At 41.2% G+C, this 243,793-nt stretch overlaps 5 protein-coding genes and 1 long non-coding RNA gene across 9 annotated transcripts; 2 read left to right on the top strand and 4 right to left on the bottom strand.

Moving 5' to 3' along the window:
* Window positions 1-4,159: 4,159 nt before the first annotated feature.
* ZZEF1 (zinc finger ZZ-type and EF-hand domain containing 1) lies at window positions 4,160-87,476 on the bottom strand. 2 transcript variants are annotated; one of them, XM_088152424.1, is made up of 55 exons: window positions 86,641-87,476; window positions 81,617-81,761; window positions 79,346-79,540; window positions 77,403-77,574; window positions 75,814-76,013; window positions 71,878-72,088; window positions 70,399-70,515; window positions 70,118-70,296; window positions 68,724-68,822; window positions 67,406-67,497; window positions 66,827-66,975; window positions 65,715-65,826; window positions 63,153-63,368; window positions 62,318-62,418; window positions 61,627-61,796; window positions 60,424-60,554; window positions 59,894-59,964; window positions 59,362-59,476; window positions 57,575-57,734; window positions 57,263-57,384; window positions 57,039-57,161; window positions 54,802-54,968; window positions 52,200-52,281; window positions 51,864-52,065; window positions 50,948-51,096; window positions 49,277-49,517; window positions 46,323-46,402; window positions 45,484-45,577; window positions 41,463-41,955; window positions 40,505-40,669; window positions 38,993-39,112; window positions 36,770-36,931; window positions 35,508-35,637; window positions 34,925-35,063; window positions 33,274-33,439; window positions 32,396-32,658; window positions 30,783-30,946; window positions 28,786-28,960; window positions 27,094-27,230; window positions 24,728-25,005; window positions 23,961-24,135; window positions 23,419-23,551; window positions 21,450-21,646; window positions 20,520-20,639; window positions 18,823-19,008; window positions 17,772-17,872; window positions 16,904-17,039; window positions 15,756-16,115; window positions 14,396-14,539; window positions 11,327-11,495; window positions 10,186-10,284; window positions 9,603-9,768; window positions 7,529-7,679; window positions 7,371-7,442; window positions 4,160-6,993 (listed from the first exon to the last, which is right to left on the bottom strand). In XM_088152424.1, the coding sequence occupies exons 1-55, from the start codon at window positions 87,169-87,171 to the stop codon at window positions 6,919-6,921; spliced, it is 9,102 nt and encodes a 3,033-aa protein (XP_088008550.1). In that variant the 5' UTR covers window positions 87,172-87,476; the 3' UTR covers window positions 4,160-6,918. The 2 variants fall into 2 exon arrangements, with proteins under 2 accessions (XP_088008550.1, XP_088008552.1); XM_088152426.1 differs by lacking the exons at window positions 75,814-76,013; window positions 77,403-77,574; window positions 79,346-79,540; window positions 81,617-81,761; window positions 86,641-87,476 and adding an exon at window positions 71,622-71,747 and having other exon boundaries at window positions 71,878-72,005.
* Window positions 86,930-104,851, top strand: LOC112540390 (uncharacterized). 2 transcript variants are annotated; one of them, XR_003084475.2, is made up of 4 exons: window positions 86,930-87,067; window positions 87,872-88,195; window positions 91,104-91,227; window positions 98,609-104,851. It is a non-coding gene; the product is annotated as an uncharacterized LOC112540390 (long non-coding RNA). The 2 variants fall into 2 exon arrangements; XR_015798199.1 differs by lacking the exon at window positions 91,104-91,227.
* Window positions 104,852-113,451: 8,600 nt separating this feature from the next.
* On the bottom strand, window positions 113,452-126,603 carry LOC112540392 (uroplakin-3b-like). Its single transcript, XM_025165240.2, has 6 exons — window positions 126,540-126,603; window positions 122,136-122,285; window positions 119,180-119,402; window positions 115,612-115,688; window positions 114,155-114,284; window positions 113,452-113,554 (listed from the first exon to the last, which is right to left on the bottom strand). Exons 1-6 carry the CDS (start codon window positions 126,595-126,597, stop codon window positions 113,452-113,454), a joined length of 741 nt encoding a protein of 246 aa, XP_025021008.2. The 5' UTR covers window positions 126,598-126,603.
* Window positions 126,604-136,853: 10,250 nt separating this feature from the next.
* Window positions 136,854-150,305, bottom strand: UPK3B (uroplakin 3B). The gene is made up of 6 exons (XM_025165239.2): window positions 149,335-150,305; window positions 147,170-147,319; window positions 145,415-145,634; window positions 142,818-142,894; window positions 140,901-141,030; window positions 136,854-139,619 (listed from the first exon to the last, which is right to left on the bottom strand). Exons 1-6 carry the CDS (start codon window positions 149,387-149,389, stop codon window positions 139,451-139,453), a joined length of 801 nt encoding a protein of 266 aa, XP_025021007.2. The 5' UTR covers window positions 149,390-150,305; the 3' UTR covers window positions 136,854-139,450.
* Window positions 150,306-158,150: 7,845 nt separating this feature from the next.
* On the bottom strand, window positions 158,151-192,750 carry DTX2 (deltex E3 ubiquitin ligase 2). 2 transcript variants are annotated; one of them, XM_007425919.4, is made up of 10 exons: window positions 192,621-192,750; window positions 188,045-188,435; window positions 185,558-186,176; window positions 175,202-175,260; window positions 170,524-170,655; window positions 164,991-165,061; window positions 163,175-163,333; window positions 161,426-161,587; window positions 160,468-160,557; window positions 158,151-159,998 (listed from the first exon to the last, which is right to left on the bottom strand). In XM_007425919.4, the coding sequence occupies exons 1-10, from the start codon at window positions 192,711-192,713 to the stop codon at window positions 159,774-159,776; spliced, it is 2,001 nt and encodes a 666-aa protein (XP_007425981.2). In that variant the 5' UTR covers window positions 192,714-192,750; the 3' UTR covers window positions 158,151-159,773. The 2 variants fall into 2 exon arrangements, with proteins under 2 accessions (XP_007425981.2, XP_007425983.2); XM_007425921.4 differs by lacking the exon at window positions 170,524-170,655.
* Window positions 192,751-207,221: 14,471 nt separating this feature from the next.
* SSC4D (scavenger receptor cysteine rich family member with 4 domains) lies at window positions 207,222-225,870 on the top strand. Its single transcript, XM_088152561.1, has 10 exons — window positions 207,222-207,327; window positions 210,353-210,388; window positions 212,414-212,719; window positions 216,254-216,325; window positions 216,898-217,212; window positions 218,328-218,411; window positions 219,900-219,974; window positions 223,061-223,375; window positions 224,237-224,314; window positions 225,546-225,870. Exons 1-10 carry the CDS (start codon window positions 207,222-207,224, stop codon window positions 225,860-225,862), a joined length of 1,704 nt encoding a protein of 567 aa, XP_088008687.1. The 3' UTR covers window positions 225,863-225,870.
* The last annotated feature ends 17,923 nt before the right edge of the window (window positions 225,871-243,793 follow it).

Genomic DNA, 243,793 nt, shown 5'->3' with positions numbered 1-243,793 from the left:
AACTATAATTAGGTGTTTCAATTTCATCTGGGGCCACTTTGTTCATTTTTCAAGGCAACTCCTAGCTCCATAAATGTTGTATGCTCCTGCTCAGTAGCACATTATCCTAACAGATTATTTCATGAGTGTCACTTATAACTGAACTAAACAGAACAGCCTAATGCTTATTCCCCCCCCCCCGCCCGCTTTCTGGCTTGCATCTAGTATCTGGGGGAGACACCATGTCATGAGTGACAAATGTATTAAATAATGAGCCAGTGAATGAGAAGCACCAATACTGATTGTCAGAACTAGGCTGGGAAGCAGGCAGATTGATCGATTACGGGCATTCAAGTTGGTGCTCTTAGCAACCACATAGACCTTCTCCAGGACGATTTGTCCCCAACCTGGTCCTTCAGGTATTCCAGTGGTGCAGCCACTGTAACTGAGGCCACTCACCTTGATACTGATCGTCCTCCTCTTTCCTTCCACCTTTCTCAGCATTACAGACTTTTCAAGATAGCTAGATCTTCACATAACATGTCCAAAATATGACAATTTGAGTCTGGTCATTTCTGCCTCGAGTGAGAACTCTGGGTTGATTTGTTTGATGATCCATTTGTTTGTTTTCTTGGCTTTCCATGGTATTCTCAGGAGTTTTCTCCAAGATCAAAGTATAGAAGCATCAATATTCTTTCTTTCCTGCTTCTTCAAAGTCTAATTTTCACCTCCATCGTGTGTCATGGGGAAAACTGTTGCCTGCACTGGTTCTGATTCTGATCATTGTGGGTATAAACACTTCATAATGTCTGAATATCTTTTCCAAAGCCTTCAAATGCTACCCTGCCAAGTGTTAGCCTATGGCATATTTCTTGATTGCTGTTGATGGTTAATCCTAAAAAGCAGAAGCTATCTACTGCTTAGATATCTTTATTGTCAATTCTAAGGCTATACCTATTAGTTTGGTTTTCTTCATATTTAATTTTAGCCCCATTTTTTCAGTGCTCCTTGACTTTCATTACTATGGCTTGCAGATCATTTCCATTTTCAGTTCCTAGAGTAGTGTCATCAGCATAGTGCAGGTTACTAATATTTCTTCCTCCAATTTTAAAACCATGCTTATCTTCTCATTCTATATAGCCTCCCTATACTGTAGTTAGCATATAGATTGAAAAAATAAGTATATAGCCTTGTGTCACTCCTTTGCCATCCTGGAGCCAGTCCATTTTGCTATGTTCCATTTAGAGTGTGGCTTTTGTCCTGTGTATAAATTTCATGTGAGGACAATGAGAAGTTCTGGGATTTCCACTTTCCTAGCAACATTCCACAGCTTGACTCGGTTGACACAATGAAAGGCTTTTCTATAGTTAATGAAACTTACACTGAATTGTGTTGGATGATCCTAAGCATTAATTTGCTAGCCGTGTAAAATTAAGGATATCATACAATAATTTGCACAGTCTGTTTAATTCTCTTCTTTGGTGTTGTCAGCCTTCCCAGGTAGACCATACAGGAAACATGACAAGGATGAGCTAATTCTACTTTATTGTAAAGCTACATTAACAGAATCTTGCAAGTACAAATTTCCTGCCGTCTCTTTTTACAGCCTGGCAAGTTAGGGAGGGTCCTTTCTGAGTTTCTTTCTGTGTCCCTTATGCAGCTGCAGGCTCCCCACCCCTTATTTAATTGTTCCCTAGGCAACATCTCTCCTCCTCCATCTCCCAAGGTCATTCCCACATACCATTACAGGTACTGACATGTAGACTGATCTCTTCCAATCTCTGGAAGAGGTTGGTCTATATATCTTCAGATTTGCTGATATACTTTGGTCAGAACCTTTACTGATTATTTTTCTGTTGCTTGCTATATTTCTGTAGACATTCCATCAATTTCTGCAAGTTTGCAACTTGACCAGAGTGCTAAGCTAGCTTCATCTTCTAGTACTAGAGGTACTTGTAAATAGCAAGTATCTTCTAATGTATCTTGGATGTTGACATCCTTACCATAATATATGATCTCTGAAACAGTTCTTATCTATCCATTGGCATCTTTTAGCCCACCAATTGGAGGTTGGAACCACCTTCTGAGTTTGAAGATGTTTTGGAAAACTTTCCTTTTTTTCTGTGTTTGTTTTCATCTTTGACATCTTTGCAAATGCTATTGTAATACTGCCTCTTGTCTTGTCTAATGGCTCTCTGAAATTCTTTGTTCTTTCCCAAGATCTTTATCTTTCTTGGCTTTGGCTTCTCTTCTCTGCACTTTCCACTGTTTGTTCTGACATCCAACTTGCTCTCTTTTTCTTGGTCTTTGGCAGGCTCTTTTCACATTCATCCTTTAACACCTTCTTTGATTTCATTCCACAGTTCCTCTGGTTCCCTTTCAATGAGGTTCAGGATTTCAAAGTGATTCCTGTTTTCTCTTTGAAAATGATGAATATATGCTCAAGATCATATTGTGGAAACTCACTGGCTTTGTTCTTCAGCTTTAGCTTGATTTGGAACTTGCATACAAGTAGTTCATGATCTGTTCCACAGTCAGCCCAGTTAACTGAACATTTCCACATCCTTGTATCAATAATATAGCCAGTCAGATTCTGTGTGCTCCATCTGGGGATGTCCATGTACTGTATATAGGTGTTTTGTTTGAAAAATGTTAATCAGTAACGAAGAAATAATTGGACTGGCAGAAACTGTTAAGTCATTATCTTGCTTCACCTCTTAGACCACATCACCCAAATTTTCCCACTTTGGCATTCCAGTTTCCGACCACCACTGCACATCCTACTTGTATAGTTTATCAATTTCAGACTGACCTTGACAATGAAATTTGTCAACCTCCTCTTCTGCATCAGTTGGAGCATAAACTTGGGTAATAATTCTATTAAAGGGTTGACTGTGAAATCTAACTGATGTTATCTGGTTAGTGATTGCATTGTACCCAATACTGTCCTTGCTGTATGAAAGCAACACAATTTGTTTCCATATTGTGACTAGTAAACAGTACGATCTTCTGACTCTACGTTTTCAATTCCAGACCATTTCGATTTGCTGACACCCAAGATGTTAATATGCAGTTGATTCATTTCATTTTTCACTGTTGAGCTTTCCCACGTTGATGCTTACCTTCCACGTTCACGTCTCTTTGCAACTTCAAATTTTCTTCTCCTGTATATCAGCAATTAGATATTCTGTAGGCTTTAATTTAGCTGTGTCATACACCATTAGCACTCTGAAAGATCCTCAGTTCTTTCTCAGTAGCAATGCTGCCATGTGACCTGAGAAGCCTATCATCTGGCACTATATTGTCAATCGCTTTATATTGTCTATCCATCTGCTTTTCTTGGTAAAGTACAGGAATAGTTTATCATTGCTCTCTCCCACACAGTATGAAAAACAATGTCTTTGGTGTTGTTACTAAAGTGATCACCTGCCTTCAGCATCTTCCTATAACACTGCTGCTGCCAGGTGCCTGCTTGCTTTAACTGGACAGCTGGGATCGCCTTCATGCTTTGCGTGATCCTGCTGGAAATATATTTGGTACTCTTGGAATACCTTCAGTGTTTTGTGTTCATCTCTCCCAGGAACCCCCCCCCTCCCCCCCAGCATGATGCAGCAGCATAGCAGGACATGAGGTGAGGAAGCAGTTAAACACCATTCACAAGCCTGGTCTGCCTACCAAGCCTGCAGAAGTGACCATCAGCCTGTCCCATACTACACAAAGAATATACATGGAAAGTGAAAAAGTGTATTGGTTGATCATCTATAGGAACAAGTTATGAAGCTAACAACAATCTAGAGCAGTTGGGCATGCTGGATGGGAATTCTGGGAATTATAGTCCTAACACACTGGAGGGCACTGAAATAGGGGAGGACAATCTACAGGACAAGAACAGAATCTGCCAATGCTGGAGGAAGATGAGACAATAAAGCAGATCCAATGTGTTATCTATGGACCAACCTTTCCAATCCTGATGTCCTCCAAATATGGTGAGGTACAGCTCCCATCACACTGGACAGGGATGATAGGAGCTTTAATCCAACACACCTGGAAGACCTCAGTTTGGAGAAGGACGCTTTACTCAAACCTCTGATAGTCCAAAAAAGATTTATTTAAAATTCCTATAATTCAAACACTTTTGTTGATTGTCAACAAATACATTTACATAATGATCAGTCACATATCTGGGTACTTCCATTTTTAATATAATTTTTTACAATATATCTCTTCATTTGTATATATTCATTGCATCTATAACTTCTTTTTAAATACATATTAAGCCAAACAGGAATAAATCTAAGAAGTTGATTTTAATAATGTTAAACCAAAACAGACTGTCCTTCCCCCACCCCCAAAATAATTAATTCTTCTGAAATCCAACAGAAAATAAGCATGTAAGAAAATTAATAACTACTAACATTTAAGTTTTATGCTGGGAAAATAAAGTTGCATTAGGATGGTAATAGTCTCTTGATATGTTGGATGCAATTTAGCATACACAATAATCACTTGTAGGCACATTTCTTGCTTTCTCCTCCCCACTCACCCTTCAAATCTCAGGTTTTGCATTCATCTGAAACTACTACAGATATTAACAGCAATGTTTGTTAACTGTGCACCTTTCACACTAGCTAAAACAAAGGCCATAATTCTTCCCTGTGAGAAAAATAAAATGAAGAGAACAATCAATGTAAGGCAATGATTTATGTTCATGCTCAGCAGTGACCCAGTAAATTCCTTGTACAGAGGTTGGAACAAAAGATGGTTTCAATCTTTTTCTAGCTTCAAAACTCTTATTGGGCATAGGAAAAGCAATATGCAAGGTAACAGTTCCTTTCCTTTCAATATTCATATGGTTATGTAGAAAGAGACACTTCATAAGCTAAACAGAAATAGGAGGGACTACAACCATGACACTGTTGATTACAGGTCTTGGATCATGCTATGTCCCATGAATAACATTTGCAAGTTTGTTTTAGAGGGAGAAAGAAAAATAAGCCGAGACTTCAGCTGCGGCGGATCCCTTTCAGCAAATTGTACATCAAAAGACCTTGCCTTATTAAAATGGTGATGGACCTTTTTCCAGGAGCTCCACTGGTCTAAAAATGGATTTCTGGCCTCTTTGGAAACAACTATCATTGAAATGGCCGTCAGAAAATGCTTCCCATCTGGCTGCACCTGATCCACAGCTTGTCTCAACATGCAGCTCGGAAGAAACATATATCTTTGCTATCACAGGGATCGTCTCCCGCGATTGAAGCTTTGGAGAAAGCCTGATTGTGTGAGAGAATGCATCCTGGCCAAAAGCTGATTGTGCTGGTTATGGCTTCTGTTCTTGAAGAGAGACAAGAGGGAAGATAGTTGGAGGCTTTTCTACACTGACATTTGCCATTGTAAACAGTCAAGCACCCCCCACTTTTCTTATAGTGTATTGCTTAAGCCAGGAAGGCTCCAGCCCCCTTACACAGTCATCAAGACCACAATGCATGCACCCAGTTTTCCCAGAATCACCTCCAGCAGTTACATCTAGCCACTGCTAATCTCTTTCTTTCACCTTCAAAAGATCAACCGCTTTTTTAAAAGGTATTTTTTTAAAGAAAACACTGGTTTTTTTATGCTTCAGCAGGAGCAATATATTTGATGTATTTCCCTACACTGATTTGCCATCATGATGCTCAGTTCATCCAGGTGCACTTTCCCCTGGATTCTGAAAATCCTGAAAGACATACTGAAGCACAACTGATGACTTGCAAGCTTGATAGTAGTATAAATATATAGCTGGCAATATATATTTTCCACACAGAAGCACCTAGCTTTCCATGCAGTTTGTCCTTGGAGAGGACAAAAAACAACAACAGCAAAAAATCTCCCCCACCCTGCACTGCTACTTTCCCTCCTGAGGCAAGAAATTAAAGCCAATATATTTCATGTCTGAGCTCCTCTTATGTCTTCCCCATTCAGAAGGAGCCCTATGGTTATTGTTGTGAAAAGCAAGATGCCAGCCACTGGAGATTTCGCTTTTTCTACAGCACAGTATCCCTAGGATCTTGAGGGAGGGAAAGAACCCTTGTTGCGCTCCACTTCTCTTCTCAGTGTGATCTTATTGAGAAAATTCTCCCTTTCTCTTGCCTCCTCATGAGCAAATACTCATATGTTTCCAGGCCACGTGTTGTATGATATATGCAGGAGTTCAGACCTACCTGTGAAAGACTGGCTTTTAATGAATAAGTAGAACTGCCAGCTTCTCAGTTCTCTACCCCAACACTATTATTCATTCCATAACTTCCCACAAAATCTACCCTGCTCCCCCCAGAAAATACACTCTTCTTTTGCCCATTTATAGGAACTGATCTGGATCCTGGCAGCTGCCCCGTTGCTGGGGAAGGAGCCCACATCTCAAAAGGAAAAGGATATAAGGACAGCAACTCAGTTTTCTGCCATGCCGTAGCCTAAAACCCTCTTAAACATCTTGCTTCTTCCATCCTCATTCAGGCATTCCCAAGGCTACTACTTGCTAATTCCAGTTCATTCACTAGTCAGTCTTCTGGGGACAGGATGTGCACAAGATGACTGAAGGATGCGGTGAGTGCCAGAAGATGACCTGAGTTCTCCTTCTTTGGGGGAACTTCATCCCCTCTTACTTGCCTTTTTTTTTCCTTCCAAGATTCAGAGGGTAAATACTGTTCCAGAGATATGAAGTGCATACATAACTCTTGATGGCACTAGAAGTGCTCCAGGGTATTCTCCCCATTTCCTCGGATGTGCGCTTTTGCTCTTACAGAATCTAGTTGGGGAGGAAGAAAGGTTGGCTGGCTGCAGAGTGCACATACACTGAAGCAGGAGGGGCCTCTGCCTTTCTCCAATTCATGAACCGAGCTAAAACGCTTGCACCAAGGTTCCTCTGGACAAGAACTATATTATTCTGAGCAGTAAGAGACATTCTTAAAGATTCCAGGGACTTGTTGATTTGTTGGGATAGTTAATGGCAAGACTAATAGCAGCAATGTTTTTCAGGGCCTGTTAAAACAAACAAACAAACAATTAAAAAAAACAGTGAAAGATGGCTAAAAGCATATTGCATTTACTGTTAAGAAATGCCACTGGCTCTTAAGTTGCTGTCAGGTTCAATTGAGCATATTAATTTGAATTTCAGTGCCTTTAAACCAGCTTTCCCCAGCTGGAGAAAGCTGATTTAGAACATGATAGAATAAACACTTGACTCTTCTTACTACAATATTTGACCTAATTTTTGCAGCAGTGTCTCTGGTCTCATTGGCCTGATGTCAATTCAGTCACTCCCCAGGACTCATGCGGTTCCCATTTCAAACTCATTTCACCTCTTCAAGGAACTCCACCCACATGGAGAGCAGCTTTAGGACAGGAGGCTCTCCTACCTGGGCTGTACAGCGGTAGAGATGGTCTTCCGTATTTAAGGCAAGCAAGTAATCCTGCAGAGACCCAAGTTCCTGCCAACAGAAAAAATGAGCCTCATAAGCAAAATACAGGAACAAGGTTCTGTGGTCTGCAAACTGGAGAACAGCAAGTGACTTACACTAACTCTGCTCTCAGTAACAAAGAAAAGCTCAGTGAGTGCCCGGTGAAGTGGAAGAAGGACCCCTGGCTTGGTCACATCATACTTCATGTTGTTTTCCAAGCAGCTGAAAAGATTCCACAGTGGCTTCAGCAAAGTGAGATCACAGTCCCTGAAAGAATGATATGCTGGAATTAACATGAAAGATAGCACACTGAAGAACAACATCACTGCTAACCACTCTCTTACCTATGCATACTAATTTTCAAGTGACTATTTTGAATGGCATTTTATCCTACAGTTCTTAGGAATCCAAGTATTGTGGAGTCCCTGAGGTTCTTGGAGCTTGGTTCTTTTCGGCACTAGTGCTGAAGATGTTACCTAGCCGGGTAATGAAACATCTGCAAGAAAACAACCAAGCTCCGAGAATCCCAAGGACTCTGCAGTTCAACCCTGAGCTACATATATTCTCTTCTGTTGAATCCAAGTATTAGCTTTACACACAACCACACAAAAAAGGTACAGTGTGAACGTTCACTTTCCACAATGGAGTTGGGGCAATCTATAGTAGGCATCTTCCTCCCACTTGCTCTGGAGACAGGGCTCAAGATTTCTTTTTGAAGGAAATAGAGTACTTTCCCCAGCATCAGAATGCCAAGCTAGAAAAAGAGTTGCAGAAGGAACAAGGCAGTGAGATGTGAAAACCACACACAACTGGCTGCAAATAGGGATGGAGTCCTGAGGTGTCCCCCTATTTTTCTGATACTGATTGACTAGAGCTTTTAGGGCAACTGAAGGGCCAAATGATTTTGAGTCTTTCAAGCCTAGTGACTTCTAGATGTTCCCAAGTAGTTATGGAAAACCTGCTTTCTGACTAAGCCTAGTGGACTTGGGGACTAATGTTGGTCATCTTCCTTGCTAACTGGTTCTGCGTATGAATTGAATGACAGTTGAGATGGTGAATGTAGGTCTCTCCTTAGGATGGAAGCATGAGTCTCCCTACAGGAGTGGCAGAATGATGTTTGCCCACTGTGGTGGGGATCTCAGTCTGAGGTGGGGATTGGTGGTGTTTCCCTCTGCCCCCAGAGCCCTTGTGACTTGTGCCAGCTGGCAACCCCAAGGTAGTGTTTCCTGCATTTTTCTTTCCTCTTGAGGAAGGCATGGCTGACAGAGCAGGGTGGTTCTGATTCTGATGATGCTGTGGCCTGGCTGGGAATTCCAAACCCATCCATGGGGCCACTGCAATGTGGGATGGCCTAAGTTCTTTGTGGGGATAGTACCTGGAGGAGCCACAGAAGTAATTCTAGCTCTGCTGTTCCCTAGGTGCCACTGGTTTCAGTTTCCACATTTGGACCTACTGAATCCCCAGAGGAGCCATTATAAGCCTGCCACCAGCTATGTCACCGGTCATATTTCCCTGAAAGGAATACCGTGGTGAGATGAGGGGGAGTACTGCTGCACCACTGGGGCCCAGTCTTCGTGCCTGACCCGTTACTGGAGGGATCCTCTGAGAGAGTAACTTGCATGAGCTTGCAGACATGGCACCTGTGCTAAGTTAAAGGAAAAAAGAACAAAAGGAAGGGGAACATTCTGTCTGTTCTGTTTTGACCTTGTCACACGAATGGCCCACAGAGCTCATAGCTGGGCATTCTCTCTGGAGCAAGGCAAGGCCACAAATGGGAGAAGAGACTATCCCTTCCTGTAAGAGCTACAGTCAGAAGAAATATGAGCGCTGCCTCCAAAGTGGTTGGGAGGGACTTACCATTGGATGCCTTGGAAGAACAAAAAGGGCTATGTTTATGGAGTAAGATGTATGAAAGGAAGCTAAGTAACCACTTGTGGGCCAAAACTATGTCTTCCTTTCACGATTTGGAACTGAGAGAATTCAACTTTTTTACACTCTCAATTCCAACTGAGAACTTAAATGAAGGATTTAAAATGGAAATACACCGCAGTAGCTGTCAAAATCAAAAGATGGCATTTCAAAACAAGTCTTGAGGTGCTATACGGTAGTATTGTGGATGGTGCATTTCTGCAAAAACACCAGAGCTAGGAACTCCCTCAAGAAAAACAAAGGTGGGATCAGAAAGCGTACCTCTCTCCGCAGCACTGTATGATCTTCAGGAGCAAGTGGATGGCTTTCAACCGCTGGTGTCCAGTTTGTCTGCAGGCCACACCCACCTGCCACTCCCAAACTTTAGCAAGGGGAATATGAGGAACGACCTTTTCTTCTGACAGCATCTGTTTCAAGATCTCAAAGCCTGAAATTCAACATAAGCACACTGCATTTTCTATGCACTATTCTAAATCTCTGTGTTCTCCTCTTTAATCAATCCCAAATTCTTATCCATAGACAAGTTTATAACTAAGTTGGCATACAGAACTAAATAAAAACACACAGTATAGCTGAGGAAATTAGAATAGCAGTTTCATAATAATGTTAAAAAAGTCAAGGTAGATAATACAATTATTTTTATTTATTTAGGGCAGCACTCTTCCTTCCCCTCTCCTATAGATGTGTTGGACTGTCACTCTCAGTGTTGTTGGGAGGAGATTGAATTATATCTTTCTTTTTAAGTTCTCAACATACATATTGCCTATTTTACTTAGTGTCCCTACACAAAGATACCCACCAAAGCAAAAGCAATAGTACAATGTGCCACTTGAGCAGTACTGACCTGTCTGGAATCTCCCCAGGTGACCAGCTGTTACTGTAAACTTATAACCCCACTCAGTATTGCTCATGTCAGTGGTGAATCGGTAGTATAATGTATCTCCTGTCAAATAAGAAGGAAAGATTCTCTCACACAGGCTGAAGTGACCCTTTTGACAAGGCGTCCTTTTTCTTTCATACATCTGCAAGAGGGAGCCTTGCCACTTTAACTATTTTTTTTTACTAATTGTAGTTTTCATAAGAATTTACATTAAAATTACTTTATATAGTTTTTTTTTAAAAAAGTTCCTTCATTTATTGGAATTAATCAAGATGATGTGTTTAAAATTAATAATCAAGATTAATTCAGTCTGGTAGCAGCTAAAGCAGGGGTAAGAATCTTTTTTTAAAAAAATTAAACACCACATTCTCTTTGTAATCTGGAAGGCTTATTTTCCTCACCCTTGGTTTATAGAGATGCAGTAAAGTAGCATTTTAAATAAAACTAAGAAAGCTAACAGCAATCCTTCTGCCCTTACAAACGCAGACTCTATCAGGATTCCCATCTTGACAGAATTCAGACTAACACTAGTATGGATTGAATGTTATACAGAATGAGGGGAGGGGAGGGGAGGGGAGGGGAGGGGATTTATTTTAACAGTCTATTTCCAATCTGCAAACAAGCAATTAAGTTTGCAATGGAATAGTGAGGTGTTCCAAACTGTAGAATAGGAAATACATCAAACTAAGCATATATTTTGCAAGATTGCAGTTTCCCACAACAGAATTGATTGGGGATAGATCCAGGGTAGATAGAAAAGGGAAAACCTCACACAGCACTAACTCATGGAAGTCACTGCCACTGCATCTGGTGATTGCTTCTAATCTTATGCAGGGTAAGAAAATACTCTCAGGGATAATTTATTGCTAGCTACTTCAGGGAGTTCTTGAGAGGGTGGCAGAAAATAATCTTATCAATTAATCTTTTGGTACATGAGTGTTTTTGAGTGGCCATGTTCACTGTAGTAGCCACTTTGTGAAAATGCTCATAGCATCCTCTCAAAATTCAAAAATGTATCCATGGGCCCCAAACACTAGGCACCTCTGACATGGGTTTTCAAAACAGAGGGATAGTTGGCTTCCTGAAGAAATCTTCTGTGGTTTACCTGGAAGTTCAAAGTCAGTCCATTTGTGTGGAGGCCCACTGAAAGTATGACGATCATGGATGAAGTCACAGCTGCTGGCTATGACCAGCTCATCACATCCCTCTTCGGTATTACACTGAGAGTCAAATTTGACTGAGAGGTAGATAGCACCAGGGATATGAACTTTATCCTGTGGATAAAAGAATATACATCAGTGGTATTCCACAGTCCAGTATCAATAGGAACCAAATGGGTAGAAGTCATTAAATCAACCAAAATGACTAAAGAAAGGCTGTTGGGGAATGCTGAGCTACAGCTCAAAAATGGAGAATTCACTGTGGAGGCTTGATAATTTCCTGCCTCTGATGCAAAGGGAATAAAAACTGTTTCCTGTGAATGGTAGGTTGCAAAAGACATCCTTGCCTAGTCCATGAAGAAGACTAACTCAACCATTTGGCCCTAGGTAAAGCTGCATGGGGCTATCTAACCATCTCACCAAAAGTCAAAGGTTAAGCGTTTCAATTTCCGCAGAGTCACTTCTGAATGCCAAATCAAACATTTTAAAGTAAATAAAAATGCTGTATTTTACTGTTCCTCCAAGGAGCTTCTGTGTGTCCACTGTTTTTAACCTCCCTCCAAAGCTCAGATGCTATCCTGCTCCATTTTCTGTCACAGAGCCCTCCTGGTTCTCCCCTTGCATGATTTGCTTCTGTGGGACTTCTCAGTCACGGGGACAACACAATGATCTCTTCTCTGCACTCTTTCCAGTTCCTCAAGCAACCTTCTTGTATTGTGGTGACCCAAACTGGACACAGTATTTCAAGTGTGGTTTGACCATTCCAGCACAGAGGAGAACTATCACTTTCTGTGATTCTGACATTCTAGCTCTGCTGACGCAGCCCAAGTTAGCATTAGCTTTTTCGGCAGTTGCTGCTATGTAAGTCTACCAGGACACCCAGGCACGTCTCACAAATACTACTGCTGAGGCAGGTTCTGCCTACCTTGTACCTGGGCATCGGGTTTTTCTTACCAAACTGAAAAACCTTACATTTATCTCCAGTGAACAGTATTTTGTTGGACAGGGCCCAATGTTTAAGTCTATCAAGATCTTTTTGAACCTTGAGCCTGTTTTCTGAGGGATTAGCAATTTCTCCCAGCTTTGTGTCATCTGCAAATTTGATGACCATCTCTCCTATCCTCTTGTTTAAGTTATAAAATGTTGCACTGGGCCCAGGACAGACCCCTGAGGTACTTCCCTTCCAATAGACACAGATGCATTAAGGACCATGTGCTGGGTACGGTTATTCAACCAACTGTGAATTCACCTGGTAGTGGGGCTATCCACCCATATTGTTTCATTTTATCAAGGAGGTGGCTATGGTCATCTTTATAAAATTCCTTACTGAAGTCTAGGTGTACTGTACCTAGTCTTTTTTGTAATAGTGATTTTATTGAAAATTACAATTACAACAATAAAAACTAATACAAATTAAAAAAAATAAAAGAATAAAAAGAAAAAATAGAAGGTGCAGAAAAGAAAAAAATAGAAAGAAAAATAGAAAAGAAAAAAATAATATAGTAAAGAAAAGAAATACATAAAGAAATGACTTCCCCTTCATCCCAAGTATAAATAATTTTAGTAACTTATCACCTTCTCTTTCAATACAACAAATGATTTCTTCTTACCGTATCCCATCTCTTATCTATAAACAAATCCATAAAGCCTCATCATTTCAGTCTTGATGTCAGCAAGTCCATTAAAGGTTACCAGAAATAACATGTCTATTTCAACCTTGATCAGATAAACCAACTCTATATTCCCTCATTTTACTGCTAACAATCTTGATCTTTAGTTCCTTCAGATAATGTCCTAGAAATTAATTTCTTTTCATTTTTCTTTGTCCCTTCTCACAAAATTCTTCAAAGCTTTAACAAGCCTCTTTTGTAAATCCAATATTTACAAGAAAATTATGCAGGTCATTCTTGTTTGTTTGTTATTTGTATATCCCTTTTAATTATTAAGACATCAGCTGGTTTCTTTTGTATGTTCAGCGTAGCAACTTTTTCCATGTCATTCTTGTAGCCTGTCATTTTTAAATCCACTTTCAAATCAGTCTCAGTCTTGTCAGGTAAAACTTGTTCCTCTTCCATAACATCTTTTAAACACAGCCTATCTATAGAGGCAGACACTCTTAAAATTAACTTCTGGGTCCATTGTTCAAAAATATCCTTCAATATGTCCAATGTTAAAATATTTTGCTTCATTCTGTATTTGTAAGTTGAATTTGAGTTTCTTCTCCTCTAATTGTAATCTTTAGTACCCTCTAGTGTCCAATTTTTAAAGACTTATTATGTTTTTTTAAAAAAAAGAATTCAAAACAAAGCATTTTCCCACAGGAAAGATTCTTTATAATTAATTCTAAAATCTTATTTCAAATTTATCTGGACCCTTAGTCTGTTTTTAACTTTCTAAAATCAAAGTTTTAATCACCCTTTTGCTGTTTATTCCCCCCCCCATTTTTTTTTAAGTCCTTAAACTTGTATTTAGAACTTCTTTTGCTGTGGATTGAAGGAAATGGATCTGGTGTTTTCAGACTTGTTGATCCAAAGGCTTCTAATAGCTGAAAAGCAGTTAACAAGCAATTTCCAAAAGTGATTAGAAAAGGAAGTATGCGAACCCAGTGTCCTTTCAAAGGCGCCGATCACAGTTTGAGCAAGATGGCTATTCCCTCATCTCCCAAACCCACCAGAGACCTGCTCTTGCAAGGAGCAGCTGTCTGGAGTGCTTGTGGGCAATCTCAAGTCCTCTCCTTGTCCGGAGAGGAATTATTGAAGAGCCAGTCTACTTGCCGGCTCTGCATTCTGCCATAGTTGTCAGCTCTGCTGTTTGCCAAGCTGTTTTCAGTCTGCCATTTCTTCCCTGGAAGTCCTGTGCTGAGTCTTCAGTAAGGCATTTAACTGGGCTGACCATAGCCTCCTTTTTGATAAAATGGAACAATATGGGATGAATGGCCTTTTTCATTTGGAATTGCCAATGCAACCATCACTAACATTTTGCTCACCTGGTATCAAAACTATTAAGCATAGTACCTCAAAATTTGTGTTGTTGTTGTAAGGATGCTTGGACTCGCGTACTTGGACCGCCATCCCAGGTTCCTCCATGAACTGACAGGCTGTAAGTGCCATCCTCGCTAGCATGGTTCCACTACACCCACGGAGCACTTTCAGTAGAATCTGTAGGGAGAACAAGGGTAGGGGATTGACACACAAAAATAATATGATTCACAAAATAAATGTTGGTTAAAGTATATACTACTGCTGAGTTTGGTATCAATAAAAATAAATACACAGTTGGGTGTGATAAGTAATGGAACAAGAAAGGTAAAGTAAGTAAAATAAGAGGAGAAACAGCGAGACACTGGATGGCACTTGTCTGCTTTTGCCCAGGACCCTGAGATCTAAGAGGGAGAAAGGGGCCTACCACTACAGGACTGGTAGAGATATGCTTGATTACACACTATTTCTCCTTTGGAATGGATTGCTATTCATAGATTGAAGTATGATCAAGGTTAACAAGAGATCTTCCTTAATGAGATTAGGAAGCAATTTCAACCCCTTTTTTTTCAATTTAAGGTAGACAGCTAGGAGGAAGGGGATGGTCTTTAGAGAGGAAGCCAAGATTTAGAACACCCTAATTGGGTAAGAACACCTTGTTACTACATTTCTACAGGCCAAAACAAAACAGGGGATTTTCTTTGTTAGTATTAATGGATTGCTCCAATAACATCAATTATGCTCAAAACAGGAAGCATACCTTCTCCCTGAGAAGATAAAGCTGCTATGGTCCGCCTAGCCCAATTCTGTTAACTGTGACTAGCAGCTATCCAAATACTCAGGCATTCTAGGATCGCTTCGCTTGAGACTGAGCTATAGTCTTCTACATGCCAATAAGTGCTTTACAACTGATTACAGGCATTCTACACCAGATCTCTTCTGTCATAAACTTCAAACAAACTTCCTGGATGATCTGATTATGCAGCTGAGACAGCCAGGTAACAAGGAAAGGAAAATCATGGAAGGAAGAAAATGGGAATATTCTGTTCCTCTGTAGCTAGTTATTTTGCAAAACTTGAAACATTTTCCAGGATAGACTGCTTATAATTTACATTAAGCAACAGCTCTCATCTAGTTCTATCTTGGGATGAATAAGTTTGAGAAGAAGGTATGGGCACATAAAAGGATTATTTGACATGATTTTTCTTTTTCCTTCTTGAAATCCAACTTGAATAGAAGACTAAAATATTGTCTTCTAGCATAACAAAATTGGCCAAAACAAAACAAGTTGCATCTCTTGCATGGGACAGACTAATGCTTTGATTTGCCTGCTGGTTTCAAGCTACTCTTCCTGTTCACTCCCAAATCAGAGGGATATACCAAAACAAGTTGTTACCTTTTCGCACAGCTGTTTTTCCTCGAGCTGCAACAGCATATCCAAGATATAAGTCATGTGAGCAGGGCCACTGAGATCTAACATCTCCTCACTTATTGCTACGTCATCAGGCCATTCAGCCAACAACAAAGCAAGGACATGCCTGGCATAGAGGACAGCAGTAGCTTCATTGACCCGGTAGAGATAACCCCGCACAGTTTTCTTGCTCCTGGAGTCCAACTCCTTATGCAGGAGGACAGAACTTTTGGTGCGGCGTTGCTTGGCATAACTGAGTTGGAGGTCGCTTTCTGTGTTGGTGATCAGTTTCTGGGTCACTGGGTTGGATTCCTCAGTGGCTTTGCTGCAGGGAGCAGGCTTGGACTGTAAGACAAGAGGAGTCTCAGTAGATGTGAAATTGTCTCTTTACAAAATTTATCCTGCTTTTGGATGCTGCCCATGTGTTCGGTGTGACTGTTTTCCATAACAGTCAATAATAGAAAGTGAGATGGAGCTTTATGACTAAGTGGAGATTGGAATTCAAGTCTTGCTTGTCCATATCCGACATCCTGATTGGTACACCATGCTAAATCAGCTGATCACCTATAGCACCAATGGGCAAGATGTGATCCTCAAAATGTTTCTGAACAACTTTCATCTGCTCAGCATGACCAGTGTGAGGGACAATGGCGGATACAGTCCAATAGCATTTGGAGGGCCAAACTTTGCCCATCATCAATAAAGCTCTCCAAAATGGATGCTAGATTCTAAAAACAAATTAACATTCTACTGCATGTTCTGGCTTTAAGGGTTCTATACTATGAACGTGTCATATGTCTTGTTGTGTGTTAATCTAGACTTTTCCAGTTTAATATCCGCTAGGTGTATTAAATTTCTACTTCCCAAAATATCTCACAGCTATGCCAGTGAGTGATTGGAGCCTAACAACAGAGTAGGGAAGACCGGTTGATTTGTATAATTTGAAATATTAGTTTTATGTACATTGCAGTCAACTAGCATTTCCCAATGTCTAAGTCCCCCCAGATGTTTTGTCTACAACTCTAATCAGTTCCAGCTAATATGGTTAATGATCACATTTGATAGAAGCATTAGATATTCCTACATAAATGGAACAAAGTAAAAAACTGCTTCAGCAAAGATGGTATACTCACCAAACATGGCACAATGATCATATCTGTATCTAGGGCTTTGGAACTCTGCTCTTCTGAGTGTAAACGCTTACTTGGCTGCCATTTTTGAGCCAATGTCCGAATCCTTTCGTCCATGGTAAGTACTTCTCCATCAAATCTTTAAGAATATGCACACAAATATTTTACTGTCAGAATTTAAAGACAATACTTTTATGCTGAGCAATTCCTACATTTTCAAAGCTATTTCCCTGTGTTTCATCCCATCAGGTGCTATTTTATATTGGCAGTTATATTTAGTCGTGTGGCTTTTTTTATTTGTAGGTATCTTATCCATGTTCCCTGCAATTTAGATGATCTTTTATATCTTGCACTTTTAATTTGCAAGATGAACATGTTTTCAAAGCCATGATAACTGATTGCAAATAATCTATCCTCTCCTTGTTTCTTAGGCCAGGAAAACTTGGTGATATGTTGGGCTATAACTGCCATTATTTATAGCAAGAATGAAAGAAGAATAGCTTGGAGATTTTTTTTTGCAAAAGAATGTAGCACAAAGACATCTTACAGCAGTGGTCTGCCTCTCTCTGAGATTGTACTACTTCAGCCTGCAATGGGCAAGACCATGATGGAGTGTTCCTTACACACTAAATAGTTCTCTTTACTAAAAACTGGCCTAGAAGAAAGCTGTCCTTTGAAATGGTACTCTTGGCTTCCTCAAAATGATCAATAACTCATTGTTCCCCTGCCCCATTGCCCAATGTTTGCAATGGCTGAAAATAAGCTCTTGGCCATCTGCTAGTTTTCTTTTGGAATTCTTAATTAATAGATTAATTAAGTCACTATGTATACACAACTTTTCATTCCAAGTCGAGTTTGGAAATTCTCTTACCTCTTCTGAACCTCTAGGAAGAAAGAATCTGTCCTTTTCATGTGCAATTCATACATGGCCCGAAGAATATGTAGAGGTGCATCAAGAGCATCATGTGTCATCTGAAAATAGGTTCAACTGTGATTAGGTGAGAAGAAGGAAAAACAATTTTCTAATAGTGGACAATGTAGCTCAGCGCTGAATTGCTAGGTTCTTGGTGTTTGTTGAACATTACAAATGTTTCATTACCAGATGCTTCATTGCCATGAACACCAAGAACCCAACCCACTTTTTTTCTTTGCCCCTAAGGACCATTTTGGAAGTACATGCATATGACAGAGTCAGCCTTTGGAACCAAATCTACTGCCTTAGGCTTCAACAATACAAAAATAACACACACACACACACACCGGTACATTCATTAAACTGACTGCATAGATAAGATCTGAGGGGCTGGGGGTGGGGTTGATGCTATTTCTTCCATTCATTTCATTTACTTTCACAGGAAACAGCAAATGAGGCAAAAATACCAAAAACACCAGTCTCATGTCACCTGAAAGATTAGATAGATCTATTCAAGAAAAAGTTTTATATGGACTAGAGTCCACTTCAGAGGCTAACCATGTATCTTTTCAAAGTTGGCTAGAGTTCATGAAACCTGATAGCATACCCAATCTATTGATCCTTCAGGCATAATTGGATCTTGTATTTTTGCCACTGTAACATGCTAACAGGACTTTTTATCTGCAATTTGGGACACACTGGAGTTGAACATTGTTAGAGGTGATGATTGGAATATAATTTCAGTGACACACACCGTGTGACTGCCCTTCTTGACTTCCATTCCAGTAGCATTCTCCCCTGAGTGAAACACTAATCTGTAATATTTGCTTGTATTCTTAGTTCTGCCTTTTGTCTTGATGAGGGCCAAACCCTTGTTCTCTCAAGAGAACCTGAAACAGCATGGGCAGTGCAACCTAAGCTTACATGCTGTGCTGCTGAGTACAAATGAAGCATTCCCAGTTTTTAAACAAGTCCCTGCCCCATCCACTGCACATTAAAAAACCAGTACCAGGAAGCATATTTTGGTGGTTTCATCCAGGCCCTCCAGTGGGTCAAGCCTATTCTGCTCAGCATCAGAAGTGACAATAGACTCATTTACTGCTTGTTCATGATCCCGCTCATTGAATTCTGAGTCCTTCTGTTCAGCCATGGAGCTTATCTCCTTTTTTGAGGAATAAAGCATGATTGACAAGATCTGCAAGGATAAAGACAAGGTACAACTTAAATTCCATTGGAAAGCCACTCAAGTGACAATTTATAGATTGCTATGCTTCTCTGATCATTAACATCAAACACACTTGCAAGTGGCTCATGTAGACTCATGAGTTCATTTTATCTTTTACTATTTGTTGCCAGCCCCTCCTATGGTACAGCATTCCCCCCGGGATTAAGCTAACCCCAACTGTTTGAGAATTCAAGAAGTCCATCAAAAACTGGCTATTCCAGGAAGCCTTTAGGGCCTGAAGTGGAAATGGCTCCCATGCAGGTGGCGATTTTCTATACAGGAGGTTGTTTTTGAGTTACATTAGAATGGTGATAATAAATATTGTATTATATTAACTTCTATTATGAAGGAGGGGTGTTTGCTGCTTTAAGTGGCCTACAAGCCTAAACAATAAATATATAATTGCCATTCCAGTTTCACAGGTCTGGCTCATCAAAGTCTGAAGAAAGTCTCTTATGCAAAGGTATGAATTGTTACTAGGAAGATGGCAAGATCCTCACTAGATATAAAGCTTTGTGAAGGCAGGAAAAAAACACTCTTCTTTCTACCTTGAAAATGTTTTTGTGTTTTTAATGATGAAGGAAGAGCCAGTGTGGTGTGATGGCTAAGGTACCCAGGTTCCAGTCCTCCTTTAGGCATGGAACCTGACTGGGTGACTCTGGGCCAGTCCCTGTCTTACCCCTAGACTTGGAAATCAAAGAATTAACTCATCTTGGACCAGCATGGTAGATTACAGTCTATAACCTTCAAAGAAGAGGCCATCATTTTACAGATTGATTTGCACTGATAATAATGAAATACCATGTATACATTTAATAGGCTAAAGTTAAACTTTACCTATAGCTTCTCTGCCCTCTCCCTCTAACTCCCTGAAATCTAAATAATGCCAAATCCTTAATATACTAGACTTTTGTTACAAGTTGCTTCCACACATTTGTTCCACCACAGCATTCAAGGCAGTATATGCTAATTTATATGTTACAGAGCAAATTTGCTTTTCTTCTGCAAGGCTGCTGCCTCATCAGCCTTTAGACCATACCCTGGGATTTTAGTACTTGAAGAGTAAAGCATGAACATAACCAATAAATAATCTACCTGTAACTGATGAAGTAAACATTAGGTTATTGAATTTTGTACCATGGAACTCTTATTCTCAAAAAGACTGTCTCAAAGTTTTGATGTATATAATCCCATAATAGATTCACAAAGACTCCAGCCCCCAATCCTCCATCAGTTTGCACTGTATTTAGGTTTGCTGGGTATATCATATCCAGTCTGGCGCAAAAAGGCTATGAAAATTTTAAGTAACACATTCTTTTAACATTCCTTCTTCTTAGCTGAAACACAATTAGAGTGACTGAAACTATGAAGAACACAAAACTGCAAGAATGAGAAGGAACTGCAGATGTATAGAATGCATCAATTAACTGAGTATGCAGGGAAGAACTTGCCCAGTTGCTTTGAACGCACTGTTATGTTACCTCCAAGTCTCGTAGAAGCCAAGTCTTACTGAAGCCTGTTCCTTTGCTACACTTCTTCACCAACAGTTTAAGTAAACCGGCCTGTAGAAAGGCTGTGCGGATTTCTTCAAAAGCATGTGTCTGTTGATCGCAGGAAAAAATAGTAGCTATTAACACTTTGACTAAGAATGATAGTTTATCAGGTTTTCTCAACCTCAGCAACGTTAAGATGTGTGGACTTCAACTCCTGCAATTCCCCAGGCAGCATGCTGGGGAATTCTAGGAGTTCACACATCTTAACATTGCTGAGGTTGAGAAACACTGGTCTCTATGAACTGATTTTTTTTTTCCAGGGTTCTTGTTGAAGGACCTCTTATATTAGAAATGCACTGAACATATGAAAATCACATTTTCATCTTTAGTTTACAGAATTAAATGTGTTTAACCATTGCTCCTTCCCAAGGAAAAGTTAGCGTGGTATACAATATTCCTGATCAAGAAAACATAATCTTGGATTGTAATGTTTGTGTTAAGTACAAAGATTTGAAAATAATTTTTTCAGAAGTGTGAAGGGGGTTTGGCTGCTGGCTTTTGTCTTAACTGTATTTAACTTTTTGATAATGAAAAACGTATTCTTAATGGACCTTCTTGTTCCTTTGGGTTCTGTTATTTTAAAGAACTCGAGATGGTGGGTTCAAAGCCAGACAGCCATTTGCCATGAATGCTTTAATCTGGATTCCTACACAGAGCAGAGAATCTAATGTGATGGTCTAAATGGTCTCTTCCAATTTTGTGATGCTATTATACAGATTTTCATAAGCATCTTTCTGAAGTTTATCTTGTTTCTTTATCAGAAATCAGCAGTGCTCTTTCTTCTATGGACCACACACACTATGTTTTGTATAATTCTGGGTCATAAGATGCATTGGGAGTCTTTATCCATTTTTGTACCTTAAGTGTTCTGTAAAGTCCCTTCAGAGCAAGAGATAAAACCCATGTTGCTTCCACTGCCTCTGCAAAACTACTGTCAATGCTGGTCTGGAGAAGATGGCTAGTTATAAAGACAAAATGTTGGAGGTACTGGCGCAGCTGGCCCTGAGACTCAGCATCATCTTGCTCACATGGCTTAATCAGCTGGAGATCTTTCACTAGAAAGCAGAAATAGATGAATACACAGGTTTCACTTGATATCTGTGCTGAGTTCACCTTTGCTTACTTGAGTCTGCCTTGACCTAGCACGACGCAACATGAGAACAATTAATACAAACTCTTTTTAAAAATGGTTTTCAGATCTACCTCAAAATAAACTCTTTATATAATTATGTTTTTTACATCCACAGAAAGATGATGTAGACAAAATATAGGTTAAGGTTAGGCTGGCAGTTAATAATTTTGTCATATGATACTCATTCAGCCACTTCTAATATTCTATTCTGATACAGGTAGACCTCGCTTACTGACTGCCTTGTTCAATGACCATGCAAAGTTACAGCAGTGCTGAAAAAGTAACTTTACAACCAATGTCTGCATTTATGACCTTCGCAGCATCCCTCAGTCACATGATCATCATTACAGTCAGTATGCATTGTCCTGTGCCTGACCTGTTGTTATTCTCCCCTCCACCCCTGCTTGCAGAGTGGAGAGATTGGAGAGGAAGGAATTACAAGAGAGTAAGCAGGCACACAACAGGATGTGGTGGTGCCGGCAGCCCCAGTGTATTTCCCATTGTGTGCCCAGTTACTCTCTTGTAATCCCTTCCTCTCTAACAAATGTAAATACAAACATTAATCCCCTTCTCGCTAATTATCCCAGAGCTGGTGAGTAGGGGAGTGGTGAGGAGGCAAACAAAAGTGGAAGTATGAAACTGATTAGTCTTGTCAATTACAGGCAGCAGCTGTAAGCCTATCCCAGCACTGGGGTGAGCATTCCAAAGGGTGGGGGAGTAGGGAACAGGAAAGCACAGTTGCAGTCATGTGATTTCCCACTTAGCGACCACTTTGCTTAATGACAAAGCTGCTGGTCTCAATTGTGGTCACTAAACAAGGACTATCTGTAACAAAAAACTGTTCTGCAGTAGCCTGGTCCAACTACTTTTGAAAATTGCAGAAACAGAAGCTAGAAGCTAAGCAACCCAATGAAGCCCTTGGTCTACAACTGGCAAATTGTGTTAATCTCCTTTGCCTACCCCGCATCATTGCAAAGTTATCTTCACAGCTATAAAGGGTAGAACTTTTTTAAAAAGGACAATTTTGCTGATGTGAAGAAAACATATTTGCTTAAGCAATGATGGAAATATTAAAAAAAGGGGGAAATGACATATTGTGGCTAAAATGGTGAATGGCATCCTCTGGGCCTATTCCTTTTGAATTAGTTTTTTACCATTAAGAAAATCAAAGATACCTCAAAGAGGTGCAACTAATCCTCATCTCTGAACAAGGGCTCTTTTGAATTTCAGTCATCTTTGGGGTGAGCCTGTTATTTGGCATGATTTGGTGTTTGACCAACGATCGTTTTGGGCCATTTTCTCTATTTCCAGAAGTATTTGCACCAAATAAATAATCAGATGAAAAATAAAGCTTGGTATACCTACTGTGTGTTTGGGATGCAACTAATCTTTAGCTTGGTTTATGTATGAAACAGAAGGCAGTGATAGAACAAACTGTATCCCTCAGATGGCAGGTGAATATCAAATGTTTAAAGCTTTCTACAAACAGCTGGGATCAATGCTCTTTTCTCTGCTGGTTTAGCTTTTATGTTTACTTGAGGCTTCTCCACTACCCTAAGAGCATTCAAGACTATGACCTACTACCTGCAATCCATTTGGGTTGCTTCATTCTCTTCCATAAATAAGTCAGGCTCACACAAACTAAGTTTCTATTTACGACAGGTAGATAAATATCCAAACATGAGTGAAATGAACCTGCTTTCCTCTTTCGGGTTTTAACATCCACAACCACAGCCCTGTTCTTCTCTGTGAAGTGCTTGAGGATGATCACATTGTGGGCCTCATGTGCATTATCCATATACACTGATCTGGTTCCCATGCATAGAACCTGTAGAGTTGGAAAGAGACATTCAGGTGCCATTTGTTCTGTTAATATAGAGTACTGCTAGGTTTCTACCCAAGCAAGCTACGAAACCTTGATTTATTGGACCATTTGGGGGAAGGATTATCCATTATAATTTAAATTTACATCATTTGTATCCATTTATGTCACTGACATAATTACATACACAATGTAAATTGACACAAATTACAGTACATCAATTTATGTGATTCATCTGGACTACTGATATTTGGGCTGTTATTTTGAACCAATGCCGGGATATAACTTTTGTCTATTGCACCTGAAGTCCGCTAAATTGAAGTCCACTAAATCAAGATTTCACTGTATGCCTTGGCTGCATTTGCACTTGATTTCAGAAAGTGGCCTTGAAAAGCGCTTGCCTAAATATGCTCACCTCTGGAAAGCCAACAAGTACTAGTAATGTGAAAATGTTGGTATGTTTCAACTGAAAGGGAAGTTGCTTGATGCAGTGGTCTGTGAAGGCAGCAATCACGTCATGCCACTGAGAGGAGTTGTTCAGCGCTCGCAGAATGTCCGCCATGGTGCAAGCCCAGTCCAATCCGACCCGGCTGAAAACCAACAGTTAGAATTAATGATTTGTCCTCCCATGCGCTCCTGCATGTGCCTCTCTTCTGTCAGCACTGCTTCAAAAACTGAAAAGAGCCAACGACGGTTTTGCTTCACCTGTAATTCCCATTGAAATTGGCTTCTTGGAGGGGTAGACCCCGCCAGCCAGGAGGGGCATCCCTTGCAGAGCTTACTGCTTCCTCTATAGTGGGCTGCAGAAAATGACTTGGAGGGTAGCAGGTGGCCTTCAGGCAGTGAGTTTGAGATCTCTGCTCTAGGGGGGACAGGCTTCCAATGTTTAAGATCTAGCTCCACTTTCAAATAAACTGCAATACAGGACTCACGTCAATTATTTTCAGTGTTTCCCATTTCTCTCTTTCTACCCTTAGAAAAATAATTGCATTGGTACTGCTGATTCCTTGTGAGCCTCTATTTCATTTTTATTGTAGTATTAGCTGCCTTCTAGGGTTTTTTTGAGCAGCAGCAGTGTTTGCAAACATTTTCAACACTCTGGCATTCCATGACAGGTTAACACCAGAAAGGGTCATCTGAATGTGTTAAAGCCTTTGTGGTTAAGCCATCGTGAAAACTGACCTGTCCAGGCAGACTGCTCCCAGACTGAAGAGGAGATGGGTTGTTTTCCAGCCTTCTGGCACTATGGAGCCATCACCAGCAGCCACAAGGCTATGCTTGGTGGAGAGGACCTTGCTCACAGCAGCATCCACTTCTGCAGGAGTCAGTCTCCGAATCAACTGTCCCAGGAGCCCCAGGGTTAAGTGGTATGTTTCATTTAAATGGCCAGCATTGGAGATAACAACATCAAACATGAGAGGAAGGATCTGGTCCAAGTTAATTAGAGACATTGTTAAGCCCTACAAAGAGGAAACAGGGAAGAATGTGGAAATCAGCAGAGAGGGTGATACAGCACACTTACCTTTAACTAACATACTTCAAAAGTTCAGTTTTGCAAAGATGGAAAATTTGCAGTTTTACTGTGTTTTCGAACCAGCAACCAGTCTACTGGATACCAAATAGTAGATTCTAAATTCCACACTGACAGAGAGCAAACTATGCCCACTCCTGCTTTGGAAACCCTTGCCATCATCAAACCCAAATAGGTACATAGATGAATTATTCAACTGAGCATCTAGTAACTATTAGAAACCCAACTCATTTTACCAAATGGTAAGTAGTGTAGGAAAGTAGCTGTCTACATCTACTCAGTATCTGTTCCTAATAAAAAGGTGTCAATTTAGATGTCTCTAAGTGGAGAAAAGTTTGAAACATGGCCTCAAGGTATGATCACTACTTTTTCTACCACTTTTGTAGGGGAAAAAGGTAATGACTGGGAAGTTTCTGCCAGAAGTAAGCAAGGCAAGAGAACTGGGAACATTCCTCTTCTGGAAGACTCAGTAGAGAATCACTAGACATGGGTGTCTGCAGAAGCTTCTGTCAGAATGATGAAACAAACATCTGAATTCCAAGATGGCAGCTCATTAGAGAGGAAGCAGAATTTTCTACAGGAGGAACACTGTTGTAGTTTCCCATTTTCATAATCACGGTGATTGAGTATTCACAGACTAGTGTCAAGAATCTGAGCCCAAAGAACAATTTATCCTTAGGGGCAGCTTGGGGCTGAGAGAACAAATTCAAGAGATGTTCTGAGTGGAGACTACATACTTCAGTTTGCAGTGTTTTATGTGTGAAATCCAAATGAAAAACTGGAATCAGTAAAACAGACTGGATTAACCAGCCATTTCTTCTCACTTTTTCTTGACTTCAAATAAATATACAAATGACAGTGCCAGGTTGGTGGTGACTCAGCACGGTATTAATCTACTTGTTTCATCTGAGCTTATTTTATTGTATTTTGAATTTACTTGGACTATGTATTACTTCATATTTTCTAATTAGTTCTGTTTTTCCAGCATCTTTCCAGCATTTACTATATATGGCTATCATACATTTTAGCTGGATCTAATTCTCTGAATGAATTACAGTTGTTACCATAAGGAGCTCCTGTATAAGAATAATTACTTGAGATTTTTACTGCAGTGACTTAGAGTACTGTACTGCTTTTTAGAGAAATTACAGGCTTTTTACTATGTTTGGACTATGCTGTAACATATTCAATTCCATCTGACATTTTAGACTTTTTATAATGAATAAGAAGACAATATAATGGTAAATGAATTATTATCACAAAAATGTACTATAACAAAAGGAACAATATTGTCCCCCCCCACCTTCTTTATTTTTATTAGTACTAGAACCATTGGCAAGGAAGATACAGCAAGAGAATGAAATGTCATGAAATGAGGGAGGAAAGGTAGCACATTCAGACTTGCAAGATTCTGTTACTGTAGCTTTTCTAATAAACACAGCTTTAGGTCTGCACGGTATCAGTATGGTCTACCCTATAGAGCTCACAATTGTAGGTGTCTATTGAAGGAGCAGGACTTTCAGAAGGCTTGGATTAATTTTGGTTGGATACAAACAGAAGTATCCAGTCTATAAGGGATTACTTGATTATCAAGTGTAAAGGAAGTCACAAAAACCAACATCAAGACCTGTTGTCTCCCATTCCAAAGCACGGGCCATGAAATAATAGATTAAAGTTACAGGAAGATGGACTCCAACTGAATGCTAGAATAACCTTCCAACAGTAAGAGCAAATTGACAGTGGAATCAATTACCTAGAGAGCTGGTGGATTCTCCTTCATTGGATATGCTGAAGCAAATGCAGGACAGCCAATTCTCAGGAATGTTTTAATATAGATTCCTGAATTGAGGAAGGGATTGAGCGTGATGTCCTAGATGGCCCCTTCCTACTCTAGAATTCTTTGTTGGAATCACTAATGACTCACATGATCTTTTGGGGGGATTGTCCTTTCCTTACTTCCTTAACTATCCTGCAATAAATTCCTTTACTGTCTTCCCTAGTTTGCAGAGTTTCTTACAGATTTCAGTCGGGGCAACATTGCAGCTAGTAGCCCAAGAATCCTTTTCTGGGAACATTCAGCAAATACCTCCTCCTGACACGGCATTGCTTTTTCTTCAGCTTGGTGTGGAGGCGAAATGTCAGAAACTTCAATGTCTGTAAACAAATAAACAACAAAGTTTCCCAAAATTATGATTGCTGTTGAAAATATTAGTAATGCTACAATGACTGCTGATTTACAATGCACCAATTCAATCTTCACAATAGTTCACATTGTGAACAGGTCATTATTACTCCCAAATGGATACTGTTTCCAAGTTCATACAGTAGTCCTGGGTTAACAACGGTAATTGGGACCAGCAACTCTGTCTCTAAGCAACTCTGTTGTAAAGTGCAACATCATGTGACCATGCCGACTTAAAATGGCAATTCTGGCACTTCTGATTGCCATCATTAAGCGAACCCTGCAGTGGTCATTAAGTGCGATGTCATGTGATTGACATTTGTGATCTGCTGACTTCCCCATTGACTTGCTTGTTGGAAGCTGGCAATGAAGGTCACAAATGGTGATCACGTGACCATGGAACATTGTGGCTTTCACAATTGCAAAGTGCCCAAATCGCAATCATGTTACCGCAGGGACACTGTGACAGCCACAACTTTGAGGACTGGTCATAAGTCTCATTTAGCACCATCGTAACATTGAATGGTTACCAAATGAGTGGTTGTTAACCGAGGACTACCTGTACATGGACTGGGAGAGAGAGATGGAACATGATAGGAATTCAAGCATCTACCTCTGCAAGCCTGATTATCATTTTTGGCATTAACCATGATACAGCAGCACATGTGTAATATATTAACCACGCTGTTTATAAGTATGGAGTATTTTGGGAAATCATAGCAATTTTCTTTATATAAGAAGATGGGCAGCTACACTACTGCTAACTTTCAAAATGTCCTTGTATATGCAGTTAGGCTCAATGTCACCGATTTTCTAAGCCATGAATGAAAAATGAGTGAGAACCAGTGTGGGGAAGTGAATAAGGTGCTGGAATAGGAGCAGGGAGAACATGGAGTCTCATCCAGCCTTGGAATCTCACTGAGTAACTTTTGACCAATCATTCTCTCAGTCCAACTTACCTCACAGGGTTGTTGTTCTGGGAAAAAATAAGACTTGTACTGTGCTTAGATTTAAGAGCACATTAAATATACAAAATACTAAAATACTAAACCAATGACCCTTTAGATACTGCTAACTACAACTCCCAGCATCCTTCACCGTAGACTATGCATTGGCTTGCTAGGAGTTATATATTCAGCAATCTATGGAGGACCACAGGTTCTCCACCTCAGCATCAAGTCGTACTTCAGAGGACCAGAAATGAGTTAGAGATCTGTGCACTCCCTGCTCCCTCTCACATGTGCCTTCCCTTTCAACTTGCAGTATTAAATAAGGATTGCTGTAAAATTCCATTTAAAATTCCATTTATTGGGCTTGCAATTATTTACTCCTCTTTATAAATTTGCTACTTAGGGTCAGTATTTAGTAAGTTTTAGGCAGTTTAGAAATTAACTACAACATGTTGTTATTAGGAGCAGACTAATAATAATATCATTGGTTGGAAAGAATGTACATAAACAAGCAAGAAAAAAGACAAATTGAACAGCAATTGCTTTTTTTATACAGAAGCTAAAAAATAATATTTACCTGGGGATATGTTCTCTTTTGTAAATAAGTCTGAATTAAAAGCAAGTGTCTGTTTCTCTTGTGATATCATCTCTTTCTTTGGTGGAAGACCATTGGAAAGTTTGTTCTCAATTTTCACTTTGCTCTCCTTTTTAGTATTTACAGAAGTCTGAATTTCAGTAGCATTTCCACTTCCCTAAGTAAAAATAACAGATTAACTTTGAACTGTATTTTTAAGCAGTTAGTGACTTCAAGAAAGAAGCTGTTTTAACTTTAGCCATTTTATGTGCAATTGAATTTAACAGCACTACTCCAATAGAATAATGTACCACGAAGCAGGTGCAGGATTCCTATGTGCTTGTCGAAGAAATGCTTCTACCCTTAAGCAATAAAGAGGATCATTCCCAACATCTGAACTAGCCCCCCCAAGTTAGAGCTCTCCAGATATGCTGGGTCCGTAACTCCCAGTTAGCAAAGTCATCAGTTTTGGGAACTGCAGTCTCAGCACATCTTGGAGGTTTAATGTTACAGAAGGCTGTTCTGAACACCTACCCTCCTGGGTCTCCAAAGGGAGAGTGTCAACTGTAGCCTATTCAAAAGTTGATTATGAACATGAGAGACAGAGAGGCTTAAGGGTTACCCCTAAGAATATTTAGGATCTCTTCAATTTGATGTATTTGAGATCAAGGAGGGATCTCTCCTAAGAGCAGGTGGACCAATAATCCTGGAACTCATTCACCTTCCTCTGAAGGATACAGTTTGACTTGCTTACAGCAGCTGATATTTTCTTCTCTGCATACTCCATTCTGCTTTTCAACACACTATGGTTGTAGTGTGTGTGTGTGTGTGTGTGTGAGAGAGAGAGAGGGAGGGAGGGAGGGAGGGAGGGAGGGAGGGAGAGGGAGAGAGATGGCGGAGTGATACAGAGATGGCCCACTCAAGTTGCAGGTGACTGGGACTGATCAGCTGCAAGGAATCCAACAGCAAAAGCAACGTAAGTTGCCTACAGAGTCCTCAATCCATAGCCAAAGAGGTAAGTTCCTGAAGCCACTGCCAGACAATTCTCAAACAGCAATTTCCTCCATTCTGGCATCCTCCAGATGTGTTAGTTGAAACACATCTAGATGAAACCATGCCTGATATAACTGGGGGCTTTTTCAAGGTTGCAAATTCTTTTGGAGAATGAGGGCAAGACAATATTAGTGATGTGGGGAAAAAAGGGCATGTAGATGCTCAGTGAATGGAAACACTAGACATGTGTTTCTATTCACATGTAAAATACTACATATCAGTTTGAAATAAGCACTTAGCTTGAGCAGAACAAACCCAAGATCAACAGAGGTCATATTCAAACTAGAAAATTCATCATTCACATCCATTTGTTGACTAAGCATGTCCTCCTCCAGATATGGCTAAGAAGTGTCAGTGACTTTTCAGAATATTTATGATTAAATAATATTATTAATAACCAAATAACAGGAATCTGTCAAGTTAGTCTGTTCAGCCAGCACACTTATAGTAGGAGCATCTCTGCAGAGTGTACAATACAAAGAAGTTTGTAATCCTGTTCTTAAACTGAAGAGGCAAGAGACTAAACCCAGGACCTTCTGTGAGCAAAGTACACACTTTAGCACTCAGCTGTTATTTTTTTCCTGTACCAAACAGTCTGTAGCAAAAATCAAACTGGTACCAAGGTAAAAATAAGATTTTAAAATAACATTTCTGCATCTCTTGAGTTTCATGCTTAAAATGCATTGTCAGCCTTGATACAATCTGCAATGTAGACTTTTTCATTTCATTTGGCAGATGATGGAACAGTGCCTTGCTGAAAACAATCTAGTGGTTGGCAGCAGAGAAGAGACTGGAATGGAGACCAACACATTTAAAGTCCATCTTCCCTCTGTTGAGTGCACAGCAGACATTCCCATATTTGCACATATCTCTTTAAATATCAAGGATCTGCATTTATAAGCAGCCTAAACAGTTCAATTTAATGTCTATTTTTAAGAAGGATTTACATTGCTTTGGATGACAGATGCAGGCCTCTTATTATTTTCCATGATTTCCTTACTAGTGTAGTTTTCCACATTGCTCTCTGTGGAAATATCAACTGAGAGCGTCCCATTTTCGGATAAAGGTTCTTCTTCTGGCAACATGCTAAGCAGAGTTTGACTTTTCAGACCTGGATGCAGGAAAAGAAAATTTAGATGTTCAAGATAGGATAAAAGCAGTCAGAATCCAGGATTCACTCAAATCTATGAATTTCAGAAAGGCAGGATTCACCATGGAATGAGCTCCACCACATATGAACTGAATCCTTTCCCTTCAGCCTGTTCAAGCTGCCAGGAGAGGGACAACAGGCGGGATTCAGGAAATGATAATACTTTTTTGACAGAGTGAGTGATGCATCCCCCTAAAGGGGGAATTCCTTTACCCAGTCATCCTGGACAACTTCTACCTCATCTGGGGTGATAACTATGAGGACTGGGATGAAGCAGATTATCTGGTTCCCTTTCAAGCATGAGCTGAAGCCTGGGCCTCAGCCAGAAATAGCATTGCTTGCTGTTGTGGATGACCCGCATAGAACCTGGATGGTGGGTGGGAGCATGGCCCTCCTCATCCTGCTTGATTTCTCAACAGCATGAAATATTGTTGATCATGATATTCTTTTGGACCATCAGCGAGGATATCCTGAATTTTCTCAGAGAATTTTCGCTACAAGCTTGGAAAAAATGAACTCACTACAGAGAGAACTTGCACATCAGAAATGTAGTAATAGAGGTGGAAGGTCAACCATCACAAGCAGCAACTGAAGTTTTCTTGAGACTAGAAAAAACATTTGAGAGATACAGATCCCACAATAATGGAAAGAGTAGTCAAGACATTTTGGGTCATACAAGGGAAAAGATGAGCTTCCCTTTGTTCCACAGAGAAACGTAGGCACAGAATGTGTTCATTAATCTACCACTGTGGAGCATCATGAAACATTCATTTGACAATATCTGTCTGGAGAGCATAAATCTCTAATTCCAACTGGTTTTTATATGACTAAGGTTAAGAGAAATAGCTTAAGGAAGCCAACTGTATAGGCTGCACAGACTATACAAAAACTTGTGGTCTAGGAGGGAGTCAGTTCAGATAAGGCTGATCTGGTTCCAAAAGTTAGAAGAGGATATTTGAAAAACAGATCCCTTGGGAACAAAAATCCTTCATGTCTGGACTCTACTATGCCTGCAAAACCCATGCCAAGAAAGGACTGTTAAGTACCTTGGATTCAAATAGCCAGCATGTCTGTCAGCCCTTCGAGGTAGTCCAGACAGGAAACCAATACCATGAGTACTAACACTACCTTTATTGTAAGGTTACAGTAATGGAATCTTATTTATTTATTTATTATTAAATTTATATGCCACCCATCTCCCCCAATCTTGCAAGTCTGAAAGCACTTCCCCCATCCCTTCTTTTACTTTCCAGGGAACTAGGGAGAGTCCCTTCTGAGACGCTTTCCATGCCCTCCCCGCTCCTTCTGTGAACTGAGAGGTCTCTTATCTAACTTTTGCCCCGGCTGTGGCTCTTCCTCCTCCCATCTCTCAAGGATATTCCGACAGACCATTACAATGTCTCAGCTCACCTTTGCCATGTTGCACTTTCATCAGGCAATCTCCAATCAGTTGAATACATTCTTGCTGGAGGATTCTAGCATGAGCAGTGACTTGTGGGCTGAGTTCTTCCCCATCTGCTTGTTTGCCACAAGTTAAGTCAGCGCTGTAGAGAGCCAAGGCGGAGAAAAGCAGCCAGGAATAGTTGTGGAGATAAGGCTGGATGAGCCTGTGGCAGTCACTGATCCTAAAGGTCACCATTGGATACACAGTGATGCTATGGGTAGGCAGGTGGCTAAAAAGGCAAAGGGCTCTTTGTTATAAATGCTGGTTGATATGATCATTAATAAAAAACAAGACTAGTATTTTTTCCCCTGCATTCTGTTCACAGATATCTGAAGCCCATTGTCTGCCATAGTGAAGAATGAAATACAAATCTTGGCAAGGCATCAGCCGCCACCTGGTCTGTACCACCCAGCTGAAAATCAATGATTTGATAGGCCAGATACTAGCTTTCTGCTCAGACAGAACTGGCTGTTCTTAGTATATAACACATACAGTGAACAATGTCAAAGACTATAGTAAAAATGGATAGAAATTATACAAATAAGGTACGGGATATGCTGGGAGTAGAGATGAATCAATAGATTTTCAATTCTATAAGGATGGGGAAGAACAGCACTGCAGTACAGAAAACATTTGCTTAATGGGGGAGGGTAGTAAAGCAAACTAAGAATGGAGGAACCAAAGCAGTTCTCTAAGAAATTAACTCTTTTCAATTATCTCTTTTATTTCTTTCACCCTCCTGCAGTCATCTTTCCTCATATAGCAGACAGTATAAGTAGACAATTGATACCCAAATGTGACCATGTGATACACTGGCATTTAGTAGCTGCTGATGGGCCAGTACCTGTCAGAGTACTTCTTTGCAGAGTAGCATCCATAGCAAAGGTCAAAATCTTCACATACGTTGCAGTTAATACGCTGGCCAACAATAATACCTTGGCAGTGATTGCAGGCATATTCCATGTTAACCATGTCATGATTGGCCTCATGACCTTCTGGTCTCACTCCACCTGGGAGTAGGCAAAATACATGCAAAGCACATCATTCCATCATTCAAATGCTGTATCGCTGTCTTGCAAGTCATTCTGCAATGGTGGCTGGGGAATTCTGGGAGCTGAAGTCCATGCATCTTAAAGTTGCCAAGTTTGAAAAACACTGATCTAAAGCCTCAAAGCCACACATCCAAAATTGTCATGTAACTGGGGGCCATCGGACACATTGTCTCTGCTGCCTGTTTTTCTCCTACTGAAGAAGCTAAGAAATTCTGCACACAAAATAACTGTTCGTGAATGTTATTCCAAAATTAGCTGACAAAATACTTCTGAGAAACCTACAGGTTAAGAAATCAGCAGATTCCTTTTAAATCTGTTTCACAGAATCATAAAGAATGGCCATGAACCTAAGTCATAGTGGGCATTAGACTCCATTAAACTACTGTATATTAATTACAATCTTTCTGGGTCGTTTTACGGAGTGGATAAACAAACTGGTACTTATTACTATCACTGGTAGCATGTCCAGACAGTACTTTATTCAAAAGCTTTTGAAGAAATTGGGAAAATGACCCAATAATGTTTCACAATGAATCCTATGGTCAATTTTCCTAATCCATATACACTAATGCAGCAAAAGGAACTGATTCAGTTCTTGTTAGCTGCTAACTTTGTAGAGTTGAAAAACTCTACAATATAGGTCAAATTCAAACTTGGTCACCATTCATGGGCTAGCTGTTGGTTACTGAATAATTGTATTTAAAATTACTCCATTTTTATTCAAAGCTACAGTAGGATGTGTGTGTATAAATAGATAGATAAATATCAATAAACCCTTGATTTAACAGACTTCAGTTTAGGGGACTTTGGATGTAACAAACAAAGTTCAACCTTATATACATGATAAAAGAAGAAAGCTATTGGGTAACTGTGAGTTCTAGGCCTCCCAGCTGAGTGACTTTGGGCTCTCTCTCTCAGCCCAACCCACCTCACAGGGTTGTTGTGGGGAAAATAGGAGGCAGGAGTATTAAGTACGAGTTATATATAAAAAGGCAGGGTAAAAATTTAATAATAACAACAACCACCTCAGCATCAAACTACAGTAAGGAAACTTAGTTATTTGTTAGCTCCATAATCCCACATTCACTAGTTGGGAAGGCTTACAACACTCTCTTCCACACCTGCCACGATCATCTGTATGGTTTACATCTAGAAGAGCAGCTGCCTATGACATCACATCTGCCAGTACTTGCTACAGAGGTTCAAAAAAGCCCATTCAGATTTAATGGACATGGACATTTGGCTTCAATAGATATCCTTCCTCCTATTAATTTATTAAATTGGGGGGTTACTTTGTGAATATATGTGTTGTGTATCTGTGTGTGTGTACACCCCCCCCCCCAACTGACCCTGGGTAATGCAAAAATATCACAGTGAAAGTTAATCTACAGTTCCATTATGGGAAATCAAGCACACGATACAGTTTCAATCAATCTGCCTTACCCAGAAAGCATGTTTTACATAGATCCATATCACTGCATTGTAAGCAGCGGTAACGATGCCATGGAGCAATCTCATCACATCCATCACATGATATATCCACATGTAACAGGTCACAGTAGCGGGCAATGAACATGTGCATCTAGAAAGAGATAATGCTAAAACTTTAGTGAACAATAAATAATATGATGGCTAGGGATGGTGGGGGTGTTGTACCATCTTCCCACCTAGAGAAAACTAGAGAAAAGCAGAGGAGCAATCAGATGGAAATGGAAATCCAAGAGGGATGACATCTTCCAAAACTTGGAAGTAATTTCACTGACAGAATTTCTTTGAATGTCAAAGGGAAGAAATACATATTACATGTTGGCAAGGTTTTAAAAGTTGTGTAATAGCATATCTAATCTCTTTGAAGCTCAACAGAGGGAGCAGGCTTGGATACAGGAGGTTCCCAAAGCTACTAAACAGATTCCCAAACAGAGTCTTCCAGACCTACTGCTATCCAAAAAATTCAACATACATAAGCTACATCACTGTTTTAAAATCTCTAGCTCAAAAAACCATGTAACATTTTTATCCTTATGACCTTTCTCTGCTTCTCAGGGTCTGCTTGGCTTATCTTGTCACACCAGCTTTCAAAGACTCCTTCCTGACATTCGTCCAACCACTCAGAGTTTTGCTTGTAGTCTGCAATTTCTTCTTCTTTGTTGCACTGGCTGAGAACAAAGCATTGCATTAAAACTCTTTGAGAACAATGACAAGGCCAGAAAGATCATCATCCAACAAATTTGCATAAGCAAAACTGAAACAGAAGAAGCTGCAGTGAACTGTTCACTAATCAGTGTTCTCTGTATTGCTGCTTTCCAAATGTAATGCCCTTAGCCTTTTGCATTTTTAGGAAATATGGTAGTTGAAGTACAACATAACAGGAGGAAATCCAGTTGCAAAGAGAGATTAAAAACATCAGCAGATCCTTAACATATGAAAGATACAGATGCCATATTAGAAGATGCATTTCATCTTTTCTCTCACAAAAAATGTAATACCTCTAAGACAATATCAACAGAAAACCTAAATATCTAAAAAAAAAAAAGATTACCTGCTTCAGAATTATTGCTTCACCTTTAACAGAAATTTATTATAATTAAATAACACCCATATGATCAGTAGAACTATAACTGCAGCATCCCATTTCTAATTAGAGAACAGAGTAGAGTAATTTAACATTCTGTCCAACCTAGCTCCTCCAATCTGTTGGAGCTCAACATCCACAATCCTCACTCAATACTCTATGAGCTGGTTTCATGGTTCTGCCCCTTTTGTGTCTAGCTATTAAGTAAGCAGCCACTATTTGATTCTCCACACCACTGGAAATGAGTCACTAATTATAAACTTGTAAATATAAGTACAAGTAGTAAAATAAAAGTAAAGATGCCCCCAAGTCATGCTTGAATGCAGGTGACTGCATCATAATAGTTTTTTTCTTGACAGGGTTATGAAAGTAATTTGCCACTGCCTTCTTATGGGACTTTTTTTTTTGACTTCCCAGTCTAGCCAAGAGCCTTGGAACTTCGCCTAATGCCCAAAACCAACTAAGGCAGTGATTAGATTATCCTAGGTCAAAAAAACTAAGGCTATAATTCTATTTCCTCTTTGCAGAAACTGGCTAATAGTGAAGTTATATTTTTTATAATATTAGCACATTCTGTAGTCATTTGAAGACTTTTACTCCATTTTTTAATCAAGAGCCTTCAAAGTGGTTGTGGAAAATCTCCAACATGTGCAAAAGATATTTTTAAATTATTTTACTGACTTCTCTTTCTAATATTACATGTTTTCCTGACTTACCAAATTATCTTGTCATGAGTACTTATGTTTTCTTGTGACATGGTGATGAGGAGACGTGGTAGCTGAATATCAATGAAGAAGGAAAGATCATTTGCCTCCCAGCCCATATCCAAAAGGTGAAGGAGACATGTCTGCACACAGGACAAGGCAGGCAGTAATGATCTAAACAAATAATAATCCAATGAAATTGAGTGCCGTTATGTTCAAGACATCCTGCATACACAATGTGTAATTTAGCTACCAGAAGATTATATAATAGCTGTCAACTTAGATGGCTTTGCAAGGCAATTAGACACATTGATCATGGAGAAGAATTTAAATGGGCAGTTGCACTTGAAGCACAGGAACAGCCAGATGCTGGCAGGTGAACAGCAGAGAAAAGTATTCTATTTTTAGAGCTATCCAGATGTAGGAAAATGGCCTCTAGATGATTGACTCTTTCACTGATCCAGTGGGGCAGTGCTTATGATTTGGTTGACACAGCCTCTTCCCATTTAGTGTTAGCTAGCTGTATGCAGAATATAGCTTTCATTCGTCCTATGCCAAGGAAATGATAGCTCACAATCTCCACAGTGAGAACAGTTGTGCTCAGCTATGTCAGTAAGGGAAATACAGCTTCCCCTACAAAAAATGAATACGCCATTAACTTTAAAAATCCCTTTGCTGAATCTTACTCCACATAGTGATTACTTATAAACTTGTCACAATAAATTGAGATCACAATACACTGAGATCCAACAAAGAAAAAAGTAAGAGACCACTGCATGGAAGTCAGCAAATCTTTACATGTTTACAGTGACTATAGCCACTCATTCTGCCTAAGGCCTGGTTGGTCAAATTTAATGTGACATGAAAATGTAGCACTGCAGCCTTGTCTACCTGGAATGTACCAGAAATGAAGCCATGGTTTGGTTTTAGTTTAATAGCTTTATTTTCTCATTTCTTCAGAAAGACAAAATCAGACTCCTGCATTTCTATATCAGTCTATGTGTAGTTGTTAGCTATGCTTGTTTGCTAATATATCACTAAGCCAGCTTTATATAGTATATAAACTGATCTAAATATTACTAAATTGTGGGAAACCCAAACTCTACCTAATTAAGACCTGCTGATATGCTTGTATTGCAGGTTTCTAAAAAGGACATAGAATTTTCAGGATCTCTGTTTTTAGGAGAAAGTTTAATTTGATGGACCAAGACAGCCCAGCTGATTTTTTTTACAACTCACTTTTTGGAATAACAGTTTCTATGAATAATATAATCAAAACATACAGAAGACAATTCCTGTGAATCAACAATATGACGGTAACTCAAAAAAAATTTTTTTTCCCATGGAAAACATTATTCAACCTAGTACCATCTGAATGCAGTAGTGAAGTATTCTCAGAGAAACTGACCCCTTCCTTATCACCCACTACAAATGATACATGGTGATTATTCATTTACAGTATTTGTATAGATATTCCCCAGTTTAAGAACTGGGTTCTGTTCCCAAGGTCTGTCCTTAAGTCAAATTTGTATGTAAGCCAGAACGGTACTATTGTATAATATTGTATAAGTAGTATTGTATAATTAACTTGAACCATTGTGTATTTAACTCAAATTTTGCTACAATAGCCTCTGTTTTTAGCTATGGGTCATCCGTAACCCAGGCATTCTTAACCCGGGGGCTACCTGTATACTGTTCATTCCTGAGGTTCTGAGAAGCTAACAATCAGATAGACCACTGAAAAATAAATAAAAAGCTGAATAAAAATCCATACAAAAATCATAAAAATCTCAGTAGTTTCGTAAGGGATAAAAAAAGTATACATAGTCACATGTCCACTGATGCATCCCAAAGTATGCCTTCCTAAGCCAGGCCTTAACTGCTTTCCTGAACCTCAGGAAGGAAGAGGTAGAATGGTCCTCCATTTGTGTGACTTGACTGGCAGATGAATATGGGAGAAGGCAGACCCTCAGAACCCAATAATTACCCAGAACAAAACTAAACATATATAACTTATTAAACTAAGGACAAAAGAAACCAACACCCAGACCGTCACCAAGAATAAGGTGAACTTGATAATTCAAGGAGCCAAATATGTAAGGATCCAAAGTAAGAAAACAACAGTTTATAAGTTCTCCTTCACAGAAGGACCAACTGCTATCAAGAAGATCAATTACCAAGATAAGCAATAAGACTAAAGAGTAATTTTGCATGCTTTATGAGTGATGCTCATACTTGTCACTGTAGTTGTTAAATCCTTTCAAAGCATCGACCAAGAAGTGAAGCAGCTGGTAGAAGGATTCCCGTATTTCTCGGTGTAATTCAGCCCCACATCCTTCTAAGTGTCCAAAATAGCTGGGAACAAACAAAAAATAAAAATAAAAAGAGTGGCTGGTGAACTACATCATAAACCCACCACTGGGTGATACATACATTACATAAACATATATGGGATGCAGGGATAGGACATTGCAGGGAATAACTGGACATTCCAGAACGCTCCAGTCCAGTTATTTGTGGGGGATTCCACTTTCCAAAGTACAGGAAATGATTTGTGATGCTTTAGATGTGGCTCACCTCGAAACAGTATCAGATAGATATAGTGGTGCTTAAAAGTTTGTGAGCTCTTTTCTGTATAATGCTTTTGACTCATTTGTTTAACTAGGTTCTCTTTATCTAGTTTAAGAACTTGTGTGGAGAACAGATTACATTTTAGGTCATATTTATGCAGAAATATTGAAAATTCAAAAAGGTTCACAAACTTTCAAGCACCACTGTAGACAGACAGACAGACAGACATCCCTTCATCCTAGCCCAATAATATTTTATGCTATTTTCATATTGTATTTATTTTATCATTTCACTGATTTAGTACAATTTGTATGCTGCTTTAAATCAAAATGAGGTTCAGAGGAAGTTTCAAAATAATATGAGCATTAGAGTAAAAACAATAGTAAAACAAATGGCAAAACAGAATAGAATTGCCCCAAACAACAGCCGAGTATAGCCATAACTCAAAGAAGCAGGGTCCCTTCTTCAGAAATCTACCTTGAAGCTCTCTGGAATAGCCATATTTTAATGGCTTTCTGAAAAACCAACAGGGTGGGGGTCAGTCTAATCTCAAGAAGAAAAAGGCGGTTGTAACTGAGAAGATGACATCCCTTAAGAGAAAGGATGCAAGAAGAGCCATCTTTTCCTATCTTACTAGGCAGGCAGATGCCAGAGACAGCAGTCCAATACTCTGATCTGCCATTTTAATAACTTCATTTTCTTCTCTGGTATCACATTAGGATTCAGACAATGTGATCGAATGTCTTGATATTTCTCAGTTAAATTCAAAAACAAGGGGGCTCCTGATTAGTTCCACGAGACAGGGACATTAATCCTCTTCCCAGCACTGTTTTCTCTAAATTTTCACCTTATCTACTCTCAACTACACTGGAGAAGAAAGCACTATTTAAGAATTAATTTCCAGGACCCCTTAATAAAAATCAAACAACTTTTACCTGTTCTACAATCAAAACCGTAAAGTAAAGCAAAAATTCAGGTGAAGTGTGAGGTGAGATATTTGCAAATGATCCTTAGGCTAACTTGTGGCCCAGCTACTATTGCCAAGGACTGGGAATTCAGGCAACTGTAGTTCTAAACTATTTGTAAAATGACAGACTGAGGGAGATTGATCTACCTTTTGCAAAGAGATCTAAAATGATTTGAGTGTCAGGAGAGATGGTTTTTATCATGTCTTACTTTGTGAAGTCTTTCTGGCAAGCTAAAAGTTCCAGCAGGAAAATTATGCAAGGTGGAACAAAACAGTGAGGTTGGCTGAGGGATTTTAGGCACTGGAGGATCATCTTCAGCACTTCCAAAATGTTTTTGGCTTGAGCTTTCCTCAAAGCAAGGACTTTCAGGACACTGGGGATAAAACACACACAAATCCAAATGCGATGACAGAATATCACCATTATCATCATCAGAATTAATAGAATCTTGGTGGGGAAAAAGCTACATATTGTATACTTTTCTCTGCTAAGACAGTTAAAAATCTCACAAGAGTCTTGCTGAAGATGTGGATGAAGATTAAACAGATCACGTCTTTCCTCCTAGTTAGTACAGGACAGCATGGTATAAATTGCTCACCCTGGATATTGGAGCATCTGGATGTTTGCTTTTTACTATCCTGTCAAGTCTCATGTCCTGAGGACCCCGGTAGAATTACTATCAATTCCACAACAATGCTCACCATATTTCCTACACTAGCATTGTTGGCAAAATAACTTTCCATTTGTTTGCCATTCTTTAAAGATCATCACTGCCTGAAGGAATCAGGAAAATGCTATTTGTGTTGCCTTATACAATTTCAAAGATAAATTTAAGCTCCAGATTTGCTTTTGTCTTGACATTAATTGGGGTTGCTGTTGAACTTTCAAAGTTACTTCCCTGTATCTTTCTCCACTCAATATCTGTTCTAGAATTCTCTGGAACAATTATTCTTCTTACTAAAACATGGACTATTTTGCTCTGTTTAAATACTGAAAATATCTTTCCTTGCATTTGCTCACTCCCTGTTTAATATTTGGGGTTCTAAGTTTGTTATGATATCTCTTGTGTTCTTTCTTGACTATAATTTATAGGATTAAACAACATATCCACTCCTGAAAACTCAGCCCCATACATAGATTTGCATCCAGTGTACAATTTGGCTCACCTTTCATGGGAAAGAGATTGATTCTTGATGAAGTCCAAGATGTCTTTCAAGATGGGATATTTCTCCTTTATGCTGGGTGCAGATTTAGATTCTTCCATTGAGCGGAAGGAGAGCAGCCGGAGCCGTCCACGGCTGAATGGAGGCTTGCGGGTTGGGGTAGAAGGAGGGGACAAGGTTTCTTCTTGCTCTGAGTTTTTTTCCAGGGCACTACTCTGGGGTGCTGAAGCTAGTTCTGTTTGTGGGGAATCGGGCACTTGCTTTTTGTTTAGTTCAGAGTCTTGACCTCCCTCTGGGAAAGGAAAACCAGTTGCTTCACAAGCAGGTGACGGATGTGATGCCTGGAAATCTGCTTCTACTACAGAACTTGTCCTTTGGCGTTTCCCATTAAGGCCTTGCCCATGGTCCTCCAGATTATCAGAGTTGTAACCTTCTGTCTTGGTCCGTACAGGCAAAAAATTCAGCAACAAAAGACTTTTCTCGATACACTGCTGTGCTACAATGGAAGGCAATGTATGTTTTGTAAGAACAGCACAAGCAACACTCTGCACCCCAAAATCTCAGATCTTTCTTACAGTGTTTCTTTAGAAAACTGGAACACACACTTTGGGAATGTAGCAATTCCAAATAAACAAATGAATGAATGAGGTAGACTATAAAAAACAATACAAATTTCACACATATTAAAGTACTGTAGCTTATTAGAATAATGGTTTGGGTGAGATTCTTCTGCAAACTTCAGGGTTGCCTCAAGCCTCTCCTTTTGCACATCAGTGCACTGTTTTGTCAACCCAGGCAATGGCAAACTGAGCCTGGATGCTAGGAAGAGAATGAATGATGTGTAGTTCAAACATTGTACCAGTTGGTAACAAGACCTTGGGACTTACTGAGAGACATAAAAGCCAGTCATCTTCAAATGAGCCAGGAATTTCTAGAAATATAAGCAGAAGGCCAGAGCATGCTTCCCTACTAGCCTAAGAGGAACATAACTAAACTGAAGTTGTTTACTTGCTAATGAACCTATTTCAAGGTGCTAGTGCTTACTGTTAAATCCCTGAATGGCTTGGAGTCCAAATATCTGAAGGACTGTCTCATGCATAAAGATCAGAGAACTTTCTCACTGCCCCTTTTTTAGGTTGATCTATTATCTTCAAACAAGACAGCCTTCTTTGGTGTTGCCTTGATTTTGGAATGCCCTTTTAAAAGGGATATAGCTGATATTCATGTGATATGCTATGTATATATATGTGCCACGTTAAAACCTAATTTGTTCAGAACTTTTAAAAATACAAAACCAAACATTTTTATATTTGTGTACAGGTATTTTAAATGGTTGATTTAATTTTAAACTTCTGGATTACGTTTAGATTTTACTTTGTATTATTGTAAGGCATGTTTAATCTCTAACTACTGCTCTGAGATGCTTGAAGAAGTTAAGGAATAACATATGCATTCTGAACTAAATAACCAGAGCTGGCTGCAACCATTCCTGAACTACAAAAGCAACTGTGTAAAAAATATATTTCTGCTAGGAATGTGCTGTGCTTCAATTCAGAAGCTGAAAAGGTGCTTTGGAGAAAAAAGCTTCAGAGAGAGTCGTGGCTCACTGAAAACGTCTCTGCTATCTTCACTGATGGCCGCGGTGAAGAATGAGGGACCGGCAAGTAAATTGGACCTTTGGAACCTCTCTGGAGAAGAAGAGGATGGGAGATGGCCCACAAGTGTTCAGAATGACAGCTCTTCATGAGGGGATCTTAGAACAGCGCCAGGAGACGACATCTTTGTTTTCAGCTGCGGTGGAGCCTTTAAAAACGACACTAAGCCAGCTACACTCACTTTCTAATCACTTTTGGAAATGATCTATTTAACTCTCATGGATATTAGAGACCTTCAAAATGCCAAGTTTAATTTGGCACCTGGTGAGTTTTACCTTCTTTCTTTGATACAAGGAATTTTAAATAGAGACTTAAGAGTTTAAAAACAATATATAATTGGCAAAAAGCAAAAAAAAAGAAAAGATTTTGATTTAAGTTATAAATAGACTAGAAGACCCCTGGGAAATGACTGAAATGGAACTAAAACCACATTAGAAACTGTGTTTCTTTGAACATTGCAAATGAGCACTAGAGGGGACTAAATGGCCAGGCAGAAAGGAAAAAAAAATAAAAATAAAAGGGAAGGTGCACCTATCAACATTTAAACTAAGGTTTTAAAGTGGCCAACTTTTAGTATAACTTTTGAGTTCCTTAAAGAGTTCTTTAAAAAATGGACTGAGATATTAATAACTAGTATCTTAGAAAGCTTACAGGTTCCAATGGTTAAACCTTTAGAAGATGTTAAGGGAGATTTTAAAAAGGAACTTATACCTGACACAGATATAATAGGACTTGTAAGTACTGTATGGAATATAATAAAACTGAAAAGTTTACTAAAATGGAAAGACAAAAGACAAAATCAAGAAAATGACTTGGACAAGGAGCAGTTGCAACAAGAAATCCTGGACAGTGCTTCTTTATTGGATTTGCAAAGTAGTTGATAAAGGATCTGGAGAATCTTTTGAATGGCAAAAACTGATGGAAGATCAAATCCTGCAACGCCACTGGAATGAATTAAAGGCCATGATTGTGAAGCACAAAAGGAGAGAATATGAAGTTGGACTATTTGATCAGGGATAAATCATCTCTCTGATACAGTGGTACCTCGGGTTACGAACGCTTCTGTTCATGACCAATTTGGGTCATGAACAGCACCATTCGCAAAATTTTGCTTCCGTTCGCAAACTCCGCATCGGGTGACGAACAGGATCCACGGCCATTTTCCCTGCCGTGACACATGGTTGTGGCTTCCTGTAGGGAGGGGGACTCTCCCTCCAAGCAATAACCGCCTCCCTACCCGCCTTCCTGTCCTCCACGCCAGAAGTCGCCTCGAGCAAGGTTAGCGTTCTCTCTCTTCGTACTGCACTGTACTGTATTTTGTTTCATATTTTTGTGGTTAAAAAAAAAAATACATATGGTTCAGAACGGATTAACCGTAATTACATTGAACCTTATGGGAAAATTTGATTCGGGACGCGACCAAAATCGGTTGGCAACCAAATTCGGATGGGTCAGAATGGATTAACCGTATTTACATTGAACCTTATGGGAAAATTTGATTCGGGTCGCGACCAATTCGGGTCGCAACCAGAGTTGCGAAACGAATTAAGTTCGTGACCTGAGGTACAACTGTATTTCTGATAGCTTCTAATGGACTTTTTGCTGAACTAGGACTGAAAAGATGAAGATTTCTAGATTGTATATACTGTATATATGAGTTAGGTTATGAGAAGAAGAGCTTTTTGTTTGTAATTTTAAAAGAGGATGAAGAGTTATTATGTTAGCTTGTGCTTGGTGTGATAAAGGTTGGAAGCCACTTCTTTATTATTCTCTTTGCTTCTTTTTCCTTTTTCTTTTATTCTGTCTCTTTTCTTTTCTTTCTCTTGTACTTTTTAAACTTCTTTCTTACTTTTCTTTAAACCTTTAGTTTAGTTTGTATTTATTTTTACTATGTCTATTAAAAACTTCAATACAATTATTACAAAAAAAGGTGCTTTGGACTGGGCATGAGTGTGCATGTCATGCCTGTTTGCGCTTCCTTAAAGCCGCATCTTTTCCTGGGCAAACGCAAACCTATGCAAAGCTAAAGAGGCAGATTGTTATTACATTTAAGCCACTTAAATTAAAGATTAAACAGGACTAGTGAAGCTCAGCGAGACACTCTTGTGGAGACTTATCCTTTATTGCAATTTTTACAATTGGTAAAATTTTAGCACCTCTCTTATATCAATCCATACTAATTTAGTTGTGAGGCAGCTTGGAATAACAGGTCAAGCATGTGAAGAAACTGAAAATGATACATAACCCCATAATAAATACATTTGTCTTAAGGCTTCAGACAACTTGCTTCTGCTTTTCCCCTTTCATAACGTTGGCAGATGGGGAAAAGCAAGGATTGCAAAAAGAGGCAAGTGCAGAAAGAGACTTACCAAGACATTCTGGGTTTACCTCGCTCATCTCACCAGCCTGCTGCTCCTCCCCATCACTCCTCTGGCCCATGAGGAACTTCTGCTTCATTTCCAGCTGCAGAAAAGAAAGTTTGAAAAAGAATGAAAGGGTTTCACATTTGCCTTTCCCAGATGACATCTCCATAAACACATTTCCTCACAATGAGTGGAGATCAACAATTCAATGGAATTGTGTTACAAATCCAGATACTTTCTTTAAAAAAAAAACCTAGACAAATATAGGAATGGGCAGCTTATAGACCAAGTACTACTAATAGGCCTAATTTCGAAGATGATCAATTCAGATTCTGCAAAACACATGGCCTTCAGAAGGCAGATTGCACCAGGAAGCATATGGTCCCGAACAGGATTAATGGATTAACAATGTAACAGGTAAGCATAATTCTAACTCATCAAGAAAGCCAATGGATAAGTGAAAGGTATGCTTGTCTCAAGGTTGTACATTGAAGTGGATTTCTCCATATGGAAAATCAGCATGACTGGGGGGACAGCTCTAGCTAAACATTATTCCTGACATGTACAGTAGCAGGATTTTATGCTATTTTTTTTTAATGAAGAGGTATTTGGGAGCCCTCACCTCCTGTTTAGTGGTACAACCTGCACAGATGTTGACCAATTCCTTGAGAAAAGAGTTTTGCAGGATCAATTGCCCCATAAGAGTTGATTACTGCTACCAAAAGAAAGAGATCCTCAAACATCTAAGCAATATCTGACCAATTCTGAACAGCTTTGTAGCACATCAACTCTGGGACTCACTTAGTAAATGAGGGACATATGGAAACACTTAGCAGACCTCTTACCATCCATATTCTGATTCCATCTGCCAGTAAATATACTTGTGCAAATTCTTCATTTAAAGGAGTTTTGTCTCCACTCTTCACTGTAAGGACAAAAAGATGGAGTAAGAACAGAGGCCCTTTTAACCTCTTCTGATCATGCAGCTGACCCGGGATGACATTCAACAATTCCAAAGATTAGGACAGATCTTTGGCATCACTATTGTAGATCACCAAACTTTTGCTGCAGGGCCAGTTTACACAAGTAATCATGCTAATGGTGAAGCTCTCTAGGGCAGGACACCTTCAGCCTGCAAGTTTGATTTTTGCCTTCACAAGAGAAACTTAGTTTCCTGCCCACAGAGAATTCAGCCTTTCTCTCGCCATACTATTTTGGAGTATCAAAGTGCTTTTTGACCCTGTACTGTCTCTGAATGCTCAAGGCAGAATGGAGCCAGAGTGCCTATTTCCACCTGGGTATGATTTACAATTTACCAACTATGTCTCTTCCTGGAAAGAACTGTTACCCAGAACTAGTTACATCCCAGTTAAATTACTGCAAGGTGCTCTGTGTGAGGTTCCCCTTACAGAAGGTTCAGAAATCGCAACGGGTTCAAAATGTGTTAGCAACGTATGCTGGGTGTGATGTGATGGGTACATGTGACATCTACTCCGGCTACACTGCATTGACTCCCACTTACTTTCTGAGCCAAATTCAAGGGGCCTGGTACTGCATATAAATCCTTATACTGCTTAGGCCTCTCCTACCCAAAGAAATGGCTTACTCCAAATGGAGTAACTGGAGAATGAGTCCGGCACGTGGAGGCACTTTGTGTGTGATGCCCTACCAGAAGCCTCATCTGAAATCAACTGGGACCATTTTGGCAGTGGAATTCCCACCTGCAAATGGCTTGGTCAGCCTTTTCCTTGGTGCATTTTAAGAAAAGTCTAAAATGTATTTTTATACCTTTGCCCTTTATAGCTTTAATATGCTCTCAGGTTTCTAATGTTGGCACCAGGTATTCTGGGTCATACTTTATTCTTTCGATGCTGAGATGTTATGATTTTAAAATTATTTTCCATCGTCTTATGAGGCTGTTACTTTTATCTTGTTCCACATTTACTTTTGGTTCGGACTGCTATTTCTTGGGATTGTTAACAGCAACATGTCAGCTTTGCTGGAAGCGTGTGATATAGACAGATATAAATCAATCAATCAGTCTTGCTCCTGTGCTAAGGAAGGATCACATCCTTCTGTATTCATCTTTTATTAAACTGATTATATTGTTGACTATTGAAATATCTCAGAATTTATTACAAAATATGCAATCTGAAGTACCTTACCATCTGTTTTGCTGCATATATAAACTGACCTTAAGTTGATTTCACAAAGAGAAAAATGGCTCTATACCTGTATTATATATGAATTCTTAATTCAAGGCACAAAGTTTTAGTTGCATCTTACAAGAAACAGTTATGGCTACCCAATGGGAGTTCACCCTCGCCCAATTCAAAACTGTTGGCTGACAAATTCAGGATTCCACCAAGAGTTATTAAAACTCAGGGTTTTGTAAGTGTCTCGCGAACAGACTCAACAGAAAATCAATTTAGATATGATTAGAATAACATATAGGAGGCAAGTGTAGAAAAGGAACACTTTGATTGTGGGGCCATAATTTGAAGTTTATGGATATGTTTCTTGCTTCTTAATCTATCTGACTTAAAGATTATATTTTAGAACTTTTTCATTTAACATACATTTTTAAGTGGAAATATGGGCTCCATAGCCATTCTCTCTCTTTTTCTTTATAGTAATTTTATTAAAAATTAAAAATTATTTTAAAAATTAGATAAAAACTAATACAAACTAAAAAAAGAAAAAGAAAAAATGGAAAAGAAAAAATTAGAAAGAAAAATAGAAAAAGAAAAAATAAGAATATAGTAAAGAAAAAGAAAAGAAATATATAAAGAAATGACTTCCCCCTTCATCACAAGTATAAACAATTTTAGTAACTTATCACCTTCTCTTAAAATACAACAAATGATCTCTTTTTCCCATATCTCATCTCTTATTTTTAAACAAATCCTTAAAGCCTTGTCATTCAGTCCAGATCAACAAAAGTCCATTAAGGGTTACCAGACATAACAACATATCTATTCTAATCTTGATCAAATAAGCTACCTTTATATTCCTTCCTTTTACTTTTATCAATCTTGATCTTCATTCTAGATCTTTCTTAATTACGTGGCAAAGCTTTGCTGAGGAGAAAATAGCTAACTGATCTCTCTCTGCTACTTCCAGAATTCCCAACCGCCTTGGTCTATGACTTTAGAGTACTTTCAGGGATATATGTCTTTCTCTTTCATCTGAGCTGTTTAATTACATCAAGGACCAGAATGATATCCTACAACACAACACCCCTGTCTTCTCTCTAAGACGACTTGGCCAACTGGGATTACAGAAGATATGAAAGGGCCTGCCGTCTTTTGATGCAGAAGAATCACAAAGTAATCTTGCAAATGCATCCAAAGCAAATATGATACCCCATCATGGTGGCTTGGAAATTGGACATATCTCAAAATATTCAAAGGAGAACTTTCAGAAGAGTGGTTTCCTATACCAAGCTTCCTAGGAAAAATTAACTTAGGTGCTCTTTCCCTGCTAGTAACACTATTTATTCCTGAAGGCACAAGCTTCAGGTTTTTCCTTGTACATAAAGTGATACATGTCAAGATACAAATATTATGGAGGAAACATGCAAGCTGCACTTTACAGATGAATTTTAAATAACAACTTTCCACATCCTGGTGACCTCTTGATGTGCTAGGCTACAATTCCCATAATCCTCCAGCTGCCACAACATCTGAATGTTCACTGTCATCCAGCACATCTGGAGGAAACCAGGCCAGGGAAGGCTGCTATGTAATATAAGCAGCAGTCTTCGCTATGAGTATATATTCACTAATGTAGAAGTTACCATATTTCTGCAGCTTCCCATACAAATCTGGAGAGAGATACACCAAAGCAGCAAATGTAGACTGGACAGCTTGATCGATAGTAGAACCAGCAACTATATCAGTCTTTGGGGCCTGTTTATTACATGCCTGTAAAAGTCCTTTGAAAAGTTCAGAATTTGGCCCACAGAACTCCTGGGCAGGGTCTGACTTTGAGAACTCAAGGAGAAATTTATGGCAGCAGTTGGCATCTGAGTTGATTTCCTAAAAAAGAGCATCAGAACAGATACAGGCATTAACCTCTACTTCAACCCAACTCAGAGCCCCTAATGATTATTTCTATAAGCATTATAAGATCCAATCTCAATAAGGACATAAAAGAAATAATGTTAAAAGGCTGCAGACAGACAAATGTTATACTATTATACTACGAGAATGAGCCAAGCTATTCTCCTTCTTTACCTATGTGTTGTTTCCCACTGCTCCCTCAGTGTGGCCAAGAAATTAAACTTCCGTCTTATTTATTAAATAAATACATTTTGGATTAGTAAGTTTAAGAAGAGGGTTGGCAACACTGTATACACAAGCAGCAAGGCCTCCATGCTTCCCCAAATTAAGTTAACATTTCGAAAAAACACTGAAATCTTGCAAGATCACAAAACCATGTGAGATGTTGCACAAGGATGCCAACATCTTACGTAGGATCTCACCTTAAAGTGAGACCATAAAATCTTATGACAATTAGCAATCTCATGAAGTTTCAGAGAGTTTTCTTATGGGGGAAGGGCAAAATAGTATGGAGTGAGAAAGTGGCTATTTTCTCACTTAATGTATCATCTAATTCAAATTGCTGGTTGGTTTAATTAAGTTTTGTTGAAAAGTGACCTTCGTGGCCTTGGGGATGATATTGGCTTATTTCCATTAATCACAGTTAAGGTAGCTAAGTGGCTACAACAATATGACAACACTGAAAGTTCAGAACTAGGAGGCAGTATAAAAAGAAAGGAAAATGTATAAAACCAACAGAAGCTAAGATTATGTGATGGAAGACATGAGTGAGGAGGTCCAAGGTCATAGGGAGGGGGAGAAGAATCTCAAGCATCTCCTCAGCCTGCAGCCTGAGCGTGTGAAAACGAAGAGGATGAAACTGGCACCACCCTAAGGAATTCAGTGTTTAGTTGCTGTCATTGGGGGTTAGAGTTGATCTGGCAAGATTCTGTCTAGTAGGTATAAGCTAATAAAGTAACTGAACTGTTCCTGAATTGTTCCACTGAGTTTCTTGGGCTGAACCTGACAGATTAATTTCAAAAATCATGGTCATGATTATAACAGAATTGGTCCAAAGATTTCTTATTTGGATCATAAAAACTTTGAATCAGACTGAATAAAAACTTCTCATCTGAAATGTAGTTAAAAAAATAATTTTAAATCAGTTCCAATAAGAAGCTCTTCTACTTAATAAATTCAGGAATGAAACCTAGCCTAACAACACCTGCTTCATGATTAAAGCTGAAAGCTCTTTTAATCCAAATTCTGTCTGGTCCCATCCTTAGTCTTGATCGCTTGCTCTGATACAAACTGTGGTCAGTTTGAACCACTGAATTATTATATAACAGCTGTCAGAAAAGGAGGAAAAAATGGCCAAAAGGTTCTCTGAATTGATGTTAATAAGCGTGAGCAGCCAACCTTAATACCTTTTTATTTTCCTGCTGGGTTTGGTTTTGCTTCTGGCCTTCTGGTGTTTGCTCAGAACGCATCCGATGCCTGAAGACAGGTTTCCATAAAGGAGAGTTCAGAACTGCTGCCACTTCTGTGGGAGGCAATTCTATTTCACCTCCTACCCCTGGAGAGAATAAACACTAAGTTAGAGTAGCAGAGGCTTTACCGCTGTTAAATTTAATGTATTTTAAGATGACAGTCTGAAAATGTAAAGTCAGTAGAAAATGAAAAAGAAATTCACTATAAAAGCCAGCCAATATACATAAAATGTTAGAGATTGGCACTCCTGTGCCTTTGCTCCACTCCTGAGACTCTCAATATATGCATTCTGTGTAGGTTGTGGTGCTCTTGTTTTCCTTTTGTTCTATTAAACTTTTTGTTTTTCTAAAAGCCATCTTTGGGGGTAATGAGTTGGATGTTGGATCTCATGTCAGATCAACACATCCTTGGGGGACTGCAGTGGCTAAAGTAAAGTAAAGCAAGTAAAAGCACCAGAGGCTAAATATCCCTATTCTAATCCACTTTCTAGCAAAGTTGTTATTTATTTCCGCTCTGTCAGGAAGAAGTGTCCCCCACCAAGGCTTACAACTCACTCACACACAGACACACAAACGCACCACACTTCAGGCACGACAGCCCTTTGAGGGTAGATGGGTGGGTGGGCTATGGGAACACAGAAATTCTAAGTGACAAATTCAGCTCCAATGTTGAGTATTTGTTTTAAAACATATTGTTTAGCATTTCTTCCACTGTTCCCTAAATTTAGAGGCATTTTTAAATATAAACCTTGAGAATAAAATGGTTTCAGCTCTCTCATAGTGCATCCATCTCCCTACCTACAGAAGCATCAAGGGCTTGAAAATGAACAAAGCTAAACTAATAATTACTCACCCTGTGAAGATTTCAACACCATACTCTGTGAAGCTAGGCGCCCCATTAGCTTAGCCGTGAGCAGATGCAAATCCAGGCCCCAAGAAATGTCAACATCAGGCAGTCCATAGGCTGTGACAGAGAACTTGTAGCCCCATTCATTGTTACTGCTATCAGAGTGAAAGAGAAACTGCAACCGAGGACCAGCTTTGAAGGTCACTTTCTACAGAGCAATAAAACAGCCACATTTTTGTAGGTGTAACAGGTTAGTAAAAACAAGTTAAGATCAGACATCAGGGGTAGGAATGCCAACCCACCAACCATGTATCTCTTGCTTAGAATCTGGGGATTGCTCACCTTGGGCCACTTATCTGTGCCAACTTTGGTATCATAGCGAGTTTTTGCACCTTTGGCATCAGTAAATTCCAGGTAATCATACCTACAAATGTTTTTGAACAGATTAAGAACAAGTTTTAAGTGGGCTAATTCTGGCACCCTTTGTCTGATTAATCTGGAAAACAAGACATGCAACTGAGCCCATAAGACAGTTTTTTCATTACGGATATTGAAGGGCCACCAACACTCCTGATGGAAAGAAGGCCCATTAGGGTGCTGAAGGAAAATAGAAAGTCGGTATGGAGAAGGGAACTACATAGCAAGCAGAAGCCCCCACCACGAGGGCAGCAGAAAGCCCACTCTCCCCAAGAATGTTGCCGAAAAGTTGCAAAGTACAAAGAAAGCAGTTCTGTTTTGTTTGTTTTTTTCCAAATTAGGAAGTGATCTCAGAGGTACAGAGGAACAGGACAAATGCCCCTAACCCCATGCTTGATATAACACCCTTCCTTATATTTGTGCACACTGGAATAGAACATTGAGATGTATATGGCCCATTAAATCAAGGACAGAAAATCTTCTAGCGTAAGTCTAACAACCACACCACAACAAACTGTGTTGGCTGGGGCAATGCTTTCTGGAGGGCTGGAGGTTCCTCATACTACCCAAGGTCTTCTGCAAGACATCAGAAATAAGTTATTTGTTGTGGGGGTTACAAAGACACTTAACCCAACCACTTGCTTCTGCAACTGATCCCCAAACCAGGTATCACAACATCACCGGCAGCTTTCTAAATCAGAATCATGCTATTTGCTCATAAAGTCCAGTTTTTCTTCGGGGTTTCATTTCCTGAGACCCTTTTACAGAATCATATAGTTGAATCTAACACTCTGCTTTAGTGTAGGAATCCAAATTAGAGCAGCCTAGACAGCAAAAATTAGAGCAAAATGGATAAACAGGTGCCCACTACTTCTCTGAGCAATGGTTCCACAGTTGAACTACTTTCACTGTTTGAATGATAGAAAAAACTCCTAGCAAAATCTGTCTTCTTGTAACTTCAACCCATTATACCGGGCCCTACACTATGGAACAAGAATGGGTCTTGACCTTCTTCTATGTGATAATCTTTCAGGTATTTGGAAAGTGCTATTATATTCTCCCTAGCAATCTTTTCTCAAGGCAAAATACTCTCAGCTCCCTCAATTTGTAGAGCTTCGTCCCTGATCATCCTCATTGCTCTTCTCCAAATTAGTTTAATCCTCCATAAAATGAAGTGCCCAGAATTGAACATATTATTTGAGGTGGAATCTGACCAAAGGGGCACTACTACTTCCTGTCACTTGGAAACTATACTGCTGCTGATGCAGCCTAAAACTGCCTTTGTAACCACATCACAATATTGCGGACTTGTATTCAGTTTTCAGACAAACAGTATTCCAGTATCTTTTTCACAAGTATTATTACCAAGCCACGTACCCATATCAGATGCTTCTGCATTTGAGTTTGCTTGCTAAATGAACAATTTCACAATTATTTCTATGAAATGTCATTCTTTTACTTTTGGTCCATTTCTTTCATCTACCCAGATCATTTCAAATTTCATATCTGTCCTCTAGGGAAGGGTCAGGAAAAAGGGCCACATCCAGCCCCTCCTCCGGCACCGCAGGCATGGCTCACAGGCCAAGGGGTGTGGCAGTCATTGGACGGTGCCGGCCCACCAGCAGAGGCCTCTGATAGGCTGCTGCTCAGGCCTGGTGATCTGCTGCCTGCCCTCCATTCTTAGGTCATGGGCTGTTTGAAACCAGGCAGTGGGCCAGATTTGGCCCATGGGCTGTAGTTTGCCCACCCCTGCTCTAGGATATGAGATATCCAATCCAACTGTGTGTGGTCTGCAAATTTCATAAACATTTCCACCACCAAGTCATTAACAGAAATACTGAACAGTAGAGAACCAAGGATGTAATTGTATTTAGCTATGTCAGCTCTTCAAGGTAGACCAGACTAGCAAACCAATGCCACGTAGGTCAGTACTACTTTCATTGTAAAGCTTTAATAACAGAATCTTGCAAGTCTGAATCTGCTTCTTTTTTATCTTCATGTGAACTAAGGAGGGACTTGTCTGGCATGTTTACTCATGTTACATTCTTGGCCTGGGCTCAGGCCCCTTTTTTCTGACCTTTACCTTGGTAGCAGCTCTTCCTCCTGTCCTTCAAGGACATTCCCTCTGCCCTCTACAAGCACCCCACTCAATACCTCGCAGTTTTTAACTAGATTAAACTGAGGATGCCACTTACTAAGTGACCTCCTGAATGCAATAAACTGCAATCCCTACAAGAAACTGATTACCATAATACATTTTCTTGTCCTGCAAACTTTAGCAGCATAGGACCTGATGGGAAGAGGTATAAGATGTGAGACAAATGTTATTGTACAAAACCATCCACTCACCTTCTTCCATTTTGGTTTTAGGTTTAAAATCCCTGACCCTTCGGGAAGCAGGGTCCTAAAACTGTTCTTACATAACAATCTAAGAACCACCTCTTTTGCAGTAGCTTCAACAATGCAGCTAATAAGGCCAAAAGGAAATGTTAACAAAGAAGTGTTAATACAGGATTGACCAACTTGCCTCCGCTCTGTTTCACATCTTTCGTCAAACTCAACCTCAAAGTAAGTTGCTCCTGGGCAGAGGAAGACAGTAACATCATGGCAGTTGTTATCATAATTATGGGGAGATTCCGCTGTCCATGTTCGTAGTACCACTGGCTGCTCCTGCTGCCAGCTTTCTATGCCCATCTGACACAAATAAAACCATAAAGAAGGTGCAGATATTAGTCAACTCTCTGAAGCTTGGTCTAGAAAACAATTGCGACTACTTGTCCAGTGGGCACATGGAAAATTAATCCAGAGCTCCAATTTAGGTCTTGACTTGTCTAATAGCAGTGGGCCTACCCACCCAGGGATCTGTTTCTCTATTTTAAAAGTTGTACAAGTAGTCCTTGACTTACAACCATTCATTCAGCAACTGTTCGAAGTTATGACAGTGCTGAAAAAGGAGACTTATGACCAGTCCTTGAAACTGCAGCCCTCCCAGCACTCCACGGTCACGTGATTGTGATCTGGGTGCTTGGCACTTACAACTGGTTGCCAAGCACCCTGTGATCACATGATCGCCATTTGCAACCTTCCATGCTGGCTTCCCCAGAAAATCAAAGGGGAAGCTGGCAAGGAAGATCACAAGTCGCTGGGGTAAGTCTTCCCCACCTGTGCACCCTCCCCCAGCCCCTCTGTGTTCACACCACGCCAGCCACTTGTGCACCCCCACACCCTCTCCCCAACCTGTGCCACACCCCTGCACACCCTCCCTGACCCGCACCTCTCATGCACCCCATGCACCCTCACCAACCTACGCCACATCCCCTCCTTGACCCATACTGCAGTTCTGCGTATCCTCCCTGACCCATGTGGTGCCTCTTGCGCACCCCGACCCATGCCATAGCCCATGCACCCTCCCCGGCCACACTGCATCCCTGCGCACCCTCCCAGACCCTCCCTCACATGCCCACCTACCCCCTCACTCCCTCCCCCACCTGGCAACAGCCACTTACCTACCTGAGGGCCTGGGACTTGCAATTTTTTGCTGGCTTCCCCACTGACTGGTTGTGGGAAGCCAGCAGGAAGTTGCCTTGCCTATCAACCATGGGATTCAGTTAACGACGGTAATCGGGACTGCAGGGACTGCCATTGTTAAGTGATGTGGTTGTGCTTTATGGCTGCATCACTTAGCGATAGAAATTCTGGTCCCAATTGCCATTGTAAGTTGAGGACTACCTGTATGCTGACTTTCAAAATCAGATTTTCCTAAGCTGGTTTACAACAGATCTTCATATGCCAGAGCCTAGAAACCTGAGATTCAGCTGAAGCCTCTGTAATGCTTTACAGATTTTTCTGCATACTTTAAGCAGGAAAGAGAAATATCAGCTACAAGCACCAATAATAGTGCAGTAGTAGTAAAAACAGAGGAGCACAGAGCTAAGATTCATCTAATGACTGCCTGAATAAAAAGAGACTTCTCAGTGCTACTCCAGCTACAACAGGTACTTATTTTTTGGATTTATATCCTGCTTTTCATTCAGAACTCAGCACAGCAAAGAAAGTACTCCCACTTCCTATTTTTCCCCAGTACAATAACACCGTGAGGTAGGTTGAACTGAAAAAAACTGACTGGCCCAGTGAGATTCTATGGCTCAGAATGGACCAGAAACTGAATCTCCCACTCCTAATCTAACATCTAAGCCACTACCCCACACTGGGTCCCAGAATCTCAGGTATCTCTCTGAACTGCCAGGAATATGCTCCACATATTTTCCTGGTCCTAAAATCTTTAACAGCTTCCTATCAGCATTTTACAACAGATCCTGGAATGGAACAAATAACCAAAAAGCTGAGATACAAACAGAAGAGTGTTTTCCAATCAAGGATAAGAGCATACTAAGTCCCCCAGAAGCCTGTAATCTATTTAAGTGCTTAACTATGACTTATCACATCTTCCACAGTGTTAATATCAATATTACAATCTCAACACTTAATAAACAAAATGAAACATTCCATAAAAGAGAATATCTGTAGCTTAGAGTTGAACTGTGGAGTCCTTGGTGCTCTCTGAGCTTGGTTATTTGCTTGCAGACATTTCATCACCCACCTAGGTAATATCAGTGCCTTCATTAGAAGCATTTCATCAGAAGCACTGATGAGGTTACCTAGTTGGGTAATGAAACGTCTACAAGCAAACAACCAAGCTCAGAGAGCACCAAGGACTCTGCAAAATGAAACATTGTTAAGCATTTGTATTTTTTCTCAGGTTACCTTATTTGGACTGTTTTCGGACTCTGCAGACAGGTCATTCAGTAGTTTCGTCAACGTGCTGACATCCTGCAGAAGGCTCCGATGGGGAATGTCTAAAATGCAGAAATCCTGCAGAAAGATCATCTAGGGAACACACAACACATCTGGTGTTACACTTCCAAAAAGAGACACCAAACTAAAAAGAAAATAGGCAACTGCTGTAAGAACTCATTCAGCTCACTCACCAGCTGACGGGCTACCATGGCAAAGACGGAGTTGCTTAATTTTTCCACGATGGCTTTCCTACTGTATTGGGACAGGAGGGACTCTAAAATTGTCCTAATATTCGATAGGAACTGTTGCACATCTAGACAAAAGAGAGCACAAGGCAACAGTTAAAGGAAATATCACCAACAGGATTTTGTCACTGGGTGCCCACTAAATGCGGATGGATTACCTCTCCCCTCATCTTCAAAAATACTGATGCATGTACCACTTTAGGGAAGGGGAGCCTAAAACGTTGGGGACTGCTTATGATTTTTAGCTCAGATACTCACATTTTGTAAGGGTTTCTGTGGCAAGGCTCTTGGATGCCACATCACTGCCTTTAAGCTGCAAGTAACACCAAGACAGGAGGCTACCTTGTACCGACCAGAATAAGGAGGAGAGAACAGGGCCAGTGTCTTGCAAGACAACATCCTTCATCAACATTTCACACTGGGGAAAAAAACCCAGTAAGTTCAAAGTTGTGAGAAATCAAAACTAGAAATCTTGCAACTAGAATAAAGTGGACAACTTTTTTTTGGCCTGAGAGGGGCCACACTTTCTACTTATATCCTACCTAGGGGCCACAAGAGATATGTAGCTGATGCCCAGAATAGATGCTGCCAAGTTTTTCAAATGCTATTCCCTGTTTCCTGGGGTTTTAGGGAGTTTAAGAAACAAGACTGGTGCTTTAGTGATCCCCTTTAACCCTTGCCCCAAAACTAGCACATCTCAGCCAGATTTGGAGAAGGGTTCCAGCATTTTTAAGCGATGTAATTTCACCCCTTAAGCCCCCCCGCAAGAAATCAGTATTCAAAAATTTCAGCCCCATCTACTCAAAGGGTATGCCGGGTGCAGAACTGACTGTTCTTGGAAGAATGGTATTCACATCACACTTTTTTTCAATTTTCCACATTTATTATTTTTAAACACAAGTCAAAAAGGAACCTCAGAAATTGCATTTCTTAGGTCTAAGTATCACAATCATGAGCAATGATGAAGCGGGGTAGGCAACCTTTTTTGACTGTCAATGGCCAAACTTGACTGAGGTGAAGGAACTGAGGGTTATAAAGTGTGTGGGATCACATCACATAAGTAGATTGGGTGTGGGTATTTGGATTTTTTTAAAAAAACTGTGAAGCAATGTTGGACCATCAAGTTTAACTCTATTTCCTATGAGCAATCAAAACTAAAGCATTTCTGACAGTTTGCTGGCTATCCACCACCTCCACCTGGTCTTAGTTCTTTGAAATATGTACAATTATAATTAAATATAATTTTAAATGAAATCAAATCAGTTTTGTGCTGGTTCTTTCTCCTATTTTGGGAAGGGTAGTGTTTAGGGCAGAACTCAAATATCAAATGTGTCCCTTCACCCAGAAAATTTAGGCACCCATACTTCAGCATATAAGAAAAAAAAAATTAAACATTATATTGTACACAAGCTAGATCATTTTAATCTAAAATGGTATAAAAAAAAACACTATTACATAAAGCAGAACTTCTCACTAAACACTTGCGAAGTTTCTGTTCAGATTTAGTTGCAACAAATGCAACCCATCAGCATCGGTATTTGAATTTGCCAGTAATTTTCTGCAAACCCAATCAATATTGCCACCCCAAGAAATTAATGAAACATTAAAATTGAAGGGGGGGGGGTTGCCTTTGCAGCCGCGGTAGGAAAAACCCATTAGCTCAAAGCGAGAGGGACATGTACGCAGGATGCCTTGAGGGTATGCAGGAAAGGGTCTACCCTGATTTTATTCGGCCCGAATAAAAAGCTGTTTCTTTCTAAGAGCCTCCCCCTGAATTCTTGGCATTGGATTTCTCTGGGATTCAGGGTTGCAAACCTTACAAAATGAAAAAATGAATAAATTATTTAATGAATTTAAATAATCTTTCATCTAAAATTAAAATGAATATTTAATGAAAAAACCTGATATGCTTGTTCTGAAACTGGATATTGGAACATACTGTGAGAAACAGCTTCCACAGCTGACTTCCCAGAAATGAAGTGCATATAAATTATCATTTCTGTACGGAAAATTTTTTTAAAAAAAAATCCAGCAAAAATGACCACCTCTTTTGACATCACCATCAGGAGGGTCCTCATCACTGTTAGCACTTGAGCAACATCAACATCTGCAGAAGTTCCTTTGTCTGGTAATAGCAGAAGCCCACCTGGATCTTGATCACTGATAAAGAAAGGACATTTCCATAATAATGTACTGTTCATCACCAAATACTCCGGAACATCAATTTTCAAACAAACCAGGAATGGGCAGCTTGTTACTCTCTCTGATGCTGAATTCAACTGTCACTGAATACAAATGGATGCTAGACTCTCTCATTCAGAAACCTATGAATGGCCACAGGCTCCCCACCTCTGAAATAGAACCATATATTTCTCAGTTCTTATTGTTGTAGTTTATCTTTTTAAGTAACTCAGATAATGTTTCTATATTAACCATTTCTAATGTTTTGTTTCCTGAAGCAGCAATCCCATTCTGATGATCTGCAGGCTCATACCAGAAAATGTAAAAAAAAAAGAAAAAAGAAAAAAGTGCAGGTGAGATAATTCAGTCAAGGCATGCATTGATTAACTTGCTTACCTAAAATATGCACAAAGGGATTTGAAAGTAAGTTGCACAGATGGCTTGTGTTTCTGCTCTGTAATGTTATTCTGTAGAATAGAAAAGGCTTTTAAAAAAATAAATCTCACAAACACACATTTTTGGCCACAGAAAATAAGCAGAATTGAAAGTTTAAAGTACAATGACATACAAGCAGCAAGGGTCATATTGCACTTCAAATGCTGAACTTAAATTGGGAAGATCAGAATTTGACTGTATGAGGATATATCAATCAGATCTGGCCTTCTATAACTCACAGGATTGTTGAGTAGATACAAAATGATGGAGACAGAATCTACATATGTGAGATACTGTATATGGAACATGAACAAGTTTAAAAAAATAGTTGATAAACATTAAAACTAGTCAATAAATGTGTTGCTGGAAGGCAGATTGAGACAGGCTGGACAGAAGATGCATGCATCTAAACAGTCTAATCTAAAAAGTACAATTTTCTTTAAAATATCATATACAACAAAAATTACATTTCACCTATCTTCACAACATACCAGCATTGCAAAGAGCTGCTCCCGCCTGGTATGTCTATGGGGGAAAAAGATGGCTGCTCCATTGAGTAATGTGTTAGTCACTTCCTGCTTCAGAGTCTTCAGTGGCGTGGACTCACTGTCGCTGTTAACAACTGTTCATTGAAAAAGATAAAATTATGCTGACCTGATAAACCAGGAATATGTTGAATTCCAATTGCTTTTCCTGTTTCTAAGCTTCTACTTGCAATCTCATCTCATATTTCCTCTTAGATCTATCAAGAAGATACCACTTAAGGATATCATTGTTTTTGGAGGATAAATTACAGTCCACTAGGAATGCAACAATATCAGCAGTTGTCCCAATTTGTGATGTCTACAAAAGACTGGAAGATGCTATGACAACTACTGCACCAAGAGAAATCAGCTGATATGAAGTGGGTTAGGATTCAACCTGGATGAAGGCGGCTTAGGCTCCACTGAGTGTTTTAGACAGAGATTAACAGACATTCTTGTCCACAAAGTCCTTGCATTTTTTTTTTAATTCTGTGAGTTGAGAAGGAACTGACCACAGTGAGAAACTAGTGGGGAAACCAAAAATATTTGGGTGAACTTCAGGTACAGTGAGCAATAAGTTTTCCTCCCTCCCTAGCCGAAAGTATAGTCAACTCCAAGTGCCAGTTATCTTGGGATCTGAGATCACACAGAAGGCATATTGGATATCTGTCATGGAATCAAGGGTCAGTAGGAGATTTCACTCCCTGTTTCCAGGAAGATCACAGCAATGGCTATTCCTTTCTCCACAACCCCTCAAAGAATTGCCAGCTGCCCTGGGACTGAAAAAAACAAAGTGAACCTTTCTCTCTCTCTGTCTTCATCAGCCAGAGTACTAAGGACCGGGTATATGAACGTTTGAATTTCTGAGGGTAGAGTATCATCATCTCTTTTGTTTAAATTACCAATAGACGCTTTTGGTTAAAAGGTAGAATATAAAATTTCAAATGAAATGAACACGTTTAGCCCATTATTTCCTACCAACTGAAAGAACTGAAACCCAGAGCAGATATCATTCATCAAGATACTTCCAGTCAACTATAACAGTAACTGAACGTGGGAATTGCTACATGCAAAGTCTGTGCTCTGTCAATGCCTCATATATTTTATTAAAGAGAGAAGTCCATAACCACATGGAATTAGTGGGCTGTAATGGAAGACGAGAGGAATCACCTTCACACAGATGTTTATAAAGTTCCTCTGCTGCTTCTGTACTTTCAAGTGTTCTTTTCTGAGCAGTGTCCTCAGTCTTTGCAGCTTTGGGATCTGATGTGAGCACCGAGAAGCAACTCTGAAGAAGCTGTAACAGCATGGCCTGGGCATCAATGCATTCTTCTCTTGGGCTACAAGGAAAAGCCACAAAACTATTGTCATGAAACTATCGTTAAGATAGTAGTTCAGCATTTAAAAAGCTTTCCCTAAACATAACTAAGCAGAGAACCTTAAATTGTATAACTTCCTATATACCAATCAGCTGAAAGTCTTCATAACACTTTATTATGGGAGTTAAGAGTTAATAAATCCATTCAGAAGGCCCTGTTTATCACAGAGTTCTGGAAAATTCAATACTTGCTTTAGATTTTTATTTTTCTCAACTATATATATATATTGGTTTCTCTTCAACAACAGCATTGTGCCTGCTGATAATTATAGATGTAGTTTTTCATAGCTGTAACTTACCAGTTTCATGTCTTCCAATCTGCTGATTAGTTACACCCAACAGGACATTTTGGTTGTACTCACGTACCTGGCAGTAGCCCAAAGCTGAAGTTTTTGTTCACTACTAATAATAACCACCACAATGATAACCCAACATTCAACAAACTGTGGCTACTTTTGTTTAGTATAATGGAAGGGGACCTACTTTTGGTGAAGTTTACTATAAAAATTCCAGAAAAGCTTTAAATCCAGGCCTGAGAAGTCCAGATATGATTTATACCGTAGACCACTTTCTTTCTTCTGAACCTATAAAAGGAATTACTAAATAATGAGTTGGAAAAGAATCTGATATGAAGTAGATTTTGCTGGGACAGAAGGAGGAACTTTTAAACAGCACCGAGTGGGAACTGGTTTTTGAGAACAAAGAATCCTGCGACATTCTGAAGATAGAAAATTCATGATGGAATAAGAGTTTGTGGATTTGCATTATGTACCTGATGATCTGCTATCTGATGAAATGGAATCCAATCCATGAAAGCTAATGGCATAATGCATCAGTAAGTCTGAAAGGGGTCATGCAATTATGCACCCGTTATTACATAATCTATACCATTATAGTTATTGGGTACTTCTGAAGCATATTCAAAGTGTTATGGTAATATAGTCTGGATGTTTCTGGGACATGTATTACCACTCTAGATCATCTCTTTCTAACAATGGATACAGCTGGCACACCAACTCTTCCTGGTGGAAGAAACTCAGGGATATAAACGCAACTGGCTAGATAAAAATGCCTCAAACTGCAAATCTGCATTTTGAAGAAAGAGTGAAATCTCATTCAGATTAATAATCTACTAATAATTCCTGTACATATCTGAACTGCATACAGAATGAGTTTTCTTGAAATTTTACAGCATTTCACATTATCGTTCTTGACAAGATCCTATATTTTTATTAATGCCTTATTAAAACTTGTTGTCAATGAGTCTTTACAAAACACTCTAGAGAAGGGCAGCTGCAGGGAACAGAATGTCACATACCAAGTCTTGTGCAAGCTGTTGGATGAAAGACAGAGTTTTTAGAAGAAGAGTCATCCCACAAATGGTATCGCCATTTAGTCTGTCACATTCCTTACAGATCTTGCTTCTGCTAGGTTCTTCGGATGCCGACCGAATATACCCAAAGACACTTAAGCCTTGCACTCCGAGCCGTTCAGCTTTCTCTTGCCTGGTGCACAAGAACTTTACCATCAAATACTAGAAAAGAACAGAAAAGAAACATGAGTCCCAAGCAACTTTTTACAAATACATTCCTATGCACAGAGCTGTGAAATATGGTTAGCTGAGCTATTTGATCAATTTTCAATTCTTTTAACATCAACATGGGTATTCTCAATTCATAAGACTAAAAAGTTCGATTCAGGTCATTATAGAATAATTTCTTTCCTGTTGAGGGTAATGCCTTTAATACAATGCCTGTTGCAGCCCGCAGCACACATCATGTAAAATAGTGTATGGCTTTTTCATTAGACCAGGAGTGTGCAATTACCATCAGATCAAGGCACATTCTACAAAAGAGGGCAGGATCAGGACCCATTTTGGGGAGGGGAGTCATTGGGGATTTAAACATCTTAAGACCTTGCAATAATTAAGGTATTAATTTCGCTCCTTAAATCCCTATCCAAATCTCTGAAAACAACAACAAAAGGCTGAACCACCCACCTGAGGGGGGCAGCACACAGGGGATGCCAGCAGGACTTCTGTGGCCCCAGACTACACCTCTGCTTTAAAGCTATACTTTGTTACAATCAAATATATACAGATTTACCCTATTAACAGCAACAATATAACAGTCTTTAATACAAATAGTTTGAATTGCACAGAATAACACTCACCAAACTGGGATGACAGTCGAAAAATTAAAAAGCAACAATAGAATGATAGTTGCTGTCTGTAATGCTTCCTTTAGCTTGACGTGATTGAGATATCCAACAGCAAATTAACACACATGCCTCCATTAAGTCTGATATATAGTTTATGTATTTATTAGATTAATATCCCATCTTTATTTCTGAACAACTCCAGAAGGTGTAGAAAATGCTTCTGCCTCTTACTTTCCCCATAGTGAGAACTTTGTGAGGTGGGTTGGGTGGAGAGAGAGTAAGTGGTCCAAAGTTACCCAGCCAGCGTTCATGCCTAAGAGAGGACTAGAGCCCACAGCCTTCCAGTTTCTAGTTTCTAATTCAGCACCTTAACTACTATAGTAAAGTTCAATCTTGCTACAGTCGTTCCTAGCAATGCCCGATAAGTAAAGTTGAGATACAGACCACATTCATTTAGCACATCTAAGTTGGTCAGGCTTTGGCTTCACTAGGAACAAGGAATGAGGTGCAGCATATTGCTCTCATCAACCCAACTGGCTCCTTTTGACAATGCACAAAGTCATCATTCATCACAGACGTCATTCCCTGTGGTTTATTAATTCATCTGAACCAAGAAGCCAAGATCACACCTGCTGAAGTAGCCAAGGATTTCCCTGGAAGGTGCATGGCAATTCCTATGCTCTCCCCACCAGGTAGGACCAAACCAGCACATCAGTACTACCTACCTACAGCACAGCACAGCACAGCACAGCACAGCACAGCACAGCACAGCACAGCACAGCACAGCACCGTCTTTCCTGCTATAAGGCAGGATTGAGCTTCTTGCAGTAAGGACTGGAGACATTTAGTAATGTGGAGTCCTTGGGGTTCTCTGAGCTTGGTTCTTTTCTTGCAAAAGTTTCATTACCCGGCTAGGTAACGTCTTCAGTGCTAAAATGGGATGGGGTTTGCTCTCTGTTTATGTGCTGTGGCCTGCCTTGCCAGTGCTGGTAAGGGTGGGGGTTTTGTTTTGCTCTTCTGGTAGTTCTTTGATTGGCATGTGTTTGCTGCTTGATTGTGTGCCTTTGCTTATCTAGGTGATGATTGCTGGTGATTGCTTGCTGGTGAGGCGATCTTCTGGTCTTTTGTCCCTTTTGAATAGTATGTAGATGTTGTTAATCTCTATGTGTCTGTTAATTGCTGCCTTGTCTGCATACCAGGATTCCAAGAATTCTCTTGCATATTTAGATTTAGCTTGGTCTAAATGCTGACAGTTTCCCAGTTAAAACTATGGTTGAGTCTGTCCATGTGTTGTGAGATTAAGGAATTTTCATGTCTTCTGACTGCTAGTTGGTGCTCGTGGATGCGCTCTGCTAGTCTTCTGCCTGTCTGTCCTATGTAGTGTTTGTTACAGTCTTTACACTGTATTTTGTAGATGACTCCTGCTTTTTCTTCTTGAGCTACTGGGTCTTTTGGTTTACTTAGGGACCCTGTAGCCCAAGTAGACTCAGTAGCCCAAGTTTAGATAAATGGTATGATGAGAGCCAGTGTGATACAGTGTACTTTCCTTAGTTACAGAAAAGCACTGAGTGACTTTGGGCCAGTCACTCTCTCAGATTACCCCACAGAGTTCCTGTTGTGGGGATGAAATGAAGGAATATCCCTACATAAGTTGTCTTGAGCTTTCAGAGGAAAGATGGAATACACATCTATGAACAAACAGGGAGACAGTTTGTTTTACCTTGGAAATTCTACACTGCTGCATTTTGACTTCTGCTTCATCCCATTCCTCTTCCATTTCAAACCAGCCAACAGGATCTTCCTCTCCAAGTTCATCACATACAATGCCACTTCTGGAAAAAATCATAGTGAATGAATTTAATATTTGTACTTTATAACAAGCACAAACTACCACAGGGTGGCTAGAGTAAAGGGTTCCCAGTGCTGAACATCTTTTTCTGCTGAAGATTCAAAGGAATGGAAAGACTGGCTGAATAATCAAAAAACACTATTGCACAGAGGAAAATGACAGCAAGGAGAGATCACAATTCTGAAAAGGGTAGCTCAGCATGATGTTTAAATATCTTCTAAGACCACTGAATGGGATAGAAATCAGACTGTGGCCAAAACTGAGCTTACAAACTTCCTTTTCTCAGAATCATGGAGCTGGAAGGGGCCATTCAGCCCAACCTCCTGCTCAGTGCAGAAATCCAAACTAAAGAATCTACAACAAATTTTTGTCTTGCCTCTACTTGAACACATTCTGTGAAGGGGAGCCCACCAGCTCTCTAGGTAATAGGTTCCACTGTCACACTGCTTTTATTGTTAGCAAGTATTTTATAATATTCAGTTGGAGTGTGCCTTCCTATAACTACAGTCCATTCTTCCATATCCAGCACTTTGGAATGATTCAAAGAGGTCCTGACCCTTTCACATTCTTTTTTAAAGCAAAGATATTCATGCTTACCATTTGTTTTAGCATGATTTGTGCAGCGTGACAAGAAGCACTGGCTAGAATGTCCCTGTGGATCAGGTAGTCAAATGTGACACTTTAACCTGGAATTGACTATTGGAATTTTGTGTTCTGTCTCAACAGACTGCCATGCTAAGGAAAGCTAATATACTCAGTTTTCAGGGAAATGTCACAGGTCAATACTAGAGCATGCACAGAAAATCCCAAAGTCAGTTGTTGGCATCATCAATTAAAAAGATCAGGTAAGTGGTGACAAGCAAGGCTTCTGTCTTCTGAGATCCTGGAGAGTCACTGCCAATTAGAGAAGCCTACAGGCTAACTTAGTAAAAGGCAGCTTACATACTCAATGTATTAATGAGGCACATTTGTTTTGTACCTACTTTGTTTTTAAGAAGTGTCGGAAATCCTCTAGTTTCCATTTGTTATAGCTCTCAAATCTTTTGAAATGCTCCTCTGCATGAAATTTATCTGAAGAGGAATTGTAAGCAAACACCAGCCCACATCGGGCTCCAATTGCTCCTCTCCGCACCTAGGGGGAAAAAAAGATGTTCTAGCATTGCACAAACCAAGCAGAGAAAAACGAAGTGACTTTTCTGAGGCTAGCTCATATAAACCTCCATATAACCTTTTTCTACATAAATAATACTTTTCCCAAGTTTCAAATTGATGGGATGCATTATCTCAGTCATTCATAAAAGAAGAAAACATAGGTGTGCACTGCTTATTAATTAAACAAAATCTTATATGCTCCCCCCCCCAAAAAACCCTCTTCCTATTGTTAATGTTTTACTGTTTGAAATATATGCTCTCCAAACTGATTTTTTTTAATGTGAGGCTAAACCTTGCAGCCCACAAGAGGCTAAATGAGTGAAATTTTATCTTTACTTATATAGACCAAGTATACAGTTAAAAGTGAAAGAAAGAAATTCAGAAAGAATATTTAAGAAGAGCATTCAGACCTTTATTCTGATTTGTGTGACCTGAAAGGCTGATTCTGTTCCAGTTGAGAGAATGATGCTGGCCTGTCTTTTTCCGGTCTCTGTCAGGAAGCCTTTGGATGAAATACAACATGCATCAACTTATCTGGAATGTTCAGAACAAACATTTTCACCTTGATACATGTTTGGTTCAAGACTGTGCAACTGGTGTCCACATTAATTAAAACAACTGTGACTAAGAATTAAGTTCATAATATGAGTGTGCTCTTGGAGCTTGTTTTACTCCTAATGGCTGGCTAGTGTATAAAATGCACCTATAGGTGGTCCTCACTTAACAACCATTCATTCATCGACCATTCAAACTTATGGCAGCACTGAATGAATGGTACTTATGATCAGTCCTCGAAGTTCCGGCCATCGCAGCATCCCCGGGGTAACATGATTATGAACTGGGTGCTCGGTGACTGGCTCACAATTATGATGTCACAACATCCTGCAGTCATGTGATCACCATTTGCAATTTTCACTACCGACTTCCAATAAGTAAAGTCAATGAGGAAGCCTGCAGGAGGTTGCAAATGGCAACCATGCGACATTGCACTTAATGACATCATGAGATTTACTTAACAACAGCAACCAGAAGTGCTGGAACTGCTGTCGCTAACCAGCATGGTCATGTGCCATTGTGCTTTATGATGGCATTGCTGAATGATGGAAATTCCAGCCCCAATTGCTGTTGTTAACTAAGGACTACTTGTATTTCAAGCCACGGTTACACATGCCCAGTTCTATTGCAATATGCTGAATATGGAACTGGCTCTGAAGAGCATCTAAAAACTTTAGGTTGTTCAGAACATGTCTGAAAAAATGCTAACCAGAGCCTGTTATTTGGCACACAGAACACAACTTTTGTAACAATTGCACTTGTTTCCAGTTTCAATTCAAATTGCTGGATCTTATCACCAAAATACTAAATAGTTTAAAGTTACAATATGTGAAAAACACTTCCTACCATATGATCCTGGCTGTATGGTGAACTCTTATGTGTGCCATACTTCCATTTGAAATTTAGCTGGGGAAAAACTCTTTTAATGTGCCTAGGTTACAAATTGTCTAGCACTATGACAGCTGTCCTCCTTTAATGTGCTGAATATATTATTTGTATGTGTATTTGTTTTATATTGTTGTTTGAGATTATTGTTCTTTTCTGTTTGCTGTGTTTTTAATATTCTAAATAACTATTTTATTGTAAGCGTCTTTGGTATCTCTGTTTGAGGCAGAAAAGCAAGATGGAAATGTTTTTACTGAGACGAAAATGAGAATCTAAGTGAGTCCTTACCATCTCCTGTCCATGGCTCCACAAGGAGATTTTCAGGTCCTGATTTGTCTTCTTTTCCTTTGACATCACAAGCTTGCAGCGTTAACTGCAGGGCTGTTCCTGGAAAAGCAGAAAAGCTTTATGAACACACACAGGATGCCCAATACAGCCCAACTGAACAGAGGAGGATGGGGATGACTCAGAATAGTCTCTACTCTTTCAGCTTAAATTCACAAGGATGATTCCAGGTCTAACATTTACTAGCAGAAATATGTAGTTGAAAGGAGAACTTAAATTGATTCTTCCTAATATATGCCCAACAGTACAGGTGCTGCATTACACTGGCTGTTCAAGATACACTTACATTTTAACTTAGTAGAGACCCCATGAAGACTGTTAAACTGAGCATGACAAAGGTAGGCAAATAACTGATTTTTCTCCACAACTAATGCTGCATAAATTAGTTAACCTTGGGGGAAAGTGGGGAGGAGAATCAAATATGGATTTCTACTACTACAAAAAATTATTTGGCTGAGTCAGTGCTCAGAAGCATCCTGATCTTTTGATTCCTATGGAAGTCAGTGCAGTGAGATTAAAGGAATACTGGGAGTTGAAGTCCACATATTTTAAAATGGCTAAGGTTGAGAACCACTGCCTTAATCTCTCCACCACACTGGCTCTCAGTCCTGAACAGAGAAGCATGGGGTCTTCCCATTGTAAGAATCCTGGGTTCGGGAGGCTACTTGCCACATATCCTGTACCAACTATGGTCTGTAAGTATACTTATGCAGCATTCTGCAGTGGCCCTAGTTCAAAGTTCAAAGGTGGACAACATTTGAGGGGTGGAGCAACAAGGAACTTCCCAACCCTCCAGAGGTCCACAAGAGGCTACAATGATGCACTGGAAGGGACAGAGCTGAAAGTTTTTGAATCATTTGGGGGACTTGAGAAGACTGGAAACAGGAGTAGAGCCTCTGAGAGACAAACCTCTTTCATTCTGATCCTTAAACCCTCCAACATGGGGGGGGGGAACAAACCACCTGAAATCATGTCCCTGATTTTCAGCACAAAAATGTTCTTCATAGTTGTGGGAAGTGGGAGTGTTAAGGATGGGAATGGAAATGATTTGCCTTCCAGAGGCCTCCCACATTCATTCCCACCTTTAATTTTGCTCCCAAATATTGCACCACAGAAAGTGGGCCATCTTGCCACTGAATCTCATCAGGTTGATTTCAGAGATACACACACAAGAGATATTGGAAAACTTCATGTGGCCTATGGGCAGTCTCCCTGTGCTGTAGTTTGTGGAGAAAAACAAAATAAACCTCCTGATGACAACAATATGATGTCTGCCAAAGTCTGGTGCAGAGAAGACTGAACACCCCCCAAGCACAAATGTTCCCAGCAATGGTTACCATATTTGTAGAGCAGGTTTTGCCTGACTGTAGCCATGGAAGTAATTAGAGAAGCAGCTTTATAAGCAACTTCCAAGTGGCCAGCAATTGTGCAAAGTGAATTCAGCACTTTGGTGAGGCTCCCTCTGGCCAGAGAAAATGCTAGCAACGTAAGTTCTACCTCCGGAGAGGCACAATAACTGGAATGGAAAAAGAAAGTTTAAATTAAAAAAAACTTGCAATTTATCCTACCTTTCCAGTCTCCTCCTCCCTTTTATATTCTGGCTCAACCCTTACCATACCTGGTAATTCCCAGGAGAAAACTGTCTACTTCTTCCAAAACATTGGAAGATAAGAAACTTGAAAAGTCCGTGGAGCCTGGAGACAGAGAAAGAGGTGGCATATGTTGCAGCGCCTTCCTAGAGGACAAGACAAGAGAAAGAAAAGGCAGCCCAATCAGAAATTGCCTCAAGCCAGATTGAGGCAATTGCAAATTGTCGCAAGAAGACAGCCGTGATGGGTACTATTTGCCTAAGAATCTGGCAACAAAGGAGCGACGGACTTAATTACGCTTGCCTTTACTTTTTTGTTTTTAGCCATTCAGATTCCTGAATAAAGGAGATCGTTAATGAATAGTCTTATACGTGCCCTACAACAGACTCAATCATGAGAACTTAACCTACAGAGAATTCAGGGAAATTAATTTCTCTGAGAAACAAAGACATCCTGGCTTGCAATCAAATTGGTTTAACCCATCTCAGTCAGTCCTGCAGTATACTTATTTATTTATTTATTAAATTTATATGCTGCCCATCTCCCCCAGAGGGTGACTCTGGGCAGTTATACTCTTAGCTCTTCCCTGAAGGTACATTTAAGAGCTGGCTGATCATCAACATGGCTAACCAAAAAGTAACATTTACAGTATATATTGACCTTGAATCTTTTGGCCCCTAGCAGTTAACAACTTTGGGCAGCCTACAGTTTCTCCTTCACTCCATGGAGGCAGGGAGTGAGATGAGGAAAGTAGCTAGCGCTTAAGTTCATCCCATAATTTTATACAACTTTATTTCTGAAATTAATAGTTTACAGTTTTTAAACCGTTTTGGAGTTTTAACTTTTATTATGATGCATAGAATATCAAAATATTTTAAAACCGCTTACTTAAAAAAAATACATCAACTTAAATGGAGATTTTTACTTAATGAGTTCCAGTGCTTCTAAGACAGACAAACCTATTGCACAAAGGGCAATGCATCTGATTTTCTTATCTTCCTTTTTGTACAAGGGCAATTAGGTACTACCTGCTTCATTTTGAGGGTGGGGGATATATCACATTAATAAAAGTGCAGCATGTATTTATTAAATTTATAGGCTGTCCATCTGTGGACAGCAGGAATAAAGGAACTTGTTCCAAACCAAGAAGGTTTAGGTTTTTAAATCAATTTTTTGCATTCCTGGATTACTAATACATTCACAAGCTGTCATTCAAAGTTCCAAACACAAGCTGCAGAGCAACCTTTCTCACCTGAATGCCCTCCAGACGGGTGGACCAATTCCCATAATTCCTCAGCCAGCATGATTATTGCTGAGAACTCTGGGAGTTAAAGCCTGAAAGGTGCCAAAGTTGGGGAAGGCTGACCTAGTTGAATACCTAGGTTGAATGTGAATACGGATGAATGTTCTTTAATGCTATAAAGGAATATACAAGAAAGTATGTTCACACTACAAAACAGAGAAGTGATTTAAGGAGAGTTAACATGATGAAAGAGGAGGGAACTTACTGGGTATTTTGCAGGATAGCATGAACAATCGCAGGGTTAGTTTCCATGGATGCTGTGACCAGAGAGGTCAAAAGTGACCAGTACCAGATGGCTGAAGCATCACATACAGAGACACCGGCTTTTTTCACTCTTTGGTACCCAATAGCCCTGAGACCATGAATTCTTGTATCACATCCATCACTAAGGCAACGCTTGATGTTAATCTGTACATCTGTCAAGAATATCAAACAAGGGTAATTTCTTCCAGCTAAGGGACAAACTGGAAATTTTAGAACTCAGCCAGTTCTTGATAATACCACTTAAGAACAGGTCTTAGGGCACATAGCAACACAGTTGAATTAATCTTTAAGAGACCCAATTGCATCTAGGCATATATTTGGGGAAATATAGATACATCTCAATTATTTCAGGGAATATGAGTATGTCGACCTAGTCAGTAAATCCAACCAAAGGTAGGCTCACTTGCTTCTAAGATCCAGAAGCATTTGATCCATGGTGTCTTTTGAGGCAGGACCACTTTCTGAAGGTCCTGTGTAAGGTAGTCTATATGGGAGAATGGTGAAAGGGGAGCGAGCCATCTTGAAGCAGTGGGAAAATGTGACCATTTAGAGAAAGTAAGTGTCTAGCCACATCCATAGGTTATACTGGGATAACTGCACACCTCTGTTATAGTAGTAGTAGTAGTAGTAATTTTTTTCTCAGAAGTCCTTCTAAATGTTGATTTCTGATAATTTCTCACGCCAAGAGTAATGAATAGATGCTTTCATAGGAAGCATCAGACAAATAAGTAACCTACTGCCAGCCCAAAAAGATATCAACTGGAAACTATACTAGACTCTTTCAGAACCATGAATTTGAAATGACTTAAACTAGAAATCTTTTAACAGTGGGAAGACAAGCAAGTTAGACGCAAGCAAACACTGCAGCAGCATCTCCAGTGGGGAATGTCTTTATTTGTGCATGTGTTGAACACATACCCTCAACATCCCCCTATGAATTTACGTGGAAAAAGATATGGATGATATGAGAGCAAAAAAGCAAAGGAAACCTACATAGTTCCCATGTCTGTCAAACATAAGTTTTAAATGGCCAGCAATACTCCTGTGACAGTGTCAGTTCTAGACCAAAATGTTTTGGGGGCTTGGAATAGAATCACAAAGTGGCATTCCATAACCTAACTGTATTAATATAGATTCAATCATCTGGTATATCCTTCTGTATGAGTCTACTGAAATAAAGAGCACGACACCCAACAATTTCAACAAGACTCGTACAAATGAATGTCCCAGTTGCCTGTACCATGAGATCAACTCCTACTATGTCATTGTGGGTAGCTACTAAGTTCTGCCACTTGAGACTGATTTGTCTCATGTTTGCAAGTTCAATTCTTGGAGCTCAACTAAAAAAGAGAGAGAAAAAAACCCAGAACAAATACTTTACCACCTCTGACTTTTTAGAGCATTATTTCCTCTTAGAGAGTATATGGTTATTGTTCAGAACACAATAGCAAAAATTAAGAATAAATTTCTATGTCTAAGTTATCAGTCAAATTTACATGCAGTTAAGGCAGTATAGTATACCAACAGCAAAGTCAGGCCATCTGCTAAAGTGTTCACTTGGGGGGAAATAAAACCAGAAATCACAAAGGGAAGAGGGATTCCATTTGGATCAGAGCAGAAGTACTGGGATACAAGTCAACCTGCACCGTTTTTCTGATCCACATTACCTTCCCCCCCCTCTATTAACCACAGAGGAAAGTATACATCCAACAATAATGCATATACACGAATGTGTGTATGTTGGGGGGGAGGTAATAGTAGTTATAATTTTTAAAAAATGGCAAAAGGGAACAGAATGGATTAACCCCCATTACTCTCACAGTATCACTATTTTGTTATTCTGACTCAGAGCCCCACTACCACCACAGCTGTTTTAAAGTGAAAACATTTCTTGGGCAAACCCAAGAAATACTCTACATTATATAACCTTTTCAGCCCTATCATATCCACTCCAATGGGGCTCCTCCTGTCTGTGTTCCCATAGGTTGATTTTCAATGTTGCTGATCCACCCAGCCTAGGTAACAGTTTCTTGATTTAAAAAAAAAGATTTTATTTTGATTGTTACTGCCAGCATACATATTTAAGGGTTAGTTATAATTATGGTACATGACTATTGCCCAGAAAGAAATTCCAGTGATTCCTAGAAATGCTGTAAGCATATTCACACATTCAAGAATTGAGACAAAACTTGGATCTGCAGTCAAGTGCTACAATATATTTCTATATCTAAAAAGAGATCCTATTTAGAGCACTGGTTATCCTTGAAAACTTGAAGGTTCAGAGTTCAAGGGAGGGAGATTTCTGGAAGGAGCAGGAGAAAGTGCTCTCACCCTTCACCTTCCTATACTGTGAATCATAAGATTCAAGAACTCAAACCAATTTAAGTGGGGGAAATCTTCCTCCTTGCAACAATCAAACTGGCACATCAACATTCTGCACGTACTGGAAAGTTCCAAATAATTTTTGAGCTTTTTCTTATTTATTTATAGACATGTGCACATACGTATGCCTATGGAATTCTGAGTATAACCTGATCTGGGTAGCTCTCATGTAAGTGCTCCCAATAATCCATGCCTTATCTCCACTGACATCACTGGTACTATTAAAGTTCCTGCTTATATAAAAGTCACTGTCTTATTTTTAGGTGGCCCTATTCCATTTCTAAACAAATAGGTAGCCAAAGATTTAGGTCTGCTGTTTGCATAGATAATGATGCTGGCAAGGGACCAAACCACAATCTCAGGACAGAATTCTGAGAAATAATTTCACTTGTGTGGGTGTTTTTGTAAGTTTATAGATGCTATGAATGGATGAAAAAACAGATTTTAAAAAGAGGAAGCTCTACTTGGAGGGAACACATTTGTAGTTAAGCTGTCTGATGGAAGAGGTGGTCAATACACTAAGTCACCTCTCAATTAAGAGATGAGGCCCTTCTGCATCTGGTGAACAACCACCCAGAGAGAGAGAAATCCTACTTGTGAGAAGCTCTCTCCCCTTTCCTCTCAGGTTCTTCAGAAAATAAATTATTTTCTCTCTTTTTTAAAAAAAAACAGAAAGCAATAGTGGAACCTCACAGCTATTTCCTGAAAAAAACCAAAATGACCACAGGGAAAAAAAAGACTTTGAGGACAATCTTTTTCTTTCAGTTTTATTTTGCAAAAGTCAGAAGTTGATGGTGGCTGCAATTTCTCTAAAAGCCCAATTTGTAGAAACATCCATCACCACCAACTTCCTTCCCAGCAAACAGAGGGAAAGATGGTTTTGCTCTATCAACACCTTTACCCAAAGTATCTGTTAGACCTCACTGCTGTTGTCTGCAAGACTCTAATGGGAAGAGAGAAAAGCCACCCATTGCTCCCTACTTTCAATGAAGAAAATGAGTGGCCGTTTGGCACAGCTGATGCTTTTTAAAAGTCTAAACTTACAGGAATGGAACCATCTCTTTTCTCCATGGAGAAGCTTCCACACCTCAGATTCCACATTTGCAGAGAGCACCTTGCTGCTTCTACCTCCTTCTACCTATAAGATCTTTCTTATAGAGAAAGCCGGGGTGAAGAGAAGAGTGATCTCTTTCCCTTCTCATTCAGCTTTAGTAAATAGCAGCAATGGGCTGCTTGCACCTTCTTCAAAAGCCCAGCATAGTGCAAATACAACTTCCTTCTCTGAGTTCTCTACGTATTCCTCCAGATTCAGGGATGGGAAGAGTAAGCAGCAACACAAATAATGTGTTTGCAATTAGCCTGTATAATTCGGTGGTAAATGCAACATTTTAAAAACTTGTTTCCAAAGTTCTCCCTTTACCTTCCAAGTCATTCAGTATTTTTTTTAATTTAAAAAAAAATAGCAAAAAAGCCAACTGTATTGTTATTGACTCACACATCTGACTAATGTTAGCGTTTTCCAACAATGTCACGTATCCAGTAACATTGCTGGGAATGTGAACATCTCGGACCTCCTGGAGATTGCTGGCAGTCCTTCCAACTGCTACTGTAACTTGCTGGGGCATGTAACTCTGGTCATTTGCTGCGACAGCAATGGAGAGGTGCCTCAGAATGACATCTGGTTTCATCTTTAAACTGAAAAACAGGAAGAAAGAGTTTATTCATCAAGTTTGCATCCCAATGCAATCACAGGACTCTCAGTGGCTCACAAAGTAAGAATATATACAATGAAATATAAAAACACAAACATAGGACAATTAAGATGTGATGATACATCAGTGTTATGTGTTTCATAGAAACTTTTAATACAAACATTATTCATGAAAATATGCAGAGAGCTGGAACAAGCCAAGATAAGAATGCCTTCATACTCATATTTCTCAGTAACCAATAAATAAATACATTCAACTATAGTCTACCTGACAGGAAATAAGGGTATAATACAGCAAACATGACTATTATCTATTGATAGGCTTATATTTCATGAGAAAGATAAAATAATAAAATGTTTCTATTTCACAGAATCTTGAGAAAAGAAAAAGCTGCAACATTTAGGCTGCAATCCTGTTTATACTGATAAATACAGATATAGATATATAGATACAGACTGATTGTGCTGGGTGGTCTTATCTTGGCTGTTATATTTTTGTTTTTTGTTATGTTTTTACCTAAGTTTATTTTTTGTCAGCCGCCCAGTCATATATTTGAGATGGGTGGCCATATAAATTGCATGAATACATACTTAAACAAGAAATAAAATTTCATTTACCTAAAACAGGTTATCAGAGATGCATAGAACTGCATTGTAGATTAATAAAAGTTTACATATTTAAAGCATCTTTTAAAAACTCCTAATTTGCGTTAGCCTTATCCAGCCATTAACCCTGACCACATGTCTTTTAATGCCTTGCTTTTATCCTGGCATTTTTTCCTGCTTTTATTTTAAAATATTTTTAAGATTTGTAAACTGCTATCAGATTCTTTGTAATAAATAGCATGGAAATATTCATATGTGTGTATATTATATATACAGTACACATAAAATCTAGCTAAAAATGCTATTCTCTCTAAGGCATGACTCTGAGAATAAGCCCATTGTGAAAAAGAGAAAATGGATTTTTTTCATTAAAAAAAGGTCCTTGTATGCAAATTTATGCAGATTTAATATATCAACTAATCAATTAATGGCCCTAAAAAGATAATCATGATATGCTATCTCAGATCAACCAATCTGTATGAGAGAAATGCCTTTTGCATTTTTGGCCAGATAAAGTTAATGCCCTTACAGGTCAGATTTCTATGTGGTCAGAGTTGATACGTTTCAAGTATATTCCAGCATGAGGCTCAGGCCCAATCTATGAGTATCATGCACACTTGGCTGGTTAAATGAACACCATCCTGTTGTACCACCCCAAACACCTTGGCGTCTTATGTCAACAATTACAGATCAATTTCCATCAAAGTCAGGTTTTATTCTAGCCATCTTAGCCAGTTTATTAATAATATTTAGCAACACGCTCTCACCGTATCCAGTGTGATCGAGCACTTCCATCAGATTGCCAGAAGGAGGAGGTTTCTCCATTTGTCATTTTGTCTATATCGGCTGAATTAGAGGAGGTTTCTATATGGGTGTAGCACTTAGAAACTGATTTGAGTTTGTCTGATTCCTGGTTTCCATTTAAGTTACTAGGGCTCTCTGTAAAATGATCAGATATAGGGACAAACAGGATAATTAGAAGCACTCATATCAACAGTTGTCATTATAGTTTTGCTTATTGTTTTTGTTTTTAATTACCCAGAGAAATATATTTGAGATGGGTGATCATATAAATTTAATAAATAAACAGACTAATCTGTTCATTGTTCTTTGTGAACTTCTGCCCTCTGCTTTCATAGTGGCCACCCCAAGCTGTCTCAGAATGAGACATCAAGAAACTCAGAATACAGTTTGCAAGCTGACATTCTGAAGTGCTTTGCTAAGTTTAACCCACGCTTCCAAAAACCACATTCTCACAAATCATAAAAATGCATGTCATCCCAAGCTGAATAGGACTGAAATTAGGAGTGAAGCATTTCACCCACCCCTCTATGTGGTGATTACTGAGCCTGCTGCTTTTCCATTATAAGTTTTTAATATTTCTGTCGTTCATGTTTCTTAACCTTTCTAGTTGTCTTCATTTAGTTTGAGAAAATAAAGAGGGAAGCAGTTTGTTCTCCACTTTTGCTGACTAATGTGTGCTTGATTAAACAAAGAAACAAAACAAAAAAATCCAAGCCAAACTGTTGACTGATTTGCGCAAATCAGATTTACCACACTATTTGTGGGCAGAGAAATGTATAGAATAATTTCACTTCAGTTTTCCAGAGGCTGAGAAACGTTCCTCAATGGTTTCTCAGAAATGGGTCTCTTCACTGCAGTGGAACAGCAATTAGTTTTTTTCCTAACGTTTTTCAAGAAGGGAAGGGGGAGCAAGGGACAGCACCAGCTGTGTTCCCAGAATAGTTCTGTATCCTCCATGCTCCAGCCCTAGTAGAGGTCATTTTAAGTAGAGAAGGGAGATGGCCACCTCCAAAATGCTGCAGAACACTTAGAGAAAATTGTGCAAAATGGCCATTCGCTTAGGAGGGGAATGAGAAAGAAAAAAACACCTAGAACACTAAGTGATTTTGGCTCTATTCCACTTAAAAGCATACAAGTCTGCTTGCCTAAATTAACAATTACACAATGCTGCAGCTTGCTTCTTTAGCCACACAATCCTTCCAGGAGAAGTGGAGCACCAAGGAAAAGCAATTCTATATACATGCCTTTAAATCAGGGGTCCCCAAACTCTTCAACTCATCAACCTCCTCATGAAGTTTCAGATTGTTCACTGACCCCCAAACATCATACAAAAGCAATTTAATAAATACTACTTTAATTGTACTACAAATAATAACAACATCAGCCCTTGGGAGTCAATACTGACCACTGTGGGGGATCCTGCTTTAAATCATTATGTCTTCATAAGTACTACGGGAAGTGAAGAAAAGTACATCATCCAGCACACTACTGATTTTATCAAATCCAAACACAAAAGCCACATTATTATGAATCCCAACTGCCAGCCTGATAAATATTTGACTACCAGGAGAATTTCTAAACAAATCCCATATAAGCCTACCTTTTTTGTAATAACAGTATTAGAAGCCCTACTCAGGATGCCATCATGAGATGAAGGACATGGGAGTGAGAACAGGGCTTTTGTGTGTGTGTGTGTGTGTGTGTGTGTGTGTGTGTTGGCATTCCAATGTGGAAGAATCGATTGCAACTTCAATGGATGGTGTGTTTTTGATTGTTACCTCTATATAGACGTCATTGCTACCAAATTTTGAAAACTATCTTGAAGGCTTAGTGATAGAAAGGCACAATATAAATATTTTAAATAAGCAAGCAAAAAGTAAGTTTACTAAAAATTCATTTTTAATACCTTTTTCTTTTAGGAGGAGCCGATCTAAAGAATCCTTTAGTACAGAAGATCGCATAGTGCAAATATTGTTAAAGTATTCCAAGACGGGATATGGGATAACAGTGCTGGTGATACGATGCCGATGCAGGAATCTAAGAATCATAGTAGCATGAAGACTAAGGCGCTCATTTGATTCTGAAAATATATCTATAAAACCTGTAAGAAAAGAGAGATGTTTAAGGAAGTGCATATAAAGGTAGGTGGGGAAACTCATTTTATTCTGCCATATCCTTTCCCATATATACTAATTCTCTGGCAAAGGCTCTAATGCACGGAAAGGTGGAAGGAAAGAAGAGGAAGACCAGGACAAAATCTATCATGGTCTCTAAGAGTTGACAACTCTTGATGGCACATAATCAATCAATCAATCAATCAATCAGAGCTAGGAAAAGAGAGAGAAGCTATTTTTGGTAAAACTCATAAAAAGATTATTCGTTTTAAGCATAAATGCTATAAATGCATGGGTTAATTTTTGCTGCCTGAGATCTAGATTTATTTATTTAATTCAATTTCTTTCTTTTTTTTTTAATCTGTGCTCAGTCGTTAGCGACTCTGCAGTGACTGCTTGGACGAGTCCTTGCAGTTTTCAAGGCAATTGTTTCGGAAGTGGTTTGCCAGAGCCTCCTTCCTAGAGCAGAGCCCAGCTGGCGAGCGCAGGAGGCGGGGTTTCCGTTGCTTCGTGCCCTTTTCAGGTGCACGCGGTTTTTCGCACTTACTGGCAACTGCTCCCGACTCCTTTTTTGCAAGGCGCCGCCAGCATTTTTCCTCCCACTGGAGTGAGAGTACCCATTTATCTACTCACGTGAGTTTTCGAACTGTTGGGTTTACAGGAACTGGGGAGGACACAGGAGCTCACCCTGCTAACGCGAAGGCTGGACTTGATCCGCTGAAGCGTCGACCATTTCTGGCCGGCAACTTTCAGCGTCATCATGATATCATGATTTAAAAGCTACCAGTGAGTTGATTAAATATTCACATAAACAGTAATCAATGGTTCCACTGTATTAATACACTAAATTGACAATTAATGCCTGGTTTGTTTAATCTACCCTAGAATGACACATGAGCAGATTATCATATAAGCTTGATTATAGGCATTTTTATAGAAGTTTCAAGATCTAAGTTATAAGGTTTGGTTAGATATCTTTTTAAAAAAAAAAAAAAAGCTGAAGGAGATAAGGGCATTGAAAATATAATTTTGTTCCACTATTCCCTCTATTTAGAAATCTGGAAGTGCTTCAGGAACCTGAACAATATTTGATTTCAGGCAGTAGACAAAATACAGTGGTACCTCGGGATACGAACGCCTCTACTAACGAACTTTTCGGGTTACGACCAGTTCCGGCAGCAAAAATTTACCTCGATGTGTGAACTCCGCCTTAGGGTACAGTCATTTTTCCGCCCTGACACATGGTCCGCGGCCATTTTTCCGCCCCTGTCACGTGGTCCGCGGCCATTTTTCCGCCCCTGACACGTGGTCCGCGGCCGTTTTCCCGCCGCGCGGCGCGGCGCCCAGCCGTTTTCCCGCCGCGCGGCACCCAGCCGTTTTCCCACCGCGCCACGTGGCGCCTGGCCGTTTTCCCGCCCCTGATGCGTGGTCCGCGGACGCCAGAACGGATTAATGGTAATTACATTGAACCTTATGGGAAAATTTGCTTTGGGGTGCGACCAAATTCGGAGGGCGGAACAAATTAACTGGATTTACATTGAACCCTATGGGGAAATTTGCGTCAGGTTACGACCAACTCGGGATACGCCCAGAGTCACAGAACGGATTAAGTTCGTATCCCGAGGTACCACTGTATATATGCCCGTACAAAGCTTGAAACATCACATTTCTTAAAAGCTATATCCATCTAAACCAGGATTCTCCAAGGTCTCAGTGATTTCTCCAGTACATCTATCAAAGATCGTTTAAGAGAAGATGCCAGGGACATCTTCCTTCCTTCTTTCTTACTGTCAGGCCCAACCCAAGAACAACAGGGAAACAATCCAGCCAAGTTCAGTTCTTTATTGCTTACACCATATAGACAGAATCTTGCCAGACTAAATCTGTACTATGCTAACCTAATAGACATACTCTGGGAGAATCTAGGGAGTGGCTATCTTAAATCTCTTCTTCCCATGCTCCTGCTCTGGACTATGTTGCCTCTTTTCTCCTCCTTTTCCTTCCTGAAAAGCACTCCCTCCTTCCTGAGAACCTCGGTCTCTACTGCATTCCATCACACCTACCTGGAATAAGTGAACAACTCTGCATCTGCCGGATTACGTGACTAAGCTCTCCTTGCAAATTTGCACCACTGGAGTTCTTGAGAACCTCCAGCATGTTTTCCACATCCACTGTACCATCACCCTCAGGATCAAACTGAGCAAAGGCCTAGAGGGGGAAAAAAAGAGTTAGATAAACCTGTGTCTCTCAGTACTTATCATACCCATTGGCTGTTAAAGACAGAAAACTCACAAACTTGATTAGAATTTGGACTGCATTAATACCATCTTGTTCAAAGACCTTAATGAGGTTCTTAAAGAAGTAACTCTCAGCTATTATTGTCTGACAACACAGCTATGAAAATTTAAATACTGTAAAATGCCTCTCACAGGAGAAATAAAAAACTGCACTCATCACAAATAAATGACACCTGTTTTTTCTGGGGTAATTTGCAAACCAAAACACAACATATACAAACTTGAGTGACAGGCTTTCAGTGGGCCTGGACTGAAGAAACAAATGCTCATATTTCCCCTGGCAACTGTTCCCTATTTTTCACTTACCACAGCTCAACCACAGAAAGGACAGATATTAATGGAGGTAAAGGCCTTCAGCTTTTCTGATCTCTGCAGTTCAGGTAACTGCAAACCACAATTTTAGATTACAGTAACCCTACTGACTGCAAATATTTGATGACAAGAAACAAAGCATTCAAAGAACTTTCTCTAAAACTGGCCAAGTTGCCTCCCAAACGGTATAAATACAACTCTGGTTGCCAACATGGGGCCGGCACTGCAAATGGATGCATAAAGAATGCTGTTGCATATGAACTTTACAAAGATAATCGACATGAAATAATGTATTAACTGACATCACAATGTCTCCTAAGATAAGAAAATATTTTGCCACTTTTAATATGGCAGTTTCAGCTCAGTCAGCGAGCCCTGATCCTTTGAGAGGCTGACACATTTATTTAAAGTTCTATCATCAATGAATATAGAAATACTGCTGAGCAGATTTGCTTTATCTGATGAAAGCAAACAACCTTGCATAACATTTATAGCCTATCCACTCCTGCGTAAGATGATATCCACTTAACCTAGAATGGTGATCTCCAGATAAATTTGTTAAGACTCTCAGTCTAAGAATTCCTAGTGAGAGTGGTAACCATACTAGATGGCAATTATGGGAGTTGTAGTCCAAGTTCATCTGGAGGGCACCAGACTTGAAAAGCTTGGATTACTTCTGGTGAATCTGTCACAATCTGTAAAAATGACCAGGAAGGGATATTGTGAGGAAACAAAAGAGACATATATACTAACAATTACCTGGCTCTGGGCACATTTAGTGGTAGTGTATTATAAATATTTATAATTAATACATTTTTGTTTTACTTGTATTCAGCACCTTCCACACCCTTTCCAGCAATTTTCTGAGATCAATGGTATGTTAACAGAGGAGACATAAAACTTAATCTTCAGAGCTCTCTCTGTCCAGGTTCTGGTAAATTTTATCTGACTACACTTATTTTGATTTTGTCTGCCATCGTACTGCTTTGATTATGGACTATGGTTGGATTTGCAGAATCTAATTGGACTATGGTTGGATTTGCAAAAATGGACTCCAGAAATATAACTAAGCAAGATAACTTTGCCATTTGCTACAGCCTGAAGGCAATGTAAATCAACCAGATTTCCTACCTGAATAACAGAAGGCTTGTTTTTTAACAGGGTGTTGTCCACTGAACCTTGGCCCAGAAGCAATACTGTACTTCTCTTGACATTATCTTCATTAGATTATGTACCTTCCACACCCTTCCAGCAAAAGCAACAAAACAGTTCGCAGTTTCAATTTTACTTTTTTGTCAATCTAGCCTTCACTTGCTTTTGGCATTTTTCTTGATTACAATATTAATTTAAAACCAAAATGTGCTACACCAGAACATGTGCTCTTCCAAAGGAAAGGAGCCCCACAAGGAATGCCCTTCATCAGACCACTCCTATCATACCTTGCAATAGCAAGGGATCTTCAGCATCTGCCTCAGTCATCAGAATTGTCTCTAATTGGAAAATGAGATCTTTTAGATATCCAGGCTCCAAACGAAAAGGAACTTTAATGATCAACATCTTGAACTGCACTCAGGAAACACACCAGTAACCAATGCAGCTCTCAGAGCAGTAGTGTAACATTGCAGCATCTAGACTGCCCACTAAGTACATAGGCTGATGCATTTTAGAAAGCTGAAGTTTCTGGGTGGTCTTCAAGGTGAGAACAAATTACAGTAATCCAATCTACAACTTGTGCATCAAATGGAGCTGAACAAAAGACCATCCAGGCTACAGCTTCCACCTGCTTTTGCAGCAGGTACTATGAATCCAAAAGAATTCTGAAGTTGTAGACCTGCTCTATCTGGGTAAGCATAACTCCACTAAGAGTCAAATTTGATATTATCCTGGATTCAAAAGGCTTCTGAATTAACATCCACTCCATCTTGCTTGGGTTAAGTCTGAGCCTTTTTTCCTATCCAGGCCCTGACAGACTCCAAGCACCAAGCCAGGACCTTTTGGCTCAGGGTGGAGAACTATTGCTAGGAATCATTTGCATATTGATGATAGCTCCCTCAAATTCCCAGCAACTTCAAAGAGATAGGACTGTAGAAAGGACTTTGGGCACCCCATAATGCACTGATTGGGGGCCAACCTCTCCTCCTGCCACCAGTGAATAGATCCACCCACTCAAATAGGAGTGGAACCACTGCAAAACAGTGCCTCCAATTCCCAACCCTCACAGATGGCCCAGTGAAACCTGTGGCTGACAGTATTGAAGGTCACTGAGAGGTTCAGCGGGATAAGGGCAGCCATGGTAGTCAACCATAAGAACAATCAGTGCAGTTTCTCTCCTATAGCTAGGACATGAATCCAAGCTGCCAGATATCCCATATCTTCCAGAGCACTTTCTAATTGTTGCTCCAACATTTTCTCAACAACTTTCTCACTTCCTCAAGTTCCACAGGCTCAAAACCCACTCAGGTAAATAAAAGATGTCATTTCTGCAACATTTTAAGGTACTATCCACCCAGCTTCAAAGAGAACAAAAATGAGCAACGTTTGCCAGGTAATTGCAGTTTCCCAGCAGGAACTAGCTGTACTTCTCTATTAATTGCTCAGGACACTCTGAATACTGCAGTGGGCAAAGATTCTGCAGACACAACAAGGGTGGGAAGTAATTTATTTATTTTATCATATTCATATGCCACCCATCTGACAGAAATGTAATCTTGCTTCACTGCCCTTATCACCACCAAATTTATATTCATGCCTATGGCCAGCCATATTCACACCTCATTTTCTCCCACATTACTCTGTGTATCTCTTTACTTGCCTAATCTCCCAAAACTCATCAACTCTCAGGAGCAGCCCTATCTAGTATACTTGTCAACTCCATATTCAAGAATGTAACAATACATTCAACAGAGCTGCCCTAATTGTTGGGGAATTCCCCAAATGCCATCTGGAAACCCTATAGGTTCAAGCACCTGAGGCAGGTCATCTTAAATCAGTGCTTTCTCCCTGTGGAGGTTAGCAGCCCTAGTTAAACTCTTTGTCATGAAGAATGGTCTGTCTGTGACAAGCAACAGATGGAAAAGTCTCCTGGTATTAGACCACTTCCCTGTGGTAAAGACCAGATATCAAGTGTGGCCAACAGCTGTTTGGCATGGGTCACTGATTACATGAATGTGTTTGTACTTTTATATGCAGATGATAAAGTTGTTGGCTGAGAATCCAGAGAAGGTGCAGCAAATGTTACACTGTATGATGTAGCAAGGAATATGGATGTACAATTAATAATGTATCAAAGACCAAGGTGTTTGACAGGGAAAATGGACTAAACAAGTGCAAGCTCTAGATAAATTACAGGAAAAAAAAGAATAAGTAGATGAAATTTGCATACTTTGGTAGAAAGTTTATTAAACGTGAGAAAATGGATGGAGACATTTTAAGGAAAACTTAATAGAAAGGCATGGGAAGTATATGGTCTGTGACAAGGATGAATGCTTGTCAGAAGAAAAATGATTCCATATAAGAACATGCTTCTGACCATTTTGTTATACAAAAGTGAGAGCTGGTTATGTCAAAAAACAGAAAAGTTGAATACAGTAGGATTAAAGAACAAAAGGTAATGTAGAAGGCAGTGTATGGACACAGGAGGAGCTAAGAAAAAAAAGGTATAAAGAGGTGTAGTGAATGCTATTTGTGTAAAAAAAAACTTTCATTAGATTTTATTTACTTTTTTCACTTATCTCTTGCCATTATTATTATTTTAAATTTATTGGCCACCCAACTCCAGTGGATCCTAATTTATTTTGGTTACTGCTTATTTTTTCTGTACTTTGCATAATATTGTTGCCCCAAAAGGAAACATCATGACTAGCGCTCTGCATTTATGCAGAAATAAGTATACTGACAGGGCTCCATTAAAATCCTGCTGGCAATTCATCCTCCTCATTTCTCTAAGGCTAAACTACACATGATTTAAAATATGTTTCCAGGGATTCCTTATCTCTTCATTTCAAATGTATTCCCTAATGGCACCCTTGATGAAAATTGCATGTGCTTGCAGCCTGCTATTTGGTTCAGGAGAAAAAGCCTTTCACTGCAGTCAGAAGTGAAATGCCAGTAATACATTTAGAACTAAATGTAACCCAGAGCTTATGAGTCACCTCATGCATCTGTAGTGAAGTTACCACTGTCCCACAAGAGCTTTTAAAAGAGAGTGTTTCCTTTGAAGCGAGTTCATTTTGCTCTTCTGAACGAGGATCCTTAGGTCTGAGCATGGTGGAACCTGGCAGGAAGCGAGCTCTAGACAGGACTGCAGTTCAACGACCCTCCTGTCGCACGCGCTTATTAGAAAGATGCCCCGAGCAGAGCCAACGCGCCCCGAAAGCCTCTCCGAGCGCAACAAGACTCTTTCCTGCCCCGGGACAGAGGCGCACGGGCCTTTCGCCCTGCAGTCCCCCGGCCAGCCGCCCGGCGCCCCCCGCGCTCACCTCTTCGCTCCTGAGCCGCTCCTCGGCCGCGGCGGCGGCGGCGTCGCCCGCTGCCCCGGGGGCGGCGGCCGCCCCTTGGGCGGGCCCGGCGCGGCTCTCCAGGGCTTCGCAGAGCTGCTCGAGGCTGATGGCGTGCTCCCCGCGGCCCAGGCGCTCCTCCAGCCAGCGCACCAGGGCGGCGTGGTGGCGCGAGAGCAGCGGCTCGGCCGAGGGCACTTCGCGCAGCCGGGCGGCGGCTTCCTCGCGCAGGCGGGCCTGTCCGAGCAACACGGCCGGCGGCGGGAGGGCCGAGGCGGCGGAGGAAGACGACGACGAGGCCGGCGGCGGGGAAGCTAGGCCAGGGAAGGCGGCCTCCATGGCTCCCGGTAGAGGGGGCTCGCTGGTGGCGGCGGCGGCGGCGGCCCCGTTGCTGTTACTATTGCTCCAGGTGACGATACTCTCTATTCCTCCTCCTCCTCCTCCTCCCCCTCCTCCCGCTGCCGCCTCCTCCTCTTCTTCCTCGCCCTCGCTGTGGCTACCCACGTTCCCCATGAAGCCCTCGGCCCGGCTCTTGTCCTCCGGCTTCCTTCCTCCAGGCGAGCGCCTGTCACAGCTCAGGGAGGGCCCCGTTGCTCGCGTCTTCTTCCCTCAGGCCACACTTCCGCCCAAACGTCGCAAAGCCCCCTCGTCCTCTGGCGGTTTACGACTCTACCGTAAAGCAGAGCTGGAGGGGAACCGGGGTACCGAAGCCCAAGAAAAGATGTAGGTAGCTCCGGGTGAAGAACGACCGGGTTACAGACGACCCATGGTTAAGAACGGAGCCTACGGCAGCAGAATTCGAGTTAAAATCACAACGGTTCGAGCTCATTAAACAGTACTACTGGTACGGTCCATGGCCCCCTGTCGTCTGAGAGAGAAGAGGCTTGCTATCGTTTTTCGGTAACGCCGCAAAACTGACCGTGGCGGTGTGGTCTCCACAGCAACAGAGGGCTGTTCTCATTTTGTGGCAGAGTCGCAAAACCACAGACCCCTAGAGCCATGTTTCTCAACCTTGGCAACTTTAAGCGGTGTGGACTTCAACTCTTTGCGGCCCTCGGTTTGACATAGCGGAACTCGTCGTTTGACGGCAGAGGCGTTCTAAGAGAGAGGATGTTCGAAAGCGTTGATTTTGGCGGAGGGAAATTTGCGGCATAGAGATAAGAAAAGGAAAGAGTCACCTGGTTATTTCTTAAGGTTTTTTTTTTTTTTGCAGATCCAAATCGGCGGCGTAGAAATGAAAAGCAGAAGAGCCACATTCGGGCAGAAACAAGATAGGAGTGTTTTTTTATTTGATTAATCTGTCAAAAAGACGCGCTGGCGGTCCATCTCGCCGAGCAGGAGTTTATTTTCCATGGGGACTGAACAGATGGAGAAATCGCTACGCAGAGCGGAAAGTCGATAGCAACGGGTAGAATGCCTTTGAAAATGGAAGTTCTGATTATCTAACGCACTGATCCACCAGAGACCACCTGGCTAACCTCTTTTACGGTATACGTGGCCACCTGCGTGCTTCCAGCTGGATTTGAAAGCAGTAGCAGTAAGATATTTGTTTCTTTGTTTACCAACATTCATGCTGCCTACTTGTCTGATGCTCAGCAGATACACTGCTTCTGGCGCCCATTTGTTTCTTTGGGAGGAACAGCTGTGAGAAAAGATGGGGAATCCGGATGGAGCTACCATATCTGGACGGCAAAAATCCAGACGACCAACGGATGCAGCTCTTGACAGCATTTGTTGCTATCAAGAGGATTTTTGCAGCCCAGGTATGGTAGGTAGAATCAGATAGCTCTATATCTATATCTATTTATATATAGCTATCTGGTTCTACCTGTCATATATATACATACATACACACATATACACACATATATATAGTACATGCATATACATATATATGTGTGTGTGTGTATGTATGTGTGTGTGTATATGTATATGTATATGTCTGTCTGTCTGTCTATATCATACATACTGGGCAAGAGGAAGCAGGCCAGCATTTCTTAAATTGAAAAACTGCATTGGTTCCCCTAGGTAGGCATTCTCAAAATGTAGTCTGGGGACCCCTGTGGGCTCCGGATACCCTTTCAAGGGGTTGCAAAGTAAAATACATATTTTTCAGTTTTAATTTCTAATACAGTATGTATTGATAGATATAACCCACATAAACCAAAGTTCTTTGGGGTTCAGAGTTGCCCACAGTTGCTGGGAGTTGGGCAGCATATACATTTAATAAATAATAATAATAATTATTATTATTATTATTACCCTCAAATCATTTTTAAGAATGGAAAGGGGTCCTGAGACTACAGTGTTTGAGAACCACTGCCCTAGGTAAACAGCAAGTGGTTGAAGACCCTGCACTCCCCCTGCCATTTCAAGATTTCTCAGGCAAACCAGATATTAAAAATCCCCAAATACAGCACAAAAACGCAGTTCTATAAATTACCCCCTACATTTCAAAACTGCTTTTTTATAATGGCCTGTCAATAAAAACAGGGACATGCTTATAAAAACAAAATTCTGATATCAAAGATTGCTGCTTAAGTCTCCCTCCTTTTTCCTTACTCTTGCAAGGCAGTGGCACGCTAAGCCAAGCGTGTCCCTTGTATTTAAAAACATCACACCCCTCTCCTAAATTATGTATCAGCACTTTAATATATTGTACAAGTCTAGCCCATTTAGTTAGTTTATGATTCATGGGTAGAGCCCAGATAATAGGTTAATTAAGCAAACTCTTTAAATGTATTACTTGAATACAGCCATTCATTGGCCCAGTTTTGTCACTAGAGGCCTGTGACATGGCGAATCTTTCTGTATTATTATTATTATTTTTTTTCTCGCCTTTTTTATATATAACTCAAGGTGACGAACATATCTAATACTTCTGCCTCTGTTTTCCTGCAACAACAACCCTGTGAAGTGGGTTGGATTGAGAGGGAGTGGCTGGCCCAAAGTCACCCAGCTGGCTTTCATGCCTGAGGGAGGCCTAGAACTCTCAGCCTCTGTTACACACGCTGCTCCCAGGCTTATGGTCACTCACTCACACACACACAGCCTGTTGAGGCATGCGGATCTTGTCAGCCCCCCTTGCTTTCTACCTGGGTTTTCCAGATAGGTGCAGCTGGAGCAGACAGACACACAGCCCTGGTCAACAGCCGGGAAATAATTAGGGATACACACAAATCACTTCCAACCTAACACAGAGGCACAAGAAGTTCTTTGTAATACACAGAGACCCAGTGAATTTAAAGTAACAGCAAAACTTTACTGGTTGCAAGGTACATTTGCTCTTTCTCACACACACACACACACACACATCCACACTTACCCATGTCCTTCCCAACTAAGCTGCCAGGCACTAGCTAGAGGGACGGAAGCCGCCAAGTCTGGATCCAAAGGTGACTCAGATGACTCAAACGACTCAGATTGGGCGGGCTTTGGGACCCCTTTTATCCCCAAAAGTCCTTGCTGGGTTGATTTACAAGTTGATGGGATTGGGGTGAGGGTTTCCATGTGCTCAGGCCCAACTTCCTTTTTCTGGTTCAGGTCCTTTGTTTTTTTCCTTAACAACTTGCTTCCTTCTTATCTACCTCCCTGAAGGGATCTCATAGATAGGTTTCCTGGCTTTTGTCCTCTCTGCTTACGTGCCTGCTTCATCTTTAGGTTATGGCAGCTTCAGCCTAGTCTCACACCTCCTGGTTTCTAGCCCAGTTCCTTAACCGCTACACCAAACTGGATCTCTGTAAAATGGTCTGTATGCTGCCTATTGTACTTCCTCTTGCATACAGGCATAGCAAGAATTATTTGTGCTGTGTGGATGAACCATCAGTAAAGATTTTATGCTTTTAATGTAGCCCAACCATTGGGCAAAGGAAGAGCGTATATTTTGGGTGTTGATTTAACCACCAGATATGTTTTTGCGATATATTGAGTCTGTTCTTGAAGACCATTTATAAACTGAAGTTAATTCAAAATCCAGCTGCTAGACTGACCCATGTCTGGACTGAGAAGTTGCAGTTTCAGCTTTGGCCACCATAGAGATGGCACTGCTGCACAGCAAAAAGATACTGTCTTGATAACACCCAGTAGGACAGCTTTCCTGGGGTTGCGGGGCATATTTTGCAAGTGAGTTCTGTTGCCTTATATACCCTACTTACAGAGTTTATTTTCATGTTTCTAAATCACAGAATTAGTAGTGGGTGGACATATTTTGGTCCTTGCAGGAAATCTAGAATGAGAATGTCCCCAAACATTTCCAGTAAGTGAGAACACATCTGCTTCCACCGTATCAGGTCCATTGTTGGACTAATCAAGAAGTTTTTACCTAATGCCCAAATCATTTCGGTGCTCCTTTAATTTAAACTCATGAGATCTGGATCGCAGAGACCCTTTATCTTTTCTTATGTACAATCCAGAAGGTACAAAAGGTGCATTCTGTCACCATGCAGTTCACCCATTGAAATATTTACAAGACTTCTTATGGGAAATAAAGGATAGAAAGCATCGGGAGATACTGCAAAGACGGTGCCAGAAGAGAGCCAGAGGCTACAGAAGGACAAACAGCATTTCCAGGTGAACAACCTATGTCTCAGAGTTTTGAAACAGAAATATTTTTTATTTGATTTATGTTCTGCCTTTCCCCTCCAAGGGCACTGAATTATGTGCTTTCTCATTAGGACAAGAGACCCATAAATGAGGGACAAGCTAATTGTTGGAGAGTGCTTGCCTCCTTCTGTAATTATGCCCGAAATGTTGCGAGAAAAGTAGTTCAGTGAGAAACGTGTGTTGTTTACATGTGAGGATCATTTCAGTGTTATAACAAAGCACTTATTATTTATTTATAATGTTATTCCATTTGATGCTGCCCAACTCCAAAAGACCCTGGGCCACTCACAATACACCAACACAATATAAAAAATGTATAACAACGGTAAAGAACAACAAAATCAGACTCAGACCAAAAAAAAGCAAATGGTGAACTGGCAAACCCCAGCAGATCCCACCAGCAGTGGACCTCCAACAAGGGGGCAGCAAACACACTAGCCCAGGGCCTGGGAGAACAACCCGGTCTTCGTGGCTCTTCGGAATGCTGATGGGAGCTGTCCAGATCTCACGGGAACCTTGTTGCAGAAGGCAGGCCCTGCGACCGAGAAGGCACACTTCCTGGATCCGGATAGATGGCATTGTTTAATAGAAGGAACATGGAGCATGCCAACTCTGTCAGATCGAATCAGCCTGGTACAAACCATATTATTAAATATTTCTGTATCTTCGTTATTGTGATTATGTTGTTTTATGCACATTTTTTTGTTTTGTCCTTTTTAAAAAAAGAAAGGAAGGGGGAAGTAACATTGCCTAGCCTATGTCCTTGGACTTTTTTCTTTAACACCAGAAATAATTAAGAAAAGCTTCAGTCAAGGCATCACCACCACCACCATCACCATCATCATAATAACAATATCATCCTTTACCAGATTGAAACAAAGTATCCTTATCTTAAAGGCCTTTATTCTAACTTGGGCCTTCTGCACCTTATTTTCAAAAAGCCATTCCCGTACATTTTAATTATGTGACTGGTGTCTTCTCCCTCCTGCTGCATTTAATCCAAGCATGCCTTGGGGAAATGAAATAATGTACAAGATAGCTGTCTTTCTAGCATTCTGATTGGCTGGCTCTTTAGAAGCCAGCTATGCCTGGTTCTGATTGGTCACCATCACCCTCTTCTCCAAATCCTTACAAGTTTTACGCTTTTAAAATATTTGCTCTTGCCTTAAATGGATTAAGTAAATAAATGTACTGAAAAATATGCATGTTTCCAGCCAGCTGAACCTTGAAACAATAATTATGGAATCCGTGCCTCTATCTAGTTCTTAGCCAGGGCTGCTCCTGCTGCCGGGGTGTTGAGGAGGGATTAGAAGAAAGCAGTGGGATCAGTGAGGGACTCAGTAAATGCACGATCTGCCCTCTTCTGATCCGGCTTCAGATAATCATCTCACCAAACCAGCAGTCTGACGTAGGTTATAGCATTGGCAAGAGCAGGCAATCCTTCTCTTTGGGCATCGATCACTCTGGACTCTAGAAAATAGGATAGGAGGTGCATCAGGCGATAGCAGAGTCTCCAAGCAACGGCAGCAAGAGCAGTAGCTCTGAAAAGAGAATGGGGAATGGCAGATGAAAGAAGCAGCATTCAGCAGAAGCCAGTAAATCACCACCTCCTTTTTCTTTCACTGTCAGAATCTGTAAGCTATACAATTGCATCCCGTTGCTCAGATCCACCACCTTTTGTTTGGCTCCCTCCTTGAACAACCACCCAACACCATTGTTGTACAGCAGATTGATCATCTGCAGCCAGCTGAAGAAGGCATTCTGTTTAATTGCACAGGGGAGCTTGGAAACGCTGGGATGGGAGGGCACCTCTAGTTTTCCAAACACAGGATTTGAAGGATAAGATCTTTGGATGTAAGTGGCCAAAGTTCGGGAGCAAGCAAAGGTAAGTGAAGGGCTTGAATGTGAAGGGCTTGAATGTGATGGGTTTCTGAATTAAAAACTGGAGACATCTAGCTGGGCTTCCTCTTTGGAGGTTCTACATATTATTTTTGCCTGTCCAATTTGTGCAGGTCAGAGGGCCTTTTGAGATATTGAGACTTCCAAATTCATCTTTTCTATTTAACACAGTGATATGGGCGGAACCAAACTTAAAGAAAAATTAAGGGTGACATCTATGATCCAGATGGATCCTTCATGCCCAGAAGCTGTGTATTTTTAAATACTATTTGCTAGGAATCAACCGTGAGAAAGGGATACTACCTTAATTTCCTGGTTGTGGGCTTTCCAGGTGTACTGAATGGACCATTGTTAGAAGCAGCGTGGCTGTTCTCATGCCATTAATGCTGTAGCCTGGCCCCATGTAATTAAAAGGAGGGTACATTGGCAGTAGAGTATATGTAAACATTTGCTATTTCTTTGTGTTTATCCCTATTTAATTTTTTAAAGAGGCAGTTCAATGCCAAGCTAGAGAGAGAAAGGACCCACAGTCTGCAAATGGATGAATGTACAAGATTCGCAAAATAGCATGGTTGAGGCACCATCAGGAGAGCCACTGTCCTGAAAAATCAGATCAATTTCTGATCTGGAATGCCACAACATGCCTAATTTTTGCACCTGCTAATTATATGTTGTTGATATTACTTAGAATTTGCTAGATTTTATGTGCTATGGAATACCACTGTCTCTCAGATATTTACAATAGAATAAAGACAAAGATGCACATTGAAAATGCTGACTTTGATGGAAATAAAAATACAAGCTGTGTAATCTAGAAATGGGCCTTTCAGTGGTAGCCCCTTGGCTCTGGCATGACCCCCTGGAATCCTCTAGTTGGAAGGGACCATCTAGATCAGTGTTTCTCAACCTTGGCAACTTGAAGATGGGTGGACTTCAATTCCCAGAATTGCTGGCTGGCTGGGGAAATCTGGGACTTGAAATCTACCCATCTTCAAGTTGCCATGGTTGAGAAACACTGATCTAGAGCATCAAGTCCAACCACCTGCTCGGTGCAGGAATCAACATTAAAGCATCCCAGATAGATGGTCATCTGGCCTCCAGTAGAAATGTCTAATGAAAGGGACCCTACCACCTCTCTGGATTGTTGGTTCCACTGTCAAAGTGTGCTGATATTTTGGATTTTTTTTCTAGTATTGCATCAGAATCTCCCTTCTTGTAACTTAAATCCATTACTTTGTACTAGAATGATGGAGAACAGGTCTTGACCTTCTGTGTGACATCCTTCCAGATATTTGAAGATTGCTAGCATATTCGTACCTTGCTATCTTTTTTCCCAGCAGTTCTGCCAATTTCTCTTGATAGAACATCTTTTCCTGATTGTTCTCATTGCCCTACCCCAAACCTGTTCTGATTCCTCTGAATTTTTTTTAAAGCGTGCTGCCCAGAACCAGACTACTCAAGGCAGGGTCTGTGCAAAGCAGAATTAAGTGGAATGACTACTTCTAGTGATTTGGAAATTATACTTCTGATGATGCAGCCTCCAGTTGCATTAACCTTTTTTTTTTTTTTGCACCTGCATGATATTGCTGGCTCACATTCAGTTTGCAATCGATTCTGTTTTTGACAAGTATCATGATCAAGCCAAGCCTTGTGTACCAGTGCATCTGATTTTTGTTCCCTAAATGAAAAACAAATGCACTTGTCTCTGATAAATTTCATTCTGTTGCTTTCAGACCATTTTTCTAATGCATCAAATTCGTTTTGAATGTATTTCTGTCTTGGCATTAGCTGTCCCACCCAGTTTTGTGCCATCGGCAAATTTGATAAGCATTCCCTTGACCTCGGCTTGCAAATCAGTAATAAAAATACTGAAGAGAAGAAGACTGATCTTTGTGACACCTTAATTGATAGCTCTCTGCAATTTGATGAGGAATCATTAATCAACCTTCTGAGTACAATTTTCAAGCCAGCGATAAATCTACCTAATTCCCATACCATCCAGTCTACATTTAACTAACTTAGGCATCAGACAAAGATATTTTTATTCTCTTAAACTTTTTAATACAGTGAGATCATATCTTAAATTTATATCCTGTGGTGAAACATATGACTCAATGCCTGCTGTTTATGCTTTCTCAGTTTATGTTTCATTTTTGATGACCAATTCTATCTTTATTTTTTTTAATGGAAACTTACTGGGAAAGATCTGTTCTAAAGGACACCTTGCAGATTTTATTTGTGATTGATTGATTGATTGATTAGATTTTTATCCCACCTTTATTATTTTAAAATATTATTATTTTATAATATTTATTTAAAAGTAAATATATGAATCAGTGTATAAGGGAGTAATCCAGAGCTTCCTGTTTTTGTTCTCCAAGTGCTTTGTGTTTCTGACAATTTCTATCTTTACCTTAGATTTCTTTGAATTGGACATGGACTGGATGGTCCTTTTAGATGGAAAAGGACTTTCCAGGGGACATTTGTAGGTGCTGTTTAAAAAAGATGGGGCAGCATCAGTTTTGCTTGCTTGTATGTCCTGGGTCAGCAACATCTTTAATTGTCTACAGCGCTGTTTCTCAAGCTTGGCAACTTGAAGATGTGTGGACTTCAACTCCCAGAATTCCCCAGCCAGCGGAGTCCACACATCTTCAAGTTGCCAAGCTTGAGAAACCCTGGCCTACAGTCTTGCTTTTTACATGCTATCCATATAAAGAAGGAAGTGGGCTTGGGTACTAGATATGCAAGCTTAAATAAATGCATTTTAATAAATCATAAAAATAAAAGTCACAATAGCTTTAAGAAAAAGAAAACTCCAAAGCCCTATTAAGGCAATCATTTTATTAGGCCAACTCAAAGACCAACAGAATGCTTTATCAGGCAAAATGGTAAATAATATAAAAAGGGTGTTTTATTGTCGGCACTCAAGCCCTAAGGCATTTAAATATAGTTGTAAGAAGCTTCCAGAGAGATAAACTCTGTGCACTATCATTGTAAAATTATCGTGCAGCTAACCCGTCTTTCCCTCCTTAATGAATTTACTTTTATTATTTTTAAAGATTACACACACATACACACACACACACTGTGTGTGTGTGTGTATGAATGAATGAAATAAATGTTGGAAACCGGAGAATTACATGGAATACAGTGTTATCCAGCCATCTTGTGAAAGTCTGGCCTCAATAAAGAAAGTGGACATTGGCTGTATATATACAAATTAGGCTATACTTTGAAGGGCAAAAATGATTTCAAGGAGCACCTAAAATTCTCCCAAAGGTTTCAGAAATAACCAAACTGGTTTCATCCCCCTTTTAAATATAAAATCAACTTGTTACTCAAAACTGTCTTCATAATCAACCGTATTCCACTGGAGGTGGAAAAGTCGGAACTAGGAAGAAAATAGGAGAGAGACAAACCAAACTTGTATATTAACAAAGATGGAGATAATTGTATATCTGTGCAACTTTTTTTTGAACCTGGAACTAGATTTGGGGTTTGAGCCCCAGGGGCTGAGCTCCAAAAGTAGGTGGGGTCAGGCCCCAAATACTAATAATACACAGAGTTAGTTTAAATCAAATGCTGAATATTTGTGAATAAGCTTTTTACTGCTGCTAAAATATGAAACTTCTTTTCTTCAAAGGAATCATTCAGTAGAATTAACCGATCTAGTACGTTCTTCTTGGGCAGTTCCCAATTTTGAGAATGCTGGGATGTTTCTTTAATGGCCCCTATATTATGGAATAGTCTCCACCATCCCCCCACCACCCCGAGACCAGGTTGACACCCATCCTGACAACTCCCTGGAAACTGGTTAAAACTGAACTTTTCTGGGTAACCTTTGGAGGATCATGAAATTGGCATGGCTGGCTGGGGAATTCTGGAAGGTGAAGTCCACACATCTCCAAACCGCCAAGGTTGAGAAACACTGGTCTATGGTTACTAATGGTTCATTGTTTTGCAGTTTGTTTTATGAATTGTATATTTATGTTAATTTTTATGACTCTATAACATCAAATATATTGACTATGGTGATATATAAACCTAGCAATAAACGGATACGGTTGATCTCAGCAGCCCCTCACAAATGTGGAAGTGAGTTATAATATGCAAATAGAACAATGGGAAATTAGGCGGATGAAAAGGTTAAAATTTACACTGTGTTATAATTTGAAGGAGAATTTCTATAAAATGATGTATAGATGGTATTTGTCACCAGAAAGATTATCAAAAACATACAAAGGGGTTTCAAACATATAATGGAAATGTGAACAACAAGAAGGGACTTTTTATCATCTTTGGTGGACATGTAATAAGGCTAAAAAATTTTGGACCCAAAATCATATATTAATTCAGAAGATTTTGAAGGTTAATATACAGTTAAAAGCAGAGACTTTCCTTTTGGGACTGATAGAGAAGCAATTGGAAAAAGCTCATGGACCTTTGTTTTTATATATGATAACTACAGCTAGACTTTTATATGCTCAAAGGTGGAAAGACTCGACATTACCTGCAAAGGAAGAATGTATGGTGAAAATGATGGAGTTAGCTGAGATGGCAAAATTGACAGCTTTGCTTAGAGAAAAAACATTGACTAATGCCAATTGGAAGCCCCTTTTGGACTTTTTGCAGGAGACAGAAAATGAAATTATGATATATGGATTTGATGATTAGTTAGAGTAATAGGTTATACAAAATATGTATGTTAAGATGTAGTCTTAAAGTAAGAGGTCACTATATGATTTATCTATATCTGCTGTATAAGAAGTTGGAAGTCATTCTTTTTGTAATTTTTCCTTCTCTTTTCTTTACTTTCCATCACTTTTGTATTCTCTCTTTACTTCTAATTCTCTTGTTCTCTATTTCTCTTTGATTATTAGTTCTTGTTTGCTTTTATCTTTATGCTTTTTATAACAATACATTTCTTATTAAAAAAACAAGTGTGGAAGTGAGAGAGGGGATGGATCCCTGGAGGCCAAATTATGCGTTTCTAGACAGCAGAGCTATCTTTGCTATGGAAATGGACAGTGCTATATTGGATGGGGAATTTAGTTTGGAACCAGGGTTTAAATAAGAGATTCAGTTTTTCCCCGTCTTTACAATGCGGTTAATCTTAGATTCTGAGCTTAATGTTCTTATAGAAGAGAGGAGCTTTAGAACAGTGACATGGAGTATTTCACTTATTTCAGATTGTAGAGAGCCTATTAAATGGACTGATATACCAGCTTTCTTTTTTATCAGACAACCTTTTTTTAAAAAAAAAAATCTCAACTTCTTTATATCATGAAAAATATTGAGAAACTTGGGAAGTTTTTATTTTTTTAAAAAATGAAGTCAATCACATTCTCACCTATTCTTTCATATGGTCCGCTTACCTTTCTGGAGAACTCAGGATTTGGGTTTTGAAAGGGCCAAAATAAAACATCTACCTTTCCCTGTATCTCTGCAGGAAGGATCCTGTGTCAGAGAGGATGGAAACTGAGTTAAGGCCAAGCCTTCCCTCTGGCTTCCTGTGATCTCAGAATTCATTCCTCTGGACGCCTGAAGGCCACAAGCTCCACAGCTCTGTGAAGGCATCTGCAGCAAGAGACATGCCTGGAAAGAGGAAGGTCACAAGGCTGGTAGCTGAAATTCTTCAAGAACTCCAAAGAGCTTTGGCTTATTTCTTAATTGTCTACACATTACTGTTAGGAGGCTTCATTTGTGCCGGACTGATATTCCAGATGTTAGCTGCAGAGTAAGGACCACGCCCAAAATGTGTTGTGCTTGATGGGGACAACAATGAATTAATGGAGGCCATGCACAGCCTTCTTTTCCATTTATAATGAAAACAACAAGCACATCTGTAACTTGGGGCTCTTGCAGATGGAAGTCCAGATCCATGATGATCTCATGACACCACAACTGGACAGTTGCCCTTCTGATGTTTCCCAGCATATCCCAATGACTTGTCATCTCTCCTCCAGTGATGGAAGCCTGCTTAGGAGTGGTAGGGTTTTGCTGCTGTGAGTTCCAATGGACATCCTGTGCCGTTGAGGGGGTGGGGTGGGGAGAGAGTTTTATGTACCCTGCCTCTTGCGCTTAACCCCACGATGAAGTTCGGAGGCAGTGGTGCTTTGCCACCATGTCTGGCAGAAATGTTAGGGATTCACTGTGCTTTGTTTTAAGGGGAGAAAGCAACAGTGAGTGGTAGGAGACATCAGTTCCTAGATAGTAGGTTGAGCCATGCCATTCTGTGGCATAGCTGGGAGGGAGAGGGCTTCTTCGCTGCCTGTCAATTCTCTGTGAGTGCTGTAGGCTTACAAGCCATCCCAACTGTTCCATTCAGGTCCATCCTGTTTTCAAGTGAAATTGGAGGGGTTGGGAGACAGAAATGCTGATCGTCTGGACGTTCCCGCAGGGGCAAAGAATGAAATCTGACAAAGTGAAGGTAAAATATAAAACCAGTCCACAAACCCAAGTGTTGTTCTTTCAAAGTTTGAGAATATTAGGGAGATTTTTAGGCCAGGAAATGCCCTGGACTTCCAAACTGATGCCATGCAGAAGGGTCTCTCTCTGTCTAATAACCAACCATTTCTCTATTGGCAAGGAAATCTACCACAAAACTGGGCTATAGGTCTTGCCTCGGGGGAAAGGTTATATGAGAGAATCTCATTCACTTTGCTGTCTCCTTTTTACTAACAGCCACATGGTACTATTTAGAATCTTTACCTAATTGGCAAGGATCTTCTGATTGATTGACTGATTTGAATTTATTAGCTGCCCAACTCCAATGAACTCTGGGAGGATCTTTACTAGTGTAGATAATATTTGCAGTGCAGATGCAGTTTTAGTATCCTTGACAGGGGACCACCTGGTCTCTGTTGATATCCCCTAGAAGAAGAACCCATCACCTTCCAGGGCTACTTGTAACACGTTGACCCACTTTTTTTTTTATTAGTGGGCAACCTTTCTGACAAGATCAAGCTGGCCAGGGGTGTCTGTGGGGATGTCTGTCAAAAAAGTCACGATGGTGGCCATGACCACGTGATGGAAGCCTTGCGCCATTTTAACATACACTGAACATGTTAAGGGGTGAGGCTTCGATCATGTGGTCATGGCCACCATTGTGACTTTTTTGACCCCTTCCTGCAGATACCCCTGAAGCTGGCCTTGCTCCATATGAATAAACTCGGGAGGCAGGGGGGATGGTTCTAGCAAAAGTCATTCTGTTTTGTTTTATTTGCCATTATTAGAAAAATATCAAATGGCATAGAGGTAGGCTTATCTAAAAAAGAAAACCTTTTTAAATATCCAGAAATATCCAGAGTGTGGGTTCTTTTACTTTAGGCATGGAAAAGTCATTTGTTTCCCCGCCCCCCCGAAATCACTGTGATTACCAACCAGAACTATCAGTCAGGAGGGAAAAAAATCTTTCCTTCCTGTTGCCTGTCCCCACCCTGCAGTGGGAAGAGAAACAAGCCCATTTTTGTGTCCTTCCAAATTCAGCATAATGGTCAAAACTTTAGAGGGATTCAAATTCATATCTGGTCACTTCCCAACAAGTCCTACTTGGATTCAGATATTTCCTGAAACTCTCTGAATCCATTTGATTCAGTATAGCATTTGGCTGGATTTGATAGACCTCCCTAAACAGGGTATCCTGAAGGTACTTCATCCCGTAATATTTTGCTGCGTGTCCCACTTGCAACTCAGTATAATTTTGCTTGCTGCAAATCAGAATCAGGAGAATGCAATTGTGTTGGCTATTTAGGAGAAAGTGGTGACTTTGGGGGCATCTTTTCAAGTGCCACAGTTCTTCCCCCTTTGAGTGGGCCATCTAAATGAGGTTGTTCTGCTCACAAGGAAGCTTCTTTACTGGCACTCCACGTGCTGTTACTAGAGCTGTTAGCAGCAAGAGATCTTTCTTTCCTACTTAGTGTGATTGCCCTTTGGCAGGGGTAGTCGTCGATCTGGGCTGTAAAAATCCAGGCAACCGCTAGATGGCATCAAGGAGCTACAGGAAATTCCAAGTCTTTGCTGCCATCTAGCAGTTGTCCGGCCTTTTGTAGTCCAGATCTGGTAGCCCTATTTCTTGGGCCTCTCCCCACTTGCATGGCACAAACATGTCCGGGCCATCTCTTTTTCTCTTGATGTCCTCACAAGGTTGTCTTCATCTCGTCCTAAGAGGCAGATAGGCTGATGTTGTCTGCGAAATCTCTAGGCTTTGTTACTCTGTAGGTTGGAGGAGAGTCTGGTGTCTGGCAGTGACTAGGAACAGAGCATTATAGGCAAGATCAGGATGGACCATAAGGACAGCAGATGTCATGCTGGTATAGCTTTCTGCCAACTCAAGTTGGGTGCACTTCAACTGAGTACTGGGCAAAAACCTTTTAAGGGGAATGTACTTTTGATTTGGTCGGTGCCAGTGAATTCTGCATGACTTGTGTCACAAGTTCTTTGGGCCTGTTTGTAGCTCTCTCTAATTCAGTGTTTCTCAACCTTGGCAGCTTGCAGATGTGTGGACATGGCTGGCTGGGGAATTCTGGGAGTTGAAGTCCACACATCTGCAAGCTGCCAGGGTTGAAAAACGCTGCTCTAATTCATTTCTCTCCTGAGCTCAGAGAAATGCATCCTACGCATCTGAAAGCACCAAGTAGCTATTTCCCTTCGCTCAAGGGCTCACGACCAAGTTAGTGTTATCCACCAGTCCTTGAGCCAGCAGAAAAATGTGTTGGCATAAATTGTGTTGCCCCCATGGTTGATCTATATTCTGCCATAACAATCAGTCCAGCAAATTAAGATGCCTTTACTTCAGGGAGGAATTATGTCCACCCCATTAGGTAAACCAGACCAGGAAATCAATACCACATGAAGGCTAAAACTACTACATTGAGTTTGGCTATAATAACAGATCCTTGGAAGTCTGCATCTCCTCCCCCCTCTTATACTCCAGTGATTTAGGGAGGTGTCTGCCTGAGCCACTTCCAAATGTTATCTCGTTCTGGACTTAAAAAATGAAAAACTTCATTTTGCACCAAGCTTGACTTGCCTGCTGGAAAACAACTACTAATCACTCTTCTAATGTGAGAAAGGGTGACTTTAAGCAGATGTTCAGAATGGTGGATTTAGTCCTCTGTCAAATTCCCTGATCTGAGTGACAGAACTAAGAGAGGGACACAGAGTGAAGCAAAAGAAATGCTCCCTATGCCCCTGCTCTTTCATCTCCTCCTCTACACCTATTACTGATCTATCAGGCTACAGAATTTCCAAACACAGGTCTAGCGTTCTTCTGGACGACCACTAAACCCATGTTCAAAATTATTTTGACAACAGAGGGTCCAGGGCAAAGCAGGAGGGAGTGATGGATAGCAAGTGAGCTTCACCTTGTTTAGTGCAGCAAAAGGATGGTAGTGCCAGTGGTGAGTGACAAGGGAACCCAGTTTTGACTTTATAACTGGCAACATCTGGAAGTAGCCTGGAACAGTCAAGGTGAACACATGTCCTAGAGTAGACCTCCAGAATTGGGATTGGTTTGCCTTTAATAACAGTTATCACTGTGACACTCAGTGCTGCCCAATGCGAAATGGATGGGCAAAATGATGCTCCACCGTCAACACTAGGGGGCACTTCTGTAGCTGAAGTGCATTGCACAAATAGTCCTAGGAACTTCAGCTCCATTGAACTCATCCTGAGAGCATTGCACAGTGAGAGCCATAATAGTCACAATCTTGCTCAAGTCCTCGGAGCAAATAAAAGTAAAAGTATGGCTGGGCAACCCCTTATTAACAGAAGCCACATAAAACCTGTAACGCACTCAGTAGTAAAAGAGCTAATAACACACAGTTGGCAGAGCCTGGCTCTGTTTCCCAGTCTGCAGGTCAGGATTGGCTCCTTCCCCTGACTGGGTCAGCAACCAAATAGCCGGTGAAGCAAGTCAGGGCATTTCCACAGCAAACCTTGTGCTGAGATCAGAGAGTAAATATGACTTTGAAACTGGAACAGTGAAGGATGACCAAGGATGACTTCAAGCTGCCTCAGTTATGGGCTGTGCGTGAGACTGGTTTCTGCACTAGTGGTTAGGAGCATCACCCAGCCATCCCTGAAGTGATGTGATTACTGTTATTTTGGTACAAAGATGGTTGGATGACTCTAGTAGGTGCTATAAATTGCTAGTGCAGCAATGTCAGGTAGATACGGGAGAAAAAATGTTGCTGAGGGACGTTTGTGGCATGATTAGGGGCAATGAGCCCAAACCTGCCCTTATCAAGCTCAGCTCCCAGTAAATGCTCATCAAGTATGATGCCCTTTCGTTTTTTTGATATCTGAAAAAGTTTGCTGGAGGCTGGTACCCACTGTGACTTTAGGTCCATTTTAGGAATCAGTAAAAATCTACATTCACGGTCTGATTTTCCATGCTACATTTTTTTTCTCTGCAGCAGGCTAACTTGCACTCACTTCTGATGCAGGATGTCTTACTGAGCTGGCCATTATAGATTAAGCAAAAAAGCAAAGTCAAATTATTTCACAGACCTGATTGTACCTACCAAATATTTCCAGTTCAAAATACATTCAAGTCACTCAGTTGTAGGAAACGGAGAAATACAGTACTGTGGCATTTAGTATCCCTAATATGCAATTGACATGGTCCAGATACTTAACTTCTTAATATGAGACTTTATGTCTGATTGATATTCCTTTCAGTATTGAATCACAGAGGCAATGAAACCTGTTTATAATTTTCAGCAAACTCTCCAATTGTATCTGTTATCCACCGTATTTTCCAATCACTATCTTAACTGTGCACATTTATCAGCATTAACAAAAATAACCAGAAGTCATTTTATGCTGTAAGTCATTAATCATTTTTGGGCCTTACCTTCAGGTCATGGTTATAAAAAATACCACATGGATAGTGCCTTATCCATAATGACTATAAAGCTCATTTCAGGATTCTCCCTGTTTAATTTGGTATGGGAACTAGTCTCACTCTTTTGTATTCTATAAGCTGGACTCTGGTTAGAACTTGGATAGGAGACCACTTGGAAATCTGTGCTAGACCGAAGGCAGGCAGGCAGGCAGGGCAAATTACTTCTGTATTGTTGTCAAGACGTGGTCTTACTTGTCCAATGCTAAAGAGACTTTATCCATAATACATTTATTATTAATGCACTGCAAAAGCATTAATGCTGTACAAAAAATAAGTTATGAAAAGGCAAAGTAAGTGGATATTTAATACACAGATTCCACCTCCTGGTTCCCCTAACGTTATCCAAACCATGGATAATTGTGGTCACAAAAGGCGGCCACAAAAGATAAGGGGCTAAGCTTTCCTCTTAATACCTGTCTGCTGTCTTCTGCTCCCCCCCCCAATAATTTGAGCAAATTGGAGGGAAGGGTCCCTCTCTATGTATTTATCTATCAACACTGGTAGCTAGAAGAGGTTTTCCTGAATGAATTTTAAAGATCTATAATAACTGGTGGATACTAGATGGTGACATGCCAATTATTTGGATCAAAGTTGGAGAAAAAGACCTCATCCTGTACAAAATCACCAGCCAAAAGTTAGAAATGTAAGTATGGTGGGGCAGGGGGAACCCTTGAGCATCTCTAAGAATACACTGTGTCCCTTTGAGGGAACTGATGCTGTTTTAAAGACCAGAACTGTCTACCTGCGTGCCGTGTTATGTATATTTATAAATAAAGAGCTAAGGCAAACAGTTACTCGAGCCTGCAGTTCTTTCCTCTCACAAAACCTCCCCATATTCTGTAACAAAAATACGATCCTCCAGCAGAAGGACTAGTCGTCCGATGGCTCATTACCTGCCGCTGGGGGGTTTCTGAGCAGATGCTAGCACTATTTTAGTATTACTGCTGGGAGACATGACCTGTGTCTGCATGTACCTTCCCAAACAGTTCGGTGCATTCCTGAAGCAACCAAAAGCGAAGAAAAATAAGTTGGCTCTGGATACCAGTTCCTGTAAAACAGCAGGAGCAGAAGAACCCTAATGTCTTTATGTCCTGCCTGTGGATTCCCAGAGATACCTTTTGGCTAATCTTGGGGAGAAAGAAAGCTTATTTTCCTTATTCACGTACCCAAGTACATGTCCATTTCCCTGCACCAGAATTTGGTATTTTGGGGGGGAGCGGGGCTAATAATCTTCTAAGCAAGGACCATGTTCATGGCAAGGCCTGGGTTCTCCCTCTGAATAGTTCATGATTGGAGAAATGGTGGATCTTAGCTCCAGGATGTATTTCCAGGGACAAGAGAGACCTGGCATGAGAGGAAGAAGAAAGGGACAGAAATACCTTAGAAAGTTGAATTCTCAGGATCCCTGGTGAGAGAATATGCTCCTGAACGCAAGCAGAGTGCTGAAAGATACTGAATAATTAAGTAATAGAAGGTCCCATTTAAAAACATCTTCGTACCACAGTTGCTATGGATCCAGTCCCATAAGACCGTTACGTCCACGGGCTAAAACAAGCAGCTGCGTTGTCAGAGCTATCCTAGAGCAACTATTTTTGAGTTGTAGGGCAACATATCCAGGTAAGCAGAGGAGCTCCACAACTGGTTAAAAATCCCCAGCCTTGATGAGCAAAAAGGTGGATGAAGATTTATTTATTTACTTATGGCCACCTGACTTGTGGTACACAACCCTGGGCAGCTAACAACAATGATAAAATCACAAGAAGAAAACCAAACAAGATTGCGCCTGGCCCCACTGCAGCCTGCCTCTTTTCTGCACTCCCTTTCATTTCTTTCCCCTTTTTCCTCTTCCTGTACCAGTAACCTAGTTCACAACCTCTGTTTCTAGAATTCTAAACAGGGTTCCTGGAGACAGTGCAGAACTTTGAATTTTGAGCAGAGTGGCGGAAGATGGGAGGTCTCCCTTCCTCCCCTTCTTCCTCCCCTCCTCTCCTGTAGCCCATCTGCTGTTCCTACTTCCATAGGCTGGCCAGCTTAGAACCCTAATTTTAAGATGACCATCTCAATAAGTAAAACCCTGCTGCCACTTGCTGCCAAGTCAATTCCCAGATAGAAAGGGGCTGACAGCAAGGACTACATCAGGGTCATTTTTAAAACTACAGGAGTGGAAAAAGTATTTTGCCCCACTTTCAGCCAAAGGAGGCCCACAGGGCAGCTTACAAAAATCAGTATTTGGACAGTCCTTTCCATCAGCCTTACAATCTTAGAGGTGTAAGAACCAAGGAAAAGGATTGAGGGGGGGACGAAGAGAAAAACCCCCCCATGAAAATAAAGGTGGTTTGTTCAGTGAGAGATAGCATTAGAGCATTAGAGCTGTTCTGGGCTGGATAACAATCAAATTTTCTCTGCAGCTATTTTCTGCCTAGACTGTCCTCTCATTTGCTCAATTTTTCCTCTGCTGTTCTTCTTCTTCCCTGAAGAGCCATTAATAGGAGCTGGATGAGGGATGTTGATCAAGGTAAGTCCATTTTTCTACAACTGTAATAGAACATTACTTAGTTAAAGCATCCCCATAACAGCCTACAACTCCAGTTTTGGGCATTTCAGGAGCACCCCTTCTCAGAGCAAAAAGAGAGAGAACTACCTGCATTTCTTCTTAAGTTGAAAGAGAACAGTACCTTTTAACCCTAAATGCGGAACTATTTCTTGAACTACTGAGCTGGTGGCTGTAGTGGAAAAAATAAACCTAACGAAGAGCCAATTTGGTGTAGTGGTTAAGGTAGTGTTGTCCAAACTTGGCCACTTTAAGATGAGTGGACTTCAACTCCCAGAATTCTGGGAGTTGAAGTCCACACATCTTAAAGTCGCCAAGGTTGAGAAACACTGGTCTAGACCAACTTAACAGTAACAAGCTTCCAGGACTGCATCTTGACGGGTAGGTGCAGGAGTGGACCAAAACATGGGTGAAGGACTTCCAGGATAAGGTGGCATCCAGGAACGGGAATCATTCTTCAAAGCTTTCTAAACAGTATAATGGCACTAAACAGTACAATTGGGATGCTGTAGGCATAGCTTTAGGGACAATTCAATTATTTTCATAATAAAATGACCATTGCAGCCATTAAAAACACATTAAAAAAACATCGACCACAAAAAGATGTTATGAAGTCCGTAAGAGACATATTGGTGGATATAATATCTTCAGTCTTGTAAGCATATTATAATATAATGATGGCCCAGCTAGATAATTTTAGGCTTTGGATTTAATAATCATATTGTGGGGTCTTTGAAGGAGCCATATGCATAACTCAGAAGAGAAACGGACAATTCATATTTCTTTCTTTTCTCCCTCCACATTTGAAAGGCTGTTTCTCAATTTTTAATGCTATGGAAGGGAGACAATATGAATAATCTTAATTATTTATAACTATAAGTAACGCAAACATAGAGGAAATAAATGCACATATAGTTTTGGTCCTGTCCTGCCTCTTTCAGGAGAATGTGACTCCACGGCATGCTGAATGTAACATTTGACTCAGGAAAGGTACCCCTATTGTAACCATTCCTACATTCCTGTAGGAAAGAAACAAGCACAAGACATTCTGATTATCCCAGGATAATCCCTACTCTGTCCATGAACAAATTCTTTCTAATGCTGCACTTAAATTGTAGTGCCTGCAGGAATTCATTCTTACACAGCCAGAGGAAAGCAACCAGATATGAGATCTGGCCACGGCTAAAACAAGAGACAGATGGAAACCAGGTTTTCTCCCACAAACACAGGGACCTCCAGCCTGTTGCATAGTTTGGACAGGAGGGAGAGGTGAAAGAACTTGAACTTTGATTTCACTATACATAGGATTTGTGTTTAATACACACTAATCACTGGAATTCTTTCTTAATGGCTTCTTAGCTTTTCTACAATAACATTACTTACCAAAAGTTCCCAGATCCTTGTGTGTTTATTTAACTGGTTCAAGTCTTGCCTGCCTGGGAGAAGCCTAACGGCCCCATCATAGTTATGGGACTAAAATGGTTTGTTCCTGCTACTGTTTCATTTGGGGATAAGGATCCTTCTGTTGTTGAATGGATATTCTTAAGTAAAAATAATGTATTGAACATCTGTATGACACTGCAATTATTTCTGTGTAATTGACACTCCTAGCTGGCAGTCAGATAACTTTTAGCAGAATCTTTGCTAAGCAGATAATTTTAGCAATGGTTGTTCTTTATCTAAAAGGAAGAGCTGTTCAATAAATATTCTATCTGTTTCTATTAAGAGAGGGATAGGAAATGTGACTTTTTAAAATATTATTTAATTTAAATTGATAATGGACAATTAGCATACTGCAAAACAAAGTGCCAGCCTCTAATATATTTCTTTACGTTTTCCTCAAATGCATCTGGGCTCTACATTGGTCTATAGGCAATCACTGAAAATAAAAATAGTAGGTAGCTGCAACTCGGTCTGCAGTTTAGGAATGTGTCCCTGTACTAAAAAAACTAATGTCTTGTTACAGAGAGAAGCAAGACCTACACTCTGTCAGCCCTTCAAGGACCAGACTAGGAAACCAAAGTCATGCAGGCGAATACCACTTTTATTATGCCGTTATGGTAACAGAATCTTGCAAGTCTGAATGCGCTTCCCTCTCCCTCCCTTTATCTTCATGAACTAGGGAGGGTCTTATAGGAGGTGTTTTCTCAAGTTACAGTTCTGCTCCAGACTCAACTTTCTTTTATCTGACCATTGCCTTGGTAGCAGGTCTTCCTCCCGTTCCTCAAGGTTATGCCTTCTGCTGACTACACGCTCTCTCTGATTTCTCTAAAAAGATAAAGGAACATGAAGGAATGTGAGGGGAGAGGAGAGAAGAGGGAAACTATAAAGATTTTAATGAAGTGAGGACCTATAAGTTGTTATTTATATCCAATATGGACTGGGGTTCTCACTCAAGGCACAAATGACTAGTCTCAAATTATGATATTTCAGACACATTATGCAAAGGTCTAGCTCTCTGAAGAAGGCTGTAATGCTGGGAAAGATGGAAGAAAAGAGGAGAAGAGGACAACCAGCAGCGAGGTGGATGGACTTGATTACAAGGGCAATGGGTGCACCATTGGAAGACCTGAAGAACTGGGTCAGGGACAGACCCTCCTGGAGAAAATGTTTTCTATGTAGTTGCTAAGAATCAACACTGACTTGGCTCATAATCATAATCAATCATTAGCTGGGCTATGCTCTTCCTTAAATAGCAATTCATATCCCTTGATATCTTGGCATATGGATGGCATCACAGGCCCTCAATGAACCTTCATGTTCTTGAAATGTTAATACAGGTATTGCTGTCAATGTAGATTATTACTAGACCAAGCTGGCAAACTCTAAAATAGGTTGAAAATAGATTGAAGAACAATTAAAACTCCCAAAACTTACCTCAAACCCTGGAAAATACAGAAAATCCTGCCCCCATGCTCATACCTAGTGTGATGGAAAAATAATACTCTCTTCCCCGCTTCCTCCTGCCATTCTTTGCTCATGCAAAGCTGGATTAGCTCCAAGCTATTGCATGACCCAAGAGTGATCATGTTCATACTGAAACAATGGGAGGGCCATCACCTATCTGCTTAAGGGTTTTTGGTTCTTATGTCACAAAAGAAAAACCATTTATCCCCCATTTAACACCTATCCAAACCTATCCTCCAATCAGATCCCTCAGATTTCCCACCTCTCAACCTCAAAAGTATATAAATTCTATGCTTTTCTATTGTTCAGGGTCCCTCTTTCTTGAAAGCAGGCACCCAATGGTCATTGCAATAAACCTGGTTCTTCTCCTCAGCCTTCTGCTCCTGTCTTTGGCAAAAATTCCACGACACTAGTCTTAGTCACCAAAAAAGTACCCACTTTTGCTTTAAGTCCTCACACAGGATTTGTTGTATCCATAATGTCTACTAAGGATGGTTGATAGCTTGTTGTTCTTGTTGTTACAAGGAGCTGATCCTCTGCTGTAGAATCAGGAGTCTTTTTATGCTTCCCCAGAGCAAAGTCAGTAAACACCACACAACAATATTAGACAACTATCAATAGATTCTTAAAAACTTTATTTTAGCAATATAAGCATCTCACATTTACTGTCTCTATCACTCAAATCATGCATTCCAAAAGACTCTTCTTGTCTTTGGCCAAATGACAAAAGGTTGTGGAAAGTCTGTGGAGATTAATCTTGATGGAGCAGTCGATGGGACTTCAAATTTCTCTTCCCTCCAGTTCTCTTTTATAAGCAATGCTAGATTACCTCAGCTTGATTGCTGGGTCACTTCAGTATCACAGATCACATCACCAGGGTTGGTAGTTCTCAATAAATCTTGCTAAAGAGACTTTGTGGAAATTGTGTTAGGGAAAGAGATCCTTTCAGTTCAGGCAGATACAAAAGAGCTGGATATCATCACAGCAATGGGATTGGGGAGGTTGCCCCCATGTTGCTCTCAGGACAACTGCTGATCCTTCAAGAGTTGAGAGTATAAGCCACCTTGGCCTGGATGTCTCACTTTTATCTTTTCTGTTCATTTTTTAAATGTATATGCCAGCCATTCTCATTTGGTGGCTCAAGTTGATCTTTCATCACAGCACAAGGGCCGTCTAGGGCATTTCAATACAGCAATAAAGTGGTCCATCAGACCAAAGGGACTTTGGGGGAGTTGTGGTTTTGCCCATTGGAATGGTACATGTTGCCCTTCAGAACTGTGCCTTTTTTGTTGAAGTGCCATCTCCCCACTTTCAAGAGCCTGGCAAGGTGGAATAGATACATTCTCCTAACCAAATGATGGCTGTGATCAGACTAGGCCAACCTCTTGACACTATCCACAGCCATAATTAAAAATCTGTTATCAGGATAATGTTGTTCATCTAGATCAGTGTTTTTCAAATGTGGCAACTTTAAGATGTGTGGACTTCAACTCCTAGAATTCCCCAGCTAGCATGCTGGCTGGGGAATTTTGGGAGTTGGTGTTCACACATCTTAAAGTTGGCAAGTTTGAAGAACACTGATTTAGAGTACCTCACTCCTATCAAGCTGATGTTTCTCTGAATATTTTTCTGAACACAAGGCTGTAGGATTTGCACTCTGTACAGTTATTGGGATATTTTCATCCTTATTATTAGGATTTCAAGCTGAGTTTTTGCTCTAAAAACAAGTCTAAGTATGCAGAGGGATATCTTGAGACTCTACGAATCAAAGACTTCCCTGCTGGATTAATTCAATTCAGCCCAGCATTTTTCCCATACCAACCACCCAAATGCCTTGAGTAATCTCACAGATGTGGTTTGAAGGGAACACTGAAGGGCTGTATTCACACAACATGGTCTGTAGCTCCCCCCGCCACTATTAACCCAGGGTCTTTTCTGAGTGTGGAAGTTGGTTTCCTTAAGAATCCTACTGAATTCTTCCCAACTCTTATATCCCTGTTCTTTCAGGAAAGTTGAGTGCTGTGAGTCTCCAGCCAAGAAAATTGATTTCCAGATCCTCCTTGGGAAATCCAATAATAACAAAAAATCCAATTAAAAAAAATTTCCATGGGAAAACCAGCAAAAATAACACAATCACCTTTTGGCCATGAACAGAATATACATTTACTATTAATATTATTCACATTGCTTTACAAAAACAAATTATTAAGAAGAGAAAACCCTATTACAAATCCCTTCAAGTTATTTTACATTGGAGTAAATATAACATTAAGTCCTAGTGGGAATTAGAGGTGGATCCCTTCTTGTTTTGTCTCCATAGCCAGGATTTGCAAAGTGACATCATGACCCATGTTTCATCATTTCTTTGTCTTCATGGTTTGTACCAGACACTGGTGTTTCCTTCCTAAGGTTCTTCAGCTGTCTGTAGAATATGTTAGCGATCATGCTGTTATTGATGTCCTGGCTGGCTAACCAAATGGAATGTCCTCATTACTGACCAATGAGAATGTTTTGAGGATGCTGATCACAATTAAATTAATTGTCCACCCCTCTTCCTGGGATACACACACCCTCCCAGAGACCCTACCAATGACTGATCAAAGATGGACTGGTCATATGAACACTCAGCCCTAAAAGCATGGGGCGGGGAACACAATAGAATTTGCACATCATGGCTTCTTGGCAGCTTAAGCACGAAAAACTGTTTAGTGATACATAATAGATAGGCATAAAACTATTTAAATTAAGCATTGGGAACAAGCTAAGAAGGTTGTATGATTCAAGGTGGAGCCTGGGGTTGCTTAGTTTTGTACTGCCAATGGAACCTGCAAGTGATGAAGGGGCCTTGGGGTGGCTGTTTAGTCATTTTAGCAATTCAAAGTTTGATTTTAGATTACCATGGTTTTTTTGTTCAGCTGCGAATCATAGAACCAACTCACCTCTTTTTGCCCTCCCATTATGCCATGGTTTACAAGTTAGGCAAACAAATGTATACAATAAGCACCCTATTTTACATCTTTTGGAAATGGGCACACATGAACACCTTTCGTACAGGTTTTATATCTCTATGGAAAAATGCATCATTTCCAATATATTTATCACCATTACAAATCAACAACTCAGCCCAAGAAGGCAAACTGTTTAGAAGGGACGTTGATCACCTACTCAGCTTCCACTGGTTGGAGGGATGAATCAGTTCTAACTATGTGACAGTACCTGAATTACAGAACAAAGCTGGTTTAATTGACATTTTCGGTTACAAGAAACTATGAAAGATGTAATTTGTGATGGCAGAGACCTAGTAATTCCAGGACTCTTTTGCAGAGAGAAGAATGCAGTTAAAAGGAGACATGATAAAAGTCTCCAAATACCTGAAAGGCTGTCACAGAGAAAAAGGTGTGGATTTGCCTCCATAGCTCCTGGGGGTTGGGCAAGGGTGGAAGCTTCATAAAGGGAGATGCAAACTCAAAATAAGGAGGAATTTTCTGACTGTGAGACCTGTTAAGCAATGGAGCTACCTCTTGAAGTTCTAGGTGCTCTTTCACTGGAGGTTTTCAAGCAAAGGTTGGACAGACATTTGTCTGGGATGGTCTGAGGATTCCTGCCCTCAGCAGAGGGTTGGACTAGAAGAGCTTCATTGTGCTTTCCAACCATTTGATTCTATGAAGACCTGGCATAAACTGATATAAACCGTTGGTATGTGAGTGTGGCTATCTCAGAAGGTATAATCATAGTTTAATCTAAGATAGCCACACTCATCTCCCACCTTTCCTTAGTTCTGCTGAGCAGGCAAGGAATGAGAGCTGACAGCCCCTTTTCAAACATAAAACATGATTGGAAGTTTGCACAGTAATTGATAAATGAAACTGGAAGCCAGAAGGAAAACGGAAGGCAGACGCTGACTGGTACTCAGCAACATAGCAGCTTATGACTTGTAGGAAGACTGATCGCATATTTGATGAGTGGTGTAGCGTACTATTGTCGGATCGTGCCCTCTTGCAATATTGGCAGTTTCACAAACGTTGGAACTGTGGAAAAGAAAAGGCAAAGAGAGAAGGAAGATGGGATAGGATATAGGTTTGAGAATTATGCAGGATAGTTGGGTTAGTCTACCTAACTAACAACTGTCCCTGGTTGAAGAACATTGACATTTCCCCATCTGTTTTATGGCAGCCTTTCCACAGTGCCTGTAGGCTGGGGATCATGCTCCTAAGTGGCGAGAAACTATTTGAAGGACAGCCTATAACCCAATAGAAAAATTTTGTCTTTATGTACCAAAGTTTCCCTGTTTGTAGAATCTCAGGTAGCAAATCTGGGCAAGACCTGCCAAAGACGTTGAGCCAAATTTTGTTAAATGTGGTTTTGAGCAAGCCACAATTGGCTGGCCTCACACATTGTACTAAGCTCTAAATAAGGGTCTACAAATCACAATGGCTAGATTCTTATCCCTAAAACCAAACGAATGAGATTATGTTCTACTGTGAACTTTCTCACAATGTCAAGAAAAAACTCCAAGGGGGTGAGCCATACCACAGAGCATAGGAAAAGGCCCTTCCTCCATGGTTCAAAGTAGCCTGACTGGGTCAGGGTAAGACCCAATTTCTGCCTTGAATATAAATGAAACATACTATTTATAGATCAAGATGGCAATGAAGGCAGCCAGGACGATGGCAGAGAGGATGGAGAGGATGGTGGCAATGGCGATCGTCCCAATTCTCCGCCGTCTGGGCTCAACGACAATGCTGTTAGGATTCCTCCCTGGTGAAGAACAAAAAAATTATATTTGTATCATGTAATCCTTTCAAAGCACCATCTTAGAAATAGCGTCCTTTTCTCCAGGACAGAAAATAGTTTGTAATGCCTACACTGAAGTCCTTCTTTTAAATCAAGACATGCAGGAAAGTGGACCTGAATTATTCTGATTATGCAGAACTGAAGAGAAGCATTTCTGGCCAGTGTAGATTGATATAATTCCAATCTTTCTGGATTTGTACTTCCTGCTCTGAAAAGTGTATTTCCATTCTGACAGCTTTATGATCAGGCAAAATATGCTGACATACTTGAGTGGGGGCTGGGTGTTTGGAATTTTTGCAAATATTTCTGTACTTTCAAAACATATGGGGTCTTTCAGCTTTTTCTTCCATTTCTCAGCAACAAACATCTCATGCACTCACAATGGTGTGGACTCTTCCTCAAAGGCTGCTTATCCTTTGCAGCACTTCCTGGAATTACTGTGCAGAATGGCCAGCAATATTGAGAATGGAGGGTGTTTTTGTTGTGAAAAAAAAAGGAAAATCCAAGAGCCAGCATCTCCACATTTTCAAATGTATGGGAGACATTTTTCCCCACAGAGAACATGAAGGCTAGACAGAATTTGTTCCTGTTCCTGTTCCTGTGAACCCTACAAGATCCATGGCAAGATTTTCTTTCTCTTCCTCTTCCTCTATAAAGGGCAGTAGCAATAACCTTGAGGAACAGGAGGAAGAGCCACTGGTCAGATAAAAGAAATCTGAGTCCAGGGCAGAAATGTAATTTAACTAAGCATCTCAGATATGACCCTCCCTAGACAGGGAGAGGGGAGGCATATTTAGACCTGCAGGATTCTGTTACTTATAAAAAAATAGTTTTAGCATTCATAACTCTGGCCCCAAGTCTGGTCTACCTTGAATGGCTGACATCAATCTTGCAAGCCGGGTGGGGAATTTTGGGAGTTGAAGTCGATGCATCTTAAAGTTCCCAAGGTTGAGAAACACTACACTAAATCATGGTTAAACACATCATGCTTAGCCCTCAATTTCTAAGCTGCCTATTCACCAAACACTTCTGGGGAGCTTACAGAGGGCCGAAAATAACAAATAGTGACCAAAATCACAACAATAAAAACAACCCTCCCAAGGGGGAAGACAGACTCAATATACAACGGTTTCACTCCACTTGAAAAAGAAGCCCAGCTGATTTGAATGAGGCTTACTTTCAGGTAAGCATGCATAGAATATTGTAGAGTTAAGTCCATGGGTGACTGTCTAACCAAAATGAATGGGATTTCAACAGGCTGGATGTGTGACGGGTGCCCATTTCTAGTTACCTTGAATCAGCGTGATGGGATCAGACCATTTTGATTCCTTTATGAAGTCCGTTGAATTCATCACCAGGAACTTAACCCTGGAAAGAGAAGGCTGTATGCGTTAGTGACAATGAGGGCTTTTCCAAAATTTGTCAGCTATGTCACATATGGGTCCCTGCATCTCTCCCCACCTCAGCTGCCTTTTAAAGATCAAGGTTCAGAATTCTTGCGGGGGGGAGGGAATTGTCCAAGAGCCCCATTGCCTTGTCTGTTAATTTGATTAACAGATTCCTCCCCTGCGGCTACCATTAATTTAATAGTTAAAAAGAGAAAAGAAATACAGATGTGGCAAAATTATTATGGGGGGGGACCATCCAGTGCTATAAAGCAAAAATAAGAGATTTATAAAATGACCAATTGCAAATCAGAGCGTGTGTCATTGACAAGAACATCAGCTGTAAAAAGAAGGCAAGCACAGGTGGGGAATAGGCAGGTGACCAGAGATTAGAGCAGGGGTGTCTGCAAGGTGTCAAAAAAGGGTGTCATGATGGTGGTCAGATCAAAGCTCTGCCTGTTTTTTATGTGGATGGCATACAGAGCAAAGCTTCATGGCCACCACACTCCTGGACTAGAAAAGAACTAAAAAAGAAAGAATTAAATAATCAGTAGAAAGCCTCCATGGGGAGTGGAAGTTCTGCAGGCAAACCTTCTCCCTAAACAACAGGGCAGGTGGGAAAGAAAAAGGATATGTTTTTGTGGGTGAAACTGGTTCATAAGAATTCGGCGTGGCAGCCTTGGTGCAGGGGTGGAGAACCAATGGCTCCTAGACCAGATGGGACTTCCTTTTATATTGGCTTTTGGAGCCTCCTCTGAACATGGACACCAAAACTGACCAGTGTCCCTTCGTTCTGAGATAGGGAACACCTGATTGATTGATTGTCCCAGATCAATAAAGGAAGTATCTGACAATTGTAATGTAAGTTCTAAAATGGACAAATCAGAGTTTAAAAATAAATCTTCCTCTAGATTCCCTCCTCCCAGCCTCCCACCACCCATGTTGGCTTAGCCTGGGGCTACTAAACCCTTCCTCATTTTTCCCCTAATAGATGGCTTATAGCAAGAAATGGACAGGAAATGTAAGGAGTTGGTCCAGATTGCCACTTCAAGTGACGATGCCCAATGAGTCACTCTTTTGGTCCAAGGTTCTTGGAGAAATAACCTTTGATGATGAATCCTGCTGTTGATTTACTGCCCATATTTCCTATGGCAGATAAACCATTGCAACATAAATAATTGATTGAGCTCCTTTCTTAGAGGAACAAATCTTAGACCTGTTATTGCAAAACACTAGAAAATTAAAGAATAAAAGGGAGTGTAGGTAGCGATATCTAGATGTCTTGGGAACAAAGATGATTTGCAAGGGGAAAAAGCTCTGGAGAGGTTAATAAAAGGCATTGATGTAAGCCAGATTTACCTATATTTTCTTTTGCTCATCTCATGCCTTTCATTTCTTTGGCTTACTGTCTCTCAGTTCTTTTCAATGCTCTGCGTAACATGGCTTACCCTGAAAGTTAATTGTGTGATGGGTATGGATATTTTCAGGTGGAAAACTAGAGTACCTCTTCCTTGGGATCAGTGGCATTTAAAGGTGCTTAAAGGGAGAAAAAGTGCTTTGGCTGAAAAACAGAAAAGCAAAGAGCTTTGAAAGATGTCCCAGTTAAGGACATGTGTATTCAGCTTGAGTGACCATTTATTGGTTATTTTGATAACTTTATTCTAACAGATTGCTTTCAACTGCACAGGTGTTGTTCTGAGTAACAATATTGAGAATGAGTGTTTAAAATGTTTGCATTTATACTGGAGAGCATATATGTATGTGTGTATATGTGTGTGTACACACACACGCGTGCACACACACACCCATACAAAACCTCCCACACTTTTATTTTTCATTCGCTTTTTTGCCTTGTTTATTTCCCTTCTTCCTTCTGAATTTTAGTTTTTAACATGAGGCTTTGTTGGCTTAATTAAAAAAGACATGGAGGGAGGGACAGAGTCTCCGGGGTTTCTGCCTTCGTGACATTCAGTGCCATTATAGTAACCATTTATGCATTGCCAAAGCAGAAGAAAACATGTCATGGAAAAATAGTTTGCCTATATGATCTGTGATGTACAGATGCAGTTTTGGAAATAATTAACATCATTTATATAAATATGCTGAATATAATATAAATATTATATAAATACATCTACACAAATGGAAAGAAGAGAAAAAAATCAAAGAGGCTGATGGAAGCCACACTAGGCCTCTAGGGGGCTAGCCAACCCCATTTCTGACAACCTCCCTCCCTGCCCCAGGCCAGATGGCAGAGCCAGGTCTTCAAATCCCTCCGAAAGGCCGGGAATGAGGGGGCCTGTCTCACCTCCGGGGGCAAGATGTTCCAGAGGGCGGGGGCCACAGCAGAGAAGGCCTGCCTTCTGGACCCCGCTAATCGGAGTTCTTTTGCAGAGGGGGTTTATTTATATAAATTAATTTATAAATTATATATATTACAATTTAATATTATAATTATATATAATTATAATTATATTACAATTATATTTATTTATATATAATATATATATTTATAATAATATAAATTATATAAAATTATAAAATTATATAAATAGATGTATTTATATAATATTTATATAAACCAGCTGAACCCTGGTAAGACGGAGTGGCTGTGGGTTAATGGCTCCTCTGTTTCTGGGATTTTGTCATCTTTGGTGCTGGATGGGGTGGCACTGCCCCAGACAGACCCAGTGCGTAATTTGGGGGTCCTCCTGGACTCACGGCTCCTGCTCGAAGCTGCGGCCAGGAGGGCCTTTGCACAACTTCGGGTTGTGCACCAGTTACGCCCCTTCCTGGATTGGGATGCCCTTCAAACGGTCACTCGTGCCCTTGTTATCTCCCAGATAGACTACTGCAATGCGCTCTACATAGGGCTACCCTTGAAGAGTATCCAGAAGCTACAGCTGGTCCAGAATGTGGCCATGCAGGCTATTGTTGGAGCCCAAAGAAGGACCCATATGACATCTTTGCTCCGTGAGCTGCACTGGGTACCGGTTTGCTTCCAGGTCCAATTCAAGGTGTTGGTTATCACCTTTAAAGCCCTACATGGCATGGGGCCAGGCTACCTGAGGGACCGCCTCGCCCCCACGATTTCAACACGTCCCACCCGATCTCACAGAGAGGGCATGCTCCGGACCCCTTCGGCAAAAGAACTCCGACTAGCGGGGTCCAGAAGGTAGATCTGTTTGTCTTTTTATAAATTTTAATTATGCATTTATTTGTTTTAATTTGATGTAAACCGCCCAGAGTCCCCCATTGTGGGGAGATGGGCGGGGATAGGTCTATGTATAAATAAAATAAATAAATAAATATAGCTAGACAGGACTGTGTGACTCTGGAATTGTGTACTTTAAATGCATCCCTCTTTTTGTATGATGGATCTAAGTGGAACATGTATTATTTTGATATTAATTCAGACAATAAAGGAATCAGCTATAAAGAACTTCAGGGAAACGTCTAACATTCTTTTCTCACCTGTATGGCCCCGGGCCTGGGAGAGGACCATTACAATCTGGCCGTGAACGATCCAGAACACACCCTGTTTCGCTCCCCACACGCAGGACGGCAATATTTTTGCTTTCTTTGGGGCAGGGGTAGTTTGAAATTACAGTGTTCAGAGTCATGTAGTAAGAATTCTTCTCAAAAGCTTGGTAAGGCAGATCCGCAGGGGCTTTGGGGTTCATGAAACTATCCACAGCTGCAGGCACAAGGGGTAAACCAATTATTTCTCTAACCCACCAAAGCTAAAGTCCTTAGTGGTAGATCCATCATTCCCTCTCCACCAAACCGTTTCTTTAATGGAGCAGAATAAAAGGGGGAATCACCTGGTGGCCTACTTTCCATCTTATTCTGCTACTGTTAGGTACATTAAAGGATAACAATTGGAATAACCAAAGGCCGCTCCCTTTGGGACAGCCCGTGCTTAGCACATACAGTCATGTTTCCAGTGGACCTGAAAAGTTCTGTCTTTTTGATAGTTAGATGTGTTGACAGTGTAAATTGATGCCTGTGGTTCCTCTTCCTCACATTCTCTGCTTTTGCCTGATTTTTGTCCAGCTTTGCTAGTTCACTCAGCAACAGTTGTTGCTTGCTGATGTTTATTTATTAACACCAAGCTCCATGATTTTTTTGCTGGCTGAACTGAGCAGCCTGCGTGCTGGCTCTGATCTGGATACAGAGATGGACTGGGAATGTGCTTGAAGCAAACTAACCTGGAGATCCAACCCAAATTTTCCAAAAGTCAGGATGGAACCGTGGGTACCAATGAAACTGCCACATGGCTCTCCCTTGATGCCTTTTGGGTTCCATTCCCACGTGGTTGTCATGGCAGAATCCCTCCATGGACTCGACCTTCCAAATGTGACATCTGGCCAAAAAGGTTGGGGGCACCTGCATCAGGGTATCCTGCTAGACTGTTCTTTAATTGCCCTGCCTTCTTTGCAGAACTTTACAAAGGTCCAGATGATAACTTTTTGTATGTCTAGATCAACCTCCCACTTTTCTCATAGCTTTAGCCATCTTTTTCTCTTTCTGAACAAAAAAAATCAAAGAGGGAAAGGCAAGATTCAATGCTTTTGGATTGTGCAATGCTGTTTGACTGGGTTAACATGTGTTTCCAGATTTGGTTTTTATTGTGGTTTTATACTTGGTTTGCAGAAGTCTACAAGGGTCCGGATGACAACTTTTCCCATGTTTAACTTCCAAAAACAAAATAGTTGCACATTTCTTTTTGAAGGCTAGAAATCTCTCGGCTGGAGGACTCTGCATTCTTGCACGAGCCAACAACCCTCAGTCTTGAGAATAGTTAAGGAAGAAGTTGGATCCAAAAGAGGAAGCATTTTAACAACTGCCTAACCAAAATTGATCAAGAAAACTGCAAAAGGTTACATTAAGAATGAAATAGGAAAAGGGAACTTTTCAGATACGAGGACCAGAAAAGGAGAACTCTGAAAAAAACAGCAACAGTTGGGTGGAAGTATGTTGTACAAAGTGGTCCCTTCTTATGAACTGCCAGTTAATCATACCCCTAATTTACCATTGAGCCAGTCTGGTGTAGTGATTAAGGCACCAGGCTAGCCCACACGTCTTAAAGTTCCCAAGATTGAGATAGGCTGCCCTAAGGATCTGATAGAGTAGCGTTTGGGGGTGAGGGAGGGCAGGGGGAGGGAAAAAGGGACAAATCCCAAGTGCTAGTGAAAAGTGTTTATCTGGCCTGATGCATTTTGGAAAATAGTCCTTTTGCCAAGGGCAGTTCTAGAATGACTGTAAACTAATCAACTGTCTGCTAAGCAAAATGGACTGTTTCTCAGTGAGCCAAACAAATATTTTCCACTGGCAGTTGGGATTCTACCCTCATTCCCTTGCCTATTTCAGTGCCTACCCTCTTGGGGGGGGTAAGGGGGGGGGCAAAAGCTACAATAGGTGGGTTGATACTGCAAAGTGAATAGGTGGGATCCAGATTTGGGAAGAAGAGATTGCAGGGGTCCTTAAAAAAATTTTTTTTTTAATCTATTTTAGAGCCTATACTATCTGGAAAAAAGCCAGGGCATTATTATTATTACTATCATAATAATCAATTATCAGAATATTAGTCTTCTGCTTTGCAATCCATTGTGAATGCAAGGGCCTGGACCATTCCAAGCTGCAAAGGGCATTTCTGCACACATGGAGTGCAATCATTCCTTGTGATAAAGTAAATTCCCTTAACATCCAATCAGGGCCCAGCCCAGCTGTTTTCCTTTGTTGCTCTGCAGATGTTCAGTTCATTTGGAAATAAGTATATGCATATTGCCATAGTGAAAAAGACGGTGCTAGGGGGCTGGGTTATGTTACTGCAATATCCCTGGAATGTGCGAGTCTTGTTTGAAGGGTTGGTTTGGGATAAAAGATAAAATAAATCTGTTAGGCTTAGCGAAGGCTTAATACCTATTTTAATTCCTGCCCTCCCCCAACCCCACTGCCGAAAACCATTGATTCTGCTGCTGAATTTCAATTCACACTGTTGGGGGACTGCAAAAAAGTTCTGGGGACTGCAATTACCCCATCCAATCCTACGTGAAGCGATAATGGCACTCCCAAAGCTTTGTCTAATGGAATGTTCTACCTTGAAACTAAACTGGACCATAGAGACTGTAACCATAGTTTGTCTTTGAACCAAGGACAACCTTCAAAGAGAGAGGTGATCCACGCAAAGAACACTGCACGGGCATTTAATTTGCACAGTAAGGCTACTGACCGCATCTCCTGGCTTTTATGGAGTGTAATTGCGGTTAGCATTTTTTCAGGAACGCCCAAGGGTTGATATCTCAGTAAATATGAATCACCGCAATTGAGATGTAGATCTGTTTCTCTTGAAAGGGCCACCTGGTGGTTGGTTATTCCCTCTCTTTTAGACATTATTACTAGTGCATTGCTAAGAATCATAACACACCTTTGCTGAGAGCCACAACCAGCCAGATCCCATCCGTGGGATCGACAGACTTGTTGAAAACACATCGCGGTTGCTCTAGAACAAAAGTGGAGGCAGTGATCTTTCCTCCCATTTTCTCAGAAGTGAGATGAGGGGTATAGTTAACCAGCTCTGGAAAAAGAAAACAAAATGAGTTTTCCCCTGCATTTGGGCCCCAAAGTGCAAAAGCTTCTCCATATAATACTTTCTGCACTGGGTTAATCATCAGAGATAGTTGTAGAATTAAAGCATTCCCATAACAACTCTTGATCCAGTCAACCTTGAGGTGTGATTATGGCCAGTTTGTTGGTCAAACCAGAGACTTGGATCAACTGGGTTTAAGATGAAAGGCTGTTATTACTTTTACCCCAAGTATGTAGTAAAATTCCACATTTTAGCCTGGCTTCTTTATATCATTTGTACCCAAATAGGAACTGAGTCTGTGGTTAGCTCTCCCTTCTAGATGTGGGCATGAGAATGGGAAGCTAGAGCAGGGACAAAATGATGGTGGTGGTGGTGTTTCCTAATCTGCACAGGAGGTCAAAAAGGGCAAGATGGTGGTCATGGTCATGACACTGTGATCAAAATCCCACCCCTTTTGTATGGATGCCTGTACAAAGGGGAGGGGCTTTGATCATATCTTTGTGGCTGCTAATTTGCCTTTTTTAACCATCCCCTGTGGATATTGGTGGTGGATAATAATGGCATATCTCTCCCTCACTTTTTTATATCATCCCCATGAGCATGCTGGAGGAAGGAATTAAATGAAGACATAAAATGGGAGAGACTTCACCTTCTCCAATCCCATCTGCCATAAAGTTGACTAAACCCCAGCATTTCTTTGAGTGTTTCAAGAAGAGAGCTCTTGCTTCTGGTCTAGTTAAAATGGGATCTGCCAGTTCCTGAGTTAGCAGAAAGCTTTGTCGGGTGTAAAATCTGCTGCTTCACAGCTGATCCCTATCCAACCTCAGGCATTATGTTGGCAAATGGTGCTATGTTGATTTAAGGGGTAGAGGCATGGATCAGTGGAGTCCCCTGGCTTTGTTTCCCTCCCCTCCCACCAGACATCGCCAGTCTGCAGAGAAAGATCCACCAAACACTGTCTTTAAGGTGGGATGGGGCTGGGGCTGGGGAGGAGGTGAACGTGGATACATGGCCAGACCATCAGTTTCAACCCATGGGCATCCATAGGGAGGGAGGAAGGCAATTATGAAACATGCACTGCGACACTAGCTCCTCCCCTTTTACACTTGGGTCATGATGTCTCACACAAGCGCATAAGGGCAGAGCTGGCATCATGACATCATGATGCACATTTCATCGTTCTGATGAAATCTCGGCTTGCTCCAGAAACTCCTGGTTTAGACATTTGTCGAAGCTCACAGTGCACTTGCCCAAGAGTTTTTTGTATGCACATTTAAAGGGAGGTTGAATGTAAGCCAAGGCTGCAAGTATGGTTGTGCTATGTTAGATGCCCATGAGGGAAACTCAGCAATGTCAAGTACCATCATCCAACCATCCACCAGAAAGGTGGCAGGGATACCCATCAAGATTGTTACTACTCAGAGGTGGCCGTAGCATGTTGAGTCATAGTCTCAAGAAAACTGCAGGGACTTGTCCAGGCAGTCGCCAAGAGTCAACACTAACTCAAAGGCACAAAAAAGAAAAAAGAAAAAAACACCCAAAAACAAACAAAAAAGGGAAGTGAAAACCTCAGTGCCAAAGATCTGGGCCTGTAGTTAGAGGATAAAGATTAAAGGAGAGATAAAATGTCTGTTGTTTCACAGCTTGGCGTTGCAGGGAAATTAGAATCAGAGATCTCTGACAATGAGTAGAAGCAGAAAACAAAAATCAAGAGTTAATACAAATGTTAGGGAGCTGGGTGCAAGAGAAAGACGGTGGGGAGAAAGAAGTGCAGCAAAGGTTTAGCTCAGTGCAATAGTTAGGAGAAAGGAAGAAGGAAAATAGCTTAGAAAGAAGCAGCGTAAGAGACAAGCCTTAAAGAAACAAGGCTGGGTAGCCTGTCTCTCGTTCTCTGACAGGAAGAAGAAAGGCTACTCATGAGTAAGCAGTAAATAAAAGGGAGAAAACAGAGGCTTCCCCTCCTGCAGCTAAGAGAGAAAGGGGCAGCTTAGGAAACATCAAGGAGAGTCAGTTGACTCTGCTCCACTAATGGGGGAGAAAGAAGCTGGTGCTTTATTGTGGGGTGGTGGTGGGGGGGAGGAATTGCCCAGGGAATCATAAGCCCGTGCAGTTAGTCCCCACTTCTTATCCCAGTTCCTGTCTTGCTGCGATCCTGTTCATACAACAGGAGCAACGGGATGGGAGCTTCATTCCTTTTCCTGCGGGCCTATTGCTCCTCCTTTTTGTAGGAGTTTTGGGACATGGCCCCCTAATTATGGAATGCCTTCCCTACTCTGGTTCCTCACATCTTTGCATGCAGCTAAGAAAGATTTGAAAACTTATTTAATAAAGTACTGTAGAGGAGTATGGAAATGGCCTTGAAGAAGGAATTCAACAGCTGTTATGTAAAGGACAGCTTAGCCCTGGAAGGGAGGAATGAGTGACACAGAAACTCAAGATTGTCCCACCTTGATTCTCTTTGGTATAAGAAATTTGGGGGTGGGGGAAGAGAGAAGATCTCTGCCAGGCTTTCAAGATTCTGTTACTGTACCCTACAACAGTGAAGTAGGGTTCCGGTAATCCCCGTGGAGTCTGTTTTCTGACCTGAACTATTAGCCTGAAAAATGGATTGATTGGTGGAAGCAGTTGTGAATGGATGTGGAGAATGGTGGTTAGTGAGTTAGATGGCAAGCCTGTTTCACTGTAAATACTATTAGCAAAGTTAGCAGGGGCATCTATGAGGAGAGTCAAACAGTGTGAAAATGGTGGGTACAGCTGGTTGATCAAAGCCCCTTCCTATTTATGTGTATGCAGTGTGTGCAACTTGTGTCAAAAATTGACAAGGTTTCAATCACCTGTCTGCACCTGCCATTGACATTTTTGACATCTATTGCCCCTATTGGGGGCATTCACCATGGGCTCAAGATGGCTGATGCAACTGCACAAGGTCCTGCCTGTTTCTTATGTGCAAGGCACGCCCCAAAGGGTTGGATCTTCAATCACAAAGTTGTGTCTGCCATCTTGACTTTTTGAACCCTCCTGTGGATTTTCCTGCAGCTTAGAATCTACCTTGCTGTCTGGAGACCTGGTGCCAGGCTTATTTCAAAGTGAATTGTAGAGGAGCTGGAGAGATCCTTGCTTAGATATTTTGGGGGATCCAGCTCTTGAACCCAGGAGGGTCTCTGTGTTAAATGGAGGCTACATCACAAACCATAGCTTTAGTTTTCCCTCAAAAAAACAGAATAGAAATAAAAGTTTCCCTGAAAACAAATCTTACTTTTAAAATAGAAACTCTTCATCCTTTTAGTTGTCTGAACGTGCATATTACTAGAAAATTGAACAGGACATCAACCAGAAAACTGTCCATATAAATCTAGGGATACTAGGACGTCAGCTAGATTATGATTACTAAATGTATTACAAAAATTCTTGATAGCCTTAACTATTTCACAAGTTAGAACATTTTCCATGGATCGGCTTTCAAGTAGCTTTTCTGCTTGGCTTTCATCAGTTCCATGTCATGATCTGTTGCACTAGGTTGTTGCCTATGACAGTTTATGCTGTCTGATAATTTAAAATCTTCTCAAAACTGAAGTCTAAAAATGCCATTGAACATCATTCTTATTCTTTAAAAACAGAAACTGGAGAATTGAGGGTTGAACAGCCTTAATGGACCTTTTCATAATTATGGTCCTGATTTTCACCTTATTTTAGGCAAGGCCTCTATACAAATCATCATTCATTCTCTTTCCACCAAATCACTTGTACATTGATTAATATTTTCCCTGTGAACACTGAAAAATTAGGACTTCATTAATAACCTGTCCATTAAAGGAACAAGTCATAATTGGCAAGAAGTAGAAATTGCAATCCAAAGGCTGTGTTTGCACAACATGCTTAATCTGATTACTGAATTAATTAGTTTTCTGGATTTGCATAAAACATTGAACCATGTATCCACCAAACTGATTCATTTACCAAATCATTTTTAGCAGCAAAAAAATGGAGCTTAGCGTGTTGTGGGAACATTTCTCCCCTTCCTGGATCTTCCACCACATTTCATTCAGTATGCTCGCACAGAGTCAACATCCTTTCCCCTCCTACCCTAAAGAAAGTGCATTTTGCTGAGGAATGCTCATTTAGCCTGAAGGCGTTGGATGAGAGACATAGCAAGTTATCTTTTATACCTTCAATTCCAAATGAGGATTTCATTAATTTCCCCTGGAATTCACTGAGACAACAACAAAGCAGCAACTTTCCTACCTCCTGCATGTACAGCATTGATTGTCACCCCAATCAACAGTACCACGGAGAGAGCCATCACTTCTATCACAGAGGTCTCCTTCTCTGTCCTGCAAGAGTGCCTCTGGGAGAGTTGAGTAGAGAGGTTTCTTTCCCCCTCGCCACCCCACTTGTGGTCCTGCCTCATCAAGCCTCGCCCATACACCTTGTCCATTTTTGGAACACCTGTACATTTTTCTTCTTCTTCTTCTTCCTCAATAGAAAGGGGCAAGGGAGGGCTGGCAGCAAACAGGTAGGGCTAGTTTTCAAGAGGGAGAGGTAAATTGAATGTGAGCAAGCAAGCGGATCAACTAGAACAAAGAGGACTATAGGGAGGGGAGTTGAAAAGTGTCTCACCTGGACTGGCATTCTCTGGATGCCACATAGAGGTGATTAGTTTCAGAAAAAGACTGAAGATGTATGCTCTTTGTCTTGGAGATCTTGAATTGAAAGGGCAGGGATTTACTGTGGAAGTAGATGTGTTTCTCAAGATCTTGCATGTTCCACAGGTTGACCTGACATTAAGTAGGTAAAGGAAAACCAGTATGGTGTGATGGTTAAAATACTGGAGTAGCACTAGGGAGATCCAGCTTCAAGTCACCCTCGCTGGTAAATCTGTGCAAATCACTCATTCTCAGCCAAATCTATCTCAGTGTTTTTGTCTGGAGGATAAAAGGAAGGGAGAGCCTGCATATGGCTCCTTGAGACCCAGGAGGGAAAGAAACATAAGTAATAAAATGCATAAATTAATGAATACAATATGCTCCTGAGCTGAAATGCTTTCCATCTGACTTTGAGCTGGCTAAAAATTGTATCAGCATGAAAGTTTTTGTCTCTGCTGCTGAATCTTCTTCTGTCTCTGTTATCTCCATCTGAAGTCCCTCAGTCACCTGACTTCCCTCCAAGTTGATGGGTGTCAAAGCCTAAACAGATTTTATACATCTGGAGCTGCCCATGGATGGTGTCACAAGAAGTGGGGAAATATGACTTCAACGCTTGCATGGCAATGGACAACCTAAAGCTGCAACATGAATGGGCTGGCAATAAAATGAAGGCAACATCAAGAGGACCTGGCAGAGATAGGTCGTCTCTGTCTATGAAGTTTCCAACAAATTACAATTGTTTTTATTGCTTGTTTACTCTTTCATTTTAAATGACATCATGGGCTTTGATTAGTTTACCTCTCATCAGTATGACTGATCTCTTGTTAGTAGAAGGTTGGGAGATGGCTTCTCAAAGAGACTTCATATTTTGTAGATGATTGCTTCTGAATACGGAGAAGATGGACAAATCCCCACTGACATCAATGCCTGTCCATAGAAATGGGCTGGGTATTCCCTGCTTGGTTTGTTTGATTTTTGTATGGTCACATCTCTCCATCTCTATCTATATTGGGTAATGGAAGAGAAAAGCTGAAGAACCCCAGGAGGGAGAATAGAAGAAGGAAAGATCTATGGGAGGAGATGTGAGAGACTGGGCGGAACAGCCCCTGCCCCCAAAAAATCAGGATTGTCTGACCTAACCTTCTTTCCATCATAGCAACCTTTCCCAATTCAGAATTCCCCGTGGCAAGTAAACAAGCTGGCTAGGGAGGATGGAAATAATAGTCCTGAACACCTGAAAGACAAAAGATTGGGCAAAAGTGCTTTAAAGGATTAAAGGTTGAACCAGAGAACCATGTGTCAGGAAGGAAAGCAAGCAGGGAAAGAGAATTAGCAGCACAGTGCACTGGAGATGGTATTGTCATTATTTTGAAGGACCTTTAGAGAAAATATCCTCAGTGGGTTCCAATCCACAAATGGGTCTGCTTTCTTTCCACTCTCCCCAGGTCCCCTTTGCTTATTCGCCTCTCTTGGGTTTAATTCACACCACTGCCCAGAAAGAGGAGGGGCAGGTAAGGTTAAAAACACGAGGATTCCTGAGTCATACAGTAGCCAGTCAGATACGCTCAGGAGGGCGATAGCTTTCTTTCAGTGCTGTTTCATAATGCTAGTTTATAAAGCATGTTGTTTCTGATTTTTGAGGTAAGAGCTATCTAAGGGCTTTTTCATACTGTAGCTTCTCTCCCACATGTAAATCATCTGGAAATGAATCTGGTTTAAGGAGTCCCTTTCTGTATTTCAACGCCTTTCTTTGCTTTGGCCACAGTGGTGTTCTGACTGGACCACATTTGCCCTTGCTCCAAGTGATGGATCCCTCTGCTTCTAAAGAAACCCTCCAGGACTGGTTAAAAAAAGAACACACCATGGTTTTGTTATTTTTCTATCACGTGGGCCAGAAAGAGAAAGTATCTGGATTCTTATCCAATTCACCTCAATTCTTGTCAATTTCACTTGTCAAAAAAAGGCTCATCCTTCCTTTGTTCCACTGAATCTTGTTAAAATTGGTGGGGGGGGGGGGGTGACCAGAGACAAGAGGAGAAGTGGCATTCCCACCATGGGTCCAGCAATCATTTGGAACAGAGGCCCTTACTTACAGGCAGTTGAAACACAGCACACAAAGTGAGCACTAGGGTTTGAGTTGGCATAAGACAGAAAACACTATGTTTGACGTAGAGTCAGAAAAGGCTGGCAGGGATTGCATTATCTGCTGGCTGGGGAATTCTGGAAATTGAAGTCCATATATCTTAAAGTTGCCAAGTTTGAGAAATGCTGCTCTAACCTAAACTAGTAGGTTTACTAACCCAAACTTTGGTGCTATTATTATTAAGAATCACACTTCTCAGAAAAACAGCCAGGTGATTGCTAAAAATCTGAATAAAATATATGACAACTGCAACGTCATAGATAGCAATCAGCATTTAAAACACCAACAGAGTGTACCAAGAACCTAGTAACGTGGCTGGGAAAACTGTAGTGTTTGAAGGCAGCTGGCACGGCTTCAAAAGAAGGGAGTTTTGTAATGACAGTGCCACACCTTCAAAGGGTAATCGTCCCCGGCCATTGCCCATTTGTGATACTGCAAAAGCTTTTTCCAGGAATCTGAAAGGACAGACAAATACTTAGTGGGACACTCCTATCCTCTATGCATTTCTCTTGTCCCCATCTAAATGGATGGTTTCCACCATATCTAGTTGCAGTGACTTCCATAGTTTAAATATACATTTGCTTATATGTTAAGTAACTAAGTACTTCCTATTACCAATGTTTAATTTGTCTATATGGTCCTTCAGTGGTGAATAAGAACTGTCATAGTAAGAAGGAAAACAAAAGAGAGTATTATCTATCAAGCCACACCTAGCTGCATGTTATCTTCACCTGATCAAAACCATTCCTTTGAAAAGAATACATGTAAACACCAAGAAAATGTTCATGAGTGTCTGCTAATGTTCATGCATGGATAAGCACCAATGATAAGCAGAAGTTTCTGAAAAAATGGGATCAACTGATTAGAACACACCTAGCAAATTCTCTGATTGTTAGCATACTGTAGAATCATAGGACCATGAAATTCATTGATTCCTAAATGGAGAACAGCCTTTTGTGAATCCTGAAAAACAGGCCATCTTGACAACCCTCTGCTCAGACTGTCTCAACCTGGCAGCCTCCAGACATGTTGGACTAAGACTCCCACCTTCCCCAACCAACATCTCAAAGACAACTGACCGGAGGGGACTGATTTACATAAATCCACATTTTACCCTCCCTTTTTAATAACTAGAGTAATAAATGCAGTTGACCATATTACATTAACAAAGAATCATAAAAATCAAAACAAGGTTAAAACCATTTAAAAATAAGATTTAACTATGATTTAAATATGAAGATAATACAAATGGGATTCAATGGAAGGAAGGGAGCAATTCCAGGAAACACCAAAGAAAAATGAGAATAGGTATGGTGGCAGCTGTTTTGAGAAATTCCTCACTTCAAGGCCTTACTATTGAAATGAGTAACAGAAAACATATTTCAGATGCTTCTCTCCTCTTTGGGAAGGCTTATGCAGATTGAAAGTGGCACACAGAAGTTTCTCATGAGTGGTTGCCCATTCTAAATGCAATCCCCACCTCACACAAATACACATAAAAAACAGGCTTAACCATAGTTTCAACTGGGAAACTGTCAGCATTTTAGACCAAGCTAAATCCAAAAACGCGAGGGAATTCCTGGAAGCTTGGTATTCAGACAAGGCAGCCATCAACAGGCACACAGAGATAAACAACATCTACACACTATTCAAAAGAGAATAAAAAGGAAACAAAAGACCAGAATATCTCCTAGCCAGCAGTCATCATCCAGATAAACAGAGATTAACACCAAGATTAACACCAGACAAACACCAATAGAAGCAAATATGTGTAGCTCAGGGTTGAACTGTGGAGTCCTTGGAGGTTCTCTGAGCTTGGTTGTTTTCTTGCAAACATTTTGTTACCCAGCTAGGTAACATCTTCAGTGCTAGAATGGGATGGGGTTTGCTCTCTGTTTATATACTGTGGCGTTACCTGCCAGTGTTGGTGGGGGTGGGGGTTTGGTTTTGTTCCCCCCCACCCACGGTTAGTACCTTGATTAGGGTATTGTTTGATTGTATGCAAAACATTTGCAAGAAAACAACCAAACTCTGCGAACCCCAAGGACTCCACCAGACAAACAATCAAGCAGTAAACAATACCCTAATCAAGGAACTACCAGGAAAAAAAAAACCCCACACCCCACCAATACTGGCAGGGCAACACTGTATATAAACAGAGAGCAAACTCCACTCCATTCTAGCACTGAAGATGTTACCTAGCTGGGTAACAAAATGTTTGCAAGAAAACAACCAAGCCAGAGAACCCCAAGGACTCCACATAAAATTTCCCCAAGGACGCAAGAAGAGAGAGGCACTCTTTTAGGTGGGCCTTGGCAAATGTACAACTTTGCTGCCTACTAACACCAAGGACTACTAACATGACATTAAATATGAGATGGGGAGGAGTTTTTACTAAATAAAGACCCAGGGATATCTGATATAGTATCTCAGAGGAGGAAATTAGGATCTTGCGTTCAGTTCAGCAGGGTCTACAGCAAACTGATCTGGAAACGATGACAGCACTCAAATACTGTCCTTACATACTTGTGTCCTGATGTCTGATGCAAGTACATAAGTTGCAGCATTTGTGCATGTCTCATCATTGGTGTCCTCCCCATGGATTCCTCTGTCTTAGCCAAATCTGAATTGATCTATGTGGATGTAGGGTGTGTCTGGGGTGTGTGTGTGTGTGTGTGCGCACATCGAAAAAATCAAAAGGGCAGTTATAGCCACACCATAAACACCCTGCCCCTTTGCATGTGTGTGTAATGTTAATACATGTACCAAAGGGCCAGAACTTTGAAGGTGCAGTTGCGATTGCCCTCTTGACGTTTTTGACCTGATTCACCTTGCCTTCAACAGATTAACGCATGCCTTTGGGGGCTCCTTCTCTCAGCTGCTGATGGCCTCAGACTAACTCCATTGTTTGAGAGACATTCCAAGCTGGCACCATCTGTGTGAATTATGGAGCTAGAGTTCAAGGGAATGGCAGAGGTCAAAGTACTTGTATAGTATGTGTTCGCCTGCACATCCAAGGCAGACCTCATTTATCAGCACTAAATGATCTCATTTCAGTGAAGGGGAGACCTTCCTTCCTTCCTTCCTTCCTTCCTTCCTTCCTTCCTTCCTTCCTTCCTTCCTTCCTTCCTTCCTTCCTTCCTTCCTTCCTTCCTTCCTTCTTTCCTTCTTCTTCCCCCTTAAAGATTTATTAAACCATCATTTATAAACAAGGATAAAAATTCATACAGATTTGAAGCAAGCAAATGACAAATGTAGTTTTTGTGCATCCTTTTTGAGCATTCACCCCATGTGGCAAAAACGTCAAAACTATTCATTCCAACTTCAAGTTGTAGAGAATATTGTAGCTTGTTCTAAAATAAATACTGAGCAAAGTTATGACGGTCATATTGCTGAGCTCATGGATGTACAAAAGACATGAGTCTAAAACACCTGGCCAAAACCAGAAAAGATATGTGTAAAAAGCAATTTACTCATGGATGTACAATTCCATGCCATCTTATTGGAAGCAACCTGAAGCTTGGGAATCCCTCCCCTGGCTTGGATGGACATAGAGCCCTGGCCCAGCAGTCAGACGTCTGCGGGAGGATGTTACCACATGCCTGTGCTAGAGCAGCAGCTGGGGAGGCCAAAGGAGAACCGACACCCTTCCTTTCCAGTGTGTTCCCTGTAGGCTTGTGTGCCAACCCAATGAATGAGCAGCAAGCACTCGTCCAGTCTTAACAACCTGGCTGGAGAAACAGGAACAGTGTCTCTGTGACATTGGGAAGCTCCTTTTCTTGGTATTGCAACTGTTTAACTAAGGCAGCTTGAACACTTGGGACACTGGTTACAAAAAATGGGAGCACTTGCCTTCAGTGGGAAAGATGGGACAGAGAGAGAGATCAAGAAAGAGAGAGAGAGGACAATCTTACTTATAGTTTAGCTTCTAATGCAGTGTTTTTCGACCTTGGGAACTTTAAGATGTGTGGACTTCAACTCCCAGCTGGCTGGGGAATTCTGGGAGTTGAAGTCCACACATCTTAAAGTTCCCAAGGTTGAGAAACACTGCTCTAATGCTTTCACTATTCCTTCTTTGATCCTTGCCAGCAGTTGGGTGGGAGTGTGCAGAAAGAGACACCAGCTTTCCCTAAGCACCTGAAGCTTTTTGGTGGCCAAGAGGATTTGCAGAACTCTTTCCCACTTTGACTGGAGGATGTTCTTTTACTTGAAGATGTGATGCAGGTCTAGTCTTAGACTTGAGGTAGCTGCAAGGCTGGTCTGGAGCTAGTGTCAAGTAGGCACTTCATGGAGTGGTTCATAGTGGAGTCATCTGGAGAGTGCACACCGTCTGGAAAGCCATGGGTTGGGGTATGGGAATTTTGGTCTGCCCATCAGGACGATGTTGGTTCCTCCAAAATGTTACCAATACAGTTTTCCCCCCCTCAGGGTTTTTTTTTCTTTTTCTTTTTCTCCTAAACTCCTTTGTAATAATTTTTTGGAGTAGTTAATTGCTTTTTACACATATCTTTTCTGGTTTTGGCCAGGTGTTTTAGACTCATGTCTTTTATGCATGGATATTTTCCTGCTTCAGGCACTAATATATTTTATATAGGGTAATTTTATAATGGTTCTGGTTTGATCTTAATTTTACCCATTTTATCTGTATTCAGTTTGCTTACTATATATTCTTATAGCTTTGAATTTTTATTATTTTGGCTTTTAGTACCTACCATGGCAGTTTTGACTATATCCTGACTGGTTTTGTACATTTCCCCCTCTTCATCGTGTGGTTTTTAAAAAATGTTTTTGTACTCTTTTGTTCTATGCTGATCTTTGACCGTAATAAAGCTTAAATTTTAAGTTTTTGAAGCGTAGGGGCAGAATATTTTGAAGCATCCTCCTGTATGAATCTTTATATGGACTGCAGCTTATACTGAGGACATTTTTCTCCATTGAAACCCAAACTATTGAAATAATTCTTGGGGTTGTACTTGAACGGATGAGTCATGATCGCTCTCGGTGAAAACCATTGACTCATCTGATCATTTCAATTGTGAACCATGGTTGCCATGCATACTTTCAAAGCATTTGACACTCCCTGCCTATCTTCCGTCATATGACAGAAAGAAGTGGGCAGGCATGAAACCATTAGAACCGAGAGCGAAAAATGGGCAGGTCTGTTCCTTTCCATCCCTTTTCTACAACAGTTCTCTCTCTCTCTCTCTCTCTCTCTCTCTCTCTCTCTCTCTCTCTCTCTCTGTGTTTCATAAAGTTGGAAGGGACATTTCACCTGTTGAATCCAATCCCTGCTCACTGCACAAATCCAAATCAAAGTATTCCAGCAAGAACTGTCTAGCCCAGTGATGGCGAACCTATGACACACGTGTCAAAGGTGACACGCCATGACGTTTTGGGTGACACGCCAGCGTTCACCAACACCCGACGACTATTCTCCTTGTTTGAGTTACCAAAGAAACTGAGTTTCTTTACTCGTATTTCATTTTTGTAATTATTCGACGTTTCTTTATATAATATATAGCACCACACTGTATTTTTTAAAAAATAAATGAATATGTAAAGAATTGTTTCTCTTCCATCTGGGAGTGAGGGGTGTGTGTGACACACCAGCAGAGTCAAGTTAGGCATTTTCTGAATTTTTGACATGCCGAGCCCAAAAGGTTCGCTGTCGCTGGTCTAGCCCCTGCTTGAATACACATATCCAACAAAGAAGAGACCTCTATCTCTTTGGGTCACTGGTTTCACCACCAAAGTGCTTTTCCTGTTGGTTTTTTTTCCCCTGAACCTTCAATCAGAATCTTTGTTTCTATAACTTAACTTCTTTAACATCCTGAACTTTTGAGCAAGAGAGAATATGGTTTGACTTTCTAGGTGACATCAGGTATTTGAAAGAGGGCTATGAAAAACCCTCTCATTTCATCACCCAGCCTCACCTTCTTCCTCTTTCTATGCCTAGAAAAGGGAAAGCTTGCACCTGGCCATAATCTATTACTCTCAGGGGACTTTTGAAATTATCCAATATGTGAGTTGCCTCTGTTTATCCAAGGCAAAATCAAGTTGCCTCCTGTTTATCCAAGGCAGTGAAAAATGGGCAGGTCTGTTCCTTTCCATTCCTTTTCTATAGAACTTCTGTCTCTCTCTCAGTGACTCATAAAGTTGGAAGGGAGATTTCACCTGTTGAATCCAATCCCTGCTCATTGCAGGAATCCAAATTAAAGTATTCCAGCAAGAACTGTCTAGCCCCTGCTTGAATATACTGTACATATCCAACAAGGGAGAGACTACTATCTCTTTGGGTCATTGGTTTCACCTCAAAGTGCTTTATCTGCTGAAGTTTTTTTTTTTTTTAACCTTCAATCAGAATATTTATCCTATAGCTTAACTTCTTTAACATCCTGAACTTTGGAGCAAGACAGAATATGGTTTGACTATCTAGGTGACAGCCTGGCAGGTATTTGAAAGAGGGCTATGAAAACCCTTCTCATTTCATCATCCGGCCTCTCATTCTCTCTCTTTCTATGCCCAGAAAAGGGAGAGCTTGCACTTGGCAGTCACCTGTCACTTTCAGGGGACTTTTGAAATTTTGAAAGGTGATCTATATTAAATTGTCCTGCTATGTCCCAGTCCAACTTTAGTCCTAATTTATTGTCTTTGTTATTAAAATGAAGACAGCTCTGTGTAAAGTGCTGTCATTTCTAAGAGTCCGGCTCCCTCCTTAATTTGGTGTCCACTAGATATGATGGACTTCAATTTCCAGAATCCCAACCCACAAAATGGCATGTTGGATGGGAATTCTGAGAGTTGGTCAAGGATTGATTGATGATGTGCTATCAAGTCATTGTTGACTCCTAGCAACCACATAGATAGGCTTTCTCCATGACAATCTGTCCCTATCCTGGTCTTTCAGGTCTTCCAGTGGTGTATCCATTGCCACCGTAACTGAGTCCATCCACCTGGCTGCTGGTCATCCTCTTCTTGTCTTTCCTTCCACCTTTCCCAGCATTAGAGCCTTTTCCAGAGACCTGGGTCTTTGCATAATGTGTCCGAAGTAGGATAATTTGAGCCTAGTCATTTGTTCCTCAAGTGAGAACTCTGGGTTGATTTGTTCGATGATCCATTTGTTTGTTTTCTTGGCTGTCCATGGTATTGTCAGGAGTCTTCTCTAACACCAAGTTCAAAAGCATCAATATTCTACCCATTCAGGTTCAACCTTTGCTTCCATAGAGTGTCACAAGGAATGCCATGGCTTGCATGATCCTGATCTTTGTAGGAATGGTCTCATTGAGGCATTTGAATATCCTTTCAATACATTACTTGGTGGGGGAAAGTTATACTAATAGATGCCATGGTCCAGTCTGGTTCCTTTTTCTCATTTTATTTTATTTTGTTAAAACTAATCGATGTGCAAGGCCAACTGCACAGTAATTATCACATCTGTTTGGCCTGTAGGCAAATAGCCCAGACAGTTGTTTGCTGGGTTCATATACTGTAACACACTGAATTTGTTGAATCATAAATTAATCAATTCATTGGCTTCACACAACGTGTTAAGCCAGTCATACACACACATACACACACACCAAGATTAACATTAACCAAGCTAACTACTAAGTTCAGTATGTGGTGTGTATTGTTTTTCTAACCAAAAGAACATTAATCACTTTCTCTTTTAAATCAACAGAGGAGATCATTATTGCAAAATACATCAAAACTTTATTCATTCAGGCAGAATGTGCCTAATAAGACACACTGAAATGCATCATACTCCCTATCTTAAACCAGGGGAAAAAAATAAAAAATAAACCCAAACTAGAAATTGTATCAAAATAGACATTGATTCCTTGTCGGTGCAAAGCTTCACATAGCAAATTAAACCGGAAGAGTCCTGAAAGTAGCAAAAACGGTATTTTTGCTATTGAGCGAGTATGGTGCCATCTGTGAGTCTCTGTGTTTGTCATTCTCCTGAGAAGGGCCCTTTCCCCAGTCACCCAGATCCATGACTCGAGCACATCCTGCAAACATCTTTCATTCTCCCCAGTTCCCATGAATTTGCCTCTCTCTCATCCCAGCCCATGAAAGAGACAGTTTTAGCTCATCCTGAGCTGTCCATATAGTACTGCTCTTAAAGTCCTATTCTATATTCCCCTTTACTCTGACAGTCCCCAGGCAGCCTCAAGGGGTGTATCATCTGTCAGGCTCTAATGTCACTTAGATGTCTAGGGAATTCTGGGAGTTGAAGTCCACGCATCTTAAAGTTGCCAAGGTTGAGAAACATTGGCTTGGATAAAGCAAAGGACATAGCCGCCCAGAGTCGCTTTGTGTGAGATGGGCGGCTATGTAAATGTGATGTATAAATAAAATAAATAAAAAAATGTCCAAACAGAAGCCAGAGGACCAGCAGCGACTGGCGAGAGAGGCAGGATAGGGAACAGCAACAGGCACAGCCAATTTCAGCTGACTGAAAGATGGGCAAACACTTTAACTCGATTGCGGGGAAAAGCTCCAGAAAGCAAAATCTCTGATATGAGGTATTTACCACAGAAAATGGCTTCTGGGGATTTTTTTGCTTTGGCTTGTAAATGTATGCCCTTAAAACAAGATAATTCATGGATTTGAAAATGTGCTGGACAAGAGACACACAGCCGTGCACAGTCACACTGGAAACTATGTACAGAATTCACTGCCCCCATGATTCATATATATAGGAATACCAACCAAACGTAACATATTATGTTAGGAGAATATCTGATTTATTTATTTTTTTGATTTATATCTCACCTTTATTTCTGAATAGGCGGCATACATACTGCTCCCACCTCCTATTTTCCTTACAACAGCCCTGTGAGGTAGGTTGGACTGAGCGACAGTGACTGGCCCAAAATCACCCAGCTGACTTTCTTGCTTAAGGGAGGCCTAGAACTCAGTAGATTAGACCAGTGTTTCTCAACCTTGACAACTTTAAGAGGGGTGGACTTCAGCTTCCAGAATTCTCCAGCCAGCCATGCTGACTGGGGAATTCTGGGAGTTGAAGTCTGCACATCTTAAAGTGGCCAAGGTTGAGAAACACCGAACTAGATTAAAATTGGGACCAGAATGGCAAGGTAAGTATTTAGCCTAGAGTGTAAATTGCATTTAGAGATGCTAAATGCCACACAGCTGCATTCTTTTTGTCTTTCCAGCAACTGTTTTCATCATATTTTGAATACTGGTTATTTGGGGAATACAATCAACTCTTTTGTAAAAGCAGCCATATATATGTGTGTGTGTGTTTATGTTCAATTCAGTAACACTCTGCACCAGAGATTAGTAAGCACCATCAGTTGCAGAGAAAATGAAACTAACAGGAAGAGGTTATAGTGGGATTTGGAGTTTCAAATGTATAGATATCTAAGGATGTAAGGTTACTGTAGATACTGGAATCTAGCTGGCTTGGATCATGTGAAAAAAGTTAAGCCAGGACACAGCTGGTCACTTTTGGGATGAGAGATCATCAGGAATCCCAGGAATAGAGACCAAACAGGGGAATTCAGAAAACAACATGTCTTTGTCCATATCATCACCAGGAGTCTAACTCAAGTCGAGGAACATTTTACCTTTTAAGGAGTTAAAAGACAAGAAGGGTTGAGTGTTCTATTTCCTATTTTCTTCTTGATATCCTATTTCCTATTTTCTTTGCTTTATCTAAGCCAGTGTTTCTCAACCTTGGCAACTTTAAGATGTGTGGACTTCAACTCCCAGAATTCCCCAGTTAGGCTGGCTGGGGAATTCTGGGAGTTGAAACCCACACATCTTAAAGTTGCCAAGGTTGAGAAACACTGCCCTTGAAGAACCCATAACTTTCTGTTTATGTCTGGGAGTCGAAGTCCACACATCTTAAAGTTGCCAAGGTTGAGAAAAAGTAATCTAAGCAAAAGAGGGGAGGTCAGAGGCAGTGACAGTGCCAACTCTTGCAGAAAGTCTTGGCAGGCCTGTGAGAATCAGTAGGCAGATTCTTGGCAGGCACTCTGGGAAATGGAGAGGAACCCAGTGGAGGAGGGCAGGTAGTGAGGAAATATGGATGAGCCAACCATGCAAAACCAGAATCCTGTAGTTGCCCAAACAAAGGCCTTGGCCTGACCCAGGTGCTGTTAGAGTTAGCCTCATATTAAGGACAGTAAATGGATTTCCTGGCTGGGCAAAGCCACTTTGATTGGGTTGCACACTTGTGGCCCAGGATTCTCCTACAAAAAGCCAAGGAGATTGCAATGCACAGAGCATGAATGGAATCTAGCAGCAAGGTTGTGGGTGTGCATGAGTGTGGGTGGGGTCTCACTGCCATGGAAAGACACAGAGACCCAGTTAGGGGGCTGCTTGTGCAGTTGTGGTCTTTATGAAGATGAAATGATGCGCTGAGAGCCAGGCATATCTACAGCAGGTGGAGGAGGAGGTACCGGTGGGGCAGGGGGAATGTGGTGGGTATCATAGCGACTGGCTTGGAAAGGCTCTGGGCGCTGTTCCTCTTGGTTCTCAGATGGACTGTGGCGCCAAAGCTTGAAGCTGTCAAAAAAGAAACTGGCGTGAGTAGGCAAATGGCTGCGTGTTAATTTATCCTTTGATGGAACTACCATGTCTTTTCTGGGAGATGAAGGTCAAATGTTTATCCCTGTCCTTTCATTTTCCGCCCTATAACATTGACCCAGTGAGGTAAGATATGCTGAGACTTGCCTAAAGTCATCCAGTGATCTATCCTGAACTTGATTTTGGGTCTCTCCAGTCCTGTGACCACTACACCATACTATCTTGCCAATTGTTGACGGTGGCAGAGGGAATATGATTTAATTCTCACTTGGATTCAGTGATGTCTGCAGAGGTGGGGGGGGGTCACAAAAGTTAAGTCAGCAGTTCAAATGATTGATCATCAAATCCCTACCCTTTTATGTGTCCAATTGCACTGCCATGGACGCCATCTCTTGACCCCCACTGTGCAGGAGTGACCAAATAATCAAAGTCCCAGATTATGGAGTCCCAACCACCACTTGACTCTTTTGACTCCCCCTGCAGAGAGACACCTGGCCCCATCGATGCCTCTTCCTGCTGCCGGCAGTGCAGAAGCAGGCGTGAACCTTGCAAGGGTCTCCTCCAGCTTGACTGTTAGATTCAGGAGGGAATCCAACCCCACTCCTACCCCCCATTCAGAAAACTTCTTCACTTGGTGTAATGAGCTGTGAGAGCAACCTTGAGGAAGAGGAGGAAGAGCTGCAACTAAGGCACAGGTCAGATAAGAGAAATCTCAGCCCACAGAAGGAATGGAGGTGGAAAAAGCACCTCAGGCTTGACCCTCCCTAGTTCTCTTTAGGATAAAGGCAGGGAGGGGGGAGGCACTTTCAGACTTGCAAAATTCTGTTACTGAAATCCTATAGTAAAAGTAGCTTTACTATTCATGACTTTGGTGTTCAAGACTGGTCTACTTTGATGGGCTGATCCTTGGGCTTCCTGGAAAATTCAAAGTTTTCCATATGTACAGATAAGTCTTTGCCACCATCTGGTGGTCAGCTGGATCTCTGCAACCCAGATATGTTAACCTACCCCACATGAAAGATGTGGAGCAAGGAATGGGCAGGAGGTAGAGCCCACTGGGCTTCCCAGTGCTGGTGGACACCAAGATGGCCTCCTCCCCTGCCTTCACTATATTTATGCCACTGTCTTCAGCATTGATCTCAGCCTTCATCTTCTCTATCATTTTAGGACTCCAGCACCCCATTTTTCCCTGGGTGCAGATGGGCCCAACTAACATCACCTGTCCTTTGCAGCACTAAGGTTCTAGGTGTGAGCACTTACCATTCATAGCAGACAGTGCTCAGGAAGCCAATAGTGACAACCCCACAGAGAGCAGAGAGAATTACAGTGATGACAATCATGTCTCCACTACGTCTGCCTGGCCAAGTGTCTATTGTTTTCCAAATCAGGGCTGAAGAAACAAGACAAAAGAATAATCATGTATCACTATTCAACAGGTGTTGACCCAGGTGCTGTTTTCCCTGGGGGGGGAAGTAACATCACGTGTCCAGATTATGCAATCTGCATCATTTGTACCTGGCACAAATTAAAGGTAGTCCCTAGTTTAAGAGTTCCACTGTGGAGGACACTCTCCACTGTCCTTAAATCGAATCTGTATGTAAGCCAGAACAGTATTATTGTATAATACTGTACAAGTAGTATTGTGTAATGAACTCGAACCATTGTGTATTTAACTTGAAATTGTGTATTTAATTCAAATTTTGCTACAATAGGCCCCGTTCTTAATTATGGGTCATCCTTAAACCAGGGGTTCTTAATCAGGAGACTACCGGTACATGATTTGTATCATCTGTAGGATGATGCACTTGACGTCATCATGGCTTCTATCTAACCCAGGGTTCCTCAACCTTGGTGACTTGAAGATGTGTGGACTTCAACTCCCAGAATTCCCCAGCCAGCCTAACTGGGGAATTCTGGGAGTTGAAGTCCACACATCTTCAAGTCACCAAGGTTGAGGAACCCTGATCTAACCGGTATGCCTTTATTGCAAACTATTGCTTTAATCTTCTTTCCAGTTGGCTGTGTTAGTTTGTTAGATTTTGATCTTCCTTTTGTTCAAGGAATCAAGGGGATTACAGACATGGAACAGAATTGTCCATTGCTGGCCATAATGACAAAAAAAGGGACAGCACGCATATGGTGACATCACAGTGCAAACCCTGCCCTTTCATACTTGTGTCCTGAGATTGGATACAAATATGTAAGTCCTAGGGTTGCCTCATGATATTACGACACACATTTTATTACTTCTTCCCTTGCTCTCGCATAGATATGGATGCATGGGGATCTCCTTTCCTTTTATCCTCATAAAAATGACTCTACAAGGCATGTTGGGCCAAGAAAGTCTTTGACCCAAAGTCTTCCAGTGAGCTCCCAAGTCCAAGGGTAGACTTGAGCCTGGATCTCCCCAGTCCTTGTGCAGCACGTGAACTGCTATGTCACACTAGGTCTCTTATTATATACAGTATATTAATTGGAGTCTTGAAGGTGGGTGGGTTAAAGATTACTCAATGAAAACACACATGGCAAAAAGAACATGGCACTGTAGTTGGAAGAGATGCTGTGGAGAGCCCTTAGCCAATAAGTCAAAACCTTTTCCAGTTATTCTACTTTTCCCATCTACCTTCTAATTCCCTCCTTCCCAAATAATTCAGAATTGTATAACGTGTCCTTCAGATGTGTTAGACTACAACTCTCCTAACTATCTAGGATGGGAATGATCAGAGTAGTAATCCAACCCATATAGAAGGCACCCACTTGGGAAAAGCTGCTCTAACCATCATTTTTGGAAGTCCTCCTACCTGTGAAAAGCTATTTTTCCCCATTAAGGTTTTTTTTGTGCTTCTGAAAACTGCCAGACACCTGGCCCTGCAAATATCCTTCCTTCTCCCTGACATGTGCATAACAGCGCTGTTTAAGATGTATACAGCTTGTAAAACCAGAGGGCAATAAACAAAGAACTAGAAGGATACAGGCATGGTACTGTTCTTGGCATTATTTGGAAAGAAAGGGGCAATGGGAGATTCCACCTTTTCTGGATGGGGGGAATAGTCCTGACTTTTAGAATAACCTTTCCCAACCTGATGCAATTCCCATTATTTCCCAGGTCCACAAAACTTTGCGGCATCATACACTTCTTGGCTGTTTAATGGGCAGCAAGTTCTTCTCCTTGCATACCTTTATTCAGCGTGATTGGAGCAGACCATCTTGTTTCTGCTTTCGAACCCGTGGAGTCCATGGCGAGGAATTTCACTCTGAAAAGTATAGTGAAATTAAAGCAGAAGAAAGGAATGGAAGGAAATATCAATGACATTCCAAGTGCATTTCGGCTCATATGACCAAGGGTGCCCACAGAGTTTGGTCAAAAATGTCAAGATGGTGGCTGCAATGGTGAATGATAAAAAAAAAATGGGGGGGGGGGCAGAAAGAGAATAGAGGCCCTATTTGAGTTTAGTCCCATTCATAATTTCCTTCACCCCATTTATTGATGTCATGCAACCCTTGAGATTCCTGGAAAGGAATTCAGTCTTCAACCTGAACAAAAAAAAAACCAAAAAAAAAAACCAAACCCAAGGTTGCCTTCTGATGATCCGAAGGTACAAACCCATCATTATCTGATTAGAGTTGAAACTTCTTTTGCATTATTCAAGCCTGTGTGATTCCGGAGGACCAAAGATCTCATTCTCTTGCCCTGACTTCATTCCATTTCCTTACAGGGTGGAAAGTCTGGTTGAATGTGTCTGCATTCCCATGGCTGTTTTCTCAAGGGATGGGCCCCCAAGTGTCAAAAATTGGTTATACCTCCAGCTTCAGAATCACTATGATTCTTTTTCTTCTTCTGTTTTTTTTCCCCAGAATTGTTACATTGACTTCATTGTTCCTTAATTATTAAATGAGATGCAGGCCTGGTGTCTCGGGGAGTCAAAACATTCAAGATGGCAGTCATAACCATGCAATGAAAGATACATGTAAAAAGGGCAGGGTTTTGATTGCGTGATTATAGATGCCATCTTGAAGTTTTTGACACAGGTAAAAAGGGGCAGTGCTTCAATTGCATGATTATGGCCATCAGCTTGGCTTTTTTGACCCCCTTCCCTGCAGACACCCCTGGAGACTCTGAAGAAGTCTTTGGAGAAGTGACTGCTCACCCCAAATATTCATTTCTCCCTGACTGGAAATATACAGCAAAAGATCAGTGAATGCCTTCAGTTAAGAAAATTGGCTATGGGGAGGGGGGAGGTTTAGAAAAAAAAGTTATCAGAGTCGCTCAGTTAAAAAAATGGTGTAGAAAGTTCTGTTTGTAGCCACTGTAGGCATATATGACTTAAGAATAAATAACTTAATTGCATTAATTATCTATCCTCTAATAGGGAGCCATTTGGACAGCCTCTTCAGCCTCTCTCCTGCCACCCCTGATGGTGCTGCTCAAGTTCTGCTGCAAAATATATGTATTTTGTCTTAATTCCCCCAGCCTTGCAAAATTCCAAAAAGAAAGAGCCAAAGATTGCAAACGCCAATGCAATGATGTCATCACACTGCCGCTCTGACCCTTGTAGCACTCAGGCTGAAGGAAAGGTGGTGGTGGTGGGGGGGGGGACAAGAGAATTGCCCTTGCTAAAATTATGTATATCTTCCTTTGACTTAGATCTTGCCTTTCAGTCAGTACTCAAGGAAACTCCCCTGGTTTGTATTTAATACAGTATATAGCAAACAAAACCCCCCAAAACTGATCATCCCCACTCTCCTAACAACATTCTTGGCCTCCCTTTCCTTCCCCAAGTAAATTGTTCGGGAGTTGTTGCTGCAGTGGGGTTCCCAACATTCCCAAGATCCAGGTGTTTTTTGTTTTTCTTTCCCCCCCAAAATGTTTCATGGTCAGTCAGGTCCAATAGCTTCCAAGAGAATCTGAGAATGCGAGGCTGTATTTGCACAGCACATTTATCCTCGTTCCTAAATTAAGCCAGCTTTCTCAATGTGCTAAGCGATGTGCACCCATAAACATAAACCTAATCGGGGTTCAGCCTATGCTTAGCGTGCCATGCAAGTGGCAGCCATTCGATTTGTGACTGGATGCAATCTGAGACACCAACAGGTCTGTTGGCTTAGATAACCAAGTGGAAAGGAAGGGATGTTTATCCATTTTCTGTCTTGATTTCTTTTAGGATATTATTATTGTTGTTGTTGTTGTTGGTTGCACAGTCAGCCAGATGTTTAGACTGGATTTGGCATTTTTGTCCACCTATAGAGTCTTTCCCAAGGACCTGGGATAGACAGATGTGGTTGTTTAATAATATTAAAGATATTGTCGCAGGATGTAAGCTGCTGCTGCTGCTGCTTCTTCTTCTTCTTCTTCTTCTTCTTCTTCTTCTTCTTCTTCTTCTTCTTCTTCTTCTTCTTCTTCTTCTTCTTCTTCTTCTTCTTCTTCTTCTTCTTCTTCTTCTTCTTCTTCTTCTTCTTCTTCTTCTTCATAATATTATTATTATTATTATTATTATTGCAACTGCTTCAGCTAACACTATTTTCAGCTCCCAGCCCTGAGAGTAGAATATTCCTTCATTTTATATCCTGCCTTCAGAGGTGGCCGCAGGTAAAAAAAAATCAAGATGGCCACCACAAACATGAAATCCAAGCTCTGCCCCTTTTTACACGCATCGTGACTGCCATCTTGACTTTCCTGGCACCCCTTCCCTCGTGGATGCCCTGTCTGCCTGCCAGAGTTCCCTCCAAGGAGTTCTGAGGGCCAAATGGAGCGCCAAATGCCACCCTCCCCTTACCTGTAAGGTCCAGGCAAGGGCAGGGGGCCGTTGCAGTGGGTCCTCCTGTCATCGCTTTTGCAGGAAGATTCGTTGCCGACCCGAAGCACGTTCCCTGCTTTGCCTTTGCATGGATATTGGGAGAGGGTGGACTTCATGGTCATGTAGGCGTAACTGGTATATAAATCTTCATATGGTGGGATTTGCTGGGCGGAGGTTGGGTTCTTGAAGTTAGCCGTGGCTGTGGGTAGAGGAGCAAGGCAGGGCGAGTCACCCAGAGCTGAGCTCACGTTACCAGAAATTAATGGCTTAATCGCTCACCCATCTCACATGAACCCTGTTAGATCATGCCCATGGTTCGGGGAACCCGCCATTAACCCAGCATATGGTTTCCAACAGTGGACGGCCTGGTGCCTCTCGTATACTAATTCCAGTGCTTGAAAGCAATCAACCTTTTCCAGACATGTTCCCCTTTCCCAGCCACAAAGATGTTAAAATTGCTCCCCCAGTGATGAATCCACTGAAAGTTTTAATCAATTAATCTACTTATGGAAACAGTTAAAATGTGCACCTCTCCTTTTGACTCTGTCAGGTGATCTATTAACATGCCATAATTACTGATTAGCCTCCATCTGGATGAAGCAGTGTTTCCCAACCTTGGCAACTTTAAGAAGCAGGGGCTTCAGTTTCCAGAATTCCCCAGCACTGAAGCCCCCGCTTCTTAAAGTCGCCAAGGTTGAGAAACACTAGAGTAAAGTAAGGTAGCATCCATATCTGGGAAAGACCTCAACTACTAACATTCAGAAACAAGGTTTTGAACTGCAAGTAAAATTTGAATTAATTCAAATCTCTCATACACTCTGCCAGCTTTGCCCCAATTCCCTTTTGATCCTCAACTGGGCAGGAAAACAGTTTAATGCAGTGGGTAAGGTGTTGGGACTAGGACTGAGAAGACCCAGGTTCTGACTGCCATCAGCCACGGAAGTGCAGCGGGCAGCTTCGGGCTCGTCCCCTGTTCTGAGCTCAACCTATCTCACAGGCAGCAGCAACCGCAGGCAGGGTTGGGTGGGGCTGAACAACAAAAGGAGCATTGCACCATAGACCCCACCCCTCTTGGGTACACATTGGGACATTGCGTCCGGCCCCAAAGAGCTTGTAGAACAACGCTGCTTTCATCATTTTGTTCGAAGCAGGAAGCTGGTGTGGATGTTCACACTATAGGGGTGATGTTCTGAGGATAAAATGGAGGGAACCCCCTCCCCACACCTTGAGTTCCTGAGGAAGAGGTGGAAATACTGTAGAGAGCCATGGAGATGGCCTTGAAGGGAATATTCAGAAGCTGTTATTGAAACAACCAGGGCAGATGCATTGCTGAAGCCCTGGGAAAGGAGTATTAGGAAGAGGCTCAGGCTGGCTCCTCCTTGACTCAGTGGGGTATATGAGGGAGGGGAGGAAAAACATAATCAGACTTGCAAGATTCTGTTACTATAGCCCAATGTTTCTCAACCTTGGCCACTTGAAGATGGGTGGACTTCAGCTCCCAGAATTCCCCAGTCAGCATGCTGGCTGGGGAATTCTGGGAGTTGAAGTCCACCCATCTTCAAGTGGCCAAGGTTGAGAAACACTGGGCTATAGCTTATCTCAATATAGTTTAGTTCTAGTTTTCCTAGGGAGTTGGTTCTTGATCGGGTCTACCTCAGGGCTGAAAGATAGAAATTGAATGAATACAGTAAATTTATAACATAAAATGCACTAGGATTTTGGCTATTCACTCACCATTAATGAAAGTGATTACCAACCAGATGTTGTCAGAGACGTTGACAAATGGGTCAAAGACACACTTTGGTGGCTCCAAGGCAAAAGTGCTAACAGTGACTTTTCCTTCCATGTTCAGCTCTGAGATCCGAGGTGTATAGGGGATCAACTCTGAAAATACATTGAGCAGTTTAAGTAGCTGTCAGCATCAGGTGGTAACGCAGGAGTGCAAGAACGGGTGAAGCATCTAATCAAATGTAAGCAAAGGTCAGAACATTTCTCACGGTTTTATTTTTCTCAGCTCTCTAGACCAGGAGTGGACACTGCAGCCTGTACAATTTTCTCCAAATATTGCTCACTGCTTTCGGAGAGGGAAGGACATGCCCTTTCCTTCCCCACACTACACAATAACGGAAGAGGTCTGTCTTTTGTTTGGGGCCTGTTCTACCATTAAAGAGAGTGTAGTAATAACTTCCCCTAGAGCAGAGGTAGGAGGGCAAGTGGAGATGGTGAGGGATCTGATGATGTATCCCGTGGCCTGCTCTGTGCTTCTGGAGCTAGTTCAATGGAGGGTGTGTCCCTTGGCACTGGACTAAGACTTGACTGTCTGCCTGCTTGGCTTCTGCATATGAGCTTCAAAGGGTGAGAAAGACAGGTTCTCTCTGGTTTTCATAGTCTTCTGCAAGGCGGTTATGGGTGTGTAAATGGATCAAGGGGGTGTGGGTATGTAAATATGGTTCCTAATATAAACTATGGGTGTGTAAATGTGCTCCCTAATATAAATGGTGGTCAACATTCTTGGCCCAGAGAGCCACCCCGGGCCACCCCCATACACCCTCTTTGTGCCCATTCAGTAGAAAAGCAATTTTTCAGGACACTCCGTCCCTTTCCTTTCAGCAATAGTGTTCCTATAGCTTGTCAATCAGAAAGGCTGTGAGGGAGCATCCTATGAGAGGAGACTATTATGTATATATTGCAAACATGGATTTTTCTAGATTTAAGGAAGGCGTGCTTCCCTCTTTAATTCCCACCCCCACTCAAAACCTTATTTCCTTGGGAGCAAAGCTTTAAAAGCAAAGGAGCCAAGCTGCACAACCCAATTAAAAATTAAAGCTATTTTTTTTCTCCTAAAAGCTAAAAACCTAGAGGGAAATTCTTCTTTATTTGGAATCACATTCGGCCCACATGACCGTTATCCATCTATTAGCTCAATTCTGAACATGACTAAGGGCTGTTTAACCCTATAGCATCTCCCGGGCTGACTGCATGTCTTGAATCTCCACTTGAATACCCACCCCTCGCTCTTTCCCTCCCTCCCTTCTTGTTTAGAACAATTTCCAGAATCTTAGAGGAATAAGCCAACCATCCCTGTATGCTGACAGGGAAGTGAAATGCCACTGGAAGGGAAAGCAACGCATACCTTCCTCACAGTTCCCCAAATTCGTTTTATACTATTAACAGTTGTACCTGTTGGCTGTACACAACCCACTTAACCAGGGCAAGGTAAAACCTAACAGATGCATGGGTTCAACATGCTAAGATAGGTGAGTATAGTCCAAGCCTCGCCTGTTTGTTTCATTTATGGCTTGATGTATTTGCAAACCCAGAAAATAGGTTCATTCAGGAAGCAGATTCAGCACATTAGGCGAATACAGCCACACAGTTTTTGCTTTTACGGTACTCAGTTACTTAGCCCAGGAAGATTTTTCCATTTTTTAAATATCTCATCATAGAAAGAAGACTAATACCAAACATTTACATCTAAATGTCTGCTAATGCCCAGAGCAAAAAAGAGAGGATCTTTATCCTGGAAAGTTTAATTCAAAATGGTAGATGATACTCTTAATTAAAGAAAGGACACCAGTGATTGGGAGAGAAAGGAGAAGGAGTGAGGGATGGGGCAGAGACAAAGGGTATGATCTTGGGCAATCTTCCCCAAGTCATCCTACAGATATGTGAGAGGACAACTCTCATCATTTCCAATAACACAACTAATGGTGCGAGTTGTACTCAAACACACTTGGAAAATGCCAGGTTGGGAAAAGTATCATCAGTCCACTGAGATGGGACAGGATCTTTCCTCTCATCAAAGGGTACCAAACAGCACTGAGTTGAGGATTGAACTCAGTGGTCTAAATAACCCCTTCCAACTATATGATTTTATGAGTTTGTAAAATAATAATCACCTAAAGCCATGGTCTTGCTAGCAATCAGGAACAGAAGTAGAAGGGAAGCAGCCATCCTTATGGAAGTTGGTTGTTCTTCTCAAGAACTTTCTTCTTGCCACAATGGAAGATGTTCCAAGCTGACAAAAGAATGCTGCTCAGAGTCCAAGGTGCAAATGAAGATAGGGTCAGTAAGGAAAAACACCCTTTTCTACTATCCTGGCCAACGCCTTATCACTTTGTCTTCAGCAGCTACCCCTGTTCCACCCTATACCAACTTTCCACATTCCTCCCTTCTAGTGTAAGGATCTTGACCCCTGATAGCAAACAAGTTTGTCTTGTTCTTTCCCAACAGAACAGAAAACAGCAACTAACTGGACAATTTAAGTGGGCATCGTAGGGGTGGGAAGTGAGGAGACATGGGACTGAAAGGCAGAAAGAAAAATTGCTAAGGCAGAAAATATCAGTAATATCAAGTATGGTGTAGTAATTAGACTATGGGATTAGGACCAGGGAGATCCAGGTTCAAATCTCCACTCATTCATAAAATTTGTTGGATGTGTTTGGTTCAACGATGTGAAAATAAGTACAGGTAGTCCTCACTTAGTAACCATAACTGGGACCAGCAACTCTGTTGCTAAGCGCCACGGTCGCTAAGTGGAAAATCATGTGACCATGACAGGCTTACGATGTTGCTTCCTCTTCAGTCATTAAACAAATCACCCTGGTCGTTAAGTGAAACATCACATGACTGTGACTTACAATTTTACTTCTGTCTTCTCTATTAACTCTGCTTGTTGCAAGCCAGTTGTAAAGCACACAAATGGCGATCACATGATCGTGAGATGCGGGGATGGTCATAAATGTGAGGATTGGTTGCAAAGCTATTATTTTATACCATTGAAACTTCAAATGGCCGCTAAACAAATCAGTTGGTAAGCGAGGACTACCATACAGTAGAAACCTGCTGGATGAAGCCATAGGCCCATCTAGTTCACCACTCCCTTTCCTACAATGGCCAACAGAATGTATTTGAAGGGTTTAGATTGCTTTTAATTTGGCAATCATTTGAATCAAACCTCAGTGAATGAGCCAAATATGGATTTTAAATTTATATAACTCTTAATCTGAATTAATCACAGGACCGTGTTGTATATTACTGTGTTACCAGAATCAGGCTGCTATTCCACTGGAGAATAATTATCTCTACATTATGTGAACTGTAATTTTTGCACATTATTTTTCTTTACCCAAAATATTTTGATTAAAGAACATTATTATTTATCTTACAGGAAGCAGAGATATCTCATATGGGGTAGCTGCATCTTTAATTTTAGGGGCATGATTAGAGATAAACTAATATAATCCCTGGCCCATTTGTGCAGGAAATCTTTGGTTTCTGCTGCAGAATTTTGCAGTACTTTGGAAAGAGTTCAGAAAAGATAACTTGGAGAATGTGGAAGTGCAAACACAGTACCTTTCTGTAACTCTTCTAAGTTTCTGGGCAATCCCAGGAAGACATGGCTGCTTTAAAGAGTTGCTGATGGGTGTTGCATTTGCACTCTTTGGGTCTGAAAGTATTGTTTGCATGTTCCTGTTGTTTATTCACTGAATCCATTTATAACATTTATATAAAGACACGTGAACAGGGGACTAATTTCAGCATAGTTAAGCAATGACATCCCTGGAAAAGTGTTCCGCAAAGCAGCAAGGGAAAATGAATTGTAGTTGTTGAGATTTTTACTGAGGATGATAGGAAAGATAGATGTTGGCCTCGTCCAACCAGATATTCCTCATAATTCTTTAATGCAGTTTTGCAGTTTTAAAGCCCAACATGCTTTAGGCTTTGAGGACCATCTTCTTCCACCAATCTTGGCTCACCCAGTATCTTGGAAGAACTTTTTAGTGGTTCCCCAATCTCATGACGGAAAAGGGACTCCCTGCGTTTCTGTTGCTGCACGTGCTTTATGGAATACTGTTCCCTAGAGATATGATCAGACCCCACTTTTTAAACACATGAACTGTTCAAAGTTATTTAGAAAAGCATCATTGAATTGCTATCTATTGGTTTTAATTTTGGGGATTATTCCTGTAGTTTTTTTTTAATGTATTTTGTTATATGCATTTTTTCCAAGGTTTACTTTTATTTTATTGCTTTTATGATGTTTTCACGTTTTGGATAATAGTGTAACTGTTGAGAGTCATTTGATTGTGACAGGTAACAATAAATAAAGAAGGCAAGAAAAACAACAGAAGAAGAGGGAAATAGGAGCAAAAGTGGGGGGGAAAAACCTGTTCTTTTAGCTGTGTATTCAGACAGCGTGCTGCGGCAATAATGCTGTTGGACTAGGACCAGAGAGACTCAAGTTGAAGTCCCTCCTCAGCCATGGAAATTCCCTGGCTGACTTTGGGCCAGTCTCTACTGCATATCACAACCTGCCTCAGAGGCTTGTTGTGGGGAAAATATATGCTGCTTGAGCGCACAGAAGAATGATAGATATAATTGAACTAAGACGAATGATACCAACTAGACCTTAGTTTAGCTTTATTCGAGGTTTCCTATGCCATGGTCCATCAAACATGTTGTGGAACCTTCAACAAATTCTATGGAACCATCAGGTACCCCAGCTGGCCAGCAGAACCCAGAGGGCACCAGAAAAAGCAAAGGGAGGTGTGAGAACAAAAATTTGAAAAATGCCATTAAACAGGTATGGGGAAAAAGTTGTAGCCACACTAGCTACCACCCTGGTTACAGTCAAGTAAAGCAGGTAACGCTGCTGAACAGGTTCTACAACACTGGACAGTTATGCTGCGGCTGGACAGGCCTGGGGGCACACCAATGCATTCCCAAAGAGAGGTGAAACCACACCACACATGGAAGTTAAACAACCCCCACCCCACCCCAGAACCATAACCAAACCCCCAAAACCAGATGAGGGGGCTTGTTGCATCTCTGGAGGATTTACTCTCACAGCCTTTCCTCCTTTTAGCCAACTTTTTCTAGAATGGTCAGCCAGGTTTCCCACTTGGATTCACTATGTAACTCCCAGAATTCCCAGCATAGAATCCTAGAATAATAGACTTACAAGGGACCACGTAGCCCATCCAGTCCAACTGCTTATACAGTGCATGAATCCAAATTAAAGCATTCCAGTTCAGCTTGAGCACATCTGGAAAAGGGAAGCCTACTATCTTCTCCAAGTAATTTGTTTCACAGCTGAACTGCTCTTACTGTTAAGAAGCTCTTCCTCAATATTCACTTGCAATATGCCTTCCTGTAACTTAAAACCATTATTCCATATACCACATTTTGGAATGATTGAGAACAGGTCTTGCCTTTCTACGCAACGTTCTCTTGTACTTATACTTGTCAACTTCAATTTCTCTTCATAGCTTTTAATTTCTAATTTCCTGATCACTCTTGCTGCCCTTCCCTAACTTGTTCCAATTTTGCTGAATCCTTTTTAATGTGTGGTAACTAGAACTGGACATGGTACTTGAAGTGGGGTCTGATAATTGCAAAATAATGCAGAACTACTGCATCCTGTAATTTGAAAGCTATACTTTTGTTGCTGTAGCCTGTATTACATTTGCTTTTTTTGCAATTATATCACACTGCACTGGGTTTGTAATCTTTTCTGCAAGTACTGTTAACCAAGCTGGGTATCCTCCATGTCGTACTTGTGCATTTGTTTCTGTTACTGTCAGCCTGTTTTTCTACCTACCAGATCTTTTAGAATTTTCTTTTTTTAAGGTATTAGCCATCCCACCCAATTTCACATCCTCTGCATGTTTCATAAGCATTCTCTTCACCTCTTCACTGAAGTTATTAATAAGAATATTGAGGTGTAGAGAATTCAGGACCGAATTTCCTTTCAATGCTCTGATTTATGCATTTCCAGTTTAATAGGGAATCCTTGATTAATACAATCCTAAAGTCATTTATGTATTTACTTGATTATCATGCCATTCAGTCAATGCTTATTTGTCTTGCTAATCAGCTTCTATGGAATAGTTTGTCAAATGCCTTGCTGAAATCAAGGTTTGTTGCATCTGTAGCATTCCCACAATCTACTAAAGAAGGTTATCGGTTTCAAAAAATAAAAAAATTAATCTGTTAAGACCTGTATTATTTTCAAGGTGCTTACATTTTGACTTCATCTTAGGATAACTTCGTTAGAATGACTGGGGTGTAGTTCCCCAGATCTTCCTTTCTCTTCTTTTTGAAGACAGGGACAACAGTTGCTCATCTCTAGTCATCTGGCACTTTGCCGGTTGTCTAGGATTTCTCCAGTATAATAAAGGTACAGTCAGATTGTTAACTAGTTCCCATACTGCCCTAGGTTACAATCCATTTGGCCCTGCATGTTGAACATTCAAAGAAAATAAGCATTTTCTGACCAAGTTTCTCTCAGTCTTACGCTCTCGTCCTGCCTTTTCAGCCTGCTCTTCACCTTTCCTCATGAAACGTGTCATTTCTTGCTGGAGAAGACTACCAAAATAGGAGTGGAACAGCTCTGCCTGGTTTTGCTTTGTGCTACTTGCTTTTTCCTTTTCACCAGAGTATTGAATACATCAGTTCTTTCTCCCCTTCCATTCTGAACGTGTCTAAACAAAAGCCATTTTGGGTTTATTCTGGCATCCTTGACCGGCCTCTGCTCTGCTAACTTTGCCGACACCTGCTTTATAGTTCTGGATTAGCTTCTTTGGTGACTTGATTCTTTTTCCATCCCTGACAGGTGCCCCTTTTTGCTTTTCCTCCAGATCTTTTCTAAATTTCCTGTAGCTATATATGCTTTTTCTGTTGTCCTCCCATTTTTTTTCCTTGTTGGAACTGTTGGTGACTGTTTTGCAGAACGCTACCCATCTTGAGTTCCTTTGCCCATTTATTAAAATCTGATTGTTGAACTCCACATCAACCCCGTCCACCAAACTGTTTCCTTTGTGGTGCAGAATAAAGGCAGGATCGCCCAGTGTCCTGCTTCCCATCTCTATTCTGCTGCTGCTATGTGCATAAAAGGTTTAAAGCTGGAATAACCAAAGGCCTCCTTTGGGACTGTCCATGCTAATTACTCACAATCTTGTTTTAAGTGGCTCTGGAAAGTTCTCTGCCCTTTGATATACATTGACAAGGTAAAATGTTGCCTGTTGTTCATGTCTTCCTCCCTCCCTACTTTTGCCTGCCTCATTTTTAGCCAGCTAACAATTTCAGATGTTTCCTGATGTTTAATAATTAAACATCAAGCCATATTTTTTCCTAGATGAACTGAAGGGTGTTTGCTTATTCTGATCTCAATATAAGGATTGAATGGGAGCGTCCTGGGTGCAAACTAAACTGGAAATTATCCACAGCAATTTTCCAACACAAGCTAGGGTTTTTTTTACTATAGAATCAAGCATTACTTGATATATTATATTATATGATTGCTCCCCCCCCCCCAAGTTCATGTTATTTCCATTTTCTCTTCTATATCTATCAGTGTCTGTTTCTGGCTACAGGACATTTATAGGGTGCCAGGCTAGTCAAGGGAGGTTACATATAATACTAAGCTAGATAGTCTGACTTTATTTTCTCACATTCTCTTCTAACACACACTGTTAGTATTATTCGGCTGAAAAGGCTCTTAAAATGGCCAATGTTCTTTTGAATAACCTGTTGTTTAGTTGGCTGCATTCACACATCATTCTTAAACCAGGTCAGTTAAAGAATCATGACTGCATTCAGACATTGCTAAGCTTAGTTCATTTTATCCTTGTTTGTAGTCTACAGGTATGCAAACTTAGTATGCTGCACAGATCTAGTTTGGTTAGTTTACTAACTTTAATTTAGTAACCGAGATATGCAAATTGTGTGAACATAGTTATAATGTGTGTGTGATTTTCTGAATTTGCTAGATTTAGCTTAGATTCAAACATGGGACAATTTGGGCAGGTCCGATGGCACAAATCTAACTCTATCTCATAATGGTTGTTCCAAAAAGTCACATGAGGAAGATTGAAGCACTGAAACCAGCCTTATGAACTAGCTGGGCCAGAGAGGAAATAAAGAGCCAACTGCTAACGCATACCTGAGACCAAGAGCTGTGGAATTTGAAGCATGCAACGTGTCAGTGTCAAGCTCCGGGGTGATCAGCAAAGCAAGAATCAAATAGAGTTGAATAGGGAATGTCATGGCAAGAATTAGGGGTAAATTACAGAAACTACAATAGGAGTGAGTTCATTAAGGTGGAAACTCTTTGAATATTTTCAGTTGCTTCTTCCAGACCTTTTTGCAGCCATTTCTGAGATAAACTCTGCCATCAGTTGGTTCCTTTCTCATCCTCCAGACTGAGAACATAGCAACAGAGGATGCAGCTCAGTCCTCTGAGCAGCCTAGAGGAAGATCTGATTTCCTGCTCATTTACCATCTCCAGCGTTGTACAAATGTTAGAGATCATGTCACTGGCCCTTGTTTTTTTAATTCTTTTTTACAAGTTTTCATGTTTGGGGGGAAACATGAAAAATCCTTATGGCCAACATTTTCACAGACCAGCATCTACTTTGTCTGCCTATTATATGCTCAGCATCTCTTACACTATACAGGCAGTCTTCACTTAGCAACTACCTCATTTAGTGACCATTCACACTTACAACAGTGATGAAAAATCCTCATATTTATGATCTTTGCAGGTCTCTAAAGCAAAGGAAAGCTGAAGTAAGATCATAAGCAGTCAGTTTCACTTAGCAACCACTTCACTTAATGATCAAATTGCCAGTCCCAATTGTGGTTGCTAAATGAGGACTACCTGTACATGCAATTACAGATAGTCCTCATTTAGAAACCACAATTGGGACCAACAACTCGGTCATTAAGTGAAGTGGTTGCTAAGTGAAACATGATTTTATTTCAGCTTTCCTTTGCTTTACAGAACTGCAAATATTGTAAATGCAAGGACTGGTTGCAAAGTTGCTTTTTCAACTTGGCACTCAGATGTATGTTCCAAGAGGAAGATTTGGAAGATAACTTCCAGAAATTAGAATTGCCAAAACTAGAAAATCTACCCAGGGTTCTCTCCTACATGATAGGTGGGATCCTTTATTTTCCAGCAATATACCGTATTTTTCCGACTATAAGATGATAGCTGGTGTGGGTCTTCCGGGCTGTGTGGCCGTGTTCTTGAAGTTTTGTTTCCTAACGTTTCGCCAGCACCTGTGACCGGCATCTTCAGAGTGTCTGTGCTCCTGCACTCTTCAAGACCACGGCCACACAGCCCGGAAGACCCACACCAGCCATCGTATGCCAGCCGTGAAAGCCTTCGACAATACATATAGGATGATACTTTTTTCTAAAATCCTTACCCTAAAAACTGAAGGGCGTCTTATTCAAGGAAGTCAGCCGAGAATCGCGGTTGCAAAACTGCCAAACTTTGTTTCTGCAGAGAGGCTTCTTCCTATTGCTAGCCTCCAATCACGAGTGAAATAGCTTGTCTCCCAAACAGACTTCCTCCAATCACGAGCCTGATGTAACTGACGTCAGCTGATGCTGAACAAACCAATTAGAGGAAGGCTGTTTGCAGAGACAAGCTATCGGCAGTTTCACTCGTGCTTGAATGTAATCAGTTATGCCAAAGAGCCTGGAAACAGAGCTGCAGAGAGATGGTTTGGACCTCCTCCCACCGAGTGTATCAGGTCAATGTTAACTAATTACTAAATAAAAATGTGTTCTGCACTATCTTTAAAATACTGATTTTTTAATTTTGGGCTGGAAAAGTGGGGGGCGTCTTGTACATGGGGGCGTCTTATTGTCGGAAAAATACGGTAAATCCTATTCTGGCATGATCTGATTTCCAATCTCTGTGTGACTCTTTACTTCCCTCTAATGGCCATCTCTGGTAAAACAGCCTTATTGTTTCAATGCAGAGTTGCGTGTACCATGCTCACTTTACAAGTTCCACCATCCCCTTGTTGCAATACTAGTATTGGGTCAAGCCATCCCTTCCTTGTTTTTGACATCAGCTTTAAATGTATTTACTTGCGCTTTTAAAATATAGATTAAGAGAATCAGGAAGGTACTCAGTCTTACAGGATGGACAGAAAGCAAACTGCTGCATAAAACAGTGGGATGGACGAACACATTGTTTTCAAAAACAGAGTGATAAACTATCAATGTCAAGGCCCTAATCTGATTTTTGTCCTCAGACTGAAAATCACTGAGTGTATGTTAAGTGTAAATTCCAAGCAATTTCCCCTTAGTGACTCATCTTGGGACCAGAAATCTCTACTCATTTTTCTTCTTTTTTTTCCTTTGGCATAAGCTCTGTGATTTTTTTTAAAAAATTAAGCACTGGAAAAAAAAAAAAAGGCAGGACCCAGGCTTCCAGTCAGAGCTGTAGCTACTTCACATCTATTTCACAGAGCAAAATGCTCCAAGTGAGAGACTGGAGGGTTCTCATTTTTATGCAGCTTTTCAAAATCAAGTTGTTAAAGCACAGAATTGCTATGTAAAATTCAGGAAATGCTTTTGATTTGAGTCTGTGAATATTTTGAATTTAGCAGTTTAGGCTAAGGAGGTGGTTGGGGGGAGGTGCCTGAAGAACTGCTAGTGAGAAAGAGGAATTTGGAGTTTCATTCTGCTATAAAATGTTTGGAATTCAACATGTAGATGGGAATCTGAGATATTGGACTTTTCACATATCACCCTATAGCTATATACCCTAAATCTGCAACCAAAGTAGTATAGAATATGGCACTCATCACTACGTTCAGATTTCTGAGAACCTCAACTTTCCAGATATTTTTCTTTCAGGAACAAGTTTCTCCTGCTTATGGCTAGGACAAAATACTTCCAAACAAACAAGCAAAGACAACCAAAATCCCACATGAAACTGTATAAAATGTATTGCAGGACTCTGCCTAAGTCTTTACTTGTCCATGACTAACAAAATAAGCAGCAGAGGATTATGCAAAATATAGAAAGCTATCCAGTTTGAAGAATTATGCAATTTACAGAATCCAGCTTTTGCTGGTACAGTTTTTTCCCCCCCAAATTTTCCAATCACATAAAGCAGAATTATTTAACGGTTTTAGTCTTAAAGCTGTAGCAAGCAGCTGCTCAATTTAAGCATACATCCAACTGTGGTCTTGCTGGATGGTTCGGCACACTCCAAGATCTGTAAAATGGGAATACAGAAGGTCTATTTTGCAGGGCCTGAAATAACAAGAAGATAGCTGATACTGAAAAATTCTGGACAACACCTCAAAAGTTACCAGTGTTTTCAAGTGCAGGTCACTGCTGTGTTGGTTTGCATGATATCACAGGTGCCAAACAGCAAAAAGGAAAATCATCACAACCTTGAGAGTTCACCAGACCAGATGAAATTCACAAAATTTCAGGCGAGAACACCCAACAGGTTGCATGAGAAAGCTGGATGCTCGTGTGGCTCCATTTGCATTTTTGCAATTAATTTTTGAATGTTATTTGGGGAACTGTTGATGCCATCTAGGGGTACTGCAAACACCTGGTCCCTGTGGGGCAGTTCCTTGCATAAAACTGTCAATTCTCCCTATCGGTCTTCCAAAACTGATGTCTTCTGGGGGGTAGATTACAACTTTTACCCCTTCTGTTGCCAGTGTGGTCATTGACTAGAAAGAAACCTAGAAAGTCTAAGTCAAACTCAATTCTTGATGAGGCTACATCCAAGTAATTTCCTTGGTAGCAGAACAGAAAGTGCCTTCTCAGATTTTCTTCAACTTCCCAGACTAGCTCACAGACCTGGGGCTTCATCCTGGCCTCCTATCCAAGCAGAAATCAGGTCCAACCCTACTTAGCTTTCTTTTAAAATAAAAGATGCTACGTGCTACCAGCTGCTGTGATACCATCTGGAATAGTCATAGCCATACTCTAGGAGACCTTGACAGCAAATTGTGGAAAGCTGTTATATGTCTTCAGATTCTAATACTGCTTTCGTCCCTGACAACATGATTCTGTTCAAGCACTTAAGGAGGGAAATCTCATCCCTTCCAAGAGGTCTGCCTCAAAGCAGCATCTGATTCTTGATGGAAAGTGAGAAGGAACAAAGAGTAGAGAACATTCCCTCATCTCCTGCCACGTGGCGTATTTTCAACCCCCATGCAAGTGCAACCACATATGGAAGGAGACAATACGAGGATTAAGCCACTGTCCTTTTATGCATTTCAGCTAGAGAAGGGAGAAGGTTTCACTGTATACAATCAACCTGCATCAGGACTGTAAATGCCCTTAAAAGATCATCATTTTTATATATAAACCTTCTCCCCACAGTCATGCTGGGCAATCCCAGAGACCATGTTATTGCTCAGCAAAAGGGCAAGCAAACATAAGGCAACAGAGGTGGGGATCTGTAGCTGCCACTGCTGTCACCCTCATCAGAGAGGCACCCATAGTCAAGGAGAAGACAAACCGCACTGTTTACTGCAGCTCCAATCCAGGTTGGAGGCTAAAGTCATGGACTCAGGCAATCTTCTGTGACCCCCTGAGCTGCCAGCTCAGCCAGTACATTGTCAAGGTAATTAGGGTCTGGGTAGCCATGGCCTGAGACATTGGAGGTCATCTCTGTCTTGTGGTGGATCTCATTCCACACCACAGTGTTGTTCTCGCCCGTTGTGCTGGATGTTCCTACTGTGAAGATCAAGCGCCTTCTCCAAGCCACCTTTAAGAGCTCCAACACCTGGCGAGAAAGGAAAGAAGCCTACATGAAACTTCTCACGTTCCATAGGCAGAAGAGTCCAATCTTTTGTGTGCCCACTTCACTTTTTGAGATCTAAATTCTACTTCCATTCCATGTGTAGATTTGGAAGGTGCCCCTGAGGTCACCATATTGTGCACTCTGCTGAAATCTTAAATAAAGCATCCCCAACTTCTGCTTGAGCACATCTTGCAAAGGGAAACTCTCCACCTCCTCAATAACTAGCACCATTGTTGAACTATTCTTACTAAGCAGTTCAATCAGAAGAACTGTATTTAAGCTGGATTTTCAACAGTGAAAAATTCAAAATCTTTTAAAAAAAATTATAGTAAACAATCATTATTGCCTCCATTTAGTTAAGCCACTTTATTGGGCAGAAAAGGGAGGATTAATTCCATATTCTTTATTCTACTGCAATAGGTCAACTGCACAGATCTTAGCATCACTGTACCTTTCGTCCCTTCTCGTTATCAGGTAGGTAACAGTATCGTGGGAATCCTCTTGCAGTGTATGGCAGTCCTGGGCTGGGATGCTCTGGACCCTGGTAAGGTAAAGGCAAAGAACCTCTAATACATGCAGATCCACTTATTCACACACTCTGGCTTGGAGCACACAATACACTTAACTTGGTTGTTGAATTAATCAATTTTCTGGATTCATGTAATTTGCTGAACCACAAACATAAAAAAGCAGGATCTGCACATCAAAAGCCATCAAAAGCCAACTGAGGTTAAAACTAAACTAGCTCAGCACACTGTACAAAAAATGTTGATCAATTATTACTGGTTAAATTTGCAGTGCAAACCCAGTCATTGGATACCAGCTGGGCTGGTTAATGCCTCTTCACCCTTTTTAGGATCATTGCAAACATCCAAATATTGGAAAAATGTTTCATATTGACCTAAACAAACTGCTCAAAGGATAGTAAAATTCTTTAAAAATTACAGATGTGCATTTGTTTTTGTGAGAAATGAAAGAGCAACTTTAGATTTATTTGGAAAAGTTCTTTGGAGAAACAAAAAAATGTTTGAAAAGTCCACCAGAAATCCCAAGTTGCATTTAGCTTCATGGGGGAGCATGTGGAAGAACATTTTTCACTAGTGCTGATTTATAGTCTCCCTCTGTCCTTTAATGGGGATGCTGTGCATCATACCAGGGATCTCATACATAAGATGTGTACCCTATGTGACTTCTAGGATTATTCCTTTAGGAAGAAGTTATCACTGCACCTTGGAAGGAATCCATTGGTTCACTCTCTCCCACTCCCACCTAGCCAAGTATCTTCCACTTTGAATGGCAATGGCTCTCCAAGGCCTAGGTCACCACCTGGGGCTCTCTGACTTCAAAACTTTTGCTCTACCATCAGGCCCTCCCCTCAGGATAGGTTTTAGTACATATACCATCCTCACCTGAATGCCTTTGTTGATATAGTATGCAATCTGTATTGACCCACAGTTCTCGTGTCCTGGAAGAGACTCTGAGAGTTTGTAAACATCCATCTTGCCGCTGGGTTGTGTGCCTGTTTTCTCACCATAGATGGCCTTACAAGATGGACACTGTAAGCTGCCATCCTGATGGAATATAAAAAAAATAAATTTTATAATGAATATAAAATAAGGGCTGTGCAAGATGCCAATTTCTGGAAATGTTTCCCCCCCTTTTTTAAGATCAGGGTTGCACAAAGCCTTGAATCCTGGAACTCTTGGTTTTAGGTTTCTCTTGCACCTATGATGGTGACAAGGAAAACTTGCAGCAGTTTGTAGAGGATGGAGTTTCTGAATAGCTATACTGCCCATCTCTCACTTTCTTCAGGTGTGGAGGACTGGGTCTATTCCAAGCTTCTAAGCAGAGTACGCAGATGTGGGACTTGATAACAAGGACAATACTCAGCCTTGTAAGAAATAAACATCTCCTTAAACAAAACCAAGCCTTTAAGAACTGCTTTATGGATCAGACTAAGATACCTTTCCCAACTCCTCATTTTTGGAGGAACAAATGAGGAATGTTTCAGCCAAGCATTCGTTTGGTTTTGAGTAAGGTATGAAATGATGCCTTCAACAGACTCAGAAGGACAGGAAGGTAATAGCTCTCCTTGGCTACTTCCAATGCCTTGAACACAGAGGGATTCTGCATCTCAGAATGAAAATTTAGCTTATCTCAAGTGAACAATTTAACAATTATTTAATGGGAATTGACTGGTTGGTTATTCTGAGAGTTGTCATACCAACACATCCAGGAAGCACCAGGCTAGGGAAGCCTAATTTATAATTTTGCTAAAGAGTTCATCCCTTCCATTAATTCGATGTCCACAAAATGTTGGCTGTCCTTGGCAACCTATGGCCACTTCTAATAAGCCAGCTTTCCTTACTTCCTACTCTATAAAAGCAAAGCCAGTACATCTTGATGAGCAGGTTTCATAGACAAGTGACAGAAAAGACACGCGTGAGCATCCTTGTATCCATTCATATCTAAAATACTGTTTTCCCCCCAAACCTGAAGGAGCACCTATTCCCACACCAGCCTGCCCATCTATTCAGACTCCCTTCTGTAGCTCCTCTTACTTTAATAAGAGTGGCTACATGACACTGCCCCGCCAAAGCCCTAAAGAGCACTTTTCTGGCTGATGCATGCCGTTTTTAGAATACCTTCCAAAAAGTGGTGTGCCTGATACTGACCTTAAATCTTTTGTTTTTGCCCACTCTAAGCATCAGTTGGTACTCCACAGTATTCTTTTAATGCAGTGGCTTTACTACACATTCTGTTTTATGATAAAGCTATTTTTTAAATTTATATTTCACCGCCACAGAATCTACTGGCTGTAGGAACAACATATTAATGCTTGTGATTCTGGTGAAATGCTCCAGCCCCAAAGCCACAGCCTGAAGCATTATACAAAGGAGTTTTCTGCCTCCCTCTGATGCCTGCAGAAACTCTGGCAGAATACATTAGTCTTTGTTGCTTGCTTTAATGATCGCCAAAATTAAACTTCTGATCATCACAGGCATGTTTCTGGATTCTACTGCTCAGTAATCCGATGGGAAGAAAGCCACCCAAGGCAGGCTGCCAAGTTTGTTATTAGGTGAGGTTGGCTACTGTTGCATTCACACATGGTGCTGAGAATCAAACAGGCAAGAACCAACCCCCCCCCCTTGCTGTACCTTGTTGCCACTGGTGTACATGGCCAGCACACAAAGTAGGTGAAAGGTGTGGGTGCACCTGGCCAGCCTCCCCACACTTCCAGGTTGGATTGTCTTGCTCTCACTGATATCACCGTACCCTGAAGGGGCACCCAATTTTTCCATACAGATGATGCAGTCCTGGAAAACAAACAGCTCTTTCACATTTTCAGTTCAGATAATTGAAAACAACATAGCAACAACAACCATCATCCTCTTCCAGACGAGGATCTTGTTATCTATTTCACTAAATAGCAATGAGGACCAGACGTCATTTTGCTTTAGGAGAGAAGAAGCACTTAATCTCTTCCCCACGGATGATTTTCCTCCTTCAAATTTTCTCTGGCTGCTTTGTCCCTCTGTGGGCTTTTAGCTGTACGTCTACATGCATAAACAAAAACATCTCAGAATCTAAGGGCAGGATGCTTCTCTTCTCTGCATATATAGACAAATAACATAGCTGGAAGTTTTGCTGAAAAAACTGTATACTTTGCTTGCAAAAGCAAGAATTGATAGGCACAATTACCACTTGAGGAGTGACATAACGGAAAATCACATTCCCCATGGCCCGACTCCACTCCTGATTTCATAAGCATACCCAGGTAGTTTACTTGGCAACAACACAGACGGCATTTACCAGTGCCTTCTTCCTGAAATTTTTTTCAACTTCCAGTCACACCTAACATCCTGGGACTCTGGGTGGTCTTTCATCCAAATACCAATGAGGTCCAACTGTGATTACCTCTTTGAGATCAGTCCAGGATATTTTGATATGGCCATCTTCTGTGACAGGTGAAGCTTTCCATGGGTCCCATGCGAGATCAAATTTGTAGATGAACCCTTCCCAGCAACACCATCTTTTCAAATACAAGTATGTGTAACTGGGCAGGTGGTGGGAATTAACCCTTGTGTGTTGCGTTCAAAGGCAGCATCATACACTGATTAAAGACAGGTCACAATGTAGCATGGAGAAAGTCCAACAGGAATCACCATATACAATCTGGGTCATACAATGCACTAAATGTGATTTGTTGTAATCATTTGTTGAGTAAGGCACAGTCGCTAGACTCACCCCAAATGAAACAAAGAACATTATAGCTTAGCATAATGTATGAACCCCACCAGGACTGGGAAAGACCCTTTGCCCCAAACTGGAAAGAATCTCCATCAGTTGAAACACAAGATGCTGGGCTAAGCAGACTAATACAATAACTCAGTACGAAGTAGGCTCATGTGTTCATCAGCTGAGAGCCAGAAAGCACCCTGAATTTTAGGAGAGCGTATACAAGTAGTCAAAGCTGCCTTCTGCTTCAAAAGCCCTACCAGGTTAAGCCACCCTTAGCATTTCACCAGCTTTTCAGACTATGAATTTAAGCCTTTTAATGCCTTACTTACGTTCCCTGGAATGGCTCCAGTCAAAATTAAATTTGATTTACATTTAATTAAAAGTAAGCACTATTAACATGATGACCCTTTTTCTGTCGTATTACAATATGGCTAGAACATTTGAAGGGTGTTGGAGGGCCACAGATTGTCCACACTGGCATATGTGGTCCAGAAGACCCAATCTCATCAATGAACTGGCAAAGCCCAATGAAAAGATGAAATCACGTTGACTGTCCCATATGCAAGTGAGGGGGAACACATCGTTGCCAGCCAGTAGGGTCAACGTTGTATTGGTTGAGGATGATGAGAACTGTAATCAACATATGTGAAGGTGCCAAATTGGCAAAGGCTGGCTTTAAGGAAGGTTTCCATGGCCCACTCGGCAATGCTCAAGTGCATCTCTTCCACATACCTCATCAACTGGGGGTGTCTTCAGCTCCTCCAAATACTTCTTCACAACTTCTTCTGGATTGCTCCTGCCATCTGAAGAAAGAGAGAGAGAGAGAGCCCAGAGGGAGATATCATTCTGTACTAAGGCACTACGAGGGAAAGAAGGTGAAGGGGAGCAGCAGGAGGCACAAGCAAGTTCAGATGGCAGCCAAAGAAAAAGGGAGAGATGCTTCCAGAAAATTAATGCAGCACAGTCATTCCTGAGTGGCTAATTTGAAATCAGCCAGTATTTAAATGGTACACAAGTAAGGAATACAGCTATTCCTATTGCTGCAGAGGCAAAGGCATCTACGGGCAGGAAAAGAAGAGCAATAGGAAGACAGACAGACTATGGTTAAGGATGCTTTGGAGGCAAAACCAACTTCAAAGTTTAACTCTATTTTATTTCCAAACTATACAATAATCTAGAACAATGTTTCTCCACCTCAGCAACTTTAAGAGGTGTGGACCTCAACTCCCAGAATTCCCCAGCCAGGCTGGGGAATTCTGGGAGTTGAGGTCCACACCTCTTAAAATTGCTGAGGTGGAGAAACACTGATACAGAACATTTGAGCTGAAGAGGCTTTGAAAATGTTTTACCTGACATGATCTTCCTCTCCTTAAAGAAAATCTACAAGGTCAGAGTCATTTTTTTTTTTTAAAGTCCACCTACTGGAATTTGTGTACTCACAAAAGAGCACTTCTGTACATGTGAAAACTGTCCTATACATTTCAGAGAACGGCTGAAGTTACTTGTGAAGCTACCCTGGGTCTACTGAGTTAAAGGGCAAGGAAGGGATGTAAGGGGTAATGGCTTTCTGAACAACAGAGCGATCTGAGAGTCAAGGTCACTCCTTCCCAACACACAGATGTAATCTGGGCTTGAGGAACAGATCAGGGAGAGCACTTATATGTATATGCAATACATGTGATTTGAAATCTATTGAAGAACAGCATAAACATGCTACCATCAATAATTGGGGGGATGCAGAATTTTGAGGTGAAAAACATAACAATCCTAAAATAAGCTTAAGAAGCTAACAGACCCAAGAATGAAACAGAAAATCTTTGGTCCACCTATGTACATCTCATGGTCCTGCCATTCTGCATTATGTTCTGCACCCAGATGTTTCAACCCAACCCTGTGCCAGGTACTTGGTGGAAGTGATCAGCTGGTTATTATTTATTTATTTATATTTATTTGCTGCCCAACTCCAGTGATCTCTGGGTGGCACACACAACTAAAAAAACATAAAAATAGTGAGAAACATTCATGGTTAATGGCTCTGAGTTAAATCTTGCAAGATCCGAGTGCTTCTCCTGTGTGCTTATGCATTTTTAAAAGAATTTAAATGAATTAAAGGGTAATGTAACAGCATAATAATATCTGACACCAAGATATGAAAGTAGCCAAGGTAAAACCCTATAAGCTATTCTTAAAAGTATAAATAGGTTTGTACTCAGTTTCCACTAAACTCACAAAGAGGAAGAAGTTCCATAAAAGGTATCACTGTGTTCCCTAAGAAAAAAACAGTATTAGTGGATATGATCCTAAGCATCCAGTTTGATGCTAGCAAGTTGAAATATAAATGTTTCAGATGCCTTAAAAAACAAAGCAAAACTGGAAGCTTTCCTGTGGTTATTGGAACAACAGATCTCAACAAAGTAATATCACAATGCAGTTCTGAGTATTGTGAGAAAGAGTGCTCTTTTTCTTTCTATAGCTTGCCTGATATTAATTAGTAAAAACAAATGCTTATCTCTGGCCTTAGAGACAGGGGTGAGAAACTAGGCTTTCCAGATTAACTAAGCTGATCACGAAGAGTTTTCTGTGGGAGGAGTGGGAAGGGAGGAAGAATACAACGGCCCTGCTTCCTGGAGTACTCCAGAAATGCTAAAACCAAGGACACTAGTATGTGATAGCAGCAGACCCAGGGAGGTGCAACCTGGAGAGGGATTCTTTCAAGTGCAAAATGGACTCAAGGACCACTGGTAGTCTGTGTGGGTTTCGCAGATGGACCCCCAGTGCGGGCATCTGCCATGAAAAAAATATTAGAGGTCTGAAAAGCGATTGCAGAAGCCTTGCATTCCTACTTGAAATCTTATGAAAATTTGGACATTCTGTTTAATTTTGGGTGCCATCTGGAGTGACTGCATGCACACGTTCCAAGCTGCCCAGAGGCACTGTGCTGCTGTCCCCTGGCTTATGTGAAGGTTTTCAAAACCTTTTAATGACAACATAGTGATGCATACAGGAAAAGGTAAGGATCTGCTAGGAGTGTAAACACAGCCTAAGAGGTGGTAATGGGGATAGAAACAACACAATGTGCTCTTCCACCAACACACTCCCGCCCCCCCACCTTATTCTCAAAGACAACAAAACGTCAATACAACTGTGATGAAATAGTAGACTACGTGCCTTCTACCTATACGGAAAAACGTTTTAACTGGACACTTTTGTATAAGGAAAGAAGTGTAGAAAGCTAAGGGAACTTGGAAAGAAAGCAGAGGCAAGACTTGGCAGCTGACATTTGAGAAGGGAAGGGCTGGGAAGGGACGTTGGTGGTCCTTGTGACAAAGTAAATTATCATTATGTAAACAAGCACAGAGTTCTGTATCTCTAAATTTGATACCTCATATTATCTATGCCAGTTAAGTTATTAAATAAAGTTTTTAACTCTTTAGGAGTAACTGATCTGAGTCAATTAGACATAGAATATAATACCCCCCAACCCATCCCCCACTTGCCATGCCAAGCTACCAGGAAGAGAGCTGGTAAGAGAGGAGATGAACACCAGTAGAAGAACTCTAAATGGATTATTTTGGAGTGGTGGCAGCATGACTTTAAACTATATCTCCAAAATGAAATTATACTTCTGACCAATAAATCCAGTTTTGCCACGCTGCCAGCCATAATTTTAGAAGTTGGTGCTTTCCAAAAATCAGAGACTCAGAGGGTCTGTTCTTCCTTCCAATACAGAAACTATTTTCTTACAGCTGCTTGTTTTAACCATTAATATATGGCTATCTAGTTTTGATCTCTCCAAGCAACCTTCCCTTCCACCCCCTCCCCTCCCCTCCCCTCCCCTCCCCTCCCCTCCCTTTCTTTCTTATGGTAGCCAACCAAAAACATCTGACATGCTCACAAGCAGCCAACTTGTTACCTTCTTCTATCGTTGTTTCCTTGCAGCTGGCATTACTATCCCCAACTTGGAGGTAACGTCAAGTATTCAGAACTGATAGCCCTTGAGAGACCTATCTCCATAAATTTATTCAATCCCCTAAAGCCACCCAAGTTACTGGCTATCACTGTGTGTTGTATAAGGAATCCACTGCTTAATTAATGCACTATGTAAGGAAACATATAAATCACATAAAGATAATTCTGGAAAGAGTGCTGCAAAATTATTTTTAAGATTTAAATTAAGAAAAATTAAAATTGTAAATTAAAAAAATTATTTTGCATGATACAAAGCAAGTTTTGTTGATTTTGTTGTTTATTAGATCATTTTAGCCTGGCCTGTCTGTTTGATTTAATGTTTTTTCTAGTTTTGTATGCCGCCCAGACTTCACTGGAGTGGAGCAGTCAATAATTTAAATAAATAAATAAATTGCACAGTCTTTCCAGAATCGTCTTTATATCCAAGAATGTCCACAAACCCCACATTGGCCTCATAAGCTTTCTTAGAAAATGAAATATATAGGTGTATACAAATCAGTGCTTTGTTTTGATTTAAAGCAGACCTATTTGGGGAGAAAGGATAAAAATAAGTAGTGGTAGTACTGGGCATCATCTAGGTGAGGTAGCTAGATGAGGTGGTAGCCTTAGAACAAATTTGAGCACTTGTACAGATTTACTCAGAGATTAAATTTCAAAGGATTCAAAGGGCTTACTCCAGTGTTGTCCAAACTTGGCCACTTTAAGATGAGTGGACTTCAACTCCCAGAATTCTGGGAGTTGAAGTCCACTCATCTTGAAGTGACCAAGTTTGGACAACACTGGCTTACTCTCATGACAGCAGATACAGAATTGCTGACTAAACCTGTATAATATGTTCTTCTGATTGCAAGTCCATCTCCTAAACTGCTACGACATTACCAACCTTGATGGGGAGGAAGCAATTTTTGAGTTGGACACAAAATTAAAGAAAAATTGAGCACAGTTCTCAGGCAGAAGAATGAATTTGATTATGCTGCCTTCAGACTTGAAGTACAAAGGAAACCCCCCTTTCTTACCAATTTTAAAGTTATATTTATTATAAAAAAAAAACTTAAAAGGAGGTAAACCTGACAGTTTCGTTTTTCATCCCCAGAGTAGCAAGTCACTTTAAAGAACATTTGCCAAGACTGACAGCTTCAGTGATTTGTTCACTGAACGGTTCAGCCAAATTGACTCGATATATCACCTTACGATTCTAAAATTTAGTTCATGTGTATGGCGCGCCTGTTAATATTTTTTAACTATCAGTTGCAAAACCTAGAAACATTTGAATATTGGATATTATTATTTTAGTACTTATTATTGCATCTTTTAGCTGCTTACTGAAGACCTCTTTCTTCACCAATGCCTTCCATGTACAAATGTTGGGTGAATAATTTACTCTTCCTTTCCCCCACTTTTTAAATATTTTCCCATTGCTTTTACAATTCTACTTTAATCATTCTACTGCCAGCTGCTTTGAGGCACAACTGTACTGAAGAGATCTCCAGAAAAATAAGTGACAAAAATAATTTGATAAGATGCAATGTGAATGTCCATTGGTTTAAATATAGGTAATCCTCAGTTAATGGGGACAATTGGAACGAGAATTGCCATTGCTAAGTGATGTGATCGTGAAGTGCAATGTCACATGACAGCGCCACTTAGCAACAGCAATTCCGGCACTCCTGGCTGCCGTTGTTAAGTGAGGACATCACGTGGCTGCCATTTGCAACCTCCTGCCGGTTTCCCCATTGATTTGGCTTGTTGGAAGCCAGCAAAGAAGGTTGCAAATGGTGACCACATGACCGCGGGACGCTGCGATAGCTGGAACTCCAAGGACCAATTGAAAGTACCACTTGCCCGTTTGAATGGTCGCTGAATGAGTGGTTGTTAAGTGAGGACAGCCTGTACAGTCACTGCTCTGCCATGCCTTCCCCTTCCCATATTTCTTGATTTAGTGTGAAAACCCTTGCCACAGTTGGCTTCTCTATTTGGGTACGTGGCTGGCCTTCTGAACTGCTAAAATAATCATACCGATGCTGAAAAATAAGACCTACAAAGCAGCAGCATATAAGGCAGAGCTGTGTCAAGATCCTCAGGCAAAAGGAAAGCTAGTTTTTAGTAGGAAGAGTAACATTTCATCAAACTGTTTCTGGGAGAAGTCAGAAAATAAGAAAAAGGAAATGCAAGGCAGGAAAGAGAAAGAGGAGGCAAAGTGGTGATAGCAGCAGCAGCAGCAGCAGCAGCAGCAGCAGCAGCAGCAGCAGCAGCAACCGAAGACGACTCCCGGGGAGTCCAAGCAAGTGAGAGCTACCTTTGGTGACCACTCTCCTCCTTTCCTTAACTGAGCAGAGTTTTTTAGAGGCTCTATGGGTTCGGGCAGGCTGAGGCGCTTGGGTGAGGTGCACAGGAAATCCAGGGACTGACATCAGAAAGGCCATCATGCCTACAAGGGACATGAGACAGTCATGCACAGGGGCAGGTAAGGGAGAAGGGGCAGAAAGAAAATTTGCATCATACCATTTGTTAAATCAAAAAGAAACCCATCACTCTTGATTCAAGAACCTGATTCAATGCTCATTTCAAAAACAAGTGACAAAGCAAACCCCAAAGGAAAGTAAGCAACACGTTACAGGGACGGTGGTGGGTAGTTTTGAGGTAGGGAAATGCAGTCACAATGAAAAACTTGTTTCTTTCTTGAATCTGGAAGAGGCAGTGATGGGGGCCAAGCAACATAAGCAACTGCCTGCTTCAGAAGAGCATTTCAACTCTCTTCCTTCTGCTTGAGGAAGACAGAAAAAGTGTCTGTGTTCAATTTAGAATTAAAGCTCCTCATAAATACACAGTTCAGGAACTGTAACCAAAATCTGCTTGACTTCCATGGTGCTGCACTGACAGCACATGACTCCTTGCACTTAGGTGATAATACGAAGCAGGCCAGTATGCAGTGTGGAAAAACAAAAACTGTGGACTCTCAAACGTATACAGCAGGTTTCCATTTCCCCCGTCCCTATGCCATATGTTACTCTCAAACATTTTTGCGACTCTTAAAGCCTGCTAAAAATTGCTAGTGTATTTTCCTGTCATTTTGAGCCTAGAAATATATGAGAAACTGTTGTGTAAGTCCTCAAAGTGATATAACATAGTTTTAACAAAAATAGCTCAAAGTTCTCCAGAAAAGCAGCAACTGACCCTCAAATCCTGTTCCTGCTCCACCCATTGCAGCCTTTGCCCTGCCAAAAATGCTCAGTAGGCCTCCCCGTCACCAAAAGGTTGCCTATCCCTGTGATATTTTATAACTATCGTTTGTTGACTGAATTACAACAAACCACAAACAGACTTTTGTCATATTACATGCTATGTGCAACCAATTCATCAGAGCATGTCCTTTAACCACGAACAAGCCAGAGATGGAGTAGCACAGAAATACCTAGGGGAGGCTGCAAAACCAAACAAACACCAACCTTCTTTTATACTTCCGAGATGCACTAGCATCATATGATCCAATAGCACCATGTGCACTTCTGGTGCCTAGGCTCTGCCTCTTTGCAATTTATTTTATTCATTTATTCAATCTGCAACCTACACACGTTAGTGGATGCTCTATAGCAGTGTTGTCCAAACTTGGCCACTTTAAGATGAGTGGACTTCAACTCCCAGAATTCCCCAGACAACACTGCTCTATAGTATAGTGAGCAATACTATACAGATATTTAAGGCAGTTCTTCTAAATTGCTGACATAAGGCTATATGTGAGCTTCGTTTTACGTGGAAGTGCAGAAAGAGCACGGAATTCAGCTCCTGCACAGAACTCAGCTTCCCAGGGATCTCACTTCTCTTTCAAAATGTGTTATCTTCATGGATGTGAAGCTACTTATGAAAGCACCTGGGCAATGTCTACAACCACTGCACAGAAACCTTGAGTGGGAGCTGAGTAAGGTTCCTAAGGACCCAGGGCATGGCTACAATGACCTCAACTATTCTTTGGCCTTCTCTGTTTCTTCCCAATGCAAATCTGCCTGTATTGTACCTCAAAAATCATAATGAGAGAGCGCTGATAGTTAACTGAGGAAAGATGATTTTTTGATAGAATCCAAAAACTGTGTTTTGGTTGGGAAACATAAAGAGAGAGAAGAAAGAGAATGTTATTGATTGCTCGTGGAGCTGGAGACAAGTAATAAAATAAGAGGAGACAATGGTGACAAGTGGGTAGACAGGTAGAGCAGATATTGCACTACTCTTTGAGAACACAGAACACATCTGCTTTTACAGTTTCATGCTCAGAGGTCAACCTTTGTTTCTTTAATTATATTCCTTCACGCAAAAGTAATATAGCATGCAGAAAGAAATTGAGGGAACCGGGCTAAAATAATTTGTGGTCATATTATAAAAAAGATTCTATTGCTTCTGTGGACCTTGTTCTAAAAACCTATGGATGTGAGAAGCTAACTTTAACACCCAGGCTAATAATAAAGCACTCCCTGTTCTTCCAAGAGGCATTAGTCTCCCTTAAATAAAGTATTTTTTACCCAAATCACAGATTTTGGGGCAGGGGGAGGAGGAAGGGCACCAGAGGTATGGTAAAGCCTGAAATCAAAAAAGTTTGTCTATCCTTGCCATATGATATGGTCAGATGAAGGATGCTGCAGACAGAGTACTAGGCACATGGTGATCACATGATCCTGTTTCAATTCTCCTTGATGTGTGCTTGCTGAAGCCCCATGCTCGTGAGAAAGAGAGATGAATGGCCTTCTCTGTAGCGTCTCAGTTGCAAAACGCTCATTCATATGTATAAACCTACCCCGGTTGCTGAGAGAACCAGAGTGTACTTTGTATTTCTGCAGGACATAATCTGTTGTATATGCTACAGCAAAGAAAATCAGCCTGAAGACAGTACTGCTGGGTTAAGTGCAAGCTTCCTTAGATGCTATAGTCTGTACTCTGCATAAAAAAAAAAATCAGACTGGGCCAAGAACAGTTAAATTTTGTAACACCCATGTGCTATTAATTGTGATTTGTATACAGTAATTCATTATATCAGTACTTTCTATTTTGCCTAGTGAGAAGGAAAACCGCTGCATGCTTTCCCGTAGGCACTGGACATTTTATTCAGGCACCATTCCGGTTTCTCTCACTAAGGATTGCCCTCAACCCTAAAAACCATAAACATGCTCTTTAAAATATGAATGCCAAGATTCCTAGGATCCTGCTTTATTACCACATACTAAGTTTCCAAAGAAGCCCATTTTAAAACAATTGCTAGAGTGGCTTAATCAGCTTCCAAATCAGCCCGCGTAGGAGCACTTGAGTTGCATAAGACTGAGACCAAGAGGTGCAATCAAACAGATTAGCACTTGGCAGATTCATATGCTAAGTGGGGAGAGCTATAAGAACAGGCTGATTTTAGCTGTTTTTACAGGGGGTTTCCCAGATATAAAAGACTTAGGAGTGGCATTCTTAGGCTTCTATTCTCCCATTTCTGAAATCCAAAACATTAAACTTAAAAACAGAACTCATTTCCTCTAATATTATTTCATTAATAATCAAAAGGTTGGAGAGCCATTTGTCTGGGATGGTCTGAAGATTCTTGACCTGGTCAGGGGGTTGGATTAGAAGACCTCTAAGGTACCTTGCAATCTTATAATTCTATGAAATAGGGATCCACTCTCCAAACACTGATAGGTTATACCACTCACTGGAACAGCAAGGGTGGGGGTGGAATTAACTCAACTCAGTGACAGACCAGAAGGCTCAGCAACAAAAAAAATAAGGCTTCTCTGCATCAGGAAGCCATTTCATCAAAGTAAGAGAAAAAGGGGACCATCGGCAATAAAAGCAGAAACAGACAAAAAATATGTACCTGTACAACTCCCATTTTTAATGTTAATGGTTACTCCAAGTTATGGGTTTTCTCATCATAGCAAAAATTGTGGCCGTTTAAGGCAGACTCTAGCTATAACAAAAAGCACATTAAAAAAACATAATCACTATGAGAAGATTTACAGAAATTATGGCACATAGCTTCCCTCTTGATCATCTGATGAGGACATAAAAAATGAAATATATTCAGCAGCTCAAAACAGGAAAAACAAGGCAAATAGAAACGTGAGACCAAGGGCCAGGAACATCCTTTCATCACTATCAGCACCAGCACTTTGTCCATGTGATTTTTGCTATGTAAAGACAAAAGGATTCCACAGACTGGAAGAAGTCTCTCCATGAGGATTAGTTCATACCTGACTCTGGATTTTCTGATATTAGAAAATGCTTTGGCTGCAGAAGATCCCAGATCAGGCATCTCTAATTAAAAAGCCTGGGACAGGGAATGCAAATCAGAGTTGTGTGCTTTTGCTTCACACTTCTGTGCTGCGTCAAATGTCAGCTTGCAGTAGTGTGTTGTGTGCAAATGCTATGTTCAGTCCCCAGACTTCCCACTTAAAGGACTGGGAAAGATCCTTCCTAAAACAAAACTGTGGCGAGAAAGACTAACGTGGTGCTTCAGTATAGGCACCTGGATGTGTGATTTATATACACAGGGAGAAGTTGCTGACTAGGTACCACAGTTCAGCTGTAGGGCAGATGCCCTGCAGTATCGGTTCCTAGATATCTCCCAGAAGAGGTAAAGAAAAAGGCCTCTAACCAGATGAAGACCAGTAAGAGCAGACAAAAGTATGCAAGATTATGGTCTGGCAAATCCAAAGGTCAGAGGGTGGGGATGTCTAGTAAAGGCAGAACAACTGTTGGAAATGCAGAAACCCTCAGGAAATGGGATTCACCAGAGGTGAAGTCACTCTGAAGACTTCAGAAGACTTCACCTCAGGTGAATCACTGCTTAAAAATGGTAGTCAGCATCTTTATCCCAGGAGGGTTAGGTGGTGTGCCAGACCAACTGGTAAATTACGGATAGGTCACATTTTGAACCGGGGCAACTAGTTCCCTGAGTAAAATGCTGAAAGGGGTGCGTGGAGTGGAAAAAAGATGGAGGCTGTTACCTGCCAGAGCTTCATTCACTTTGCTGGGTCTGGGCATGGTCACTGGTAACTTTGGTACACTGAGGAGACAAAAGAAAATAAAGTTTTGGAAAAGATAATCAGGGCAAGCATACAGAATCAGGACAGAATTGGACACTGAGAATTATATGCACAGTGCTTAAAAAAAAAAGATTTTTATTGAGGCAACACAAATTTTGCCCAGAGGCTGCCTGAATTCTGAAATAGGCAGAAATTAGGAAGAGTTCGCATATTTATTGCACAAGTTTTACTATCACACCTAAGTTAGCCTGAATGAGAAACTGGAGGTTTTACAGGGGTGGTAGTGGAGTGGCCCATAAACAGGATATGGAGGATGAGGCCCCACTGATTACCACTCTCCTCCCACAATCCCACTGAGCCCTCCCTGCAACTCCCGGAGGAAACTGATCAAGTATCCTGCACCAGCTGTTTACTCCAGAGAAAACCTCTCGGCCACTGATTTCCCAGGAGGTGGGTAAAGCGGGCCCCTTTCTCCTCCTTCCATAGTCTGAGTATGCTGAACAGACTGCTGTAGATCCCTTCCCAAAATGAGAACCACTGGTTAGAACTTTAAAGCTTTATTATGAAAAGCAAAGTCAGAGAAAACGAAAGGAAAAGGGAGAACAAACCAACCGGTGCTTCCTGAGAAGGTTGATCTCAGCCAGCCAGCAGTATCTCACTCACTCACACCCCAGAACTGCACAGTTTCCAGCAGTCCATACAACATCAATCTATGGGACACCTTCACTGACCCTAGTTTGCTATCCAAATTCATTCATTGCTATTGCCACTTTTAATTCTTACCTGGCTTCAGCCATCTTCTCAGAACCTTGGGGGAAGAAGTGCGGAGAGAGAGAGAGAGAAGGCACAGGCAAAAAATGGCAACTGCCCTCCTTCCTATAAAAGCCCACTTGAGAGGGGAAATCCACCCTCCTGATTGGCTAATTAGCATTTGACTTCCCCAGTTTTGGTTGTCTCCACCCATTACCTGGATGGGCAAGTCAGCTGGCTTTCTTTTAACTATTTCAGGGTCTGCCTGAACCTCCTGAAAGAACATTTCCCTATATTGATTACAGGAGGGCATCAACCCATTGAGAAACCTATCCAGCTATTTTTCAGCTTTGAGATTTTCAGCCGATATCGGATAACCTACTTGGGGAATAGCAATCTGCTTTTAAAAAGCATAAAGCAGTGTTGTCCAAACTTGGCCACTCATCTTAAAGTGGCCAAGTTTGGACAACACTGGCATAAATCAACAAGAAGTTCAGCTCTGAACCCATTCCATTTCTACATATATTCCATTTCCTAACACATGCCAGTCACATCCTAACTTAAAGTAGTATCCCACCCAAGATGGCGACAGAGTGAGAGCTCTTTAATTTTTTGTATTTATTTTTAATTTTTAATTACAAAAGAAGAAAAAATACATAAAAATGCTTTAACAAAAAAGTGGAAAAATACAACAAAGAGAGAAAAAGTGCTAATATGTCATTACAACAATAAACAATTACAATTCTATACATACTCATCTAATACAAATATTATTCAAGTACATATATATTTGTAATAGTTATATGACTATCCTGTTTTTTTGTGACAGGTCTTTAATGAGCTCCTGGTTTTCTATTTACTTTAGTTCTTTTATCTAGTTTTAATCAAGTACTTTTCCAGTTTTACTCAATTCCTTATCTCCCTTTTATTTTTATTTTATTTATTTATATATTTTTTTAGCAATTAATACCCAATTTTTTTTTTTTTTTTAGTAATTAGAATTCAGACTTGCTGGTATCCTAGAGTTTTGTACACAATTTCAAACACTAATTGAGGATGCAAAATTATAAAGCAGGAACAAAAAAGAACCTGAAAAGAAAGAACAAAGGGAAGAACAAGCCTGAGATCCAGCAGAAAGGAAATCCCAAACAAGACAAGGCTAGGATAACTTCTAGGTAACCAAAGATAAATCACTTATTCCAGCTTAAGGACACTGCATGTAAGTCTCCCTCTCTCCTTGTAACCTCCGTTAATAATTCTTATGTCTCCTTAGACTGGGAAATGGATGACTGCCCTTCCTCTGAAGATGAGGCTCTTATAGAAGATAGAGGGGAGGATGCTGTTTATACTAGCAGTAATTTAAATGGACACCTGGATTTGGTTGCTAATAACTGCCTTTCAACAGCTCAAATAGCCATTGCTATATTTGATCAGCTCCTGGATGCCAATAAAAATAAAAAAAAAACCCAGACAAATTAAAGACTTTAATGGAAAACTCTATTTCCAATCAGTTATGGAACCCAATAGCAACTCATATGTTTCCAAACTTACCTCTAACCCACTGTCAGGCCTAGCCCAAGGAACTCCAAGAGACAATGCAGATTCAGTTCAGCTATGTTTATTAGCTACAACCTCTAGCAAGAGTCTTCCCAGACTGAAACCCCATCTCCCATGCCAGCCAGCCACAACAGTGTGAATTCCTCAGGGAGATGCCAGTCTCATCCTCTTGTTGCTCCCATGCTCCTCCAGCGAGCTAAGAATATGTTTATCTTCATAATTCCATTCCATCACACCCATGGACTGTATGGACTGTACAAAAATTCCCAGTTAAAGCAAGCCACTGAGGAAAAACTAATTTTGCAGAAACAGAGGATCCTGCTCCAAGGCGCTGATACTCCTTTCAATGAAGGCAGGTGGCACAATAGATAAGCAATACTACACTCCCTTTCACAACTTCCTTGTTGTTAAGTATACTCTAATGAGCTTACAAGAGCCAGTTTGGTATAGTGGTTATGGCACCAGACTAGAAACCAGAAGACCATAGATTCTAGTCCCGCTTTAGGCACAAAGCCAACAGGGTGACCGTGGGCCAGTTGCTCTCTCTCAGCCCTAAGAAGCAGGCAATGGCAAACCACTTCCAAAATCTTGCCAAGAAAACTGTAGGGACTTGTCCAGGCAGTCACCAGGAGTCAACACTGACTCGAAGACACTAAAAAAAAAAAAAAAAAGCTTACAGAAATCTCCTGGCTTCCTAGCAGGCATGGAATGGATATAAATGGAGAATGCTAACTTTCAGGCAGTTTATTTTTCCCTCAATGCTTTTCAAACTTCAGAACTTTTTAAGGAGGTTTTACATTCCAGCAATATCTGTTTTTTACAACAGCTGTATCCAGCCCTTGCTAAATTCTGGGAGAGAGCCAAGCCAGTGAGGGAGGATGGCACAAGCTCCAGAGCTCCTAATCATAACCATCCACTATCTGTAAAATGGAGAGCTCCTTCAACATCAAGGTCAGAACAGGGATAAACACAGGAAAGAAATACCTTAGATTTAATTAAAGGAAAGATACAGGTTTCAGATGACTCTTTGGAAGATGAGAAAGATTCAACTCAGTTGTTTGCCATTCTCTCCCCAGAGGAACAATTGATTTTAAGCAAGCTTGAAACAGTTAAATCTATGCTGCAGTCAGCTACTGCTGCAACTGAGTCTCTTAAGACTTACTTCCCTCTAGTTGCTCCTCGGTGAAAATGCTGCTCAGCCCAGCCCAGCCCAGCCCAGCCCAGCCCAGCCCAGCCCAGCCCAGCCCAGCCTATGAGAACACAACATCCCCAATAAATAAAAATAAAATGTTCCAGTCTAAAGCAAAACCGTACAAAAGAAAAGAACATCCAGCTGGTCAATGTAGTGCAAACCCCACATAACAAATTTGGGGGAAAAATCTGTAGCTGAGGATCAGTCTGAACAATCTACAGAAATGTGTCCATCAGCATGGACCCTAACCCTGACCCCACTTCCCAACTGGATGCTCCACCCACACCTTGCCATTCATTATTGCAAGTCAACTCCACCCACAAGAGCCATGAACTGGGGCAGCTTTCTGTTATCTGCCCTCAGACTAATCCTATTTGTCCTCAAGCCCAGCAATCAGAAAACGAGAGGGACAGTCAGAGTTTATTGCCAGTATCGGTAACTGCTGAGCCTACAGATATAGAGTCTCTAGTACCAGATCGGAGTTTATTGGACACTAATTTTTATGATAAAGAACAACAACACTCACAATTTAGGAAGAGAAAAGTTGAATTTTATAACAACTGTGGATAAACAGGAAATACTGACAATATTGTTCCAACCCATCCAAATAAAATGTCTGAATCTTCATCTTCTACTCAACTATCCCATCCAGAACATTTTGCCTCCGAGAGACCTATACAAATTGTAGCCTGGGATGTAGCTGGCTGGAAAGAGTCTGCTGACAGTGATTTGGTGAGATTCCTTTCTGAATCTGAGATAATAGCTTTACAAGAAACCTGGTCAGCAGAAGAAGATGACCCAGTACAACTCCCTGGTTTTCAATGCTGATACACCTGTGCCCAAAAATTAAATATAAAGGGGGCTTATGCATTCTTACTAAGGAAGAACTGCAATGGCAGGATGAGAAATTATATAATGGGGATAATCTGCCTCATATACTGGCCATGAGATTCAGATACAGGTAGTCCTTGACTTATAATCACAATTGGGACCAGAATTTCTGTCGTTAAGCAATGTGGTTGTAAAGAGTAACTGCATCGCTTAGCAACAGCAATCCTTGCAGTAACCAAAACCAAAGTCAGTGGGAAGCCAGCAAGAAGTTACAAGTCCCAGGCCTGCAGGCAGGTAAGTGGCTGATGCTGGGTGGGGGTGGGTGGAGGTGTGAGGAAGGGTGCATGAGAGATGCCACATGGGTTGGGGAGGGTGCGTGGGGGTGCGGTGCAGTGCAAGTGCAGAGGGGCTGGGATAGGATGCATGGGTGGGAGAGATTTACCCTAGCAACTTGCAATCTTCCCTGACAGCTTCCTCTTTGACTTTCTGGGGAAGCTGGCATGGAAGGCTGCAAATAGCAATCATGTGATCGTGGGGCACTTGGCAACCGGTCATAATTGTGAATGGGTTGCCAAGCACCCAGATCGTGATCACATGACTGCGGGGGTGCTGGGACGGCCGCAACTTCGAGGACTGGTCATAAGTCTCCTTTTTCAGCACCGTCATAAATTTGAATGGTCGCTGAACAAATGGTCATAAATTGAGGACTACTTATATAAAAATTTTGAGCTAGTACTGGTAAATGTTTATATTCCACTCTCTTATTACATTTTGGACTATTGGATATGTTTAGAAATAATATTGGAAGAAATAATTACTCTGCATATCCAAGCCCTTATTTTACTTGGTGATTTTAATGCTAAACTAGGCCAATCTCTTCATGATTTCGCTCAATATGATAGGCCCCCAAATGATTTTTTTGATAATTATCCACATTGGTTTTCAAGAGATAACAAAAGTAATACTGCTGGTCTATACTTGATATCACTGATTTTTAAATGTAACCTTTAAATTCTGGGGGGCAAGGATAATAACTATGCATATCCATATACAGGCCACTCAGGCTGCTTGATACTCCTCTCCTTTTGGCATTGAAAAGTAAAACCAACCTCTCCTCAGAGGTCATTGTCTATCCAAGGGGCGAAAGCGATCATCAGCCAGTGAATGTGAAATTCCTAGGCTTGCATAACATGGCTGATAGGTGGATTACAACTAAGAGGTGAGTCAGAATAAAAGGTTAATATAGTCTGAAGTAGATACCAAGGCAATATTGAATAACCTCAAATTAGGGAATGCTATCAATTAGACCTTAATATCCAGTCACCCACTGCTGACTGGCAGTCTCTAATGCATTCACAAATTTGTGTCACATGTTGAAGAAACACCTAATAACTAACTAAATCCTGCTCCAAAAGTTTCAGTATAGATAGATCTCCCTGGTTTGACAATGAATGTTGTTTGATGAAATTGAAGGCAGCTGTGAGATTTGCTCAGAGGCATTCCTCTGTACATATTCAAGCTAAGAGGCTGTCTCTAAGAAGAGACTATAAGAAGCTCATTAAATCAAAGAAAAAAAGTTATGCTGCTTCAATTTGGTCAGGACTTGAGCTGTCAGCAAGAAGTCATAATTTGGCTGTATTTTGGCACTCTGTAGCTGGAATCCTGAAAGATCAGAGATTTGCGTTCCATATACCAATCTCTGCTGAGAATTGGGAAAACTATTTGTTTGCCCTTTCAGAACCTGTTGAGAAACAGTTACTGTACTAAGTAGTGATTTACCACCTACTGAAGCTACATCCCTCTGGCCACCAGTATTAGGAAACAAGATCAAATCTATTATAAAAGGCCTGAAGAGCAATAAAGTTCTTGGTGAGGACTTTCTACCAACCAAGCTATTCAAAAAATAACCTCACTGCTGAGCCTGTCTCTTGGTGGGTGTATTTACACATATAAATAATACCTAGCTAGGTGGAAAATGGCAATTGTCGTTCCTATATACAAAAAAGGGAATAGAAAGGATCCTAGCAATTACAGGCCCATCAGTCTAATTGGGGCTAAAATACATGACAGGTTCCTCCTGAGTAGAGTTGAGAGCTGAGTAGCTGAAAAGAGCATTCTCACAGAAGAACAAGCTGGCTTTAGACAGAGTCGATCCACTATTGACAATTGCTTTGTCTTGAACCATCTAATTACAAAATATGTCAGTAAGGGGAGACAATTGTTTGCTGCCTTTATAGACCTTAGTGCAGCATTTGACACAGAAAACAGAGAAATATTATGAAGGAAATTGACTGTCCTCCATATGGAACCCGAACTGCTTGTACTGATCAAAGCCCTTTACACAATTACTTGCTTTAGAGTGCAGCTTGGGGTTAAAGGAGCCATGACAAGCAGGATCAATACTCACAAAGGTGTAAGAGAAGGGTACATATTTGCATCACTATTATTCAGTCTATATATTAATGATTTACCAGGATTGATGAAGGATCCTGAAGTATACATGCCTAAGGTATTCAACACACATTGCAACATCTTGCTATACACTGACGATATGATTTTACTATCATATTCGCATGTTGGGTTGCATACGTTGTTAAGAAGACTTGGCTCCTACTGTCATAATAATTCTCTGATTATTAATAAATCAAAGTCAAAAATCATAGTTTTTGGAAAACGACATCAAGGCCATAGATGGCTATTAGATGGTGAGCCAATGGAGCAAGTCAACACCTTTCCTTATCTAGGAGTAGTCTTCTCTGAGACTGGATCATGGCTTCTTCATCATCAAAGGAGCTCAGCGTGAAGGCACATGATAAATCACTGCTATTCAGGTTCCTTAGCCCCAACTATTAAGGTATACAAACATGAACGTATACAGACATAAAGAGGGTATATATAATACCTCCAATGCTACATACTATTCTTAGTAAAGGAACAAATGCAGGCTGACAACCTTGATCACTTTTTGAACCATACCTATACGTACCTACTGAATTCAGAGTCCAACCAACCAGCTAAATTTGAATTCTAGAAGAAGCAAGGCAGGAAATCTGCTATGCACAATACCTATTTATATATGATGGCTCTGAAGTATTATAGTTGCCACCCATTTTTATCATTTTGGAAAGGCTTGGCCTATTTGGTACCTTTTACTCATCCCTTGGTATTTTTCCACTTGAGTGCCAGCACTTCATCCAGTTCACACGGGAACTGTCCCTTCTTTTGAGAACTACTTGGAAAATCATTTTTGTTCTGTCTTCTTAAAAGTCTTCTTTTTGGTATCTTGCCATAAACGACATAAAATCTTCCAGAATAAGCAGTATGGCTCACTCTGAATAAATCTCATGTATTTCATCTTCCACATGTCCATTAATAACTTCATGTAATTACACAGCAGAAGGTATACAGACAGGAACCAAACAGTTACAAAATCAATATATGTATGTAATTACAAAGCAATACTGTTAAAAAATGGATATATTTTGAACACAAAAGGTAGCTGTTTTAGCCAGCTGAAAATACAAGAAAAATGTTCTAACTTGGAACACAGGATAAGGTAGGCAAAGAAAATAACACAGCCCAAGAATTGGAACCACTGCTTACCTTCTCGGATTTCTACTAATTGTGTATGTTAGATTTGCCCAGACAGAAGTAATTACATGCTTCCGATGGGATGCTGTTATGTGGAGATAAAAACAAAAGCTGTCTAACACTGTCTCCTGGTGATGAAATAGCCCTTTCCTCAGTTTAAGCTTATACCTTGTTCTGAAATGTCAGCATTGCTTTCAAAAACAGGTCTCTGTTTAGAACCTGCAAGTGAAGGTCACACATAAAAAAACCCTTGAAATTAGTTACTAAATTGTGAATTCCAATGCACAGCGGATGCCCAACTCTCAGATCCAATTCATAACTACAAGGTAAATCACTCGAGTACAAAGTATTCATATACAGATATGAATACTTTGTACTCGAGTGATTTACCTTGTAGTTATGAATTGGATGTGTAAACAGAGATAGAAAACTGCAGATGAAGGCAAAAAAAAAAAGAAAGAAACAAAGAAACAAAAAACCCATATTACAGTTGACATGGGTCATTCTAATCCTTCTTGCAATATAATGTAGAGAATAAAGAAGATGACCTTGATGGAGATATACAGGAACTGTTACCAAGGCAAAAGGGGCTGAAACATTTTTTGAAGTCCAGAACTACAACATTCAGAAGCAGCTCAGGCAATTCACTGAAGTATAAGAAGGGGGAGAAGGTACAACACCATTAGACCTGCACGATTCTATTATTATAGCTAAACTCAGTAAGAATAGTTTTAGCCTTCCTGTGGAGTTAATTTCTTGGTCTGGTCTACCTAGGGGGGCTGACATCAAACTTGCAAGTCTGATTCTGCTGTACCTCCTCCCTCTTCTTATACTTCAGTGAATTAGGGCCACTTATGAACGCTATCTGTTTTTTGAAGACTTAAAATGTTTTTTACCCCTCGTGAGGCTAGTAACAGATCTTGGACATCTCCTTCAAGGTCATCTTCCTTACTATCTCCAATAGTTTCTCTCCAGTTATGAATCATCAAAACACAGGATACAACCCAATATTAGCTCAGATTTTTTATCCACCCTGGTACTGCCTATTCTGGTAGTAGCTTTCTAAGGCTTCAAGGATTTTTTTTCCCCTGTCACCTACAATCTGGCTGATTTTCTATACTGGAAATGCTGCAGCCTGAAACTGATACAAACATCCTTGACATGCATGGTTATATTGGCCAATCAGCCATTTCTCCCTGTACATATAATCACATTCAGCTGATTATGCCAAATTAGGCTAGTACTCCATCTAACACACTAAAGTCTCAGAAAGAACCTGAGACCAACGCAGCTCAACCTAACCTGAGCAAGTAGAGAACTGATGCACTAGAGAAATACATGGTTCCTGGGATTCCAAGTCCCTAATGCCAGCAAAGCACTCTGAACTTAAACAGTCAAATCTCATTTCATCCATAAACTTTCTAGAATACTAGGATTAGACAGCTGACTTATTCTTTCAATCTCAGTTTCCAGAAAAAAATTGCAGAAGGGATATTCTTTTTGAATGCCACCAAAGGGTCACCTGTTCCAACACTACCTCTAAATCTGGATGGCTAGATGTCACTGAGAAGTTCAAAATGAAATAAGAAGCCCATTTGTCCTTAGAATATATAAATCCGAGCTATAGTACACCCTCACATGGTAATTAAAGTTTAGCTGACATGAATTTACCCTATCCCATTTCAAAAGTCACCTGAGTTGATCATTAGTACCACAGACTCTGGCAACAAATTCCATAAATTAATTACACCTTCTGCCAACTGAATGTTTTGTTGTCAAGTCCAATATTAATTTACACTCAACATCAACAATGACCGTGACTTTTGGCCTGTATTGAAGGGAGAACTTTCTCTCATCTCCACATAACTTTTCAAGCTTCCAACTCTCTATAATGCACTTATAAACATTTTGGAACTAATGATATAATGTATTTGAAACATTGGGGCACTCACTCACTTCAGTGGCAGTTTCCCTGGGTTTGGAAAGCAGAAGAAACTTAAACTTGCTTTTCTCATCAGGATGTAGGGCTACTGGGAAATTGCACTCCCAGGAATGATATCGAAAAAAGGAAAAACAACTATTCCAATCCATCAGTGAAAGAAATGGCAGCTTCAGGCCGTTGGCTCTTTCTACTAGCCAAAGAATCAAGAGTTACTAACTGCTATTTAAAGCAGGGACACTGACAAACAGTGATAAAACAGCCACAGCTGAGCATAAGGGATATGATTCCTGATGGCAGGATGACTCCTCTATTTTATTGTCGACCTGAGCCATTCTGGGAGTCAATAAGTGTCTGAGAAGCAAGATAAAAATACCACAAGTAAATCTATAAATAATGCTACTCATAGATGGGACAGCGACTTCAGCAAAGCTGGAAAGCATTTAAGAAAGCATACCTGACTCCTTTGGATGCTGCGTGCGTCAAGCTGGACCCACCAACGGCTGCAGATTGTGATGCTGGCCCTGCACTCTGCGTGTTCAGTCTTGGCATTGATCTTGCTCCAGAGAGGGTTGGTTTATTGTAAGGCACAAAGCCCACCAGAGAAGCACCGAGTCCTGAAGTTCTATTGGCCCCCTGTATTCCGGCAAGGAACCTGGGAGTCATTCCTGCTGAGAGTCCAGGAAGATTCACCATTGAGTGCCGATACCGTGAGGTTATGGGGCCAGTTCCACTATTCGACAAGCACTGTTGGCATGAACAAGTGGGCCCAACGTGAGGAGGTCCTGTGGCTGTAGCCACTGGGTATGGAGAGTCCACACACCGACGGATTCTTCGCTGGTAGCCGGTGGTTTTGTTAGTCTGGGTCAGTGATACAAAATCAATCCCATAATTGTAACCAAAGGGCCCAAGATCCACCTGAGGGCTACTGAGTGAGAAAGCTTGCTCCAAATAGACACAGATATTCATCTCGTATGGAAACCAGCTTCCTTCATCATTCTGCCACTCCCAAACTACTCCTTGCCCAGCCGCCGAATCAAGCTGGAAGACATGTCTGCGCACAGCCCGCATGGTCCCTAGAGGGAAAAACATGACAAATCAGAAAACAAAACTATACATGAAAACTAAAAGCAGTAAAGGAAGGATTTTGTATAGCCCAAGAACCTGAGTATTAATTGTTGAGGATTTTTTCATTCTCTTTAGACTAGGAGGAAAAAAAAAATGATAATGCCAAGATATATTATTTAATCACTTATTTTTGCAGCAGTTCTCCAGGACATCAGGCACAGAAAAATCTTTTGAATCACCTGCTATCTACTTTTTCAGAAGAAATGCCAGAAATTCTACCTAGGACTGTTTGCATTTTTAGCAGCATCTCTATCACTGAGGATCCCTTCTTTGAGGTTCAGATTCAAAGGTTAAAGACCAGCCTGACATTTACCAACTTCTACTGTATTTGAATTGGTAAGGCAATATGAAAAACAAGGTGTTTTTCATTGTTTTGTGGAAAAAGCTAACTGTTTAATCTATGTGTTATTTAAAAACACTCAAAATAATGTAACAATGCTCACTCTACTTTTCCCTCATTCCTTTTGCCCTTTGTATCATGTTATTTATAGTGAGAGGCTGAGGGCAGGAACTGTCTTAACAATGAACAATGTATATTCACTTTTTTTAAAGCATTAACTACTGTCATAAATTGAGACAGTTTGGTGTAGTGGTTGAGGCACCAGGCTAGAAACTGGGAGACCATGAGTTCTAGTCCTGCCTTTGGCACGAAGCCAGCTGGGTGACCTTGGGCCAGTCATTCCCTCTCAGGCCTAGGAAGGAGGAGGCAAGGGCAAATCACTTCTGAAATCTTGCCAAGTAAACTGCAGGGACTCATCCAGGCATCCCCAGGAGTTAAGACTGACTGAAAGGTACCAAAAAACCCCCAAACCTGTCATAAACATTTTTCAGCATGAAGGGTATACGCCACTTTCCTTGTATAAGTGGCTCCTGTTGGGGATGGGAACAACATCATCTGGAACAGTGAGCAGACAGGGGGACACAGAAAGAGCCTCCAAATGTCCCCCACTTCCCTCATTAGTCATTCTCTTCTTTGCTGTCAACTGACACTCCAAGTGCTCAGAGCCCATTCCTAGATAAGCTGCTCCCTTCTGTCTCCGGAAGGGAGGTTTCCTGTCATTTCTCTCACTTCCTATGAAGAGACCAGACTGTCTGGAAGCAGAATCCAGAGCTGCCTTTTTCACATGGTGTATTTCAGAAGATTTGCAGATGGTTGTTTTATTTTTATAAAATTCCTCTGACGTGGTGTAGAGGTTAATGGGCTGCATAAAAATAACCCAGAAATCATTCTGTTTTGTCGGGAGGAGAGGGAAGTAGTCTGAAAATAGAATGCCCACATTTTAAAAGAAATGCAACAACTTTTATGATTAGTTAACACTGATACCAGTATATGATATCTTGAGGATAGCTGTTGGTAGTCAACTGTTTTAGTTCATTTAAAATATTAGCGTTGATACAGCTCAGAAGACAGTTACCTGAGAAAACGAATGGGTTCACACAACTCATACTGCCAAGGTTTGTTTAACAAGTCATAATTTCCTCAGTGCATACAATACCCTAACCCAAAAGCAAACAAACCACATTATGGCCTAGTCTGCTGTATAAACAAACAAACAAACACAAAGTTTGCTTTACTTAATCCACTGCCCCTACTAAAAAGCCAGAAACCTTGTTTTCTGGGAGATACTATTCTCCCATATTGCATAATAAAAACTGAGGCCAAGAGAATGTTGGCAACCTAGTAAGTGAGATTTAATCCTGGTTTACAGCTTGCTCTCAGCATTTCAGACTATGCCTAGAAGAGCAGGCTCTACACTATGATGGATGTAGCCACTATTAAGCCATATGCACTCCAGATAATACAGCTGCTTCTTACCTGTATCTTGCCGGAACTGGGTGAGACTTGGTATGTCAATTATGTAGGGCGCCAGAGTTGAATCAGCTTGTCCCAAGGCTATGCTGCCATTGACAGGCCAAGTTCCCACTGATCGCCGGCCTTTCACCATGAGAACCTGGAAAGATTGCTCAATGTAGCTGCACACGCTACTTCGGTATGGCCTCCATCTGCCAAACTCATCCTGCCACTCCCACACAGCCACTCCTGGATCTGAGAGTGATGGCGGAGGTCCAGCAGATGTACTTGGCAAAGTTGCCATTTTTAAATGGGTTTCCCCCACCAAAAAAATAAAAAAAAATGGACAGGAACTTGAAAGAGGTGTTAAATCAGAATCCAATCTGTCATCTTCAGCAACAATACCTTGATAGGCCTGTGGTGGAAAAGGAATGGACGTTAATCATGATAGCAACCATTATTTCTCAGGCGTTAGCAGCTGAGCTACAGTGCAAAAGTTGGATATAATATCATCTCTTCCAAGACAAGACAGAATCCCATCTAGCCCGTTAGCTTCTGATCTACAGTATGATCATAATACAAATTATCTATCTAGGTCTTAGAGCTGTCTATACAACTTCTGTTTGAACATATGTTCTACTTCTCTAGAAATCTAGTTCTATTTCCACTGCTGAACTGCACTTTCAGTCAGGAAGTTTTCCTAACATTCAATCATAATCTGCATTCTTGTAATTTAAGCCTATTATTCTATTCCTGGAACACTAAGCAGACAAATCACTGCTGGGGAGAATGGTGACTGAGCAGCAGTAAGAGAGAACTGGAATGAGGTTTCTTAGCTGCCACAGCTATTGATATAACTAGCTACCCCCAGCACTAAGAAAGGGTACTTCCTACATCCAATGACTGGATTTGCACAATGTGCTAGACCAAGCAGAAATAGGGTTCAGCAGGCTTTGGTCTATCCTGCTATAGGGACCCAGCCATTGTCTTAGAATGTTGTGCGAACCAGGCTCTCTACCTAACTAGGAGTCCAATTAACACACCCAATTAAAAAAAAAAGCATTGGACTAATTGGCAGCCAATCAGCAGGGTTAAATATGCCACATGCTGGTTTTGCGGGGAGGGGAGGGATGTTATTGTATTGTTCTCAGCTGTACAATACTTTGAAAATCTCCAGCAGGCAGCAAAGTAATTTATAAACAGTTGTAATAAATACTACTGTAGCTTTATTTAGCAATATCTGTGACACTTTAGAACAAGACAAGCCCTGCCTCAAACACCTTATAATAGGGTATAAAGAAGGATGGAAAATCTTTGGCCTTCTAGATATTGTTGAAGTACAACTTCCAGCAACCTTTACCATTAGCCATTCTGGCTATGGAAGTTGTAAATTCAGCAACATATGGAGAGGCACAGATCCCCCCACTCCCCATTCATACTACACTGATGTACAAAAACAATTCTTATTAATTTTGGTCTTTAGTGGTGCCACAGCAATGAAATATAGGGTAGTGTCTAAAAGGTTCAAATGCAACCAGCACTAATTGCTTTTAAATTAATCCTAGAAAATCCAGGAACACTTTTTAGTATTCTAAGGAATTGGCAATAAAACTGCCACATCATATTTATGATGCATACTGTAACATACCATACCTAGTTATTTGCAGTTTTCCCCTATGGGCTGAAAGAGTTTACTTTGCATTTTCTTAATAATCCTTAAACTCCCAGATTTTACAGCATCCAGAAACTTGAAAGAACTATAGTTCAGTTATTTATACAAAAAGCCTCACTTAGCCCATTACACCCAGAATGGACACTGCACTCAATGACATCTAACTAACAAACTGAACAATCTATATTGCTTAAGATACGTTCTTTATATCTTATTTTCATATTCGCTCTTATGTATTAAAGTGCAGTTCAAATACTTCAACAGTTTATTTTGCTTTCTTCTATAGCAACACTGAAAAAGCATCTCTAAAAATACTGATCTGCTCACAATACATGAACATGCATGGCTGGACTCACATAATACACCAAGTCAATACAACATAAAACATATTATGATTTAGTGCGTTGTATAATCTTAGCCTATTGCAGACTATCTCACAATGAGCATGATTAAACAAATCATGACTAAGTACAAACTGGTTAATACAAAGCAGAAAAGAAGTACTGCTGAATTTTATAGTTTCCTCACCTGGTTGCCTAGAGGCAATCTCTGGTCATTGCAAACCGAGTGAAGAGATAGTAGCTATTGCCATACTTGCTCCAAGGTAACCCAGTATTACTATGCCTATGGATTAATGCTGTAGCAACCTTGTAGATTATGCAAGTCTGGATATAAATCAATGGCTGAGGGAAGATTATATGTCATTTTGAAATCTATGAAATGAAATCAAGATTTATTCAAGATTCACATATTGTCCTAAGCCATAATATGGTCTGAAGTAGTTTTGGTTAAGCACTACCACTGTAGTATATGAAGACTGCTTACTGTTTAAGAACCATTATTACACAGACTTGTCTTAACACATTGTGTGACTCAATGTAATGGCTTACTGAGTTCTTCAAGTGATTCAAACTAAGCACCCAAATCAGTTCATTAAAGGACTTTCCACAAGGATGTATAAAAAGTCAGGGAGTATTTGATTATCCATTATTCTTTATGAATAACCTGGGCAATAGGTTCTACCCAATTATGACCATTTTTATGATGCATCTTTCTCTAGAAATAAGTCCTGAAACTTTCAAAAGAAACATGCATGTATCCCAGCTTTCACATGGCTGGAAATTAGAACACTTATATTTTGGAGAACAAAGAACTAGGAAAATGTTGGCATAGTATCCATCTTTCCCACCTCTTACACAACATTACTGTATAAATGTCCACATTTTTATATGAGCATAAACAGGGGAATGGAGAGAATTCCCCATCTTAGTACTTTTAGCACAGGAAAACACTGCCAATTACCATCAAATTTTAACCACCATAATAGTTCAGAGGAAAGACTATCCAGTGGCCAGTACCTATCAGGAAAGGCCACCTTTGGGCAAAATTGTAGCCTTCTTCAGCATCAAATACTCAGAAGAATTGTACCTGTATGCATGGAGGGTCTCTCATATATATACACTTTACTTTAGGAAAGGAAATTTGACACACACACTTCTATTAAGTACCAGAAAGAGCACATGTCTTTGTATGTTCAAATAAAATCAAATAGTCTTGTAGTAATTTATAGAAAACTATCAAAGAATATAACATAGGTTTGTTAGCTGACAAGGTACCACATGCTTGTTATTACCACCAAAGCTTAATCTATTTCCTCTTTCATTAAATAGAAAAGATACCCCTTCTTACACCCACCCAGCTTCCTTCCTGGGAGGGGGAATCTTTACCCTACAACAGATCTGAAAAGGTCAAATAACCAAATATACAGTAGTTCCTTTTAGTTTAAGGGATAGCAAAACAGCCCACCCAACCCACCTCACAGGGTTGTTGTGGGGAAAATAGGAGGCAGGAATATTAGCTATGTTTACTACCTTGAGTTGACATATACATACAGGTACCGTATTTTCTCAGAAAAAATAAAGGACAAATGTGAAAAAGAGGCAAATCTGAAAGTTTTTCATAGATAAATAAAATTGTTTATGTTTATAACTTTGCTTTAGACAGGAGAATTCAAGAGCAAAACCAACATAAATCATTAAATTAAATAAATCTAAAGGACCGCTTTCTGAAATAAAGGACTGTTCTTTATAATAAAGGACTTGTGGTCACTGTAGAGAGAGAGAGAGAGATAGGATAAAAATATACTATAATAATAATCATCCCGCCCCTCCCTTGGCCAGAGACTGCAGTGTAAAATAGTAATTGCCATTCTAGACAGCAACCAGGAAGCCTGACCTAGCTATGCATTTCCACTGAGGGGTAATGCTTCCTGGCCACTCCTATCACACTCAGCCTGGATCTCCCCAGAGAACATCTGGTGACAGGGGAAAGCAGAAGGAAGAAAGCAGATGACTTACTATCATATGCTTCTTCAAGAAAGGCAATAGTGTAATGCAGTTAATCACATCATGGGGATGGTGTGGGCTTGACTTAAACGAATGTTACATGCAAACTCCCCCTCAAGCACGAAAAACACCTCAAGCTGGCATTCAGTCTCTCTTTCAGTCTAGCAGTGTTTCTCAACCTTGGCAATTTGCAGATGTGTGGACTCCAACTCCCAGAATTCTCCAGCCAGCGATGCTGGCTGGCGAATTCTGGGAATTGAAGTCCACACGTCTTCAAACTGCCAAGATTGAGAAACACTGAGTCTAAGCAACCACAGGGCGGTTGTCAAAATATGAGAGCGAGAAAAGGGGGGGGGGAGAATCAGGGACGACCCCCCCCTCCCGAGTTTCTTGGAAGTAAGGCAACATAGGAGGCCAAACTGCCACCCTCCTTGCACCTCCACTGAAAAGAAGATTGAAAAGCCTTCTCCAAGATCAATTCTGGCTCACCAGCCACCTTCCCGTGAGCAGAGAACGTCGGAAACTTATTCTACCCTCTCCTCCTTGGAGAGAAATCCGCCGTCAACCCCGACCAAGACCTCACCTGAAACGGCTCCCGGAAAACGCTCCAGAAGGTACAAGCGGCGGCTCTCCGTCGCGTCCCGCATCGCCTCCTCCGGGCGACGGAAGTGCGCATGCGTCAGCCTTGTCCTTTGCTTCCTGCTCGACGCCCATGCTTGGGACGTGGCGCGGAGCTTCACGGGAACTGTAGTCTTTCAAGCCGAAGGGGGGTATTGCTCCGTCTTGGGCTGATTGGTTTGTTCTATTCCCCCCATGAAGCTGGGCAGGCTTTTCTCCGCGGTGCATGCTGGGGAGTGGCATAGCGGAGTGGGAGGGCTTTGCCTTTTTTCTTCTAACAAGGAGTTTACTGTATAGCCTACCAAGCTGATAAGCCTCTTTCGAGCCAAGCTCACCTCCAAGTTGATTTCATGGACTCATCGTTATAGTTTTCTTGGCAGTGTTATGGAAATAGTTTGCCTTTGGGGTGATTTTTTTTTCTTCCCAGACTAGCCAGTAGTGTTGGGATCAACTAGTGGTCTCCCATCCAGGTGCTAACCATGATTGACTCTACTTAGTTTTTCAAGTTAACCAAGGCTGGCTGGGTCACTCGTATTGGAGGTCCTTTCCGAGCACAAAAACACTTAGTAAGTGCTCTGTCTAAAGAGATTGTAGTCTAAGCCAGGGTTCCTCAACCTTGGCAACTTTAAGATGGGTGGACTTCAACTCCCAGAATTCCCCTGGGGAATTCCCCTGGGGAATTCTGGGAGTTGAAGTCCACCCGTCTTAAAGTTGCCAAGATTGAGGAACCCTGGTGTAAGCCATAATGAGATGTGTAAACATAGCTGTTTCTTCCTTTTTTATCTTATATTCAAGCCTTGGATGGAAAGTTAAATAACCGTATACCTGTAACAGTGACATCCCAAATGGCAATTGGTACCGATAGAATTTTTACTTTCCTCTTCTTATTTTCAATACTTTAAGCTTTTAAAGTAACAATGTTGATAACTTTTAATCATATAAACATCACTGCATGGAAATCTGTACTGAAATAATACAATGTATCCTGATTTACAACATTACAAAAAAGGGGGAAAAAGCATGGCTTCTTCAGCAAATAATGGGTAAAAGAACTACAGAACATAACATTTAGGTCTTACCTAAAAGAATCCTTTTAAAGCCTAGAAGGGTCACATGCAAAATCCTCCTCCCCTAGAAGAAAGTATATCTTGCTTTTGTCATCTGAATTGTCTTTAGTCTGCAGAATGCTGGGGTAGACAATACAAGCAAACCAATTTCTCAATATATGCTTATCAAGAGATTACCTCCCTGCTAAACTCCTTTAAACTAATACTATTTTAAGCAGCTTAGTCTGAACCTATGCAGTACTTTTATTCTACTGTGCAGTTAAAGGCATAGCAGACTGAAGATCACCTATCAGTGCACAAGAAGCTAATAAATGTGCTTAGAAATGATTAAAGATAAACCTTTCACTGGCTCTTGAACTGCCAGCTGTCAGAAACATGTGATACATCTGCATCTGAAAGAGTTGCATTTTCGTTAGTAAGCACTGGGATTTAAAGAAAATTGTCCTTTGTTCTCATTATTTTGTCAAGAACTTCTGCTAAGTGCATCATAGGCACTGAAATGTAATTTATTTCATCTACTATGTATTTATTCATTTATTAGATTTACATCCCATCTTTCCAATTGTTGGTTCCAATCAAAAGGCATAGGAAAGCATCAGCCATGAAGCTGCAAAAGCTGATATTGGATTAAATGACAGGAACAGCAGCCTGTAGCAGCTCTGAAGACTGGGGAGAAGGGAGATACGTTCCAATTATCATGTCCTTTTTATATTAATTACGTTAATTTTATTGTGTTTTATATTCTCTATTGTTGTAAGGGTTGGAATAAACAGACTGGGTATAAAGTTCAGTAATAAAAATAGCAGGTCACGTGATGGAGAATATGCTTTGTGTGCAGGACCCTACAAGAGCCAGGTTCAGTTTTCAGATTGAGACAGGAAAAAAGAGAAATCACCTGAAATCTGGATAGCAGCAATCAGAAACATCTGCAGGATCCACCAGTTTTATCCAAAAGATAAAAGTAATATTGTGCCATTGCAACACAAGTTCCACTCCTTTTCTCCATGCATGCAGCGTCATGATGCACGTACCAGAGTAAAACAGTTTTCATCATTTGCCTCTGCTTTCCCTCCTCTGTGGACCCCACTGGCAGTAGTCAATCAGGGCAGAGAGTGCCCACTTGATGGAGCAATGATTTCCTTTGATACAAGGCAATTTCCCTTCTTTCTGAAGCCCCTTCACATATTCTTTTTCGTGTATTAATATGGCATACAGGAACAGCACAAACTGCACGTAGGCTATCCTTAGCGGGGGGAAATGCTGCAAGGAGCAGAGAAAAAGAAGAAAGGCTGAGCTGTACTAACAAACCAGTGGATGATTTTGGCTTTCTGTAATGTCACATAACTGGCGGCTATGCCAGGACCCGAGGAAATATTTAGGACTGCAGGAACAGGAAAAAAGAAAGTAAAATTTAAGCAGGGATTTATCATCTCCTCCTGGCATCAGTCCTAGGTCAAGAAAAGCCACTTGGCATACTCAGGAGTGCCTGTTTTTGGGTCACCTTTTCTCCAGCTTGATGGTGCTGCTTGTGCCCACTTTAAAACCAATTAACCCAGATGTACAAAGTTACTCTTGGAAGGGCAGTTGAAAAATCCTTCCTTTGAATAAGAATTGTCTTCTGAATATACAGAGGTCTGGCAATCCAAAGTACTTCCAAGATAAAACTACAGCAGAATCTGCAACAGAATAGAATGCTTCTGTTCAAGGTTCTGGTAAATTGATGATGATGATGATGATGACGACGATGATGATGATTTTGTGCGATCAAGTCATTGTTGACCCTTAGTGACCACATACATGGATTTTCTCCATGATGATCTGTTCCTAACCTGCTCTTTCACATCTTCCAAGGGTACATTTATTGCCACCGTAACTGAGTCCATCCACCTGGCTGCTGGTTCTCCTCTTCCTCTCTTTCCTTCCACTTCTCCCAGCATCAGAGCCTTCTCCAGAGAGCTGGTCTTTGCATAATGTGTCCAAAGTAGGAGAATTTGAGCCTGGTCCTTTGTGCTTCTAGTGAGATCTCCGGGTTGATCTAATAAATTAACCAGCTACCTTGCCCCCCCCCCTTTTTGCTTTATTAAATAAATAAAAAAATAATAGGGCCTTTCCCCACCTTTAAGTTAAAATGCTATCCATCAGTCCTTCAGGTGGTAGAAGACAATATTGACGTTACATTTCTGCTTCCTATTCCCTATCCTGCTAAAGCACAGCCAAATGGGGTTCTCCTGACTTTTGTGCATAACCACTCCTGATCAGCGAGGCAGTTGATTGGTTTGGTCGTACTGCTGTCCCTTTCCATTATGTCATCAGCCCACAGGACAGGCATCCACCAATCAGGGCACTCGAGCAGGAATGGGGTGGGTCCGAATTCAAATCTCTCTCCTTTCTAGGCTGCTTTGTGTGCCTCTAAGTCTAATGAAGTATGTTTTTAAGAAAAAAAATCACAAAGGGAGTTGAGTCACGGGCAGCATTTCTTGAGAAATAACACTTTTATTTAGGATTTCTCTCTCCCTGACATTTTGCTTTTTTATTTTTTTTCACCCTGGTGCAAAACTGGGAAGGACCATAAAGTTGAATGGCTAGAATGGTCTACGTCTACACTAATCCGGTTCACTGATAACATAGTGGCAGCTCCTGCTACAGTTTGTAGTTTTACAATAACAAGGAAAGCATGGAGAATGTGGCTTCTGGAAATCTTTCTGACCCCATCATAATACAGTAGCTCTGCTGCATGAGGAAAGTGTATTTAGAAGGGAGGTATTGGCCCAGTTAACTCTTTTTTAGCAGTGTTTCTCAACCTTGGCAGCTTGAAGAGATGTGGACTTCAACTCCCAGAATTCCCCAGCCAGCCATGCTGGCTGGGGAATCCTGGGAGTTGAAGTCTACACTTCTTCAAGCTGCCAAGGTTGGGAAACACTGTTTTACAGGAGGTACTGGGGGATTTTTCCTAGATTTTTTTTCTCCACTACCTTCACCTGGATCCAATCCATTTTTGAACCTGAACCTGAACTTTGCAACTTTTCAGCTGCAACCAGCTTCTCCCCCACAGCACATTTGGACCCATTCTGTTCAGTTTTCAGCAATTTATCCTGCTTACAAAGAGATATGCAGAGTGAGTCTCCAGCCCCTTCTGTCTGCTTGGAAAGAATAACAAGTAATGTAAAGTCTCCTTCAAGTTCAGCTTGAATCCCAGTGTCTGCATGGACACACCCATATCATTTTCTTGGCAAATACTGTATATGGATTTATTTATTGGGCATTTAGATTGTAGCAATTATAGCAGAGACTGAGTGGTGTACGCAAAATAATTTATGTTCAGTGATCCTTCTTGGTAGTTTTCTTGACATCTCACATGCCAAGCTGGAAACACTTAAGAAAGCAGCGGGTACTCTTTTGCTGTTGTACAACAAAGCGAACAGGCCAGTGACACAGGTGTGTCCCAATTCCAACAAAGAAATGTGAAGTTTGTTCAGCTTGAACACTGATAACCACATGGACATCTCCTCCTTTTCATGATAAGAACATATGTTGAATACTTTCCTTCACACTGCACATATTTTTATTTATTTGTTTATTTATTTATTTATATTTCAAATTTGCCACCGCCCATCTCACTGCAGAGTGACTCTGGATGGTTTACAGTAAAAAGAATAAATATTAATTAAAATAGAATATTAATTAAAATGTACTACAACAAGATTGTATAGTACTTCCAAGAGACTGATGTTAACTAGGAGTTATTAGACTTGGGAAGCGTCTTCAAGGCGCCAGCCACCCCCAGGGTTGGTTGAATCTCTTCTTGCCCCTTGCAAGTTGGCAGAGCCAAGTCTTCAATTTCTTCTGGAAAGCTGGGAGGGTGGGGGCCTGCCTCACCTCTGGGGGAGAATATTCCATAGGGCAGGGGCAATGGCAGAGAAGGCTCTCCTCCTGGGCTCCTCCAGCTGACATTCTCTTACCAATGGGATCTGTAACATGCCTTCTCTGCTTGACCAGGTAGGACGGGTTGATGTAATGGGGGTGAGATAATTTCTTAGATAACCTGGACCCATGCCATGTAGGGCTTTAAAGGTGATAACCAACACCTTGAATTGGACCCAGAAGCAAACTGGTATCCAATGCAGCTCCCGCAGCAGAGGTGTTACATGTGCCATCCTTGGGGCACCCAAGATTGCCCATGAGGCTGCATTTTGAACCAGCTGTAGCTTCCAGATACTCTTCAAGGGTAGCCCCATGCAGAGTTCATTGCAATAGTCTAAATGAGAGATGACCAGGGTGTGAGTGACTGACTAGAGGGCCTCCTGATCCAAGAAGGGGTGTAACTGGCACACAACACGAAGTTGAGCAAAGATCCTCCTGGCCACGACTGCCACCTGCTCCTCGAGCAGGAATTGTGAGTCCAGGAGAACCCCCAGATTATGCACTGGGTCTGTCAGGGGCAGTGCAACCACATCGAGAACCAAAGATGGTAAACCCCTGGATATAGAGGAGCCTCCACAGCCACTCCATCCAGGGTTCAGCTGAAGCCTGTTGTGCCCCATCCAGACCCCCACAGCCTCCAGGCACCGCAAAAGGGTGGTCACAGCATCACTCAAATCATCCGGGATGGAGATATATAATTGGGTATCATTTGCATATTGATGATACCTCATCCCATGGCGGCGGATGATCTCACCCACTGGTTTCATGTGGATGTTAAAAAGGAGCGGAGAGAGTACCGAACCCTGCAGCACCCCACAACAGAGAGAGAAAGAACCTGAGCATTCTTCAGGAGAGATGATGATGATGATATCAACAGAAGAGAATATCTGTAGTTCAGGGTTGAACTGTGGAGTCCTTGGGGTTCTCTGAGCTTGGTTGTTTTCTTGCAGACGTTTCGATATCTGTCGAAGTAACATCTTCAGTGCTAGAAGGAAGTGGGGTTTGCTCCCTGTTTATATACAGTAGCTTGCCCTGTCGGTGGGGGTGTTGTTTTCTCCTTGGTAGTTCCTTGATTAGAGTGTTGTTTACTGCTTGATTGTTTGTCTGGTGTTAATCCTGGTGTTAATCCCTGCTTATATGGGTGTTGATTGCTGGTGAGGTGTTCTGATCTTTTTGTTTCCTTTTTATTGTCTCTTTTGAATAGTGTGTAGATGCTATTTATCTCTACGTGCCTATTGATGGCTGCCTTGTCTGAATACCAAGCTTCCAGGAATTCCCTCACATTTTTGGATTTCGCCTGGTCTAAGATGCTGGCAGTTTCCCAGTTGAAACTATCGTTAAGTCTGTCCATGTGTCGTGAGATTAAGGAGTTTTCATCGTGTCTTCTGACTGCTAGTTGGTGTTCATGGATGCGCTCTGCCAGCCTTCTACCTGTCTGTCCTACATAGTGTTTCTTACAGTCCTTACACTGTATGTTGTAGATGACTCCTGTTTTTTCTTCTTGGGCTACTGGGTCTTTTGGTTTGCTTAAGATGTTTTGGAGGGCTTTAGTTGGTTTGTTTGCTACAGAGATGCCATGTGGTTGTAATAGTCTGTTGGTTGTTTCTGATATTCTTTCTCCCAAAGGTTTATACAGCAGCAGTGAAATATCCTTTAATGAAAAATTGATTTAAAAAAAAACTTCCATAAAAATGGCAATGAAAAGAAGCATTAAAACAAGCAGTTGTTACCATGCAAATGTCTGGATCAGTGTTTCTCAACCTTGGCAACTTTAAGGTAGGTAGACTTCAATTCCCAGAATTCCCGAGCCAGCCATGCTGGATGGGGAATTCTGGGAGTTGAAGTCCACCTACCTTAAAGTTGTCAAGGTTTTGAAGCACTGGTCTGGATAAACAAATAGTTTTCATTTAAATTAAAAGAGAGTGTGGCCAGCCATATTTCTCCTAAGAGGTCCTTCATAATTGAGGTGCCAACACTGAGAAGGCCATATGTCCCAAAGATGCACTGTAAGCAAGATCCTCTAAAGCAGGGATTGGCAACCTTCTTCCGCATAGGGGGAAGAGGCCATGCCACTGCTGCCATTTCATCCTCCTTCTCCGCCTCATGGCTCGCTCTCACTAGCGCCAGGCAAGGGACTTGTTCCGCCCACAGTGAGGTGGTTGGTGAACCCAGAGCCAAAATGGCCACTGAGGAGGCAGCGGGCCGGATGGATATATTTCTTTTTGGGATTATGAGCTAGATCACTGTTGTCCAAACTTGGCCACTTTAAGATGAGTGGACTTCAACTCCCAGAATTCCCCAGCCAGCCATGCTGGCTGAGGAATTCTGGGAGTTGAAGTCCACTCATCTTAAAGTGGCCAAGTTTGGACAACACTGGGCTAGATGATTTCAGGTGGCAAGCCAGACATGGCTCGCAGGCCATAGATTGCCGACCCCTGCTCTAAAGGATTTTAAGCATGGTCTCCCAGCTGATCTTAGTGCTGTTAGGTCTCCCCAATAGGTTACTGAGTCTTCCCTGCCTCTAATTAAGGAAAACTCAGGAGAAGGTTTGAAGTAAAAAGAAAAACAGCTCTTTATTTGGCCAAACAAAGCAACCGGGTGGACCACCCCTCGGAGACAACAGGTCTCGGGAATGCCACACCCAAAAAGGCGGCAACAGCAGTATTTATACTAGTAGCAGACCATAGCAACCACCGTTATGCAAATTGGATGTCAATCATTTTTGCCCGCCAATCCCAGACATCCTATTATAGTGTATGTGTCTGTCATGCCTTAAGCTAATGGCGTCCCCAGCACAAGCGTGGTTCACAAAAGCAAAATGGCGATGATTAGGCTAAAATGATCTGCGTCCCTTTTCGTGCAATTGGTACAAAATGCAGCAGTCTGTAAGTTAACTTCCATAGGATGTCACATTACACCTCTGTTGTGGGCCCTGCACGGGTGGCCACTTGGTTTCCAGGTGCAATTTGAAGTACTGGTTTTTACTTATAAAGTCCTATGTGACTTGGTGCTATGGTATCTCTAAACCACCTAGTTGAGGGCTAGAATCAAGCCATATGATACCAATGTCCTGGGAAAAATGGCCAGTAATTCCCCATTATCAAGATATCAGGAGGGCCTCCCCAAGGAAATTAGACTTGCCCTGATCTTGTTAGCATCCGGAACCACATTAAACTGGAGCTCTTCCAGAGGGCTTTCAACAGTTCGATAACCCCATTGGAATCTTTGGTGTTGCTCCGTTTTCATTTAATTATGGTTGCATTATTTTTAATTTTATATTTATTTGTTTGGGGATGCTTTACATGTATGCTGCTAAAGCAGTATAAAGCATATACAGATCTAATAAATCAATAAACCATCTGGCAACTGCATTTGTCACCAGCTGCAGCTTTGGGATGGCCTTCAAGGCTAACCTTACACGATATCAAGGTAATAGAACACAAAATATTTCAGGTAAAGAAGCCAAGAACAATATTTTAAAACAGGAAGCCTATTCTAGGGTTTATATTGTACCTGTCATTGGTTTCAGTAGAAGCAAATATGTGTAGCTCGGGGTTGAACCGTGGAGTCCTTGGGGTTCTCTGAGCTTGGCAGTCACGGGTTTCCTGCTGATTTCTGGCCGATGTGTTTGAAGGGGTTTCTGAGGGCCATACGCAGCCAGGGTGTTAGTAGGGTGGGGTGTCAAAAAAGTCAAGATGGTGTGATTGAAGCCCTGCCCCCTTTTTACATGTGCCACATGTCTGATGCATGTAAAAGAAAAGTGGCACTTCGATCAAGTGGTTACAGCTGGATGCAGCCCTGGGATCTCAAGTTGTCCCCCATCACCTCAATAAAACGGGAAAAAATAACTAAGAAGGGAGAGATAAAAATGTATGTTTATGTAGAAAACTTAAAAAAAAAAATTCTAGCTGGCTTCTTAGGAAATAGAATTAGATCCTGCATTACACAATTTGAACCCACGCTATACAGATAACACAAAGGGAAAAACTTTCTCTTCACGTCAGTGAAAGCTAGCACCTTGTTTCTTTATTTTAAAATAAGGGATCAGCTGAAAGATTAACAGTCAGGCTTCATAAAGCAAAGGTTAGATGATTTTGACTATATGGTTGGCATATGCCTTACACCATTTAATCAACAGTTACGTAGTAAAAAAAAAAGGAGGATACACAAAATTTCTAAATCCTTGCCAGCTCCAGATTTCATAGTCTCTCTTTCTCTGTTTCACCCACCATAGAGGCAAGGAAGCTAAACAAAACAAACTAAACCCCAAAATGAAAGGGGTGTAGGCATCCCCTGCTTTTTTTTTATTGGCTTGTTGAAACCTGAGATTGGTATGCAAAGACTTCCAGCCAAGATGGTTGTAGCCAAATGATAATTAACAACTTCCTCCCAATTTAGATTTTTTTCCTGTTTAAAAAGGAATAAAATGCCTCTGCCCAAAACAGCAGCAGCAACAACAGCATACTTTTCTCCAAAGAATTTCTAATCTAGTGTCCACTTTCTGTCAATAGCTTTGAGCGAACACCTCTTACATTTCTTCTGCATTCTCTGGAAATTTGACCCATTCATCAGAGAATTATGTACCTGAAATATTTTCCCATCACTGCCTCTCTGCTTACGGTTGCAATTTTTTAAAAAGCTAAATGAAGATGTCCTCCTGCATAAAGAGAACAGTTGCCATACAATTCAATTTTAAGTCTTAACTACCTGCTTTACCAGCTCCAATAATACATATACACATAACACAAGGTTACTGCAATACAGACTGGAACCGCGCGATTAATAGATGAGAGACTTTTTCCTCCATGCTTCTTCAGAATTTGCAAGGAAAGAAAAAGGACAAAGAAAAGGGGGTTGGTCTCCTTGGCATAAAGATTGCCACTCAGTTTTTAAAGAGTATATTTTTTATGAATCGCTTTTTCCCTTTCCCTTCATCTCCATGAATCTTGGAATGTAACCCTGATTTTCTTTCGACAGTGAAAAGCAGAATAGCAAACAGGTAGGTGATCTTTACAACTCCTTTTTCTTTTGATATTTACAACATTTGTGGAAATACCAGCTTATAGAAGATAACAAGAAAAAATAGCCACTCTGCATATCCTAAGTACAGGATGTATCTCTGTCTATCTCTATCTCTATCTCTAGAGTTGGAAATGAAAAAGAATAGAACTGACATGCAATATTTAACATCAGTGTTGCATTTCCATATTCTTGAACTATGTTTTACTTTTCTAAAACTATTTTGAAGATAATAATTGTGAATAAACAATTAAGTATTGAAAATATACCAGTGGCATTTCATCATAAGGAAAAAACATTGTTCATTTGTGAAATAATTTGTCACTGGGGGAGACACTTAGCAGGTCAGTCTTAACCAGGTGTGCCATGTTGGAAAATTTGTCCTGCACTTGCACTTTATCCCAATGAGGCAATTCCCACTTTCCAGTTGTTAGTTGAATATGGCTTCCCCAGTACATAGTTTGGCAGATGTTTATTGGAAATCCTTGGAACCAGATTCTCGATTCAATTTTCAAGAATTTTAAAGGGGTATGCGCTGGATTTTCATACATTTAAACCGTTTAAGGCTTAACAAGTTGAATAACTAGAGTAAAGTAACAAAAATGGTGAGGTCTTTGGAGTTACACCTTATGAGGCAAGACTGAAACGGCTGGATCTATGAAACCTGAAGGGAGATCATATATAGGTATGTATGTACATTTGTATTGATTAGTTGTAAATGAGTAAGGTAGACTAAATCTGTCTATTTGTTATAAACTGCTAGGATTGCTCTCTCTCTTGATAGGGATAATTCAACATTTAACCCTCTGCCTACATTTGAAATGGAACAGTCCAGATTGAATGCTTAATTAAGTGTGAATTATGCTTAAATGTTTAATTAGATTACTATTCTCATTATCTGCAACCAGTAGAAAGGATTGGGGTTGAGATTCTTCCAGATGGGTTTTGAATGAATGTATACACACACTCATACACACACACACACACACTCATTCCATATTACCTACTCAAGATTGGATTAGTAATTCATCTAAATCCCAAACAATCTAAAGTTATTTAGAAGAGTCCCATGATTTGGAGAGTTCTGAAAATTGCAGAGGGGTCAAAAATCAGCAAATAGCTCATTCCCCAGAGAATTACACTCTGGTTTGTTTAACCTAGATTGATTTAATAAGACACCATTGGCTGGGTTTTCACACAACAAACTAAATTATCCATTAGCAGATTACAAAGCACCCTAGCAAAGTTCACACAACACACTGAGGCAAAACCAAAACAATCATATGATGTGTAATCACAACTTTAATATCTGCTGTGAAGGAGACACAGTATGTTAAAATCTAGTCTGAATCCAGGGAAATAAAAATCAAAGCAGTCACGTTCATCTACAAATGTTAGAGCTGCGCTATTTACCTGTTAATCATGTAGCTCCCTGAAATGAAAACAGATACATACAGAGTTATAATGATTTAGGAGCACAGGTCTGAAGATCACCTCTTCTATAAGATGGCATAACTTGAACCAAAGAGGCCAGTTTTGCTAGGCTGCCTGTCAGTAACCTAAAATAGAATACAGTAATTGTGTGGTTCACCAAAACCTGGGTCTACAGATGAGATAACGAATTCATTGCAGCAGATTCAATCCAACGAAGAAAAATTAAGAACAGTCCCCTCATAGAAACATGTTCTTAGATATTCAAGTCCCCACTGATGCAGGTATCAATAGCATTTTTATCACCCTGCCTTTCAGCTGAAAAAGACTTCTGGAGTGGCCTATTAAAGATCAGATATTAGGCTTACAAGCCAAAGGATGTGGCACAAACCAGAAAAAAATTGGAGTGTGGATAAAGAAAATCTGAGTATTAAATCTCAGTCACAAGAGGACACAGGCCTTCTGAAGGATTCATCCTTATCTTCCCTGAGATAGCTATAATGCAGTTTGAAGCCTTGTCAAACTTTTTGTCCTTCCTGCTGTAGTGCAGAACAGAAAGGCTGGAAGGGGGAAAGAGAAAGAATCAGGTAATGTTCTTGACTGAAATATAATTCCGGTCTGTATATTTTTGGCAGTTGCCTCTTCTACTTAATTTGCCTGAGAACTTTGCTAATCTTTAGGCTATCTTTACATGGCACACTGAATCACAAATTAACCAACCACACTTGAGCCTAGTGTTGTATGTGAATCCAGCTTGTGAGATTAATCTATGGTTCAGGATCACGTGCAGACCTAGAACATTGAGTTAATTGAAAAAGCTATGGTTCAGTTGACCAGCAGGAAGCGTTTCATGCCAACAGAGCCTTAAGCTTGTTAATTTGGTGATGATGATGATGATGATGATGATGATGATGATGATGATGAAGATTTATAAGGTCACCCAACTCAAAAAGTGTGTCTCAGGGTTGGGGTGGGTGCAGCATAAACAATAAACCAACCCCCCAAACCATGTAGCATATCCAATATATAAATATAAAATACAAAATATAAAATGGTGAGCAAGTAGAGTTACAAAACGGTCAAAGGGGACTCACTCAACTGCCCCCTAATGCCCACACTGCTAATTAGACCAGTCCTCTTATACTTGCTTCCCTCAATCCAGTATGCCACTGGGAATATTACTTCCAGAATTCCCATCCAACAAAGGCCATGCTGACTGGGAATTCTGGGAGTTGTAGTTGCGACATACTTGAAGAACACCTGAGTGGGGCAGAAGGCTTTTTGTTATATGACCTGACAGGCTTAGCCAAAATATGTTAATTGGTTAGGTTTATAGATGTTGCTGGTTGATGACTACCCTTTTCAGGTGGAAGGATAGAAATCCACAGGGAAGACGGCAGGGACTCTTTTCCATGAACACAGAAACTAGGACCAGAAGTAATAAGATGCAGCCATCTAGATTTCATTTAAATATAAGGAAAAGCTCCCTTATGGTAAGACCTGTACAGCAGTACAACAGTCTACCTACCAAAATGGTGGCTTCTCAACCTCTGGCTGTTTTTTCTAGGAATGGCTGGACAGCTACCTCTCAAGAAGGGTTTAACTGATTTTCGGTGGTGTCCCCAGAGGAGCAAGAGGGATCCGATTGATGAAAGCAGTGTTGTGTCATTGTGATGCAAGCTCCGCCCCTTTTGTATGCGCATTGTGACATCACACACATACATACCCCAAAGAGGCAGAGCTTGTGGCATCATGCCACTGATGAAATCACCAAAATACTGTGGACATTGCTGTGGTTTTCCTGCACCTTGCAGAGGGCTGGATTCCATGATCCATGGGGTCCCTTCCAGCTCTAAATGCTGTGATTCTATGAAATCCAAATTATTGCAACTACTATGATTATGATAACTATTATTTAGTCAGGAACAAACGAATGTCTGCCCAAGCTTGCAAAAAGCCTAGAGGATTTTTTTTTGGGGGGGGGTTATATTCTTGAAATATGACAATCCTCCGTGCAATGTTGCAAAATGAAAGTGAAATGCAAAATGCATATACTTCATAAGATATGCCTATACAGTATGTGAAGATGCATACATCGAAAGAGTCCAAAAAGGTTTGTTTGAAAACTGGGAAAGTGTGCAGATCATGCAGTCCATCCACTTGCAATGAAAACTATCAACGGGGTGGAGATCTTCCTCTCCTATTGCAGTTCTGAAGAGGGGTGGTGGTGAAAAGTAGAAAACCTGAGGCCAAGCCACACACTTTCCTTTAGCCAGGAAAGGTTCATGCTGCTGGCTTGAAGCCGGCTCGTCTGCCATCGCTCAGTCTTTCTCAGTGACCAGCAGAAGAGGGAAAGGCAGCTCAGGGCCCCGCAGGACAAAAGTCAACATTATTCGCAAAGGAGCTTGGCAGTGTGATGGATGAATAGAGCATTCAAACACACGCACACTGATGAAGTAGATTATTTTTCATTCTCAGATGCCATCCGTCTGCCAGTGTGCAGAATTCAAGAATGGAGAAATGTCTGTGTGAATGTGTAGGTGGGGGGAGATTTAATTCTCTTGTACTTTCTCAAACAGTCCTTGTGAGGCTGGATAATGGAGGTTAAGAGGGTAAGATGAGGTGGGCAGGCTTTGGGTTAGAGCAGTGTTTCTCAACTTTAGCAATTTTAAGATGTGTGGACTTCAGCTCCCAGAATTCCTCAGCCAGCTGGCTGGGGAATTCTGGGAGCTGAAGTCCACACAACTTAAAATTGCTAAGATTGAGAAACACTGCTCTAACCCAAAGGCTGCCCACTTCTTTTACCCACACATCAAGTAGCCAAGGTTGAGAAACCCTGGCTTACAACAGTGTCACCACATCACTGCCATACCACCTGTGACTCCCAGAAACTGATAAAAACCAGGGGGTTCCAGGTTGGGGAAGGCTGCTGTATAAGGAAATTAAACTGGGCTAATTTGCATTAAAACACAACCTTCATAAATTTCTCTACCATGCCAAGTTGCATGTCTTTGACATGATGAGAGAAGGCTGCCCCTGCACTGTTTTTCCCTCTTCCTGGTGTGGCTTGGCAGACATTCCTTGGGAGGACACGGAAAATCTTCTACTTCATCCTGCAAGAAGCAGAAATGAACTTTGGACCTTGGCCAGGTTACAGGAAGAAAGATCAGAAGCCACCACCTGCCTTACTGATCCTGCCAACACTGCCTCCATTCTTCTTCCTTTTACTAACAGGTGAGTTGCCTCTCCCCCTCCTTTTCCTCCTCCTCTGCTTCTTCTTATGCAAATAACAAGCCATCTAGAGTTATGAGAATCGACAGCATACAAACTTTGTAAATAGATAAATATCCGAAAGAAAATTCACAAAGTGAAAAAACAAAGGTACTGTAAAGCAGTGTTTCTCAACCTCGGCAACTTGAAGACGTGTGGACTTCAACTCCCAGAATTCCCCAGCCAGCATGGCTGGCTGGGGAATTCTGGGAGCTGAAGTCCACACGTCTTCAGGTTGCCGAGGTTGAGAAACACTGCTGGAATGTATCCTGCATTTGTAAAACCAGTACTATATATCAGTGTCCAAGTAGGCTTGCCGAAATAGATGATTCTCCTTGGAGTTGGGCAGCCTGAACAAATAAATAAAATAATAAATAAACAAATAAGCTTTTAGTGTTGTTGTTGTTCAGTCGTTAAGTCGTGTCCGACTCTTCGTGACCCCATGAACCATATTGCGCCAGGTCTTCCTGTCCTTCACTGCCTCCCTGAGTTGCTCAGTTTCATGCTCAAGCTTTTAGTAACCAGTGGCAAACCTGCATTGTAGGGGTTGCCATATCACGAAGGGAGGGAATCCCATAGCAGGGGTATCCCCAGGAAAACCCTTCTTCAGGTCATTGCTGGATGGAGCTGTGACAAACTGGCGTAATTAATGGTGCCTTTCCCCATCTGGTAGCCGAGAAGGGCGATTTGGCTACCAGATGGGGTGTTTTGGGGAGACCAACCCAAGATTCATCTATTTTCAAGTCAATTCACTTTTCTCCTTGAGACTGGTGTGGTTAAAATGAAAATGCATAACTGTATTTGCTTACAATGAGCCTCTGCCACATTTCCTCCCCTTTCCATAACTCGGTTGTAGCCCCTATATTTAATGTGTTGATTTTCAGCTCCTTGGTGCAAAGTCTTTGCACAGTTGATATCAATGATACTATCAGGGGTGTCCGGTGAATGCTACATGATGAAAGTTTTCATGGATTAAGTGGAGCATCTGCATTATCTGCTATTACCATAGGATTTTAGAAAGGTATATCTATATATATGAAAAGATATACCTTTTTCCTGCGGTAGCTGTTTCATCTGGGAATTCTCCAAGGAGAGCAAGGGGCAAAAATCCTTCCCTGCCTCCATGTCCTTTAATCCATGTCCTTTTCCTCCACATGATGATGAAAATCTTCTTTTTGAAGTCTTTACACACACACACACACACACACACACACACACACACACACAGACTTTTAATTAATTAATTAAAATTAATTAATGTGGGTATTTATTTTTTAAATTGTTTTTGGGTTTTACTCTAACTGCGAGCTGCCCAGAGTCACCCTCTGGAGGAGATGGGTGGCATATAAATTTAGTAAATAAACAAACAAATAAACATCCTCCTTCATTTAAGCCCTCTTTCTATATTTGCAAACAACAACCGTGCCTTCGTTCTGTAATGCTGTATCATCCCAAAGAAATCAAATTCACATTGTTGACCGCCCTCACCCCCTTGCTTCCCTTACTGCTTTCAAGGGTAGAAAACAGATTTCAATTTTCACTTTTATATGAAATTCCCAACTGCAATGTCTAAATTTAGATTTGGACCAAAGTTCAGAGTTGGACCCTGCAAATGAATATGCAAATCTCAAACATCTAATCTGTGTTGTGTGATCTTGAATAGGCACAGAATCATAAACCTACTTCTCTCCTCCAGGGAGTGTGGCACTCAAATCTTGGCTGCTTAATGGTGGAACTGGGCCCTTGATGTACCTGTATGGCAGATCATGAGGACTTTGAACTAGGCGGGTGCCAGTTGATGTGAAACAGGCTTTCCCTCCTGCTGCTCTGTAGATATGATAGACTTTGGTTCCCCAAATTTCAGCCAAATGTGAATCAAATGCAATTGTATGCCAGTATCTTGTTCTTCTCCATGTAGATGTTATTGCTTCCCACCCAACAAACAGCTGTTTGGAAGAATGGGGGAGAGCAATCTTTCCAGGCTGGAATAGAGGGGAAATTGCCCTTCTCATCCTAACAGGGAGAAGCTTAAGAAACTGAGAAAGCGAGTGTGTATGTGCCCTTGAATTAGGCCAGGCCTGCTGTTGACTTCAGCCATATTCAATGCTACGCAACTTTTCTTGAGCGTAGTGCAACCAGTGCTTGTGAATAGAAGAAAATTGTTTGCTCAGTTTTGGCACTAGACCGGAGGTGGTCAACGTTTGCTCAAGGTCCCCTTTTTGCAGCCCACAGAGCCTACTCTGACCATCATTGCAGTAAACTGACAGCATAATTTCCTATCATGCGGAGATCAGACATAATATGAAAACAATAGTGTAAGCCCTAAAATAAGAATATCACAGTTAGAAAGCAAAGAAAAACCCTAACATATCCCTGCAAAACCTAGTCTTGCTCACTTTCTGGCTCTTAGATGTCCCCAGGGATAAACCTGGTCCTTGACCATTAAAAGACTGCTTATTTCAGCACTAAATAACATCTGAACTCCAGCACTGTGTAGACCTGTGTTTTTCAGACTAAGATGTATGGACTTCAGCTCCCAGAATTCTCCAACTCAGTCTTGCTACTTTCCACTGCGTTGGGATAAACAGCTCGCTGAATTCCTTTTTCATCATGGAGGATGGGAATTTTGGGATTTGAGTCATAGAATCAAAGAGTTGGAAGGGACCTCAGAGCTCTTATACTGCAATCCCCTGCTTGGTGGAGGATTTGCTAAAGCAGTGTTTCTCAACCTTGGCAACTTTAAGCTGTGTGGACTTCAACTCCCAGAATTCCCCTGGCTGGGGAATGAAGTCCACAAAGCTTAAAGTTGCCAAGGTTGAGAAACACTGTGCTAAAGTATTTTAGACAAATGGTTATCCAGACTGTTTCAAGTCTCAACACACCTGAAGGTCACCAGATGGAGAAGGCAGGCTGTCCAGGTTCATTCTCCTGAAATGGGGATATAATTCACTTGTCTCGAACTTTTATTTATTTATTTTTTCTGTTTCAGCTGGCAGCACTGGGGCTGCACCAATGGCCATTCCAGGTGAGACTGTGTTATATGGAGATATGTATAGAGTTTAATGGCACTTCCATATCTGGCATTTGTGCTGATCTAGCATCACTGCCATCCCCTTCCTGCTCTGTTCCCCACAACATCATTCTTCAGACATCTGATTTTCTTCCTGCTTGGCAACTAAAACAGCAAACTTTCCATTTTAACATTTGCAACCTGGAACTCGCTAGTCATGATGGAGGTGGGGGTGAATTTGCCATTTGCTGTTTCTGGGAACTCTTGTCTCCCTGCTTCCTCTCCACCTGCTTTAAAGCTCTTTATTAGACTTCACAGGCAACTTTGATCAATAAATTCCATGTTAAGACCTTCTGCCAATCCTGAAGAAAATCTACCTACGTAATGACTAAGAGTCAACACAATCTGATGTTACATAATCAATCAATCATCAATCATCAATCAATCACCTTTTGTCAATTTCTAATCTGAAGAATGTACTGTATGGATTGTCACTGAAAGCACAGGAATTTGGATCAAATGAATAAATGCTAGTTTAACTATGTAAGTGCCAATTAGGAAATAGTTACAGTAATTCAAACTGAAATACATCTCAGGGAGGACTGTAAACAGTTGTCTTGTGTAGTTAAAGCTCAACCTGGTAACCAGGTGTTTAAAATTGCCTTCTGATGGTTCTTTATCTTGAAACTGGGCTCAGAATGGAAAACTCTTCAAACGGAAAGCAATCTTCTGTAACATAGGGGCTATGATTACCTTAGTGAGAATTGACCCTTAGCAAGAAGGTGATGGTTCATTGCATCTGAGCCCAACTAATTCATAATGGACACAATGTACACCTAAAGTTAGCAGGCACCATGTCAGTGTCGGCAATAACAGCTGGACATAAAACAGGAGCCAATGATCCTCCTTAGTTGCATATCCCAAAAGTTCCCTTTGAGGATTTTTGTACTTTAAGCTGTGGTTGGGCACAAGAACAAGCTAAGTGTATTTTCCTCCTAGTTGACAATTGCCATCACTTGAGGTTGGGCAATTGTAGAGGCCCAGACCCAAGGCCAGCTGAGAAAATGCTTTGAGTGACATTGAATGTAGGAAATCATCAGGTTGAAACTGGAAACCAAGGACTAGAAACCATATGTGAAAGTAAGGAATCAGAGGTGCAAGATGAGAACCAGAGAACATTACTGAGAATTATAACACAGCAGGTTATAACTGAGAACAGATGGTGCCCAGTCTGGATGGATGAGCCAGGCCAGAGAAACCATTGCTTAGAGAAATACTCAGCCTGTAGCCCTGATAGTTCACCAGAAGAAATAGTGATCCACAGAGCTTGGGGTTGATGGTTTTAATCCTAGCAGCCATCATAATTCTTTCCTTTGGTGGGCTGTGTCTGAGTTTGCATATTTAATGGACCATAGCTATACTCCAGAGACCTTTTCATTTTAGCATATTTGCTTTCCCTTAGTCCAAGGGTGCACAGCATGATGCCTCACGATGGAATATAGCCCTTCATATTCTTGAATGACAGCCCTGAAAGATTTGAATGGATGTCTCAAAAGCCAAGACCCGCTCCCAGTGTAACTAGTTGAATGGAACAAAAAGGGGGAAATCTTCAGTATGCAGAGAATAATTAGATTAACTGTATTTAATGAGTAGGGCTGTGCAAAATATTCTGCCACAGAATATTCCAACCCTGCAATGAGCTTGTTCTGAGGTCCAGCTACTTTCAGAATACTCAGAATGGCCCATTTTGAGACTGGGAAGTTCCACAGTGGAATTTTTTTCCCCATGCTTTAATTATTCTTATTTAAGAATAAATTATTTAAATTAAATCAAATATAATTTTTGTCCTGGCCCCACTCACTTCTTTATGCTGAACCAGGGCACCTTTTGGACTTTGAACTCCAGTATGTAAAATTAGCCCCAGATGATTTGCCTAGCCCTATCTTAGTTGCTCTCCAGCCGTAATGCAGCTGTTCCTCCCCCACTGAAGCCATTCTTCTTGAGTTGTTCAGAACAGTGGAGCTGCCCTCTTTCTTCCAGAGGTACGGCTAGTCAACGGACGCACCCGGTGCCAGGGACGTGTGGAGATCTTCTACAACAATACCTGGGGCACAGTGTGTGACGACGACTGGGACATTGTGGATGCCAATGTGGTGTGCCGCCAACTCGGTTGTAGCCATGCCATCGCCATGCCACCGACCCTTTCCTTTGGCAGAGGGCACGGGCCCATTTTTCTAGACAATGTGGACTGCAAAGGCAGAGAGGCAGCCCTCAGTGAGTGCAGCAGCCATGGATGGGGCATCCACAACTGCTACCACTATGAAGATGTGGCCGTCACGTGTAATGGTACAAAGGTTTGGGCCTGATGGATTGCAGTGGTGGTGGGGAAGGGATGGGTGTTAAAGTGGACCCTTCAAGTCAACCTGATTTGTTTATTGATTGAACATTTGTGGCATGTCTAAACTAACTTTCCTTCAGGAGATCATGGTGCTACATGTAGTGTTCTCCCCTTTTTGAAACCTCACAGACAATCTGAAAGGACCAGAATCTTAGGATGAGAAATAAGCATCAGCCCAAAGTTCATAGTCGAGCAAGATTTGAGTCCTCTCTTCTGTCTTCATCTGATTCTGCAAAAAGAGTTGCAACACGTGTGGTCCAGAGGCCACCTACAGCCCACAAACTTCCCTTCTGGGGTTCCTAAAGCCACCCAGAGTGGGTGTAATTTAGTAGACATGCAATCATTACCTAATTTAAAAAAAAAAAAAAGCCCAGAAATTACTACGAGAAGATTATTCAAGTCATGTTTGAAAGCCAGAACTGGTGGAGGCAGTTATATATCCCTTGAACGGGAATACCACTGTCACCATCAGAAATGCCATGCGTTGCACCAAGCCATAATGTGGATTTGATTTTGGCTTAGTGTATTACATGAATCTGGTCTGCCTCTTTAAACTAGATCCTCAACAGATAATCCTCTGTTCGTTTCAAGGCTGGAAGTGGCGGGGAGAGCATGTGCTGTCAACTTTGTACTCTTTGGCCAGTCAAAAGCTTGACGATTTCACCATTTCTGCAGTTTCAGGGAATCAGTAAACAAGAAATCTGTTGGCCCATCACTGGCTGGAATGCTGTATTTTCCTTACCACCTCATGAAAGGGAATGCTCCGAACTAGGACTTGCACCCTCATTCAAGAATCAGCAGGAGTCTGGGAGCATATGTCCCAAGTATCAAATGTTATTAAAAGGCATATGGGAAGCATATGCCTTTTAATAAAATTTGTTAGTCAGAAAAGGTGCTACCAGCCTCTTGATTTTGGCTACTGTAGACTGACACGGCTCTCCTCCTACCATGTCCTCATTAAAGAAAATACAGCTGGCTCTGCCTGGTCTTTCATCAATTAATGGATAAGAAAAAAAGATGAAGCCTTGATTAAAAGGGTGGATGAGTAACAGTAGCTTTAGTAGCAAAGGAGAATCCTATGTTCAGAACATTTTGAAACAGCTGCTTGGAGCAGATCAGGAGCAGATGTGGTACAAAAGGAGATCAGAACACACTAAACTGATCAGGACAGCTGACATTGTACAGGGTGGGCAACTTTTGAGGGGCACAGTTGGTTGGAATGATTGCACGGAAAGAGAAACACTGACGTTAGGGGTATAACTTTTGTACGAAAATATTCTCCAGGGTGATGCTTGTGGGAAAGAAACAATGGTAAGCTTTTTTTAGGAAATACCATGGCAACAGGGAAAGCCAGTTTGATGTAGCGATTAAGGCACCAGGCTAGAAACCAGGAGACCATGAGTTCTAGTTCTGCCTTAGGTGCAAAGCTGGCTGGGTGACCTTGGGCCTGTCACTCTCTCCCAGCCCTGGGAAGGAGGCAATAGCAAACTACTTCTGAAAAACCTTGCCAAGAAAACTGCAGGGACCCATCCAGGCAGTTGCCAGAAGTCAAAAACTGACTTAAAGGCAGCATGTGTGTACACACACACACAAGGTGATAGGACAACCTGAATTACTGTTTACAGCTAAACGTCTGTAGGGTGCTCTCCTCCCTTTTATAAGTACAGTATCTGATCTGCACAGGTCAGAGATAGAAGAGAAAGGATTGAACTGGGAGAAGAGGGAAGTGATGAAAGTCCTAAGGATAGGAGGTAGGTTACATAGAGACATGCAAAGTAAGTCTTTCAGACAAGGAAAGGAATTCAAAATGCAGAGTCCTTCTATAGCTATTGCCCCTGACGGTCACTAGCAGCATGCAAAGTTTGGTTCCAACACAATTCTGCCTCCCATTCTTCTGAATGGCTGCAAGAGGCCAACAGTTGACTCAATTACATCTGGCTGAATCTTTTTTTGCCTTCCCTGTTTTGCTTTTTTATGGTGTTTACCATTGGGGATAGGAGCAGGATAGCTCACAGTCAATCTGCACCCATTCCCCACCACTCCTGAAAAAGAGATCAGTATTGCATTGTATTTTAGTGGTGCGATCTGGGGAGTGAGGGGTGGGGGGAGATAGAAATGAGAGGCTGGAGCATGTGGGCAAGGGTTGCTCACTCTAGTTTAGAAGGAGGACTGGGAGAAGCCTTAGTTGCATGGTTGCTAGGCAACATGAAAACAGAACTGCTATTTAGTTCTGTGACCTGAGTGACTGTGGCTATGGAGGCTTTAAAGGGCAAGTGCCTCTTTGGTTTATCCTTTGATGGGGCACTTTTTTATTGCTAATTTAATCCCCTTTTCTTGAAGTAAGTAAGGTGCAAAGGGACATTTTAACTTCTCTTAAGCACTGCTGGAAGCAGTGTCTCTTCCATTTAGCTGAAAACTCCTTTTGATTATTGTATGAAGGGGTGTTGCTTCATGCCATCCACTCTAGTCCTCCAGGATGCTCTCTATCATCTACACTTACCTTTGACATATTTTTAGATCAAGCAAGAGACATTAATGGAAACGAGGAAGATGCGTGGCATGTGGCTTTGCTTTACAATATGCAAGCCTCCCGCTGAATTATCCCTTCTAATGCTATGCTTTAATTAAAGGAGATGATGATTTCGATTGTAAAAAGGCCAAAGCGGCAATACAACTGTAGAGCAAGAGCTGCATTTGGCCCCAGAGTACCCTGCCTGGGGACTACTAATTGGATCCAAGGCGTAGAAGTAGCTAGGCCTCTGGCAAAAACTTTGATTTTATTTAAATATTAAATTAGGTTAATGTAATCTAAATTACGTGGCCTTAATTTGGTCCTTTGGTAATATTAATCATTATAATTTGGAAGCATTTTTTAGAGGGCACTGTGGGGTCCCCCAACATTTGACTGACAGAGCATATGCAGCCCTGTAGACTCAGTTTTGGGGGCCCTGGACTGCAGGGGATGTTTTGGAGAATTGACCACAGCAGGATTAATTTTTTTTCAGGGAGGAGGAAGAGGACAGATGGGGAGCCTGGTGCCACCATGAGATGTATCTCCAGGCAATGTGTGACATGAGCATCACATTGTCTACCCTTGAGATACCGGATATGTCAGTTGAGAGTCTGGATGTCACCAGAATAAACAGTAATAGTAACATTGCCTATGGATGAAATACTATTTCTAAGGGGAGCATGTAACTGAACTTCTTTTTTCCAGGTTTTTTAAAAAAATATCAATCTTCCTCAGCTGGTGTCTTTCAGATGTACCAAGGCTACAGGTTCTCGGAATCCTAACACATCTGGAGGCACAAGTTTGGGAAGGCTGGTTAAATCCATCAAGTTGGCCAACTATAATTTAAAATAGAAATTATAGGGCCTTGCATGTACAGAGGAGATGTGGGAGCGGCACATGGACATGATGTTGGTATAGTGATTCTATAGTTTTCCTGACCTTCATGCGTCAGTTTTATCTGTCTTTTCAGAACTGCTACCCACACAATCAGCAAAAGGCCCCGCCAGCAAAACGATCACAGTCTCATTACAAGATAGGAAAAGTAAGTGCTTTCTAGATTTACTTAAGAAATCATCTTTAGCTTGCTCACTTATTTATTTTTGCAAGTGTATACATGGAAAAGGAAGGAACAGGATATCTGTCTCAAGGGCCTTATAATCTAACAGGCAGCATATGGCAGACAGCATTGGAAAGGGAGGAAAATAGAAGCCAGGGAGAAATATTCATTTATTTCAGATATATCTACTTAGGCTCAGATAGAGCGGTGTCTGGTAGCTATAATAACTTTTTCCTGCAAGTACTAAATAGCCATTGCAATTCTCTGCCTTGTTTATGGAATTTTAAAGCACGGGGTGAAAGAGTTCAGATGATCATGTCTTCCATTCGCTGCTACTGCCGTTTTTTTTTCTTATCAGAAAAATACAACCGTGGCAGAGGAGAAAATTGAAAGGTTGCGTAATGGTGGCCTCATGCAGTGGGGGTTATTTCGGGCAAGGCTTCTTGTTTTTTTAAGTAGGCATCTCTACCTCTTTTCTAAGAAGAACTCATTGTCACTCTCAAGAGTAATAAACATAGCAAGGCAGGTTGTTACTGTGATCCTCTGGTCTCTTTCAGGCGATGGCAGAATCCGGCTGGTGAATGGGGCTAACTCCTGCCAAGGCCGCGTGGAGATATTCTACAAAGGAAACTGGGGCACTGTGTGTGATGATGAATGGGAGCTTCAGGACGCCAGTGTGGTATGCAAGCAGATGGACTGTGGCCATGCTGTAGCCTACAGGACCAATGCCTACTTTGGCTATGGCACAGGGCGCATCCTCCTAGACAATGTGAATTGCGATGGGAACGAGCCACATCTCTCAGCCTGCTTCAGCCTTGGCTGGGGCATCCATAACTGTGGTCACCATGAGGATGCTGGGGTCATCTGCTCTGGTGAGCAACTTGGAAAAGACATTTCAGCCATCTAGGCAAGGCAGGCTCTCTGTAGGTGTACAGATATTTTGAACTTTAGCACTATAAAGAAGGGGTGTGCAAACCGTCAACATGACCCAAGCTTGGAAGATCCTGTCCTCTTCTTCGAATGGCTGTTGTAAATGTACTACAAGTGGCCTGATCTTGAAGCAGGATATTCCAACCTTAGAACTGCTGTTTTGAATTAAAACAGGATGTTTCAAGGTCAGATAGGCCTTAGCCTTATTGAAATGTTTTGGCGGGACTGGGGGAAGAGAATAGGCCATAGCCAATGGAAGCTGAAATAGGAAAGTAAGTAGATTTCAATTCTGTTTTTTATACATCTCAAAATGTCCAATGACGTGCTGAGGGTTTAACTAGTTTTAACTAGTTAATGAGCCACAAGAATAGATTAAAATGACAGCAAGTGTGTCCTTCAGAACTTTTCTTTGTTCTTTAAGATATCATGTGAATGCAGCCTTAGTGTAAGGGGAAAGTAGAAGAGAATATAGGTAGCTCAGGGTTGAACTGTGGAGTCTTTGGGGTTCTCTGAGCTTGGTTGTTTGCTTGCAGACATTTCATTACCTGACTAGGTAACATCATCAGTGCTAGCGAGGGTCAGGTTTGCTCCCTGTTTATATACAGTAGCTTGCCCTGCTAGGCAATTCCTAGAAGCTTGGCATTCAGACAAATCAGCCATCAATAGACACAATTTTCTGGCTTCACTTGCACACTGAACCATGCATTGATCACACAGCTGGATTCACCCAACTTGCTAGGCTAAGATGTGGTTAGTTAATTTGTGTAATCTTGTTAGGCATACAGAGGATTGTACTATAAGATTTCCAGAGGCTAGGTTCAAGGACACAAAGCTTCAGGATCTTCATTGCCTTTTTACTTATTGTTAGAATTATTAGAAATAATTGCAGTACCCATCAATTGCTTTTCATTTAATATTTTAATGGGCAAAATACAGTACATACAGTTTACCAGAAAGGATTGATGGAATTAAGTTCCCAGCAGACAACTAGCTGAAAATGTGTTACTGGCACATTGACTTGACATGGCCAACCTTTCTTGCTGTTGTGTCTCTCCAGGGCTAGGGATAAAAACAACCATTTTGCCAATCACCACATCAGTGGTACAGGACTACAAAGAATCATACACCGATACAGTCACGGGTAAGAGGGTGCATGTTGTCTATAATTTCACTCTCCATAAGTCACAGAATTGGAGGGGAGGGAATGTGAGCTAAATCAGACTCTTCTAATGTGGCTGTCATGTCTTCCCATGCTGGGGGAAGACGTTTTAGAGCAACATATCTGGAGGGCAACATACTGAGGAAGACTACCAAGGTAGGCCAGATGCTACCAGTGATGTACTGAAAAAGGGAGTAGGTTGATTGCAGGAAGGCTAAATCTTGGGGCCAGGGCCACGTTTGGCCTCTGAGCAGACTGCCAAAGGCCACATTCCAAGAAGTAATAGGATCCGGGGGTGTCTGCAGGGTTCGGTTAAAAAAGTTGGTGGCTTTGACAATATAGTCATGGCTGCCATCTTGACTTTTTTACCCACCCACCCTCCAATATCCCCACAGATGCCCCTGATAGATCAAGAAATAGGTAAGACTTAGGGAAAACCTAAATTTTATCTTCATAGTTTAATTTAAATTATTCTTAATTTTACCCTTTGGAAACATTAACAGTTACAATTTAGGGGCAATTTGGAAGGCACTGTGGGCCTCCCCCCAAGTTTTGGATGACAGTGCATGTAGCTCTGTGGCTTCAGTGTTTGGGCCTCTAGGCTAGAGGGTCAGGGGTATTTATTTTGCTTTGGAGAAGTATCCACATCAGGGTTATCATTTTTTCAGGGAGGGCTTTTGAAGAGTTTGATCAAATAGTGGCAAAACTCAGATGCTCTTCTTGAACATTGAGAGCCAACTCCTGGAGCCTATTGAGAACCTGGTGATTTAATCTTTGCTAAGGCAATGCCTGGAAGATTGTGATCAGTTCTGGGCATCGTGATTTCAGAAGAATGCTGACAACTGGAAAGGGCCTAGGATGGGTGATTTGAACTGGTGGGAGATTGAAGGCAAGACTGAAGGAGTTGGGGAATCTTGAGCTTGGAGAAACAATATGTATTTCATTGGATTAATTAACCTGTTCAGATAATAATCAAGAAACTCAATCAATCCCATTGTCAGAAGGTAGGAGCCTGATGGATTTCAACTCAGAGAAAGGGGTTTAAACTCAAGAAAAGGGTTTTTTAAATAACTTCCTAGCAATCCAAACTATTTCATAGTGGATCAGGCTGCCTTGACCACAGGGTCTGGACTCCTTCAGTGTAAGTTTTTAAGCAGAGGCTGGAGGGCTACTGTAGTTGTGGATTTCCTTCATGAGGTTGGAGAGAGGTCAGATTAGATCAGTGTTTCTCAGCCTTGGCGACTTTAAGATATGTGGACCAACTCCCAGAATTCCCCAGCTGGGGAATTCTGGGAGTTGAAGTCCACATATCTTAAAGTCGCCAAGGCTGAGAAACACTGGATTAGATCATCTTTGAGTTCTCTTCCAACTGTGATTCTGTAAACTGGTTGAAACAATAGAGAACAGCACCTTCCTGATTTCATATAGACAACGGGGTGGGAATGTTCTCACAATCGCATGCCTTTGCAGTCACTGAGGATAAGAATCTGCCCACCACTGAAACTGAGATGGCGATGACTTCAGCCCTTCTTCTGTTGGAAAAAAGTAAGTTTGTATAGTCTTTGTAGCTAGAAACAAGGCAGGAATGCTAGGCAAATATTATAGCATGGATCAGAGCTAGACACAAGCGGCCTTTTGTAATTTTCCATCACATTTCTGAGCAAAAAAGTTAGGTGTGTGATTCATCCTGGAAAAGAAGTTCTCCAATCCTTTTTTCAACCCCATGGAAAGAATTCACTCATGATGTCTTCCCCTGGGACTGAATTAAAGGAAGGAAACCCAGCAGGGGAATCTATTGGGGTGGGGGGGTTAAAAAAGTCAAGATGGCGATTGAAGCCCTACCCTTTTTATATGGCCCCTGGCAGATGTAAAAAGGGGCGGGACTTCAATCACATGATCACAGCTGTCTTGACATTTTTGTTCCTCCCAGCAGAGTCCTGAGAGATGGTTATACAGTGAACAATAGGATTCCGCCACCTAGTAACTAAATAGGCTGACAGCATGAGATTTCAGTGAAATCCCCTTCTCTGAAAGAAATCTCAAAAGCGAATTCTCTTTCATCCGATGGAATGACAGCTGGTAGAAAACCACGCAGGAAAAGTCCTGGGATTAGCTTGGATGATATGAATAAGCCAGGGAAAGAACGCAGAGCGGGGCTTCTGGAATTCTTTCCAACCCCTTGATTAGCGGTGGCCCAAAGAGGCAGCCCTATTTTTTTTCTGTGTAACGAAGTAACATGCCGTGACTCTGTGTGTTGCATCTCTGTGTGTCTGTGTGTATGTATCCATTGGGAAGCACAGGGCGAACTGCCTGTGTTTTGCTCTGGATCATGAGACCAGAAAGGAGGCGGGAAGGAGGCTTTGAGAAGAACAGTGAGCCACATTCCCAGCTGTTGGCCAGGTGTTTCTCCCATAAGATCCTAAGCTGGGTCCACCTCGTTTTTGAACTCAGTTTTCCTTTTGCCAGCTTTTCCACCCATGCCAAATTTGATCCCATTCTGGTCTGTTTTGGGCGGGCTATCCTGTTGATGGACAGACAGATGTCCTGAATCCATTTATATCTTTTTTCCACCCGACATTCCACTGGCTTAGAAAGAGTAGATGTCAGGTCTTTGAGACAAGAAGCAGCAACCAGGAGTGCTAACACTACCTTTATTATAAGGTTACAGTAACAGATCTTGCAAGTGTGAAAGCACCTCTTCCCTCCTTTACTTCTGCTCTCCCAAAAACTAGGGAGGGTCCCTTCTGAGATGTTTCCTCCAGCCCTCTTCCTTCAGCCTCAGATTTCATTGATCAGACCATTGTCTAGGCTGTGGTTCTTCCTCCTGTCTCCCAAGGTCATTCCCACATGCCATTACAATAAAAAAGCATCAGAGGCAGGAATTGATAGAGACTTCTGCTTCCTGTGCCACTCATATCCCCCAAACTGCAACATGTTTAAAAATACAATGGGTTTGTATTAAAGCTTTGCAATGCTTTGGATTTAAATGGGACAAAGTGCTTTGGAACACATGGGAATTCAGTACAACACATTAAAGCAGCTATGTCTTTTCCTAGGCTTATACAGCTGATGTAGATTTTGCAGAGAAGCTTCTGCTACAGCTACATAGTCCTGGAAAGAGATGCAACTGCTTTACTGTGTCACAGACAGGTGCTGTGTTCATGCTCCATAGTGTTAACAAAGTATAACCTAAAACCTTAAGTAAAAACTAAAACCGCACACATAAAGCAGCAGCCGGAGTAAAAAGAAACCCAACAGTTACAAGTTAGCATAACCAAGACATGGGCTTAGTCCCACCTCCTGACCCCCAGGCCCGGAGACAAAACCAAGTTTTTAAGATCTTACAAAAGGCCAACAGGGTTGGGGCCAGTCTGATCTCCTGGGGGATGATGTTCCAAAAACCAGGTGCCATCATGCAGTGATATAGCATGCTGGGAAGGTTGATGACGCCTGCTCTAGGTGGGTCACAAGTTCTTTTTTAAACCATGCCCCATTAGACTGACCCAGACTCAAGTGAGACAAAAGCACTGAACCCTGGACAGGTGGATTTCTTTATATCCTCCTATAAGGGTTGGGGAGAAGTTTTATTTTGTAAAAACAAACATATCAAAGTGATATGTGAGTGCTTCCTGTACTCTGTTCTATTACTGTTAGGTCTATACTATTACTAATAAGTCTATGCTATTTCTATGATAATTACTACTGTATTACTATGACAATTATTCTATACCATAGTAATGTATGGTATTATATCCTATAATAGTAATACCATATTCTATAGTATTACTATTCAGTTATATACTCTATTACTATTACCTACTACTCTGTTACCTATTACTCTATTATAATTACCTATATGCTACGCTCTATACCAGTGTTTCTCAACCTTGGCAGCTTTCAGATGTGTGGACGTGAACTCCCAGAATTCCCCAGTCAGCCTTGCTGGCTGGGGAATTCTGGGAGTTCAAGTCCACACATCTGAAAGCTGCCAAGGTTGAGAAACACAGCTCTATACTATTACTAGTATGCACCAACATTTCTTTCTTAAGCCTGTAAGTCCCCTCTTTCTGAGATTTCTTGTTCTTTTTCTCTTAACGGCCAGCATGTTAGAGCTCTTGCACCTTTTGTACATTGTGCTTTGTCTTGTTGGACTGCTATACTTCCCTTTCTTCTCTTTTGGACCATCCACTCCTTCTGAAGGAAAAACACCTTTTTTCATTGGCTGCGGTACTCTAGTTTGCTGGTGGCCGCAGAGCTCCAAAACACACGTCTCCTCCCATCTCCTCCCACAACTGTGTCAAGGTTGCAGCTTGATGGGCAACTCTGCCGTGCTGACACTGGGGAGAAGGCTAAAATGGGAGGGGAAGATAGAAGGCAACATAGGTGCCTTCAATTTTTCTAAGCAGCCTGTTCTTCCACAAGGTGACCTACACAAAGCTGACATTTGTGACCACCGAGGTGTTTCTGGAGTCTCAGATGAGTGATATTGGCACCTTTCTAAAAGCAAACTCAGAGCCAGTCCGGGTGGATCCTGGATGTGGTATTTATCGCAAAGTTCCAAATTAAATGCAACTCTGGAAATCGTCATGTGTAATGTCCGTTCAGCATCTTCTTCCTCCCACTCTGACCAGCAGGTGGCGGCATACGACTGGCGAATGGGAACAGCAGCTGCCAAGGTCGGGTGGAAGTCCTTTATGGGGACCTCTGGGGGACTGTTTGTGATGATGACTGGGATTACCCCAACGCACAGGTAGCATGCCGCCAAGTGGGCTGTGGCTCGGCCATTGGGGCTACTGTGCTGGGCTACTTTGGCTACGGCACTGGGCCCATCCTTCTGGACAACGTGGATTGCACTGGCACAGAGACTGATTTGGCCGACTGCTTTAACCTGGGATGGGGAGAGCATAATTGTGGGCATCACGAAGATGCTGGTGTCATCTGCAGAGGTGAGAGATGCAAGTGTCAAGATTCATCATGATTGACGCCTCCTATTAGCTGCTCCAGAAGTGAAATCTCAGAGTGTGTACAAGGCACATTTTATTCTTTGCTCACCTCCCTGCAAAATGTGTATGTATGTATATTTGTGTGTGTGTGTGTGTGTGTGTGTGTGTGTGAAGTGGATTGCAAACCCTGTTTCAGCTGTTGTCCCTGGAAAAATGTGGCTTATATTCTGCCTTTCATTTGCTGTTTGGGAAAATGTAAATGCTCAGACCAGAGAAGTTATGTGAAATTTTGAGACCATATTATGGGTGCTCCTACTTGCTAATTGCCAGAATGGTTTCTTGATTGCTATGGCCAATTACAAAACAGTCATTTACCAAAAGCAAACTGGTAAGGATGCTCCAGGCAACCCTTATAGCATCTCAGACTGTTTCCTGCTGCCTCAGTTTACCTTCAATTATTATTATTATCTTTTTCTGGATCATTGGGCTTCAGAAGAAAGCACTCAGCTGCAGCCATTCACTGTTTTTACTTTTGGGAAAAGGCTAGGGGGCTTGTGTAGAGACCAGAGGCAAATTTGCAAATCAGAGTAGTGCTGGAGTTTAGAGCTTTGCAGGGCCTGGTTCCAATTTATTGTTACTGTTGAATTAAAAAGTTAACAATAAAACCAGGCAAGTTGGGGAGTGTGATAGGTCCCAGAGGAGATATCTGCAGATGCATTGGACACCAGCCCTATGTAGGACTGGGCTAAAAGATGCCCTTAAAAGCAAAGAAACGTACTGTATCTCGAGATTGACTAATTGAACGTGCATTTGTGGTGTTCCTCTTTGATAGTCAGTGCCCCTAAGCTTTTTCCTGGATCCCAGGTGCAGAAGAACCAGGAGCTTCCTTGCAAGAAGATACTTTTGCGACCACAACTTCAACCACTGTTCGTCCCAAAGATGGTACGTAGACCGCAGCTGCTCTTAGCACATGATGTTCCTCTTAGCTTAAGGAGAAAAATGATAGTGTATAAAATTATACATGTTTTCTAGCGAAAGTACCCAGGGGGAGAAAACGTTCTACACCGGGCGAGGAGACCATCCAGAGAAGTGAATGGTGGGATATTCTAGACCAGCAAAAGGAAGAACTTTTTTTTTTTTTTACACAGCAGTGCTTATTATTCAACTATGGAAATGTTTAGTGGGGGGAGAGTGGCTGCCTGCACTGAACAGGTATAATCTGGTTGCTGAATTAAGGTATTTTGGGGGTTCTCCCAATATGCTGAATCACAGATTGATCCAATGGGTTGTGTTTGTACAACAAGCTAAGCCATACACACATGTACCGACAAACGTTATAACTTATCCAAACACAGCATGTGGATATGGAGCTGATAGGTTCAGATGGACCTGGCTAAGGTTGCTGTGTGAATGCAGTGTTTATTTTTAACCTGACAATCAGGTTGCCTTCCAGGTTTAGCAGCCAAAAAATACTAGGAGAAAGGTGCTAGGGTGCTCATATCCTGCTTTTGGACTCCCCCAGGCCATGGTGGAAGGAGACTAAGTAGATCTTTGACTTGATCCATCACAGCTGTTTGATTCATCCCAATGTAGTTGAATTGCTTCCGGTTTAGGAGGCAACGTTGGGTCACTGCATACCGAGGTGGTTTTAGGTCATTTCACGGGGACCAGCACTATCCTAACAAGTATCAGAAACCTCTTTTTCTACCACTGCCTTTGCATGGTCTATTCAGACCCTTCTGGACCAGAAAGGAAAATTAATATGATGGTTTAGGGCAAGATAACTACATTCCCATTTCTTGCCCTGTTGCTTTAAGGCAATGCATTGGAGAGCTGCATCAAAGGTGTGTTTCTGAATTAACTCTGGGTACTCAAATTGAACATGATTTATTTCTAGATACTGAAAATGCAAGAACAAATATTAGCTTCCAATAAGGCCAGTGCATCTCTGCCTAAGGAGCGTTTGAACGATGCAAATATGGAAGAGGATCACCCACTTTAGTGGAAAGTGGTGCCTTCAAAGCTGTGACTTATTTAGAGCTGCACTGGATTACGTCCTTTTTGGAGTAACTCTGAGCATGTATAGGATTAAGGTCAAGATTGGGAGGAAACTCCCAGTTTTGTCCATTGTTATGACACCGTGTCTTTCGTTCCATCCTCCCCCAATGTTCAGGTTTTCTGAGGCTGGTCAATGGCAGCCACCGCTGTGAAGGCCGGGTGGAGATGTTCTACCTGTCCCAGTGGGGGACGGTGTGCGATGATGCTTGGGACCTCAAGGACGTGAAGGTGGTATGCCAGCAGCTCGGCTGTGGAAGTGCCTTGGCGGCCTTTGGAGAAGCCCAGTACGGTCAGGGCAAAGGATACATCTTCCTGGATAACCTCAAGTGCAAAGGAGATGAAACATCTCTCCTGCGTTGCTCTCATATCCGCTGGAATGTGCACAACTGTGACCACTCAGAAGATGCTGGTGCCCTCTGCCATCTGCTGTGATGCTGTGCTGGAAGGTACGGCTGGGAAAGTCTGTTTAGGAGCAACAAAGAAAGTAGTTATTTTCCTTTGTACTCGTCAAAGTTTGTTTCAAGTCATTCCCATCTTGCCATAATTACAAAAGAAATTATATCCAGATGAGAAATGAAGTGAAAGGTCTGGTGAATAAAATAATTTTAAAGTTAATTAGAGCCATTCATGGGGGAGAAGGATTTTATCTATATCTCGTAGTTGTGATCTCTAAATGGATATTTTTTGTTCAGAGATGTCTGCCTCCAAATACCAATTGTTAGAGGCCACTCTGGACAGTGGCTATTATCTCTGTGTTTTACTTTGGGCTTCCCAAAAGGATGCAGGCAGCCACTCAATGGGGCCGTTGGTCTGATCCAGCAAAGCAACTCTTTTTCATACCGGTTACTTGTGTTTGTGTAGAACAGTCTTCCCAAATCTGGCAGTCTCAAGATTTGCTGGACTACCACTTCCATAACCTCAAATTAGGATGGATGGGGATTATGGAAGTAGTCATCAAATAATTTTGGAGGGCATCAAGTCTGAGAAGGCCAGCACGCACTGTTCTTGGCATTTGCTAATTGGAACCATGATAATGAGCAATAGTGTTTCCATGTACAGAGTAAATGATTATAATGCTTGGATGACCCATGACTGAGTTAAGAAGGTTACTGTAGATGCAAAAGTGGTCTGGAGAATTCCTGATACTTTACTTATATTATTAGCCATGGGAGACAATGGCTGGGTTCCCATAATAATCAAAGGCATGCTGCAACTGATTGGCTTCCCATATCATACAAAACCTTAAACAACAGCTTTAGCAACCAGGGTAGCTGGATTCAGACATTGTTTCCAAGTCAAGCCAGACTTTTGAACCACAATTTGTTGAATAAACCATTGTGACAGGTAAGGAGCTATCGGTAAGCTATAATGGATAGGTTTAAATTTCACTAGGAGGTCTACAAGGGCATCAAAATCTGGAGGCTGCAGCGCGCCCATCATCTTGCAGATTTTGACACCCCCCCCGCTTCCCCTATGGATGTTGCTGCATCGCACATTCACATAAGCAAAGAACATTATGGCACATGAAGCAGGCCAAAAGCTCTGTCAGTCTCCTCCTCCTTTTTAAAACTCTGAGGGGAGTCAGAGCTTCATGGCATGCTTTGCATGGATGAATCTTAAAGCCCACCTCCCCATGAAGCAGCTCTGTGAAGTGCTGAGGTGCCCCCCTTTTAGCTGGGGCTGCTGCTGTGGTGGTAAAGTTCATCCAACAAAGCTTCTGGGCTTCATGAACTCATTTTCTTTAAGGCAGGAGAACCATGACTGTGGTAGATTGGCTTTATCTTGACTCTTCACAAAGCCCATTGCCTTCACTGTGCAAAGCACAAAGATGAGGTGGAGGGCATCCACTTTGCACGCCCACAGATTTAACCCACTAAGCCAGAATGGCTTATGGCTTAACAGGATGAATAAACACAGCCACATTAAAAAACAAAACAAAACTTTAAGTTGTTGCTTAAGTTGTTTCGGGATTAGATGCTGTCACAAATAAAGCTGGTTAAAGCTGTGTTTTGCTTTTTTTCAGGAGAAATTCATAGACTTCCATGTCCATACCAACTGTAAGAAACTGAACTTCCTCAGTACCCGTCCAAAGTCTTCATACTGGAATGGTGTCTTCTCATTGACTTGTATCCATGTGATCTCCTGCAAATATGTCTATGTACTTGGGCTTTGCAGCACTTCAGATTTGGTTCCAAAAAGTTGCTGCAGAGGTTACTGGAGTACAGATATAACATTTGCCTACAGCACTTTAAAGCACCCATGTCTTTTCCTGGAATCTCACGGCTCCCCCTTGTACCTACTATGTGGCCTTGGCAAAAGTTGTGGCTACTTTAAAGAGTCACAGACAAGTGCTACGTTCTCACTCCTGCTGCATATCCCAAAGCATCATTTTGGAGTTAAATCTGAAGCACTGCTCAGTCTCAGTGTGCAGTTAGTTTATGATCCAGATACAATATATTTTTCAGAGCAGGTCCCCACACTAGACACTTTGGACAGATCCAGGGCAGACCTCCACAAATCTTTTATCCTAGCATGGTGACATCTGCTATATGATGCATTCTCTAGTCTGTCATTTTGACATTGTTTTTTCTGAATGTAGGGTTTCTTCTTTTTATGTGTGCTGGTTTTTATGGTGGTTCCTCAGGACAAATGTGTCTTCTGCCTGCTTCTGGACAAAATGTGTTTCAGGTGTGCAATATTTAACTTTTTAGTAGGGATGATTTGTGCTCTAAGGATAGGCAGAGGGTCAGAGTGAGCTGGCATCTTGGGCTGGGAAAATAGCATATTCTTTGGACGCTCTGGAAGAGAATGCTGAGCGAAGCTGGAAGAGATGAGACAGCAAAGGCACTTAGAGCAGCAAAAGGTTAATCGCTTGTCTTTCCAGGTGGGGGAGGGAAATGTGGCCAAAAGCAGTTGATTTTTTTTAAAACACTTTGGATGTGCAGGATTGAAGGATCAAATGTATGTATAAGGACGTTACCTAGTTTTTAAACTTTGCTACAGTACACAAAGTGGCCAAATACACCCAGAAACCAAAATCAAGAGTTGCAATGAGTGTGTGCCTTATACTCACATTTTAAACAGTGATTTCAGCCTTTCTCATGTTGCTACTGAGCAGTGTTTTTGCCCTGGGGGGGGGGAGGGAAGTACTGTTGTGCTCTGGAGACCCTTTTGTTTGTAAGGCATCACATCTCCCCTTTGTCACCAGCTGCCTAATGAAATTCATATGCCATTATGCAAGGACCCAGCTCCCTTGAGAGGTCCATAATGGGGGGAATGGGGGGAGGAAAGAGAAGAAGAGGGCGACCAGCAGCAAGGCGGATGGACTTGATTACACCCATGACGGATGCACCATTGGGACACCTGAAGGGCTAGGCTGGGGACAGATCATCCTGGGCAAGGTCTATCTGGCTTAATGCTGCATAATCAATCAATAATCAAAACAGACATTACTCCAAAATCCAACTCAGATTGTGATGAAGTATCACAGTGCATAGACTTTCCAGCCAAGTTATACAATCAGCAGAAATAAGGCAGGTTAAGTTGCTGAGTTCAATGTTCTCTCTGCATTATTAAAGAAACAACAACAACTTTTCCAAGATGGGCAAGTGTAGTTTTCGGTTGAAAGTGATTATGCTTTCTCCTCTGTTTGAACTCCTTGCAAGGGTAGGGAATGTTGCTAAACCAAGTTGACCGGGACAGATGCTGGGATTAGAGTTCAACTTCTAGCATCTTGCATTTTAAGGGTTGTCCAGTCCAGCTTGGGTTTCAGGAGGAGGAGCTAAGAAAGGAGAGCAGAAAAACCTGCGTTGCTCTGGAGAACTCATTGAGCTAGCAGACACACAGGTTGCTTGGCTACTTGTTACTTAGGTATTTTTTCTATTTATATTAGAGCAATAATTTACAGATTTGCAACTATACTGAAGCATAAGTACCTGCAGGTTTAATCTTCTGCAACTTTGAATAGATGGACTCTTAACCCCCCCCCCCCGCCCCCGCCAAAAAAAGGATAAGGTTTTATCAGGACTGGACAACATGTGAACATGTGGACCTCCATGTATTATTGAAGTACAACTCCCAGCAACCCTCTCTATTAGCCATCCAGGCCAGGGCTGATGGTAGTTGGAGTTTAGGAAAATCTGGAGTTTCAATGCATTCTGTGCTATGCTTAAATTTTTTTTTCTTCTCCTTTTTATTAATTGAAAGAATTCACTACAGTGGTCCCAAAGGTAGTTTGCCTTCAAAACAGAGGTTCTGGGAAAGGTTTTTATCAGGATGAGAAGGCGTTGTAGCTGAACAAAAATATTTTTCATGTTAATTATTATCATGACAGGTGGTAGCACCCAGCTGCCTTTGAGTAAGCTTGAAAAAGTTAAGGAGGGTTAAACCAAGTTAGTATGGGGATAAAAGGCCACTTGGACGCTCCAGTGCTGTAGACTAGTCTTAAGCAAAAAAGCAAACAGACAAATAAATAAAATCCCAGAAGAAAGCAACTGTAAGTCACTTTAGTGTTATTGCCAAGAAAATGATACAGATGTGTCTAGTTAGTGACTAACAGTCCAGCTCAACTCAAGGGAGATGCTACTTTTTATTTATTTATTACTGACTTATTTCTTTTTGTTAAAAAGAGGGACTTCATATATTCTCTTCTATTGGGACAAATCTTGTTTTTCTTCAGAAGGAAGCTCCTTTGGGGCTACTGAGGCTTGCTCACAGCTAACTGTGGATATAGGACTGAGTCATTCGATTCCCCTGACATTTAGTGCTAGGTACCAGCTTGTGTATAAAAGGTGTTCCCATTGTATGTAGAACTTAAAATTACTTTTCAATGACCTAAACAAAGTCAGTGATGAATAGAATTTGACTAGCGTTAAGGAAGGCAAATCTGCAATCTGGTGGGTGGTAGAAATGGGGAAAAGAAGGGAACAGAATATATAGAGTGGTTCAGTGCAGGTTTCTACGCAAAAAAAAAAAAAAAATGATTCAACATCCAACCATGTAATATATGTCATTTGGCAGGGGGGATGCTTGAAAGGTGCTTTTATATAATACAGTGTTCATATTCCACATTGTCATTTTTTTTTTATTACCAGTTTTTGTTTTGAATAAATAAAGGCCCTTGAAAAGGCGGTGTGATTCAGCAGTATGTATTTGCCACTGCACAGGCAGGACTATAATGACTAGGACATTGTTCACTTTTATAGTCATTCAGGTAGTTTCAGAGCAGGAGGCTGAAATCTGATCCGTGTTATATCTGGATTGCTGTCCTTTTCTGGCAGAGCCAAGTAGAACGTCCACTGCTAGAATTGCTGGGATCCTTGGGGGACTTTTCCTCGTTTTTTTAGCGTCACCATGTTGCACTGGTAATGAAGTGCAAGAAAAGGAGTGCACTTCATAGATTTGGGGACTCATTCCCAGAATATGTTGGGGAAGAAGTGGCTGGTGGGCTTGTGACAACAGGACTTTTATCCATTTCTCTTTTTAACCCTCCTATATATTCCAATTGCTTTTCCCACTTTTGTTAATACCTAAAAATCAGAAGGTAAAGACCAACAAATCATCCTTTGGAGTGGCCACGGTAGGACCCATTCCCTCTGGATGTAAGTGTCCAGATTTAAAGTGTGTTCAGTTTCCAGTAGCAAAATGACCCCTATATTCAAATACATCTGATTTTATTTGAAGACGGTCGCCTTTCTTCCTCCTCGGCATTTTACAGGTGTTTGGTTTTAATAGTTTGGTTTTATATTTGTTAAAAACAGAGGACCATCATCTCACTGTTTTCTTGGAGAAGAGGATACAATCATATCATCTGCAACGATGACACTCAATTTGCACGTCTGCAGGATACTCCCATAAGACTAGATCCAAATGCAGCCACAGGTTTAAACAGCAGCCACAGTTTTTTTTCTTTTACAAATGTTAAAATGTACTTGTTTCTCTCTCGTCTCCAGGGGATCTTGGAAAATGGCCAGCTATTTTGTAAATTGGCTTCCTCCATCTAGGGCCATACCAGAATGCCCTACGAAAACATCTGGAAAGTGCCATACTGAGGCAGCTCTTGTAAAACTAGAGATTGTGAATTTTGTTTTTCCTATTAGTCCCGTGGCTACATTTGCTTTTCTTTTTAGGCTCATCCCAAGGGATATCCCATGTCCTTGGGTAACAGGTATGGTTGAACAGGGTGATCAGCTGTCACAGAGTGATCTATCGGTCCTTAGGCCTCTTGAAACTGCCAAATGAGAAGGTGAAGGAGGTGGGCATGTCTACAGAGGAAGGGTCAAAAAAGTCAAGATGGCCAAAGCATCCTTACAGTTGAAGCCCCATTCCTTTTTAATGTGTGTCTGTCAGACTTACCAGGTGGACCAGACAGGAAACATGACCAGATGAGCTAATTCTACTTTATTGTAAGGCTACATTCACAGAATCTTGCAAGTCTGAAAGTACAATTCTTCCCCTTTACAATTCTGTCTTTTTTACACCCTGAGAAATTAGGAAGGGTCTCTTCTGAGCCTCTTGCCCTGCCCACTCTACAGCTGTGGGCTATGCCCTCTCTTATCTGACCGTTCCCTGGGCAGTGTCTCTGGGCCCCGTTTCCAAGGTCTTTCCCACATTCCAGTACAGTGTCCTGGACAACCTGTAAGGAGGTCTTAACAGCTTTGAAGGGAGGCATAAATATTTTTACACATTTATCTAGCCAATTTGCTGTATTTCCATGACCTGGATCAGCCTTCCCCATCAGGTGTCCTCCTCCAACTGTGTAGGGACTTCCATCTCTATCATACCCGGCTAATATCTGGAAAACGCTGTAACCTTGAGGGAAAGTGAGGTGTTCGTTCATAAATGTTGACCACACAGGAAAGCTGTGTTCACAAAGCACGTTGAGCTAAAAAATTCAGTGAATGAATTACTAGTATTTGTAACCAAGGCTTGTCATGGTTAAAATTCTGATTTCTGCAAGGTTGAGATGACACAGTAAATCTAAGCGCTGCACATAAATTTGGGTAAGATGGCAGCTTCTGTACTCAGTAACCAGATATTTTGGCTTAACACAGCATGTGAACCTGTCTTAATTTTACTTCTTTTTCAGGGCTCTGAAACAGCTGTTTTATTGATGATAGATTTAATTTATATCCCACCTTTCATTCTGGAGCTCAGTGGGGCATACATTGCACTCCTTCCTCCCATTTTTCCCCACAACAACAACCCTGTGAGGTAGGTTGAGCTGAGAGAGACTCACTGGCCCAATGGGCTTCCATGACTGGCTGAGGGTGGACTAGAAACAGGGTCTCCCCACTTCTAGTCCAACACCTGCACCACTGCGCTGCACATCTCTTTAGCTCAGTGTTTCTCAACCTTGGCAACTTTAAGAAGTGTGGACTTCAAGTCCCAGAATTCCCCAGCCAGCCATGCTGGCTGGGGAATTCTGGGACTTGAAGTCCACACATCTTAAAGTTGCCAAGGTCGAGAAACAGTAATGCTCCTGCATAAGACTCCCAGATCTGGGCTGCAAAAATCAAGATGGCCACCAGATGGCAGCAAAGAATCTTTTTGCTGCCATTTCATGGCCATCAGAATGTTGTAGCCCTGATCTTATACTTCTATTTTTGGATAAAACAGGCGCATGGTTATCGCTTTGGGGGAAGAGGTGTGGCCCCAAACATTATCTATCTGAGGCAAAAGCCAGTATGGCACATCCCAGGTCTATATTCAGCTGGACTGGCTTGTTCCTTGAATACCAGCACAGGAAAAAACATCCTCTGTTTCACTTAGGAGAGGTAACTGACATTATAGGCCTGTCCTTCGATGGAGAGAACTGTTGTTGGCAATTCTCCCTTCAGGCCACCCACCAGCTGCTTCCTAAAATGGCTGCCTCACACTCAACGGTAGGGCCGGCCCCAACTGCGAAGACTTCAAAATAATAGCTGTTGAATCTTAGTTCTTCAACAGAGAAGCCAGCAATTCAGTGTGTTGCACACTGTGAGTTTGCTGTGAGTGTTAATTTTTGTAAAGGCTGCTTGAAAGAAGCGTGTGTAGTGTCTCTGTTAGGGTGATTGCATTTCCTGCTTTACAGAACTTTGACATGGGACTGTCATCTTAGGATCTGCTGAGAAGGTGGTAAAGGAGGCAGACAAGTTTATAATCTTTCATCTTCGCAAGGGTGTTGTTGTCTTCACTTTAGGTAAATCAGCTATATTTCTATTTAAATGATTACAGGTAGTCCTCGCTTACCGATGGTAATTGGGACTGGGGACTTTGTTGCTGAGCAACACATCATAAGGCACGATGTTGCATGGCCGTGCCGACTTACGACGGCAGTTCCTGCAATCCCAATTGTCATTAGGCGGATCCCATGTGGTCGCAGTCTCCCCGCAGTCACATGATCACCATTTGCTGCCTGCTGCCGGCTTCCCCATTGACTTTGCTTGTCGGAAGCTGGCAGGGAACGTCGCAAAGGCAATCATGTGACCATGGGGACGCTGCAACGGCTGCAACTATGAGGACCCATCATAAGTACCCCTCATTCAGCACTGTCATAACTTTGAACGGTCGCTGAACAAGCGGACGTTAAACAAGGACTACTTGTACTTTAAAAAGAAATGAGTAATTATTTCCCTGTTTGAACTTATCCATACGCTTATGTATACTTTCTGCAGATCTGTATCCTCTTCTTTCTATCTATTGGATGATGAATGTTAGTTCTGGGCTTGCCTCCTCCAGTATGATGAAAGTCACAAAAAGTCAATAGGGGCAGTGTAGGAAAGGCAGTCAAGGTACACCTTTATTTAATCCATCTTTATTATTGGTCTTTTCCTGGGGAAGAGGGGTAGAGTAACTTATGACACTTTTGGTCCTATCGAAAAGCCTTGCTTTGCATGTGATGCACCATGAGTTGATTGTGTTTGGACTGCACATGCAATGTTTATTAGTTTGCTTCTGGCGGCAAAACATTTCAGACTGACCCTTGGTAGGCAAGGAATGTGGCATTTACACCTTCGGAAAATTGGAAGCCTTCCAACTTCTCAAATATGCTTCATCTATAACAGTGTTTTTCAAGTTTGGCAACTTTAAGATGCGTGGACTTCAACTCCCAGAATTCGTAATGTTGCCAAGAATGAAAAACACTGATTTGTAAGAAAGGTGGAATGGATTCCATCCTTTAGGACATCTTCCTGGAGGGTCTTCCAAGTAATGCCATCCTGAGTTAAATGCAACTTGTCCTGGGGCAGCCAACCCAAACGTGGTGTTCTCCAGATGTGTGTCTGTGTGTGTGTGTGTGTGTGTGTGAGAGAGAGAGAGAGAGAGAACTACAACTCCTATCAACTCCAGTTTGTGACCCAGTGCTCTAGCTGAATGCAGATCACATAATCCAAGGAAGAAACTGCTAAGCTGGGAAAGGGTGCTCTGGAAAATTGCAGACGGTAAAGGCTATTGCAACATACAGGCTTGGTGAGATTCTGTAACTGAAGCTTGATAGGAGGAGGGAGGCTCCATTACCTTGCAACAGAGCTCACGCCTGACTGCAATAGTTGGTTCCCAGACTGATAGATTTTCAGGAGACAGTTGTGTAAAGAGCCAGATCAAGCATCTCCATTATCAGCAAAAAAAAAATCTGCCTGCTTGCCAGATCACATGAAGGCTGTTAGAAGAGAAATCAGAAAGTCTCTGTCTTAATGCACAGAAGGATATGTTGGTTCTAAATGGAAAGGAGTTGGTTTGGTGGCCAAGCCCATCCGATCAAAGCCCTGACTCTTAATAGGTGTCACAGGTAAAAGGGGACAGGGTTTTGCACAGGTGGGGCTGATATCTTGACTTTTTGGTCCTTCCCTCTCATACATTCCCCTGATCCATGCCCAGTGCTTTACAAGGAAAAGAAGGCAACTGATCCAGTTAATCAGCTAACAAGGCCGTGGGAGAAGCATCTTCCAGAAACTGGAAAGTGCTGGATGAGCCAGTGCTCTGCTTTATGATAAAGCCAAAAGGCCCTGGCTGGGATTTAGCACCAGAAAAGAGTGTATTGAGTGTACAACAGCCAAACTCCAAGAGAGCATGACATGGTGGGGGAAGCCATCAGGGCCTGAATGGGAATGAAGCCCATTCCTCCTGGGATTCAGCCGATTCCCCCTGCATCAGCTTTGATGCCGGCTGCTCGATCTGCCTGGATCAATAGCATCGATTAGTTCCTGCTTCATCATCTCTTAGCAGGAAATGGTGGTTGGGGTAGGAGCAGAGGGAGAGAGGAATAAATATTTCACAAGGTCTGAAGCCGAGCTGATGGTTATTTTCAGGCTGGATTTACAGCCTGTCCAAAATAAGGACAAGCAAGCAGGAGGGGGCCCATTAAAGGAGACAAGGATGATTCATCCCCAGTGAGAACCTCAGAATGTTCCAGATTGTCTCTTGCTACCTCTTTCCAAGTGTTCCAGTTTCTGTGTTCAAGCAGGAGCTCTCAGAGCCACATTCCTCTCCTCACCAAGTGCCAGTCCTGGAGGGTTTTAACATAACCTTGGAAGAAAAGCGAGGCACTCCTGTATTTATGTAATGTTTCGCCCAACCCCCCAACCCCACCCACCATCCCTACTATTGGAAGGTTCTCCTTTATCTGCTGAAGATGCATTTGTACCCTGCAAGAGCTCCTATCCTACTTTTGAAGTGGCAGCTGTTCATGAACTGATAAGTGCTTCTTTAATTTTTTAAAAAAGCAATGCATACAACCTTCAGAAGATTTAATTTTACAGTGGATCTTGTAATTATTGAAAAAAGACACAATACACAATAAAGGCACAGACACAATAGAAATCTAGATAGGCAGTAGCAGCAACACACTCTTCCCCCAGCCTCAGATCTGCTGTGTGCAACGCGTGTGCCCAGGTTGTCCACCATGCCCTTTTTAAGCATACTTCATTCCAACTCTGCCTTCTCCTCATTTTCTACTGCCATTTGCAAGAATTCCTTAACAATCCTTAATTCTGAGCATGTTCAATCCTCGTCTTCTGGAATTCTCAAGGCCTCCCCTATGACTCTTAGAGAATATAGTAATATATACATATGAAATTAATTAGTCCACTAATAATCCGCGTTAAGTAACAGTAGATATGTAGAAACGTTTTGGAGTGCCCGCTTACACTTGGCCAAAACCCAGAGAAGTGTCAAAAGAGGACATATGTTTGCATACATTTTACATACCTGAAATATTATCTAGCAATAATTACTACAAAGTAAATAGAAGCATTTTGATCTCCCTTGATTGGGCAAGGCTTTGGCCCTTCTGAACTCTGTGCCTGGATTATGGTCTTTTTCAGTGTTTTCTGGGAATTTGCACCACAAGCGGTGAGGCATTCTTCTTTTAATGGCCACTGTCAGTAACTGCGGGGCTATCGCAATGGGCAGGTAGGAGCAAAAACTGCTGGAGTGTTTCAGGATAAAATTCTACCAAGGGCCTTTTGGTTCCCAAGCAGAAGGCAAGGAATCCACAGCAGGGGAATAATCTTAAGAAGCTTCTCAGAAAATTGTCTTCTGGAGAAAGTTCACTTCCACGGTGGCCCTGTTTCACCGCTGATGCTCCCTTAAAAGGTCTGATGAAAGAAGCTTAAAAATGATTAATTCCTAGCATGTAATGAAAAGCTCACAAAATGCTTATGGCAGAATAAATGAGGGAGGAGGTTGAAGCTATGTGTCCTCCTGCGGGGAAACCCAGGAAATGGGCCTTGATAAGAAAACCACGTTGATACAAACGGGACCCTTTTTTCATGAGTGAAATATTGAGATATATGGCACAGACCTCTGACTATCTGAAGCTCTTTGTCCCTCTCAGTTTCATTTCCACAGTCCACTTATCTTGCCAGAGCGGAGACTTTTCCCAGTTCTTTCCCATGCCCCTCTCCTTTCTTTCTACAGCTCTACCTCTTCTCTCGCTCCTGTTTCTTTCCCACCTTCCAGTTCTGCCATTCCTTCTTGCAGGCTGGGAGAAAAATGGGAAGAAAAATGCACGTGGTGGTTGCTAGGTAACTAGAGGACATCCTCCTGGACCGTCTTCCCATCAGTTGTGGGGATAGCAAAAGGTTTCCACCATCAGCCCACAAGCACGAACATTTCTATGCTTCCAGTTTAGAATCCTGTGTTTAGAGTCCTGTGTTTTATTAACCTATTATTAAGCTAGGCAAATATCTTAAGTGCTGGCCTTTAGGGAATAATATTTGAGCCTAAAGTCCCCCCCCCCCCACGGACATCTTATGTGCAAGCCCCGGAGCCCTCCCCAAATTGCTGTTGAATTCTAATTGTTAATGTAACCGGTCATAATACCATCACAGCTTATTCAATGAACTCAATTTTTTGGATTCACACAACCTGCAAGGATAAACACAACTGACCGATTTGTGATTCAGTGACAGGACTCGCATTGCAGGCTTAATAATTCATTTTCTGGGTTTGCACAATACACTGCATCCTAAATGACCCACACAGGCTGGATTCACACAACCCTTGAGTAACCGACACACACACACGATCCCTCAGCTGGTTAAAACTTACCTACACTGCTTATGCTATGCAGTTCCAACAACTAGGTTAAGCAGGTGTTACACATACAGCCTTGAGAACACTGCCAGAAAATATTCATATTAGGCGCACTTAATTTTATTATTTTTAGGGTTTATCCTAACCGTACCCAGAATTTGAAGGACATTCCAATATGCCAAAGACCGTGTCCAAATAAATTAGCACAAAAAATCTAATTTGGGGCGTAGCTTGGCTGCTGGAGGAGGATGCTTAGCGAATGGCTCAAATATTATTCCCTGAAGGCCAGCACTTAAGATATTTGCCTAGCTTAATAATAGGTTAATAAAACACAGGTCATTTTGCTGCCTGAGACATAACAACAAATGTACCAAGAGGAATCCAAGGGGTAGGTGGGGACAGTATCCAAGGATGGTTAATTATTCTGACTCAACAGGCAGACAGAGTTAAGGCACGCTGGCATTTTAATGGGTTATCTCTAGATCCCTTTTCTTAAGGCAGTGTTGTCCAAACTTGGCCACTTTAAGATGAGTGGACTTCAACTCCCAGAATTCCCCAGCCAGCCATGCTGGCTGGGGAATTCTGGGAGCTGAAGTCCACTCATCTTAAAGTGGCCAAGTTTGGACAACACTGTCTTAAGGAGTGTCTTCTTCAGGGTCATGGAGACAAGCCTTCTCCGTTTCTATCCCCTTTCCTTGAAACAGAATTCCTTGTAAGATCAGGTTGTTTGGGAAGCCACTAAAATCTGGATTTTCCAGAGTCTTGGAACTGATGCAAATGAGGGGGAATTTCCTGCTATGGGTTTAGATGTAATGGCTGTTTCTCAGGTTACAGGTGCTTTGTTTCTGTTGCATCTATAACAATTTTAATTTTTTTCTTCTATTCTAAGTCGCTTTGAGCCTTGTTGGATTGAGCAGCATATAAACTGGAATAAACTATGAATGTATCCCGTATTCCTGCATATTTACCATTAGAGTGTGTGGTAGATAGAGCAAGGTTAGGAAACTTTTTAAGCTGGGGGCCCATTTGGAATGTTTAAGACATGTGACGGATGCATTCTTAACGTGGGTGATCGGTTGGTCCAGTCACAAAACACTCATTTATAGAGAGGCAAACGAATCCCCTCAAAGGTTCTCTACCATCCCACTGGGACTTTGTGGGGCCTTAAAACCTTTCTGGAAATAGATATGATGTTTGACGTTGTGATTTGCTTTGCCAAAAAAGCATGCCCGCTTCCAATGTATTCACTGTATTAAAATAATGTGTGTTAAAAATCAGGGGGGAAAGGAACCTGGATGGTGCCAAGAAAGATGTCTGGGCAAGGGCATCTGGGGGAGGGGGTTTAAAAAAGTCAAGATGGTGATTGCAATCATGCAATTGAAGCCCCACCCCCACAATTCAGTAAATGGACAGAGCTTTGATGGTGTGGTTGTGGACCCCATCTTGACTTTTTTGACACCCCCCCATAGATACCCCCCACCCCAGTATCTGGGAAGCAATGGTTGGCATCAGATCCCTATTGCCTATCTCTGGATTAGAGTATTAAACTTGGATGACCAAGACTTAGGCTGAAATTGCTACTCTGGTATAAATATTGTTAGATGACCTCTCAAATCAAATCAAATCAAATCAAATCAAATCAAATCAAATCTTTATTACCGTTATTGACCAGCATAAGGAGTGTGGGGTACAGTCAATTAAAAAGCATAGAGGATACATCAGAGTCTAAAAAAATTATGAAAAGTTAGAAGATATAAATATGAAAAACAGAAAGTATATATGAAAAACAGGAGTCTAAAAGAATCTAAAAAGAAAGGATAGGAGCATTAGATGGGTGTAGGGGAACGTAAAAGGTTAGTATATGTGGAAGGTTGTACCTACCAAGCTACAGAGCACTCTAATATGGCAAACTAGGTGTTCATTAAGTTGAATTCAGTGTTTCTCAACCTTGGCAACTTGAAGACGTTCCCCAGAATTCCCCAGCCAGTCCACATGTCTTCAAGTTGCCAAGGTTGAGAAACACTGGTCTAATTTATGGCATAGGTCATCATCTGAAAAATTTTGAGCGCTGCTGCACAGAAGCAGGTCACATTGTATGTTGTAGCAGGGTTGGTATCTGAAAGCAGCTGGGCGGTGTAGAATTGTCCTGTGCACCCTGGATATTTATGCAGTAATGGTGAGATGAGGCTTAGAATTAGGTTGGAATTGCTTGGACACGAATTTTGTTGGATGACCTCTGTATTTGCATGACATACTGAATAATAAATTAGTCAGCCACACTTAACCTAGTCTTTTAAGTGATCAATGCTCCTGATGGTTGTTTATGATTTAGTATGTCATACAATCGAGAAAAGTGGATTAACTGATTAAACCATGGTTCCTAAGTATGTAAGTGTCCATTGTATTGTGTGAACAGGATTGTTCTGGGGCTGAAATGGGGTGATGCAGAGATCCAGTTATGTCACCTTTTTTCCTACTGGGGAAAGGAAAGGAAAGTCTCCTTTGAGTCTAGCTTGGCTCCTGATAACTTCATGGACAGATCCATATAGTAAAAGGAGGATGCAATATAAATTTAATAATAATAATAATAATAATAATAATTTAGAGATAGTTTGCTATTAGACGATTGGGTTGAAAATCTAGTTATTTCCTACCATAGAATTTACAAAAGCAGCATTTCCAGGAATACCTTGTTTATAGTATTTCCCCAAACAGTGATTTGTATTTTTAAAAAATGTTATTTATTTTAAATTTAAGCACATAGTACAATTAGCTAAAAATCAATACTACAGACTTGCCTCTTACGTATCTTCTTAACTTAAAAGTCATCAAGCAAAGTTAAAACAAACAAACAACACCCCCTGTCCTATTGAACTCCCAATGGCTAAGTTTAAATTTGGACATTGGAGGGGGGGAGAGGTTACTTAGTGTACAATATGAAATTAGGCCATAAATTCTTTTATAGTTCAATATATAGTGCTTCCCAGAAAATGGGTCAATTCAATAAGTACATTAAATATATTGTGTGTCCTTTGCAGTGGGGGGTTGTCCAAAACGTCAAGATGGCAGCCGTAACTGGGTGATTATATTGTGACCCACGTTAAAAAAGACAAGTTTTGATTTCATAGTTGTGGCTGCATTGTGACTTTTTTTTAAAACTCTCCCCTCCCTCCCCAGCAGATGCCCTTGGATTGTGAACTTGGATAGTGAACTTGGGTTATTCTAGGATGTTTCCAAAGGCTCTCAGCATTAACCCTCAAGACGATCTGAATTCACATGTGCGCTAAGCTCTGGTGGAACTGGTTCGATTTTGTCTTACTATGTAATGTGAACTCAAATGTTCTAATTTCAAACCATGATTTCTAGTTTAGCATGCTGTGTGAAGCCAGGGAATTGTGGCTTATTCAAGGAAGTATGGTTAAAATGAACTATAAATTAGTACAAGACATGAGTCCAGCCAAACGGGCAGTTATTGTTTCATCTCATCTTGCCCACATTTTGGCTACATTCACACAGAGCACTTAACCTGGTTAATGAACTGACTCATTGTCTGGGTTTTCACACTATACTATGACATAAATGAATCAAATGGGCTTGGGTTTACACAACATCTTAAGCCACATGCACACACATACAGACAAACCAATTCAGGTTAATTTAGGAGTATTGTATACCATTCTGATGGCCACATCTGAAAAAGGATCTAATAGAGATGGAAAAAAAGGAGGATTTGATTGTGGGGCTCAGTCATTTCCCTGCAAGAAAAGGCTACAACATTTGGGACTCTTTAGCTCAGAAAAAAGGTAAATGAGTGGGAGACACGATCGGGGTACTAAAGCGACTGGAAGGAGATTTAGGACAGATGAAAGAAAAGGGGGGGGGAGCATTCTTTTCATCCAGTGCATATTTAGCCTGCAGAATTCGTTAGCACAACGTGTGGTGATTGCCATTAATTTGGGTAAATTTGTGGGGAGACTCTCAGTCCAGAAGAGTCATGCCCTCTGGTATTGACCAGTTGCAAGGGAGCAACAAGGGAGGCAGAGAAGGGTTGCAAAGACAGTGCCTTGGAGGCTAAATCCTACAAAGAATGGTTTATATCAGTGTTTCTCAACCTTGGCAACTTGAAGATGTGTGGACTTCAGCTCCCAGAATTCCCCAGCCAGCAATTCTGGGAGTTGAAGTCCACACATCTTCAAGTTGCCAAGGTTGAGAAACACTGGTTTATACGCATGCCCATGAAAAGAGGGGAGAGCTTTGATCAAGCACTCACAGTTGCCATCTTGACTTTTTGACTCCCCCGCCCCCCGGGGACACCCATGCACCTTGCTTAGCTTTTTGAGATCAGGCAAGACCAGCCAGGTGTGATCCCCTAGCTGGGCAACCCAATTTTGTTTTATTACTGTATTTGAATATGCTCTGGACATATTAATATGTTGGAGAGTAGCATATGAATCTTTAAAGTAAAAAAAAAAAAAATCAGAGAAAAATAGGCCTTCTGAAATTAGTCGTAGATGAAGGCTCTGTTTTCAAGTAGAAAGCAGAGGTAGGCAACGTGAGTTGCTCCAGATGTTAATATAATTAGCAGCTCTGGACAGAATAACCCGTGGTGAGCGGTGCTGGGCACTGTAGTTTAGCAACATTTGGAAGGTCGCAGGTTTCTTATCTGTGAGGCTCAGTCCTTAGAGCCGCTCGTCTTACCGTGATAGCCCACTCATGGTTCTCAGCTGCAGGTTAGCTCTGAGACACAACCAAGTCTTTGTTTCAGATCCTGCCTGATGGCCCTTGAGGTGAGGTGCGTCCAGGTCTGGTAAGCTGACTGGGAGTTGTCTCTTGGATCTCCCTTTGCTGTTCCTCATGCAGTTCCTGCTGCACGGCACCACTATTTTAAGGAACTGCAAAGTCACTCATGCCATCAGCTCATCGAGTTTCAGAAGCTCCTTTGCCTGCTGAGATTGTCTCAGTTTCTCAGAAGCCAAAAGCTTTTTTGGCCCAAGGTGGTATTTTAGTCACGGTCGTGGGTTCAGACAGCCACAAAGAACTTTTGCAGCCACATAGACCTTTAGAGGAGGCAGCCAAATGCCCCAAAGCCCATAGCTTCTACACCATTCTCAGTTGTATAAAAGGGAGCCAATCTAATTGCCAGATATCTTGAGGGACGATGATTGTATTTCAGAAAGAGCCACACATCTGAAAATTCAGCAACTCTTACATTAGAACTCAGACTCATCAATCTTCTTTTTTTACTTTGGTTGATCCACAATCCCCTTTCTTTTTTCCATCAAGGCTACTCAAAGATGGTCATTGGAAATGTTCCCAAGTTAAAGGAGGGGGAAAAAGAAATGGGTCTTCTTAGTATAAAGCTAAGTGTTCAGCCATATTGGCATTTTAATCTTGGATCTGAGTGGCACCCTTGTAGCAAGGTTCCCAGTGACCCATAGTTCCTTTAGTGGTACCCTAACTGCTTGAAGCAGGTTCAAATTATCCTACTTCAGACACATTACTGTACGTGAGGACCTAAGTCTCTGGAGAAGGTTCTAATGCTGGGAAAAGTGGAAGGGAAGAGAAGAAGAGGACAACCAGCAGCAAGATGGATGGACTCAGCTGCAGTGGTGATTGGGGCACCGTTGAAAGACCAGGTTAGGGATAGATCATCATGGAGAAAATCTATCTGTGTGGTTGCTAGGAGTTGAAAAAAACTTGATGGCATATAATCAATCAACCAACTGCATGAAGAACTGCTAGAAGTGAGTCTACTTTTTTTCAACTTGAGATTCTCAGCAGTGCTAGTGTTACATTAAGACAGTGTTGTTCAAACTTGGCCACTTTAGGACGTGTGGACTTCAACTCCCA

The sequence above is a fragment of the Python bivittatus genome, unplaced genomic scaffold, assembly GCF_059951505.1.
Source record: "Python bivittatus isolate LINGU-HERP-01145 unplaced genomic scaffold, Pbiv_v1 ctg000690_np1212, whole genome shotgun sequence".
Taxonomy (NCBI): Eukaryota; Metazoa; Chordata; class Lepidosauria; order Squamata; family Pythonidae; genus Python; species Python bivittatus.
This window is presented reverse-complemented; position numbering and strand designations above follow the sequence as displayed.

Bases quoted from the DNA above. Each gene is read 5' to 3' on its own strand.
- ZZEF1 (XM_088152424.1), bottom strand. From the start codon at position 87,171: ATGGGGAACGTGGGTAGCCACAGCGAGGGCGAGGAAGAAGAGGAGGAG. The intron at 21,647-23,418 runs GTTCATTTCACT...TCTGCTTTCTAG, and splicing joins AACCCGAAAGAGGAAAGCAG to TGAAAGATCTCCAGCTGATT. The intron at 14,540-15,755 runs GTAACAACTTGT...TTCTCCCTACAG, and splicing joins AAAAACAGCTGTGCGAAAAG to ATTCTACTGAAAGTGCTCCG.
- LOC112540392 (XM_025165240.2), bottom strand. From the start codon at position 126,597: ATGGCTCTCTCCGTGGTACTGTTGATTGGGGTGACAATCAATGCTGTA. The intron at 122,286-126,539 runs GTAGGAAAGTTG...TTCTTTTTCCAG, and splicing joins CAATGCTGTACATGCAGGAG to AGCTGGTTAACTATACCCCT. The intron at 119,403-122,135 runs GTGTGTTATGAT...TTGTGCCTGCAG, and splicing joins GGTTGTGGCTCTCAGCAAAG to CTGTGGATAGTTTCATGAAC.
- SSC4D (XM_088152561.1), top strand. From the start codon at position 207,222: ATGAACTTTGGACCTTGGCCAGGTTACAGGAAGAAAGATCAGAAGCCA. The intron at 207,328-210,352 runs GTGAGTTGCCTC...TTTCTGTTTCAG, and splicing joins CTTCTTCCTTTTACTAACAG to CTGGCAGCACTGGGGCTGCA. The intron at 212,720-216,253 runs GTACAAAGGTTT...CTGTCTTTTCAG, and splicing joins TGTGGCCGTCACGTGTAATG to AACTGCTACCCACACAATCA.
- DTX2 (XM_007425919.4), bottom strand. From the start codon at position 192,713: ATGCGCACTTCCGTCGCCCGGAGGAGGCGATGCGGGACGCGACGGAGA. The intron at 175,261-185,557 runs GTATGCTTTCTT...TTGTCTCCTCAG, and splicing joins GCAGCATCCAAAGGAGTCAG to TGTACCAAAGTTACCAGTGA. The intron at 165,062-170,523 runs GTAGCTCTCACT...CTCTTTCTTCAG, and splicing joins GAGGAGAGTGGTCACCAAAG to ATGGCAGGAGCAATCCAGAA.
- UPK3B (XM_025165239.2), bottom strand. From the start codon at position 149,389: ATGGCTGCTTCCCTTCTACTTCTGTTCCTGATTGCTAGCAAGACCATG. The intron at 142,895-145,414 runs GTAAGGGGAGGG...TATACTTTTCAG, and splicing joins CCCTTGCCTGGACCTTACAG to AGTGAAATTCCTCGCCATGG. The intron at 139,620-140,900 runs GTAAGTGCTCAC...CTTTTTTGACAG, and splicing joins AGCACTGTCTGCTATGAATG to CTTCAAGCTTTGGCGCCACA.